Source organism: Macaca nemestrina, chromosome 7, assembly GCF_043159975.1.
Source record: "Macaca nemestrina isolate mMacNem1 chromosome 7, mMacNem.hap1, whole genome shotgun sequence".
NCBI classification, from domain to species: domain Eukaryota; kingdom Metazoa; phylum Chordata; class Mammalia; order Primates; family Cercopithecidae; genus Macaca; species Macaca nemestrina.
Genome location: NC_092131.1, coordinates 133,080,652 through 133,369,009, shown reverse-complemented (window position 1 = coordinate 133,369,009; position 288,358 = coordinate 133,080,652). Strand labels below are relative to the sequence as shown.

At 47.4% G+C, this 288,358-nt stretch overlaps 1 protein-coding gene and 1 long non-coding RNA gene across 6 annotated transcripts; both read left to right on the top strand.

Annotated features, from left to right (window-relative positions):
- The first annotated feature begins 20,871 nt into the window (after positions 1 to 20,871).
- On the top strand, positions 20,872 to 40,096 carry LOC112427654 (uncharacterized). The gene is made up of 3 exons (XR_011626409.1): positions 20,872 to 21,101; positions 37,950 to 38,014; positions 39,112 to 40,096. It is a non-coding gene; the product is annotated as an uncharacterized lncRNA (long non-coding RNA).
- A 43,059-nt stretch (positions 40,097 to 83,155) lies between these two features.
- On the top strand, positions 83,156 to 234,818 carry LOC105487934 (coronin 2B). 5 transcript variants are annotated; one of them, XM_011751603.3, is made up of 12 exons: positions 83,156 to 83,720; positions 151,823 to 152,023; positions 201,398 to 201,514; positions 216,945 to 217,094; positions 217,752 to 217,916; positions 220,124 to 220,240; positions 221,386 to 221,490; positions 222,065 to 222,161; positions 225,337 to 225,449; positions 225,782 to 225,872; positions 226,049 to 226,188; positions 232,856 to 234,818. In XM_011751603.3, the coding sequence occupies exons 1-12, from the start codon at positions 83,706 to 83,708 to the stop codon at positions 232,985 to 232,987; spliced, it is 1,443 nt and encodes a 480-aa protein (XP_011749905.1). In that variant the 5' UTR covers positions 83,156 to 83,705; the 3' UTR covers positions 232,988 to 234,818. The 5 variants fall into 5 exon arrangements, with proteins under 5 accessions (XP_011749905.1, XP_011749917.1, XP_011749913.1 ...); XM_011751615.3 differs by lacking the exon at positions 83,156 to 83,720 and adding an exon at positions 95,828 to 96,026; XM_011751611.2 differs by lacking the exon at positions 83,156 to 83,720 and adding an exon at positions 121,942 to 122,018.
- Positions 234,819 to 288,358: the final 53,540 nt, after the last annotated feature.

Sequence of the window (288,358 nt, the reverse complement as noted above, 5' to 3'; positions counted from 1 at the left end):
CCTGCTTCAGCCTCCCAAAGTGCCGGGATTACAGGCATGAGCCACTGCACCTGGCCCTGTTTGGCTTCTTAAAACTAAGCACATACATTGCTTTAATTAAAATTAAAATTAAAATTAAAAATGTAAAAGTAGGTAAAAGACAAGTTAACTGCTGTTCTCTCCCAAACGGCCGACCCTGAGATCTGTGCCCAGCTGTTACTGGGACCATTCATTCTCTAGGGAAGGGGATATGGAGAATCTGCTCCAACACAGCTGCTTTGTCTGGTGGTGTTTTCTTTTTCATGGCTCAGAAGCACAGGGTGAACTAGCTCCTCATTAAATGACATGCTTCATGTTAGGTGTCAGCATGGGGGAAGGCATTAGGTGGAAGGATGTTTGGGAAACACTTCCAGACTGGGGTTAAGGTGTTTGTTTTTCCTCTGAGACCCAGACACTTCTGGTAACTATTGTTCCCAAGTGTGGTTTTTTGAAAACTCATTCTTTGCAAATTCCACAGGCAGCCCAGACTGATTCGTCCGTCTAGGAATCTGAGGGGCCAAGAGCAGAAATAACATTTTATAGGAGAAGGGGGATCAAAGCCAACAGGCTCTTTGCAGAATCCACCCAGGTCTTGCACTTTCAGGATCACACCTCATTAACAGCGGCAGAGCCTCACCAGGTTGGTTTTTAATCAGCTGCCCTTCAGCGAGCGCTGGCTCTTTGTCAACGTTTTCCAGGCAAACTATTTGTCCTGGAGCTGGGATAAGTCCTAATGATCCCAAAGCAGGACCCAAAGCCCACCATACCAGAGGTCTTGTGCCTTGTCTGCCAACATATATGGCTCTTCTTTCTTGATGTCCTTTCCCCCTTCAAGCAATTGCTTACATTTCTCTAAAGCTTTAAATTCATAAAGCACCTCATTTGACCTGTGTAATATCAACATGGGATGGGCAAGAATTACTGTTTCCATTTTACAGGTGGGGAAACTGAGGCTCAGAGAAGTCAAGGGACTTGCCCACTATCACACAGCTTGAAAGGGCAGAGTTGGGAATTGAACTCTGGTTTCCCAAGGCCTCAGCCAATACTCTTTTCTCAACACTAGACACCTGAAGGTGCCAGCCTCCAACCCTGAATGCAGTGGCCCATGTGTGTTCACACGGCATAGCACCTGAGCTAGCTCACCTGCCTGCTTTCCTTAGGTTATCCTTCAGTGGAGTCAACTTTCCAGGCCTTTCAAGCTCCTGCCCCTTCCCCAATCTTGACCTCTTTTCTAGAGCCTAGTTTTCAGCTCTAACCATCAGTTGGACAGAACCTGAAGCTAACTCACTCCAAATGGTGCATGAATGCCACTCAGGCCCTCCCAGGTCAGAGTAGACAAAATCCTGGATTTGATGTTAGCTACAGATCCCAGCTCTGCAACTCAAGAGCTGTGACCTTGGGCAAAATCCTAAGGCAGTCTGGGCCTCAATGTCCTCTTCTTTGAAATGAGGGCAGTAATTCACATCTCAATATGGTCTTTATAGATCAGATAACTAAATTATTTGTCAACTGTACAAAGGAAAGAGAATACTAATATCAGCAGTAATAATACCTGCCTTACACCCCATGTCTTTCCTTTTTTTTCTTTTGAGACGTAGTCTCACTCTACTGCCCAGGCTGGAGTGCAGTGGCGCGATCTTGGCTCACTACAACATCGGCCTTCTAGGTTCAAGTGATTCTCCTGCCTCAGCCTTTCAAGTAGCTGGGATTACAGGCACACACTACCACGCCCGCCTAATTTTTGTATTTTTAGTAGAAACGGGGTTTCACCATGTTGTCCAGGCTGGTCTGGAACTCCTGACCTCAAGTGATTTGCCCATCTTGGCCTCCCAAAGTGCTGGGATGACAGGTGTGAGCCACCATGCCAGGTCACCCCATGCCTTTCTTATGAACGGTGTGTCATTCTCTGCACTTCACAGGTGGGGACACTCAGAGATAGTATTTGACTTGCCCAAGGCTATACAGTGAGTTGATGGGAGGTTCAGGTCTAGATCTTAACTCTGTTTGCTCCAAGTTTAATGTTCGTCCATTAAATGGTCCATTACCGTTCGCCCAAAATCAAACATTTGCCTTCCTGAGGCCAGGCGCAGTGGCTCACACTTGTAACCTCAACACTTTGGGAGGCTAAGGTGGACAGATCACTTGAGCCAAGGAGTTCAAGACCAGCCTGGGCAACATGGTGAAACCCCGTTTCTACCAAAAGTACAAAAAATTAGCCAGGCACGGTGGTGTGCACCTGTAGTACCAGCTATTTGGGAAGCTGAGGCAGAAAAAGTGCTTGAGCCCAGGCGATTGAGGCTGCAGAGAGCTGTGATCGCACCACTGCACTCCAGCCTGGGCAACAGAGAGAGATCAAATTTCCTCCCCATGTAAATACCCATCGTGTACCTGGATCAGTCAGTCCCTATTGCTCAGCCTTCTTGAAAGCCTTTTAATACTTTCATTAAAAATTTCTATTTCTTAGGATGCTTTTGGCTGCAAGTAATATATATCTAAAACATGAGGGAAATATGTGACATCACACACAAGCAGTCTAGTCCCAAGGGTTAGTGAATTCAGGGCTCAGTGGCACCATAAGCAAGTGACAGGATGCATGCAGCAATTCCAGGGATTCATGCAGGAAGGATGAGTTCAGAGAAGAAGTGGGGTGTTTCCTGCTGTGTGTCTCTTTATATTCATGAGGAAGATTTTCCAGGAACTAGTCCCCTTCCCCTTATGACTCATTGGCTAGAACTGTGTCACACACCCAGATTAAACCCATCGCTGGCAAAGGGGAAAGAATGACCAAGACTGGCTTAGACTAATCAGTGTCCTCTCCTAGGGTGGGCCTGGGGCTGCGCATCACCTTCCAGAACACATGGGAAGGTGAGTACCTAAGCAAGATAAGGGCGCTGGCAACAGTCTAGAGCAGAGCTGTCTGGTAGTATTTTCTGCAATGATGCGAATGTTCTATATCTGTCCTGCATAATACAGAGTAATATGCCTACTCTACTGGGCACTGCAGGCCTAGAGTGTGTGTTGTGTGTGTGTGTGCCTGTCAGACAGGTAATGAAGTGTCTGCCCCAGAGTTAATGAGCTGTACTTTCCTGGGAATACTCATATTCTGAATAGGAAATAATATCTTAATACCAAAAGATGGAAAATCTAATGGTGGAATTTCAGGCTGAGACATGGGAATGAAAAATGGGAGAAAGAGCTGTGGAAAGAATCACAGAACATCACCTATGACATCTCCATGGGAGGACCGATGCCCCCTTCCTCCTCCCCACCCCCTCCCAAGGGAAAGAGAGGCTGATTGGAGGTAATAAACTAGTGGGTAGAGGAGGGAGATAAAAAGTTCCCAGCAGGCCCGGATCAAAGAATAGGTAAGGAAAGTCTCTGGCTCAGAACCTCAGGGGAGAAGCCTCCTGTGAGGGTGCACCCCAGGATCTACCATGGCTGCACCGAGGAGTGTGCGTGGGCCAAGGTCCTGGAGCTGCCCTTTCTGCCTTCTCCTCCGCCTTTTCCCCCCATACTCCCTTCCATCCCTGCGCACTCCCTTCTTCTCACCTCCCCGTTTCCAGCCTCCTGCTTCTCAGTCCCTCTGCTTCTCCTTTCCTCTATCTCCCTCAATTTTCTGTATCTTCCTTTCCTTGCTTGTTTCCACTCCTTCACTTCTCTCTTCACTTCTCAGCATCCTGCCAGATTTTAAACTCTGCTCAAAAAGCTTCTCCAAACCCCTTCTCTTTCCTGAGTTTGCCATATCCTCCCAGGCTCTGCCTCCTTCACCCAGTCCCCTGCCCAAATCCGCCCCTGCTCTTTCCTGGCATGGATGCCCACTTGGAGGAGGAGCCTTCTGGAGACACTGACGCTGGACCCCGAGTTGTGAGTCTGATGGTGGAAATCCTTGGCCCCCAGAGCGGGCCCAGCCAGGGGTTGGAGGACCAACTTGGGAATGAAAAGGTTTTCTGGAGCCCTTCAAATCACACAGTGCTGGAGAAGGTAAGGACAGCTGGGGGGCATGCTGTGGTGAGGACCGGGGTACTAGAAGTAACCCATTTTCCCCTGTCTTTGGATTCTTGGGCAGCCCACAGAGACATGAAATGAGTCTCTGAGCCAAAGGACCTGCCATGGTTCCTAGTAACGGGGTTGAATGCAGCTGGAAATTCTCCCCATCCCCTCCCATGCTGGCCTGAAGGGGTTTCAGAAGAAGGCCACAGGGAGGGTCTGAGAGCTCAGCAGTTCATTGGCCTCATCTTCTTCCTCCATGGAAGCATCTGGGCCAGAGAGGAGAGGGACGCCCAGGCACACATGGTGAGGATCTGGAGCTCTCCTCCCTGCTCCCAACAGGCTGGCCTGCTGCTGTGATGCCATGGGTCCCTATCCTGGACGGCAGCTGCTCCTGACTTGAAATTGTCACTCTCCGAGGGCTTCCCAAATTTCTGAAACCTGGGAGTGGCATCAGGGCTTAATCAGCTATTGGGAAGGAGGAATGACTTCATCAGAATTCTTCAGTTTCTAGTCTTTACTGTATTTTTAAGGGCAAAATGCCATCACCCAGACCCTTTCCAAAGGTCCAAATAGCTTTCAAACAGGACAGAAAGGGACTTCTGCTCTCCAGGAAAATGCTCTATCCCAAGTCATAAACAGCCCGAGTAACCCTACCCCAGTGTGGCCAAACTGTAAATGCTGGCTTTGTTCAGGGAAGGGGCCTGGTAGAAGGATCAAGTCTGAATGGCGTGATTGCTTTCCCTCCTGGGCACTGCATGGTGGGGGATGCCAGTGATCCTGTGCCAAGCAGTGCAGCCCACCCAGGTAGCAGTGGACGGGCCTCTGAAGCCCATGGGCCCTGAGTTCACAGAGATGGGAGTGGTGGTAAGCCTGGCCCAGGCTGAAGGGCTTCATCATAAACACCCTGTTCTGCTACCAGGCAGCCCACCCTTCTGAGCAAACACTTCTAAGATCCTGGGGGGTCTCTGTTGGACATTCAGAGTTCCTCCCTATTCCCTCCCATCTCTCTCTCCTCCCTCCTCTTATCCCCACACTGACCCTCCTCTGACCACATGCCAAGATCTAACTCCCCCATCGGCCTTGCTTACCTCTTTGCCTGTGCTTCCAATGTCTCCACCTCATCTACCTCCATGGTTCTATCAAAGTCCAAGTCAAAAGTTGCCTCTTCCTTGAAGCCCTTCCAGATCTCTGCCCAGAATTGAGCAACTTCCTTCTTTGTCTCTGATGACTCATTTGATAGGTTTATCAGAATAAATCATGGTCTGCCTTGCTTTCGAGTTCACCCTACATGTCTGTCATCCCACCCATGTATCTTTGGGTCTGTCTCTCCTTCCTGCACCCCCACCTGTGCCAGGCACAGTGTCCTGTTAGAACAGGGCACTCAGCCCCCTTGGTGAAGACTCACTCCCTTTCAAGTTTTGCAACACTGCGTACTAACAGCTGGCATTTACTGAACACTTACTATGTGCCTGGTCAGAGTCTAAGTAATTTATGGGCATTAATTCATGTACCCTCATCATAACCCTACGAAGTGGTACTGAAGTTACCCCCATTTTACCCATGAGGAAGCTAAGGCACAGAGATGTTGAGTAACCAGCTCAGAGCCAACCAGTAGCAAAGCTTGGATTTAACTCTGGGCAGCCCCTGCCATTTCACCTCTGCTCCCTGTCTCAATGTGGCTGTGGACATGGGCTCTGACTGCCGGGGTTGGAATCAGGGCCGTACCTTCCCTAACTCTGTAACTTTGATGGGGTTACTTAACTCACTGAGCTCAAGTTTCCTTGTGTGAGACAGAGGTAATAACAGTACATCCCCACATCGCAGCATCGGCACGAGAACTCAGTGAAACCGTGTGGCAGAAGGCTTCGCACAGCACTTGGCAGATAGAAAGGGCACCGTGCTTTCTATTCCTGCCGTAACACTCGGCTTCAGAACGGTCTCAGCCAGCAGCTTGCAGGCCAGGCATTGAGAGCTGGAGATCCCAGGCAAGTGCCCGGCAGGGTCTCTCATTGCAAGCTCTCAGGTAAGGGCCACTCCTGCCCAGGACCCTGGCATGGGGTGGGGGAAATGTCCAGGTAGCACTGCCACCCAGCACCTCCCAGCCTCACTCATCCCAGAACTGCAGAAACAACCTGCCCTCATTGTCCCAGAGCCACAAGGACAGGATCCCAACACTAGAAAACAAAGCCCAAACACTCAACATGCAGCAATAGGGTTGCCTCAGAGGCCCAGAGTGAGAAGATTCCTTAATGTCTTTTGTGAAAGGAATCAGCTGCCATCCCCAGGCTAACTATCATTTCTCAAGCTCTCTCCTGAGGCCGGAGAATCGTGCTGTCATTTCTAACGGCCTCGAAAGATGTGTGCAGGCAGACAAGGCCCGGAGGGAAAGACCAAGAGTAAAAAGAGCTATCATGTTAGGCTGGAGGCACAGTGGGGTGTGTGTGCTTCTAGAACACTATTTAACGGTGATGTTAGATCCCCTCACCCATCCCCTGCCTTTGAAAAACAGTGGGAGTAAGTGACATTGTTTCAGGCACATGTGCTGTGTTGGCCTGTGTGGCACCCGTTCACCCAGGTTACAAGATTCTCAGGTTCTGATGCCAGACCTGGCTCCCAGGTGAAGCCTGTGACCCAAGCCTGGCCCTTTAAAGCATCAGGTGCTGTGGGCTGTAGAGTGGCTGGGAGGTGAGCATGTGACCCCAGGAGCCCAGTGAAATTGACTTCTGGGACCTTCCTTTGCACAATGGGGTACTACAGACCTTGAGTGGCTGGTGGCTGCCACATGGAGAGGCCTGGCAGAGACTGAAGCCAGTCCGAGGGCCAGTGAGGGGTGGCGAGGGAAGTGGACACTGGGGGTATTGTTTGAGCCTCTGGATGCAGCTTTCCTTGAAGAGAGCTCTTGGCCTGGATTTTCCTCCCTCTGGGGATCAAGGACATGGGTTGTGGAGCCGGCTTGCCTTGGCCAACTCTTGCTCTACTACTTGCCAGCAGTGAGACTGGAGATGAGCCCACCCTCTGCCTCCTCTTTCTCATCTGTGAAACGGAAGTAAGAATGCCTGCCTCTAGGCTGTTGTGAAGATTCAGTGAGCTCATGTGCCTAAAGCAAACGCAAGCACTAAGCATGTTGGTCTTCCTCAATATCTATTAACAACTTTCAGCTAGGTTCCTTCCACTGGTGGCTGAACGTGTCCTCACTGCCACACGGTGCCACGGTTGGAAACATCTTCTCAGACCAGCATGGAGGAAGGCTAGGCAACTGGCCCTGCCATGAATAGGCCAGTCCACAGGACCAGATCCTGTGGCTATCAGTCCCATCTTTGCTTGGCCACAGTGCTGCAGACTCCTTCACTCATAACATGGGCTGGTTCTATGTCCTCTAGGATCCCCCCTCTCACCAGGCAAGGACTGGAACTAGCTGCCCTGCAGAGTTCAGGGGCCTGGTGAGCCTGGATACAGATAAGCCCGCTGACCAGGCCACAGCTTCTTTCTTCCCCGACCCATTGGTCTCACTTGGAAGACAGCCATTGACTCACTGCCCTGGCCAACCCTCCAGTGCCCTGTGCAACAAATACCTGCCTCACTCAGCCCATGGCAGCCTCACCCCAGCAGCGGACTCTGGTAATGCATGTCCAGCCTGCCCTGAACATCTGGACCTTCCAGAACATTAAAAAACCTGACACCCTCCTACCAAAGGAAATCTCAGAGGGGCCAAAACCAAGAGAACCAAGAGCATAGCACAGTTATAGTAGCAGCTGTGATGTATTGAGCATGGGACGAGGAGCGGTTCCTTAACCATGGAGTGGTGACGCAAAGCTAGACCCTGGCCAGGAAAGCACCCCACACACTCAGCCAGGGCCCTACATCTGCAGGGGCTGCTACCACTGCATGGGAACAAAGCCAGCACTGGGTCTTCTTCTATCCAGTCACACCGCCAGCCCGGGAAGTAAAATTTCCTCTTCCTCCCTTCCTCCCCTCCTCCCCGGTCTAGCAACTGAGTGTGCACTCCCTGACAAGCCCGAATCCCCCGTGTTAACTCTTTATTGCTGCATAAAAATCACCCCAAAACTCAGCAGCCTAAAACAGCGAACGTTGATTGTCTCCCACAGTTTCTGAGACACAGCAATCTGGGGGCGGCTCAGCTGGTGGCTCTGCCCAGGGCCTCTCATGAGGTCAGGCTGTCTGTGGGGCTGCAGTTCTCCCAGGGCTTGTCGGCTGTTGGGGGAGCTGCTCCAGTCTCACCTTCTGTTGGCAGGAGGCTTCAGTCCATCCTGCTCCACTGGGCTACTCACGACATGGCAGCTGGCTTCCCCTGAAGTGAGCGATGACTGAGAGGGAGAGATATACCAAGAAGGAAGCTGTACTGTCTCATATAGCTGAATCTTGGAAGCCTTCCATCTCCACGTCTGCCATCTTCTATTATTCACACAGACCAATCCTGGTACTGAGATGGAGGAGACCACGGCAGGAGCGGCCATCAGAAGGCAGGCCACTGGGGCCATCTTGGAGGATGACTATTGCAGGGACCCAGAGAGGTCTGGGGTCAAAAAAGGGGGCAGGGGAAGGGTATGATTCAGAGAAGTTAGAACTGCGAATGGTAACGTCATATTTCCATTAGACTGGATACTCGCCCAAGAAACTTAGATGTTCATAGCCCGACTGTAGAGCTCCTTGAACTCTACAGGGACAGGGTGAAGAGGGTGCTTCTGCTCTGAGGAGGTGGAGGGTGGGAGTGTTTGGGGATTAGAAAAACAGAACCTGTAGATCTTAGAATAATGTGGACTTGCACTGGAGAGTCCTTGGTGGAGCTGGCTGTGTCCAGCTCCACCAAGCTGGGCTGTGTCTATTTGCTCGTACAGTGAGCCATTCAGTAGTGCACCCATAGGAGGGTCTAGGGAATAAAATAGGTCTCCTTACAGAATGGGGTAGCTTTTAAACCGGGCCTTGAAGGAAGGCAGGATTTGGTCAGAGAGAGGTAGCGAGGACATAAGAGTGGAAGGAACTGCGGAAGTAAAGGCTCAGAGAAATACACAGCCAGTGGCTTTCAGGACACTGCCCACCATCTTTGCTGCTATGCAGGCTCCAGTTCCCATCTGACCTACCGCCTTCATGCACCTTTCCTCTTCATTTTGCTCCACTGAACTTTATGTTTCTGTAAATGGCCAGCAGGGATTTTTCTTTGTCTTTTCCAGGTAGATGTTAACGTCCACTCTGAGCTCTGGAGCCAGTCCAGGCCATGGAGGCTGCTCCCAACCCCAATCTAGTTCACCCTTCCTTGAACAGCAGCTCACCACCCCTCCTGTTCATCCTCAGCTGCCCACACCTGGCCTGGTTCTGCAGGAAACTCCATCCTCAGGGAAGAAGAAGGAGTGGGCTGCTGCAGAGCCAGCCAGCAAATTCTTGAAGCATGAACAGGTTAGTTTTCATCAAAAGATTTGAAAGTTCTGGACAGCCAGATACCTCTCCTTGGGATAATGATATTTACAGGCCCCAAGACCTGTCTTCCAGCTCCTGTGTGCACTGGCTCTCTGCCTTCCAACACCCACACCCACACCGTCACCTCAGAGTTCCAGAATCCCCAAGCCAGGCTCCCTGAGGCCTTTTCCACCCTCCTAGGGGCCTCAGGGCCTGATCCAATTCCTATAAACTAGGCATCCAGCCAGGAGGCATCAGTGGGCCCTGGGCTCAGTCCCCAAGCAAATGCAGCCCAGCCTCAGCCCTGATTCTCCAGGTGTGGCCAGGATCCCCCTTTACACTCTGACTCCCATGACAGGGCATCTACTGCTTCTCCTCTTGCCAGGCTGCTCAGCAAGTTCTGCCTCTTGGGGCCAGTGATGCTTAATTTTATGTGTCGATTTGACTGGGCCATGGGATGCCCAGATGTTTTAGTCTGTTTTCTGTTGCTATAACAGAAAACCTGTGTGAAAGGAAACTCATTAAGCCAAAGGGAAAAGGTAAGCTGGGAACTTGGTCACACAAACCTGCCACCCCCTTTTCTAGTTCCTAAATAAGAAGGCTACAAGATGAAAAGCTACATACCTCCCCCATAGTTTACCCACAAGGAAATTCCTAGTAAGCTCCAAGATCTTTACCCTAAAGTTTTTCTGTTAAAATTTCACCATGGCAATGTAAATTGATAGCTTATCTTTACAGGTGCAGTCACCCCTACTCCACCCACCAGAAACAAATGCATATCTGATTGCTCTCCTGCCCCATTTTGTCTATGTTACCTTATGTAAAAATGCAGATTCCCCGCATTTTCCCTCTGCCCCATTTGTCTATGTTGTCTTCAGTAAAAAAAAAAAAAAAAAAAAAAATGCAGATTCACTGAGCCAGACAAAGGCATGAATGACTATTTTTCCCTACCTGCTCTTACATGAAAATTATGTACTTCTCAATACCCTGCCCTTTCCCCTTTAAATTTGGAGCCCTCAAAATCATCTTCGGAGAAAGGCATAGACCTGTCTCCTGGGCAGGTGTCCGTAACTTTGGCAAATAAACTTCCTAAAATGATTGAGACTTGTCTTGTCATTTTTTCTCAATTGACACCTGAATACATAAGAAAAGAAGTTCTGGAGGCTGGAAGGTCCAAGAGCATGGCACAGGCATCTGTTGAGGGCCTTCCTGCTGCATCACAACATGGCAGAGGGCATCACATGGCAAGAGGTCAAGTGCCAGAGAGCCAGAGAGAGCTCACTTTGATAAGAAAGCTACTCCCAATAACAAACCCACTCCTGTGACAGCAACATTAATCCATTCACAAGGTAGAGCTCTCATTAACCCATTAATTCATTCATGAGAGCAAAGGGACTAAGTTTCCAACATATGAACTTTTGAGGGACACATGCAAACCATAGCGCCGGATACCTGGTTAGACGTTATTTGGGGGTGTGTCTGTAAGGGTGTTTCTGGAAGAGATTAGCATTTGAATTGTCGGGCTAAGTAAAGCAGATGGCCCTCCTCAATGCCTACGTTGTTCAACCTGTTGAGGGCTTGAGTGGAACAAAAAGGTGGAGAGAGGTTGAATTTTCTCTCTCTGCCTGCCTGTTCAAGCTGAGACTTGGAGCTGAGCTATTGGGCTGGAACCTACACCACTGGCCCTCCTGGTTTTCAGGTCCTCTGATTTGGACTGGAATTAACAGCACCAGCTTGCAAATAGCAGATTATGGGACTCTGCAGCCTTCATAATGGTGTGAGCCATAATGGTGTTTTATATATATATATATATATATATATATATATATATATATATATATATATATATATATATAACTCCTATTGGTTCTGTTTCTCTGAAGAACCCTGACCACTACAGTGCCCCTAAAAAAGGTAAGAAAATAGAAGCTAACAGGTTGGGTGTGGTGGCTCATGCCTGTAATCCCAGCACTTTGGGAGGCTGAGGCGGGTGGATCACGAGGTCAGGAGATCGAGACCATCCTGGCTAACATGGTGAAACTTCGTCTCTACTAAAAATACAAAAAAATTAACCGGACATGGTGATGGGCGCCTGTAGTTCCAGCTGCTCCAGAGGTTGAGGCAAGAGAATGGTGTGAACCCGGGAGGCGGAGCTTGCAGTGAGCTGAGATTGCACCACTGCACTCTAGCCTGGGTGACGGAGTCTCAAAAAAAAAAAAAAGAAAGAAAAGAAAAGAAAAGAAAATAGAAGCTAAGAGATCAGAGTTTAGTTCAACCCTTGACTTGGAACCAACTTCTAACAAGTTAGCTTACCCTCTAGCCCTCAGGGCTCCCTGTGTACAACTCCTTCCCTTCCACCTCCCAAGATTGCTGAGAAAATGAGTTGATAAGATTATGACTGACTGTGTCAGTCACTGCTGCACCAGCTATTTTCAGGAGTTTGCGCTTCTTTCTTAGAGGCTCCCCATGATACTGGTATTTGTACAAAATTCAGTCAGGCTGCCTCCTCAATACATCCTGCCAAGCAGTTTGAAAGGAGTGATGCTTCCAGATCAGGAGGAATAACCAATTGCTACCTAGAGTTATCTTCATGGACATTTGCAGTGATGAAAGAGGTCCAAACACCCTCTTGTGAACCCTTTTAGAAAGCTGGTGTGGGGCCAGGCTGCCTTCTCCCTTGCAAATTTCACTTTCACTCCCCACAGGTGACATCAGTGAGAGTAACTCATGATTTCTAAATGAGAACTGGGTAAAAGTGATTTGTTTCTCCTTATTTTTCTCTCCCACTCCTTGTGCCAACCCCACCTCTGAAGCTGGTGAGGAGTCTCTCCAATGAGGGGTCAGATAACTGTTCCAGGGTGCTGGGGTACAGCATTTCCCCTTTCCACTGAATAGTGAGCTCGTGCACTGGGATAACAGAAGCTGCACAGGGCTCCCGTGCACAGCTGCCTGGCAGGGCCTGCAGCATTGGCAGCAGCCTCCAAGTGAGTTTGCAGGCAGGCTGGCTTGGGAATGACCATGCAGCGTTTGCCTTTATATCCTCTGCTCCTAGCTGGCTGCCAGTCAAGACTGGTTTGAAGTCAAAGGAATTGGGCTCTGTGACCACTACTGTCCACCTCTTGCAAACCAAGGCCCTATAGTCTTAAGTGGCTGTGATCTGACAGATTCACAGGGTCTGGGCCATGAGATCCAGGTAGGTCACTAAAGCAAAAAGAAGCAGGTAGAGTAGGTACAGAGAACCATTCCCTCATTGTGTCAGCATGGACGTGTTCAAAACTATTTGTATATGCTGTGTACCAGGCCGCAGGGAGGTAATCGTGAGTGTGACTATTGTAGCCCTGCTCTCACAGAGAGGGGGAGGTCGGCAGGTGGACCAGCAATTGCAGTAGTGTGTGACAAGTGCTGCTGTCTATGGGAACCCATGGAAAAGGGCACTGTTATGGATCGAATTGTGCCCTCTCTGGCAAAATATGTTGAAGTCCTAACCCCTGGTACCTGTGAATGTGACCTTATTTGGAAATAGGGTCTTTGCAGAAATAATCAAATTAAGATGAGGTCCTTAGCTGAGTCCTAATCCAGTATGATGGGTTTCCTTAAAGAAGAGGAGAAGAGACAGACACAGAGACACTCAGGGAATGTCATGTGATGAGAGAGGCAGAGATTGGAGCAATGTGCCTGCCAACCAAGGAACAGCAAGAATTGGCAGCAACGCCAGAAGCTAAGAGAAAGGCGTGGCGCAGATTCTTCTCATAAGGCTTCAGAGAGAGCATGGCACTGCAAACACCTTGATGTCAGACTTCCGGCCTCCGTAACTGTGACAGAATACGTTTCTGTTCTTTAAAGCCACCCAGTTTATGGTACTTTTACAGCAGCCCTGGAAAATTAATAACAGGCACTAAACCCAGAGTGGTCCATCAGGGAAGGCTTCTTGGAAGAAGTGACATCTAAGGTGAGATCAAGAGGGTCGTGGGCCAGGCGCGGTGGCTCACGCCTGTAATCCCAGCACTTTGGGAGGCCAAGGTGAGCAGATCACCTGAGGTCAGGAGTTCAAGACCAGCCTGACCAACATAGTGAATGTTTCGCATGAAATTAGAATTGTGCTCCACTAAGGATTCAAACTTCATCCCAAAAGTAGGGAGTGAAGTGATCTGAACTGTGTTTTCTAAAGATCCAGGGGCTGCAGGTGGAGAATGCATTGGGGCTAGAGCAAGACCTGGCACAAGGCCTGGCCCCAAGTCAATGTGCACAGATGATGGTGGAGGGTGTGGAGTCAGGAGGCCCACAATGAGGGCAGTCAGGAGGTAAGGGAGGCCTGGCCGTGGCAACAGCAGGGAAGATGGAGGGAAGTAGGTGACTCCTGAGACACCAGGGAGAAGAACAGAGGAGACTTGGTGCCTGATTAGATGTGGGGAAGAGGGAGAGGGAAGAAAACAAAAGGGACTCCTGGGGTTCAGATACAACAACGATGTGGCCGGAAGAGGAGATAATGGCTGCACTCCGGAGCGTGGGAAGTTTGAGACGCCCGAGGGGTAGCCAAATGAGATGTGGGTGAACAGCTGGAACATCTGGAGTTGGCCTGGAGTTCTAGAGGGAGGGCCTATGGAGATACTGATTTGGAAATCTTTTGCCTAGAAAGAGTAATGGAGTCATGGAGATAGCTCCTGGGGAGCTTCTCTGTAGAGTGAAATGCAAGAATGATCTTGGACAGAAGCCTGAGAAACACAAGATTCTATGGAATGAGCAGAGGAAGAAGAGGCTCAGAGGAGGCTGGGAGCTGCAGCTAGAAGGGGAGGGGAAACCACAAGAGACATTCATGGAAGCCCAGCAAGGAGTGCCCAGCGAGGTGGAGATGGCCAGTGGTGTCAAATGCTGCCTTGGGCCCAAGGAAGATGAGAGAAGAAATATGTCCCTGGAATGTAGTGGCAAGGAGGTCCTTGGTAATCTTGGCAAAAACCATTTCATTATGAGAGCAGGGGGCATAAGTCACGTTGTGGTGGAGAGTGTGGGAGTGAGCTCTGTGTGTGCGGACAGCTCTCTCCAGAAACTGGGCTGGAGAGGGAAGAAGAGAAAATTCAGAGATGAGAAGAATGAGGAACGGAGGGAGGCTGGTGTGTTTGTCTTTGAGATGGAATGACGTGAATATGTTGCAACCCCAAGAGGATACAGAGGAGAGGTTGAAAACAGGAGAGAGGGAGAAACAAAGGTGCCAGCCCTTGAGGAGACGAGAGGGCTGGGAGGCCACACCCGCAGAGAAAAGGGGCCCATGGAAGAGGAAGGGAAAGAGGAGAGGTGGAGGTGCCAGCTCCTCTGAGAGTGGTCCGTTGGCCCAGCAGTGGGGACAGAGCTGTGAGCAAATAATCCCAACAAAGCAGCCCAGGGAGAGCAAGAGCCTTGGGAGCACAGAGACCTTGAGAGAGGCTCGATCCCAGCAGCCCCAGCCCTGCCAAATGCCTACACATCCTTCAGAGATCTGCTCAAACTTCACGGCCTCAGGAAAGCCACACTGAGCCTTCCAAGACGGACACAGCTCCAATAACATACGCTGTCCCAGCACACCTCCCCTCCCAACACAGCACTGTTCTATTAAACTTGAACTACAGAGAATGAAGGAAATTACTCTCTTGGATGCATGGGATCCCATCATCATCTATCCATGCAAGGTCCTTGTGGTAGGTAGAATAATGGCCCCCAAACATCTCCATGTCCAGGAACCTGGGAATGTATTAATTCATACAGCAAAACAGACTTTGCTGATGTGATTAAGAGAAGGATGGGAGATGATACTGGATTATCTGGGTGGGCCCAAGGTCATCATAAGGGTTCTTGTAACAGGGAGGCCGGAGGCTAAGAGTTAGAGGAAGAGATGTGACAAAGCACTACTGCTGGCTAGAGAGGGGAGGAAAGTGGTCATCTGCCAAGAAATATAGGCAGCCTCTACAAGGAAAGGCAAAGACAAGGAAGCCAGTTTTTTCTCAGAGCCTCTGGAAGAAATCAGCCCTGCTGACAGCTGACCTTAGCCCAGTGAAACTGATTTTGCATTTCTGACCTCCAGTACTTGTCAGGTAATAAATTTGTGTTGTGTTAAGCCATTAATTTTGTGGAAATTTGTTATGACTGCAATAGGAAAACACATCCCCCATCTTGTTTTGTTTTACTTTTTGCTTTTATCCCCCAAACTAGTCTAATTCCCCTCCTCATTCAGTCCAAGCATGAACCATATTTAATTACAATGTATTTAATACATGTCTTTAGATATTTAATGTATGTTCTTAGAGACATGGGAAATATATAGTGCTTTTATATGTATATGTTAACTGACATGAATGTTATTGTGTATTAGCTCTTACGCTTCGTTACATTTTTCTCTCAAAGCTAAGTTTCTTGATTGACATCGGTTGTGTCATCTTGTTGATTTGTGAGAGTTTCTTATGTCTTTTTTCAGATCTAGTCTGTTTTATTCATTTAAACTGTTTTCTCCCAAGTTATCATTTAACTTTGCACATTGTATTATTTATTGAACAAAAATGCTAGTTTTGATGTAGACAAATAATCACTTTTCCCTTTAAAAGTTTGTACCTTTAGAGCCTTGCATACAAAAGCATTCCCCCAGTCACAAATATTCTTGGATTGTCTTACTATTCTTAGTATGTCTTCTATAAGTTTTTTAGATTTACCTTTTGCATCCAGTTAGTATTTATCTTTGTTATAAAGTTTTACAATTTGATCCACAAATGTCTTGTTAATTTTATACTTTCTTAGATGACTTGTAAATTTGCTGCTATTTTGACTAGAGGTTTATTTTCTACTTTTCTAATTTATTGCTATTTTAGAGAAGTGCTAATGAATTACCTAGGCTGATCTCCCAGTCAGTTCTCTTGAAGAACTATTTTTCATAGTTCTATAAGTTGTGTGGGATTATTAGTTTTTATTTATAAATCATGATATTATCCACAATTAATAGCTTTATCTCTTCCATTACAATAGTTATATTACAATCCTCATTTCTTTTTCTTATTTTATTGCATTGGCCAGACCCTCTAGTACTACACTGAATAATAGTCATTCCTGCCTTGCACCTAAACATAAGAAGAACACATCTAAAATTTTAAACATTTTCTTAGGTATATTTGCTGTAGGATTTTAGTAGAGAGCTATGCTCAAGTTAAAGAAGTTCTTGTCTATTTTTAGTATCTGAGAGTTTTTATCATAAAGAGATGTTGAACTTTTCAAATACCTTTCTTTGCATCTGTTGAGATATCATGTGATTTTTTTCTCCCTTAGTTTATTAATGTGGTGAAATACACAGGCAGATTTTCTGATATTGGACCATTCTTAAATTCCTGGAATAAACCCTTCTTAGTCATGATTTTTTATTTTAAAAATAATTTACTAGTATTTTATGAAGAGTTGTAACTAGGGTAATAAGTGAAATCATCTATACTTTTCTTATACTCTCCTTATAACGTTTCTTGGGTCTTGTAAAACATTCAGTTGTTACTGTGAAAAAAATGGGAAAATTATTATCATTCTTCCAACTTCTTCCATTAAAATCAAATTGCCATCTACTGCCCTCTTACCATGTCTTTCTCTGAGCATAGTAACTTTTTGTTTAAATGTCAAATAATAGTTTTTTTCCCCCTGGCAGCAGCTTTTTTAATTCAAACACTTTATTCTTAAGGACACGCCTTCAGTACAGTTAACAAATGGTTATACCTGAAATCTGCTGAGAGCAGAGCTCAAGATCCACAGTTGCAAAGGCCACTGGCTCACTTCCTCATGGGCTGTATTACCTTCCAGAGCTGAGTGAGGCTGTGCTCTACGTCCCAACACTTGTTACTGAGTGGACATGAGGTGCAAGTTTAGCACCTTAAAAGGAGAAAAAAAGAAATAGGTTAGTAAGCAGAATGTGATTTTGTCCTCACTTCGACTTAAGTCATCTTTTTTTACTTGCCAATGTGAGTTCTGAAAGGTAGTACTATACCTGCTTAGAAATGGCTGAGTGACTGTCAATTAAAAAGCCACATTGCTGTTGTTTTAAAAAGATACTTTAAACAGTAATTGAACTGAATACCTATGGTACCAACCATGAAAAACAGTGCCGAGTTGAAGCACCAATGACATGAAGAGCCATGGACAGATTCCTACATGTACAACAACATCACAGCAGCCACCAGGCCAATAGAAACTCACAAGGCTTCATTGATTATAAACACACCTTGGTTACAGAAATGTTCAAATGTGCTTCTTACAATTGAAATATGGTAATATAAGGAAGGTACCAAGTATTATCAGACAGAAATGAAATGCCAAATTGCACAATTCTGGTTATATATGCATTTACAGAGATGACCCTGGGTCTCCTTCCCCAACCCTATGAGGGTCTAAGTGTTCTAAGAGAAGATGTACTGGGCTGACCCACCTGTCCCCTCTGTCTTGTATGACCAATGGCACATGCTTGAGAGCTGCTGTTCTAGGGTGAATCTGGCCAGGGTATAATAAGCCAGTCTTGGGCCAGGGTTAGACATCAGTCTGTGGTCAGGGAGTGGTTAGATCACGGCACTGAGCTGTAGCCTTTGAGGATTGGGGTCAATATTCAAGTACAGTTCATGTTTGGAGTCAGTCTCTAGGTGGGGTAACTATAACTGGGTTTGTGGTCAGCCCGTGGCTGAGGTTTGGAGCTGGTTTGTGCCTGGTTTTAAGGGTCCGTTTGTGGCCAGAGTTGAGGTCATTCCATAGCCAAGGTGAGCAGCTCTCACTACCCTACACTGTGCAAGGAGCCCCATGCCTGATGCCTTTGGCCAAACAGCTTTTGTTCTGGGTGTCTTTACAGTATGTGCTTTGGACAGGTCTGTCTTAGCACCCCAGGCCATGGCAAAGCTTGGCATTGCCTCTCATACGGGCTCTACTTAGGGCTCTGGGGCTGCCTATCACTCTGCTTCCAACACAGCAAGGTAGCCCTGCTGGGAGTCAGCCCTGCCCAGTTCATCCAGAGTTAGAATCCCCCTGCTCCCACCTACCTCCCTAGAGGCTAGCCAGGGGGCTAACCTGGAATGAGAGGAGAGGCCACGGAGGAAAACGTGTCTGTTTAGGGCAAGTCTGTAGGTGCCCCAGTGTGCTACCCAGGGGCACTGCTATGTGGAGGCAAGGGTCCTGTGTTCGAGTCCTGCTTCTCCCTCCATAGAGTGGGCAAAGTCATTTGCTGTCTTCAAACTTAGTTTTCTTGTTTATAAAATAGGAATCAGAATTTCTGTAAGAATGAAATGGAATAAAATGTTGAAATTTACTGAGAAAACTGTAAAGTGCTATTACAGAGTGGGGGATGGTGATGATGTTGATGATGATGGCAATGACAATGGCTACAAAGGATGATCGTTACAGGGCTCTTGATCTTACAAGGAAGTTGTAAAACGTCATTTCTACCGTGAACCCAGGAAGCCGAAATGGTATGGGGAACACATGGCCTTGCCTCAGTCACGGAAGATATCACGATGCCTATTTTACAGATGAGAATATGGAGTCTTAAAGATTGTATGATTTACCCAAGGTCGCACAACTCCTGCTTTAGGACTTGTGCTGTGACACTGGATGCCTCTGTGTGGAGTGTTTCTGATGGCTGCTTTATCCTTCCCGTCTCCAGAATGTTCTCCTGTTGTCCTCATCACGCAGCGCAATGATAACCATGGTAACAACAGCTGACTGAGTGCTTTTTATTGGCCATGCACTGTGCTGAGTTATTCAGACAAATCATTTCACTTCATCTTCGTGACAGCCCTTAAAAGGGAACCTATTTAGGTCCTAAGGTCCCAGGAAAAATGTTACAGATGTGGAAACCAAGGCTGAGAGCAGGAGTGACTTGCCAGTAAGTGGCTAATCCCAGACCTCATCTCAGACGTTCCTGGCTCTGAAGCCCACACTCATGCCACCGTGTCACACTGAAACTTTGCCAGGTGGGAGTCAGACCACCTGACCTCTGGGCCTTACCCAGCCTGCCAGTGACATCTTTGTGTAACTTTGGACTCATCAAGCATTCTCATTTGTAGAAAATGAAAATGCCTGCCAAGCCTACTTCCTGGGGGTTAGTTGAGGAGCAAATGAACGGGAAAATGTGTTAAGGAAAAAAAAAAAAAAAAACAGTCAAGTTGTTGCATAAATAGGAGGGATTTTTAATATCCTCCAAATGCTTTCCTTTTCTCCACTCATTTTTCCTGGTTTCCTCACTCTTCCTCAGTAACAAAGTTAGGACAAAAGTGATGATTATTCTAAGGGGCACAAGCAGGGTCTGTCCCTTGGAAAGGCTTCTCTTCCCAGCCTCCTACGGGTTTTTCCAGTTTTCAGGCTGTTTCCAACGACCCCAAGAAGACGGCCACTGTTTCCCCCCTGCAGTGGTGGAAATAATTAGCTCCATTCTTCCTATTTGAATAGTCATGCCTAGCTGGCCTCTTAAATATGATCTTTGTGAGCAGTGCATTTTCAAACTCTCACAAGTTCTATTTTTACTTCTCTTGCTGAAGGAACGCTGTGGAAGGCGATTCCAGCACAAAGGGCCCTAATTAATTTCCCCTGCCTTTAAATATTTTTTCAAAGTATGTGTTTGAAAAAGACATTTAAAAAAAAAAAAAATCCGTGACTCTGGAGGTGGATTCCAACATAGTTCTCACTGCCTTCCACTTGGAAATCCACCTTCGCCTTGCCGCCTGGTGGCCAGGCTGGAGTGCTCTGTTCTGCAGCTGGGCAGTGCTTTACTGCTCCTCCTCCAGACAGAAGGGACTGCGTCCTCCATCCAGCCTCTCAGGCCACAGACCAGCTTATGTCCTAGAGTCTGAGGGCCCAGGGAGAGGATGGTGGTCGCTAAAGGTCTGGAGAGCTGAGGAACAAATGGGGGTCTCTGAGGGCCAGAATCGTGAAAACACAGGACTGGGACCATTGGAAAAACCATTAGGCCAGATTCTTTTGCCTTGAATCCCCATTCCCCGGATGGCCTCTGAGCCAAGCCATACATGCCGGATGATGATTTATTATTAATCTGATTGTCCTGACTGTGAAATGATATTCCTCAAACTGTATGTGCCCTCATAAGGCATAAGTTTTTGCAATCTGGAACACAGGGCTGCAGGGAGGTAGTTTTATCCTTTGAGAGTAATTGTGGTTTACAAGGTCCTCGTTGAAAAGAAGTTGTTTTGAAAGAGCAAAGCCTTTTGAAAACACACAAGAAAAGCTTCTCCCATTTCTAGCTCTCAGCTGCCAGTGGGTAGGCTCTGGCTTCCTGGAGCGAATCCTAAGCCTAGGCAGGGAAGCTTTTCAAGGCCTCCAAGATGTGGATTGAGGGCAGGCTCCTGCATTTGAGAGCCCTGTGCCTGAAATACCATCGTGAGCGCTTCATGCTTTAGGATTCCAGGCACCATCCCTGGCAAAATGCAAATTGTCTTGAGGCAGCACATGAAAGGCGTGGGTGGCAGCGATGAGGACCGAGCTCTTCTTTTCCTGCTTCCCTCTCCTTTCTTCTTCCCTCCCCTGTCCTCATTCCCTGCCTTCTGTCTTGCCCACTCCCACCCCATTTTCTGTTCCCTACCCATTTCCATTTTCAGCCCTTCTACCTTCTCCCTACTCTCTTCTTTCCTCCTCCCTTTGGCTCTCTTCCCCCTTGCTCCCTGGGAAGCAGCATCCTGTTTCTGCCTTCCAAGGTGAGTCCAATCAGCAGCACTGCACTTTTGCTGCCAGACTTGGGGCCTTCTGGGCACAGCTTCAGCTGTGACTGGAGAAACAGCCTTCGGGCTGATCTCTACCCTAGGACTCCCCAGGGGCTTCCTGGGAACGCTGTGATGCCCTCCCTTGCTCTTTTCTGATGGAGAGGGGGTGGGGGGGCTGCTGAAGGAAAGAGGGCCCTTTTCTTGATAGCCGTAAACACTGATGAGCAAGACCCACAGCAAGTCATCTGCTCTTTGTCCCTCAGGTCCGGGGACTCCAGACCCCTGGTTCAGCACCCTAGGAAGACCTCTAGTTTATGAGGAGGAGCCTGGGCTGGGTCTCTGCTCTCTAGACAGTGACTTCAGATGAACATGCCCCAGTTGCTTGGTTCCAGGCCCAAACCTGCACACACAGCATCAAAGCAGAGCAGGCAGGGCCCAGGACTGCCTCACACTCAGGAGCCTCTGACCCAGATGCACAGTCCTGCACATGTGCACAGGAGCCCTTGCAGGTGGCAAAACTGTTCAACTGCAGCTGTTCCGCACCCCAGGACAAACATAACCTGTAGGCGCCTCTGGAGAAACCCAAGCCCGGTAGCCTGCAGAAAGTGTGGCCAGGACGGACAAGGGCTGAGGAGACGACCTTCAGAAAGCATGCACATGCACACAAGCACACACGTATAAGCATGTGTGGTTGGTTGAAGTCTCAGAAAAATGAAAAAGAGGAAACAGGGCAAAAGTCATATCTGAAAAGATAATGACCAAGAATTTACCAAAACTGTCAGACAGGTTAATTCTACATTATCATAGGTAATTCCAAACTATTAATTCTATTTTAAACCCCAAAGCTCTAGGCAGTCTGATTTTAGAAGGTGCACTCATACCATTCTGCTATATAACCTGTATAAATTCATTAATATTTATCTTTTCAATACTCATATTGATGATTTTTGCTCTCCCTCTTTGTTCCTTGCTTAGTTTTTCTAGAGGTTTATCAATTTCATTAGTCTTTCAAACAACCAACTTTTGATTTTGTTGATTTTCCTTTGTTGTTTATACTCTATTTCATTAATATCTGCTCTTATTTCTATTATTTCCTTCTGACTATTATTTTCTTTGCTATTTGCATAGCTTGCCATTCTTTTTCTAATGTCTTAGGATAGATACTTACATAAGTGACTTTCAGCGTTTCTACTTTTCTAATACATGAAGTTCAGGCTATACATAGCTCTCTAAGCATAGCTTTAGCTGTATCTTGAGATAAATATTAGATCAATTGATTTCAGCCTTTCATGTTTTCTAATATAGGCATTTAAAGTCATACATTTTCCACTAAGCACAGCTTTAGTTCCATAAGTTTTGATATATAATATTTATCATAGCATTCACTTCAAACTATTTTCTCATTTTTATTGTGATTTTTAAAATCTATGCATTATACGAAGCATGATACTTTGTTTTCAAACATCTGGTAATTTTCTTGTTATTCTTTCATTATTGATTCTTAGATTTAGTCCACTGTGGTCAAAAGACAAACTTTGAATCATTTCTACAATTTGAAGTGTGTTGAAATCTGCTTTATGGGCTAGCATGTGATCAAAGTTGATAAATGTTTCGTGTACACTTGAATGTGTTTTCTATCAATGTTAGGGATAGCATAGCTTCTGTGTATGCGATTAGGTGAATGTTGTTTGTTACATTATTCAGATCTATATCCTTACAGATTTGTTTGCTGCTGCTTGTTCCATCCATTACTGAAAGAAGTATACTACAGTCTCTCCTTAAAATAGTGATTTTTGTCTATTTCTCCTGTTAATTTTTGCTTTGTATAATTTGAAGCTATGGCATTAGATACATAAAAATTTGGAAAAGTTGTATCTTCCTGATGGACTAGCACTTTTATCATTATGAAATGTCTCTCTTAAATGCTTAGAAATGCTTCTTGCCTTAAACTCTACTTTCTCTTGGTCACAGTTCACAGAGTATATTTTTCTATCCGTTCACTTTCAGCTTCACTATGCCTTCATTTTAGGTTGAACTATCAGAAACTGCTATTTTTATAAGTCAAATATGGTTGACTGTCAGCACATTAATGTAGTTCAACTTAATATTTAAGGACCCTTGTAAACAGCATAGCATTTTAAAATCCAGTCTTAAAACTTTGGCCAGGCACAGTAGCTCAAGCCTGTAATCCCAGCACTTTGGGAGGTCAAGGCGGGTGGATCTCCTGAGGTGAGGAGTTTGAGACTAGCCTGGCCAACATGGCAAAACCCCATCTCCACTGAAAAAAATACACAAAGTAGCCAGGCATGATGGCGTGAACCTGTAATCCCAGCTACTCGGGAGCTGAGGCAGGAGAATCACTTGAACCTGGGAGGTGGAGGTTGAAGTGAGCCAAGATCACACCACCGCACTCCAGCCTGGGTGACAGAGCAAGGCTCCATCTCAAAAAAAAAAAAGTTTTGTCTTTTAAATGGAGTATTTAATTCATTTACATTTAATTGGAGTATTTAGTTCTTTGGTTGGTAAGTTTGGTTTTACATCTACCATCTTTACTATTTGTTTTCTATTTTTCCTACCTGTTTTATGTTCCTTTTTCTTGCCTTCTTTTGAATTAATAAGTTATTTTTCATTATTCCATCTCCCCCATTAGCTTGTCAGTTTTACATTCTGTTACTATTATTTTAGAGATTGCCATAGATTACTTAACTTATCAGAATCTAATACAAAGTAGTACTTTTGTAAATTCTGGACAATGCCACAAGCTTGGAACATTTTAACTCATTCCCCTTCTTTTTGTGTTATTATTGTCATACATTTTAGTTCTGTATATATTTTGAATGTCACATTACATTATTTTCTTGTAAAGTCTAAGTTTATTTAGATGTACCCACATATTCACCCTGTCTGTTGTTCTTCATTCCTTCTTATGTTTCCTTTTTGACCATCTGGGGTCATTTTACTTTTGCCTGAGAAACTCATTTTAGTGTTTATGTTAATGCATGTCTACTGGTGCTGAATTCTCTTGGTTCTTGCCTGTCTGGAAATAACTTTATTTTGCATACACTTTGAAAGTTTTTACACTGGGTATAGAATTCTAGATTGTCAATTATTTTTATTTTAGAAATTTGAAGATATCATTCCATTGTCTTCTGGCTTTCATCTTTTTATTGTGCTTTTGAAGGTATGTGTTTTTTCACTATAGATTCATTTCTTTTCTTTTCTTTTTTTTTTTTCACTTTGTCACCCAGGCTGGAGTGCAGTAGTGGCTCACTGAAGCCTCGACCTCCTAGGCCCAAGCAATTCTCCTGTCTCAGCCTCTAAAGTAGATGGGACTACAGACCAGGCATGTGCCACTACACCTGGCTAATTTGTAAACTTTTTTGTAGAGACAAGTTCTCCCTATGTTGCCCAGGCTGGTCTTAAACTCCTGGACTCAAGCAATCCTGCCACCTCAGTCTCCCAAAGTGCTGGGATTGCAGGCATGACCCATCATGCCTGGCCCCATGGACTCCTTTAAAGAATATTCTCTTTATCTGTAATTTTCAAAGATTTACAATGATGTTACTAGGTGTTATTTTCTTTCTTGCTTGGACTTTGTAGTACTCTTGAATCTCTAGCTTGATGTCTTGGCATTGTTGGAAAATTCTTAGTCATTATTTCTGTATCTCTTTAAATACCACTTCTTCTCCATTCTTCTCTCTTTCTCGTCTGAGACTCCAATTGTATTAATATTCAAACTTTCCACCATGTCTCATATGTCTCTTATATGCTCTTTAAGCACAGCTTAACTAATCCTCCTCAGCTGTGCCAATCTATTGTGGAACGATCTATTGAATTAATTCTTTCTTTCTTTCTTCCTTTCTTTCTTTCTTCCTTTCTTTCTTTCTTTCTTTCTTTCTTTCTTTCTTTCTTTCTTTCTTTCTTTCTTTCTTTCTTTCTTTCTTTCTTTCTTTCTTTCTTTCTTTCTTTCTTTCTTTCTTTCTTTCTTTCTTTCTTTCTTTCTTTCTTTTTTTGATGGAGTCTCACTCTGTCGCCCAGGCTGGAGTGCAGTGGCACAATCTCAGCTCACCGCAACCTCTGCCTCCCATGTTCAAGCGACTCTCCTGCCTCAGCCTCCCAAGTAGCTGGGATTACAGGTGCTTGTCACCATACCTGGCTAATTTTTGTATTTTTAGTAGAAACGGGGTTTCACCATGTTGATCAAGCTGGTTTCATCAATTATATTCCTTTTCAGTTTTGGAATTTGCTTGATTTTTAAAAATAGATTGTTGTTCTCAGGCAAAATTCTTCATCTTGTTATATCTTTTTATGAGCATATTAATCACAGTTGTTTTAATGTCGAATAACCCTAATATGTAAGTCACATATGGGTTTATTTTTCCTGCATGTTTTTCTTGCCTGTTTTTTCTCTTGGTCTTGTAACTTGGAATACTTAATATTTTTTATTGAATACTGGAAAGTTTATATTAAAACGTGGAGACTTCGAATGATAACATCTTCTTCTATAGAGGATTCATTCTATTCTCTGGCATGCAGTTAGAGTAGGGGCTGTTTGTTTACCTCCATTCAATCAAGGGCTGAACTGACTTGAAGTTGGCTTTGGTCTTCACAAATTTGTTCTTTCTCTGGTCATTTTTCCTCCAAGAGTATAGCCATCCAGATCCAGGGATGTTTCTTGGGGTGGGAAGGGGGGCACTTATTCTTAGAAAATCCTAAATTATTTCCTTTTTCTTTCTTTCTTTCTTTCTTTTTTTTTTTTTTTTTTTTTTTTTTTTTTTTTTTTGAGACAGGGTCTCACTCTGTCACCCAGGCTGGATGGAGTGGAGTGGCATAGTCGTGGCTCACTGCAGCCTCAACCTCCCAGGCTCAATGAGATCCTCCTACCTCAGCCTCCTAAGTAGCTAGGATCACAGGCACATAACACCACGCCTAGCTAAGTTCTTAATTTTTTGTAGAGATGGGGGTCTCCCTATGTTGCCCAAGCTGGTCTTGAACTCCTGGGCTTAAGCAATCCTCCCTCCTCAGCCTCCCAAAGTGCTGGGATTATAGGCATGAGCCACTGTACCCAGCCCTAAATTCAAATTTTTGTTTCTCAGAGACCATGAAAGGTTTTCCAGCTACCTTTTGTTTAGTTTCTTAGCTTCTCACCCTGCACAGCCAAGAATTGACAAATAACTCAAGTGGAAAAATGCCAACTGACAGGTTTAGTTTTCTGTGCCTCCATTGTCTCTTGGACCTTGGCTCCTCAAGTCAGCTGCCTTGGGAGCCTAGAACTGTCCTTTTTTGTTCCTCTGCTCTGTAAGATAGCCTAAAGCTCTGCTGGCTTCTCTGCCTCTTTGTGGATGAACCCTACCAGGCCCTGCAGCCTCCCATATCCCAAGGGGAAAAGTGATGACCAAAAGCTGAGATCTTTCAAAGAACTTTCTTTTTTTCTCGCTCCTTAAGTAGTGGTTGCCTTGGGTGTCCTACAATTCTTCAAAAATATTTTTTAAAATATTTTTTTCCAAGGCTGGGCACAGTGGCTCACACTTGTAATCCAAGCACTTTGGGAGGCCAAGGCAGGAGGATTGCTTGAGCCCAGGAGTTCAAGACCAGCCTGGACAACATAGTGAGACCTCATCTTTATAAAAAATTTAAAAATTAGCTGAGTGTGGTGGTGCATGCTTGTAGTCTCAACTACTTGGGAGGCTGAGATGGGAGGATTGCTTGAGCACAGGAGGTGGAGGCTGCAGTGAACCATAATTGCACCACTGCATTCCAGCCTGGGCAACAGAGCAAAACCCTATCTCAAAAAAAAAAAAAAAAAAAAAAAAAAATTCCAGCTTTTTTAGTTTATTTCACTAGAAACTTTGGTCTGACACAAGTTACTTTATTGTAACCAGAAGTAAAATTATAACTCTTATAGCTTTTAAAATCTTATTTTAATGATTTTAATGTTAATAAAATCTATTGTTTTCCCTAATCCCTTTTTGCTGTTCTATGAGGAAATAACTAAATCATAAATCCTTTCATGCACTTTTTGCTGAGATGTCTTAGGCTTATCTCCCCAATCATACTCTAATAAATGAACTTCACCATTTTATTGCACGTACCTTTTTTAAAGTGCTATGCTAAGCATTCCCTTCTTTGAACCCTGCCTTGATACTGTGGAGTAAGTAGGGATCATTTTTTTCCATTTTGCAAATGAAGACATTGAAGCTCATAAAATTTCTTTAACAAAGAACTTAAATAAATTCTTCTAAGGCTGATAATTAGGTAGAGGAGTCCTAACTAAAATTTAGTTCTTCCAGCTCAAAGTCTAGTCACCATTCACGCTTCTTTTCCACTGGAGGACCCCCAAAGCCAGAACCTTTCCCTGAACACTCCACAGGACTCACTAAAGGTCTAAATATGCAGTAGATGGTCTGGTAGTACTTGCTGAATTGATTTATATTATGTTGCAGCAGCTGATCAGAGGCAGAGGCTCCCAGCCTGACCCTGGCCCTTAACTGTTGCATCAGATTTTATTTAAAAAGGAACAGAGAATAATAAATTAAATTCTGGTGCCAAAAGGAACCCACAGGAATTTATGAGAAATACAACATAAATTCACTAAAACTCCTACTCAGTACTTATTCCTCTCTGTCTTATATTTAGGCACATCTGGGTATAACTAAATCAGCCAAATCTGCTACTCTCAGATAGGCAGCTTAATCCCCCTCCCAGTCCCCCTAAAAAACCCCAAAAACAAAAATAAAGCAAACTGACATCATATAACCGTTCATGGGGCTTATTATGGTCTAAAATGACAGGCATGTAAGTTGAAGCCAGTTCTGAAATAAGTCTCTCAAAATTCCAGGGGGACGGGGGGCAGATACAAACTTCATTTTCAAAGTAAATTCTGAAGCATTTTGAAAAGAAAAGAAGAGCTTTCTGTGAAACATGGCTGGAAAAGTCAGGAAGGACTGCAGATGTTTTGAAGCAAATTACTAGTGAGTTTGTCAAAATTTGGAAAAGGACAGCTTCCCCTTATTCTGGGTCATGGGAGGACTCAAGAAGACTTTGTAAGTTACCCGGCTGAGACTAACTCGATTCTTGACAGAGCCTTTGCAGGGTTTAGTGAACATAGTTTTCATTTGTTAAAAAGTAGAAAGGCAATTTCTGTTACTTGCTCACTCAATAAAAATCTCCAAACTCTTGTCTCAAATTCAACCTGATTCATATCTATCCCCAGAACAGAAACCAAACCCCCGAAGAGGGTCAAAATTATCAACTTTGCTTATAGAATAAGCTGTTGGGCAGAGAGTCAAACTTGGCTTGCTGGATTTTTAAAAAAATAATTTTAATCAACTTTATTTACTTTATTAAAGTATAAAGTGTTAAAATGCACCAACTTAAAGCTGACCGTGCAATGAGTTTTTACAAAGGTATACATCCATGTGCAACATCAAAATCAAGCTATAAAACACTTCTCCCCAAAAAGTTTGCATATGTTCTGTCCCAGTCAATCACTCTTACAACCAGCTTAAGGAACATAGATTTGTTATTTCTGGAGTTTTTAGAGTTTCAAATGAATGAAATCATAAGTATGTACTCTTTCACACTCGGCTTCTTTCATTCAATATAATTATTTTGAGACTTACCCGTGTGGTTTCGTGTATCAATAGTCATTTTTTATGGTTGAGCATGATTCTATTATATGCATGTACCACAATTTATTTATCCGCTCACCAGTTTATGCATGTACATTTTGGTTGGTTTTAGTTTTGGGTTTTTATTAAGGTGTTATGAACATTTACAGATGGGTCTTCATACAGACATGTTTTCATTTCTCTTGAGTAAATGCCTAGGGGTACCCTTGCTGGGTTATATAATAAATGTATATTTAAGTTTATAAGAAATTTCTAAAATTTTCTGAAGGGGCTATACCATTTTAGACTGTCACCAGCAATGCTCCACATCCTTCCAATTCTTGGATTGTCAGCTTGTAAATACTAACTATTCTAATGGGTGTGTAGTTACACCTCATTGTGGTTTAGGCTTTCATTTCCAGGATGAGGAATGATGCTGAGCATCTTTTCACATGCTGAGTGGCCATTGGTGCATCTTCTTTTGGGAGCCATCTTTTTTAATCTATTGAGAATTTTTCAAATTTTTGTTATTATTGAGTTCTCAGTGTTTTTTATAAATTCAGGATATAATGTTCACTTTACATATAGCTTTTGTCAGCTATGTGAATATTTCCTCCCAGCCTGTGACTTGTCTTTTCCTTTACTGAAGATGTTTTTCAAAGAGCAGAAGTTTTAAATGTTGATAAAGATTACTTTATTTAACAGGTACCTGTTGTTTAAATTACCCAGTCTGTGGTATTCTGTTGTGGCAGCCCTAACAAACTAACAGAAAGACCAAGTTATCAATTTTTTTCTTTTGTGGTTTTTTATTTTTCTTTCCCAGCCAGGGAATCCTTGCTTACCCCAAAGTTGAAAAGATTTTCTTCTATTTTTCTTTCCTATTGGTTTAATAGTTTTATCTTCCACCTTTAGACCTTTTTCCTATTTTGGGTTCATTTTTATGTGAGGTTTATTTTTTCCTCATATGAGTATCTAATTATTCCAGTGCCATTTGTTGGAAGACTCTCTTTTCCTTTATTGAAATATGTTAACAATCAATCGACCATGTATCTGTGAGTCTATTTTTGATTCTTTATTCTATTCCATTGATCTATATGACAAATTTGATACCAGTGCTACACTCTCTTCATTACTGTAGCTTTATAATAAGTATGAAAGTCAGGTAATATAAGTCCTCCAACTTTGTTTTTCTTTTTCAAAATTGTGGCAGATTTTCTAAATCTTTTACACAAAAATTTTACACTAAGCTCGTCAACTACTTTTAAAAGCCTCTGAAATTTTATCAGTCAATATGAAGTACATTAACATTTTAGCAGTACTCCAATCCATGAACATATTACAGCTCTCCCTTTATTTAGTTCTTTTAAAGTTCCTCTCAGCAGTATTTTGTAGTTTTCAAAGTACAAATCTTACACATATTTTGTCAAATTTATCCCAAAGTGTTTCTCATTATTTGATGCTACTGTAAATGGTATTTTGTAAATTTTTATTTCTAGCTATTGTTGTTGGTAGAGAGAAACAGCTGATCTTATTGGCCTTGCATCCTGTGATCTTACTAAAGTCACCAAGTCACTTATGAGTTCTCAAACCTTTAAAAATATATGTTCCTTAGAACTTTCTATGTACACAATTATGTTGTCTGCTAATGAAGACAGTTTATTTCTTCCTTTCCAATTCAGATGTCTTTTATTTCTTTTTCTTGCCTATTTCACTGGATAGGATCTTTAAGACAATGTTGAATAAAAGTAATAAAAGCAGATATTTTGTCTTGTTTCTGACACTGGAAGGAAACCATACAGTCTTTTACCTTTAACTGATTCTCTTTATCAGGTCATAGGTTTTTTACATATTCTCTTTATCAAGTTGAGGAAGTTTTCTTCTATTCCTAGTTTATTAGTAATTTTAATCATAAATTACCACTTTTCAAGTGCTTTTTCTGCATCTATTGAGATGGATTTATGGGATATATGGTTTTTATCCTTTGTTCTATTAATGTAGTGAATTACAATGATCAACTTTTGGATATCAAAGCAATCTTGCTTTCCTGGGATAAGCCCTGCTTTTGCATGGTATACTGTCCCTTAAAATATTGTTAGTTCTATTTGCTTATGTTTTGTAAGGATTTATCACCATGAGTGATATTGATGTATAGTTTTCTTCCCTTTTTGGTAATATCTGTATGTAGTTTTATTAGTATTGGGGCATGATAGTCTCATATGAGTTGGAATATGTTCCCTCCTCTTTTTCCTGAGTTTTTTCTTTTTTGAATTGATATTTCTTTCTTAAGTGTTTGTTGGAATTCACTAGTGAGTTCATCTGGGTCTGGAGTATTTTGTGTTTTGGGGATAGGAAAGGGGCTTTTAAATTATGAATTCAGTTTCTTCGAGGAATATGTGTTGCATTTAAGTTTCGGTTTTAATTCCAATTTTGCTTAAATTTTAGCAGAAACAAAACTGAAAAAGCACATAAAATGGCTTAATTAAACATTTATAAATTCATGCAGTTATTTCTTTTAAAAGCTAAACGGCTAAAGCAAACCTAAAAGATGGAAATGGTGCAGACTAATCCTAAATTTGTCTTTCTCTTTGCCTCAACAACTACTAGATGTCCTCTGATCTCTGACACTCCAGTGTTTCCTGGACAAGCAAAGGGAGCGAAGTACACGGGTTGTTCAATAGGAAGTGGCTTGAAGGTGGTTTGTCAGGCTGGGGTTTTATTCCCTGACTCTTCGTGTGTACATTCTTGCTGTGGCTTATCAGGAGAGAGTATTTTTCATCAGTGTGCTTCCATATTTAATATGTTGGGAAGCATAAATCTATTTACTGCTTTTTGCTCTCTATATCCTTATCAATTTAGGAGTAAGTAACCAAAGCATTTTATTTGCTTGTGTTCTTTCCAAGTCATATCAGTCAACACAGGTCACAATAGGTAACACAAACAACTCTAAAGATGAGATATCACAAAGTTCAAGAAATGTATTCATAACATGTATATGGCTATTTGGGTTTTCTATTTTTTTTAAGTTGTACCCTTTAGCAATTGGCCATTTCATCTAAGTTGTTGATTTTTTTGACATAAAGTCTTTCATTATATTCCCTTACTGTGTTGTTATTATCTCTAGCATCTCTAGTTATGCCTCCTCTTTCATTCATTATATTAGCACTCATGCTCACTCTCTCTTTTTCTCAGATAAATCTTGTTGCAAATTTTTCAATTTATTGATCTTTTTAAATTGGTTTTGTTGGATTTCTCAATTGTATGTAATTTGCTCTTCTGTTTCTAAAGATGAAAGCTTAGAATATTGATAAAAACCTCTTTCTATTCTAATATGAGCATTTAAAGACATGTATCTCTCATTAATCACCACCTTATCTATATGTCACAAATTTTGTTACGTTGAATTTTCATTTTCATTTAGTTGAAATATCTTTAAATCTCCCTGTGATGTACTCTTTGAACCAAATGTTGCTTAGAAGTGAAGTCTTTAACTTCCATACATTCTAGGATTTTTTATATTTTTCTGTTGTTGATTTGTGTTTTAATTCCATTTTGGTCAGAAAATATGCTTTGTTTCAATCCTTAAAAATATGCTAAGATGACTGGGTGCATTGGCTCACGCCTGTAATCCCAGCGCTTTGGGAGGCTGAGACGGGTGAATCATGAGGTCAGGAGTTCAAGACCATCCTGACTACCACGGTGAAACCCTATCTCTACTAAAAAATACAAAAAATTAACCAGGCGTGATGGCAGGCGCCTGTAATCCCAGCTACTCAGGAGGCTGAGGCAGGAGAATGGTGTGAACCCAGGAGGCGGAGCTTGCAGTAAGCCAGGATCATGCCACTGCACTCCAGCCTGGGCAACAGAGCGAGACTCCATCTAAATAAATTTTATATATATATATATATATATATATATATATATATATATATATATATGCTGAGACATTTTTTATGGCACAGAAAATGACCTTTCTTAATACATGTTCCATGTATACTTGAAAATAATATGTATTCTTTTGGTGGTGGTGAGTAGATAATCAAGAAATGGCAATTAGGTCAAATTGGTGATATTGCTCAAGTCTTCTTCATCTTTGCTGATTTACCTACTACTTGTACTATCAATAATTGAGAGGGGTATGGAAATCTCCAACAATAATTTTGAATGTCTGTCCTTGCACTTATGTTAGTTTTTCTTTATCTCTCTTGAAGCTATATTAATATCAGTATACATATTAAGGATTTTTGTGTCTTCTTGATAAATTGTGTGCTTTATTACAATTAAATATTTCTCTTATGTCTAGTGATATTCTTTTTTCTAAACACTACTTCTTCTCATACTAATGTGGTCAAACCAGTTTTCTTATGATTATTGTTTTCATGGTGTATCTGAATTCATTGTTTTACTTGCAAAATATGTATGCCTTTACATTTAAGGTGGATTTCTTATAGATAGCATGTAGTTGAATCTGCCTCTTTTAATTGTTTAGACCATTTACAGTTAATGTGATTTCTGGTATAAATCTACCATTTTATTGTTTGTTTCCTGTTTGTCTCATCTACTTTTTGCTCATTCTTTTTTGTTTTATTTTTAGTGGTTGCTCTGTGGCTTACGATATATATCTTTAGCTCACCATAGTACAACTTTAAATAAAATTACATACTTTTACATACAATCCATGACCCTTACAACACTATACTGTCATTTACCCCACCCATCCTTTATGCTATTATTGTCATACATTTATTCACTTGTCTTTTAAAGAACTTTCAAAATAAGGCCTGGCACAGTGGCCAGTGGCGCGCACCTATAATCCCAGCACTTTGGGAGGCTTAAGTGGGTGGATCACCTGAGGTCAGGAGTCTGAAACCAGCATGGCCAACATGGTGAAACCTCATCTCAACTAAAAATACAAAAAAAAAAAAAAAGCTGAGCATGGTGATGTGTGCCCATAATCCCAGCCACTCAGGAGACTGAGGCAGGAGAATCGCTTGAATCCAGGAGGCAGAGGTTGCAGTGAGCCGAGATCATGCCACTGCACTTCAGCCTGGGCACAAGAGGGAAACTCTGCTCAAAAAAAAAAGAAAAAGAAAGAAAGAAAGAACTTTCAAACTAAGAAAAAATATTTTATATTTACCAACATATTTACTACTTTCGATGCTCTCTATTGTTTTAAGTAAATCAAAGTTTCCACCTAGTATCATTTTACTTCTACCTAAAAGATTTTCTTTAGCTTTTCTCAGAGTGTAGATCTACCAGGATTGAATTTTAGCAGCTTTGTTTTTGTCAAAAAAAAAAAAGTATTTAGTTTGTCTTTGTTTTTGAAGGATATTTTTACTGAATATAGAATTCTAGGTTGACAGGATTTTTTTTCTTTTAGCACCTTAAAAATGTCTTTCATTGTATTCTAATATGCATAGTTTATGACAAAAAGTCTGTGGTATTTAAATCTGTTTTCCTCTGACATAGTGTCTTTTTCTCTCCAGTTGCTTTTAAAAGTTTCATTACTAATTTTCAACAATTTTATCATGATGTACCTTTGTTTTTGTTTTGTTACGTTTGGGACTCATTCAGGTTCTTGGATCTGTGGGTTCACATTATTCATCAAATTTGGAAAAATTTTCTCCAATATTTCTTTAAATATTTTTCTATCTTTTTTTCTCTCCTCTGGTACTTTAGCTACATATGTATTAGACTGTTTGATGCTGCCCCATAAGACATTGTGGCTATGCTTATTTATTGTTTAGCCTTTTGCATTTCTATGTTTTGGTGTCAATGGTTTCTGTTGCTGTGTCTTCAACTTCATGTTTTCTTCTCATCTGTTCTTAACTCCATCCAGTGAAATTTTCATTTCATATATTGTGTTTTTTGTCTCTAGTAATTTCAGGTTCTTTTTAAATGGCTTTTTTGTATCTTCTATTTTTCCTAATTGTGTTCACATTTTTATTTAAGTCCTTGAACATATTGAGCAGATTGATAATAGCATTTTAGATACCTTGTTTGTTAATCTTGTCATCTCTGTCATTTCTGTTTCTATTTCTACTGACTGATTTTTCTCCTGGTTTTGAGTTATGTTATTCTCATTCTTGGCATGTCTATTAATTTTTAATTAAACTTTAGCTTAATTGTGAGCAACATGGCTGTTTATTTCACCTGAGTGCAGGCAGGCTGAGTCCAAAAAGAGAGTCAGCGAAGGGAGATAAGGGTGGGGCCGTTTTATAGGATTTGGGTAGGTAAAGGAAAATTACAGTCAAAGGGGGGTTGTTCTCTGGCAGGCAGGAGTGAGGGTCACAAGGTGCTCAGTGGGGGAGGTTTTTGAGCCAGGATGAGCCAGGAAAAGGAATTTCACAAGATAATATCATCGCTTAAGGCAAGGACCGGCCATTTTTACTTCTTTTGTGGTGGAATGTCATCAGTTAAGGCAAGGCAGGGCATTTGCACTTCTTTTGTGATTCTTCAGTTACTTCAGGCCATCTGAGCATATACATGCAAGTCACAGGGCATGCGATGGCTTGGCTTGGGCTCAGAGGCCTGACAGAGCCTAAACATCTCCTCACCTGTATGAACTCTGGAAACTATTCAACTTTAAAATCCACTGTTATTCTTTGCCTGAATTCATGAAGTTTCAACCTCAACATGGATGGCCTATAATTCAGCAAAGCTCCAATGAAATCCTTTTGCACTTTTTAGAGCTCTTTTTCTTCATGGTGCCTGAACATTAATCTCTGTCTTCTCAGCTCAGTAAAACCTTCATGCTGTACTTGATATTCTTCCTTGCACCACAATCCAGAATGTGCCTCTAGACACAAATCCCCAGAGATCATTTGGCTCATCTTTTTGTTTCCCTTCCCCCTGATATCATACTCCATGGTGCCTGTTAACCAATATCTGAAAAGTTATTTAATATATTTCAATCTGTTTGCTAGTTTACTATGATGGAAAGGTAAGTGTGGATTCTGTTGCTTTATTATAACCAGAAGCGGAAATTTTGTGTGCTGAATTTAATTTAGAAACTTTCAACTAGGCTAGAGGGAGCAGATATGGATTAAAAGGTTTCCAGATTAAACAGACATATAATATATGTGCAAAATTGTTAGTTGGACACATGAACAAATAAACAGACAAACCTGACCAGGAAGGACCTGGGATAGACTCACCAATGCTGTTGACAGACTGTGGAGCTAGATGCAGAGTGGCTGGATCACTGAGTATCAGTTGACTAGAGGTAACTGCCACTCCTTTGTGGTAAAAAGAGAGAAGCCAAACCTGAGGCTGGGCCTCCTTGGGCAGGGGCCTTGAGAGAATGAGGTCAGGAAGATGAGTAGCCATTCCTCCCCAAGCATAGTTTTAAAAATCAGTGTCTTAAACATTTCCAAAGATTATTTTCGACATGATAGTTCTTAAAACAATCATAATGAAAACGTGTTAGAGCAAGAGTATAGAATATTCAACTGAAACATCTGTTCCCCAAATACAAGATCCCAGAGAAGTTGATCAAAGGGTGGGGACCTTTCTGTGGTCATTTTCCCACCACAGCCCTCACACATTTGTGCCCAGACTCCTTACATCCTCATGTTCAGTGCCTCTCGGTAGCCTCCGGGACAGATCCAAACAAGACCCAGTCTGCCCTAAACTCTCCCTGACCCCTAACTTCCTAACATAAGCTCTATTTCTAAGATAGGACTTGTGCTTCATGGTTCTCCATGCACACTGATGCCCTTTCCCCTGGACAACCTGCATAATGGTGGATCCTCTGGATGGAAAGGCCTCCCACCACCTCTGCCAAAACCACCCCACCTAGCAGACTTCTTTCTTGCCCTTCTAAATGCAACTTACCTCCTTCATCTCCATGAAACTTTCTTTTCCCCATCTCCTTGTGCATACACATACACACACACATGCATGGATGTGTACACACACCTGCACATAAGTGTACACACATGCACACACTTGCATACACATATGCACACAGATGCAGTCCTCTCCTAGCTGCACTAATGTTTTATCTTTGTTCACCTATTTCTCTGGTAAAGTGGCACTTCTTAAAGACAAAAATTTTGCCTTAAACATCTTCATAGTGTTTTATCTCCAGATCCAGGTACACAAGAGAAACTCAACGAGTAACTACTGAATAATGAACTCAACTTTCACCTTAGGAATTTATTTACCAAATGGACCAGAGCACTCCTGTCAGCCAGTCCAGGAATCCCCTTTTCCCTATTTACTGCCAATTAAAGACTGCTAACTTACCCTTTGAAAACACACTGAAGGGTACAGCTGCTTAGCCAATGCATTCATTCTTCCTACATGTGCCAACACAATGGGTTATGTTACATGAGAATGCACTGGAAGCTTCATCCTCACCAGCTGTACTAGTCCATTTTCATGCTGCTGATAAAGACATACCCAAGACTGGGTAATTTATAAAGAAAATGAGGTTTAAAGGACTCACAGTTCCACGTGGCTGGGGAGGCCTCACAATTGTAGCAGAAGGCGAAAGACATGTCTTACATGGCAGCAGACAAAAGAGTGAATGAGAATCACGCAAAAGGGGTTTCCCTTTATAAAAGCATTAGATCATGTGAGACTTATTCACTACCATGAGAAGAGTATGGGGGAAACTGTCCCCATGATTCAGTTATCTCCCACTGGGTACCTCCCACAACACGTGAGAGTTATGGGAGCTACAATTCAAGATAAGATTTGGGTGGGGACACAGCCACACCATATCACCACCTTATTTAGATGTATGCCTCTCTGAGTCACCTAGGCACTTCACCTCTTGCCCACCCCAAGGAAGGATCATTTCTTCAGATGGTTCCTTTGATCATGTTTCTGCTGAAATTTAGTAGTTTTGATCCCAAAGGGAGAGGCCTAATAAAAGAGAGCCTTATCCTATGCTCTGCTCCAATGCTGGAGGTATCCCTCTGTAGCCCTGGAATCAACAACCAAGGTTATAATTTGGAATCTGCTACTTCATAGTTGTATGACCTTAGTCAACTTACCTAATCTTTCTTAGACTGGATTTTTTAATCTATAAAATGAGCATATTGATGATGACTAATTACACAGATAATTCAACCACAGAGTGACTGGGATGGTTAAATGAGATGAAGTATGTCAGGAACTTAGTATGAGGCACATGGTAGGCATTGAATAAATGTTGTTCTAATTATTATTATTATTAAGCTTTCATACAGTGTTAATACCACTCTGGTCCTCCTGCCTCTTATAGGACATTTCTAGAATCTGTTGGGGTTCCTGAGAGAGGGAGACCACCTGCCACTGGCATTGAAAAAGGTAATATTTTGTGAATCCTAATTTGGGAGAAAACACAGTCAACTTCAATTGCTAGCTCATTTGGGAGACTTAGGAAACCAGAGACCAGGAATGTCATCTACAAGAATTATGTAGGATTCAAGAACTCAGGTTATTTAAGAACATTGCTTGATTCTGGAAACTTGGTTTGTAAGAATTATATGGATTTATGGAATGTTAGCCTCTAGGAATGCTGTGTGTTTCTAGATACAATGGTTGAAAGAACTTCAGGTGATTCTGGAACATTGACCTGTAAAAATGATACGTGATTTGCAATTTTGGCTTTTAACAATGTTATGCCATTTTATAACCTTATGTGCTTCTGGAAACTTGATTTATAATAAACTTATATGTTTCTGAAAACTTGGTTTATTAAAACATTATGTGATTCTGAAAACTTGGCTTGAAATAAATATGTTTGATTCCAGGATCATAGCTGTCAGAATAGCACTATGATCACATGGTATGGCATCAGAAACTTGCTCTATAAGAATATTGTGTGAATCTGGAAGCCTAGTCTACAAGAAGTTCAGTTTAATTTTGGAATCTTGATCTCCATGTACGTTGGCTGGTAGGAATCTTGCATGAGTTTTGAAACTTGTTCTGTAGAAATCTCATATATTTCTGGATGTTTGCTCACAAGAATTTCATGTGATTTGCAAAGGTTGGCTTATTAGGTTTTGTGATTTTGAATCTTGGCTTGTAAGAATCTTATGTGACTTTGGAATCTTGGCCTGAAAAACTACTATTTAATTCTAGAACCTTAGCCAATGAGAATCTTAAGTGATTCAGAATCCCTGGTCTATAATAGCACAGCATTTCAGAACATTGGCCTGTAAGAATATGATGCAACTCTGTAACACTGGCCTGTAATAACGTGATGTGGTTTCAGAATCTTAGCCTTTGCAAAGTGTGACTGTGATACTTTGGTATGTCAAAGACCACTGATAGTGTTTTAATATTTGTTTTTTCTTCCTTGGTCATAGACCACTGATTTTTAGCTGTGACAAGGCCAGCTAAAAACTAAATTTCTGAATAAAAACTGAAATAAAAAGTCATTTTCTCATTCTGTCTTGCAGCTAAGTTTGTCCTTGTGACTAAGCTCTGGCCAATGACATGGAAACAGAAGTGGCAGAGACACTTTCTGGAAAATATTTGTAAATGGAGGGGCTATGCCCTTCATCAGCCCTTCTTCCTTCTTATTGGCTGGAAAGTTGGCCTGCTTCCTGCAGCCACCTGGAGCCAGGAAGTGATGCTGGCAGGGAAACCACGAATGGTGGAGTATCGAGATTGAAGGAAACTGAGCTCCTGCCACTGTGGAGCACCATCCCAAGCCTACCTGATATGAGACAGAATTAAATTGCCTCAGTGAAACACTTTTATTTTGGATTTTGTGTCACCCACACACAGGCCTAATCTAGTGTTTTAATCCAAAGAACAATAGGTGATTCTGAAAAGTTGGTTTCTATCATCCTGGCACCTTGGCCTGTAAATCTTAGGTGATTCAGACACGTTGGTATGCTGGATTACCTGTTGTCAATTTAGCATCACTGCCACCCTCTTGAAGAGGAGAAGCCAAGAACTACATTTCCCAGAATTCCCTTCAGGGTGGTTCTGGATTAGAGTTGGCTGTGAGGGCACTCACGTGAGATCTGGAGGGTGAAAGAAGAGAGGCCATTATTCTCCAGAGACTACTAGGCAATAGCATGGGCACTCTGGCTGCTATGATTTAGGGCAGAGGTTAGCAAACTACAGCCCACGGCTGTAGTGGGTCAGACTAGCCCACTGCTTGTTTTTGTAAATAAAGTTTTGGGGTCTTTTTGCTATTTTTTTTTAAGTTCTGTGGTACATGTGCAGGGTGTGCAGGTTTGTTACATAGGTAAATATGTACTATGGTGATTTTCTGCACCTGTCAACCCATCACCTATGTATTAAGCCCAGCATGCATCAGCCATTTTTCCCAGTGCTCTCCCTCCCCCTGCCTCCCCCAAAGACCCCAGTATGTGTTGTTCCCCTCCCTGTGCCCATGTGTTCACATTGTTCAGCTCCCAATTATAAGTAAGAACATGCAGTGTTTAAATAAAGTTTTCTTGGAACACGGCCTTGTTTACATATTGTCTATGGCTGCCTTTAAGCCACAACAGCAGACTTGAGTAGTTGCTACAAGGATCCTATGCGGCAAAACCTAAAATATTTACTGTCTGGCCCTGTACAGAAAAAGTTTGCCAAATCCTGCTATAGAGTGCATGGTTGGAGCTTAGTAACTTCCATTTAATAAGTATGTGTTGAGCATCAGCTGTCTGGTGTGTGGCAGGGAGCCTTGTTCATAGAGTGGGTATTATTTAGGTGGAACAATAAAGTATATCCAAGTAGCAAGGTCACACATTTACTTTTGTTACCTTTAACTATTCAGAGAAATATATATATATATATATATTTTTTTTTCTCTAGTCATTGATCTGATCTCCTTCAAATCACTATCCACTGGGTAACAGAAGCAAGAAATCCTACAATTTAATTTATCCCAATAATTTTTTCCCTTTCTCCTTTTTTTTCTCTGCCTCCGCTGAGACTCCTGGTGTGTGCAGAGGAAGAGGGGAGTAACCACAGCTTTCCAGGAGGCCCACCTGTCCCCCAGTAACTTTTAATTGCATAAAATAATGCATATTTCCAAAGCTAGGCTTGGCTTCATTAGGTAAAAATACACAGGATGTGGCAGTACAGGAATGATGGGGCTTCAGACTGACGCAGTATGTGCCCTCTGGAACCTCTGGCCTCAGCTGTGGAGGGGCTGGTCCTGAGTGTCCCCTGGGCTGGTGACTGTGAGGAGGTCCTGAGCATTGCCCTGGCATCTGCTGCTGGAGTCGGCGGTGACTTCAGCATATGAATTGCTCTTCTTTTTTCTCTGCATGGTCAGAGCTCACATTATCCCAGTTGATTTGGCCCCATTTTGGTCCTTTCTCTTCATTATTTTGATTGAAGTCCAGTCTTCAAGTTCACTTTAAATGAATAAGCCTTCACCTAGAGAGAAGAAACTCAGAAGTTTATTAATGTAACAAAAAAAAAAAAAAACCCTCAGCTTTATTGTCATCTGCCAACCTCCCTAGACCTACTGGGAGAGAAGAAGAGGATCCCTGGACCTATTAGGACTCCTCGCACTGTAAAGAAGTGTCATTCCAGTGGCCTGTAGGTTCTCATGGGTCTGGGTCTCACTTTATATGATCAGGGAAGGAGATACGGCCAGGGAATCTTCCTTTCTAAGAGGTCAGTTGGCTAAAGTCCTGAGGCGCGGATGCTTTGAAAAGCCATTAATCCTTTATGTTTTTATACCACAGAACAGTAATCATACCTTTACATCTCGGTTTTTGTGTCAGAATTCAAATTTTTGCATTATAATTGAATTGTATTAAGCTACTTAATGCCTACAGGCTTCTAGAGATATAGGAGACAGTCCAGTAACCAAAGATAAAGGCTAGTCACAAGGCAGCAGAGCTGAGCACGAGAGAAGCCAAAGCTGCAGGAGCCTGCTGAGAGAAAACAGTGGGAGGAAGATCCCTTCCTTCTGCTATGTCTCTGTAGAGCCCTCTACTGACAAAGCTTACCCCTGTGCCCGCTGGCAAAAGAAAAATATTTAATGGGCCCATCTCCGTTTTTGCAGAGCTGGTAGTGAAGGATAAATTTGGAACTGAGAGTCAGTAAATTGATAACTGGAACATATGAGATACATCTATCAATAATTATCACAGCAGGTGCAATGGCTCACACCTGTAATCCCAGCACTTTGGGCGGCCAAGGCAGGCAGGCAGATCACTTGAGCCCAGGAGCTCAAGACAAGCCTGGGCAACATGGCAAAACCCCATCTCTACTAAAAATACAAAAAATTAGCTGGTAGTGGTGTGTGCCCGTAGTCCCAGCTACTCAGGGGGCTGAGGTGGGAAGATTGCTTGAGCCTGGGAGGTTGAGGCTACAGTGAGCCAAGATTGAGTCTGCCTGGGTGACAGAGTGAGATCCTGTCTTAAGTAATAGTGATAATAATATTTATCATAATAGAAAAACAGAACATTTTGAAATACTTATTAATGCATTTTTAAATAACAGCCATAAACATATTATGTATTAACATATTTTAATCAAAATATTGGTATTTTCCCAAACAAACAGAAGTAATAAAATGAGTGACATTGTTTTGGAAATCTCTTTGCTATTTGGTTAATAGAAGATAGCTGGATTCTCCTTCCTGCTTTTGCAGTCATTCTATTGTGAAATGTTGTTTTGGTTAAAGTATATAAAGAAAATCTGGCTTTACACAAGCGTGCAGTTGAAAAAGGGAGGAGTATTTTAACAGATTTTGAAGATAATTGTAGATATTCTCCCTTAACCATGCACCAAAACTCAACCAGAAGGAGTTTCTTAAAGATTAGTTGCAATGTGGAATTTGAAATCACATCAGTATGTTTTCATACTCTGTAACATTAAAATCCATTTGTCAACCTTGCACTTTAAATGGATTTTTGCCTGTGCATGATTTTGAAACATCATACATTGATCACTTAGAAAATATTGGTTCACTGAATTATGTAGATCTTCCAAACATTGACACATTTAATTAAACAATATTTTTTAAAAAACATTACTTAACATCACAACCCATCACAATGCATTGGGAAGCTGTCAATCCCACAGGAGCAAATGCAAGTTTTCCAAAATTCTAATTTACACGTGAAATTTTGAATTTTATAATTGGCAACAATGATTATTAATTATTTTCCTTGAAGTGATGGGCTCCTTTCATTTATTTTCAAGATAATGTCTACCAAATACGCAAGTCTGATTAACTTTACCTTATCTGTTTTTCAAGTAAAACCGGTGCTCAATGAAAAATGTGCAGTTTAGCTCACAATTCAATCTCACCAGTCCCTTTCATTTAAACAATCACCATGCTTTTGTATGCAGCAGAGCTGCTGTATACATTTTCCCATTTTGTCACACTGAATTCGAATATTAAAATGGCAAGTCCTTAGGGGTCAATATTTAATAACACAAATAATTTTAACTGCCTCATGAAGAACATTCTTAAGTAAAATTGGCTTTTTTTTTAAACTGCAAGTGCATGATGGTTAAAACACACACACACACAGAGTCAGTGACTGTCAGTATAGTCTGCCCTGATTCATGCTAAAAGCACCAGCAGTTTTAGCCGCCTTTGCTTTTCCACCATCAGTGCACATTTTAACACAGTAAAAAAGAGGATTATTATGAAAACAGTCGTGACTTTTCAGATCCTCTGCAAGGGCACAGTGCCTCACACCTGTAATCCCAACACTTTAGGAGGCTAAGTCGGGCAAATAGTTTGAGCTCAGTAGTTCGAGACCAGCCTGGGAAATATTATAAAACCCTATCTCTGCAAAAAATATTAAAAAGTTAGCCAGGTGTTGTGGGAGTGTGTGCCTGTAGTCACAGCTACTCGGGAGGATGAGGTGGGAGGGTGGCTTGAGCCTGAAAGGCGGAGGCTGCAGTGAGTCAAAATGATGCCACTGCACTCCAGCCTGGGTGACAGAGCAAGACCCTGTCTCAAAAAAAAAAAAAAAAAGGGATAGAAAGAAAATCATTGATCTACTTAACATCTTATAACTAAGGACCATAATGTGATTTCAGGGTCATCATGTTCATTTGAGTAAGAGTCCTATTGGCACCAACTAGCATTATTTTATTTTTAAGGACTAACATCAGAAGGAGACAGTACATAAATGAGTTCACACCCAGTGACATCAAAAATGCTGTATGAACAAAGGCTTTAGAGTACTTTGGATAGAGGAAAAAGTGATGGGGCAGTTGGATCATCACACAACACAAGGTGATAATAAGCTGAGCCCGAAGGAATCTATATCGCTGCAATCAATACCATAATCACAGTGCCAGTGGTGAGTTAGTTTCAGCAAAACAACATCATCTAGAGCTAATCATCCCCGACTACTAAAGCAAGATCCTCCTGAGTGCTTCGCCCAGTGCCCTGTGAATTAGGAGGTTTTTCAGTCTGGCTGGAGAGCAGGTACTATTCCTGGCCCCGCATGAGCTTCTGTGCTGTTCCTTCTAACCCTTTTGGGTGGTTCTTTTGCTGGCTCACGGGACTTCCTCAAAGGCAGGTGCTGATTGGAACTCTGCTAAATGCCTGAGGGAGACCCTTGGTGGCTCTTTGGAGTCCTTACTCTGTGTGGCTCTCTCCTCTCCAGTCCTGTGCCCTGCGAACTCAGACAGCCTGGGCCCCCTTACATTCACTTCCTTCCACCTTCTCAACCCAGGGAGTCTGCTGGGACCTGCCTTCTCCCTGCACCATGGCCTGGAAGCTCTCTCAAGGCAGCAAGCTGGGACGGCCACAGGGCCTATCTCATTTGTTTGTTGTGTCTTAGGGATGACTTTGTTGCCTGAGGTCTAGTGTCTTGAAAAGCAGTGTTTCATATTTTTAGTTGTTTCAGGTGGGCCAGTAAATCCAGTCTCTTACTTCTTGGCTGGAAGCAAAAGACCCCAAAAGATCCAAAATTGATCCCATCATAAGCACTCATGTATTAGGTTGACCCATCCTTAATCAGTTTCTGAACTCATCTCATCTGCAGTACTTTGCCAAATGCAGCCAACAGCAAGGAAACCACACTAGTAAATTTCTGTCTTCAAACTTCTTTCCCTACATTTCAAGTAATTCCAGGTGAGAATTTCACCACACGTTTCTCCACCTCTCCAGCCTTCAACATCAGTTCCTCATTGCTGCCACTGAATCTCTAAGAGAATACTGCATATTTTTGTTGTTTTTTGTTTGCTTTAACAGCACCCCACTTCTAGGTACAAATTACTGTGTCAGTCAGGATAGGCTAGGTTAAGCTATGCTAACGACAATCACCCTTAAAATCAATAAGAGTTTATTTCTGGCTCCAAAGTGGAGCAGAAGGGAGGGGCTCCCTCACGGCCACCTGCGACTCCGTGGCAAAGCCTGCTTTCATCCCTGCAAGCAGGAAGGAGACATAGCCAACTACACACTGGCTCTTAAAGCTTCCGCCCAAAAGGGTCATTTGTCACCTCTGCTCACATTTTTATAGGTCAGGGCAAGCCATATGGCTTCACTTAACTTCCAAAGAGAGCAGAGGTGTGCAGTGCTACCATGTGCCAGGAAGGAGGGAGATGGGAACGTTTTAGAGCAGCCCTGGTGCCTGGCCATGTGGCGCGTGTGCTTCCCTTTATCTCTGCTCTAGCTCTGACAATCAGCAATCAGTGTGTGGCTTGCTGAGTGATAATCAGCTGCCAGATGTATTGAAAAGGAATGCCTCGCTCCAGGCTCCTCGGGATGCCTTGCTTTACTGCAGAACAAAGGAGACTCCTAACAATCGAGGCAATGTGAGTCCAAAAAGCACCAGGTTAGACTGGTGGAGACAACTCAGGAAGGCTTCCAACGGGGGTGGGGGTGGTGGGGGCTTTGCATGGCCGGAAATTCCCACAAACTGCAGTGACTCTGGCCTTCAAGATAGAGGGGCGCATTTTCAAACACTGCCTCTCACTGGCTGTGTGACCTTGAACAAGTCACGTCCCCTCTGGAGCCCTCAGTTTGCTCCCCTGTCACAGGGAGATAATGTGAGTGGAAATTTCCAGAACAGTGGTTGGCTTTCTCCCTTCCCCCTGACTGGGAAACGTCTCTCGCTCCTGGACCGAAGCCTAGGGCTGATTCATAGTCACTATCAGCATCATTCTCAGCCTGGGCCAGGTCAACACATTGTTTATCTTGGTGTCTGAGCCCATTCCTGACATTGCAGAGACAGAGGCTAAGAGCTTGGGGGCTGGTGGATCCCCAATCCCCATCTTTCTACCCTGTCTCCTCCTTCCTCCTCCCACCCCAGGGGCTTGTGAGAATAACTAAAAAATGCAACTCTAAGGCCAGCAAGGCCAATTTCCCAGGGGCAGAGTCCATGATTCCCAGACAGACCCTCCTGTTTGCCTCCAAAGGAGGCTTCCTTTGTAATGACTCTTGAATTAATCAACTTCTATTGACTCCTATGCCTGCCTCTGATCTCAGGGTCTCCATTCCTCCCCCAAGACAGCTGCAGACATCTCCCATCTGTCCTTCCTGCCCTAGTCCCTCTCTCCACCCTCCTGATGCACACTGCGGTGACTGCTAAACCAGGCGTCACCCCATCCAGCCTCCTGACCAGCAGCCTTTCACATTGCCCAGGTGACAGGAAGCCCCGCCATGACTCCAGATCCTGGCCCTTACCTCTCTCAAGTCCTCAGACCAAGCAGTCTGCTGCACCGGTCATGTGCTTCTCTGCCTAGAATGTCTGTCCCAGTCCTTTCTCTGATTATCTAAGGAGCATCTCAGACCCCGCCTTGGTGGCCACTGCTCATGGCTTCCTTCCCCAAGCTCTGTAGACAGACAACGGTGCAGTGTAGTGATCAGAGCAGAGGTGCTGATGACCCACTGTGGAGCCACACCTGGCCCTATATCTCCTGAGCAAGCGACTATATCTTTCTCTGGCTCAGTTTCCCCATCTGTAAAAGGGAGATACTGATGATATCTTCCCCAGAGGGCTACTGGGAGGAGTAACAAGATGTAACAATATGCAGTGTGTGTGCATGGGCATGTGACACTAGTCGTCATTTAATGTCTTTTGGCCCAGCCACTCTGCACACGTGGATTGAGTCCCTCATTTTTGCCAGGGTCTGAGGAACTCACTAGGACTCATCCATGCCCTCAAAGAGTCCTGCTTCAACTAGGGGAGAAAACACAGCGTTAGAATACCATGTGATGGTATCCATCCTGTTCCAGGTGGAGGATGCAGAGGATGACCCCCTGTACCTTCCAGGATAAGAGGATCCTGATGCAGTCAACTTACCACCAGGTGGTCGGTTGGTCTCCTCAAGGAAACAATGCCATTTCAAGGGTTTGATATTGGTCTGCATTATGGACAAGTTGGACATTCGGAAGTGGCAGGAGCTAGATCAGCCTTGGGTAGGTGGAAGCCCATGTCATTGGGCCAATAGCAGCCCCAGATCTCTGCCGTCATAGCCCATCTGCTCACAGGCCTGTCATGCTGGCTCTGGGATGCCAATGATAAGGATGGCGACTGTTGACTGTCCAGGTCCTTCTGTCCACTGGCTTGTTTGGTGCATCTTCCATGGTGACTGTTTCTTGGTGAGCACTAGCCTTTCATATAGCAGTCTTCATACTCCATACCTACTCCAGATGCCCATCCATATGCCACTCCCCACACGTCCTTGACTTTGATTTGCCACACACCTGACCAGATGGCCAGGGCATTGGCCCCTGCCCAACAATCTGTATATATTCTGACTCCAGACTGTTTCTCCCACCATACAAATGCAGTCAGGTGCACTTATCACAACTCCATCCATCAGAAAGATGCTCCCTCTCCACTGTCTCCCAGAGTCACCTTGAATGTGACCATAGTACAGTCACGATCTCTTTTCTCTTTGCATCCACATATTAAACTGATCCATCTTTAACCAAACTCAGGATTTTTCCTTCCTTTTCAGCTGGTTGCTAGTCACACAGAAACACCCCCCAACACACACATGCACAGACATGTGCACACACACACATATATCATACTTGCAACTATGTGCTGTTTAGGGGAAGATCATTGGTACAAGGTTGGTAGGTGGCATGGGAGACTAGACCGACTGCCTGCTCCTGCAACTCACTCATGCCTCTGGTGCTGCTCAAACTTGATCCAGATGTACCACTTGCATCTGACAATGGACCACTCTTGGTCTGACTTTATGATTTGCAGGAATAAACAAAACACAGATCATAGTGGGTGGTTCCATACAAACGGTCACCTGGCCTCCAACGATCAAGTGTTTCATCTCTACCAGGGTCCGTAACAGGCCAGCCAGGAGCTGTTTCACAAAAGGAGTGTCATTCTCTGCTATGGCTTACATGGCTTTGCTTCAGAATTCCTGGGTCTTCATTCTGCCTTTGTCCTGAAGCCTGCCATAAGCTCCATGCTGCGCCCTTTCCCACCACAAACATCTCCAACCCTGTAGGATTTGCCAGATCATATGAACCAAGACAGAGGGCTGATTGTACCTTGGTCTGGATCTGCTGCAGAATGTTCTCCTTCTTTGGGTCCCACCCCTTGCTGTCTTCTCAGCTACCCAGGATATGGGCTGGAGCAATATTCCTTGATGTGAAATGTGTTGCCTCCAGAATGCAAAGAGCTCTATCCCAGGCTGTGCTTCCCTCATCGTGGTAGAAGATGCAAGATGCAGCAATTTGTTTTGGAGAAGGTATCTTTATTTTGGAGAAGGTATCTCAGCACACCCCCTGTCCACTGAAACCCTCAACTTCGCTGAAGTGGCAGGTCCCTGAATTCTCCTAGGGTTAATCTTCCACCCTTGGGAGTTCGTGTATCTTACCAAAGCCTCCAGCATATCTGCTGCCTCTTGCTGGTCCTGTCCAGTCAGCGTGATGTCATCTCCCTGAGGTTATGTGAGAGTCTGAGGATGACTAGGTGGTACAGTTATCTTCAGACTGTATCATGACAGTGAGTGGGACAGTTCCTGTAGTCCTGGGGCAAAACCATAAATGAATAGTTTGTCTTTCCCATCTAAGTGTGAACTTAGTGTTTCCTATCCTCTTTTCTAACCATAATGAAAAAAATGTATTCACCAAATCAATGGCTGCTTGCTATGTACCTGAGGTCTTATTATTAATCTGCTCTGACAATAATACAACACTGGGCACAGCAAATGGATCGGTTATGCTCTCTGCAGTTGGAAGTCTGCAAGGCACATTCTTGCATGGGTGGGGATCGGTGTCCATAGATTCCCACACCCCATATGAAGTCTGCAGGGCAGGACCCCTCTGAGAGCGACACACATTGGAGGAAAAACTGAGAGATGGTAGACTTCCCTCCTCAGAAAACCTTGCCGTGGAGTCTTCACGATTTTTTCCCCTGATTTTTCAATGTAGGTGTTTAATTCATTTATTTTCACTTTTTAATTTGTATTGCTGTGGAAAGGCATTTGGGGCTATAAATGTCAGGTCTCAGATTTGCATGACTCCAAAGTTCATGGCCTTCCTACTCTACCCCTCCCCCAGCTCCAGCCTCTGTCATACCCAGGTGGGAAATTCAATTCTTTGAATTGAGTTGTGTGTTGTGTGGTTGTTCTCTACATTTTAAAGTTCTTGAGATAAAGAAGGGGGTCCCCCATTGGCCTTTCCATCATCCTGGAAGCTCCCTGAGGTTAGGCCCCAGCTCCAGGACCAATCTCAGAGCCCCTCCCTTTGAACTCCTGCCTGGAACAGGGATGCGGTGGGGGTAATACTGGGAGAGGAGGACTGGGCAATAGCCAGGGTGGCATTTGAAGGAACCAAAGGAGCCTCCCCTTCCTTAGGTCCTGGCAGAATCACTGCTTGGAAAGAAAACTATAATTGTCCAATGTGGTAGGGGGAACAGCCCGGGTAAATGAGGCACAACTGAGAGGCTGGGGGTACCCCTGGGGATGGCAGGAGCTGTCATCAGATGGGGCATCCCCAGCCCCCAGCCTCAAGGGTGTGGCTTTGGGAAAGAGGTGGATAGCTGTGCCAGGGCCCGGGAAGACTGTCACGGCCAATGGCACTCAGAGACTTGGCATTTCCTCCCAAACAGACTCATTTGCTCAGCACTGGGTCTCTTAAACCCCTAGACCCCACCTCTCTCTGCCCTCCCTCTTTGGCCGATTCATGTCACTCATTGTGGAAGGCAGAAAGCCAACAGTGAGCTGTCCTCGCCACCTTTAGTTGCTTGGGTAGAAAAATCGACTTGGTGCTCCTTCACGCACATAAAACCACTCTCCTATTGATGGTCCACTCTATTCTAGTCCTCTCTCCTTCACACCTGCTGTCAGGAGGTTGACCGGACAAGGAATTGTAGTGTCCATTTTGCAAACAAAGAAGTTCATCTCAGGGACATGGAGTGGTTTGCTTCAAGGCTTCTCACTAGTTGCTTTAAGATTCCACCATCCAGTTGCAATCTTTTCTGTTTTCTCACCTTTGCAATACCATGCGTCAATTCGGGCTGTGTGTGGAATGAGTGTCTGTAAATTGAATCCTGGCTTAGCTACCGCAAGGGATTCCAAGATTTCCAGGGCCCTACGGGGAGTCCTGTCAGAGTGAGAACAACCAGCCACCTCCAGCCCAGACCACCTGGCTGCTCTGTGTGGGTTTTCCCCAGCTGGATTTGGGTTATTCTAGACCCTCAGGTATCTAGATGGGCCACTAGGAGCTGCTGTTGGCCTTCTGCCTGGCCCGCCTCCTCTGCCCAGTGCAGTACATTTTCTTCTTCCCTTGCAGCCTACCTGCCTCTGACCTGGTGCCTGGTGCTCAATAGTTACTGAATGAATGAATGAGTGAATGAATGAATGAATGAATAAATGAACGATGCATGTAGCCTTGTTATGCTCCTGATCCTGCCTTCTACCTGCCCCCCTCTAGTCTTGTGATGACCTTTTCTTCTGCTGACGTTGGCTTTGACCTTAGCTAGTATTTGCAACCATCTGTTCACTTCTTCTCCTGGCTCTTTAGAGGAGGGAATACTCTTCTAATATTAGCTAATGTTTTAAGTGAGCACTCAGGAGACTTTCTCCCTCTCTTGTTGGATCCCATCTTACATACCTGATGGATTTGAAAAATAAATTAATTTACGACCAGCTTCATTCCAGAAAAGACTCAAAGCAGTTTCTAAACTTAAATATGATACAAAATGAAGTACATTATAAAACAAATAAATGTAGAAATCACAGCAAATAAAAAATGAGAGTGAGAAAGAGAAGGTAAAACAAGGAATGAGGTAAATGCAAATAGGAGGTCCAGGATAAATGCTAGAGGTTTTCAGGCCAAATATCTGCAGCTGAGCTTCCTAGCAGCCAATGCAAAGAGAACAACATGATTAGTTATAATCTTACTTAGTGTCCATAAAATAAAGGCAAATCACATAGAGAAACTCAACTGTTCTGGAATTATGCTTCATAATAAAAAGACCCTGTATAAATTAATTGTACCCATAATCATAGCCCCCTAATTATAGTAATCATAAATAGAGCAAGAAAGTTTATAGCACTGCTTCCTTTATTTTAAAAATACAGAAAATACAGAGACCATCACAAGCATGCACAACTCTATCATCTACAATGACAGTTGTTAATGTTTTGCTAGCATTACTCATTATGCAGAATTATTTAATTTAATTTATTTATTTGCTTATTTATTTATATATTTTGAGACAGAGTCTTGCTCCAGGCTGGAATGCAATGGTGCGATCTCGGCTCACTGCAACCACTACCTCCCAGGCTCAAGCAATTCTCCTGCCTCAGCCTCCTGAGTAGCTGGGACTACATGCACCCACCATCATGCCAGGCTAATTTTTTGTATTTTTAGTAGAGACGGGGTTTCACCGTGTTAGCCAGGATGTCTCCATCTCCTGACCTTGTGATCCACCTGCCTTGGTCTCCCAAAGCCCGGCTTATACAGAATTAACAAAAGAAATAAAACACCTCAGATAAAGTCCTCTATCTCCTTCCTATAGCCCTCCTCTCAAAGATAATCACCATGATAAATTTGGTATTTATCCTTCCATTCAATTTAAAAATTATTTTACACACAGACATATGTTCCGTAAATATTAAATACTATTTTCAATCTACATAGTCATATCTTATGTAATCTTTCATTCAGTCACTTGCTTTCTTAGCTTAAAAGTATGTTTTTGGCTGGGTGTGGTGGCTCACGCCTGTAGTTCCAGCACTTTGGGAGGTCGAGGCGGGTGGATCACTTGAGGTCAAGCGTTCGAGACCAACCTGGCCAACGTGGTGAAACCCTGTCTTTATTAAAAATACAAAAATTAGCCTGGCATGGTGGTGCATGCCTGTAATCTCAGCTACTTGGGAAGCTGAGGCAGGAGAATCGCTGGAACCTAGGAGGTGGAGGCTGCAGTAAGCCAAGAAATATATATACACATATATATACACACATGTATATATATATATATGTTTTAAAAAATCAGTCTATGTTGATACATACATCTAATTCTTTTCTTTTAAATTCTGTACACTATTTTATAGAATGAGAATACTACAATTTATTTGCCTGTTCTTCTACTAATGGCTAGTCTACATTAGACTAGCCAATGCTTTTCTCCTAAAAGCAAAGCTGCAAAGAACCTATTTGCAGTGGTGTGCTGGCAAATGTTTAACCATCAGCTCTCTTGCAATACTCCTGCCATGACTGATTTCAAGCTGCCAACAGGACATCACTAAATGCAGAGTTGGGAAGAATTGAACACTCTCAGTCTTGCAAGCTGTACAAGTCGGCTCCAGCACACCACAGCACATACATCTCCCTGTGCGAACATATGAGTATGAGAGTTTCTCTAGGAATATATCTCAAAACAAAACTGCTATGTGCATTTTCAAATTTACTACTTATTGCCAAATTTCTCCCCAAAGCGGTCTTACTAATTTACGCTCCTCCCAGCAGCATATGAGAGGATTAATGTCTCCAAATCTTTCCTGATACTCAATATTTTCAGACTTTTCCATTCTTGCCAACATGATGAATGAGAAGTGGTACAACCAGTGAGGTTGAACAACTTTTCATGTGCTTATTGATGACTTACGTTTCCTCTTCTGCAAATTACCTATACATAGGCTTAGTCCATTTTTATCTTAAGTTAGATATCTTTTTCTTATTGATTGACAGGAATTATTTATATATCATATCACAGTCCCTTGTCGATTATATAAATGGCAAATATCTGTAGCTTGTTTTCCTATTGGTTTATGTTTTGTTTCAGAAATTCTTTCTCCTCTTTCCCAAATCATAAAGATACCCCCCTTCTTCCTTCTTTTTTACAAATAATTTTTCTTGTTACATGATCAATACAGAATCTTTGCAGAAAAAATTAGAAAATATAGACTGTCAAGGAGAGGAAAAAAATCACAATCCTACTACTCAGAAACAACCACTGTTCGTGTATTGGTATATTACCTCTGGTCTTTTTAACAGCCATTTACAGTATACCTCCAGCTCACAGGGCGTACTGCTAGGTAGTGTGCAGCTCTTCAAGAATTTGCTTTAACACTTTTCAATTTTGTCAGTCCTCCTTCTTGGAGTTTACATTGGGGTCCTCCATGATCTGGGGTTGTCTGGGAATTTTTATTGTTTGCCTGATTTCTTATCTTTTTATGGATTGGTTGGTTCTTTTAATGTGTCTGTTCTTGTGGCACCAAAACCTCCCACTGTCTTGAGCATGGACTTCCAGCTCCTTCCCTTCTGCTCCCACTTTGGTCCTTGGCTAAGCCCTGGCTGGTCCAGCTCAGGCCCACTGTGAGTCAGGGTGATGGGACCATGGGGAGGATGGAATGGGAAAGCCCTGAGCTGGAAGCTGGGTCACTACATTCTGGTCCCAGCTGCTGCATAAAATTGCTGGTGGCTGGGCACAGTGGCTCACGTCTGTAATCTCAGCACTTTGGGAGGCCGAGGCAGGCATATCCCTTGAGGTCAGGAGTTTGAGAGCAGCCTGGTCCACATGGTGAAACCCTGTCTCTACTAAAAATACAAAAAAATTAGATGGGCGTGGTGGTGTGTGCCTGTAATCCTGGCTACTTGGGAGGCTGAGGCAGGAGAAATGCTTGAACCTGGAAGACGGAGGTTGCAGTGAGCCGAGATTGTGCCACTGCACTCCAGCCTGGGCAGCAGAGCAAGACTATGAATCAAAAAATTAACAAATAACATTAAAAATAAATAAATAAATAAATAAATAAATAAATAAATAAATAAAGTTGCTAGTGACCATGGGCAAGTTACTTAGCTTCTCTCAATCTTGGCAAGTTCCTGGCTTCCTGCTTCCTGCGGGCTGCAAACCACACTTGGTAGGTTTTCCAAACCTGGGGAAGGTGGAATCAACCAAGGGGTGGATGGAGAGTGCGGAACCTCAGGGTGCTCTAAGGAAAAACCCACTTGCCTGGGGTGAATTTGAAGCTGCTTCTTTCTTACCAGCTTAACAGAGTGGGTCAGACCCCGAACACGAGCTTGAAAGAACCCCCAATATGTAATGCCCTAGCTAGTTGATTTAGGCTGTTTCCCAGCTTTATCATTGACTTGCCATGAGGTTTTTTTTGCCATGAGGTTTCACCACGGGCCTCAGGACCCCTTCTGAAAGCCAGGGGCCTGGTTAGGGATCTCTGGAACTAAGGAGTCAGAATGACTGCACTGAATTTCAGCCACATCCCGACCAATTTAGGCAAGTTGTTTAACCTCTCTGAAGCTCAGTTTCATCATTTATAAAATTGAACCACGATAGCACCCATCTCTTATGGTCGATTGTAAAGATTTAATGATACGATCCAAGTACAAAGTACAGAAGGTGCAATGGTACTTTTTAGAAACCATTATTACTGTCGCCCCGAGTTCTGGGATTCTGGGATCACCAGAGAAGGGAGAGGCGTCCTACCCAGAATGTCCAGCAGGTGGTGCTGTCTCAGAACAAATCTGCCCGCAGGCGCTCTGCGGGAAGGTTTTCTCCAAGAGGCAGGTGGATGGCTTGGGAACCAGAGCACATCTGAGATGCAGGAGGCTCTGGAGGGCCCAGCCTCTTCATTTCCCAAAGGGGGATCCCAAGACCAAAATGGCCCTACTGTGTTCCTGCAGCCATGAGCGAACCGGGACTCGAACCCAGGCCACCTGCCTCCTAGAGGGGGCATCTGAGTCTCCCCACACCTCCAGTCTCCTCCCACCTATGGGCTACCCCACCCACCCCAGGATGGGCGTGGGATCCTCAGAGAGGTTGGGATGACCAGCTTCTCCCAGCACACTGGGTGTGTGTCTTGGTGCAGAGGAGGTTCCTGACTCTCTAGGCAGAAGAGGGCCCAGGCTGACCGCCCCTGGGTGATCCTGAATGGAGGTCCTCGCGCAGCCTTTCCCAGCACTCAGTTTCTGAAGCAGGCAGACAGGGGTGCAGTGGGGAGAAACTAAAACATGATGGAGAGAGAGGGGCCGCTCACAGGGCACAGAGCCAGGATGCTCTCGGGGCTCATTCTGTGTGAGTGCCTGACCCCCAGCCTACCTCACCCCTAACTCTCAAAGGGCTGGGAACTAGGAGGTCCAGTTAACGACCCCCAGGGGTCCTCCCTGCAGGCCCAGGCCCAACCTGGCATGAGGGTAGCTCAGCTCACCTTTGAGAGCCTTGCCTCAAAGTTCCCACTAGGCTGTGCACGAAGAGGCATGGCTCACCCCAACTGTTCCCCGTGGCTCTCCCCAAGCTGGGCCTCCCCGGCCTCCTCTTTCCTGAGGAGTGAGTCTCCTCAACACTCGGGCCCCTCCTGTGCCCACAGCCCTGGCCCTGCCGACCACCTCACTCCTCTGAAGGTCTTGTGTCATGTCCTTCTCCCACGGAAGGCAGCCCAGCCCCCCAGAGCCCCTGTGAGGGACCCTGGGCAGCAGGAATCAGGGCCCTTGAAGATGGACAGAGGACTAGCACCTTCCATCCTTTAGACTAAGGTATATTTTTAAAATGAAAAATGGCAAATAGAGTTACAAAAACTGCAGATTATTTTAAATGTCTATAATGACAAATTAATACTTTTCACTTATAAAACATGACAATGACTCTTAAAACTTCTTTGATGATGAGATCTACAGTCTATTTGGGGTTCTTCATGGAAGTGAGGCCCAGAAGCAAAGGGGCCACCTTCCCCTCTCCTCCCATAGATCAAGACCCAGACATGGCAGCAAGGATGGGTGGGTGGGGGCAGGCGGAGACCCGGCAGGGAGCACGGGGCTGCCTGCTCCTTCTCTACCCCTGAGGTTCTGGAACCCAGAAAGGGCCTTGGTCATCAGCATCCCCAAAGTGTCCTCTCACAGATAGGGAAACTGAGGACCAAGGAGGGGAAGCTGCTTGCCCAAAATGCTGAGCAAGTGAAAGACAGATTCAGGTCCTGGAACCAGGTCTCCTGATCCCAGACTGGCATTCTTCCGGTGGGCACGTTAGTACAAATGGAAAAACTAAAGCACCCAGGAAAGATTAGGCCAAAACATCCTCTTGTTTTCCTCTCCCAGCCTGGGACACCTTGGCCCCCATCTCTTCTGATGCTTCATCCATGACCCTTGCCCACCACAGTGACAAAAGGACCTCCGTTCATCTGCTTAGCCTTGGTATTTGGACACAGAGGAAATCTGGTTCCATCTAAACACTGGTGCAATCTAGAAAGGGCATAAAACTCCCAAGGGGCAGCTATGGCCATAGGAGGAAGAGGGGGCAGGGCCTTGTTGCTGGGTAACCAGCTTTATCTGTTGCCTCGGTGACAACCCCATCAGAGGGAGTCTGTGTGCAGAGTGTGTGCCTACGAGTCTCCAGTCTTTTTAGCACCAGCTGGCTAGAGCCACATCCTCCCCCATTGCAGACTGCCTCCTGCACACATTGGAAGCCCCTATACCATGATGAAGCCCTTTCCTCCCTCTTTCCCTGCCTTCTCCGTCACTCCTCATCATAGAATCGCATGCTTCCTTCAGCTACCCCAAATCATCAGCCCCTCTGATCTCAACATCATTGATCTTGCCACGAGACCTTTCCTCAGGAAGTTCTCCCAACCTATTGGATTGCTGGGGTCACTACCTCCCAGGTGCAGACAGGAAGGAAACAGGGAGCCTGACCAGGACATGTAGTGGTTGCAGAGGCTGCCTTGGAGCTGCATTTCCTGCTGTCAGTCTTTATGTGGCTGAAGAAACCAGAGAGACAGACATGTGTTCATCCAACAAACATTCAGCCCATGGTGCTTATATTCCAGGCACCACGCCAGGCCCCGGGAACATGGGGCACATAGGACAGCTCAGTCCCTGCAGCTGGGACTAGCAGGGGAGTGAGACGAGTCAAAGCACAGTCACATACTTGGATGTGGATGTGGATGTGTACAACAAAGAGGAAATCTCAGGGGCCACGTAAGCACAGAAGAAAAGCACCACATCCGTGCTTAGGAGAAAGAGGGGTGGTCGGCTGAATGATGCTCTCAGCAAAGGTGTCCTTGTCCTGATCCCCAGAACCTGCACACGTTACCTGATGTGGCAAAAGGAACTCTACCACTGTGATTAAGTTAAGGATCCTGAGATAGAGAGATTATCCCAGATTATCTGGGTAGTCCTAAATGTAATCACAAGATCTTTATAACAGGGAGGCAGGAGGGTCAGAGAAAGAGGAGATGTGATGATGGAAGCAAGGGGCTGGAGTGATACAAGGAAGGGCCCAGAGCAAGGAATGCAGGCAGCCTTAGAAGCCAAAAAAGGCAAGGGTGAGATTCTCCCCGAACCGCCCAGGAGGAATGCAGCCCGCCGATGCCTTGGTGTCAGCCCCGTAACACTCCTCTTAGTCTTCTGGCCTCCAGAACTGTAGGAGAGTAAGTTTGTGTTGTTTTAAACCACCAGGTATGTGGCCATTTGTTACAAGTGGAAGGCTTCTTGGAGGAGGTGATGTCTAGAAGAGTTTTAAAGAACTCAGAGTGAGTCCAGCAAAGGAGCAGAGGCATCAGCCTGGGCAAAGGCCAGAAGCAGGACTGCCCCTGGTGCGTTTGTGACCCGCAAGCAGCCCAGTGAAGATTTCGCTGGGAAGAGGAGATGAAGCTATCAGAGAAGAGGAAGGAGGCAAGGGCAGGGCTCAGATCATGCAGGGCCTTACAAGCCGTGATGAAGAGTTTGGATGTGTCCCTGAGAGCAATGGGGAGCCACTGAGGGTTATGAGCGGGGGTGGCTGAACCAATCTTATTGGAATCTTAGAAGGGTCGCTAGTTTTGAAAGGAGAAAGGATTACAGGGGCAAGAATGGATGGGGGAGACCATGTTGGAGGCTGAGCAGTAGCCCAGGAGGAAAATGAGCACAGCACAGCAGAGACAGGCTGGAGAAGCGGTGACAGAGCCCCCGTGGGGAGGGCTCGGCAGGTGGGCTTGTCGGGCCCTTGTACCACCTGAGTATGGGGATACAGAGAGGAGCCAAGTAATACAGATTTTGGCTTTGCCAGTAGGGGGCGCCATTGGTCATATTTGGGGGAGGTGAGCCGCTGAAATTGAGGGCACTGGACTCACAGGTGCCCATTGTGGAAGGACCCTCCAAGGATCCCAGCCGCGGGACGTGGGGCAGGTGGACGTAATACTGAGCAGATTTCCTACCCAAGCTCTGCTGAGGGCCCCAAGCAAACACCAAAGAGGCTAGGATATGTTTACCTGGAAAGCAGGGAATCCCACCTGGAGAACCTCCAGCTGCCAGAGTCTAAGCTGATCTTTACCTCCTCCCCCAGGCAGCCCTCCAGCCCAGGCACCTTCCTTTTGCAGACCTAGCCAGAAGATGGGCACCTGAAATGCACCCATGTGAGGTCCTATGACTGCTGAATCTCGGTCTCGCCCCGCCCCCCCACCCACCATCTGTTGCCCACTCCCCACATGCCAGGCCGGCACCGGGGACTTCACCCACATCATTGGTTTAATCTTCTCATTCACTCTGAAAAAGATGCTGTTCTCACTTCTTTATACATGAGGAAACTGAGGCTCACAGTGGCTGAGTGAGCTGTGAGGTCAGTCACTCAAAGTCTCATGACTAGGAAGGGACAGAGCCAGGGCTCCTTCCCAGACAGTCAAACTCCAGGGCTGCAGGAAGAGGCCCCCAGGGTGTGGGGCCAGAGTCAGAAAAGGCCACCCTCAACAGCCAGTACAAGGCGGCTCTGGGATTTGAAGCCAGGCCTGTCTGACTCCAAAACTTATGACTCCAACCCCAGGGGTGTGTGAGCACAGAAAGGAATGGATTGCACAGCGGTGGCTCTACCAGGCCCACCCTACCACATGGCTGGAGCTGGGGTAGGTGGCCCCTTTCCCACACTGCCCAGCATCTAGGCAGGCCAACTTGTAGCTCACTCTTCAGGGGCACCAACCCTCTCCTGGGGTCCCGCACTCATGGCCGTTGAAGACGGTCTCATAAGGCCTGTGTGGGGGAATACTGTGTCGGGGAAGCAGACAGAATTGCTGGCCAATGGGTGAGTCGGCCGGCTGTGCGCGCTGAGCCACAGCTTCTACCTCCCGGGCTGGCGCCCCCGCAGCCTCAACTCCCAGGTGAAGTCCCCACCTAGACCCTGCTCCCGGGCTTCCTGCTCCCCATCCTAGGCCAGTCGCCTGGTTCCCAAGCTTCAGTCCCCTGTCTGTGACCCAGGGTTCTGTGGCCAGCCCTGTTTCCTGTTGGGTTGTTGGGAGGGTCTGAGGGTGCCTTGCAAAAGGAAGCTGCCTGCAAAACAGACTCTGTTCAGCTTGGCAGAGGACTGGCTGAGAGGCAGCAAGGAAGTGGGTACTGGACAGACAGGTTCAGGGTTCCATCCCAGTTGCATGAATAGTTGCATGATCCCCACGCCGGATGACGTCAGATCCTCAGTTTCCTCCCTGCACTGAGTGAGGAGTGATGCTGTGGTTAAACCTCCTGCCCAGGTGACTGGGAAAAGTGAGTCCTGATGGAGGCACGGCCCTGCCATCTTGTCCCCAACCATGTGTGTTCTCCACACACAAACCCTCACTCCCTTCCTCCATGGTTCCCCTCCCACCAAGGCTGGAGTGGGCTCCAGTCCAGGTCTCTTCTTTTGCAAATGAGTAAATAGAGGGACTGAAAGAATAAGCTCCCCACTCAAGGGGACCCAAACCACTTATGTCAAAGCCACGGTCAGAGCTCACAGCCCTTGACTTGCAAACCACTGCTTACCCACCCCGAGGCTGGGGTCTAGGCAGGGGGGAGGGAAGGCTGCCTGCTCCACGGGCTACGGCAGCCCATGGCTGGGATTCACCCCTTACTCTGTGTTGCTGCCAGCAGGTGTCTGTGGGTGCCAGATGCTGGGAGAGGGGCCCGGGTTACTTGATGTGGTGGTAGGAGATTTCCGTTTCTGCGTCTTGATGAACCATGTATGATGTTAAGTTGTCACAGAAGAAAACGGGAAAATGACTTTGCTTTGCAGTTGATGTGGTCACATTCTCCACGGAGAACTCGGAGAAGTCTGGGGGAAGCAGCCTCTCTCTCTGATGCTGCTTTGATTCCAGGTGGCAGAGCCAGGGAGGAGGGGGACAGGCTCAGGGGTCCCACAGGAGGGTCCACGCTGAGGGCCATACTTCAAGATGAGCAGGGCCAGCCTCAAGGGCCACAGAAGGCCATCTGACTCCTCCCTCTGTGTGACCTAGGAGTCTGTGGGAGATGGTCTGGAACTGCCAGAACTGGAAAGGTTAATCGTGGGCCCACAGAGGAGCTGCGTTCAGAGAAGGAAGCAAGAAAATCCACTGTCTCCACCCTTCGTGCAGTGCCTGGCTCAGGACAAGGTGGGGTGAGAACAGGCCCAGAGACAGGACGGGGAGAGGGCTGGGCAGAGAAAGGAGGGAAGAGCAGAAGAAGGGAGAGCCACTCATCTCACCACCTTCCCACAATGCCTCATAATCACAGGATGACAGGGACGTGTGGCAGGAAGAAAGATGGGGTGACGAGCGCTGAGGCCACCCCGGAAGAGCAGAGCCCACGCCTGTTGGAGCGCCAGCCAGTGGCAGGGAGTGAGTGGGACAGGGCTCCCCCAGGCTTCCAAAGAACAGCCGGGCGACATCATTGCTGGAGGCAAACCTCCCCATTCCCAAGCCAGGCACAGGTCCCTCCAACTCCTCACCCACCTTCCCTTCGTTGACATAAATGTGAGTCTGTGGAGGAGTCCCCCTTCCCAGCTAGAGAGACTGCCACACTCACAAGGTCCTTCAGTGCAAGGCTGATAACACCAGGACCTACAGCACTCAGGCCAGAGACATGAGGGTCGAAAGGACCCGCAAGGGCAGCCCCACAGAGCACAAGGGCTTGGTGTGTGGAGTAGCTGAAGCCCAGTCCGCAAACTCAGGTGTGGTTGAGTCCCACTTTATTTCCACTAAATCTTCTTTACTCCGCAGAGAGTTCATCCTGCCCTGGCAAGAAAGTCCACTTTGCTGTTTAGGGTCTTCTTCCCCTCCCAGATCTCACCAGGGCCTGACTTGTGACCGTGGCTGCCGAGGGACTCACTGCCCAAGCCCATGTGACCTTGTCATGGAGCCACCTCTGCAGAGCCCTGGCCACCTCCTAGAGTTCTCCTTGTGGGATCCCTGGGCCTCTTTTCCCTTCCTAGTGAGAAGGGGACTCATGAGAATCTTCCTCCCCCACCCCAGTCTGTCTCCCTTCCTGTCATAATCAGTCCCCTTCCGGCCTCACTCAAGGACTCAGCATCACCGCTCCCTTTCGCAGGCTTCCAGCTTTGAGAAAAGGAAAGTCAAAAGGTAGAGATGGCTATTGATGGCAACTTCTGCTTTGGTTTGGCCATAAATGTCCCCTCGGGTAAGAAAATGCAAAGCCTACTTGCCTCTGCCAGGAGGCCATGGGAATATACAGCTCAACAAATGACCCTGCCCTGCCTGCACTTTCCCCCAACAGAGGAAAGGGATTCATAGAGGATTACATTACAGAGCTGAATCCTGAACAGAACCTTGGAAGGGTCAAGGTTCAGGGGCCAATCTATCCAAGGTCATAACAGAGCTAAGCTTGAGGGGCCAATCTATCCAAAGTCATAACAAGGTCAAGGTTCAGAGGCCAGTCTATCTAAGGTCATAGCAGAGCTGAGGTTCAGGGGCCAATCTATCCAAGGTCATATTGAAGCTGAGCTTTAGGGGTCAATGTCTCCAAGGTCACAGCAGAGCTGAGGTTCAGGGGCCAATCTATCCAAGGTCATACATCTGGAAAATGGCAGTGCAGAGATGGAAACCTAGGTATGCCTTGGGTATATCCGGCTTCATAAAGGGAAGACAGCATCCTAACCAGAGCAGTAGTGAGGCCTCACTACAGGCCAGACACTGTGCTAAGCGCTTTATATGTAACCATTCCATTCATTATCACTTTGAAGCACAGAGAGGTTAAGTAAATGCCCAAGGTCACAGAGCTGCAAGGTGGCAACGCCAGGACGTAAACCCAGGCAACCTGACATCAGTTTGCACCATGCTAACTGGGACCCCACGGCCTTAGTCATGGTCCTTTAGGAGTTAGGTAAGAGGGGGTGCAGCAAATGACAGGTGTGAGAGTTGCCAGCATTACACAGCATGAGGCCCCGGTCATAGTCCACACCTCCCAGGTAATATATTATGTCTGTCCAGTTAGACTTCGGAAGCCCCAGCACACACCTTAAGGTAACTGCGATAGGCCTTTGGGGCACAGTTAGGGGATCCCTTAACCCAATGGCAGGCAGGGCAGCCTGGCAGTGGAATGGCAGGGGGGGGGCACGGGCACAGAGGCTTCAGCAGGGCTGAGTCAGTGAGCTGGGCCAGGCTGGGGGAGGGCAGATAAGAAGCTGACAGGTGAAGCTGGTGTTCTGACCCGCTGCAGGACTACACAGCAGGGCTGGTGAGCCCCCCCAGGCATCAAACATCTCTACATCCATGCCCAGCTTCTCAGGAAGCTGTCTGCTGCTGCCCCTGCCTGGCAGGCCCAGGAGTCCTGCTGGAACCCCGAATGGCTGGGAAGGCGGGGTTGGAGAGGAGAGCAAATACTCCCTTCCCCCTCACCTTTTTTTTTTTTTTAAGACAGGGTCTCACTTTGTTAACCAGGCTGGAGTGCAGTTGCCCAGTCACAGCTCACTGCAACCTCAATGACCTCCCATGCTTAAGAAATCCTCCTTCCTGCCTCAGCCTCCTGAGTAGCTGGGCCCACAGGCGTGCATCACCACTGTCCCAGGTAACTTATTATTTTTTGTAGAAATGAGATCTTACTTTGTTGCTCTGGCTGGTCTCAAATTCCTAGGCTCAAGCAATTCTCTCACCCCAGCCTCTCAAAGTGCTGGGATTACAAGTGTGAGCCAACGTGCTCCCCTCTCTCCCTCTTGACTCCGGACAGATGGGGTCTGCGATATAATAGGGGAGTGTGGACACGGGGCTACTGCCTCCTTCCTAGACCTTTGTGGAGGCTGCAGGAGAAATGCAAGGAGCCAGGTGGATCTCAGGGCAAGTCAAAGCCCTGCCTTGACTGGCTGTGTAACATTGGCCAAGTTACTTCCCCTCTCTGGCCTCAGTTCCTTCATCTCCAGGTCCTAGTATACACCACGGGAAGGTGTGGTGAGAAATAAAATGAGATAGTGGGTGAAGAGGTGACCCACGCCGGCCACGCAGGAATGAGCGTGTTTCTCTTTGCCTACTTTACCATCTTCAGTTTTAGTCAGTAAATGTGTACGGAGCACCTACCACGGGCTAGGCGCCATTCTTCCTGCTTGGGAGGGGTGAATGCGTAGAAATGTGCGGATGTGCGAGGCGTGGCTGGGCATTGCCAGGAGAGCGGCCGGCACCCAAGAGGGGCAGGGAGCAGGCCTGACTCAGTGGCGTCAGTGCTATTTCAAAGTGGCAGCGCATTTCATTAAAAATCTGATGTAGAAATTACCCTGGGCTTTGTTTTGCAAAAAGTATTTGCATAAGAAAAAATAATCAGCCCGTTAATGCCCCTGTCCACTAGCAGGAAGAGAGACAGCTTTCAGAGAGTTTGGGACTCTGTCGTCCCCGGAGAATTAAAAGCCTCCGAGGCATCCATTTTAGAAGTTCTGGTCAATCTTTCTAAAAGTGCGGTCAGAAGACCCCTCGCATCTGAATGGTTTGGAGCACTCATACAAGCAGAATCCCTGCCCCAGTCTTGGGTCTGGGAATGGAGAAGGGAGCGTCGGGAGAGTGGTGAGGGGGTGGCGGGGAGGGCAAAGTTGACCGTGCCAAGTCGGCCCGCTGGAAGAGCTGCAGGGACCAGACGGGGAGCAGCGGGAACAAGCGTGCTGATGGTAAGATGACCCCAGACTTCTTTCCTTAACCCTTTCCCTGTCTGGGCCTCCGTTTCCCGTTTTCCGGTTGGTGCAGTGCTCTCTGGGGTTCACGTGCAGCTCCACGAGGTGCCCACCAGGGGGCGCGGCCCGCATCCTTCCGCGGAGCTGCGGCGCTCCAAGACCAGCAGGTCTCCCGCAAACGCACGCGCACGAAGAGCACAAGGCGTGTGGCTCTTGGCATCTGTGCCGGTTGGGGTCCTCTGGTAAGCAGACGCTGAGATGGGGTTAGGAGTGCAAGAGGTTTGTTGGGGATTTAAACCTCTGTAAGGACGATTGTCGAGGAGATACTCAGACGGCGACGCAGATTTTACCAAGTCTCTGCCAGCCCAGCAGGGAGATCCCGGTGGAGACTGCCGGTTTGAAGAGTTCCGCGATGGGATGACGTGGCCGGGCATTTGCACCCTTACAGTGCTCCGGCATTGGCTCGGGGGCTGCCTGGGAAGATCCGGACATTGAATGTGAAAGACAGTAGGTGCTGGAGGCTGCTAACTGTGCTCCCTACTGCTGGTCTGCAAGTTCATTCATTGTTTTCTTCCTTTCTTTCTCTTTTTTCTTTTTCTTTCTTCTTTTATTTTTTCTGAGACAGGATCTCGCTCTGTCACCCAACAGTGGTGCAATCATGGCTCACTGCAGCCTCAAACTCCTGGCTCAAGCAATCCTCCCACCTCAGCCTCTGTAGTAGCTGGGACTACAGGTGCATGCCACCATGCCCAGCTAACTTAAAAAAAAATTTTTTTTTTTTTTAGAAACAGGGTCTCACTATATTGCCCAGTCTGGTCCTGAACTCCTGGCATCAAGTGATCCTCCTGCCTCCGTTTCCCAAAGTGTTGGGATTACAGGCCTGAGCCACCGCGCCCAGCCTGCAGGTTCTTTCTTGAAGGGAAGCACCAGCAACTGGCAGTGTGCAGCCTCCTGTCTCTCTAAGCACTGTCCTCCGCACACAACCCATCTTCCTCCTCTCTGTTCCTTGCTGGTCAGGGCCCCTCTCCAGCTGTCCTCCCTAGACTCCTGCCTTTCAGGACCAACTTTCAGGACCTTGAGGGCAGGGTGCTAGGCATAAGCCAGTCATCTAACTAGTGGATTCTATATGAGGGAAAAGCCTGCACAACCTGAGGGGACCAGAGGAAGCAGAGCCCCAGCTCCCCTCACGATCTTGTGGGGACTTGTGCAAGTTAGTACCACTCTTGGTTTCCCATGGCACAGCCAGGGTAATTTTCCCTAGCAGCCTCCAGGAATAGGATCCAAAATGGGAATTTAGGAGGCGCCACATTTTCCCCAAGGGATTGGCACCCAGAGAGCACAGAGCTCTGGTGGTTGTTAAGGGGTTTGTGTCGCCCCACCCCGCGTCCCTCAGGCTCCCAACACAACTTTACCTGTCAATACTGGTTGGGTCCTAGGAAAGGGAGCTTGAAGAGGGTTTTTTCCAGAATCAGTCAGGCCTGAGGGTGCTCAGGAGATAAGGGGAGGGGCGGGGAGAGGGCTGGGCTGGGGCAGTGGAAGAGCTCCTGCATATGCCACGCTGGGCGGCCCCCTCCCAGCTCCTCCCAGGCACGGTGATGCCCATCTGCCATTTTGGAGCACTTGGGCAGTGCCTGCAGCTCACTCTCCCCAGTCCAGATGGTCACCCATCCCTCCCTCCCCCACTCTCCCCCTGCCCTCACCCCCAGCCCCACTCAGAGCAAGCACCTGGACAAGCCAACACTGCCTCCCAGCGCCTTCCCCTTCCAGCTAACTGGGGCCCAGCGGGACAGGTAGAGGGTCCCCGGTTGTCAAGGAAACCAGGCCTGCCCCTCTTCCCTCAATCTTGCTGCAGGGAGGGAGGCAGACAGCTGGGTGGGAGGGTGGAGGATGGACAGAGATGCAGACACAAACAGGAGGAAAACATGCAGAGAAACACGCACACACCCAGAGCCTGAGAGAGGGTGGGCAGAGTGTACAGGATTTGTTGTGACTGTGATCTGTCTGTCATCATGTACAGGACTGAAAGAGTGTAGACAAGTATGCAAATATGTGCAGGGCCATGTGCCTGTGTGAGCGGAGCATGTTTCCATGGGTCTGAGAGTATGAGGCCATGGTTATCCTGCTAGTGTGCTTGGTGAGCCTGTGTGCATAGTCGTCCATGGGAATGTGAATGCAGTAAAGGGGTGCCTGTGAGCATGACCGTGAGTGTGTGTTGTGAGTGTGTGCACATGCATATGAAAGTGGATGAGTTGGGGGATGGCTGTAAGTGCCCTGTCCCCGCAATGGCCTTGTCCCTTCTCTACCCTAAAGGCAGGCCAACTGGGACAAGCTCCTACCTAATGGGTACTGGGGCCCAGGGACTGAGGAGAAAGGCCTTAATGATGTTGTCCTCCAGCCACCCCTTCCCATGCCTCCATGGCGTCTGTCAGGGCAGTCCAGTCTGGAAGAAGTGGGCCGGTGGGTCCCCAGGACTACACAGAGGGGTCTTTGGGTGCTGAGCACTGGGTGGACCATGGGGTACAGGTGGGGAAGCCTTGAAGGAAGGAGCAAAGGCCCTGGTGCAAAGGCCTGGCTACCCCAGCAATCTCGACCTCACCTTCCAGGCAAGATTGTGCTGCTCCTTCCCTTCCTCTTCTCCTGAGACTGTAGCTCCCTGCACAACAGTTACATTTTTCCCTTGAACTGGGAGCCTCCCTAGGATGGTTCTGATTTTCCTCCCTTACATCAGATATTCCCAGAGTATAAGGCTCGTGTCTTTACATTCTTATTGGAATAGGGTTCTCAGATAAAATACAGGTGGCTCAGTTACATGTGAATTTCAGATTAAAAAAAAAAATTTTTAGTACAAAGGAACCCCAAATATTGCCATGGGAAATACATATACTAAAAAATTTCTCACTGTTTCTTGAAATTCAAATATAACTGGATCAAAGAAAAATCACAAGAGAAATGAGAAAATTATAAAATACTTTGAGACAATGAAAACAGGCCGGGCACAGTGGTTCACGCCTGTAATCCCAGCACTTTGGGAGGCCGAGGCGAGTGGATCACAAGGAGTCAGGAGATCGAGACCATCCTGGCCAACATGGTAAAACCCCGTCTCTACTAAAAAATACAAAAAATTAGCCAGGCGTGATGGCAGGCACCTGTAGTCCCAGCTACTCGGGAGGCTGAGGCAGGAGAATTGCTTGAACCTGGGAGGCGGAGCTTGCAGTGAGCCGAGATTTTGCCACTGCACTCCAGCCTGGGTGACAGAGCGAGACTCTGTCTCAAAAAAAAAAAAGAAAAGAAAAGAAAACAAAAACATAATATACTAAAATGTCTAGGATTCATTGAAAACAGTGGTTAGAGGGAAATATAAAGCTATAATATCATAAAAGAAGAAAGATCTCAAATCAATTACCTAACTCCACACATTAAGGAACTAGAAAAAGAAGAGCAAACTAAACCCAAAGCAAGCAGAGGAAAGAAATAATGAAGATTAGAGATTGGCCAAGCACCATGGCTTACACCTGTAATCCCAGCACTTTGGGAGGCCAAGACAGGAGGATCACTTGAGCCCAGAGGTTTGAGACCAGCCTGGGTAACAGAGAGAGACTATGTCCCTACCAAAAAAAAAAACACACACACACACAAAAATTAGCTGGCCATGTTGGCATGTGCCTGTAGTCCCAGCTACTCGAGAGACTGAGAATTGATCTCTTGAGCCTAGGAGGTTGAGGCTGTGGTGAGCCTTGATCATGCCACTGCAGTCTAGCCTGGGCAACAGAGCGAAATTCTGTTAAAAAAAAAAAAAAAAAAAAAAGAAAGAAAGAAAGAAAGGAAGGAAGGAAGGAAGGAAGGAAGGAAGGAAGGAAGGAAGGAAGGAAGAAAGAAAGAAAGAAAGAAAGAAAGAAAGAAAGAAAGAAAGAAAGAAAGAAAGAAAGAAAGAAAGAAAGAAAGAAAGAAAGAAAGAAAGAAACCGGACATAAATAGAGAACAGAATAATAATAGAGAAAATCAATGAAAATAAAAGCTGGTTATTTGAAAAGATCAACAAAAGCGACACACCTTTAGCTAGATTGATTAAGAAAAAGGAGATAAGACTCATATCACTAATGTCAGAAATGAAATTGGGGACAATACTACCAACCTTACAGAAAGAAAAAAGATTACAAATGAATATGAACAATTGTATGCCAAAAAACTAGATGAAATCCACAAATTCCTAGAAAGAACTACTAAAACTGAGGAAGAAACAGGAAACCTAAACAGCTATAATAAAGAGATTCAGTAAATAATCAAGAATTCCCAACAAAGAAAGGTCCAGGACCAGAAGGCTTCACTGGTGAATTCTACCAAACATTTAAAGAAGAATCAAAACCAATTCTTCTCAGATGCTTCCAAAAAATAGAAGACGAGGGATCTTCCTGGCTCATTCTATAAACCCAGCACTACCCTGATATGACATCCAAACAGACATCACAAGAAAAGGAAACTGTATGCCAATATCTTTTTACAAACATTATATGGTCTAAGTTCTAAATAATTGCTGTGCTTATTGTCTAATGTGTAGAGGGAGATAGCAGAACACTGCAAATTAGCACTTTTTATTACTTTAATAAATATTGTTTTCAGCATGTGAGTCCATTCCAATTACGCAGTGGACTCTGACACACCTAGACTCTGCTGTTATATGCGATTGCTTGGAGAATAATTTCATAGCAGTGAAATCTTTTTTTTTTTTTTTTTTGGAAAGAGGGTCTCACTCTATTGCCCAGGCTACAGTGTAGTGGAGTAATCTTGGCTAACTACAACCTCTGACTCTTGGGCTAAAGCGATCCTCCCCCATCAGCCTCCCAAGTAGCTGGGACTACAGGCGTGCACCACTACACCGGGCTAATTTATTTTATTTTATTTTTTATATTTTTAGTAGGTTTTGCCATGTTGCCAGGCTGATCTCAAACTCCTAGACTCAAGCAATCGGCCTGCCTTGGCCTCCCACAGTGCCGGGATTACAAGCATGAGCCACAGTGCTTGGCCCAAAGCAGTGAAATCTTTCAAGCTTTCTTCTGGTGTAGTTTGTATCTTAGTGGATTCAAAATTATCACTGATGATAGAGTTGTTGTAAAGATGAAGAAATAGAACCTGAATTACTCAGTTTGGTTGCTCCTTCTAAAGCAAACAGTCAAATCATATCAATGTTCTCCATCTTTCAGTCATTTTCTCTGATTTTTGCAGAAGAAAAACTTCAGAAGATGCTTCCCTAACAGAATGAACAAATTTTCTGTTGAAAATACTTTATTAGAAATGTTTGGCTACAGAAACGTGTGAAAACCACTATGATCGATCCTGAAGAAACAAAGATATAAACAGTATGGAAATTTCCGGAATTTTTTTGTGAAATGGAATTTTCAGAATCTCTATAAAACCTATCCTTATAGTTAAGATTTTCCTAATTTACATATTTGTTCCTTCATGTGAAAGTAACTTTTCAAAGTTACCATTAATTAAAAAGTATTCTTTAATTAATTATGAGCAAAGATAGACAAATATTGCTTTACTGTCTACTGAACATGAATTTAAGAAGATTAATTTTTATGTTGTCATCTACAGATTTGCACAAGCTGTAATGTTTTTAATTGCTGCTGTGACAGATTAATATATTGATATGTTTTCTCCTGTTTCAAAAACCACTACTATAATTAGAAAGTACTAATCCATTACTATTTTCCTTATTTTTATTTTTATTTTATTTTTGAGACGGAGTCTCGCTCTGTCGCCCAGGCTGGAGTGCAGTGGTGCCATCTCGGCTCACTGCAAGCTCCACCTCCCGGGTTCATGCCATTCTCCTGCCTCAGCCTCCCGAGTAGCTGGAACTAGAGGTGCGCAACTCCATGCCCAGCTAATTTTTTGTATTTTCAATAGAGATGGGGTTTCACTGTGTTAGCCAGGCTTGCCTCGAACTCCTGACCTCAGGTGATCCACCCGCCTCGGCCTCCCAAAGTGCTGGGATTACAGGCGTGAGCCACTGTGCCCAGCTTTTATTTTTATTTTAAAAAATTTTTATTGGCATGCACATGAATATATATATGTGTGTGTGTATATATATCCATGTGCATGTATGTTGCCTGCCGCCTCACCTAACTCTGACCCATTCCTGCTCCACAGGCCTCCTCTGTGGTTAAGGAGCAAATATATATATTCATGTGTATGCCAATAAAATTTTTTCAAATAAAAATAAATATATATATATTTGTAAAGCTCAACAAAACATTTTCTCTGTCTGCATTTCTTTTCCAACATTTGTTTTCTTTCTTTTATTGCCAGATTCTGACTGAAAGTTAGTTCGTTGTATAGTGGACAGGATGACCCTCACTCCACGTATCTGATGCTCCGGGAGGGCCACTGGCTGGGAGAGGTATTTGTCTACAGCCCTAAGGACCCAGGCCTGCCCCATGCTCATGCCTCTCATTCCTTTTTGGAGCCTTCCTTTCCGGGTAGAAATAATACGTGCTTGGGCTTCGCTGGAGCACCTCAGCTTTTGCTGGTGGTTCCCCATTTTCCTCCTCTCCCCTGGAGTCTGGCTGCTTCCTCTGCCATGTGGTTCCAGGCCCACAGCCAACAGGGAAGCAGACCAGGGTGAGAGCAGAAGGGAGTCTCGGGGTGTTAATTGGTGCTAACGAATTCCCACAGCCCCATCTTTCCTCCACCTCTGTGGGGAGGCAGCTGACAATGCCATCTTTGCATTTTGCACACTGAAGTCAAGCAGTCCCCTTCCCCACGCCTGAGTGCCCTGCCTGGATGAGGAGACGGGGCTGGGGAGAAAGAGGATCCTTTCTAAGCACTTTCCATATATTTTGCTCATTTAACCCTCATAACATGGTAGGGTCCTATTAGAAACCCTGTTTAACAGCGGAGATGCAGCTGTGTTTTGAGTCCTTACTCCTTGCCAGTTCCCCTGTGAGGTGGCTGCTGTCATTATCCCCATTTGGTAGGAGAGGAAACAGGCCCAGGGAGGCTAAGTAATTCAACCAAATCCACACAGCTAGAGAGTAGGAGAAGCAGAATTTGGACTCGGGCTGGCTGGTTCTAAAGCCTTATCTTCCCGATCACCACCCCAAATATCCTCTCTGAAGGAACTCCACTTAAAATCGGGTCTCTGGGCCTGTGGGTACCAAATGAGAGGTGCCTGCAGGGATGCTGGTTCCTCCCCTCCCCTCCAGCCTCGGGTCATGCCTGCTGGGAGTCAGGATACCCGGCGGACTCTTCACGGTGCCAGATGCTTTGCTTCCCTGGGCTGTTGCCTGCCCCCACATCCCTCACTCTGTCCCATTCCTGCTCCACAGGCCTCCCCTGTGGTTAAGGAGAAAATAAGTCTCCATGCTCCTGACTTCCCTTCCCTGGCCTGGAATTTGGAGACCAAACGTCATCCTGGGTGGGGAGGGAGCCTGTACAGCCAGGCACCCTTGGGGTGAACTCAACATGAGACAGGGTTCTGGAGGCCCAGGGATGGCCTCCCTTGGCATTGATTTAGTAGCTCCCAAAGCTACCAAACACAGCTTCATGTGCAACACACACATATACTCAGCTTGTTGGGGTTTGCCTTACAGCAGCTCAAGCACCTGAGCTTGCCAGCGAAGAGGCAGCATGTCCAATAAATGACTCAGACTGGCTGATCCCCACTCTCCCGCTTGGGTCTGAGGTTCTCTGTTCTCTGGGTTCTGTGCTTCAGTTTTCTCATCTGTGAAGTGGGTATCATAAGAAGACCTATATCACAGAGGTACTGTAAGAATGAAATGAAACAGTGCATACCATGTGCTTAGAAACAGTCCTGTCTTCCAGCAAGTTGTTAGGGAGCCAAAGACCACCTCCAACCCCCCTTCGGCTCTTAGCGGGCTCTTTGGATCTAGAAACCCTGCTGACAACAGGCAGAGAAAAGCACATAAATTGTATTAGTTTTACACGTACACGGGGATCTTCATAAGAGAGTGAGGTTCAAAGTGGCCAAAGCAAAAGATGCTTTTATACCTAGACAAAGAAGGATAAGTATGAGAGGAAATGACAGGACAAAGGGTGTCTGGCTAAGGGCAGTAAATTTCTAGGGAAGTCATCAGGAGATACATGGAGATGTAGAGCGAGTGGAAGATAAGGGTTACTTTGGGGAGTATTTTTATGCAGGTCCATTGCAGCTCCCAATTCTCAGTATCTGGTGATAAGGGCTATTTTCTCACCCTGGTATGGAGAGGGACCCCCTCCCAGAAGAATGTTTAGGGCTTGCTGCATGCAGGAAGAGACGGGTCAGCTCACCCTTCCTGAAACTACAATTTCTCCAATGTTTTCAACTCAAAATAATTAATACACCAATGTGGCGTATTTTGGGACAGCACATCCTTCACTCCTTCAAAGTCCTGTAGAAATATTGGCTATGAAAGGCTGGACGCAGTGGCTCACTCCTGTAATCCCAGCACTTTGGGAGCCAAGACAGGTGGATCACGAGGTCAGGAGTTCAAGACCAGCCTGACCAAGATGGTGAAACCCCGTCTCTACTAAAAATATAAAAATTAGCTGGGTTTGGTGGTGGGCGCCTGTAACCCTAGCTACTGAGGAGCCTGAGGCAGAGTATTCCTTGAGCCTGGGAGGTGGAGGTTGCAGTGAGCTGTGATCACTCCATTGCACTCCAGCCTGGGCGACAGAGTGAGACTCCATCTCAAAAAAAAAAAAGAAAAAAGAAAAAAGAAATATTGGCTATGATCATCATTTGTTATTGTGAGGCCAATCCCCAGTGACCAGGCAATGGGGCCACCTCCTGGGGTTCCTTGTAGGGTCAACCTGGGAGACACAGGGATAACGCTGGAGGTTGAATACAGGCCATTGAGTCTTCCGGAACCTGCTTTACCACTGACCAGCGGTATCACCCAGGACAAGTTACTTCTCCTCTCTCCCTTCCCTGCGCTGCCCCCACCCCACCCCCAGCCCCACAACCATGCTTCATTCTCTCATCTGTAAAGTCAGGGCGGTTATAAGGATTAAGTGAGATAATGTGTATAGAGTGCCTAACACAGTGCCTGGGGACACAAGTGTTGGCTACCATTGTCATCATCATTTCCATCATCATCACTATTGCCCTTTACCCTCTGAGAGGTTGTCAGAGGGTAGGGGAGGGAAACAAAGAACAAGTAATATTATCTTGGTTTGTAACTGAGGACACAGGGACCCTGAAAGTCAGTGATTGACCTGAACTCCCACTGTAGATTTCTGGGACATCCAGGATTTAAAAACATAATAGTACCAATCCCTTATGTCAATAAACCATCTTGCCGTTTGCAACTTGTTTTTACAGACATTAGCTCATTTACCCCAGCCTGAGACCTGAGTGATTTTGCCCGCATTTTTTTTAATAGATTTTATTTTTTAGAGCGGTTTTAGGTTCACAACAAAATTGAGCAGAAAATACAGCAATTTGGGGGCTGAACAATGGGAACACATGGACACAGGGAGGGGAACAACACACACTGGGGCCTGTCAGGGGGGTGAGGGAGGGAGAGCATCAGGAAGACTAGCTAATGCATATGGGGCTTAATACTTAGGTGATGGGTTGATAGGTGCAGCAAACCAACATGGTACACGTTCACCTATGTAACAAACCTGCACGTTCTGCACATGTATCCCAGAACCTAAAAGAAAATTTTTTAAAAGCACATAAAAAAAGAAAAAAAAATACACTAAGCTCCCATATGCCCCCTGCTTCCACACACGCACAATCTCCCCCACTGTCAACATCCCCCACCAAAGTGGTACATTTGTTACAATCAATGAATCTACATTAACATGTCATTATCACCCAGAGTCCAGAGTTTACATTAGGGCTCACTCTTGGTATTGTATATCCTATGGGTTTTGACACATGTATAATAACATGCATCCACCATCACAGTATCACACAGAGTAGTTTCACTGCCCTAAAAATCCTCTGCACTTCACCTGGTCATCCCTCCCCACGAACCCCTGGCCACCACTGATCTTTTCACTGTCTCCATAGTTCTGCCTTTTCCACAATGTCATCTAATTGGAATTGTGCAGTCTGTAGCCTTTGGAGACTGGCTTCTCTTACTTAGTGATATGCATTTAAGGTTCCTCTCTGTGTTTTCATGACTTGATAGCTCATTTCTTTTTGACACTGAATAATATTGCATTGTCTGGATGTACCACAGTTTATTTATCTGTTCACCTACTGAAGGATATCTTGGTTGTGCCCAAGTTTTGACAATTCTGAACAAAGCTACTGAAAACATCCATGTGCCGGTTTTTGTGTGGACATAAGATTTCAACTCCTTTGGGTAAACTCCAGGGAGAACGATTGCTAGATCATATGGTAAGAGTAGGTTTCATTTTCTAAGAAACTGCCACATGGTCTTCCAAAGCGACTATACCATTGCATTCCTACCAACAATGAATGAGAGTTCCTGTGGCTCCACATCTTCACCAGCATTTGGTGTTGTCAGTGTTTAGAGCTTTGCCCCCAATTTGCAGATGAGGAGACTGAGGTGCAGAGTTAAAGTCTTGCCCAAGGAGTGGCAGAATCAGAATTGCCCTCCCACTCCACCTCCTTCTCATACACATAACCCTTACAGTGCACGGCCTGATGCGTGATCTTCGGCTGAGGAGTCATTGGTCAGTGGGGTCTGTGGCCTTGGGAAAGTTCTCACCTGCAGAGAGAGGCTACTCTGGTGGGTCAACTGGGCAAGAGGCCTTACAGAGGTGATAAGAACAACAGTGCAAACTTGCAGGGTCCACTGTTTCTCTTGCCATATGTAGATGACTAGGTGGTGTGGTAGGAAGAGCTGGGCTTGGAGTTGGATACGGGGTTGAATCATAGGTCTGCCAGTTACTAGCTATGTGACTGCATGTAAGTCAGGTAGCCTCTTCCAGCCTAAATGAGTGCAACTTCATGGGATCCTTGGAAGGAGCAAGGGAGGCTCCGCATATAGAATACTTGCGTGTAAACACAGCAGTTGTTTAGAGCTTACACATCTATCTGCATAAGGAATATTGATCTGTGGTTTTCTTTTCTTGTGACTTCTTCATTTGGATTTGGTAATGCTGGCCCCACAGAATGAGTTAGGGGCTATTGTGGGTCTTGATCATGAAGTCGTAAGATATGGAAGGAAACTTCTGGGTGGTGACTCATAAGCTGGTGCTCTTACACTGAGGCAAGACCAGAGGCTAAGGTTTTCAGAAAAGCAGTGTGCCCACAAAGTGAGCTGATCAGAGGAACCCCAAATAAGAAAGTTGAAGTGCTTACAAGTTGTCCTTTTGTTCTCTTGTGAAATACAATGAAGGCTTTGGAAGCTGTGGTCTGTCCCAGTTACACTGAGGGGAATAGTCAGTGTATTTCCCTTAGGGAAGGAAAGGGTCTGTGTTCAAACAGTCAGAAGACTCCCATGGTGCAGCAGAAAGAGCCGAGGATGGACCCAGGCCCACTACACATAGCTTTTATTTGTTTGTTTTGCTTTTTTGTAGAGACTGGGTCTCACTATATTGCCCAGGTTGGTCTCCAACTCCTGGACTCTATCATCCAGCCTCAGCTGCCCATAGTGCTGGGATTGCAGGCATGAGCCACTGTGCCCAGCTATGTTATTATTCTTAATCTTGAGTTCCTATTTTTGATGATGGCAGAAAGCACTTAATCAGGATTTTGTTCTTTTGGGAGAAAGTACGAAGGAAGCAGAGAGGAGGGAATGGATGATTGACATCTAAAAGCCATGCCCCAGGCTGTGGAAGAATTTGGGATAGTGATCTGGATGGTAAATATCTCTTTAAAGAGCTGCCCAAGAACATTTAAATGAGTTTCTTTGTTAGTTTCTGACGAATTTCCCTGTAACCTTCCTTTCCCATTCTGCCCCAGCCACTTGGGCTGTATTCAGTACTCAGTACATGTGAACACTGATGCAACCAGTATTAAATGCACAGTAGTAGGTGTCATAGGGAACTGCGGAGGCAAGAAGATTCATATTATTTTAATACAAATAGATCCCTAAGAGCCATGGCATTGTGAATAACAACAGCATTGTCACCTTTTTATTATGGTGGGAGATAAGAAATTAGCCAGGAATGACGTTTGACAATAAAGAACACAAAGAGATCCTTCCTGGACCTGAACAGGAAAAGATCATTCTTGGTCCCTGGCAAAGAATCTTCGCATGCACAGATTGGAAAATAAACAAATATGTTACTACCTCTTTTCTCCCCATTATTCTAAACCTTCATCAATACATAACAATACCTCATATGGGCCAAGAATTTTTAATTACATTTTAAAAATCAAATTGTTTATATAGACACAGGTCCCACACACAAAAAAACATTCGCTCAAGGCCTGCACAAGCTGAGTACAGCTGTAACCGGTAACCCGGGAGATAAGCCTTGTTCTTGGGAACAGGAGTTTGAAACGTCTTTGATCAAGAAGAGACCTTGGCAACCAAAGCCTGCTCTTTACAAATATAAGGGACTGAAATGCAGTGATGGCAATGCCTGGAGGTATTTAGCCCCAAGGAGGTGGTAAGTGCTGGGAGCTCAGTGCAGGGAATGAAATGATATAACCGGGGTGGTGGTGGTGGGGTCCCCACTGTAATGAGAAGGCTCTCTGCTGATGTCTGGAGGAGAGAACTCCTGAGGGGGGCAGACACAGAGGAACAGGAATAAGCAGGACCTGGGGGGCACTGCCCAGGACTGGTCTGGCCCAGGGGCAACTGGGAAGGGGCTGTGGGCTGTCAGTGGATCTCTAACGCCTTCCTCCCAGTCCCAGAGGCCCCACGCTTGCTCTTCAAATTGAGGAACAGCTGTTCCAGGAGGCAATCAGGGACTTGCCCTTCCAGTCACTGGAGGCAGCTACAGGTTCGGCCTTGGAGGGTAGAGTGTGGGAAGTCCCGGATGGTCTCAGGAGCCACTAAATCTGCAGAGGATTTTAAACCAAAGCGTGAAATGTCAACGCTACTGTCCCTTGCTGGAGCTGTTTCATGTTACCTGCCCCTTGCCTTGCTTTTGCTCCCTGCCATGCTTGTAACCTCCTTGTCTTCGGTGAAAAGATCTAAAAAGCCTCTGGCTCAGGCTGAAAATTCGGTTATGTTGTTCAGCTATGTTGCCTGAGAGATGGAAGGTGAAAACAACTCCTTCATATCTGTTTTGCATGATTTATCTGACAGGGCACTCACCACACCTTACGATGTAAATCAGTGGTTCTCAAACTGGGGCAGAAGGGGTGTCAGAATACCTCCCTGCTGCTCACCGCCCCTCAACTCCAGGGTTTCTGAATCAATCAGCCTGGTATGGAGCCCCATAATTTGCATTTCGAAAAAGCTCCCAGGTGAAACTGAGGCTGGTTGGGGCCCACACTTTGAGAACTGCTGATTAGGTGTTACCAAAATTTAGATGCAAAACGACCTAAAGGGTGGAAATCCAAGTCCCAGCTGGCTCTATAAAGGGACCGGGTTTCTTTGCCATCATGGCCCTAAGGAGATCTAGGGGAGCAGCCCTCTGGGGAGAGGCTGCCTTGGGGTTCCCTCACTGTGCCCCGGTCTGCGGCTCCTTCCCCCTGGCTCATTTCCACACATGCACACACATGTACAGATACACACAGTCCCACACACTCATTCTCACATTCAGACACACACAAACACTTGCAGAGGGGTCGGGACCAAGAGGCAGCTGCTCAGGTGAGGGCCTCCCCGTCAAGGATGCAACCCGTAGAGGCCCCAGACCAGCCCGTGTTCAGGTGGCTCCCTCAGTCATCACCCCTCAGAGGTGAGAGACGACACCCCAGGGCAGGGCCTCCACCCATCCCAGCATCCCCCATGCCAAAGTCAGCATATGTGCATTGAACAGAGGCCATGGAGAAAGGGCAAGAGAGACAAAGAGAGAAAGAGACTAAGAGTGGGACAAAGAGGAGAGAGAGACATCCACAGAGACAGGGAGATGGAGACAAACGCACAGAGAGGTGAGAAGGGCAGGAGGGTGGAAATAAGCAGATCTGGTGGGGGCAGAGCTGGAGGAGAGACAGGAGGAAGAGTAAAACCATGAAGGTCAAGGGGAGGGCAGCAGAGAGGTGCGCCTCTGCCAGGCCGGAGAGCAGGGAGAGGTTGCGGTGGGCAGAGGGCAGTAAGGGGAAACAGGCATCCCTGAGGAAGTGTGGGGAAGACATGGCCAGGGAGGTGCAAAGCGTGGAAAGGTGAATGCAGCAGAGAAGCAGGGCAGGGTGGGAGCTGAGGCATGTGGTGGGGGACAGCGGCTGGGGGACAAAACAGACAGAAAGGGAGAAATGGGAGACCCACATACAGAGAAGGAGAGACCCGAAGCTGACAGAGCACAGCACTATGCGCTGGAATTACTAAGTGAAAGAGCCAGTCCCCGTCCTCAAGCCGGGGACACAGAGGCTGTGCAGCTAGACCATTCCAGTCGCTGTCTAGGAAGGTTTCCTGGAGGAGGCAACACGTAAGGAAAGACTAAAGAAGAGTCAGCTAGGTGCTGCGCGGGAGAGAAGGGCCAGGTTATGGTGAGACGGGAAGCCTGGAGATGCAGGGGGTGGGGGCAGGTCTTGGAGGACCCTGTTGGACTTCATCCTGAGGACAGCAGGGAGCCCCTGATGGGGTTCAAGCAGCCAGATCTGTGTGTGCAAGAGCTGCTGGGGGAGAACGGACTGAGTTGCACAAGAGGGCAGGCAACAGGGCAAGTCCGAGTGGCCCAGCAAGGGAAAATGCTGAGCTAGGGCAGTCACCGTGCAGACAGAGAGGAGGGAGGGAACTTGAGAGCTGCAGGGGCTTGGAAGCCTGAGGAGCCGAGGCGGCCAGCATGTGGGCATGCCGCCTGGGGTGGCATGAGCAAGGCAGGCAGCAAGGGCTGGAGGAGCATCTCCCTCTTTGGGGCTCTACAGCTTTGGGAATCTCCCTGTGGCCTCTGCCACAATGCAGCACCCACTCACCCATGGTCTGGGATGGGTGCCCACAGCTGCAGGTAATTCTAAGAGACTGCAAGCTTCTTGGGGGCAAGGCCCAAGCCCTCCTCACTCTGTAGAGTAGCACTCGGTACAGGGCCTGGGCAGATGCTGGGCAAAGAAGCACACTAGGCAGGGCAGAGCCTCACACCGAGAGGCCCTCATTCCTTGCTATAGGGACCTGGACTTGAATAGGAGGTTATTAAGGTTGAAGATAAAGGTGCCATCACAGCCTTATTGATCAGCAAGGCAGTTATCCAGCGTCTCCCATGTGTCAGCCTTGTGATTTTAAAAAAGAGAACAAACACATGGTTAGAGCCCATAAAGAGATAGGAGCAAATATATTTCATTATAATACAGGGTGAATCAGGCCACCATGGATACAGTGCCAGGAGACCTACATGCAGAGCTGACACTTGAGCTGGACTTTGAAAGATGAATAGGAGTTTGCCATGCTGAGAAAGAGGGTTAGGGCCCCAGAGGCCCAGGAAAGACTATGGCCTAAAGCATTGAGGCATGAGAGTCTCTAGAAGAGACCAGAACTAATACAGCAAACTCTTATGTACCCCACAGTGTGTACCGTATCCCCTCAGGCTACTCCACTTCTAATCTCACCTGCAGTTTAGCACATCTGAGAAAGCCCAGACTTGAACTGACAGCATCCCACCTCCATAAGAACCAGGGATTCTTCACTTTCTGCCCCAGGACATTCTCTGAAGCTGAGAGGCCTGCTCTGCCCTCCCAAAAGCACAGCCCTGAAGTGCAAGGAGGTAATGCCCTCGGGGCAGCTCTCAAACAATGCGGAAGAGGAACGTGGGTAAACACCCCGCTCATCTGACAGGCAATTCTGTATCCGGTCCAGGGGTCTCTGGGGAACTGAGCCTCCCTCCCCTGGATGCCTCCTGCAGTCACACTGAGAATACACTTTTTTCTTCTTTTTTCTGATACTTGCTCTGTTACCCAGGCTGGAGTGCAGTAGCGCAATCTTGGCTCACTGCAACCTCTGCCTCCCGGGTTCAAGCAATTCTCCTGCCTCAGCCTCCTGAGTAGCTGGGATTACAGGTGCCCACCACTGTGCCTGGCTAATTTTTGTATTTTTAGTAGAGATGGGGTTTCACCATCTTGGCCAGGCTGGTCTCAAACTCCTGACCTTGTGATCTGTCCCCCTTGGCCTCCCAAAGTGCTGGGATTACAGGTGTGAGCCAACGTGCCCGGCGAGAATACACCTTTATACTGGCGTATTCACCTTTGCTCCTTCTCAACCACACTACTCCCCACCTCCACTGCCCCACTCTTCCACTCCTGTGATCACCTTCCAGTTAAATCACTTGCATCCAACACCTTTCTCAGGCTTTGCTTTGGAGGAAACCCAAACTAAGGGCTATGTTACCGGAGACCCAGGATGAGTAGTGTTGTGGTGTTAACAATCGTACCATACAAAATGCATGCATTGGCTGGGTGCGGTGGCTCACGCTTGTAATCCCAACACTTTGGGAGGCCGAAGCAGGTGGATCACGAGGTCAGGAGTTCGAGACCAGCCTGGCCAACATAGTGAAACCCTGTCTGTACTAAAAATACAAAAATTAGTCACATAGGGTGGCAGGCACCTGTAGTCCCAGCTATTCAGGAGGCTGAGGCGGGAGAATCGCCTGAACCCGAGAGGCAGAGGTTGCAGTGAGCCAAGACCACACCATTGCACTCCAGCCTGGGTGACAGAGTGAGACTACGTCACAAAAAAAAAAAAAAAAAAAGAAAGAAAGAAAGAAAAGAAAAGAAAATGCATGTATTTCTCAGTATCTCCTACACGCAGAGGCCATGACTGGGCACAAGGGGATGTGGCATTGTCTGAGTTTGCCCTTGCTCTTCTAGACCTCCCTTCTGCCTGGGGAGATGTGACAGAGGGGGTGAGCCAGCAGCACAGGAGGGATCAGAAACATTTTCCTTCTGCCTTTGGAGAACGTCACATGGGTTAGGGGCAGCAGATTGATGTTCCTAATTACATTTGGCTCAAGCTGATATTAAGTACTTGTCTCATTCCCAGAGCCCACAGCAACGGCGGATGGTAGGAAAGGTGCCAAGAGGCATGCTGGGTAGCTCAGGATGACAATCTGGGATTTGAAATCTCTGTAAGATATAAAAGTGGACAGACAAGTCACAGCCATGGGTGCAGGGTGACTGGTGTCCTTGAGTTGCCCTTTAAAGGCTTCTGATGGGGTCCTAGGGCTGCAAGGGCCCTGTAAAGGTCTTGAGTTCCATCCTCCTGGCTAGAGGCTAACCTGCCCAAGACAGCTGAGACAGGGAATCTGACTCTTCCAGTGCTGGACAGCTCGCTGGTGGGAAATGCTTTCGTGGGCCCAATTTAAATTTCCTCTGCTACAGGTTAAATGTGTATTTTGCTTGATTTGTTCTCGGTGGCATTAAATATTTGCTAAGCTCCTACTAGGTGCCCAGGGGTACACAGTGAGAGAAGGCATGCCTCTGTGCTCAGAGGCTCATGAAAATGAGACCAGACACTCAGAACTAAATGCAACAGGGAGAGCCATTGGGCTGGAGTTGTCAGGAGAGGTGGCAAGGAGGTGGTGCCGTGAGAGGTGGGATGCATTTGAGTTACTGCAGAAGAATAAGAGAGCATTCCTGGCAGGCAAGCAACGTGGGAAGATGCCTTAGGAAGGGTTTGGCACAGAGGAGATGCCTGAGGTCTGCAGCACATCTGCTACCCAAGAGATTTAGTAAGTCCCTGGAACTCCTCTAGGGAACGAATAGCTGCCTACCTATAACCTAAGACACCTGTGAAACTCAAATAAGGCAGTAGGTAGGAATGGACCCTGGAGTTTACGGATTCAAAGCACAATGCTGAGCTTGATTTAAGACTTTCATTCAAGTCCTCGCTCTGTCACTGTGTCTTCTTGGGCAAGTCCCCTCCCTTCTCTAAATCTGTTTACTCATCAGCAAAATGGGGATGGTAGTTCTTTCCTTACACTGTTGCATTTAGGGTTCCCAAGAAAATGTAGTTAAAAATGGCAGGCCCAGGTGCGGTGGCTCATGCCTGTAATCCCAGCACTTTGGGAGGCTGAGGCAGGTGGATCACGAGGTCAGGAGTTCAAGACCAACCTGGCCAATACGGTGAAACCCCATCTCTACTAAAAATAAAAAATTAGCCCAGCGTGGTAGCTGCGTGCCTGTAGTCCCAGCTATTTGAGGGGCTGAGGCAGAAGAATCACTTGAATCCTGGAGGCGGAGGTTGCAGTGAGTCCAGATTGCACCACTGCACTCCAGCCTGGGCGACAGAGAGACTACTCCCGTCTCAAAAAACAAAACAAAACAAAACAAAAATTGCACGATGACCCACAAAGCACTTCCTGGAGGCTGGTTACTCTTATTACTGCTCCAATCTAGACACTGGTCTCCTGGAAGGCAGGCATTCCATCTCCTCTCTGTTCCCCCAGCACTTTCCACAGAGCAGGTGCTCATATATGACGTTGCCATCGCTGTCCTGGTGAATTGCACTGGTAATTACCACGGAGCAGGAAACCAGCACTTCCGGGCTTGCCAGGCTGTCCTGCCTGGAGGACTCCTCTGCCTCCATCTCTGCTAACCCCTCCCCTCCACCCTCTTCACGGTTCTGTATCTGCGGAAACCGGTTCTGCCCAGGTGCTTGGGAGGGAGACTCCTTTCTCAAGACTTGCGAGGTCACCTCCAGGTGACTGTCCCTCAAATCCCCACAGCAGCTCCAGGACACAGTGTGCCCCAAGTCAGGATTGGATCAGCACACGGGACGCACCTGTGTTGTCCCTCCACGAGAAGAGCGGCATTCAGGGGTAGTGTAGACGGTCCTAGGGCAGGGCAGCTTCTATAACAAGAGGTTCCCTTAGGGAGCTAGCAGCGGAGTGGAAAGAGCGGGAGGAACGACTCGGGCAGGCAGGTCTTGTGCTGTGGTCTAAGTCACTTCCCACGTCCGTCCCACTTTGATCATCAGTTTCCTCCTCTGCAAAACTCACTAAGGCGGCCTTCGGGCAAGTAATCGCGGCGGGAATTAGATTCGAAAGAGTGCTTACACAAATCCGTCTGGCCACCCTGTGCCCCAGGCCAGCGCGAGGTGGGGTGCGGGCAGGGCTCCCGGGCTTGCGGCTGCCACGCCCCTCCCAGCCCGCCGCGCCACACTCACGGCCCACGGGCCGACTTTGCGAGCCTCCAGGGGGCGAGCCCGACAGCCTTCTTTGCCCGCGCAGTGCTTCGGCCGTCCAGTCTGTGACTTCACCAGCGTCCCCGGGCCAGCGGGGCACCGGAGAGCCCGGGGCGCCGCCCGCTCCTCTAGCCGGCAGGTGCCGGGAGCCAGCCTCGCCCAGCCGAGTGGCGTCCGCAGGCCCGAAGGAGTTAAGGCCGCGGACCCGGGCGCCCGTCCCGGCTCCGGGAGCGGCAGTGCCCGGCGGCCGGCGATCGAGCGGGAGGCGCGGGGCACGGCCGCAGGCGGGCTGCGCTTCCTCCTCCTCCTCCCTCCGCCTCCTCTTTTGTAGCGAGTTCCCGGCCCCTCTTCCTCCCCCCGCCCCCCCAGCCCGGGCCCTCTCCCTCTCTCCCTTTCTTCCTGCCTCGCCTTCCTGCGGCGAAGGAGGCTCATCTATTATAAATGCACATTCGGGGCTGACATCAGCGACGAGCGGCGGGCGAGCGCCAACGAGCGGTCCCTGCGCGCTGCCCGCCCGGAGCGCAACCCCCAGGCTCGGCCGAACCGCCGGCGGGGCGCGGGGAGCGCGCCGGGAGCTGCCGGACCCCCTTCCCGCCGCCTCCCCGGGCCGCCGCCGCCCCCGCACGCCGCGCCCGCGCCCCCGCTCCGCCGCGGAGTTTCTGCATGACTGTCACAAAGGTAAGCGCAGCTCGCCCGCCGCGCCCGGGACCCGCCGGCGCCTGCAGCCCCCGGGCTGGGCAGCGGGGGGCGCGGGGGTGTGGGTATGGGGAGGGGGCGCCGGTGCTGAGAAGGTGCGGCGCGCGCCTCTCTTGCTGCGGGATCCGCTCGAGTCACTCTGGCCCCCAAAGACTGCGGAGGCCAGAGGGAGATTGCCGCTCTGGCAGCCCCGGCGGTTTGGCCAACATCCCTCCGCGCCCGGCCCAACCCCGGGACTGCATTTTTAACCCTTGTTTGGGATGCTGCATTTTTAACCCCTGGAGAGCTGGGCTGGGCGGCTGGCGGTGTCCCTCCGGGGAGTGCGCGGCGGGGAGCGTCGCTGGCAGGGGCTGGTGCTGAGCAGTGGGTGTGGGGATGGGCCTGCCGCCCCGAGGAGGCCAGCGGAGGGGAAACCCCACCCCACCTGCCAGCCTCCGCTGCCCATGCCGGGAGCGCTGGCTCCACTCCAAAGCCACTCTGTGCAGAAGGCGCTGCCCAGTCCCGGGGAGCCGCTACCAGAGACAGGGCAGGTCCAGGTGGTTGACTTGAAAATGTGGGGAGGGAATGTGACAGGGGAAGCAAAGGTGGGCATCTTGGCAGCCCCCATATTGGAGGACGATTGTTGGGCCTTGTCATAGGGGCCCACGTTTATTGGAGAGACTTTAGGGGCTTCCTAGTTGTAGGGAGGAAAGAGTTAAGAGGAAAGATGATGGGGCAGTGGAAAGTGTCAGGGTCAAGGGACCAGGGATACCTGAGTTCAATCCCCAGCTCTATCCCAAATCCCCTGGATGACCTTGGTCGGGGAGGGGTCCACTTTGGGCCTCAGTTTCTTCTTGTGTGCTGTAAGGGTGATAATATGGGTCCTGGGTGGTAACAGGCTGTTAAAGAACCAGTAAAATCAAGGGTGTGAACCCACACTCTTCAGAGAGATCTGTTTGGGTACTGAGCTCACAGTCTGGCCGTGGCCTTGGGCTTGGCCGTCCATTCAAGGGCCAGACTCCACCTTTTCCAGCTGCCCAGCTGGGTCCCAGAATTGGGGAGCTGGAGGCCAAAGTGGGACCGGAGGCCCACTTGTGGTCAGAGCAGTGGGGCCAGATGGAGGGTTGGGGTGCAAGTGATGGAGGTGGGGTGGTTTTGGCCCCTTCTGCTAAGCCAGGGCCTGCCCATGCCCTCCTCAAGTGTGCCCCAAGACTGAATGTTTGTGCGGATTCTTGGGCCCAACTCCAAACTTTGCCATTGGCCCTGGTTCTGGGACTTGGGAGCACTGCGAGAAGATGAACTTGACGGTGCAGGGCCTTCCTCAGCTCTGGCTACTTCTGGCAGGGCTGTTGTGACCCACCGCGGGTAGGATGCTTAGGGTTTTGAAATGATGCACATGCTGTTCAGCTGGGAGGGATATTAAGGTTATTAATGTCAAAGATGCAAGTGGGCTGAGACAGAGGAGTAATGGATGGACCCGGCTAGAGAGAGAAAGGATGTGAGGTTTGAATAATAGCGCTGAGGATTAACTCGGCGCCTCCCCTGTGTCTCTTTATGTGCGTGAACTCATGCAGCCTTCCTTCCCCGGAGGCCTGCAAGGAAGGTGTGTTCGGTTCGCTTTAACAGTGGAAGGAGCTGAGGCTCAGAGACGTGAAATGACTTGCCTGAGATCACACAGCATGTATGTTGCAGAGCTGGGGTTTGTCCTCAAGTCTATCTCAATCTATGGCCAGTGATCTTTGCACTGCTCTGCTCTGTTGGGCATCCTGGCTACTGGGGGACTTCCATGGCAGAGGAGCACTGCTTGGAGGCCTGAACCTTGAAGCAGGGATGGGACAGGGAGTCCATGAAAGTGGGTGCTTACCTGTTAAGCCCGCTGGCAGGCCTAGCTTCTTGGTATCCAATGACTATTCAACACTCCTCCACCCTGGTACCCAGCCCCCAACAAACCCTCCATGTCGCTCACCTCCTGCTCTAACCAATGTGGCTTTGGCTTAAGCCAGCTCAGAGGATTAAATAAAATCCCCACCTTAACCCTATCTTCTCTCCCCTTGCTGGCCCTTCACAGACCGGCGTGTTCTTGTGGGGAACAGATAGCAGGAGGGGTGCAGGAGAGGTCCTGGGGACTGTCTTGCTGTCTACAAGCCTGCTGGTGGTAGCTCCTCCAGTACTATAGGGAAAGCCACCATGCTCTGAAAGTGTGAAGGCCTGGCCTCTAGTCCTAAATCAGCCACCAACAGGCTGTGTGACCTTGGACAGTCACTTCCATCCTTGGGCCTCTGTTTTTCTGTCTGTCAAATGTAAGACTTGATTCCAGTGATCTCTAGGGCCTCTTCTGCTGAGCCTTGGTGCAGCTTCAGTGCTGGCAAGAAAGTCACCTCTGATGGAGATTGGGAGACTCTTTGTTATCTGGGGGGTGGTCTGTTTACAAGACAGATGTGAAGGAGAACCCTAAAGAGAGTGTGAGAGGTAAGATCGCTGCTGACACACTGGGAGCGGTAGGTAGGGGAGGGAATGGGTTCGAGAGTGAGCTTCCAGGGCAGTGTCTAGGGCTCTAGACTTCTCTGCTGTTGCTTCTCCAGGCAGAGGGTCATGGCTGGGTCCCAACTTCCTGCCCCTTGGACGAATGCCTTAGTCCTTGTACCAGGTCCCCTGAGGGCAGAGTCCTCTGGTTCAGGGTTAGGTATGGACTGCAGGAGCTCTGAGCTCAGAGAGGCCTGGCAAGTGGAGAAGAGGAAACCAGATGGCAAGTTGCTAGATCCTCAGTAGCACTTCCACAGAGGAGGTCAGCCTGTTTTCCGTTTTCTGCCTCTCTCATACATCCCCTTGCCCCCTTAACCATGAGGTACACTGCTGAAGCTGCAGGCAAACCCTGTGGGTTTCTGAAGGACTCCTGCCCTAACTAGCCTTAGGAACACAGAGCCCCGGAAACCTTCTAGCCCCATGACATTTCTCCTGGTTATGTTTTAAAGTCTATTTGATTGTATATAATTTAGTAAGTTACCTTAATTTCTTTTGGGATGAGAAAGAGAAGAAAGCCAGCAAAAGGGAAGAAAGAGCGGAGGGAAGGAAGGCTCTGATGCAGAGCCCTGAGCATGCACTGGAGGTCAAGGTGCTGCCTTCTCTCAGTCTTAGTCCAACGTGCTTCCTAGGGCAGCTCGGGGTGAGGGAGCCAAGGCTTTCCCTGAGACAAGTAGCTCCAGCTGATTTTATTCTTCATGTTCTTCTAACTGCTTTGCACAGTTTTTCTCTTTGTGTTCCATCTCAGTCATATACCAGACTAGCAGTGCTTCTCCAGTTCTAAATATCTGTTTCTACATTGCTATCAACTGGAAAAGCAGAGGACAAAGTACATTAATAGAGTTGTGTGTAAAGTACAAGTTGATGGGCTATAAGAAAACCTGTGAGCTGAAGTGTAGGCCCTTGCAACCCGCTTTGTCCTGCTCAAAGGCCCTTTGAGGGATTTCCTGGCTGCTGGCTGTGATGTGACCAGAGGTAGGTCTTCCAGGTAAGGGAGGAGGTGGCTTACAGCGATCAGGCTCCCCTGTTTTCAGGTGTGCCGTGTTAAGTTAGATGCTATGAGCTGAATGCTTTTTACCTTCCTGAGCCTGGTTCAAGGGGTCAGTGGTCCAGGAACCAAGTGCCCTGAGCAGCAGAATTGCCTGCTGCACCCCAGAAGGCCTCAGGAGAAGGAGTGTGGGAAAAGAGAAGACCTTGGTTGCCAACATGCTCCTCCCTGCTAAGCAGATAGATTGTAGGTCCGTGAGCAGCACAGTCAGCGGTACCTTGGCCCCTCTTTCTGTGGGCAACCTTCTCTCTGCTGCCCCAGCTGCAGCAGGGCACAGACTGCTGATAGGAGCCAGTGGCTCCTGCTGAATGTGAAAGGACTGAGGATGATGTTATCCTGCCCAGGTAATAGCAGGTCTGCATTTGCCAAAGATCGTGTGTCTCTAGGGCCCCTACAGAGTCACCCACAGGAAAATAAAATTTTGGAGCAGGCACATCCCCCAACCCTTTCCTTGAGAAATGAGGGAGCTGAGACCCTGGAAGCAGAAGTTGTGACGTTGTGACTTGCCCAAAGTCATTCAACAAGTTTGAGGCTGGAGGGGCTGGCACGTCAATCCTCTTGACTGGTGGTCAGTGCTCTTTCCACCTGGCTGCTCTGGGAAGGGGTCCTGGGGCAGCCTGAGCAGGCACAGGTGTTTTGGCCCCACTCCAGTTACCCCACTGCATCGCCCCTGCCTGTCCTGCTGGTGCCTGGATTTCCCTCTGTGGGATACCCTCTGCCCTAGATGGAAAAAGCATTGCGGGGATGGGAGGAGGGACAGGATGTGGGGCAGGGGAGCCAAGTCCATGGGAGCCTTGCTATACCTACAGTCAGATGGCGAGGGGGATTATAAGGCCTCTCTGCCTCCGGTTCCCTGACGCAGAATCTAGGTATCTGGGAGATACCTGAACCTCCTGGCATTCTACATCCCAGCACCTTGTTCCTATCTGGGTCTCCCTGGGAGAGGAAGTGAGAGAGCCAGCACCTCAGGAAGCCTTGGTGAAGAGGAAGCGGGGGAACCAGCACGGAGCCAGCTCCCGGGTGGGAGCCCACTTGCGGGTGGGCAGGAGCTCTGCCTGCTCTGCCCACACACCCTTTATGCCTCCTCTCCCTTCCCGGGCTTCTTCCAGATATCCAGCATTCTCATGCTGGGAGGTGTGCGGCTAGGAGTCATTCGTTCCTTTAGCCAGCACCCTCTGAGCACCTACCCTGGGCCAGACCCTGTGTGAGGCATTAGGAACACAGTGGCATTAGCCACAGTCCCTGGGATCCAGGGCCTTAGAGGAGAAGGACATGGAAAGGCCAAAGCCCTGAGTTCAGAGTCTCGAGGTCCAGTGGGCACAAGCTGGGAGATCTCTTGTCTTGCCTGCATACTGTAAGTGCCTAATGAATGCAGGCTCTTTCCTTCCTTACTGTCTCTCCCTCTAGGCAATGAAGCTCACTCTCCAGAAAAGCACTGTCAGATGCTTTCTTCCTGACTGTGCCCAGAGGCCCTGTGTTCCCCTCCCCCCAGGCACTGCCACCTTGACACCTATGGCAGCTCTTAGAGGAAGCTGGGCAGGGTGTGAGGCTCTCCAGGGCTCCCAGAATCACCCCACACTGGCCAGCCCTGTGAGGTTGGCACACACGAGTTTGGCTGGTTGGGAGTGTGGACGCTGGCTGGGCCAATGTCCTGGCAGCTCAGGGATGGAGTGAGTTTTTCCACTGCTCTCCCAGGCCAACTAGCTGGAGCAGACACAGCCTCCGCCAGGGCCAGTACTGGTGGAGTCTCGGCTACTGGCACCCGGGCAGCCCTGATTCTGATTTGGATATGCCTGGCCACAGAGATTATCTTGTGTCCAGGAGATGAAAATGTGTGCAAATTCTCTCTGCGCCCAGCCCGGTCTCCTTCCCTCTTTTCCTGATCAGCCCCATTGGGTTCCCATTCCTCCCCCTTTTGGCCCCGCAGGCTCAGGCCCAGGGTCCTGAAGCACCCTGCAGCCTGGGGAGCTTGGAGCAGCTGGCATGGGGCAGGCCCTGCCAGGGAAGGACAGATGCAAATCCAGTGGCTTCCACATGAAAAGAAGCTGTTTAGAATGAGCCTCTCCTTTGTGGGCCTGGAGTGCAGGACCAGCTGCTAAGGAGGCACAAGTGGGGTGGGGGTGGGGAATGGGGAGAAGCCACCACCGCCCTTCCTCACCCCTCCTTTTTGCCCCCGCAGAGGCCCCTGGAGGGATTTTGTAATTGGTTTCTGGCTGGCACCCTCCTTCCAATTAATTAATGTAGCGATGGGAGGCTCCCAGGTTTGCTCAGGCTGTCCTTCGTACAGAATACATCCATGGGTTACTGCCCTGAATCCCATCAGCTTTCTCATGGTGGGGAGGGTCCCCTCTATTTAGGGATGGATAAACAATGTCTGAGTGGAGAGATGACCACACCCTGGTCCCAGAGCTAATGTGGGTCAGAGGCGGGATGCATGCCCAGATCTTCTGGCTTTGAGCCAGAACCTTTTCAATCCGATCACATAATGGTCCACAACCCGTGAAGATTAATCACCATCATCACGATAATGACAGTTATCAAGCAGGCGTTGGGCATGCATGATCGCATTTACTCGGCACAACCATGGGGTAGATTCTATTATCCATCCCATTTTCCAGAGGAGGAGAGTGAGGCTTAGTGAGAGTAGGTGAACTGCTCAAGGTCACAGGTTGAATGAATGGGGGGGGAGCAGGGATTTGTACCTGGGCTGTCTGACTCCAGAGAACACTTTCATCTCACTTCTAGGCCTTTGGTCCTGGGACATGATCCTACTCTGCTTCCACTCCCCACCAGCCCCCCACCTACAACACAGTGGGCTATTATCTGTTGTGTCTGTGGTCCAGCCACTGAGGATGTGCAGGACAAATGCTGGTTGCCTTGAGGGTGATGCCTATGGTTGTGTCCTGCTTAGATTTGCCTGTGGTCTTTACTGGAGCTGGGAGTCATGTAAATAATTCGGGGAAGGGTGCTGGGGGAGGAGGGTGTCCTATGCATGGTGTTTGACATCAGGTCGGGCTGCTTGGGCAGGGCATTCAGCCCAGGGCAGAACAAAGTATGACAGAGGCAGAGCCGCCTTCTCCATTTCCATGAGGGTAGCTTGGTTCAGAGAACGCAGGTCCCTGGTCCAGGCCTGCAGCCCTTACAAGAAGCAGCCTTTTCTCGAGATAGCCCCTGATGATTTGGGGTGCCACTGGCTAGGAATGCTGGCTTTGAAGTCAAACACATGGCAGTCTGTCATTTACTTTCTGTGTATTCTTGGGCAAGTTGCCTCACCTCTCTGAACATCTGTTTCCTCATCCATTCATTGGGATGGATAATAGTAGCACTTAAGAGGATTGTTATTAAGATAAAGTGAGCTGGTCCATGTGAGGCACTTACCATATGCCTGACATGTAGTGTTAGCTGTTATTCTCAGGAAGACAGAAAATTAATGAGTGTCCTGGGGCTTATGAAATGAGCAATACAGGGAACTCTGGGAATAGCAGGGGGCCTGATGTAGTCAGAGGGATCAGGAAGTGACTTTAAGTTGAGTCATGAAGGATGAGTGGGAGGTAGCAGGTGAAAGGAGGGGAGCTGAGGAGGGAGCAATAGGCCAGGGATGAATGGGCAAACGTCAGGAGTCAAAAACCATGGACCTTGATCGCTTCCTGCATGCCAGGCATTGATGAGAGCGTGGTACAAGTATCCACTCATTTAATCCTCAGAGCAACATCATGGTATAGGTTACTGTTATCATCCCTGCTTTACAGATAAGGACGCAGGCACAGAGAGGCTAAGTCACCTGTAAAAGGTGGCCCAGTGAGGTAGGATGGAACTGGTCCATGTCCGGACCTCTGGATTCTGGCCTCTTTCCTTCCCCTTGCCTGCTGCTTGGTGATAGGGATGGTGACCTGACCCTGGATGCTTCTAAAACTAACCCAGGCAGGGGGATGTGGAAGTTCCAAGTTCAGTTGCCCACCCCGATGCCTCACAGAGCCTCCTTGGGCTGTGTAAGGAGGCCAGAGGCTCTCCTGGCTCTCAGGCAGGAGGGAGAAGTCATTTATTTTTCCAAAAGGAAACTTTGCTCTGGCAGGAAAATTTCCACCTTATATTTGTAGTGGGCTCAATTATGACCATTTTTGTTCTTTAGATCTTTCTTATTATCTATATTGGGCCTTGGTCTTTAAAGTCAAACTATAGGGAGATATGTATGCGCACACACACAGGCACACATTTTTTTCTAAAGTGTTAAAAGTCCACACCAATAGTCCCAGCTACTCAGGAGGCTGAGGCAGGAGGATCAGTCTGGGAAACATAGTGAGACCCCATCTCTAAAACAAACAAACAAACAAAAACCCCTAAGTGTCTGCAGTTTGGTGTCTGCTTTGCCTGAGCTCAGAGAAGGTGGATGTTTTACGTCGTGTTCATGCCACAGGCTTAAACTTACTGGCCCCTGTATGAGACAAATGCTAACACCCCTGGAGGCTCTGGCTGCCCAGAGTGGTGGTGTGTGGAGGCTCACCCCGGGTAGGTGCTTATGCTAATTCCTGGGAAGCCTCCATGATCGGTATTTAACCCCGGAGATGTCTGAGGTCATCTGGGCCGGCCCTCTGCCTGTACAGCACTCTACACTTTTTAGGAATATGAGAATGATTCCTAATTTTAATTTAGATTAGTTTTAAAAATACTAATTTACTAGTAGGCAGTTCCCAGCCTTTTACCAGGTGCTAGGTCCCTGCTTTCAAGGGACCAACAGGCAATAACAATAACGATGATAACAGAAGCGGCTAACCCTTCCAGAGCACTTAGTTTATGCCAAGTGTATACAATCTGTTTTATATGTATTAATTCATTTAAGCTTCATGACAGTCTATGAAATCTGTGCTATTATTATCCCCCTTCCTATGGTTGCAGAAATGGAGGTCCAGGGAAAGAAGGGAGGTAACTTTTACAATGTTCCCACAGCCAGTCAGGGACTCAGCCTGCCTCGCAGGCCTTCTGTCTTGCCACTTTGTCAGGCTGGTGGGAATGACCCGGAAACATGTAGTCCAGAGCACGGGACCTGGAGGCAGAAGACCCAGGCCTTGCTCTTGCCTCTGCTCCTTACTGTGTGACCTTGGGCTAGTCCCTGGATGTCTCTGAGTCTCTGTGAAAATGGAGTTAGTAGTCTATCTCCGTAGGGTGCTCTAATATTCAAGTAACATGGGAAAGATGTAAATAAGGCGCTTTGTAGATGTCATGGAAGGAAATGGTTTATTGTGATGTCTAATCTGTGCCCCCTCCTTTCTTCTTCCTCACCAGTATTTCAAGGCCCTCAGATTTAGGCAGTTCCTTCCAATAGCTAGCCCACTTCTCCCCTGCTGTAGTCCTTATTTCAGAATTGATTCATACTCTGTGGGTGGAAGAGAAAAGTTCGTCTCTTCCAAACAGCCTCTATCTGTTTTTACTCTGTCAGGCTAGTTTGGTGCGGATGAAAACTTGCTTTTCTCTCTTCCTGTTCTGTCTATTTTGGCTGTTTTAATATGCTTGGGACAAATAATCTGGCTATAAAAATGTGGTGTCCTGCTTTCATTTGAAAAGTGAGCCAAATAAAGCATCCAAACCTTGATCTGTATCATCCCGGCTCTCTGTAGATCAGAGCTCCCTGTGGAAGGCGAGGAAAGGTGGGTCCCAGAGCACAGTCCTACCTGGGTCCCTAGGCAGAGAGACCAGGTTCCCACTGTCAAATGACCTTGATCTTTGCTCCAGATACATCCCGATGCCCCCAGGACTCAGACCTGCTTTTCCTTTAGGTTTATGGAGAGGAATAGCCTCTACTAGCTTGAGGCATTGCAGCAAATCATTTAAACACCTTGAGTTTGATTTCAGAACTAACAGTTTTATAATCTGGAATCTGGTAGAATTTCCAGGATGTGGAACGGCTGATGGAAAGAAAGGTGTTGGTGGAAGGCGACAAAGGGATTTAATTCCTGAGGATTTTTATTTAACTCCCGAAGAAATTGCTGGTTATGCCTGCCTTGCTGACCTCCAGGTGAAAGACCAGCTTGCAGAAATGCATGGGGAAATTTGGGATTCCGAGAAATTTGGAATTCTGGGAAAGGGGATTTCTGCATACCTGAGTGGCCAACTGATGACTTTATCTTCACAAATCTGTCTTCTAGAGACCCTGAGTCTGCCTTCCTGCCTTACTCATTAAAAGATCTGGGAACAAACTCAAGTTCTTATGGACTGAGGCTGTTTCAGGGCCTGAGCTGTCCTGTTAAACTGACCTTTTCAGGGTCCGGATCCACATTAATTTCTCAATCCTTGGAGCTCCTGTAGCATGTGATCCCTGGTATACCAGCCAGCAGGGAAAGGCCTTATGTGCCATGTTGTTTGCCGATTATCTTATGAGCATGATCTTTGGCTCCCTAACTTGTGAGCTTGCTGAAGCTAGAGATCAGGTCTGATTCTTTTTAGTAGCTTTCACAGCGCTCATCAAAGGGCTATGCATGCCAGTAAGAGTGTGCTGTGGATTTTTGGAATACCAGGTATAGACATACAAGATTTGGCAGGATTTGGAGCAAGCCTAAAACATTCCCTGTTGCTGCTTGGGCAAAATCTTTACTATTAGAGATCTGTGGACTGCTGGAGCCGGAAGGGACTTTAAAGATGTAAGTAGACACCCCCATTTTGCAGAGGAGAAAACTGAAGCCCCAGAAAGTTTTCCCAAGGCGGTATAGGGAAGATGTGACTGAGTGGGGACTGGGGCTCCCCCAAGTTACTGGCAGGCTCAGGTTGGGTTTTCCAATTCTCTGGGGTTTTTTTTGTTTTGTTTTGTTTTTCCTAGGCTTCTAGTAGTTGCCCAATGTTGGCAGGCCAAGGAATGATTCAAAAGTGGGGAATGGGAGAAAGTTCCAGAAAGGAGACTTTGAGAACTTAACCTAGATGGGAGGAGGCACCTGGTTGGAGAGACTTGGCTCACTAAGTGACCAGCTAGGAGGCCCTGACCAGAGGCCTGGTTTGGTGGTGGCAGAGGCAGAGGGAGCAACTTTGGAGGCCTTTCTGCTCAACCATCAGGCTGCGGCTGCCCAGGCCTGGCAGTGCATGCCCTACGTTCCTGGCTGCCCCCCTGCCCTCCACAGTGACCCATGACCCCCGGCTCTCCCTCCTGGAAGCTGGCCGTCCTGGCACACTGGGCTGCCAGCAATCTTTCCCTCCTTTGTTTCTCTGAAACCATGAGAAGGGCTGCTGGGTTGGGAGCCTGGGTTGCTAAGAGCTTTCCTCGGGCCAGACCTTATCACCAGCTTGAGAAGTCTCCTGGCCAAGATTTCCCTGGAACTCTGGCTCTGAGGGAGGGAGACTGGGTGGAGGGAAGGGGAGGTGGTACTCAGGAGCCACAAACAAAGCTGCCCCTCTGTGCCACCGCCCCCCCTCCCAGGACCAGCGTGTAGGAGCAGCCTGGGAGCCACAAGCTCAGTGGGCCTTTGCTTTTTGAAGAGCAGCAGGAACAATGGAACCAGAAAGCTCTTCAGAGGCTGCCCGCCCCCCGTGCCCAGCCTGGCACTTCTATTCTCTCAGGTACCCCCATAACTCTGCTGTTACCCCCACTTTTCAGAGGGGGAGACAGCCTCTGAGAGGATGGCCTGCCCTGCTTCACACAGCAGGAAGGAGCAAAATGGACGGTAACCCCCTGACTGCACCGCCCCATGCACAAGCAGGAGATGCGGGCCAGCTGGCCTGGCAGTGGATGGCCGAGGGTGCTGCGGGGCCGTTGGTTTAGAATGTCCTCCCCGACCACCTCACTTAGAACCCACCATAGAATTCCCTTCCTTTGGGTCTTTTAGGTGTTCTTAAAAATACAAATCCCCTTGAGGGGGTAATAATGCCCTAAGTGGTTGTCATTGACTAGACCCAGCTTCCTGGGAGGAAAACACTAGAGTAGGTGCAGGAGAGAGGTTGCTTAGAGGCAAATGAGGCAGGAGGGAGAGCTGTTACTGTGAGTGAGCCAGTTTTGCCAGGGAAGTGAGTGTGGAGTGGAGAGGACAGCCAAGCTTATTCTGTGTTCCTCTCCACTCTGGCGACCCTGTTCTCCTGTGCAGGGCCGCCTTCCCCACCCCTACCCTTGTGCAAATAAAATGAGGACTGAGATGTATTCAAAAAACATTTGCTGAGCCCTGTGTGCCAGGCCCTAAGTGGCACTGAGGGTGCAGGGATGAACCAAAGCAGTGTCTCTCCCCAGGAGGATCCTGGTCTGGGGGGGACACAGGCCACTCAGTAGGACACATGGCTGCAGGGATGTTGGGGAAGGGAGGCTGATGGGTGGAGGCATGGAATGGCAGTGACAGGGACATGTGCACAGAATTGTGAAACTATGAGAGATGTGGCTGGATAGGCCAAGGAAGCTCTCTGGAAGGAGAGATCTTCCCTCAGTCTTCCAGGATGAGTAGGCAGAGGCAGATGAAGCGGCAGGAAAGGCATTCCAGGTTGAGCGGGCAGCGTGAACAAAGGCATGGAAGGGGAAACATGTTTGGCTTATTCTAGGAGAGACCAGTTGGTGCTGGGTGCTGCTGGGCTGGAAAGGGAGGGGCTGTGTGTGGTTGAAACAAGGCTGGACAGGCAGGCAGGGGCCGTGGGGAGCTTTGGATGCCAAGCTAAGAAGCTCGAACTTAATTGTGTGGTGATGCTGGGAGCCCTAGGGGGGCTTTAAGCAAAGGAGTGATGTGATCCCCGTCACACTTTAGGTGGTCTGCCCCTACCAGCGTTGCCCTAGAGGCAGAGAGGTGAGTGGACATTCTCAAAGCCTATGTACAACGAGACAGGGAAGGGGTTTCTGAGCCTCCGGCCCAGACTTCCTGAAAGTCTCTCCCTGTGCCTGGGAGCTGAGTGTCACATGTGCCCCACCCCCTACCCTAAGAAGGGAGTTCTGGCCTGGACCACTCTATGGTGTGGGCCTTTCCCATCTGCCTGGGCTGCCAGATGGTTTGATCTAAGGGTTGAGAACATGGAGGGGGGGCCGGCAGAAGGCCAGAAGTTTTCTTCTAGGAAAACGTGGTTATAGCATGGCGAGAAGAGCACTGGAGTGGGATTTCAGGAGCTCCTGCCTCAACCCCAGCCCTGACCCTCCCTGGCTGTGTGATCTTGGGTTGGTCACTTCCTCCTCTGGTTGGGGACTACTTCACCTGGTCTGAGGCTGGGTGCAGAAGTGAGCTTCTGGATGTGAGTTTATGCCCTGATGCTGCCCAGCCTTGGGCCCTGTTTCACCCTCCTCCCTTCCTCAGTGTCCGCAGACCCTGCAGCCAGTGTGTCTCCTTCTGCGCCATGTCTTCCAACCACACATCCACTCCAGACTGCCAAGAGTTGTGATGAGTTCATGAGACTTGGGGGTTGAGGACCAGAGTTTGAGTCCCGCCAGCTTGCTTGCTTGCTTCCACTTGGAGGAAGTCTCAACTTTTGTGTTCATTGTCATACATTTGGTGTAAATTCCAGCCCTTGGCACATACAAGGGAATTTTCTGAGTCAGCATCTTTCATGTCTCTTGGATATACCCCACCTGTGCTTATTCTGCCTATTTCATTGGAAGAGCCCTCATCTGATGGAATTCTGTCCAGTTTTTATTGGTTACCTGGGGTGGGGATAGGGGTAGAGTATTAACTGAGGGAGGGTATGAGAGAAACTTCTGGAGTGATGGTGGTTACATGAATGCATATACGTATAAAAATCTATCAAGGCAAACACTTCAGATTTGTGCACTGTAGGCATGTTACATATATATTTTACATCTCAATTAAAAATAAATAAATGAAAAAAAGATTCTTCCCAGCTTTCTGGTTCAAGTTCCACCTCTCTGCATCTATTCATATGTTCATTCACTCTATAAATATTTATGCTCCAGCCAACCCAGGCATACAGAGATGGAGAGGCTGGTCTGTGTACTGTACAGTATGTACAGAATGTACAGTATTCTGGTCTGTGTACTGTCATGGGAGCTCAGAAGCACAGAACCGTCAGGGCTCATGGGGACATTGACCGTGGTGGTGGTTCTCAACCTGGCTGCAAATCACCTGGTGAGGTTTAAATGCCTGTCTCCAGGGCCAGCTTCATGTATGTTTTAGTCCATTTTCTGCTGCTGTAACAGAATACCTCAGACTGGGTAGTCTATAAAGAACAAAAGTTTATTTGGCTTATGGTTCTAGAGACTGAGAAGTCCAAGAGCGTGGCACCAGCATCTGGTTAGGGTCATCTCATGGCAGAGGCATCACATCGTAGTGAGTGTGTGAGACAGAGAGAGGAAATCGGGCCAAACTCATTCTTTCATCAGGAGCCCACTCCCAGGATAATCACATTAATTAATTTGTGAGGGCAGAGCTCTCATGACTTAATCCCCTCTTAAAGGCCCCATCTCTTAATACTATTACATTGGCAATTAAATTTCAACATGAGTTTTGCCAGAGACATTCAAACCATAGCCATGGGCGTGTGACCTGTGCTACATTTGGTTTAACGTTCTGTTGTCACTTGAAATTCTTCAAATGTCTTGAAATTCTTCAAAATTTTTGGAAAAGGGGATCTGCAAATGAAATAGTTGGTCCTCCCTGTCCTCCTTCCCTCAGAACAATAGAAACAGAATCTCTGAGAGGTGGGGTCCAGGCATTCACATTTCTTAAAAACTGAGCTTCCATTCTCTAGCAGCCAGGTCTGGATGTAGCCCTACTCCTAGACACTTGCTGAAACACAATCTGGAGCCTCGTTCTCTGAACACTTGTGACTGAGCTGGAACAATAAGACTTCACACATGAGAGTGTTAGAAGAGCAATTCCTGGGCAACAGTGGCAGAAAGCTACAAGGGAGCTCAGGATGGAGGGGAAAAAGACCCTCTTTGGTTGTTTTTTTTTTTTTTTTTTTTTTTGCAACTCTGAAAAGAGCTATCAGTCCAGTTTGTCTGCCCCTTGATAGTATTTCCAGAAGTGGATGAGCCATGAAGTGAGTTTGCTCTGAGGCAGCGAAGTGGGTGTAGGATGCATTGCACCATGCAAAGGTCCCATTGTGGGGTGGGAAGGTCAAGGAAGGCTTCATGGAGGAGATGGCACATGAGCCATCCTGACCTGAGAAAGGTGAGAGAAGAGAAGAGGAGACAAGGCAAAAGGACAAATGCATTTAAGAAGGGGAAGGGGGCCGGGCGCGGTGGCTCACGCCTGTAATCCCAGCACTTTGGGAGGCCGAGACGGGCGGATCACGAGGTCAGGAGATCGAGACCATCCTGGCTAACACGGTGAAACCCCGTCTCTACTAAAAAATACAAAAAACTAGCCGGGCGAGGTGGCGGGCGCCTATAGTCCCAGCTACTCGGGAGGCTGAGGCAGGAGAATGGCGTGAACCCGGGAGGCGGAGCTTGCAGTGAGCTGAGATCCGGCCACCGCACTCCAGCCTGGGTGACAGAGCGAGACTCCGTCTCAAAAAAAAAAAAAAAAAAAAAAAAAAAGAAGGGGAAGGGCTCATTTGGGGGAAAGGGAGGAACTAGGCTAACTGGAGTATGACTTGAACAGAGAGAGATGTGGTTGGGTGGCACAGGAAATGACAGTCTGAAGTCAGAATCCTGTCGGCAATGGGGAGCTGTTGAATGTTCTGGATCCAAGAATAACGTGCTCCATAAATGTCTGAATGAATAAACAAAAGGGGTGTTTGGGGGAGACATAAAGGGGATTGGCCCTCTAAATCGCTGACATTTGCTGCCAGAACTCTGGTCCACCTGGCATGGAAGGCTCTGCACCTCTTCCCCATAGGTGGTGCCTGTCTGTGCAGGAACCTGGTGTCCCCTGAAATACAGTCCAGGGGCAGCAGTGACTGAAGCATCCCCAAGAATAGCAGACATGGAGCAGACCATTTCCTCCCATTTCTAGGAACAGCAAGCAGTGGGTGGATGGGTAGGTGGAGGCGCTTTTGGTACAAGCTGAGCTTGCTGTCCAGCTCTCACCAGGTTCCCCAGCCCAGGTGAGCAGCCCTGACAGGAAGGTGCTATCTTGTATCTCCCATGGCCTGGGGGACACTAATTCCTTGGGCGGGGTGGTCCCTGCTTGGCATAGAGGAGCCCCGATTTCTAAATAACCAGCAGCAGATCAAAAGCGGATCTGTTTGTTTCTGTCTCCTGAAATATTTATGCAGGAAGATGAGAAAGGGGCTCTGTTTATTGAACTCATCCTCCAGGGAAGAAGCCGTGGGGAATGAGCCACTTCCCGTGTCTGCGAGCCAATGAGCAGAGATGGAATTTCTTTGGGTTTGAAGCCAGACAGAGCCTGTGTGCTTGCAGAAAGAAGGGGGGTGGGATTCCTGGAGAGGACAGAAAGCCCTCTCAACCTCTTGCCTCCAGTCCCAGGAAGGCTTTTCAGCACATACTTTCCTGGCGACTCCAAGTAATAACAACTGAAATCTCAGCCTTGTTTCTATTCTGGGGTTTGCCTCTATCACGCTGTGTGACCTTAGGCAAGTTATTAACCTCTCTGGATCATTTTTTCCAATTCTGAAAAAAGCAAACTATCAGTCCAGTTCTAGCTGTCTGTGCAGTTCTAGCTATCAGTCCAGTTCTGTCTGCCCCTTGATAGTATTTTCAGAGTCAGTTGAGTTGTGCAGTGAAGTGGGTTTAGGAAGCATTGCACCATGCAGAGTCCCAATTCTGCAGCATTCAAGGCCAGAGAACTGGCTGAGTGGCCAGCTAAGTGGCAGCCAGACTTGTAGGGTCAGGCCAGAGGGAGTGCTCTCTTGAGCCGGGCCCTGTGCTGCCTCAGGTTGGGACAAAGAGGCCCCCTCCCTCTTTCCTCCTCCAGCTAAGCCCTGCTGTCCTGTGTCCCTGAGAACACTGGCAGGATTTCCTCCCAGGAAGGGGGACGTGGATGTCCAGTTTACATCCCTGGGAGTTGCAGAGACCAGAGAAGCAAGGCAGCACTTCCCCATGACAGTGGGATATGCCTTGTCATCAGATGTAGAAGCCGGTGGCTCCAGGCCCTGAGCCATGCAGCAGGCCTCATATCATCTGCTGTCCTCCCTTAGGGGACTGGGACCCCCTGCCTTCAGTTCAGCCCCTTGGGCAGGGCTTCAGGGACTTCTCCCAGGGGTGGGTTCTGTTCTCAGCTCTGTGACTGGCTTGCTCTTCCTGTTTCCCATGGTGGACCACATGAGTGGTAAAGTTAATAACAGTTATTATCACTAGACCAATCCAAATCTTAATACAAAATACCATCAATTAAGCACCTGCTCCATGCCAGGCTCTGTACTGGCTCAGGGAACACACAAAGGGGACCAATTTCCCCAGCCTTTAAGGAAGTTGAATTCTGCTTGGGAGACAGACGGGCAAACAAACACAGATGAAGCGATTGGCCCAGCATTGAATGCGAGTCCTAAAGGCCGAGGGACCCTGGTGAGACTGAGCGTGCATCTGAGAGGAGGCGGTGTTAGAGTGTGGCTCTGAAGCTAGGTGAGGGGAGGAGCAGTGTGAGCAGGGGCCAGGGCAACGACGCCCTGGGGTGCTTCTGAGCCACGAGGGTGCCAAGTGAGGTTTGAGTGTGGGGGGTCAGGGGCTGGGAAGGTGATGAGGGCTTGGGGGTGGCTGGCGGGGAGGAGAGAGTTGTGCAGGAGTGCCGTTCCTGGGCCTATGTGTATCAGTCCGTCCATGAAGAGCCTTTGAGTAGTGATGATGTCATTAGATTCCACAATAATAAATCTTCATTAAGCATGCACTGTGCCCATGACCCTAGGTGATGGGACAGTCCACATGGGTGAATAAAACAGGAACAGTCCCTGCCCTTAGGGACAGGCCCAGGAGGGTGGGGAGACAGGACAGAACACAATCCTGACATCAGTGGTAGAAATGCTGTTAAAGAAAATACAGGGGCCTGGAGGTTGTGGGGTGGGGGGTTGTGAGAAGGGGATCCCCTGTGGAATGAAGGGGGGATGGAGCCCCATGGGATCTAGGGGGATCTTTCTGGCTGAGAGAGAAGCAAGTTTGAGGCTCCAGCAGGAGCCTGCCCGCCATGGAAAGCACAGTGAGCAGGCCTGGTCTGGTGGGAAAGGAGATCGAAGAGGAAGCTGGGTTCTGGCTCCCATGGGGCTGGCCTGTGCTAACTGCTCACTAATGTTTCTTCACTGACTGGGAGGACAGATAGGTGAAGGGTAAGACTGGAAGCCTGGAGCCAGCAGCCATGTTGAGGTGATGAGGATGGAGCCAGGGCAGAGGCAGCAGGCACAGGGAAGATGTATCTTCAGGCCTTGGGGATGGTGTGGGAGGAGAGGGTACAACACAGCAGCCAGGGTCTTCCCGGAGTTCCTGGGAGAAGATCCAGATCCACAAACCCATGGGGAGAAATGGCCACACATCACCGCCGAGCGCTCCCCACGCCCCCTCCCACAGGCCACCCCCGCCACTCTGGCCTCCTGACCTGGGGCCCATGGAGCCCGTACAGTGGCTGTCCTCCTGCCTGCCTTCTGGAGGGTGCTTCAAACTGGGTCGTCTCCTCCTGCAGGGCCAGCAGGGCTCCACAGAAGGCCTCAGGGACCGCCCTCCGCTGCCAGCCTCACCTCGAGTCCAACCTCATTAGTATTTTGAGCAGAAGCATATATATCTTTTTTTTTTCCCGCAGGGAATTGGTGGCCTGCTCATTTCAAATTGCGTAAAACCAAAGAGCAATTAAGAGGCACAGCCTCCTCGGGTCAAGGAGAAATGACAGAGAGAGGTGGCTTTGCTTGCCTGGCTGCTGGCACATCTTTTCCAGGCTGGCCTGGTTTTGGGGTAACAGGGAGGGGAGATGCTGTAGGATTTTAATCCACCAGCAACCAAATATACTAATGAGTAGGACAGAATCACTAATGCTTGTTCAGCTCTTACCATGTTCCAGGGGCAGTCCTAATTGTTTTACACGCATCTCATATTACCCTTTCAATACCTAGAAAGCACAGGGAGATGGCTTCTGCTACTATGCCATTCTGTGAAACTGAGGCTCCAAGGGGTTAAGCAGCACGCCCAAGGTCACACAACTAGTAAACGGAAATGGAACCAGGGTTCTGTTGCATCCACAATACGCTCCAGAGCCCATGCTGTTAACTGCCTGGCTGTTTGGCCTCTCGAAAGCATTGCTTTTAGCCAATCACTTCTCCCTAATTTCTGTTTCCCTCCCATAAAGAAATTTAAAAAAAGGCCAAACAAACAAAATGCTCCATTGCTGTGGAGCTCAGAGACTTCACCAGGGTTACTGTGATGAACAAGGGCAGAGAGGAACCTCAGGCAAAAGTCCAGCCTGCGGCTCCCATCCCTGTTCCTCTCCCAGGGGCCTGCACAGTTAGACCCATTGCTCTTGGCGGGTATGGAGGCATCTGACCCATTAGGGGGCCACTGTGGTGGTCCACGCGAGAGGCCTGAGTTGGCCAGGGGAAACCAGTGAGGGCTGAGAGGAGGGCAGGATGCAGGGTGATGTTTTGGAAGTTGATGAGTCTGTGGGGGTGGGTATGAGTTAGAAGTCAGTGGAGAGGCAGTGACTGAGAACCCAGGAGAAAGAGGTGGTGCTGATTTCTCCACTTTGGTTTCAGATATAGACCCCCTCCACCACCTGGATCATCCACCTTGTTCCATAGACTGGACTCTGAGAGCATTTTCACTGTTTCAGAGATCAGATCCCAGAGGCTGAAGCTCAGTGCCCTGGGCTCTGTAGGCAGCCCCTGGAGAAGAGGGCGGGCAGTCTGGCTGGAATTGGAGCGTCCCGGCTCTCAGGGAACTGAGCTGGTTCCTGGCCCAGGCCGTGTGGGTTTCAGGATTTTAGCATTGCTAAACCCTTCTAGAACTGCTGTGTGTGTGCACGTGAGTGTGGGCATTGGTAGGGGGTGGAGACAAACTGGAAGTTTTGCTGTCTCTGCTTCTCTATTATGCGTGGTCAGTGATTTTTACTAATAGTAACCTTCTGGGGAAAAAATGATCCAAGGGCAGCAGTCCAATTTTCTCTAGAGAGTAGGCCTGCTTTCTAAAAAAGGCCTCAACCTGAGAGAAGCCAGAAGGAGTTCATACCCTAGACTAGAGAGGCTAGTCCCTGGTGAGCACCGGCATGCTTGTCTCCAGACTCCATTCCTGCCCTGGAGCCCACTTGGCCTTGAACGCCCCTCTGCAGCAGCCTAATCCCCCCAGCTCCTTACTTTGGACTTCTAATTCTTCCACAAACCTAGCTCTCCTCTGTGCCTTCCCATCTCTTTACTGGGCACCAAGGAGCTAATCTGCTAACTGGACTTTGTTTAGAAATCTGGGGGTTTGTACAGAAATGTCACCAAAAGAAAGTTTCTGTTCTGTCCAGACCCTCCTGAGGCCTGGAAGAGTGACTCTGCTTGCAGGAAGCTGGTGGGGATGGGAGCTGGGGCAGCCATGCTGTGAGTCTGTCCTGGGAACAGGCCCAAGCTGGGTCTGGAGCTGGTCTGGACTAGGCGAGTAGGACTAGGGGTTAGGGGATCCACCAGCCTGTATTCCTGGAGCCCATTGCCCCATCCTTTGGCTCATCCCAGCCCAAGCCACTTGGCTGGGCATTCAAAGTCTTCACTCTCTGGCCACTGTTTACCTCCTTGGCCCCTGCCCAAACCAGACACTGGTCAGCTTGGTGCCCCCAAACTCAACCTCTGCTTTTCTGCTCCCTCTCTACTTGAAAAGTCTGATTCCTTCTTTCAAAGCCCAGTCAAAGTGACACCTCCTCCACAGAGCCTTCTCTGATCTCTCCTTGCTCCAAACTCCATCCTTCTCATGCCACTGCCCTGATGAGATAGTTATATCTGAACATGTCCTATCTCTCCTGCCAGAGGGCAAGTCCCATGCCCTGAGTGGGAGGAAGCGTGTTGTACCACAGATCCCATTGGGTGCTCCTGCCATGCCTGGCCCTATTACAGATTTTTGAATGATGTATTTATATTCTTTTGCACGGATATAAGAATCTATTCCGTACATGCATCATAGCTTCAGCCATATAAGATGCATTTGTTGGCAAATTCATCAGAGGGTACAGAATAAAGCCACCCAACTCTGTCCCCACAAGGACCTGGGACAGATACAGGGAGCTTATTCTTCCTTTCTTCAATTGCCCCCACCCCCATGCTGCCCAGACAGATCTGGGTTGCCCTTGAGGAATTCTAAAGGAGGGAACACACTCTCCACTGCCTCTCAGACCTCCCACCCAAGAGAGGCAGTGCCCTGGTGACCTCGTGACAGTAGTGTGCCCTCCCCTGGCTCTGCCCTCCCCTGGGAGGCTGCCATATGCTTTCCGGACGTCCGGGTCTCATTATGCTCTGACTCAAAAATTAATCTTGTCTAATTGTGCTCGAGGCCTGAGTGAATTCAGGGACTATTAGCCAGGCTCTGTGGGCCTGGGGTCTCCATGGCAACAAAGGATGCATCCTAATGAACTGCATCCTTGGAGACTGGCTAGGAGGCATGCCCCTCCCACCCCTTGATGTGGACTGCTGCTGCTGTCCCTGCTGCTTGGGGTTGGCTCCCTCCAGAGGGGACCTGGAGCTGGCAGAGGGAGTAGAGACAGTTTCCAGGTGTAGCCTACAGTCTGTCTCAGTACTTCAGGGATAAAAGATACTTGCAGATGAATGATCCCACAGCCTTATTGTTGGCCGAAGATTTCTTCAACAAACAAACAAGGCCCCATCTAAAAACCACACACATAGCACATCAAATTCCAATAGCCTAAGTGCTGCTTGTTTTGCAAGTCTTTCTAAAATGTGAAAATTGCACTCCGCCATGGAGAGCTGGCTCCAGTGTCACCTCCTACAGGAAGCCTTTCTGAATGTTTGTTTCTTTCCCAGCCCCATTCTGCCACCTTGCTTGGTTTGTGACCCAGGGACATTTTTCAGCACAATCTGCCCAGGAGTGGACTTCCCTGAGTACACACTATACTACCTTCCCACCAGCAGACAAGCTTCTCCAGCATGGGTAACCGCCACTGCCCTCCTCTCTGGGCATACAAGAAGAGGGTATGCAAGACTTAGTTCGAAAGACAAAGGGGTCTTTGTTAACCGCCTCTGTCTGAACTCCATCCCACCCCTGGACCTAGGCTGGGGGGCTTTTCTGTGGATGTGGCTTCTGGGGCCTTCAGAGGCTCTCCTGCCCACTATGACCATAGGTGCTGACCAGTGGGCAGACACTTTGCCTTCTCTATCTAAGGAAGAGGGGATGCCCTAAAACCAGGCCTTTGGGGAAGATGTGGAGAAGAAGAGGACATTTGAGGAAATGGAAACAGTAAATGGGACACCCCTGGCCCAGCCTCCAGCTTCCTGGCCCTTGAGCCCCTCAGCCTGGTCCCCCATAGGGAGACATGAAGCGTGGGAGGAAGGTGAGGAGGGAGAGATGCAAACCTGGCAATTTCCCCACAACCACAGCACCTTCTTCCCAGCTGTCCTGCTGATTCTCGGTTTCTAGAAATGACCGGAGAGAGAGGAATGAGTAGGGAGGAGGTTGCCTGTCTGACTTTTAATTAAAAGGAAGAGGACACCTCCTAGCCAGCCTTTAAGGCAGGGGCACTCCTGTGGTGTGTGTGCCTCCCTCGACGGGGACGGGGTGGCATGCAGGTTTTGTGGGTGTGTGAATGGTTGACAGGCAGAGGTAGCCATTGGAAAAGCTGTCCAGAAAGCTGCGTTCTCTCCTCACTCCTCCACAGCCTCTCCCCTTAGTGCAGCAAACGTTTCTTGAACATTTCTTGGCTTGAGTGCCAAGCTCTGTGCCAGGCCCTGGGATATAGAGATGGTTGAGATACTGCCGCTGGGCTCCAGGGAAGTAGGCGGGGACAGGATGGGGTTGGTGGCATTGGGAGGATGAGGGTCCCACCTGTCCCTGGGCCTCATTCAGCCAGCATCCTCTGAGTGTTGTCAGGTGCCATGCTTTTCGGTAGGCACCGAGGATAAAACAGTGAGTGTGGCAGAGGCCTCAGCCCACACGGAGCTTACAGTCAAGAGTGGTGTGAGGTGGGGAGTGCGGCCTTGAGCGCACGGTGTGAGGAATGCTAGGATTAGGATGCCTGTGCGGGCCTGGAGGAGGAGCAGCCACACAGTGTCGGGGCATCGGAAGGCCTGCCCCAGGGGTGACCTGGAAGCAGAGATGTGAAGGAAGAGGAGGATTTGGCCAAGAGAACAGCTGGGAAGCGTGACTGAGGTCGAGGGAATGGCTGTGTGTGCGAAGGCTGGAGAAGAAATGAGGGCTTTGAGGAGCAGAAAGAAGTTGAGTGCAGCTGGGGCTTACTTAGTGGTGCTGGGGCAGGGCCCAGGCCCGGGAGGGCCGTTGCCTTAGTCCCTCCGTGCTGCTATAATAAAACACCTGAGCTGTTTATAAAGAACAGAAATTGATTTCTCATAGCTCTGGAGCCTGGGAAGTCCAAGATCAAGGCACCAGCAAGTTCGTTTGTTTGGCAAGAGCTGCATCCTCCAGAGGGGAGGATCACTGTGTCCTGGCATGGTGGAAGGCAGAAGACCAAACACCATGGGAAGGGTTTTTTTTTTTTTAAATAAGGGCCTTAATCCCATTCACCAGGGAGGAGCCCTCATGGCCTAATCACCTCTGAAAGGACCTGCCTGAATACCATCCCATTGGCACCATCTGAGTTCTGGTGGAGACACATTCAAATCACAGGAGCCATCATAATCCCATTTGCAAGGACCATGGACTTGGTCCTGAAGTGGGGGTGGAGGGAAGTGTTGACTGGCTTTATTCGGGGGAACGACAACTAGGTTTATGTTTTAAGAGACCACTCTGACATGTATTTTTTTGATTAGTAGAAATAATTTTTTTAAAGACACTCTTGGTGCTGTGGAAGGGAAGAACTGAGAGACAGGAAGGGTTTTGCCATGATTGAGATATTTGGTCCTGCCCAAATCAGGGGCTGATCTCACACATACACACACACACACACACACACACACGTTTTACCTACATGTTGTAATTCACTTTGATATGGAAATTTTAGGTCACTAAGAGAGAGATGAGCAAAAAGCGCTCTTACTGTGTCTTTAACTGCCTCTCCCTATCGTGTACTCTGTTAAACAGGATCCAGCTGTAACCTCCACAGTTCTGTAACCTCCAGGGCTCTGATCAGCCTGGCTGGTGGGAGCCCCATAGCTCTGCCTGCTTTGGGGTTTCCCTTCCTTTTATTGCCCCTCTTGAGGTAGAGACAATAGATGTGAGGTGTGACTGCCAGTTTCATAGTTCTCTACTTCAGTGAAGGAGGTTCTGTGCAACGTGCAACACCCACTTTCTTCCTGAGAACACTAAGAAGCAATTCCTTTCTGTTTTCTAATAAAAAAGTCTCATGGAAGCAAGCCTATTTCCTGGGCAAAGAGGGACTGCCTGTACAAATCTTGCAAGCACACGTGTTTCCCTTGTTGGGATATGTATAATTTTGTTTTCTTGGGGCAAGGGGTGGACACACAGCTTTGCAATCCCTTGCCTAGAAACAGCTTCCACATTGGCTTAACACCATCTGTTTCCCCTGAGCAGGAAGGTGTCAAAGAGCCCCCTGCTCAAGGAGGGATCTGCCAAGGGTCTGTTAGGATAGGAGGTGAGAGAGATTGGTTGCCTGGGGTGAGAGAGTAAGACAGATGGAGAGAGAAGTGGGTAGGTTGTTTGGAATTAGGATGCAGAATTGTCTGCTGTGTCTTATGCACCATGGAAGTCCCAGGGCTAACACAGTGCATGATTGCAGCAGGTGCTTACTAAACTAGTTGCTGGATGACTGTGTTGTCAAACAAATAAATGAACTGAATGAATGAATGAGTGGATGGATGAGAGGGTATGCACAGATGAGTGAAAGTTGGCCTGTAACCTCCAAATAATTATTATCTTACAAAAACACACTTACTGATAATACTAGTGTGAGGCATGAGACAGAAGAGCCTTCGTGGAGGACAAACTGCAGCAACAGTGCAATGTCATCAGCAGATGTCAGGGAGTCCATGTGTTTAGGGCAGAGTTGGGGTGACATGGTGCTGTGGGCTGAATTGTATCCCCCTAATTCATATATTGAAGCCCTAACCTCCAGTGTGTTTGGAGACAGGGCCTTTAAGGACATAATCCAGGGTAAATGAGGTCATAAAGGCAGAGCTCTGGCCCAGTAGGACTGATGTCCTTATAAGAAAAGAGACACCAGAGAGCTCGCTGTCTCTCCACATGTGCACAGAGGACACAGCAAGAAGACAGCCGTCTGCAAACCAGTAAGAGAGGCCTCACCAGAAACCAACCCTGCTGGACCTTGATGTTGGACTTCCAGCCTCCAGAACTGTGAGGAATAAATATCTGTTGTTTAAGCCTCCAGCCTATGGCATTCTGTTAGGGCAGCCTGAGCAGTCTAATACATAGGGGATGGTGGATCTGAGTTTGGAGCTCAAGACAGAACATGCCACGTTGTAGAATTCCGAAGGACATCTGGTCTCCTTCAGAGGCTCATACTAGGACATGTGCACCAGGAGGTTCAGCATAGGAGCCCAGGCTGTGGAGTCAGACTGCTGGAGTCCAAATTCTTACCCCATAGAAGTGTTGTGAGCACTGAGTGTATTTCACATACAGAAAGCATTTGGCACAGAGCCCGGCACACAGTCAGCACTCCACAGGCATGAGCTGCCCCTTGTCATTCTTATTCTCTTGTTATTCTTTGCTTGTCAGTATTGTCACTCTGGGCCCCCTTCCCTTGACGCGTACTCCAGGGCTCCAGCATTGCTCAGAGTTTTGGGACCTTTCTGAGAGCAGCTCTCAGCAGCAGCTTCTACCATCAGGAAATTGGTTCCATTCTTCATGGTCACCCCCCACCCCCAAACCGCCTTTCCCACCATGAGCAGAACAAGTGTGTTCCTGAATGATTTGGGATTATGGCTGAGAGGACCCTATTAACAAGGGCGAAGATTGCCATCACTGAGGATAGCCCTAAGAATGCCTTGCTAGTCCTAAGCAGAATTTCATACCAGGAAATTTAAAAAGGTGGTTTTTTTTGTTTGTTTGTTTTGTTTTTGTTTTTTTTTTTAAAGGTGATTTGATCTCAATAGCATGGCTAGAATATGTGCGTGTCCTCCCCAGTGGACCACTCTGGAAAGGCTGGAGTCCTCTCTATGTATAAGTTGTGATTTAAAAAAAAAAAAAAAAACACCCTTCTGTGTAAATTCAGCCCCAATCCCTCATCTCAGCATTCCAACAATCAGAAATCACACCTTCTGAGAACCTATGGAAAGGTGGGATTATGGGTGCTTTTGTTAACATGGTTATACTTTTCTTTTTGCCTTTCTAGATTGTGCATTTTTTACTTTAATAATTAGGAGAAAATTAAGCAAGCTGTTAAGAAGCTTTGAGGCCGGGCACGGTGGCTCACGCTTATAATTCCAGCACTTTGGGAGGCCAGGGCGGGCTGATCGCGAGGTCAGGAGTTCAAGACCAATCTGGCCAACATAGTGAAACCCTGTCTCTACTAAAAATACAAAAATTAGCTGGGCATGGTGGCACATACCTGTAATCCCAGCTACTCAGGAGACTGAGACAGGAGAGTCGCTTGAACCTGGGAGGCAGAGGTTGTGGTGAGCTGAGATCATGCCACTCTGCTCCAGCCTGGGCAACAGAGCAAGACTCTGTCTCAAAAAAGAAAAAAAAAAGGAGAAGTTTTGAAAAGAAAAACTTCAGTCTCCCAGCTGCTTAGCACTGCCCTGGGTCCTATGGCAGTGTTGTCCAAAGTTGTATAAGCCATTATCAAAGACACATAAAGTGGTATCACCCTTTTGGAGAGCAATTTGGCAACAGGCACCACAAGCCATAAAAATGTCCATATCCTGTGACCTAGTAATCCCGCTTCTGGGAACCTGTCCAAAGGAAATAATCCAAAGGCGGGGAAAAGCTGTATGCATCAAGATGCTCATCACGCCATTATTTATAACAATGAAACATTGGGAGCAAAATAAAGGCCTAACGGTATGAGACTGGCTGAGTAAATTAGGAATCTTTGATTGAATGGAATATTCTGCAGCCATTAAAAATTATAATACCAAAATGATATAGCAATGTTGGAAAATATTTTTGCTAAGTGAAAAAGGTGGGACATAAAGTTTTACGCATATCATGATTATAACTGTGTAAAAATTATTTGGAAAGTACAGATGCTTCGAGACTGGAAAGTGAAGGGAGAATGGACAGGACCTAGAAGTGGGCTGGGAGGAGTCACAGAGGGCTCTTGGGGTTTTTCTGTTTTTGTTTTTGCTTTTGTTTTTTTGAGACATAGTCTCTTCTGTTGCCTGGGCTAGAATGCACTGGCGCGATATTTCAGCTCACTGCAACCTCCACCTCTCGGGTTCAAGCAATTCTCCTGCCTCAGCCTCCTGAGTAGCTGAGATTACAGGCGCCCACCACCACACCCAGCTAATTTTTGTATTTTTAGTAGAGATGGGGTTTCACCATGTTGGTCGGGCAGGTCTCGAACTTCTGACCTTGTGATCCGCCCACCTCGACCTCCCAAGGTGCTGGGATTATAGCAGTGAGCGACGGCACCTGGCCAGCTCTTGGGTTTTGAGGGTGAGCAGCTGGCTGGGTGAAGCCTTGTTTACTGAAAGTCATGGTGGCAGAGAAGCAGACTGGGGTGGGGGGAAGACCAGTAGTTTAGTTCCACCATGTTAGGTCAAAGGTGACTGCAAGAATCCAAAAGGAGGGTCCAATGGTCAAAAAAGAGGCCTAGACCAGTAGTAGGAATTTTGGAGCCATCAGCTTGTAGATGGTGTTTAAAGCCCTGAGAAATGAATGACCTCAGGCAAAGAGAGTTAGGGTGGTGGGGCTTAGCCAAGCAAACATATTAGAGTCACCTGGAGATCCCTCCAGGCCAGTGAATCACAGCCTCTGGGCTGTGGTTGGGCATCAGCATTTATTCCAAGCTCCCTGGATAATTCCAGTGAATCTAGGACTGCAATGATGGTCCCTGTGGTCCCCAGCATAAGGCCTTACATCTGGGCAGCATGACTTATAGCACACGTAAGTACTGTCCTGCTGCACTGAATGGTGCAGTTGTTGCTCAGGCGCTTTCCTTAAAGTAAACATTTTCCATACCCCAAATTCTGGCACGTGGCCTGAGAGCATTTTTGAGCTGCTTCTGAGTGGAAGAGGCTGTGTCGAAAATACAGTTTGGATACAGAAACATTGAAAGGATGGGGATATTTTGCTAGCTCATGGGTAGAGTGGGGCAGAATATTTGAAACTGGGACAGGCACAGAAAAATCCACAGCATAACTGAACATGGAGTTATGTTTGGTCAGCTTCTGATGGCCCTAGATAGAGGGTGAGTTTCTTGAGCATGGAGGGGGGGACATGGAAGACATTACGGGACCCTTGGAGCTGTTGGCACAGGGCAGGTACTTCGTAAGTGCTCAATACATCCTCTGTTTACTGTGGGTTGACTCGGAACCAGGGAAGGGGCAAGCCAGCTGGTCAGAGCCTTCACCCCCAAAGCTGGAGAGTACTATAAGAAGGAGCCTTCTCCAAACATCTTGAGTCTCCCCTGGCTTTCTCCCTGGCTCACCAGGCTTGAGATGGATATTGGACGTTTGAAGTAGGTGGACGGGTTAGCAAGGGGCCTCAAGGATTTTGTAGGCCAAGCACAAAGGGGATAGTTTGTCTCTGTTCCACAATGTCTGGGGTCTCTGCTAGGAAGACCTAAATGACTAGGGGTGACATCTGAGGGACTAGAATCATCTGGAAGTGTCTTCACACTTGGTGCCTGGACTGGGATGACTTGAAGGCTGGACTGGGCTGGGACTGTTGACTGGAGCATCTACACATAGTGTCTCCACACGGCTTGAGCTTCCTCATGGCATGACCGCCTCAGAGTAGTCAGATGTTTTACATGATGACTTGGGGCTCCAGGAACAAGTGTTCCAACAAACAAGGAAGAAGTATGATCCCTTATGACCTAGCCTCAGAAGTCACATAGGGTCACTTCCACACCCAGATTCCACTGGAGAGGACATGGAACCTGCCTCAAAGTCTTTTTTTATGAAGAGCTTCTTTGGGCCAGGTGTGGTGGCTCACGCCTGTGATCCCAACACTTTAGGAGACTGAGGTGGCAAGATCTCTTGAAGCCAGGAATTTGAGACCAGCCTGGGCAACATAGCGAGAACCCATCTCTACAAAAAATTTAAAAATCAGCCTAATGTGGTGATGTGTGCTTGTGGTCCCAGCTACTTGGGAGGCTGAGGTGGGACGATTGCTTGAGCCCAGAAATTTGAGGTTGCAGTGAGCTAAGATTGTGTTACTGCACTCCAGCCTGGGTGACAGAGTGAGACACTATCTCAAAAAAAAAAAAAGCCCCTTTAACTCTCATTTTTTCACTCCTCTCTAAGAGAGGTCAGACCAGGACTCCGGGAACAGATGCCATGAGACAAGACCCCAGGGCCTTTATCATCTTCTGGTCAAAATCACATGCCCTTGGGCATAGCACCTCATGAAACAGGACCTTGGGAGTGAGTGGGAGTGAGGGGTCTACATGGGCTCAGCTGCAGCTGCCAGACCACAGCTTTGCAGAGGGCTATGTCCTTTCACACCGGTGAAATGCCACCAATGTGAAAGAACATATCCCACTTTTTCTGCTACCTCCCTCTGGAGCAAGGTTTCCTTCCCTTACACTTAGGCAACCCAAACCAGACCTGGGGGCCTGAGCACAGCCACTGCAGGCCCAGATGCTTCCTTTGTGAAGAGCTAGGCAGGGGCCCAGGGTGATGTGATCAGGGCTTGGCCTCCTGTGGCTGGCTGCGCATGGCCAGCCCAGACCCGAACATTGGTGGTTACAGTTTCCAGGCCTCCTGGGAGAAAAGCCAGCAAGGCAGGTTCTCCCTCCCCCACACTGTGGTCCCCTGGAGGACTTCAGCCTGAAGGACAACTCTTCTGGCCAGGCCGGGCAGCCCAAGCTGACCCACTGGCTGGCCGGGAGCCCAGCTCTCTCCCCCAGCGAGTCCCCATCCGTTTCCTGGTATTGCTCTGTGTGAGTGTGCACGCGTGCGTGAGTGTGTGTGTGTTGGGGGACATTCTGTTTTTCAAGGACCTGGCTCTGTGCAGTGAAGGGGTCTGTTGGAGAATGATGAGCGACCCGTGGGTCAGGGAACATACTCCCCTCTACTTCCCAGTTCCTCCTCTCCTAGGGAGGGAACTCCCCATGAACAAGCATTCCTGCATCCTGAATGGTTGCAGCCTCATGGCTTTGTTCTCTGCCCCTCCCCTGCCCAGACTCCCGAATGCCCTTTCTCAGGCTTGAAGAGTTGTGGGACTCCAGGAGGGGACTTGAAATTCCGCGCCGTCATCATCAGTATCATCATTCCCTTCCACTGTGTTTGCTATTTCAGCCTCTATCCACCCATTCAACAAGTATTTACCAAAACCTCCACTGGGTACTAGGAAGAGAGAGAGAGAGAAAGAGAATGAACACTCAGACTCAGACCCTATCCTCAAGGTGCAGCAGAGAGGAAATCAACTTGTGATTAGAAGCCACGTGCCTGGGAAATGCTGAGGCCAGGGCTCCCGGCTGCCTGCACCGTGCACTGGGTTCCAGGAAGGAAGGAGCAGCATTGGAACTGGGCCTCCGGGGACGGTTGGGATTTGGGTTAGGCAGATGGGCAGAGAGAGGGAAAAGGATTGTAGGTGACAAGAGCAACATGGGCATGGGGCCTTGTGGGGGGAGGGGATGGTCACCTGAAAGGGACACATTTGCTGTCAAGATAATTTGTCCTCCCCCATTGTTCCCTGTCTGAGCCTTATCTAGCAAAGGAGAAGAGGATCTGGTGAACTGAGTCACACCAGGCCGTTAGTGACCATCTTATTTCTCCCGGCAGGGCCTGTATTTTAGAAGAGGGCTGTGGCTGTGCAGGCTTTGGGGCAGGGCATTGGTTTGTGGTCCACATCAAGCATCTAAGTGTGAGGAAATGAGCTTCTGTCCTAGACTTGGATGGAGAGGAAAAGGAAGGGAAATGTCTGAGCTCCAGGGCAGGGGCCTTCCCTCCCAAATCCGTATCTCCCTTGGAGTTGAGGGCATAAATGGGGTTTTCATCTCTCTTTGCTGCTGGTCTCCCAGCTCCTTCCGCTGCCAGGCCTAGCCCGCTGTCCCCTTCCCACTGCTCCCTCACTGCCATTCTTCTCCCAGGACGTCCTGTGACTTAACCAAAGGCATAAAAGCTACTGATGGAAGGCTGTTGCTTTGGCTGCCCAGGGGTGAGCTGGGGTCAGCCCATGCCCTGGGACTGGAGGGCTGTTTTCCACCGTACAGCAGCCTGTGGATGGCCCTTTGGGGCCGTGTCTCTGACTGTGACGGCAGGCAGGGTGGGATGGGGTAGGGGAGCACACAGCGGTCTGGTTCAGTGCACTAGCTTGACCTGGAATCCGCATGAATCATCCACATTGGCCAGCTAGCCCATCCCCAGGGGACCCTGTAATTGTGCAACCAGCCTCTCCCCTCTACCCACCCTCCTTCTCTTGATAAAACCTGGCCAGAAACTCAGGCACAGAGAGAAAATGGATGTGGCGATGATTCCATGTGTTATTCAGAATTAACTAGGTGAGTATCACTGAGCTCCTCTTAGGTAGTAGGCATTGAATGACGCAGAGATCTTGGGGAAATGGGCCTTATCCTCAGGGACCCTGCAGCCCTCTGGTTCCAGTGTCAGCAGCCCTCACTAAAAGTCAATGGATGCAGCCCAGAAGAGGAGCTAGGACTTCATAGGAGGAGACAGGTTCTCCAGCACCTCATTTACAAAGCAAATGGTTGAACCACTCCCTGCCCTGAAGCGCTGCGCTGGCCTCAAGGCCTAGTGAAGGGCTGGGGGCTGGCTTGGGCCCTGCATGCATCCTTTCCCCGTTTACCCCCCAATTTAGCATCTAAGACCCTTGCTGCCTGGCCCCAGGCTTGTCTTCCTCCCTGATCTCCAGACCCCCTTGTTCCAGGAACAACAGACCCCTTGCTCTTTTGCTCACATCCCCTCCCTCATACATCCTCTATCCCCTCCTGTTCTCCCATCCTTCCATCACCAAGCCCCTCCTCCAGCATCCTGCGCATTTAAATTTGTAGAAACCTGGTCCCAGACTAGATCCTACGTCTGCCTTCTATACCTGAGAATATGTTACTCCCAAGGCATTGATGTGTTGATTTCACTTATTAAAATGGCTTATCACCTTGCAGAGTAGGATGCTCTGGGGCCCAGCCAAATAATTTCCGTTTCTGTGAGGCGGGTTTGGGAGGCCAACAGGGCATCAGGCTAGTCCAGAATATTCACATAGAGGAACAGAGCATCAGCGTGGAAATGAACCTTAGACACCACTCTGTCCCTTGACTCCCACTCACAAAGATGTGAACTAACACCCAGTGCTGATGGCAGGTAGCACCTTCCATTCCACACCCCGGAAGCGGTCGAGGAAAGAATCCCAGGGGAAAATAAAAGAAGTACTCTGTACAAAGCTTTGTTTGTGTTAGCAAAACAATTGGGAAACATTTCACGTACTGAACAACAACTAAGCTAATCCAACCTCGGTTCATCAACATGAGACAATGCGCCTCACCACTGAGCCACTGAGCATGACTCGTGGGAACCAGTTCTGTATATGTACACGCATGTTGGAGATAATGGAAAAGAAGAATGCAGAGTCTGGAGTAACATGCTCCATGATTCTCTTGTTCCGTTGTATCCGTTTTTATAGATTAAAAAAAAAAAATAACAGTGTCTATTTCAGATTATAAAAATGATCTATGTTCATTCTGGAAAATTTGAAAAATCAGGAAAGTGTAAAGATGAAATTTTGAAATCACACTTTATCCTACCCTCCCAAGATACCACCCTTTGCATTTGGTGTTTTCCTTTCACTTCTTTGTTTTTTTCCCCTATGACCGTATATGACAATTTCCTACCTTTTGCTTTTGATGTTACAACATTGCATCAGGAGCATTTCCTCATTGTATTATTCATCCCGTATTTTACTGATTATGATGTTTCAAATTTTTTATCTCTGATTGGATATATCTTCAACTGAAAGCAAGTCACAGTTAATTACTACTTTTTTTTCCTAGAAGAATGTAAAATAACAGTCAGTTCTACAGTTGATTGAATTAGATGTAATAAGATATGGAATGTGCTTCAAAAGCCTGATTTTTATGCCTATATAATAGTTTATCATATGAACATAAACATATTTTATTAGCCTCTTATATTGGACTTTTAGGTGGTTCCAACTTTCTACCTTTTTTTTTTTTTTTTGAGACAAGATCTTACTCTGTCACCCAGGCTGGTGTGCAGTGGCATGATCTCGACTCACTGCAGCCTCAACCTCCCAGGCTCAAGTGATCCTCCCACCTCAGCTTCCCAAGTAGCTGGGACTACAGGTGTGCACCACCATGCTGACTAATTTTTGTATTTTTCAAAGAGACTGGGTCCTGCTATGTTGCCCAGGCTGGTCTCAAACTCCTGGGCTCAAGCCATCCACCCACCTCCACTGCCCAAAGTGCTGAGACTATAGGCATGAGCCACTGCACCTGGCCTCAACTTTCTACTTTTAAGAAGCATCTCTGAACACGAAATGTGTCCACACTGCTCATTGTTTACTGGGGTAGATTCACAGGAATAGATAGAATGAGACAAAACAAACGAGGATCTTAGAAGCTCTGGATGCAGATGCATGTACACATTGAAAAGGTCCAAAAGTAAATATGTGAATATGGAGGGATAGAGATGGGCACTATACTTATTAAGCTCTTATTTTCTGTGGCATTCTTTGTGTATAGACTTTGAAATGATGGTCATAAGGACAAATCAGTAGTGAATGACTGCACTTATGTATGAGAGGAGGTGTGCGTGAGAAGGGGCAGAGAAAGGAGAGACAGAGAAAAAGAGAAGAGAAATGTCCAGCACTACAGAGGAGTCCTGGAATACTGGTATGGATGATGTGGAAGTGAGAGCTCTGAGGTCTGGGGTAAAGCAGGAAAACTGAGAGCTGTTGGGTTGAGAGGAGGTTGTTTGGTAAGATTTTTCACACTCTTGAGTTCCTGGGAAATGTGCTGTTCAGCAGTTGGAGCACAAAGTCTAGAAAGAGTACTGAACTGGATGGGGCCAGGCAATCTGAGTTCACACCTTGGTCTGCTGATGATAACTTGCTCTCTAACTGGCCTTGAACTCATGACTTCACATGAAGAAACTCATGATCCTCACGCCGCAGTCTCCTCTTCTGTAAATGAGGCAATGGGGCTGGAAGATCTTTAGGATTCCACCAGCTCTGCAAATCTGTAGCTTGCGAGTTCCCAGCATTTGGGGAGAGAAAGGTGACATTATCTGGTTTGTAACTAACCCCAGCTCCCCTGCTCCTTGTGGCTCATTTTTCCTTAGGGCCTGGAACAACTTTCTAGAATTCCTTTCCCAGGTCCAGGACATCAGAGCCATTCACTCCCATGGGACTGCATGGGGAATCAGTACAGCCAGGTTCAGCATGACATTGGACTCCCCTCTCTCACTTCACCAAAACTCCTGATGGCCCTTCAGAGAAACCTGCTGCTTTCTGTCTTTCCCGAGAGTTCCAGAAGAGGCATGTAATGGAAACAGCCTTTAGTCTTAGTTTGTGTGCTTTTATCTTAAGTGGCTCCTTTCAAAATCAGGGGTCAGAAGTTCTTCTCCCTGCCTCCCATCCTGAGGGTGATGGAAGAGCGAGAAATAGGAGTTTAAAACAGGGCTTTGGTGAGGATATGGTTTTGGCTGCTCTAATAAAGACCCAAAATGGCATAAACGAAATTGAAGTTCATTTTTCTCTCCCATCACAGTCTGGACGTAAGCGTCTGGGCTGTGAAGGTGGCTCAGCTTTTCCAAGTTGTTAGGGTCCCAGGTTCCTTGTCTTGTTGCTCTGTCGTCTAAGATGGCTCCCCACCATGTCCATGTTTCTACCTGTGGAAAGGGGGAAGAAAGGAAGGGGAAGGCTCCCCCTTCCTTCATAGATGACCGGGAGCTGCCACACTATACTACAGCTTACATCCAATTGGCCAACACTTTATCACGTGGCCACATACTAGGTTGCAGAGGCACCTGGGAAATGTAGTCTTTTTCCCTGATAAAAACTAAGACTATTACTGTGTGAGAGAATAGAAGAACAGAATCCAGAATAGAAGAATGGGAAATGAACAATTTCTGCAAAAAACAGATCTTCAAACCTGGAGCTTCAGGACTCCAAAAATCCATGAGACAGTAGTAGCAGCATATCAAAATGGCTTATCAAATTGAGGTTCATCAAAATAGATTGAACTTAATTTCTTTTTTTTTTTTTTGAGATGGAGTCTCGCTCTGTCACCCAGGCTGGAGTGCAGTGGCCAGATCTCAGCTCACTGCAAGCTCCGCCTCCCGGGTTCCCGCCATTCTCCTGCCTCAGCCTCCCGAGTAGCTGGGACCACAGGCGCCGCCACCTCGCCCGGCTAATTTTTTGTGTTTTTAGTAGAGACGGGGTTTCGCCGTGTTAGCCAGGATGGTCTCGATCTCCTGACCTAGTGATCCGCCCGTCTCGGCCTCCCAAAGTGCTGGGATTACAGGCTTGAGCCACCGTGCCCGGCCGATTGAACTTAATTTCTTACCCATCTCAACTGTCAGGACTTCCCTTCTTTCTTTCCATGTGGCACATCTTGAAGGACCAGTCTTCAGTTCCCTGGTGGCTGGCAAGGCTCTCCCTGAAGAATTGAGAACAGATTTGGAATTGCAAGCACTTCCTTGGCTTGTTAAGAATCAATGACGCACAATGCCGTAGACTTTTATTTTAATATACAACCAAAAGCTGCTTACAGATATCCTCCTGAATTAAACAGGGGTTATCAAACCATGTCATTTTTAAACCTAAATTAGCACATCGCTAGAGTTTTTCAGGGCCTTGAAATCAGTATTCTACTAAGATGGCTGGCATCTTTGCAGTCCTTGGCAAAGCTCCTACTGTGTGCACCTGTATAGATAGCTGAAACTCCTGAAAGTCTTAGTAAGAACACTTTGTTCTCATTGTCATCTTAGCTCCAAAGTCCATTTGCTGCTATTTTTGCTTTTCAATTATAAATTGCTGTGAGTTTAGCTTCCTTATTATAGATTTAGTTTGTTGTGGGTTCAGTTAGCCACCAGTGTGTCGTACCTATTTGTATATTTGAAGCCTGTAATTTTTCATTCACCACCGTGCCTTAAAGGTGTCATCAGTGGACCACCTGCATTGGAATCTCTTGGGTGCTTGTTAAAATGCAGATTCTTGGGTTCTCACACAGACCTCCCAAATCAGAATCTCTGGGAGTGGTCCCTAGAATATATGCCTCTGTGCCAGTGAGAACTCGTGAACACATCTTAATGTGTGATCAGAGTGGTTCAGAAACAAACCATCCAGACTTTTACTGTTAAATCAGTTACACATGTAAGTCCCCAATTCTGCTTCTGTAGAGATAGTTGCATGTGGATTTGTTCTATTTAAATATCTTGCAAAAGGAGGGTGCCGTATTATCACATCAAATTGTGCATAGCTTCTTTTAGGAAGTACCTGGGAGGTGATTCATAATGTCCCTCTCTTATTCTTCTTTATTGTTTTCCCACTGATGCATGGGTATGGGTAGATTAGGAGCCTCTGGGCCAGCCAAGATTAGAAACCACCACTAAGACACAAAGGAGCATACCAGACCCTGCCAAGTCAGTAACTTGCTGGAGAAACTATTTTAAAGAAGAGACATAGGGACTAAGACAAGGAGAGCTCCTGAATGACTTCAGAGGGTTATGAGAGGAAAGCGCCCGAGCCCTCACGGTCAAGGATGTGTCTGGAGGCTGTGCTGGAAAGTGCCTGGGAGGATTTCAGGACTCCCAGGAGCCCTCTGGGGAAGCGGCTGCCTTTCCATTCCTGCCTTGTGTGCTGGGGGAGGGGCTGGATCCAGGGCTGCAGCGGGCCCTTTATCCGCTCCTCTCAGCTCTGACTGGAGTGCTTTGTGTCCTGGCTGTGCCCCTCACAGCCTCTTAGTGACGGGCCTGTTGTCCAAGATGGTCCCGAGGCTGGTCCGGGCCTGCGCCCATGTATTATGCAGCAGCAGCTGGGACAAAGCTCCTGTGTGTAGAAGTGGGGTGGGGTGGGGGCTTGCTCCCCACAGAGTCCTGTTTACCAGGCACTGGGATGCGAGAGGGTAGGATGGTGGAGATGCTGTGTACAGGAGCTGGGCTTCTCAATGCCGCCTCTGAGAGGAGAGAGGTGAGGGCATTGTGGGTGCCACAACAGGCTTTCCTGGCTAAAGCAGGAGTGATGGCTTAGTTCAGGTTCAGGGCAGCCAGAGAAATGATCCTCCACCTCCCAGGGCTCCTAGGCCAACTCAGGATGCACTGCCTGGTCATTAACTGGGGATCTCTGACTAACTGTGACCCCAATTAGTTAGTAATTCCCTAGGGCACTCATGAGACAGGACTAATGTCATCCTTCCTAATCAAAGTGGACAGAGAATCAGTCATTTTCCCTGGACCAGGACTCTTGAGGGGTGCAGCCAGGTCTTGCTCCCCTCTGCATCCTCCTAACCCAGGGCGCCTGGTGTAGGCCAATCACACAGTGAATGTGTGTGGGATGCAAAAGGGTTTTCAGGTATTTGTGATGTGCCCATTCCTGAGCCAGTGGCTGTGGCTTAGGCTTAGATGAGAAGCACAAATGCTGTGGTTGAATGTTTGTGTTCTTCCAAAATCCATGTTGAAATCTTAACCCCTAAAGTTACTAAGAGGTGGAGCCCTTGGGGTGATTGGTCATTCACCAGTCACCTTTATGATAAATCATGAAGGTTGAGGCCTCACGAATGGGATTAGTTCACTTAGACCCCTGAGAGGCCCTTGCTTCTTCCGCCATGTGAGGATGCAGCTAGAAAGCCCATCAGTGAATCAGAAAGTGGGCCGTCACCAGACACCAAATCTGCCAGTGCCCTAATCTTGGACTTCCCAGCCTCCAGAACCATGAGAAATAAATTTCTGTTGTTCATAAGCTACCCAGTTTATGGTATTTTGCTACAGAAGCCTGAAAGGACTGAGACAAGAAGGAAGACCATAGCCTTCCTTCCTAGATGCTTACTGCTCGATAGAGACATAGACTTCGCCCAGATGAGCAGGGTGGAGGAGGCTGCCGTTTATAGAACACCTACTGTGGGCCAGACCTGCTGGGTGGTTTACATGCAGCGGCTCGCTCCCTCCTCCCAGCAACCCTGTCCAACATGAAGCCTTTTCTCCATTCTGTGATGGAAGAACCCAGCTCAGACTGGTTGAGTAATTGCCCAAGGACTGACTCTATGGCCTGTGCTTTTGTAGTAAACAGTATAATGATGGGCATAATTGGGTTGCTGTTGGGGACATGGCTAATCAGAATTATCACTGGAGCCTTTTCAAAATAATACCTCTGCCTCTTCCCCATCACCTCAGATGCACTTATTGGGGGGATGAAGGGTTAAGAATCTTGGGCAGGAAATGTATAGCTTTAAAAAGCTCTCTGGTCATCCTAGTTTCTTCTCAGAAAAGTACTTAGTGTTATTTTTAGTCTTATTTATAGATTTTGGAACTTTACTATGACTCCAACAGAAGGGGAAGGTCTTGCTCAAGGTTACGCAGCCCCACCAAGGTCTCTTGCTGCCCAGCGTGCTGGCCTTAGTGCCATGCTGCACTCCCTTAAAAGCAGGCAGCTGCCCTGGATCCAGATTCAAACCGCCTGCTGGGTGCCGTGGGCCATCGTGCAAGTCTTCCAGGCCGCGGTCGAATGATTCTGACAGGCGGTGAGTACAGCTGTGTCAGCGCGTGGGCCCCAGCGCAAGCAGGCAATCCCATGTCATCTGCGAGATCTCCCATGGGCGAGGGCCTAGCGTTACCAAAGGCCTCGAGAGCTGGGTCTTGCCTCTTGGGTGCACATGGTCTCATGGGGGAGACAGACAGGTGTGCGCAGAGGGATGGCACTGTGTGCCGAACTGGATTTGGTTCTGGAACCAAACACACACAGCCAGACTAATTCCAGCTGCATGGATCTGAGAAGCCTTGCTGAATCAGAGTTTTGTTTTATTTGGAAGACAAGCCTGAGGATAAAATAAAGGGTTTCAAAGGAAGAAGGGAAAGGAAGGAAGTAAAGTTTGCAAACACTAGGTATTTAACTTGCCTTGTCTCATTTAATTTTCCCAAGAACCATGTATATGGAGAGTAGTAACCCTGGTCACTAGATGAGGAAGCAGGGCTCTGAGGGGTCAAAAAAATGGTCCAGGAGTTGTTGAGACTGAGACAGAGCCAGATCTGTCAGCCTTCAAGCCCGTGCTTTCCAACAACATTGGCTTTCTTGGGCTCCACGGAGCAGGCCGAGTGATATCCTGACACTGGTGGCTGTGGGGAGTGGGGACTGGGGATGGGTGGGAACCCAGAGGCAATGAGGAGGAGACAGGTGCATCAGCCACTGTGGCCTGTGGCCTGTGGCCTCTTGTCTCTGCAGATCTTGGAGCTAGGCTCACACCACTTTTCACTCTTCTGTGTTTTTCAAGCACTTTTCTGTTTAATGTATCTTTTGTCCTCCCTTCACTGGTGATCTGGGAACCAAAGGACTTGGTTCTAGTCCCAGCTGTGCTACTCGCCAGCTGTGTGACCTTGAGCAGGTCACTTGCCCATACTGGACCTCCACATTCCCACCTATAAAATGAAGGGTAGTGTGTGTGTGTGTGTGCATGTGTGTGTCTATGACATATATGTGTTGTTGGGTGTATGTGTGCGTGTGTGCATGTGTGTGTCTGTGACTATATATATGTGGTTGGGGGTGTGTGTGTGTGTGTTCATTCTCAGAAAACTCAGTGTGGATAGTAGGACCAAATAAACTCTCGGTCTTTCCTTGCTGTGTTCTCCCCCTGTTGGGTGGACAATGCTGGCGTCATCAGTCTCATTTTATGGAAGATGAAAGTGGAGTCTTAAGAGGGAGTCCTGGGTAAGCAGGGACTAAGCCATACTATGCTCTTACACTCACTTCTAACAACCTCAACTTGAAATCCCCAGTGGGTGGTTGTTATCCCAGTGGGGGAGTCCTGTGCCTGAATGGGGCCCTTAGAGATTGTGGCTGAACATGGGGGTTTGCATTTGAATCTTAGGCTACTGGAATGCCGTAGTAACATGCCATTCTGGATCACTAGATTTTTCAATTCACTTCAATAAATATTTATTGAGCATCTACTATGTCCCAAGCTTCCTACTAAGTGCTGGGGACGGAGTTGAACAGAGTCAGTCCTTGCCTTCCAGCAACCCAGTTAGTGCTGTGGCTTTCAGACTTTTTTGCTATAGTTGCTAGTGAGAAAAATCATTTTGTTGTGACCCAATACACACACACACACACACAAATACATGTTATGTATACAAAACAAAACCAAAGGTCATGATATGCATTCTATTTTCTAGTCTTTTCTACTCTGCTTCATTTTTTTAAAATGCTGGTAGCAGCCTACCACTTTGATTTCATAACCTACTAGTAGGAGGTGACCCTCCAGTGTGAGAAACACAGATTGAGCACTGCATATATTACACATGTTGTATTACATATAAATTATGTGCTATGGAAAAAAAGCAAAAAAATGCATTAATTTGGGGAAATCACAGAAGGCTCCCAGTTCAAGTGGCACTTGAGCTGAGTCCAGATGTGTGAGAAGATTTGAGTAAACAGGAAAAGGGGAAAGGCAGCCAGATGGAAGCAACAGTGCGATCAAAGGCTGGGAGGCGTGAGTGCACAGCTGAGGAGATAGCACTGATGTGCCTGGCACATGAGCAGCGCTCTTCCTGGGTTATCACACTTGGTTCTCAATAATCCTACAAGACAGGGACTTTCTAGTTTATGTACTACTGAGGCGAGCACAAGACAGGGACTTTTTATCTCTTCATGTTGCAAAAGAGGAAAATGGGACTCAGAGACGTTATGTAACTTGCCCAAGGTCACATGGCTACTAAGTGGTGGAGCCAGGATTTGAATTCAGGCAGTTACACTGTGATCTCAATATGAGGTTCCTAGAGATGTGGCCCTAAAAATACTTTGAGCTAGTTCAAGGGGATGTTTGAATACAGGCCTGAAAATTTAAAATTTCATTCTGTAGAGAAGAGGAAAACATTTTGTGATTTTGAGAAAGGGAAGTGACGTGGTCAAAAATTTATTTAGGGGAGGGTCACAGCAGCATCAGCATAGTAGATGGGCTTAAGGAGAGGCAGGGATACTTATCAGAAGATGGTAACAGCATCTCCCTAGTCAGGTCAGCAGCCCCAGATACCATTACATCATATTTATCTTTGGGATGCAATTGAGGATGTTGCTCATATAACACATATTAACAAGAATGAAAGGAGGATGAATCATGTTTTCCTTTTTACTTTGACTACTAGGAAGCTCGGAGCCCCAATCTGTGGTACTCTTCCAGGGAGCATTCAAGAGCTATTAGCCTTCTGTATACTCATTTTGCCTTGCCTTAGTTCTCCTACCCTCACCTTCCTTTAGCCTGAATTTTATCACTTAGATTTTCATCCTGCTGCAACATATGCATTTTAGTATGATGCCTTAGAGCAGGATTTAAATAAAAAACAAATAAAACACACTGAAGCAATTGGAGAGCATTTTTTGTGTGTGCAAGATTGAAAGGTCTTAGAGGGCTAGACTGTCTTATCATCCCCCGGGGCTTCTGTCGTGGTGCTGGTGCCAGGTGTGTGCATCACATGGATGTAAACCTTGGACTGTTGGTGCTGGAAATGTTCCACAGGGTCCTCTCTCCCTCTGCTTCTCAAAAATGGACATAGACCACCAGTAGTACACAAGATAGTCTCAGTGGGGCCCGAATAAACATGGTTGGGTGTAATTGTAAATGCTGGGTGTAAATGTGTGTGTGTGTATATATATGTGTACACATACATATATGCACGCATACATATATATGTACATATATATGAGTGTGTGCATGCATGTGTGTGTGCACGTGTTCATTCTCAGCAAACTCAGAGTGAATAGTAGGACCAGATAAACTCTAGGTCTTTCCTTGCTGTGTTCTCTCCTTTTTGGGTGGACAGTACTGGCATCATCACTCTCATTTTATAGAAGATGAAAGTGGAGTTATATATTTTCTTATTTTTTCTTTTGAGACAGAGTCTCACTCTGTCACCCAGGCTGGAGTGCAGTGGTGCAGTCTTGGCTCACTGCAGCCTTTGCCTCTCAGGTTCAAGTAACTTCCCTGCCTCAGCCTCCTGAGTAGCTGGGATTACAGGCATGCACGACAACACCCGGCTAATTTTTATACTTTTAGTAGACATGGGATTTCACCATGTTGGCCAGGCTGGTCTCGAACTCTTGACCTCAGGTGATCCGCCCACCTTGGCCTCCCAAAGTGTTGAAATTACAGGTGTGAGCCACCATGCCCGGCCTAATTGTTGTGTATTTATTTAATGTGTTTTAGGAAAAACATTAGCTGGGACATCAAACTGTGATGTCATGACTTAAATTGCTTAGAATGATGTTTGTACCGATATTTAAATGTTAGAAAGAGCCAATTTAAAGAAAATTTTAAAATAGATATGGTTCGGGTGATTTGTAGAAATGGCAAGAACATGTTGGCAGTGGTACACAAATTATGAAGTTTGGAAAACACTGATAACACTGATTCCATTCAACCTCTTGTTTGACAAATGACTAAACTGAGGCCCAGAAAGGACAGAACACTTGTCCATGAGTCTGATAAGCTATTTTAAGCCACAGGAGTAAAGAGGGTCTTCCCCTTCCAACCTCATTCAAAAGTCTGCGTTTAGGGATCACCTGGTCCCATATCTTGCTTTTGAATCAGTTTTATATTTCCAAAATGCCTTCTCTGCTTTATTCTCTCGTTCCTTTTCTTTTTTTTTTTTAATCTGAGTCTTATCAAGCAGCTATAATAGGGTAGTTATTTCTTTGTTTTGCAGATAAACAAACTGAGACCCAGAGAGGGAGTGTGCCTGCCGTCACTCAGCCAGCCCAGGCAGGACCAGGGCTAGAAGGTTTCCAGGCCTTCCTACTGTGCGTGTCAGGCAGGGTTGGGCGGGGAGCCAGTTTCTGTGATGAAATCCCCCAACAAAGGGTAGAAAGTCTTCTGGGGTAAATGCAAGGCAGTCTGCTGGCCGAGCTCCACTTGGGAGCACAGGGAACGGTACAGGGCCTATTATACGCTGCTCCACTTCCGGGAAGCTATTACTTTCTGAAGGAGCCACAGATGTTCTCCTTGCCTGCTGATTAACGGGTGTGTTACTCAGCTTGGAGTGGACAGATGAGATCAGCCGTGAATATTCTCAACTGTGTGACCACCATAAACTCTGCCAGTGCAGGTGTAGGGACCCTGCAGGCCATAAGCAATTTAGCCACAGCGTTTAATGAGCAATTGAGCATCTTGGAGGTGCCAGGACCTGTGCTCGTGGCTGGAATGGAGGCGCAGACAAATCAGACACTGCCCCCGACCCCATGGGACTCAGTCGGCTAGGGGAAGCAGACACATAAACAATTAGCCACGGAACAATGCAGTGCATGCCAGCATGGAGGCCTGGAGCAAGCACGATGCAGGGAGTGCTGAGTTCTTTCTCAGGGACCAGAGAGGCTTTGCAGCACAGGAAGCATTTGAACTGTACCGTACTATTGAATAGAGTTTGGCAGGAGGAAATGAGGAGGAGGCATTCCTGAAAGGGGACCTGCCCAGAGTTCCACACTGGCCTGAACTGGAGACCAGCACATGTGCACCTGGGATGGGAATGAACTGTAGCTCTGGCTTCATAACTCTGCCTTTCCAGATGAGTGGGTTACCAGAGCCTTGTGAGAACAGATTGGCCTTGCTTTGGTTTGGTTGTTGGTTTGAGATAGGGAGGCAATGTGACTCAAGAGGACAAGCTTTGGGATAATACAGACCTGGGTTCAAAGCCCAGTTCAGCTCCTTGGCAGTCATGTGACGTTGGGCAAGTTTCGCTTTTTTTTTTTTTTTTTTTTTTTGAGACAAGGTCTCACTCTGTCACCTAGGCTGGAGGGCAGTGGTGCAATCATGGGTCACTGCAGCCTTGACCACCCAGGTTCAAGTGATCCTCCCACCTCAACCTCCCAAGGAGCTGGGACTATAGGCACATGCCACCGTGCCTGGCTAATTTTTCTGATTTTCTTATTATTTGTAGAGATAGGTTCTCACTATGTTGCCCAGGCTGGTATCAAACTCCTGGGTTCAAGTCATCTTCCCACCCTGAAGTGATCCTCCCGATCCAAAGTGCTGGGATTATAAATGTAAGCCACTATTTGACCTTCTCAGTCTTGGTTTTCCATCTTTAAAATGGGGATAATCTATTTTGCTTAGGAGTGAAAATTAAATGAGATGAAGTTGGAGAAGGACTTAACCCATAGCCGGGTTTGTAGTTGGTGCTCCGTACATTAATGACAATTATAGCAATGCTGCTGGGTGAGTGACTGCATGTGGAAGTGGAGTGTGTGGGGGCATGGGCGTGTTTTGAGACCGCCCAGGTGGGTGGACTGTGTGACTGCAGTGTGAGGATGTGAGGGTTGGTTGTATATTCCCTTGAGTGTGAGCTGACTGGGCAAGACATGCCTGAGGCTGTTGAAGGCCACGGGGATTTGGTATGGGGTGAGTTAGCCTGTAATTCACTCTGAGTTGGAAAGGATTCTCCAGTGTCATTCAGTTCCACCTAAACCTGCTATGTGAGTCCCATCCCTGACACCTGTGCCAAGTGACCTCCAGTTTCTTTAATTGCCTTCAGCAATGGGGAACTCACAACCTCCAAACGCAGCAAGTCCTATTTTTGGACCTCACTGACTACTCGCTAGAAACAAAAGCAGCTCAGCCCTTTGGAGCACCTTCAGAATCACTAGATTCACCCCCACACGCCATTCATTCATTCATAGATATTTGCTGGGCACCCCTACTACCAGATACTATTCTGAATCCTGGGGATGTAACAGAGGACCAAGGCAGACACAGGCTCTGTCCTCTCAGAGTTTATAGTTTTGTTGACCTTAACTCACAACGCCTCTGTGAGGTAGGCAGAAGAGATTAGGATGAATCCCATTGAACAGACTGGGAAACAGGATGGTGGTGGTGATGGTGATGGCTGATATTTATAGATACTTAGCATGTGTCTGGTGCTTTGTATACTTTAGGGAATCTAATCTTCACATCAGCCCTAGGAGGTAAGCCCTATTAATATCGCCCCTCTTTTAAAGATGAGAACCATAGCCGGGTGTGGTGGTGGGCACCTGTAATCCCAGCTACTCCGGAGACTGAGGCAGGAGAATCACTTGAACCTGGGAGGCGGAGGTTGCAGTGAGCCGAGATCACGCTACTGCACTCCAGCCTGGACAACAAAGTGAGAATCTGTCTCAATTAAAAGAAAATAAAATTTAAATTTAAAAAAGATGAGGAAGCAGAGAAGTGATGTTTCTTGCTTAGAGTCACACAGCAAGGAACCGGCCTGGCTCTTTTAACCCCAGGCCCATGCTGCCTCTTGAATCAAGTCATCAAGACTTGCCAGAGTGATACAGCAGGGGCCTTGACTGAAGCTGCTGGACGCAGACCCTGGGTGCTTTGCACCACCATTGGAAGGTCACGTGGAAGCCCTGGCAGTGTCCATGCATGTGGAAGCTTAACATGAGTGACCTCCAGTCTGCCCCACCCACAGCTGTGTTTACACCACCTCGTCACCCCCACCCTATCCCATCCCAAAGAGCCAGAAGTGAGTGAGGTCAGCCTCTCCCACCCTGCACGTAAACAGAGGCTGGAGGACCAGAAGTCATCTCAGGGCAGTATGATAGTCCCCTGGTGGGACAAGCCAAGGGCAGCTTCAGGTTCCTTTGCTCCAGAAATCCTGTTGGGCGTCTCTATCCCAGCATCCAGTAGCCTGTTGCTCCCAGGAGCAGCAGCATCGGGTGGGAGGGCAGGCAGGGCTGGGTGAGGATTACCGCGTGCTGGATGACGGCTCCTGGGTAATCCCCGTTTGTGCCACTTGCAAAGCGTGAGGTTGGAGGCGGGTGTGTTTGAGCAGCCCCAGCCCCTCCATTGTCGACACCACGGATTACAGCAGCTTCTCTCTGCAGCTCAGCATGGGTCGCACAGATTCCTTGACTGCTCTGTTGGGAAGACGCCCTTTCTCATTCCTCCTGCTCTCTGCCCAGCCCTCCTCAGTTCAGCCTCCAACAGGAAGGAGGATTTTCAACCCTAGAGACTGGGTGATGGAAAGAGACTTGAGATGGACTCAAAGGACTGGGGTGGCAGGTCCTGCTCTTGTGCTGTCTTGAGCAGGTGACCTAACCTCTAATTCTGTCTTCTCATCCCATAAATGAGGATAAAAAATAAAGCCAGCTGCCCAGCTTAAGTCAGGTAATCCATGTCAGGGTGCTCTGTAAACTAGCGGCACCACTCTACCAATGTCAGATATTAGAATCGGCCATGGCACAAGACTTGCAGTGGTGTGAGACTGCAGTTCCATCTGCTCAGGAGGCTGAGGCGGGAGGATCACTTGAGCCCAGGGAGTTTGAGGCTGCACTAAGCTATGATCGCCACAGCACTCCAGCCTGGACAGCTGTGAGACCACGTCTCTAAAACCAGCGACAACAACAAAAATGATATTCGAGTCAACAGTGAGCACAACTACCAACACGAATAACAATGGTGATCAGCACCACATGAGTCTGTGAAAGGTACTGTTCAGTGTTTCCTCCAGCCTGGAACTGATGTTAGGAACTACTGTCTCTTGGGCCTAAAACTAATATGTGATGTATTAGTTGTGCATTCAAATAACCTTAGGGGCTTTTCAAACATCAGACCCAAAGGTTCTTGGGGTCCATGCCCAGAGATTCTAATTCACTAGATCTGGGGTGGAGCTGGGCGTCTGTTTGTTTTGTTTTTTGGCTTTTTTTCTTTTCTTTGAGATGGAGTCTCGCTCTGTCACCCAGGCTGGAGTGCAATGGCATGACCTCGGCTCACTGCGAACTCCACCTCCTGATTCTCCTGCCTCAGCCTCCTGAATAGTTGGGATTACAGGGGCACGCCACCACACCCAGCTAATTTTTGTATTTTCAGTAAAGACGGGGTTTTGCCATGTTGGCTAGGCTAGTCTTGAACTCCTGACCTCATGATATGCCCGCCTTGGCCTCCCAAAGTGCTGGGATTAACAAGCACGAGCCACTGAACCTGGCCGTGTCTCTGTTTTTAACTCCAGTGCTAGTGGTCAAAGACCACTCCTGCCCAAAGTCAAGGGCACTGCAGGACAAGTGACTGTATGCCCAGGGTCCCTTCCTCTGCACCACACTCAGCTGTTCCTGAGCCTCCTTGCAGTGGGCGGCCCGAGCACGCTGCTGTATGCTGAGGGAACCCAGTCTTCTCAGCTGCCCGCAGGGTTTAGGAATCTCTAAACTTGAAGCTTCTCCACAGTTTATTTTATGCAACTTTCTGTATCTAGAACGGGGACAAATGTTTCTTCAGCTAATTTTTTTAAACTCAGGTTCTTCAAGGTATAATTTACATGCATTAAAAAAATCATCTTTTTTAGTGTCCCGTTCTATGCATTTCACAAATGCAAACAATCATGTAACCACCATCACTATCATGATACAGAACATCTCCACTGCCTCCTGAAATCCCCTCCTGCCCCTTTGTGATCAGGCCTTCCTCCCACCCCCAGGCCTTGCCACCATTCATCTGTGTTCCATCTGTAGAAGATTTTTTTTTCCAGAATATTATATCAATGGAATCATTGGGTATGTAGCCTTTGAACCTGCTTGTGCACTCCACTTACAGGTTTTTTTCTTTTTTGTTGTTGGGTGTTTTTGAGACAGGGTCTCAGGGTCTTGCTTTGTTGCCCAGGCTGGAGTGTCTGAACACAGCTCACTGCAGCTTCCAACTCCTGGGCTCAAGCAATCCTCCCACCTCAGCACCCCAAGTAGCTAGGACTACAGGTGCACACCACCACACCCAGCTAACTTTTGTATTTTTTGTAGAGACAGGGTTTCACCATGTTGCCCAGGCTGGTCTCAAACTCCTGAGCTCAAGCAGTCTGCCCACCTTGGCCTCCCAAAGTGCTGGGATTACGGGTGTGAGCCCGGCCCAGCTTTACTGTATTTGAGAGTCATCTGTGGGGTTGTGGGTATCAGTAGTTTGCTCCTTTTATTGCTGAGTTTGTGTTTCATCCTGTGGATGTGCCATAGCTTTTCTTCCTGGGGTAATTTAATTGTTTCTAGCTTTCATCCAGAAATGCTGTCTAGCAAGAAATGCAATTTGTTTGATTCATATGTAAATCTTTCTGCACAGGCTGCTTCAAAAGTCAAAAAGACTCATTCGTCAGCAGTTTTTAAAAAATTTTCCTACTACGTGCTGCTGCGAGGGCACGTAGTTCCAGTGCTTACAGGGCTCAGATGAGAACCGTAATGCAGGAGGGGGCTTGGGTGTAACTGAGCATCCCCTCCCCTCCTGAAGGGGCTGCAGTGGGGATGTGGGTGCATAGTAGTTTCTGATTTTTTATTTTTCAACAAAAGAAAGAAGTCTGAGTTTTTCTTAAAGATCCTGACTTTTAAAAAATGTTGGCAACTAATTTAGAACATGCTTAATCACTGTGCTGGCTGCTAGCTGCTGGCTAGATTGAGTTCTGTCTCATGACCTGTGGCTTATGTGGTCCTGAGTGCTAGAGATTCAGACAGATTTTCTCCCCTGTGCCCTCTGGGGACAAGTGATGTGGACAGAAGGGAGAAGCCAGGGACTTGGCTGACACAGATGCAGGACTCCCAGCCTTTGAGTGAGGGGAGGAGGGAGCAAGAGACTCAGAGTCTTCCCGGGAATCACTGCTTCTAAAGCAGTGGCTTTTCATTCTCCCTGTGGGGAGCTCAAGAATACAGAGGCTCAGGCCCCATCATCAAGTCCATTTTGTTGGCTGGGGAGAGACCCAGGTGTCAGTACTTATGAAAAAACATGTCTGCGGGCAAATTTAAGCAGTGAGGGCTGAGAACCACTGCTCCGGAGAGGCCAGGAGGTCTGGTCAGAGGCTGAGGCCCCAGCCCCCAGGCACCTCTCCCTGCCAGTTTCCCTGGGGAAGTCATGAGTTTGAAGAGTAGGCAGAGGTCAGGTGTCATCACTGAGTCACTCATCAATGGCCAATGAGAGTGCACAGGGTAGCTCTGAGCACAGGATGTGTAGTGAGACTCCTGGGTTTAGCTCCCAGTCCCACCACTGCCAACTGGGGGTCCTTAGCAAGGTACTTACCTCTTTTCTGCCTGTTTCTACATCTGCAAAATGGGCACAATAATGTCAAATTCATGAGGATAATGAGGACCAAATTAGGTAATTCCTATAAGCTGCTTCTAAATGCATTACCTATAAAATTTTATTTTTATTTGTTTATTTGTTTTACTTTACATTTGTGTATTCATTATTGTATTGATCTTGTGCTGGTCTCATATGAGAGATTCAGAAATGACTTAAGACATCATCCCAACCATCAAGGAGTTTAGAGTTAGACCTGAACACAGGAAAAGCAATGCACCAGGGCAGGGCAGCTTGCCCTCAGTGCCTGAGGGTGGTTTATGGACCTTCAAGTGCAGATGGGTCCCCAGGAAGAAAGAGTGTGTTGGTGGGGGGTGGTCAGGGAAGGTGTGTGTTGGGAGAGAGATGAGTAAAATTCCAGGGTGCAGAGAGAAGAGGGCAGGCATCTCTTTGGAGTGTCTTGGGGTTGGGGAGGTGGAGGTAACCACGTGCCTGGGACAATAAGGAGAGCCTGGCTATAGCATAAGGAGCTCGTGGGAGAGGAGACTCTGCATCACGGTGGAGTGAGAGGCACTGTGACAAGTGTGGTCTTCATCTGCAGGATGGGATGGGGAGATGTGAGCAAGAAATGGCTTCTGCTCTGAGCCTGTACGATTATATTAGGTGACTCGGTTATTTGCTGAGCTGAATCTTGCAGGGGCAGCCTCATCTCCCTCTGTCTGCTTACCTCTGCCATAGACCCTCAGGCTTACGGGTACAGCCTCCTTCCTGCCCCACACACCCTGGTGTATCCCCATGTCCACGCCTCCCCATATTGTAGCTAACATAACTTGCTGAGCTTCTAGTGTACCAGTTCGATGAGGCTCTGTGCTGAGGGAGTTTGCTCACTCTTACGTCTATACCCAAAATCTTCCCTCCCTGCCCCCAAACTGGAAACACAGCCTTCCATAAAGACACCTCCTCCAACCCCACCACCACCCAAACCAGCAACATCAGTGCTGGAGAGAGGAAGAAAAGGGGAAGGGCCAGCATAATTTGGGTGGGGCTTTGCATATATTAGTAATAACAATTACAAATATTCAACAATAATGGTACATTACCATAATGACCAAATCTCCGGTGCCTTCTACGTGCCAAGCACTTAGCAGGCATGACCTCATTTAATTCTCACAAGAGTCACAGAGAAACCCCATAGCCCAGTTAAGCACACACCCTATGGAGTGGAAGGCCTGGGTTTGAATCCTTTCTCTGTCCCTTCTTGCCTGGATGACCTTGGGCAAGTTACTGAATGCCTGTGCCTTAGCTTCCTCCCCTGTGATATGGGGAAGATAATAGCGTCTGCCTCACTGGGTTGTGATGAACACTAAGGAAGGCAGTATTTGCAAAGTGCTTAGAATAGTACCTAACATGTAGCAAGTACACCACTAACTGTCAAATACATTAAAATATGTAACATATCACTTTATCCATTTTATAACAAGGGGATAGAAACAGGTGAGTCAAAGGACTTTACAATAGTTACGTGTATGAAGCCCATGGTGTGAGCCAAGTAATGTTACAGTCACTGTACATGCATTTTCATTTAATCCCCACATCAGCTCCATGAGGAGGCACCATTATTATCACCACAGTTGATACACAAATGGGGTCCTAAAAGGTAGATCAACTTGCTCACGACAGTAGCTAATAGAGAAGGGCCTTTTCCCAGGGCTTTTCCTGCCTCCTCTGGAGTCTACATGGGCTCACCCAGCCTCTCCATTCATTCCCTGAGGCTAAGCATTGCTGGGTACAAGAGACTTTCTGCTGAGAGGGATGCCTTCAGTTTCCCATGTGATGTGGAAGATAAGGCAAGCTGGGGAAAGGGCAGGATGAGAATGTGGGAGGGAGGGACCAGCAGGTCTCCTGGGACAGATGTGCCATTTGCCTCCAGATGGGGCAGGGAGGAATGAATTGTAATTGGACAGCAGAGATGCTGTAACTTTATTTAGAGTTAGCAGAGGAGAGCCAGGAAGGTGAGGCCAGCGAGGTCTGCTGGGGGAGCCATGGGATCATGCTGGGGAGTGCTGAATGTGTCTTGGAGTTTTGCAAAGTTGTTGCCCCATCAGCGGGGCTGGTCCACATTGGAAATTCTGGAGTAGTTCTGAATGAGTCAATGTCTGAGAAAATCTTTTAGTTCAGAAGTTCAGGAGAATAATTGGAAAGACTCCATTGCAGGTCTGCTGTGTACGGTTGTCTGAGTTGTGCCCTGCACAAAGGCACCTGGCAGGGGGTAAATGGGGTCTGAAATCCAGTCCACATTCCACTCCCTGAGCCTGGAGCTGATTCTGCTGGAGGAAGAGGCACCTTTCTCTATTCTCATAAAAGTGCCCTGTGGACTGGAGTGGTCCTGACTCGGTGGAAGAGGTGAGGAGAGAGACTTTATCCCCGGAGGTGGATTGACAGAGGCCGGACTATGCCAGTGGTTTGGTACTCAGGCAACCACAGCTTTGACTTTCACAGAAACCACGAGGGCCCAAACAAAGAGCCCAGGTGCTGGGGAAGAAACGATGTGCAGGGAAAAGCTGTGCACTGAGCAGCTCCCAGGGCCTCCGCATGTCCTTATGAAATGGACAGGGGACCAGCAGGAGGGTCAGTGACAGGAGCAGCCTCAGTGGGGATCAGATCAGGAGGACCTGGATGAGGCTGAGGCAGAAGCTAATTGAGAACCCTGACCTGATGACTGGGACCCAGCTCGCTGTGGAGTCAGGAGCTTGGGCTCTTAAACCAGCGTGTGTGTGTGTGTGTGTGTGTGTGTGTTCATGCGTGTGTGTCTGTGTGTGCTGTGTGCATACACATGCACTACGTCTAAGTGGACACCATGAAGGAAAAGCACACCAGTAGAAAGAGTCCTTTAAAAACCAGGAATCCAAAAAGGTAGGTAATGCCCCGCCAGAGGCACCGCTGCCCTGGAGGAGTTGCCTGATGCTGTGTTCTGTCACCCAGCATTGCCATCATGTTGGAAGAGAAAAGGGAGGGTGCTGGTGTTTGCTCAGTGCCCACCAGGCACCGTGCCAGATGTTCTGCATCCATTACCTCATTTTCCTCTCCACCCCTCTTCCTCATGGCTTCTGTAGCAATGACATCATTCAGTGGAATAAAGAAAGAAAAAGAGGGAAAAAAATCTCCTTTCAAGGCTCGGCAGTGTTGCTGGACCCAGGGGATGCTATGTGGGGTGGTCGTGTGAACGGGCAGTATGAACCTGATTATTGCTCCCCCTGACCCAAGTGGTCATTGTTATCATCCCCTGAGCTGTGCAACTTTTCCAGCAACTGCATGGCAGGCACAGGCAGCTGCATCAGCACACCCCAAGGAACTGTGCTGAAGGATGAGAGAAAACCTCGAAACGAAATGGTTTTCTTTGTTCCTGGCAGGAGCAGGCCTGCTAGGCTTGAGTGGGGCTCTGTGGTCTCTGGGCCTCCTTAAAATAGCAAAGTTCTTTGCTGTGGGGGCAGAGAGACCTCATGGGGACAGGTCACAGGCAGTGCCCAAAGACTCAGAGATCTGCTCCCCTCTCCCTCTCTTCTTTATTTCCATCAGTTGAAATGCTTTAGGCTGCAAGTAACAAAGAAAGCCAAGACTGACTCAATCTATAGGATTTTCATGGTTTTTCAAATAAGAGTTGCAGAGGAAGGAGGTCCTAGGTTTGGTTGGTGGCTCCACAGTGTCATCAAGGACCCAGGCCTCTTCTGTGCTTCTGGTCTGTCTTCTCCTCATTTTGGCCTTTTGGTTGTAGGCTTGTTACCTCTTGGCCACAAAATGGGTTCCAGAACGCCAGGATTTACCTCCTCAAATGCAAGCAAAGGCAGGAAGCAAGCAAAGGTGTGTGCCAGTATGCCAAGAAAGAACTTTTCTTATGTCTCTCTCCTTAGTGAGACAAAAATCTTCTCAGAAGCCCCCTAGGGGACTTCCTCCTATGTCTCACTGGCCAGAACTGGGTCTTGGGCCCTCTCCCAAGGGTGAGGGGTGTTCCTGTGGTCGTGCAGGGCAGTGGTGGGGGTGGGGCTGGGAATGGCAGGTACAAGTCCGGTCAGCAGGTCTGCCTGCTCCCTTCTCCAGGAGCTTGTCCCTGTGCTCCCAGGGAACACCTGGATGTCCAGGTTCTGAAGTGGTGAAAGGCCAGTCACTTGCCCGTCAGTGGGTTATGGACAGTCTCCATGTATAGGGCATTGTGAGGAAGACCAAGAGGATGGAGGTTGTCCTGAGAAGGAGACAGTATTACCCCCATTTTTATAAATGAGAACTCAAGCTCCAAAAAGTTAATGAACTTGTCTAGGGTTTGTTATACATTTTATAATATTTTATAGATGAGAACACAAGCTCCAAAAAGTTAATGAATTTGTCCAGTCGATACCTAGTAAATGGTGGCACTAGGATTTAAACCCGTATCTGTCTGTGAAGCCATCCTGTGTTTGGCCCACTTTGGAACAGTGTCCTCTCTCCTTCCAGCATCTCAGCCAGGAAGTTGGCAACCTTTAGAGTTCCTGTGCATTCCAGCTCTCAGAGCTGACACCAGGGCCCAGCTTACAGCGTCCGGGAGAAGTTAATCTCAACACATGTAAAGAGAACCAGTCAACCCTGAAGTACACACCAGATGCCAGGGGGCAGGGTGGCAGCCAGGAAATGCCGCAGGTGTTCAGGGGAGGGTAGGTCCCTGGGGATGGGATGGTCAGAGACCCCGTGGGGCCAGTTCATTTACCGCTTGACATCAGTAGCCACACCAGAGAAGGTGCGGACGCCTGCACACAGACAACCCCTCCTGAGTTGCCAGGAGGAGAGGAGGAGATGCTCCTGGCAGTCAGTGTAAACAGGCTGCTGGAATGGCCCTGATGGCCACGAGGGAGGGCCACATGCCACCCCTCAGCATCACTGGAGCAGGCTCTCTGTTGGTTGCTAGCAACGGATTCTGTTGACCTTTAGTAAATGAGGGAGTCTGGGCTAGAGAGTGACCAGCAGCCAGGCCGCCCAGGCTCTCAGGCCTCAGATGCCTGGAATTTCAGAGCTAGAAGGTACTCAGATTTCCGTTATCTTGACTGCCGCAGTGGGGTCTCTGGGGTGGTGATGTGAGTGCCTCCTGCACCAGCAGCCCCCATGTGGCATAACTCCTTGGGTGCTATTCATCCACACGGCCCATCTGTGCAGGGTACAGCCCTCATGGTCTTAGCTGGCAGCCCTGACAACTTGGATGTGCAAAGAAGATACAAGTTTATTTCCTCTGAAGCTTGTCTGGTGTCATCCGGGAGCCCCACCTGGTAGGTAGCCGTGATAAAACGCATTCAGCTCGGTCCAGTGGAGTTGGTCTGATTCAGTAACTTATGATGTAAAGGCTCACCCTTTGGGGGATAATTGTTGTTGTTGTTGTTGTTGTTGTTGTTGTTGTTGTTTGAGACGGAGTCTCGCTCTGTCGCCCAGGCTGGAGTGCAGTGGCATGATCTTGGCTCACTGCAACCTCCACTGGTCCCAGGTTCAAGTGATTCTCCTGCCTCAGCTTCCTGAGTAGCTGGGATTACAGGCGTCTACCACCATGCCCAGCTAATTTTTTATGTATTTTTAGTAAAGATGGGGTTTCACCATGTTGGCCCGGCTGGTTTTGAACTCCTGACCTCAAGGGATCTACCCACCTCAACCTCCCAAAGGGCTAGGATTACAGGTGTGAACCACCGTGCCAGGTGGGGGTAATTTGACATCTGCTTGGATGACTCCAAAGGCATCACCTTTCAGAACTCCTCCTCCCCTGGCCTCTGTGGATAGAGATGGCCCAGGCTCATGTGACTTCAAGGGTTGGAGGAAAAGGGCCCTAGCTCCCCAGTGGACCTTAAACATGTCCTGACTGATGCCCCTGAGGTGTGGCTGGTCTGTCCTCTCCCAGAGCATTCTTTGGGCATCTCCTGCTGATGTCTGCAGCTGACGAACTCATGCTTCATTTTGTTCTTGGCCCTGATAGTGGGGTGCATCCCAAGCGGGGCCCTGGCTGGTCTTGCAGATTTCAGAACCCAAATCTCATTACATCTTGCCCAGGCCTAAACTGTCTCCCTAACAGCCTCTGAGCCCGCACCTTGCCCCTGCCCATGCCAACCTCGCACTAGCTTGTGGCTCTCAGACCTTCCACACCCTGCTTCGGGGCTGTGCGGAGACTGCTGCGTCCTCTCCACCAGCCAGGCGCCAAAGGAGGCTCAAGGGCATGCTCCAGGCTCTCTGGCCACACCCCTCACCATCTCATTCAGTGAAGCCAACTTCTGTTTGACCCACTGCTTGTAATAGTGTCCTTTCTCCTTCCAGAATCTCAACCAGTAGGTTGGAGAGACACTCCTGTGTTCTCAGAGCACCCTCAACACATTTTCCCCTGAGGTTCTGGCCCAAAGTACAGGAACTCCAAGCACACTCCTGAACATCCATGTATCTGTTTCTGCTTCCCTTCTCATCCCACAGTCCTGCAGGCTGCAAGGGTGAGACTTCCCCTTCCTCCTGGTGTCCAGCCAGGACCTCCCTGTGATGGAGTCAGCCAGACAGGACTCTTCATTTGCTAACATGGAGAGACGGGAGTTAAGAAAAGTCCTCTGTCAACAATTCTGTCTCTTAAGATATTTTGTGGCTGCAGAATCCTATCTTGGAAGTCGGAATGTAACTTTGTTTGAGTCCTGCTTTCACTGTCTGAACTCTCCCTGGATAATGGATATCATTTATTTATTTTGTATTTTTGTAGTTTTTTGGAGGCAGAGTCTTGCTCTGTCATCCAGGCTGGAGTGCAGTGGCATGATCTCGGCTCACTGCATTCTCCATCGCCCGGGTTTAAGTGATTCTCATGCCTCAGCCTCCTGAGTAGCTGGGACTCTAGGCGCACGCCAGCATGTTTGGCTAATTTTTTTATTTTTAGTAGAGATGGGGTTTCGCCATGTTGGTCAGGCTGGTCTCAAACTCCTGACCTCAAGTGATCTGCCTGCCTTGGCCCCCCAAAGTGCTGGGATTACAGGCGTGAGCCACCATGCCTGGCCAATAAATGGATGTGATTTAGCGGAACAGCAGGAAGGTCACACCTAGTAAATGCAGAACAGTGCACTAACATTATTTTAAAAATTACAGTGATCCCCTTTACATTCTTCTCTGACCTCTTCTCCATCTTGCTTCCCTCTGCTTATGGCTTCTGCCTCTGCCACCAACTAGTGGTGCAATGTAGCCCACATTTAAACCCTTCAAGGGGAGGAGCTGGCTGGTTTAGCTGTCACCATTGAGTGTGGATCACTCCTATGGAGCAGAGCTGTGTGCTGGACGGTCATGTGGAATGCTATGCGACCACCTAGAATGAGGTGGCCTCCCTTGTGAATTGGGGGAACAGAAGGCATTGTAGGGCGTTGTAGGGGAACTGTTGGTCACAGATCCCAAGAAGACTTCTCTTTCCTTGCTGCATCCTAAATTAACTACTGGATTCTTTTTACAAGGCAGTGAGTGAGAGGTGGAGAACATCATGAGACAGTCATCACGGATGTTTTCAAACAAAACCCATTGATTTCCTCAGTAACATTAAGTTTAATTTAAAAAAACAAGTTTCTGCTCTGGTTTCTAGACCCTCAGCTGGTGAGGCCCCTTGAATTGTTTCCAAAGTCCTAGAGGAAATAGTTACTCCTACACACACACACACACACACACACACTCTCTCTCTCTCTCTCTCTCCCCTTGGGGACAGCACAGGGTGGACAGTGCAAAGGGTTTATCTCCAAATAAGCTCTGTGCATGGGGCCTGGGATCTATTTATTTATGGGCAAGTTGATTTATTACCCCTTTTTATACCCAAAATGATTAGCAGTAATATAAAGAACTTCAGCTTCTCCTTTCTCATTTGAGGCACTGAGAGATGGGCCTCCTTTTATTTGAACAGAGATACTACAACAAAGCCAGCAGACGGTCCTTCTCTTCCATGCCGTCCCCTGGCTGTAATGTAGATAGATTATCTCTTGGGAAGGGGAAGGCCCATCACCAGTTACCATATTCCCCTGGGGACAGTTTATCAGTCCATCTTTTTCTGCACTGGCAGGTGACAGGGAGCAAGGTCTTGGTCTGTGGACCAGGGACCAGGCCAGGCACTCTGAACACGGGATCCCAGTTATCCTGAGAGTTGGTCAGGGCATGTCACAGGCAGGGAGCCTCGGCAGTGGCAGCTGTGCCTGGCATCTCCCCAGCTCAGCCTTTAGCCTTGACTATGAAACAGCCTTTTAAAAAAGTTGGTCAGCCTCGCCTACCAAGAGGCTGGAGGCCATGAAGGAGGATGTGAGAAGTAGGACCTGCTGTGGAAAGAGAATAGGGCTGAAAACCAGAAGTCCTGGGTTGAATTCCACCAGCCCTTATTAAGCACTTGCTGTGTGCACGATCTTGTGCATGACAGTCTAGAAATACAGAAGAAAGCCCTCGAGGGATGCATTAGGCCCAGCTCTTTTACTCACTCGCTGGCCGGCAGGATGGTTGTCAAGGGCAAACCCAAAGCACTTTTGAAGGTGCAGATTGATTGATAAAATAATCTTTGTTGAGCAGTCATGGTTAGCAAAGCACGTTCACACACAGTATTATTTCACTAGATCCTCCTAACCATCCTAGGAAAAACATGAATTATATCCATTTTTCTGATGGAGGAACTGGGAGGTAAAGGGACAGATGCAAAGTCACAGAGCTGAAGCTTCAGAGGGCCCAGTGCTCCTTGCAGTGCCGCTCAGGGACCAAAGTCTGGTTCCGGGACCAGTAGCTTCAGCATCACCTGGCAATGAGTTAGGGATGCAGATTCTCGGGCCCCACCCTCGACTTCCTGAATCAGAAACAATGGGCCTCAGCAATCTGTGTTTTCACAAGCCCACCAGGTAATTGTGATGCACGTGCAAGTTTGAGAAGCACTGAGCTGGAGAGTGATTCTCAATTTAATCATCTGTGTGAACCACCTGGACCACACCATGTTCAACCGTAGATTCTGATTTGAGTCAAGGGTGGGGCCTGGGATTCTCCATTTCTAACCAGCTTCCAGGTAATGCCAGTGCTATTGGTCCACAGGTGGTCCATTGAACAGCAGAGATCCCAAACAGCAATCTCCTGGTGGGCTTGGTTAAAATGCACATTCCCTAGCTCATTCCCACAATGTGTGATTCTGCAGGCTGGAAGTGGGGCCCAGGAGCCTGCATTTCCACAAACACTTCAGGTGATTCTGAGGCAGATGATCTGGGGCTCACACTCCAAGGACCTGTTCCCTGGAGCTCGAGCTTGCAGACCATCCACGCTGGCCTCATTTTCAAAGGTTTTCCACCTTCACTCCTCTCCCCACTGGACTTGAACCACCCATTTGATCTCCTGCCAGACTTTGGGCTGAGGGGGTGCAAGTTGGAGGCCATCTCTGAGCCAGCAGGGCCCTCAGTTCCTCAAAATAGGTCAGGAGTCTGGCACAGACCAGCCTCAGTGGCTGCAAATAGAAACCATCTGTTGGGCCTGTGTTTTGAGCTCCACCGCCCCTCTCCGCCTGGTCAGAGAAACACAGAACTCAGAACCCCAGCGTAGCGTGGATCCTTCCCAGCAGGCCTGGGTTCTGCTCTGCCACTGCCTGCCCGGATAGACTCCCATGGGATCTGCCTGCAGGGAAGAGGTGGCGGCACCAGATTCTACCACCCCAGGGCAGGAAGCTTGCAGTGTGGACCGGCCATCCAGAGACAATACTGTGTGACCTTGGACGAGTCGCTCCTCCTCTCTGGGTCTCTGAAATGAGAGGCTGGATTTAGGGGACCTGTGAGTCCTCTTCTGCTCTGACAGGATACAGTTCCTTCAAAGCCTTTTTGTGTCAGGACCACATGGAGGAAAAGTTAGGCCCAGAGGAGGCAGACATTTCCTTTTCCTGGCTCTCTGTGCAGAGTGAATATTGTGGGATCTGGTCCTGTGAACATGGGGATGGACGAGGTTCGCGATCTGGAGCTCCAAGGGGACTTTTGTAGGCCCTGAGGCAAAGACTTGGGTTGCTCTTCCTTGTCCCTGCCCTCCGATTCCTTCCCTCACTCGTATATTTCGTAACCATTTATCAAGATGATGTTAGGCCCAATGGGAAGCCCGGAAAAATGGGAGGAATGAGGTGCAGTCCCCGCCCGCAACAACAGCCAGGATAGTTGGGGAGCAGACAAGTAAAGGAGAGACCTCGGTGACAGGTCTGAATCAGATCCCAGCTCCTCCACTTCAGTGACCTGGACAAACCCAGTCACGTCTGGAAATGGGGATAATAATTGTACCTGTTTCTCAGGGTTATTTTAAGGATTGTAGGATATAATGAAGGTAAAATGCTCAGCTCATCGTGAGCACTAAACACACATTGGCTGTTGTCAGTGTGGTGAACCAGGAGCAAGGGGAGCACAGCATGAAATCTGGGGGCCTCGGGAAGGACTTCCCAGTGCCCGTCTTGGGGGAGGTGGGAAGCTGTCTTGAAGAGACTGAGGCAGAGGAGGCTACAGCCTTCTCCTTACATGTCCGGCTTGTTCACCGGAGCAGGAAAGGCTGCCGGGATTTGGGGCAGAGGCCTGGTACAGAATAGACCGTGTCTCTAGCTGGGCTTGCACTGGGTGGTGGATGCATGCTGCATATCCTCCCCTCTAGAGACTGTGGAGAAGGCGCCGTCCCAGCCCTGCCTGTTCCCACTTGGCTTTGATCCGCTCCCTGATAGCATGAGGGAGGCAGGACAGAGCTGGGTGGCGAGGAGGCATTCCCATTTCCTGGGTGAGAAGAATGAGGGGCTTGCCCGAGAGGCCCTGTGAGTTGGTGGGAGAACTGGTCTGGAACCCAAGAATTCCATGTTTGCCAGAGATGCAGAGAAAGACGGTGGAGTGACTCCAAATTGTAGCCTTCCTAAGTCCCTGTACACCCCACCCAGGAACTTCCAGGAGTGGCGGTTTGGATTGATTCTTGTCTTCTAGGATTTAGGACTTTTAGTAGCTAACTGATGACTTTTAGGAGCTAATTGATGTCTTTTCTCCCAGTGCTGTCCAATGGAACACACTGCAGTGATGGAAATGCTCTGTAATCTCTGCTGTCCCATATGGTAGCCACTAGCCACATGTGCCTATTGAGCTCTTGATATGTGGTTAGTCTGAGGAAGAATTTTCCATTTAATTTTAATTCATCTGAATTTCAACAGCTGCATGTGGCTGGTAGCTACCATATAGGACAGTGCAGTTTCAGCCTACTCTAAGGTACACAGGCAAGAGGAGATACTCCCAAATATTGGTTCCACAGATCCATGCCTTCAAAACACATTTCCCAGACGATTCTGATGCATAACCGAGTTTGGAAATGGTCAGGGCAGGGGTCTGAGAGATGCTATGCTGAGGGAAATGGCACAGTTCATGCATCTCCCATTGTCTGTTTGGCTTTCTCATTTTACAGAGGAGGACACTGAAGCTTGAAGTCCACTGGGAATTACTGCCCAGGCTGGCGAGCCCCTCGGGACTGTGGGCTGGTTCCCTCTGCTCCCTCCAGTTTGGAAATATTCACTGTGTTCCTCCTGTGTGTCCAGCCTTCCTGGGTGGAGGAGGAACAGATGATCAGCTCTCCCTCACGACCCAGAATGCTGTGGATGAGATGGAGCTGTTGATAACCGTGTCTTTCCTTCATGACAGTGCCACATGATTTTCTCTTGTGTTCTCATGTTCCATCCTCATACAGATTCCAGGACCCAGGTCAGTTGATACCCACATATCACAGAAGAGGACACTGAGCCCGGAGAAGGAAGGTGGCTTGTCCCAGGTCACACAGCTAGTGACCAAACAAGATGGAAAGTGCCAGTCTTTCTCTGACAGCCCATGACCCGGGAGTGGCTCTGTCATATATTGTGATGGGCTGCCCCATGGGAGCTACCAGGGCAGATCTGAGAGGTCTCCTGGGCTCCCCACATTACACAGCTCTTTCCCAGAGGGCTTACTCCCAGCCCTTTGATGTGAATGTAGCCACATTGCCCCTTCACCTGAGTCAGAAACTTAAAAAAAAGTGCTCTCTTACATGTTTGTGTTCCAGTTAAAAACTAAATTTTGCTCATGTCATCATCTAGAAAATGCACCCGCTGTCCACAATAAATCATTTTTGAGATCCGAGGACAGGATACAATTTGCTTCCCTGTGGAGTATACATAGTGATTATCTCAGAAGAGGAAAAAATGCTATCCTACATTTCTTGAGAGGCTATAAGGGCCATTTAGCGCAAAATGAATACTTCTTCCTTCCGGGCCCTCCCCATCTGGGAGGGAGACCAGGATGGCCCTGGGCCCAGGGAGAGGCTGCCAGGGAGCAGGCCCAGCAGCTGTGCACATCTGGAATCCAGAACCTCTCCCTCCCTCTCCTGACCCTCAGACCAGCCCAGCCCAGCCCTGTCCTCCTCCTCCTGGCAAAGCCTGACCTCCCCAAGTAAACATTTGATTATTTGAAGTCAGAGACTCTCCCTCACAGGAGAAGGAGAGAGGGTAGAGCTAGTGTGTAGCAAGCACCCGTCCTGGGCCAGACACTTTGCCAAGGAATTTGTATTTGGTCACTTCATTGTATCCAGTGAGCTGGATGACATTATTCTCATTTTACAGTTAAGAAAACTGATATTCAGACAGGTTGAGTAGGTAGTCCAAAGTCGCACAACTAACAAGTAGCAGAGCCAAGATAGAAACCACAGGATTCTTTCTGACTCCTAAAACCCTTCCTGCTATACAGTTTCTTTACACTTTTGTGTAGGGCCGTGGATTTATGGAGCTATTGGGGAGGGGTAAGAGTTGAGGTGGAGAGGCTGAAGGAGGAGAAGATGCGTGTTGTATTGGAAAGAGAAGTAGACTAAGAGTCAGAAGTTCTTGGCTGAAGTCTTGGCTACACCATTTTGATAGCTTGTGACTTTGGACAAGTCTCTTAACTCCTCCATTAGCCACACAGACACTCTATGTTGTAAATGGGATTGTAGCACCTGCCTAGCTCTGCCTGCTGGACAGCAGCGGGGCTGACTGAGGCGGTGTCTGGAGAGGATCATGACTGCGGGTGGGCTTTTCAGGGTGGTTCTACGGGCACTGGCCCCTTGCTGATTCTGTGCTGTCAACAGCAAGGGACTCGCTAGGCCTCAGCCTGACAGCAGTACTGGGTTCCGAGGCGTCGATATTCTGGTGACAGGGAGCCTATTGGAGACAGGGCTGCATGACCAGAAGGAAGAACGTGGTAGAGGGAGGGCTCTTGAGGGAGGGTAAGGACCAGCCCCTCATCCTGTGGGCAAGGGCAGCACATCAGCCTGAAAATAAAATGCAAAACCTCAGCAGGCTGAAGTCACAGCCCTAGGGTGAGTTCCCTGAAGGAGGCACCTCCTTGGGCCTGACCTTGGCTCTTGCCCCCCTACGGTACTGAGAGATGATTCAGCCAGAGTCACTATGAGGCTCAGCTATAAGGGAACCCTGAACTAGGCATGGAGTGGGGTGGGGCTGTGCAGGGGCCAGAAGGAGCTGGATGATCTGGCAACTTCCAATCCAGTAACTGGAGACAGAAAACATGCATATCTAAAGCTTGAAATAAGTGCCAAGCATTAATCAGCTCTGTGGGACGCCCTAAGAGGAGGTGGCTATTGCCATGTAAGAGCTGTTGTCATTCAGGGTCACAGCAACCCAACTGGGGTAGGGAAATGTAGAGGAGGAAGACCCCCAGCCAGGGAGGGTGGTAGAACCAGGATGGTAGACCTCAAAGCTCCTCTCTGTTCCAACATCATGTGTTTAATAAAGTACAGGAACTCTATTATCTCAGGGCTGGAAGGCGATCTAGTTCCACTCATTAATCCACATCGTCCTTGGTCGGAGGTCATCCACCTCAATCTTGAAACCCCTCCTCCCCCCAGGGATAGGAAGCTCATTACCTATCAGGGTAGCTTCTTTTTCCAAGTTAGGCAGCTCTAACCATTAAGAACGTCCTTTCTTTTACGGAGTTCAAAACCCATCTTGAAAACCAGTCTCAAAACCAATATGTCCCAATCTTGTGTCTTGTGCTCATTTGTCCTAAAAGATTCAGAGACAGTGTGTTCTGCTCTCACTAGAACCAGTCGGGGGGAATCTACTAGTATCTGGGCAGGGCTTCAGGGGTAAAGGCAAAGGGTCAGATTTTCAGGTCACCTCTTGGCCGCCCCCACTGATTTCCCTTTGAGGTCTCGGCAGGGATGAGGTCAGCCCCTTAGTAATGCAGATCCTTCTGCAGACACCCAGCTTTGGCCCACAGTGTGTACTGGTGCCTGGCCTGGCCTTCCAACCTCTGTCCATCACCTTCCAGAACAAACCTTTGGCACTGGCCAGGTGGCCGCCTCACTGCCACCAGCCAGACCAAGTGTGTGCTTACACATTCCCTCTGCCCTCTCCTCTCCTTTCTCATGCTTTACCAAAGCCAAGTAACTAATAATGGAGACATTGTAACCTGAATCAAATCAAGGCCTTAGACCTAACTCTTAAAGTTTACAAGGGATACAGGAACAACTTTAGCCATGCCCTGAAGCATCATGAGACAAATCTTTGGAACGTTTTATAAGACGACTGACCTGATATCTTTCAAAAGGCAATGCCATAAAAAAAAAAAAAAAAATAGGGCTAGGAGTATTTTAGGTTAAAGAAGGCAAAAGAGAGTTCACAACCAAATGCAATACGGGAACCTAGGATTCACTGAATCTTAGTTCAGAAACTAAAATAGCTGTAGAAGGTATTTGGGGGAAATGTAAACACGGACTGGGCATTACATGGTATTGAGGAATGGTCAGTTTTCTTGGATGCGATGATGGTGATGTGCTAAGGAAATTGCCCTCCTTTGTAGGAAATGCTTAAGGAAGTAAAAAGGAGGCAGGAGTCATGATTTTTGCAAGTTCTTTTCCCATAATTCCACAGAAGTAGAAAGAAAGAGAAGGGCTGAGGTAGAGGGGGAGGAGCAGCTGGTGCTTGGAGCAGCAAAATGTCTTTCCCAAGGTCAGTAGGAGTCTGAATGGGGCGCGGAGCCAGGACTGCAGACTCCCAGCTCAGGGTCCTGTGTGAACACCTGTGCATAGGTTCACGTGGCATGGAGCTCCAGGCCCAGGGATATAGAGCCATTGATCAACAGCAGCCCCTGACCTCCCTTCCCCTGGCCCTTCCAAAGGCCCAGCAGAGAGAATCTCCATGGAGATCCAGCCCCAGCCTACCCGCCACGGTGGAGAGGCCAGCCCAGGCTTGCTGAGAGACAGACACTCTCCATTCTTCCCAGGAAGCAGGCCTGCCTCATTCTAGGGCCTGCCCAGGCCCATCCCCGGGGAACATGCTCAGTGGGAGAACATGCCTGCTCACCCCGAGCCTGAGCGCTGTGGTCCCCTGGGATGCAGCATCCAGTTCAGAAGTGCTAGCTGGGCTGTGGGGGCAACAGGAGATGGATAAGGAGTCATTCAAGAAGACCACAAGTGTGCACACCAGAGCCTTCACCACAGATGCTTCCTTCCTGTGTCCACACCCTGAGGACTGGGGAGATGGGGAGATGGGAGAGAGAGGAAACAAGGGCAGAGAGTGGGAGGAAGCAGAAGGAGCAGGGAAAAGGAGAAGGGGGAGGGTGGACGAGGAAGAGGTGAAGTCAGATGGGAAAACAGGCACAGAAACTGCGGGCCGCTGAGCACTCCACCTGGGGAACCTGGGGTACGTGTGGACTTTGCCAGGTGGGCTCAGGAGAGCCTATCAGGTCAGCATGTCCTGTGCTGGGCACATGGCAAGCAGCTTGGCATTGGCTCCTCCCAAGCCCTTGGAGGTGATGGGGATGATTAGCCACCTTTATTTTTTTTATTTATTTTTTTTGAGACAGGGTTCAGCACTGTCGCCCAGGCGGGTAGTGCAGTGGTGCAACTCAGCTCACTGCAACCTCCACCTCCCAGGCTCAAGCCATCCTCCCACCTCAGCCTCCCAAGTAGCTGAGACTATAGGCGCATACTACTATGCCTGACTAACTTTGTATGTTTTTGGTAGAGACAGGGTTTAGCCATGTTGCTCAGGTTAGTGTCTCTAACTCCTGGGTTCAAGCGATCTGTCCTCCTCAGCCCCCCAAGGTGCTGGGATTACAGGAGTGACTCACCTCACCCGGCCTAGCCTCTCTTTTTTTGAGACGGAGTCTCATTCTGTTGTCCAGGCTGGAGTGCAGTGGTGCAATCTAGGCTCACTGCAACCTCTGCCACCTGGGTTCAAGCAGTTCTCCTGCCTCAGCCTCCCAAGTAGCTGGGATTACAGGTGCCTACCACCATGCCTGCTAGCCTCTTTAATATGGGAGTAGATGGAGGGGCATAGAGAAGTTAAGTGACTTGCCCAAGTCACACAGCAGGGTTGGGATTTGAATCTAGGTCTGCGTGGCTTTCAGTCCAGTTCTTGTGACCCTTCCCCTTGTTGTCCCCCAGGGAGAGCCTGCGGTGAAGTCTGCACTGGGAAGAGCACAGAACTGGGCACTCAGTCTAGAAACAGGCCTTGTGCAGACCATCCCCGGTGCCCAGCCACAGGCTGTGCTGGGGTTGGAGACAGAACTTGCCATCCCGGTGGCTCCCTGAGCCTTGGGTTCTGGTGGATGCTGAACTGTGTCATCTGTCTCCCCACTAAGCTGGACTCCCTTCATGGATGGGCTGGGCCTGCCACCAGGTCAGTTGCCCAGCAGGTCTCCCCATGGCCTCCAAGACTCACCTAGGCTGCCTGGGAAAAGTGCACAGTAGTCTTCAGTCCCTTTCAGAAGACCCTGGTATCCACCTCCTGCCATCACAGAGCAGCGACACACCCCCAGGATGGGAGAGGCTAGGACAAGCTCTAGACTAGGAGCCCGCCCGGGGAGAGGTGCCGGCTGTCTGCGGATTCTGAGGAGGTCACTGTGGGCTATGCAGATCAGAGTGAGTCCGGCCTTAAAGGCTGAGAGTTGGCTGCACAGAGAAGACATTCCAAGCTAGAACTGCACTAGCAAGGAAGAGGAGGTTGGAGTGAGCAAGCTCAACACCTCCTTTCTCTTGTGTGGAAACTGTGGCATCAAGAATGTTCCGCGTGGAAAAGGCAGAGCAATACCTAGTGTCCTCACTTCAGATTAAACTTTTGCCAGGTCCACCAACCACCCATACTATATTTTTCATACTGTATTTTTCTTTGAATTGATTCACTTTTTGAAACTTAGCCTCATTAGCAGTAGTATCTGTGAAACCATGGATTTGACACGCAAGTTATATTTTTTCTAAAGCAATTTAAAATAAACGCATGACTGGCTAAAATTAACTTCATCTCTGTAAACATATAAAGGACCACCTGGGACCTCACTTTGGGAATAGTTGGTGTCCTGATGAGGAGCCAGTGCTTGGGGAAGGGAGAGCCTTGCCTGCTCTCCCTTCAGCTTGGGGAGGGAGGGGAGAGGCTTGCCTGAGGTCACACAGCCTGGAGAGGAGAGGGGAAGGCCTTGCCTGAGGGCACACAGTCAGCCTGGGGACGGGAGGGGCTTGCCTGAGGTCACACAGTCAGCCTGGGGAGGGGAAAGGGCAGTGACCCACCAGCCTCCCAGCCAATGCTCTTGCCTCTCCAGCATGACTTTATCCAGACAGTCTGGGGGAGAACAGAGAGTCAGCAGAGAGAGAAGGCAGGAGGGACAGGGACACAGCGTGGGCAAAGACAGGGAAGTAGGGAGGAGTAGAGAGCAGGGAGACTGGCCCAGTGGGATGGAGGGCAACCTTGGGAAGTGGAGAAGAGGCAGTGGAGAGGCAGGGGTTGGGGCCCAGAGAACTGGTGGAAGAGGATTTGCCTGAAGGTGAGGAGTGACTTCCCTGGGATTCTCCTTCTGGATTCTGAACTTCCTCCTTCAATAAAGAGGCCTTTGTGACTTAGCTCTTGGCTTGATTTAAATCAGATGTAGGCTGGGCGGCACCATGGCTCACGCCTGTAATCCCAGCACTTTGGGAGGCCGGGTCAGATGGATCAGCTGAGGTCAGGAGTTCAAGACCAGCCTGACCAACATGGTGAAATCTGTCTCTACTACAAATGCAAAAATTAGCCGGGCGTGGTGGTGGGTCTCTGTAATCCCAGCTACTCAGGAGGCTGAGGTGGGAGAATCACTTGAACCTGGGAGACAGAGGTTGCAGTGAGCCGAGATCACGCCATTGCACTCCAGCCTGGGTGACAGAGGGAGACCCCGTCTCAAAAACAAACAAACAAAAAGAAACAAACAAACAAACAAAAAACTGTACAAAGTATATCAGTTAGAACAGGCTAGGATATGCTGTAACAACAAATTAACTCCAAAATCATAGCAGCTTATATAACAAAAGTTTGTCACTCATGCAAAGTCTGCTATGGATTCTGTAAGTGCTCCAAGACAGCAGTGCCTCATGTAGTGACTCAGCAATCCAGATCGCTTTAATCGTGTGCTTTGTCATCACATGAGACTCTCTAGCTGTGATGGAAAAGTACTGATTCCTGGGCTGCATCCTCAAAATATTGGATTCAGTAGGTCTAGATTGGGACCCAGGAATCAGCATTTCTTACGAATGACATAGGAAGCCCAGCGACCTCCCCCACCCCAGATGACTTTGATACAGGTGATCTGTGGGCCACATGCTGAGAAACCTTGCTTCAATGGGTAATCTGGCATAGGAGGAGTCTCAGATTTCCAGTCAGGAGACCTATGTTCATGGCCCTACTTAGCTGTGTAGCCTTGGACAAGTCACTTAACCTCTCTGTGCCTGATGATGTGATGATAACATCCAGGACTCAGAGATTTCTGAGGGTGTACCTGTGGATTAGAAATGCTAGATAATCCGAGGGGATGACAGTGGGTGGGGGGTTGCCTTCTTGCACACGGAGAGACATCTCCCCACCCCACTCCTGCTGTGGGCCTTGTCCTCAATCTTGGTGAACACTGGCCTCTGCTGTCCGCACCTCCCATACTGAACCGAGCACAGTTCCGGATACTCAGGAGGGAGTCTGTCTGTGTTCTTGCTTTGCTCTATCACATGATAGGTTCCTGGGTAGTAAAAGGACCCTACAGCCTTTCTAGAAAGTGGGGTGGGCCTGTGTACCAAAAGCCCCTATGCCAATCTTTGTTCTTGTAAGACTTTATTCAAAGATTAAACCCACTAGAACGGGCTGGGCCTGTGAGTGTGCCCAAATTCTTGGATGCTTCTTCCTTTCCACCTCTTCCTGACGGGGGACCCAGGACCTGCTCACCTGCTGCACGTCTGAGCCGCAGCTTCCCTCCCCCCAGAGCCCAGCCCAGGCCCTTCATGGCACAGGGCCCATCCTGACCCTTGTCTCTCCTGACCACTTACAGATGTCCTGGCGTCCGCAATACCGTAGCTCCAAGTTCCGGAATGTCTACGGGAAGGTGGCCAACCGGGAGCACTGCTTCGATGGGATCCCCATCACAAAGAATGTGCATGACAACCACTTCTGTGCCGTCAACGCCCGCTTCCTGGCCATCGTCACTGAGAGCGCAGGGGGCGGCTCCTTCCTCGTCATCCCCCTGGAGCAGGTAGGTGGCCCCTACCTTCACTCCACGGGAAGCTCCAGGGCAGAGGAGCCCTCCTTGGTCTCTCTTAGGCCTGTTGACCCTACTTCTCTCTGAGTTCCTACCTTTTACTTCCTCATCAAGCATCTAGTGGCTATGCCTTCTCCAGGATTTTCCTGAGATTCAACAGAACAAGTACAGGCCCTGGATCTGGGAGACCTGAGATCTCTTTCCAGAGCTTGCCTAAAGGTGTGCACTTGGACAAGCCACTCCCTTGGTGTATACAAGGTTTCATTCCCTGAAGGAGTGGGACACTCTGATGTCCAAGACCAGGTCTAGCTCTATCACTCTGTGTCCTGAGTGTCCTCTTGGTTTGGAGCCAGAAGGGATGGAGACCCAGCCATAAGTATTATACACTGAGCAACTGCAAAAATTATACACTTTTTTTTTTTTTTTGAAATGGAGTCTTGCTCTGTCATCCAGGCTGGAGTGCAATGGTGCGATCTCGGCTCATGCAACCTCTGCCTCCCAGGTTCAAGCAGTTCTCCTGCTTCAGCCTCCCAAGTAGCTGGGATTGCAGGCGTGTGCCACTGTACCCGGCTAATTTTTGTATTTTTAGTAGAGATGGGGTTTCACCATGTTGGTCAGGCTGGTCTCGAACTCCTGACCTCAGGTGATTGCCCACCTCGGCTCCCAAAGTGCTGGGATTACAGGCATGAGCCACTGCGCCCGGCCCACTCATTTTTTTTTAAATTGCTCTCCACTGAGAGACTGGAAATAATTTACCTTCTTCCCATCCTCCACCTCCTAGCTAAAGATTTTCCCTTTCTGCAGCTGCTTACGTGAATATAACAGATTAAATCTGCAAAGCCTAGATCATGAAATTTTTAAGCCAAAGCCATTCAGGCGGAGTCCCCGGAGGCCTGTGGGAGGTCACGCGCTTCAGGGAAAGTGCTCGCTGTCAGTCCCACTTGCTTATGGCTGAGTTCCCCCTTCCCAGCTTGACTCATCCCCACTCCCACCCTCCGCCAAATCGCTCAGGGGGAGGAAGAGGTGCATGTGGAAGGAAGCCTTGGTTCTCAAAATTCACTGTCAGCTGGTGGTGGAGGATGGATTTTTCCAGTCTCTCCTACCCACAGTGGGGGAGCACAGATTTGGAAAAGGCTTAGACCAGATCTTCCTTTCCACCAAAGGGGCAGCTGCAGGGACACTGAGGACAGAACCTGATGCACAGAGAGGTCCGAGGAGCGTGCACTTGGTGGTGGGAGGTCTGGGTTCTGCACTTGCCAGATTTGGGACCGTGCGCATGTCACTTCACTTCTCTGACCTTTATTTTCCTGTAATGGTAAAAGCAGGATCAGAAATCCTCCTCTGTCTACATCTGCCATGTTGGCCTTAAGTGAGATAATAGATGTGAAGCTTCTAGTGAACCACACGACATGTTAAGGATGTTTGGTTACTTTTTTGGGAAAGTTATCCACTCTGCTGGTCAACCTCGCAAAGGCTCACAGCTGCTCTAACACAGTCGGAAGGATCCTCAAGTGCAGCTTCCCTTCCCTCCTGAATCAGATGGCCTCAGGTCACTGTTGCCTCAGGCGCACACTCAGCTCCATCCACTCAGGCCTGCAGGTCCCCAGGAACATGTGGGCTGGTTCTTACTGAGGCTTAAACCTATTGCCGGCACCCTGCCATACTCCACATTAGGCTCACAAGGGTCAACAGTCAATACCTCACACCATAACAAAAATTAATTCCAGATGCATTAAAGATCTAAACATTTAAAATAAGAAAAGCTACAAGTGTTTTAGAGGAAAATGGAGTGCATGTTTAAAATCATGCAATGAAGAAAGACTTGCTAAGAAAGACAGGAATCCCCAAAATCATAAACGAAATGAATAGATTAGAATAAATTTTTAAAAGATAGTTTCTGTACTACAATGAGACACCTAAACAAAATGAAAACTCGAGCCACATACTTGACTACAGTATTTGCAATATAGAATAGACAAAGTATTCCTGTGAAGAGTATATAAAGAGTTCCAGAAAAATCAACAAGAAAAAGAACGTGGCCAGGCACGGTGGCTCATGCCTGTAATCCCAGCACTTTGGGAGGCCAAGGCGGGTGGATCACCTGAGGTCGGGAGTTTGAGGCCAGCCTGACCAACATGGAGAAACCCCGTCTCTACTAAAAATACAAAATTAGCCAGGCGTGGTGGTGCATGCCTGTAATCCCAGCTACCTGGAAGGCTGAGGCAGGAGAATCACTTGAACCCAGGAGGCAGAGGTTGTGAACTGAGATTGTGTCATTGCACTCCAGCCTGGGCAACAAGATTGAAACTTTGTCTCAAAAAAAAAAAAAAAAGAAAAGAAAAGAAAAGAAAAAGAAAAATGGGACTAGGGCCGGGTGCCGTGGCTCACGCCTGTAATCCCAACACTTTGGGAGGCTAAGGCAGGAGGATCGCTTAAGCCCAGGCTTAATCTGGGCAACCTAGTGAGACCCTGAGACCCTGTTTCTACAAATTGAAAAAAGAAAAAAGAAAAAACAAGAAAAATTAACCGGGCATGGAGGCTTGCCCTGAAGTCCCAGCTACTTGGGAGGCTGAGGTGGGAGCATTGCTTGAGCCCAAGAACTGGAGGCTGTAGTGAGCTATGATCACTCCACTGCACTCCAACCTGGGCAATGGAGAAAAATCCTGTCTCTTAAAAAGACAGACAGGAAGAGGCTGGGCGTGGTGGCTCATGCCTGTAATCCCAGCACTTTGGGAGGCCGAGGTGGGTGGATCTCCTGAGGTCAGGAGTTCGAGACCAGCCTGACCAATATGGTAAAACCCCGCCTCTACTAAAAATACAAAAATTAGCTGGGCATGATGACATGCGCCTGTAGTCCCAGCTACTTGGGAGGCTGAGACAGGAGAATTGCTTGAACCCGGGAGGCGAAGGCTGCAGTGGGCGAGATCGCACTACTGCTCTCCAGCCTGGGCGACAGAACAAGATTCCAGCTCAAAAAAAAAGAAAGAAAGAAGGAAAGAGAGAGAGAGAGAGAGAAAGAAAAAGAAAAGAAAAGAGAAGAAAAGAGAGAAAAGGTCGGGCGTGGTGGCTTACATCTGTAATCCTAGCACTTTGGGAGGCGGAGGCGAGCAGATCACGAGGTCAGGAGATCAAGACCATCCTGGCTAACACAGTGAAACCCCGTCTCTACTAAAAATACAAAAAGAAAATTAGGCAGGTGTGGTGGCAGGTGTCTGTAGTCCCAGCTACTCAGGAGGCTGAGGCTGGTGAATGGTGTGAACCCAGGAGGCAGAGCTTGCGTGAGCCGAGATCGCCCACTGCACTCCAGCCTGGGCAGCAGAGCGAGACTCTGTCAGAAAGAAAGAAAGAAAGAAAGAAAGAGAGAAAAAAAGAGAAAGAAAGAAGGGAGGGAGGGAGGGAGATATGAATAAGCAATTCATAGAAGGCAAAATATATATTTTAACCTACTAATTGGAAAGGATTTAAAAGAGTAATAATCATCAGTATTGCCAAAAGTGTGAGAGAGCAGCTGCTCAAATACACTCTTGGTAAGATGTAAACAAGGCAAGTTGGCAATTTCTATTAATATTTAAAGGTGCATGTCTACTGACCTAGCAATTCCACTTTAGGAATCCATCCTACAGAAATATTCCCAAGTGCATTTAAAAAATATGTGTGCAGCATTTTTTAGTACTCGATTATTTTTACAAGCCTCAATTTTTAAATTATATTCAATAAAAATAAAGTTTCTCTGTCAAATTGCTTAAACGTTTCTAAACGCTTCCTCTCAATTTCTGTAATGGTAACGAAATGTTTTACACTGTCAGTAGCACTGGTCTAGAATATGAACACATTTTGTCAACACTTCATGGACAGCAGAAAAGAATGCTCTTTACAGAGTTTGTCTCTCTATGTAGAAATATGCTCTCTATATACACATACAAGGTGTATTTGATATACATCTTTTTTTCAGCTTTATTTGTTCACATGCTGTAATACATTTGGTTTAACTTGATTAATCATGCACTCATTGTGACAACTCACACTACCAACTAATTTCTGTTGTTTTCTCTCATTTCAAGAAGTTTTCATTTTACATGAGTACTGAATGTGCAGCATTTTTATGATAGTGAAAGGTTGGAAAGAACCTGCAGGTCCATCAATCAGGAAATGCGGTAAACAAATTAGGGAAGAGCCACACAAAGGGACACTATGCAGTCATTAAAATGATGCCGTAGAGCAGTCCCGTTCTCCAGCGTTCAGTCTCAGGATCACTTTCCACTCTTAATGATTATGGAGGAGCCCAAAGAACTTTTGTTTATATGGGTTGTATCTATCAATATTTAGCATATTCAAAATAAAAATGAAGGAATTTAAAAATATGTATTTATTAACTTACATAATTATAAGTCTATTTCATGTTCTCCTGAAAAACATTTTTATTAAAAATAACTTTTTTTAAGACAGAAAAGTTAATGAGAAGAATGGTATCATTTTACACTTTTGCAAATCTCTTTAATATTAGTCTGGCTTATTAGAAGACAGCTGGCTGGCTTTGCATAGCACACATTATGCAGCCTTTGGAAAACCCCACTGTACACTCCAGAGAGAGAAAGAGAGTGAAATGGCAGAGAATGTCCTATTATTAGGAAAATACTTTTGACCCAGTGGACTGCATAAAATGGTCTCGGGGATCTCCAGAGGTCCCCAGACCATACACTGAGGACCAGAGATGCAGAGTAATATTTAACAAGAGAAAACTGTTTATATGATACACTGTTACGTGAAGAAATGCAATATATGATTAATGATTAATCACATTACAAATATTTATCCCCTGTAATCCCAGCACTTTGGGAGGCCGAGGCGGGCAGATCACCTGAGGTCAGGCATTCGAGACCAGCCTGACCAACATGGAGAAACTCCGTCTCTACTCAAAATACAAAATTAGCTGGGCATCGTGGTGGGCGCCTGTAGTCCCAGCTACTCCGGAGGCTGAGGCAGGAGAATGGCGTGAACCCGGGAGGCGGAGGTTGCAGTGAGCTGAGATCTGGCCACTGCATTCCAGCCTGGGCAACAAGAACGAAACTCCATATAAAAAAAAAGAGAGAGAGAAGGAGAAATTGAGACATTCCTGGCCAACATGGTGAAACCCCGTCTCTACTAAAAATACAAAAATTGGCTGGGCATGATGGCGCGTGCCTATAATCCCAGCTACTTGGGAGGCTGAGGCAGGAGAATCGCTTGAGGTTGTAGTGAGCCGAGATCGCGGAACTGCACTCCAGCCTGGCGACAGAACGAGATTCCGTCTCAAAAACAAAAACAAAAACAAAAATTTACCTATCTGGAAGCGACTGAAAAAAATATACATCAAATGTCAAAAGTTATGTTATCTCCCAAGTATTGGGAGCATGAGTGATCTGTAATTTTCTTTTCCCTTAGCTATATGATCTAAATTTCTTACGAGTACTTAACGTTTTGTACTTTGGAAAAAATAAAGGCAATTCGCTGATGTGAAGAGGGAGCCCCTGAAGTTTCAGAGGCCCTGCAGGCCGGAGAGGGGCTCAGTGTAGTGTGTGCACCGGTATGGACAAGAGGGGCCCCATCCGCTCGGTTTGCCTGCTGCCCTCCGGCCAGATGAAAGTCTTCATCTACCTTGAACATCAGCCCTCCCTAATGTATGTAGCAAATGTTTCCTCCCAGAGTAACACCTGAATCTGGGCTCGCTGCAGAAAGTTGAAACAGAACTGCGGGACCCATAATGAAGGCATGGCGAGGGGTGGGGTGGGTTCTTGACTCCGTGGGGGGGTAAGGCAGCTCCTTGATCTGCGAGGCTCAAGTAGTTTCAGGCAGGACCCTGAGTCTGGGGACTGTGGGACAAAGGGTCCCGCCTCCAAAGCGGAGTGGCTTAGGTATTGGAGCCAACACCGGCTTTCCCTGCCGCCCAGGCCACGGCCGTCCCTCTACCGCCCCCTGTGGCCAGGGCTGGGCCTGCAAGCATGGGACAGCCTCCCGGTTGGTGCAGGGGGTGCGGGGAGAGGGAGGCAGTCAGTCCCAATGCGGAACCCTTCCTTGATTTGGCAGCGGTGGAGATGTTGTTCCATGCTACCCGATTTTCTAGGAGGAAGAAGGGTCAGATTATTTTAGCTCCAGTTTTCACCCCCTCAGTTTGATAGAAATTTCCCTGAAAACAGTTTCCTGTATTCAATTCAAACACAGAAGAGATTTTGGCCATTTCTCGGTGACTGCAAATCATCACTTTGAGCGTTAGTTATGAGCTATTAACTGATGGTGGGGCAGTCTTGTCCCTACGCTGAATGGCTCCAGATTTTTGTCTTGAGCAAACAGCAGGCCGCAGAGAATTGTCTTAGTTCTTCTCTAAATTTTTTCCCTCTACTATCATCGAGTGTCTCCTCTCATTCCTTGCTTGCTTTTCTAAGAGATGTGGGCCAGAAGCGAATAGCACCTGCCCAGGATGCCCAAATCCCTGCCCCGAGGCCACACCTCCTGAGGGAGGCTCAGAACCTTCCACAGAGCTTTTCTCTCCTTGCTCCGTTTCCTTCAAAACCAGCTTGCTTGAGATTTCCATATTTATGATTAAAAATTCTTCTGCAGAGTAGGAAGCCATGTCCACAACAACTACAAACAACCACCGCGATGATGCTTTGCCTTTGTACTGCACTCTCGAGTTCCAGCAAACTCTGTGTTCATTGATCCTCTCAGCAGGTGGGTAGAGCCGGGCATACAGTGTGGACCCCAAACCAGCTCACTTATTTCTGAATCCACGATTCTTTCCGCCGCCCATGATGCTGGTAAACAGATAAGTTCTGGCTGGCAGATCTCGAAGGAGTGGCTCTGTCTTCCCCAGGTCTCTTATTCACGCTGCCGTTGTGAAGGCCAGTGCCTGCTTTTTCCCCTAGTTAACATTCAGCCGCCAGCTCTCTGGAGTGGAATGTTAAGCTGCAGATGGGGGAGCAATCAGCACCCTGATTGCCTGGCACAGCTGGAGGGGCCTTATGAGTATTCCAGAGAGCAGGCACTGTGCCCAGCAGCCTGATTAACCACCGGGGCCTCCCCAGGGGCGCCACCCCTTTCCGGCTGCACTTCACCAGGACTGCCTGCCACTTCCAGATCCAGGCCACAGGAAGACCAGGGCTAGAACCAGAGCTACCTGCTACCCCAACTGGCACCTGGCAGAAAGAGAAGAAACCTGGCCTAGATATCAAGAGTCTGGGTTCTCCCTATAACCCAGCCATTCTCAGTCCCAGCTGTACACCGGGTCTCTGGGGCTGGGGTGGTGCATTCTCCCTCCCCACCACAATAGTGTGGCCTGAGGAAATTTTGAGGATCTAACGTACCTGCTCTGTTTGAATCTCACCTCAAATTCTATGATGAAAGTATACTTATTCTCCCCGTTTTACAGATAAAGAAACAGAGGCTCAGAAAAGTCACAGCCCACAAGTAGCAGAGTCAGAATTTAGTCCAGGGCTCTCCCAGTCATGTGCCTGCCCACCTTACAGTGGATTAGAGGGGAGCATTTCTATAAATGTGCCTTGTATTATTATTACTGCCATTTGGATGTCTTAGAGGATTTCCTTGAACGTTGATTCAGCCAACACTTTAGTACACCTCTCTGATGAGCTGACACCCCATGTGTCCATCTCTTTTGGAAGCCAAGAGCATAGATGTTTCCAGACTCCATACAAGTGCAGCAGATCTTGGGGAAGCTTACTCTCTGAAGGAATGAAGCAACAATTCTAGTTGGCAAGGAGAAGCAGGGGTGGGGTCCTGGAGGAGAGGTCCAGACAAGATAGCATGACTCCAGAGGTCAGGAGGCAAAACTGGCCCACCGACCCGCCCATCCATCCAACAGATGGGTGTTGAATGCCTGCTAGGTTTCAGTCAGAGTTCCTCAACCGAAGAGGAAGCAGTGAACAACACCAAGTCTTGACCACCTGGAGTTAGCCCAGTTGGCTGCCTGTCTTGGACTGAGAGCCCCCAGGGGTGGGAAATGTATCTGGTTTGCACGGGGACTGGCTCACAGTAGATCCTCAGCCAAGGGGCCATTGGGCTGACCTATGGCCAAGTCACAGAGGCAGGTGCCCATCTACCCTGAGATGGGGTCTCTTCTTTGCTGATCCTGGCAGCTCATCCCCACCAGATCCTAGGGAGAATGCAGCACCCTACAGGGGCTGCCCGGACCGAAAGGGGCTGCAGCCTCCCCTGAAAGCCCTTAGAATGATATTGCATGGCCCAGCTGTTCTTAACTCTGGAGTTGAATCTAGAAGTTGGTGGATCAATTAGCTCCATAGCTCACAGCATGTCTTAGGCCTAATATGAAAAGAAGGATTGGGAGGAAAGGTGCCCAGCTCAGTGCTGAGGACTGTAATAAAATAATATTTTGTTTGCTCACCCAAAGCCTTCATTCCCATTCCAGATTTCTGTAACACCCCATCACTCCCCCACAATCAGCACTGAGCTCCTCAAGCCTTCTCTCCCTCAGAAAAACAAAAAACAAAAAAAAAGCCTGAATCTTCATCACTGCTCTGCAGTGAGGTCTCCGCCTCTCCAAGGGAATTCAGAGAGCCTTTTCCAAATCCATTTTTCAGATCTTTCCTCAATCGTTCTTTGTTCTTCAGGCTGCCTTCCGCTTGGTGCAATTTGCATCTCAAAGCCCGTGACAGCCTGAATGTACAGTAAGTGACTTTGGAAAAGGGAGGAGAATTGTGCTCTCAAAGAGAAAAGTCGCAACTTTATTTCATTTGTCTGAGGCCCAAGATTGACAGCCTTGCTTTGTGTTTTTCCTTTTTTGGAAGAATGGCTGCTGATTTTTGAGGAAAATGAAGGCAAGCCCTTCAGCAGAAATGGAAGTGTCGCTCTCTTATTTTATTACAAGGTTATGGGATGCGCATTCTCTGGATTTGGAGTCCAGGGGGCCAGAGATGCAGCCTGGCTGGTGGGCATCATGGTAGGTCAAAGAATCCATCCCTTTGCCTCGGGCCAGGGTCTACAGCTGAGCTGTCTTCCTGGCTCAATCCCTCTCATTCCTTGCAGAGCCAGGGAGGCTGGAAATTATAGTAAAATTATAGTAGCTGGTTCACTAGGACTCTGTGAAGTCAAGCCATGGGCCCTAACTCTGCCCAGAGGCACTGCCCTGACCTCTGAAGCATCGGCCAGTCTGCTTGATCTGCTACCCATTTTCCTTCTAGGGTCTGGAGCCTCCCATACCTTTGGAAGTTGTAGCTCCACCCCTCAGCTGTGAAACCCTAGGCCTCTAATGTCTGCTTCTCAGTTTCCCTGTTTGTGAAATAATAATAGTGCATGCTGCTCAGGGTGCTGCGATGATTAAATAAGGTGCTGTCAAAAGCGCTTAGCATGTAGCCTGGCCCATAGTACGTGCTAGTAAATGGGAGCCATGGTGATGCCAAGGACTGTTACCCATCTCCAGTCCTCCCCATCCTAGCAATAGCCTGTTAGCTTTGGTGAGCTTTGGAGCCCGTGGCCAGCAAGTGAGAGCCTTGTCTTTGGCCTTCCTGCTACTGTTGTCAGGCACAGTCCCTGAGTATTCCTAGCAGTGAGCTACATCGAGGGGAAGGCACCCATAGGCAAGTCATTTGTGCCTAAAAGGGTACAGGGATGGTGGTGCGGGGCCTCCAGGGAGGCATGACTGGGGTGGCCATGCCAGGCTGGGTGCCTGGAGGTGAGGGATTCTAGGGAGGGTCCAGGGCTGCCATGGAGCCTGGTGGTGCCCCTCTCAAGCCAGCCTGCCTGTTTATCTGGATTTGGACTGCCTGCCAGGGTTTAATGAGGGAAGGCATGTAAAGGTTTTACCCCAGTGCCTGGCATAGAGCAAGTGCTCAACAAATCTGAGCTATATTGCTTCTATTATTAAAAGACCCAGGCTGGTGGGAGAAAGCGGTGCTGGAATTGAGACGGGGGCTCTGTGGGGTCTAACTGCCTCAGACGGAAGCACAGCCCCATTGAATGAGCATGAGCTCTGTGCTCTGAGCCAGGCTGAAGCCACACAGTCCTCACAGTCCATGCCTCTCACCAGCCCACCTCCCCAGTGCCCCAATCCCAGTCTTCCATTAACACAATGCCAGAGTCAGAGGGGACCCCAGGGATCATATATTCCAACCACCTTGTTGTGCCCACGACAAGTCCTGATCCCAAAAAGGAGAAGTGTCTTATCCAAGGTTGCATGACATGCCTGGACACCCTCTGGCCCCCTTTCCCAGCATCCTTGCCCTCAGCCCCTTCTCAGAGTCCAAACTCACATCTACTAAGGTGTTGATGATAACAATGGCTTTCCTTTACTAAGGGAATTTGCATTTGATGGAGGTTAGGGTGAGATTTAAGGAGACCAAACTCTTGAGACCCGAAGGAATGTGTTGATAATAGTGGAATTTCAGTCTGCAGGAGATCTTTCCACAAAGGGCAGCCATCCCCAAGCCCCCCAACAGGAGGCCAGGCAGTGACTTACTGTTGTGTCTCGTCCGAGCCTGTAGCTTTGGAAGCACCCTCCTCATGTGTCAGTGACTCTCAGCACTTCAAGGGACAAAAATGATTTAGGGTGCAGGAGGGGTGTGGGGAGTGGAACTAAGGTTGCCTGGCTTGAAACAGAGCTTCGCCCTGGGGGCAGTTGGGGCCCAGAGGCCTTGGCCAAGGCTCCTACCACTGGCCTTTCTCCTGGCAGCTTCCAGAACAATGGCTGCCTGTTTGCCCTGCCTGAGAAACTTCAGGCCTGATTTAGTTCTTAGGGCAGTTTCCATTTCCAGATGGCCTTCCTCATGTCCCTGACCACCCCCACCACCACCCCACCCTCCCACCACCAGCTCCCATCCCAAGGCTCTTGACTTGATGGAGGGGTGTGGGAGGAAGAACGGTTGATCCCAGCATTCACAGCCTCACATGTCAAGAGACAGCTCTGTGACATCAGCATCACATAGCACTTCTTGTCTCCCCGCTTTCCATTCCACTCAGCCAAGACCTTGATTTCAGTTGCTAAGCAACCTGTGCCTGAGTTTCCAAGTGGGTCGTCAGGTGAGCATGAGAGGTGGAAGGTATGGAAGGGTAGTGCTTAAAACTGCAATTTATGGATGGAGACACAGAGGCCCAGAGAGGGCAAGACACTTGGTCAGGGTTGCACAGCTAGTTAGTGCCCCATGTGTCAGATGATTGATCCTGGCAGCCAATGCTTCAGAACCATCCCATTTCCCACTCCTCCTTCCCCCACCAAGAGAAGCACCCAGACAACAGCAACACCTTAGAGACTTCCCGTGAGAGGCTTCCATCTACCTGGACAGGGAGGCAGTGTGCTCAGAGGTTAGGTGTGCAGGGTCTGCATCAGCTGGCCTGGCTTTCAATCCTGATTCTACCATTTGCCAGCCATGTTCTTTGGGCAAGTTATGTAACTGATCTGTGCCTCGGTTTCCTTTGCTGCAGAATGAGAGCCATGCTAGTCCTAACCCCGAGGCTGTTCTGAGGATTCAGTGAGGTGTTATATAAAGCCTGGAAGGTGCCTGGCTCAGGGCAAACCTTTCAGTGCAAGTCTGCCTGTGTGATCCTGGCTTGCTGGCTCTGATGCACCCTCCCCACCTAGGGTCCAGTGCCCCTGCTCTCCAGTTTGCTCATTTATCTCGTGAGAATTCTGCCTTAATGTTATGAGGTCACAGACGGAGTACAAAAGTTCACAAACTTTAGTTTTTAACACTGAATCATTTTATTCAAATAAAACAGATTAACTTTTGGGGGAGTCAGGCATAGATCCTTTTGGCAGTCTAGAAAAACTCATAGACCCCTTCACAGAATAAAGTTTTTAAGTATACAAAATAGGATTACAAAAGAAGCCAATTATATGAAACACAGGCCAAGCACAGTGGCTCACACCTGTAATCCCAGCACTTTGGGAGGCCAAGGTGGAAGGATTGCTTGAGCCCAGGAGTTTGGGACCAGCCTGGGCAACATAGCAAGACACCATCTCTACGAAATACAAAAAAATGAGCCAGATGTGGTGGCATATGCTAATAGTCCCAGATACTTGGGAGGCTGAGGTGGGAGCATCACTCGAACCCGGGGAAGTCGAGGCTGCAGTGAGCCCTGCTCATGCCACTGCACTCTAGCCTGGGTGACAAAATGAGATCTTGTCTCAAAAAAAAAAAAAAAAAGGAAATACAGTTATCAAAATGTATACCAGAACTGTGCTGTAGTAGTGTAAGTGCTTTTCTATCAATGCATTACGCACCACGATTGAGTGCAGGACACAGTAACGACTCTAATTTCAAAGTCATGATGAGCATAAATATTTTGAGATAACAGTAGCAGAAGTGATCTGAAAATATCTGTGATATCTGTTGGTGAACACATTATAAGTTCAACCAATCCTGTTGGGTTTTGCTGCCTACATTTATACACAAAGGAAACGTGAGATTTCAGTTAGAGGCTAGTGAAAATATAGATGTAAGTTTTCTCCTACCCAAGCTCGCAAACCTCCTAACAGGGTCTGTGGCCCCATTCAGATTACAGACCTTAGAAATACAATCAGAGGGGAATATTACTGTATAAAATCAGGACAGGGAGAACTGTGTGGCTGAAAGTTGGTGGGGAGGGAGCAGTGCAATAGACCTGAGCACCCTTCATTCCTGTGGGGCTCCCCAAACTCCTAAGGCTTCACTGGCAGTTAGGAAACCTAGCTTCTCTGCCTGCTTCTTTGTAACCTTGGGTGAGTTCCTTTGCCTTTCTAGGCCTCAGTTTCCCCATCTGTAAAATGAGATTTTGGGCCCGTTGTCCTCTGAGGTCTTGCCAGCTCTGACATTCTGAAACTCTGTGCTTCTCCTCCCCTGGAGACAGAACCTCCTGAAGCTTGGGTCGGTAGGAGCCCTGGACCAGGGAGAGGGAACAGCTGGGGCCAGGCTGGCCAGCTCCCAATTGTTCAATGGAGGAGGAGGAGGAGGGCGAGATGCATGGTGCTCTCCAAAGCGACAGCTGGGTGAGCCTGGCTGGGGGCCTCGTCCCCGCCTGCCATCTGTGCCTCTTTCCTGCCTTCGGCCAGCGGGGGCCAGTGGGGGGTTGTGGATGGGGCCTAGTCCAGATAACAACCTGGGTAGAAGCAGGAGGGGCTGGCCAAGAAAATGCAGGGAAGAGTCTGGCTGCTCAGTCTTGGGTGCTTAACTCTTTCCACCCACTCCCCACCTTTTCCCACTCTGATCTAAGAATTCTGGAAAGGAAGTAATACACAGCCCTAGGTCCATCCAGGCTGCTTAATGGCTCTGTGACCTTGGGCAAGTTACTTAACCTCTCTGAGCTTCATTCTTCTCTGTCCAGTAGACATCATTCCTAAGACCTGCTCTTTGGGATTGGAACAAAGTGTAAATGAAACAGAGTAGATAAAGTACCCCAGCTCAGTGCTGACTCAGTGCCACAGGCCTGTCCAAACAGAGCTTGTACCTGGGACTGTGAAATGCTCCCGCGGATCGGAATGCAACATGGAGGCCTGATGAGCCCTGTGCAATGTTTGTGAAGTGCTGCCACTGTCCCCAGGCACAGGAGGCTTTGCAGCCAGCTTTCTCTCCTACACGCCTTTGCCCCGTCTGTTCCTTCCTCTGGATTGCCCTCGCCCGCCAATATCCACACGCATACAACTCTACCCACTTAGAATAACTTAGACCTATTTATAAATAAGTACTTATATTTAGGCAAAACCTTCATGCAGTTGGACAGCTTAAACTTCGGAAGCAAAGGACCTGCAGTGGACGGTCTGCCTGTCAATCGCAGCTTCCAGTCACTCAGTTCCTCCACTAGGAGGTAATTGCTGTTAGCAGTTGCTGGAGTGTCTTTCCCAAAATTATTTATATATACATACTTAAACCTGGAAGAGTGTGAGGGTTAGGGGCGCTGACCCCTGCACCGTTGAAAATCCACATATAACTTTCAACTCCCCCAGAACTTAACTCTGCTGACCAGAAGCCTTACCAATAACATAAACAGTCAATTAACAGGTATCTTACATGTGATATGTGTTGTATACTAAATTATCACAATAAAGTCAGCTAGGAAAATGTTATTAAGGAAACTGACTGGAGACAATGGCTCGTGCCGATAATCCCAGCACATTGGGAGGCCCAGGCAGGAAGATCACTTGAGGCCAAGAGTTCGAGACCAGCCCAGGCAACATAGTGAAAGCCCGTCTCCAAAAAAAATTTTTTTAATTAAATTTTTAAAAAGAAAATCATAAGGAAGAGAAAATATATTTACTATTCATTAAGTGGAAGTGAATCATTATAAAAGCCTATCCTCGGCCAGGCACGGTGGCTCATGCCTGTAATCCCAGCACTTTGGGAGGCTAAGGCAGACAGGTCAAGTGTTTGAGACCAGCCCGGCCAACATGGCAAAACCCCCATCTCTACTAAAAATACAAAAATTAGCCAGGTGTGGTGGTGCATGCCTGTAGTCCCAGCTACTCAGGAGGCTGAGGCAGGAGAATGACTCGAACCAGGGAGATGGAGGTTGCAGTGAGCCAAGGCCTGGGCGATAGAGCGAGACTGTGTTTCTAAAAAAACAGTCTATCCTCATCTTCATGTTGAGTAGGCTGAAGGGGAGGAGGGAGAAGAGGGGTTGGCATTGCTGTCTCAGGTGGCAGAGGTGGAAGTGGTGGTGGAGGTGGAAGGGAAGACAAGAGAGGCAGGCAGGCACCTTCAGTGTAACTTTATAGAAATATATCGTAATTTCTGTCTGGCGTTTTCATTTCTCTAAAATTGTTTCTATATGGTACCAATTCTCCTTTGACCATGTGCTTCAGTATCAGTGCCTGAATCATGGGAGGGTTCATGTCGTAAAAGAAGTCAAAAGCAGTCTTGAATAATTGGAGCCTTCTGCCAGATTGTCTAATGTCAATTTGTTTACTGGTGCTGCTGCTTCTATGTCTTCGTCCTCATTGTCTGGCATTGCTTCAGAAGCACTCGTCTCCATCAAGCTGTCTTCTGTTCATTCCTCTGGTGTGATGTCTATTAGCTCTTGGGCTTCTTCAAGATTTGTATCTTTATTATTATTATTATTATTATTATTTTGGCAGGCTCTTGCTGTGTTGCCCTGGCTGTAGTGCAGTGGCATGATCATGGCTCACTGTAACCTCGACGTCCTGGGCTCAAGTGATGCTCCCACCTCAGCCTCCCAAGTAGTTGGGACTTCAGGTGTGCACCACCATGCCTGTCTAATTTTTGTATTTTTTGTGGAAATGGGGTTTCACCATGTTGTCCAGGCTGGTCTTGAACTCCTAGGCTCAAGCAATCCACCCACCTTGGCTTCCCAAAGGGTTGGGATTACAGTTATGAGCCACTGCACGCAGCGGAGATTCATATTTTGAACCCTTCACTCCTACACACCTTTTTTGCATATCCACAATCTCTTTCATTATTTCCTTGAATGGCTCTGTGGTAAATCTAGTGAGGTTATGCACAACATCTGGACCCCGTTTTCTCCAGTGGGAATTTATTGCCTCAGGCTTGATGGCTTTCACAGCTTTTTCTGTAACAATGATGGCATTTTCAACTATGTAATCCTTCCAGATTTTCATGATGTTCTCTCTATGGAGGTTCTCTTCCTTAGTGTTGACAATCTTTTCCATACAGTACCATGTGTAATGTGTAAAGAGTCTTTTGTTTTCCTTTATTTTTGAGACAGAGTTTTGCTCTGTCACCCAGGCTGGAGTGCAGTAGAGTGATCTCGGCTCACTGCAACCTCCATCTCCTGGGTTCAAGCGATTCTCCTGCATCAGCCTCCCTAGTAGCTGGGATTACAGGTGCCCACCACCACGTCCAGCTAATTTTCGTATTTTTAGTAGAGATGGGGTTTCACCAGTCTACTCTACTCTACTAAGTAGAGTTTCACCACTCTACTCCACTCTACTAAGTCAGGTTTATGATCGGGACTACCCTTACCTGGAAGGCTGCTCACTCCCAAGTCTTGAAGGGAAAAGATTAACACCAGCTGGTAGTCTTTGTACAACAAGAAGGCCTGGATAACCAGAACCCTTTTTCTGGATTGGTTGAATATTTTGTCCCTGAAAAACTGCCTTTTAAAGTTCTTTTGATATTGGACAATATCCCTGGCCACCTAGAACCCCATGAGTTCAACTTGCTCCTAAACACAACGTTTCTAATTCAGCCTCTAGATCAGGAGATCATAAAAACTCTTAAGACTTATTACACATGGTACTGACCAGACGTGGTGGCTCGCGCCTATAATCCCAGCACTTTGGGATGCCAAGGTGGGTGGATCACTTGAGGACAGGAGTTCAAGACCAGCCTGGCCAGCATGGCAAAACCCCATCTCTACTAAAAATACAAAAATTAGCCAGGTGTGATGGCGTGCACGTGTAATCCCAGCTACTCAGGAGGCTGAAGTAGGAGAATCACTTGAACCCAAGCAGTGGAGGTTTCAGTGAGCTGAGATCATGCCATTGTACTCCAGCCTGGGTGACAGAGTGAGACCCTGTTTCAATAAATAAATGACTAAATAAATAATTAATTAATAAAAACCTGTTCAGGCAGATGTCCTTTCTCTTCAGTGATTTTCTTAATGGCGTCTAGGAACTCATCTGCTGCCTCCTGGTTGGCAGAAGCTGCTTTTCCTGTTATCATGACATTTTTTGAGCCAATTTTCTTTCAAAATGATCAAACCACCCTTTGGTGACATTAAATTATCTGACTTTAGATCCTTCAACTTTCTTTTGCTTTGTTTTCATATAATGACTTCACCTTTTCTGGAATCATATTAGAATCTATAGGTTATATACCTTTCTTATAGTAATCCTTTACCCACATAAAAGCTGTATTTTCAAAATGAGATAAGGTATTTTGAAAAGTTCAGGGTTTTCACACCTGCTGGCATAACTCAACAATAACTTCATGAATTTTCTTTTCTTTTTTACAATAGTCCTTAAGCTGGATTCATTTATCTTGAAATGAGGTCTGCAGTTGTTATTCAAGGTTTACACTATTGCACTAAACACAATGAAAAATACAGGAGAACCTCAAAAGATCGTTTTGCATTGCCATATGCAATTTATTGGAGAGATCATACACATGGAGATGATTAGCCTCACATGCATTTTAAGCAGATACTTGCAACACTTGAGCTTCTGCAATAGCAACAAGAGGAGGCTACAAAATTATTACAGTAGTACAGTAGATGCCACAGTTTTGTGCACTTATGACTTAATACTGTGTCATTAACATTTGTTTACATTTCTCTCAACTACAAATGGCACCATGTATGATCTGAAAGTGTGTGTATGTTTTGATAAATTTCAGCTTTTTATAATAGATTTGTATATATTTTATGCCAGTAAATGATAAGATAGACTAGTATTTACATATATTCTATGCATTTATGACATAACTTTTTCTTAATTTTTTTTTCTAAACAAGCTAACACAGGACTTTTTCTTAATTTTTTTCAATATTTCTAGGCTACCTGGTTTATCGTGAGTTTTTTCAAATTGTCACTAACCAAAAACAAATTTCCAATTTATTGAAAAAAAATCTGTGGATAAATGGACCCACACAATTCAAACCTGTGTTGTTCAGAGTTCAATCTTTTTTACACAAAGATCACCAACTACCTACATTGTTCTCGCTACATCTTGGTTTTTTTCATGTAATTACATATCTTGGAGATCTTTCCACAGCAAATATAGAAAGAATTTTCTTGCTCATTTTTATAGCTACACAGTATTCCATTGTTTGGATGGTCATCATTTGTCCAGCCACATTTTGCCTATTAATGAGTTTTTCAATTGTTTCTTAACTTTCACCATCATAGACAGTGCTGCAGAGAGTAATTGTGGACATGCTTTGTTTCACGTGCATGCAGGTATGTCTGTAGATTAAATCCCTAGAAGTTAAATTGATAGTTGAAGAGGTATGTGCTTTCTTACAGGAAACACACACACATACACACATGTGCACACACACGGAAGAATTTCTTCCTGACATTGTAGTAGGCAGTTTTCTTAACAGGACACAGAAAGCAATAGCTATAAAACAATCAATGAATTGAACTTAATCAAAATTAAAAACTTTTGCTCATCAAAAGATTCATTAGCAAAGTGAAAAGGCAAGCCACAGACAGAGGAGCAATATTTGCATTGCATATATCTGACAAGGGATTAGTATTCATAATATGTGACTGAATTTAAAAATGAGGAGAAAAAGTGGACAAGACTTGAACAATCATTGCATGAAAGTGGATATCCAATATAGTCAATAGGCCTGTGAAAAGGTACTACTTTCTCAGAGTAGTTTCAATTAGCATTTTTATTAAGACAGAAGTTGAAATCTCTTTATGGCCGGGCGCAGTGGCTCAGGCCTGTAATCCCAGCACTTTGGGAGGCCAAGGCGGGCGGATCACAAGGTCAGGAGATCGAGACCATCCTGGCTAACTCGGTGAAACCCCGTCTCTACTAAAAATACAAAAAAAAAATTAGCCGAGCGTGGTGGCTGGCGCCTGTAGTCCCAGCTACTCGGGAGGCTGCAGGAGAATGGTGGGAACCCGGGAGGCGGGGCTTGCAGTGAGTGGAAGAGATCACGCCACTTGCACTCCAGCCTGGGAGAGAGTGAGACTCCGTCTCAAAAAAAAAAAAAAAGAAAAAAGAAATCTCTTTATGTGTTAAGATCTACTTGCATTTATTTTTGTGTGAATTGTTTATATGCTTTGTTCATCATTACTCACTAGGAAAATGAAAATTAAAACTATGAGTTACTACTGTACATCCACCAGAAAAGCCAAAATTTAGAAAGCTGATAATATCCAGTGTTGATGAGGATGAGGAGCAACTGGAACTCTTACGCTACACTGGTAGGAGCGTACAATGTTACAGCGAATTTGGAAAACTGGATGGCAGAAGTATTCTACATTTTGATCATGGTGGTGGGTTTATGAGTGTACACATGCAAAAATTCAATGAGCCTTACAGTTAAGATCTCTATTTTTTAGGGGGTACAAGTATATCTTGGTTAAAAGTTTCAGAGTCAGGGGAAAGGTGTGTGCTTCTGAAATGTTGACAAAATTGTTTTCCATTGAGACTGCAATAATTTATATTTGAACCAGCAAAGGGTAAGTGTGCCTGTTCATTTAACCTCTTAAAAACTAAGCGTTATCATATGTTTTAATTTTTTGCCATGTTGATGAGTGGGAAACTTTGTTAGAGTAGTTTCAATTAACATTTTTATTAAAAATGAGGTTGAAAATATCTTTGTATGCTTAAAATCTATTTGCGCTTCCTTTTTGTATGAATTGTCTGTCCATATTCTTCACCTATTTTTCTATAGGGTCTTTGATTCATTTGTTATTGATGGAAGAAGTCCTTTATATGTTAGGGAAATTAGCCTTTTGGAATAAGAGTTGCAAGTATACGTTTCAAATGGTGCTTTTGGCAATGCAGATTTCTTTGTTTACATTTCAAGTATTTAAGTTTACCAGTCTTTTCTTTTATGGCTTCTGGATCTTGGGCCATATTTAGAAAGGTTTTCCTTTCTCTGAGATTACAAAGAAGTAACCTTTTTACTAGGCCTTTCACTACTTTTAGAATTTCATTCTTATATTTAAATCTTTGGTGCATTTTGAACTTATCTTGGTGTAAAGAATGAGGTATAGATTAACTTTTTCCCCCAGCTATCCATCCAGTTGAAATAATTCCATGTAGTGAGTAATTCATCCTTTCCCCTACTGATCTGAGATTTAGGCTTTGCTACATTCTACATTTCTGAATGTATTTGGGTTTATTTTACAGACTGTCCATTATTTTCTACTCAATAGTCTTGTTATTCATGTACCAGTACCACAATGCTTTATTACTAAGGCTTTATAATATGTTTTGATATCAACAGAGATAGTCACCACTCACTGTGGTCTTTTCTCAGACATAGTTGGCTCTTCCAGCTTACATATTTTAATATTTAACTTTAGGATCTGCTTATATAGATGGAAACATATTGATATTTTTATTGGGATTATGTTAAATTCATAAATTAAAGAGAATGTCAATCTTATGATGCTGAGTCTAAATATCTGTGATCATAGTTTACTTTTTCTAGTCCTTTGTGTCCTTTCATAGTGTGTTAAAAGTTTCTTCACATAGCTCTTACTCATTTCTTGTTACTTGTATTTAGCTTTTTTATTGTATTGTGTATCCTTTTAAAATTATGTTTGCTAATTGATGATTGTATACTAGAAAGCCATAAGTTTCTGTATGTTAATATTTTGCCGTGTTACTAAATTAACAAATAACTTATACTAATTTTCAGTGGCTTCTCTTGAGGTTTCTAGGGATACTGTCTTATCATCTGCAAGTAGTGATAATTCTCCTCTTCATTTATAACTTTTATACCTCTGGTATATCTTTCTTTTTCTAATTGCATTGGCAGGTCCTACAGGAAAATATTAAATCATAGCAGCATCTTGTTCCTAACTTTGATGGAAATGCATCAGGTATTTATCTATTAAATATTTGAGGTTGAGAAAGAAAGATTTTCCTCCCAGCATTTTATTATTAAACTTTCAAACGTACTGCAAAATTTAAATCATTTAGCAGTGAACACCACCTAGATTAATGGTATTAACAGCTTGCTGTACTTCTCGAAGCTGAGTGCCCTATTTGTTTGAGGTAGAGAAGTGGCTCAAACAGATAATTATTTGAGAACATTCTGGGTAGTGGACGTAAAACCTGGCACATGGCTAGTCATCAGAGGATGCTCAGATATACAAATACTGAAAGTGAGGCCCCAGGCAGCTAGTTCCCTTTCCAAGGTGTCACGAGGTGTCAGAAGTAGGGAAGAGCCCAGATGTAGGACGTAAGGTGGGTAGGGTGATTCTCAGGTGAGAGGAGGCAAAGGATGAAGGCCTCCCCCAGTCCCCAGTGTTCTGAAATCCACAGGAACCAGGGAGGGGGTGAGTGGCCTTCCAGGACACTGTTCTTTCCTGACAGCTGGTGGGAATGAATTTCCTTTCTCTTTCTTTCTGTCTACTACTCCTTCCCTGCTGGCTTCTCCTGGCAGAGCCCCAGACAAAGGAAGAGAAGTGGCCTGAGCAGGTGCTTCCCTCCTTCCCTGAATGGGCTCTTCCTGGACAGCTGGAGTGGAGAAAGCAGGGCTGTGGGCACTGGGGGTTGGGGTGTTGTGTTGGGGGGTGGGCAGGGAAGGGGCTAAGGGAGCTTTGTGCCTCCCTCAACCCCATGCTGGACAGGGCCTTGACGTTGTCCTTTCTTATTTACACTATTGCAATCACTGCATTGAGTCCAAAAAGAAGATAAAAATACACAGTTTTGTAGTCAGGCAGATTTGGGTTCAGACGAGATCAGCGTGTTCAGGGTGTTATGGCCGTAGACCAGCCCAAATCTAGGCATTGCCAGAAACCTGCCGCATGTCCTTGGGTGAGATTTGGCTCTCAGCTCCTTCCTGGGCAGTGAGAGGATCTGCAACTCAGCTGCAGCACGGGTGAGGAGCAAAGAAGGCCCTCGGCAAACAGGTCCTAGGCTTCCCTCTCCCCAGGCTCCCCGCTCCTGGTCTCCCCTCACTCTCATGCTCCCTTATCCTTACTCTAAAAGCTCCTAAGGCGTCCCTTCCTGGATGAAGTCCTGCCCCACCCCAGCTCCACAGCTTGGCCCACTCTGCCCCATCCTGATTCACCTGCCCACACCCGACAGTGAGCCAGCCCCGGTCTCTCCCACCTGCCTGCCCTTCTTCACGCTCCCTCCCTGCACAGCTCAGGGCACCGCCTCCAGGAAGCCACCTGGAGCCATCCTGCTTCTTCCTCTGCTCTGCCAACAGACTCTACGCTTCCCACTACGTCCCTGCCGTGTTTGGGACAGGGGTATCTTGGTCTGTTTTCACACCTGTTCCTGCTTCTAGGCAATGGGCTCCTTGAGGCTGGGAAACACACCCATTTGTTTTTCCATTCCCAACAGCCGGAGTTCAGCCCGAACACTGCACAGGGATATTTTTGGACAGCGAAAGCTTTTGAGGCCCAGAGTGCTGATGAGTCTTGGCCAAAGCTCCACGTCTGCCTGATGGCAAAGCCTTGGATTTAAAACCCTGCATGAGGGGTGGGACGGGTGAGGCCCTGTGGACAAGCCAGGTTTGCACTGGGCCTCTCTATTCACCTACCTCCCCCTTCTCAGCCTCAGTTTCCCCATCTGTGGGATGGGAGAGTGCACTGAAGACGGGCGGAGGGCTGTGGACGAAGCAGAAAGAGCTAGTTCTATGTTTTGGTGGAGGGAGTTGCTGGAAAGGGAAGAGACTTCAGACCAGTTACTTCCATCTCTGGAAATAGAATATGGGGCAGTGAAGACCGTGGTCTTTGGGACCTAGAGTCCGGACCCAGCCATTTTCTAGATGAGTTATCACTCCCAAAAGCCTTGGATTTCTTACTTATAAACTGGAGGTAATAAATCCCACCTGGCAGAGTTGTCCTGGTGACAGTGATCACCCACACCTGTTGAACACGTACAACGGGCCAGGGACTGTTCTAAGCTCTTGAGACGCCTCGTGCCACTGAACACTCAGCAACCTTGCAGATGAGGAAACAGGTATAGCTTATACAAAGTCGCACAGCTGGAAAGTGTTGGAACTGGAATAAAATAGAGTGATGCTGGCTAAGAGTTTAGCACCGTGCCTGACACACAGCGAGCCTTGGTCAGCGGGAGGGCCTAGGTCATCTGCCCCACAACGTGCTCAGACTTGCAACCTGCAGGCATGGCCCAGGGCAGGGGAGGAGAGGCACTACGGAGGATCCAAGAACCTTCTGGATCAAGCAGACAACACAGACAAGGTCCCTGTTCTCAGGAGCTGTGTGAGCCAGTCAGGAGACAAACAATGAACAAGGATGCAAACAGTCATTAAGATGACATCAGACAGCGATGGGTGCTGTGAAGAAATCCAATACAGTGATGCCGTAGAGCCTTGCGAGGGATATATTAGGCAAGACAGTCAGAAGGACCTCCCTGCAAGCTTGAATGGGAAGGAGCCAGTCAAGTAAAGAGCATGGGGAAGAATCATGCCCTAGGAAGAGAGAACGGCATGTGCTGAGGCCCAGGGTGGGGAGCCCCAGGGTGGGAAGCCAATGGTAGGCAGGGGGTGGGCGACCCAGAACCTTGGAGACCACGCCAGTTTGGATTTTCTTCTAGGTGCTGTGGGAAGCCATTGGATGGTTTCAAGCTCAAGGTTACCTCTCACTTGAGCTAAACAAAGAAATATGGTAACAACACACCCCATAGAAACTAGCCGGAGACAGGCCGAGCACACTCACACCTGTAATCCCAGCACTTTGGGAGGCCGAGGCAGGTAGATCACCTGAGGTCGGGAGTTCAAGACTAACCTGACCAACGTGGAGAAACCCCATCTCTACTAAAAATACAAAATTAGCTGGGCGTGGTGGCACATGCCTGTAATCCCAGCTATTCTGGAGGCTGAAGCAGGAGAATTGCTTGAACCTGGGAGGTAGAGGTTGAGGTGAGCCAAGACCACACCATTGCACTCCAGCCTGGGCGACAAGACTGCAACTCTATCTGGAAGGAAGGAAGGAAGGGAGGGAGGGAGGGAGGGAAGGAGGGAGGGAGGAAGGAAGGAAGGAAGGAAGGAAGGAAGGAAGGAAGGAAGGGAGGGAGGGAGGGAGGGAGGGAGGGAGGGAGGGAGGGAAGGAAGGAAGGAAGGAAGGAAGGAAGGAAGGAAGGAAGGAAGGAAGGAAGGAAGGAAGGAAAGGAGGGAAGGAAGCTGGAGACAGGACTCGGCCTTGAGAAGCAGGGAGCCCTGTTCATGCCCAGACCATGGCCTGTTCGCTGTGCTGAGGGGAAGGCGACTTGGAGCCTTTATCTCTCAGGACACAGCTGGGTGTGTGAAATCCACACGGGCACCTTGGCACCTCTGCAATTGGGCAGATTCCCTAAAGGGAACAGGTCTTCTTGCTGGCCAGGGCAAAGGTGGGAAGTGGCTGTGAAGACTGTGGCTGGTTTTCCAGCCTGGTGGGTGGGACGTGTTCTCTGACCGAAATTGCAGTATGCTTTGCATGAATGCATGAGTGGGCCAGGGCTAGGACAGCCAAGAAGAGCAATCCATTCCCGTGACTGACCTTGACTTTTGGCCTCACTTTCATTGAGCTCCATGGGCAAGGCTGGCTCTGAGTTAGCTGTGAGTTTCAGGGAAAAAATTTCAACTTACTAAAAATATCAATCCAAGGGTGGGTTTTGGGCTCAACAAAGAAACCCCTGACAGTTTCCTGCTAATAAAATAAATTTATTTTTCTTGGAGAAATAAACCAAATAAGAAAAAATAAATAAAGCTGGGTGCGGTGGCTCATGCCTGTAATCCCAGCACTTCGGGAGGCCAAAGCGGGTGGATCACTTGAGGTCAGGACTTCCAGACCAGCCTGGCCAACATGGTGAAACCCTGTCTGTACTAAAAATACAAAAATTAGCCAGGCATGATGGCGCATGCCTGTAATCCCAGCTACTCAGGAGGCTGAGGCAAGAGAATTGCTTGAACCCAGGAGACAAAGGTTGCAGTGAGCCGAGATCATGCCACTGCACTCCAGCCTGGGTGACAGAGCGAAACTCTGTCTCAAAAAAAAAAAGGCAGCGGTGGTGGGGGAAGGGGGAAGAAAAATTTTAAAATTTTTGAAAAATTATGTATAGATAATCAACTAGGAGAGGACTGGATCAGAACCAAAATGGCAAAGCAGAAGTATTTAGTGGTTTGTTTTGTTTTGTTTTGAGACGGGGTCTGGCTTTGTTGCCCAGGCTGGAGTGCAGTGGTGTGATCTCAGCTCACTGCAATTTCCACCCCCTGGGTTTAAGCTATCCTACCACCTCAGCCTCCCAAGTAGCTGGGACTTCAGGTGTGCACCACCAAGCCTGGTTAATATTTTTATTTTTTTGGTAGAGACAGGGTTTCACTGTGTTGTCTAGGCTGATCTCTTGAACTCCTGGGCTCAAGTGATCCTCCTGCCTCAGCCTCCCAAAGTGCTGGGATTACAGGCATGAGCCATCACGCCCAGCCAGCAGAAATATTTAGAATCATTAGTTTCCATAGATGGATCAGAAGTGAAAAGAGGGCAATGAATGTGATAAGGAACTAATACACAGAATTAATATCTCTGATATACAAAGAGCTCTTATAAATTATTAAGAAAAAGATAAACACCAATACACCATTAGCAAATAATTGAGTGCCTCATAGAATCAGAGGAATTACAAGCAAATAAATGCAAATATCTTCTAAGCAAATGAAGATATAAGCAACCTTACAAGGAAGGTTGCAAAGGAAAACAATGAGATATTTTTCATCTGAAAATAAGAAGATAAAAATATTATAATATCAGGTGCTCTCAGGGGTTATAGGGAAATGGCCATTCTCTTGAGTTGCTGATTCAAGAGAGTGTAAATTAGCACAACCATTGTGAAAGACATTTTAAAAGTCATAACAAAAGTATTTTTTTTAAGGTACAGACCTATTACCTAGCATTTTCACTTACAAGAATTTATCTTTTTAAAAATTCATGTGTGGAAAGATTCAGCTACAGTGTTTGCCTCAGCCTTTTTAGAGTATTGGAAATTATAAAGCACTATGGATCCCAAAATGGGGGATTGCATAATGTATTGTAGTACAGCCACTGTGGAATACAACACAGCCATGAAAATGATGCTGTCCAAGAATGTTCAATGGCACAGGAAAAGGAACCACAACCACTGTCTCCAGCTGGGCATAAAGTGGAGCTGATACTCACCAGGACATAATAGGAATTATTCTTCTGTATTTCCCAAATTTTCTGGGTTTTTTTCCCCCCTACTTTTTTTAAAAAGTGAAGAGGGATCTTCTGGAATGTCAGGAACTGTGCCCACAGTCTGAGACCCAGGAAAATTGGCTTAACATCCCTGTTGGCTGTAGACCCACATGTAAGCCAAAGCCTCACCCACATGGCTTACCTGCCTCAGTTTCCCCTATCAAAGTCTGAGACGAGAATGCCTGTTCATATTTTCAAATAGAAAATATGTCTGTGTTCGTTTTCTACTGTTGCATAACAAGTTACCCCAAAATGTAGCTGGGTAGTTCTGGTTCAGGGTCTCATTTGGTTGCAGTTAAAGCTGTCAGCCAGGGCTGCAGTCATCTGAAGGCTCGATTGGCGAACATACGCTTCCAAGCTCATTCTCGCAGCTATTGGCAGAAGGCCTCACTTCTTTGCAGGCTGTTGGCCAGAGACCTCAGTCTCTCACCACCTGGCCTCTTCATAGGCTCAGTGTCCTCACTCATGGCAGCTGGCCTCCTCTGAGTGATGACCCAGGTGAGAACAAGAGAGCCCAGGCAGAAACCGGAATCTTGTGTAACCCTGGCCACATTCTGTTAGTAACACAGACCAACCCTGGTGTAATACGGGAGGGGACTACACAGGGCATGTATACCAGGAGGTGAGATTACAGGGGACCATCCCAGGGTTAAAGTGCTTAACAGGGAAAGGTGTGTTCTAAGGGGCAGTCAGGGGCTATCCATTACCTCCCAAAGTTCTGACTGTGCCCATTTTTTGGAAGCCCTTGGGAGCATGATGGGGCCCGCAGGAATAGTGAACAGGGGCAAAAAGACCCCACTCCACTTGTTCACTGAGTGCAGCATGGGGAAGATTTATATCTCAAGTAACAGTGACTATCCCTGAACAACTTGGTTGTGTATGTGCGTGTGTGTGTGTGTGTGTGTGTGTGTGTACTTTTTTGGTGTTTTTTGAGTCATCTTCTTTGAGTATGCATAATTTTCTGGTTTTTAAAATTTTTTGAGACAGAATCTCACTCTGTCACCCAGGCTGGAGTGCAGTGGTACAGTCATGGCTCACTGCAGCCTCAGTCTCCTGGAATCAAGTGATTCTCCCACCTTGGTCTCCCAAAGTGCTGGGATTACAGGCATGAGCTAAGTACATATAATTTTTGTATAATAGCTGGGACCACAGATGTGCACCACCATGCCTGGCTAATTTTTGTGTGTGTACAGATGGGGTCTCACTATGTTGCCCAGGCTGACCTCGAACTCCCGGACTCTAGTGATTCTCTTGTCTCAGCCTTCCAAAGTGCGGGGATTACAGACATGAGCCAGGTATAATACATATCATTTTTGAAGTTAAAACAGAAATGTCTGAAGACAGTGAATTCATCTGACTCTCAAAAGAGACTGCAAGTGATACAGTGACCCAGCTTTGAAGAAACGGTGCCTCAAGGAACCAGGAAGAATCCTGTTCTGGGATGGAGTGGCCTAGGGAGAGGAGGAGATACATCAGACAGCAAACCAGGCCCCTTAGGTTATGAGGCAAGGACTTGCCACCCCATGAACCTGTCCCTCCCCACCCCAGCAAGTGGCCAGGGACGGCAGGTGGAATGTGAGAGCCACAGAGTGTGAGCTCCGCGACCTTGGAGCAGCCCCTCATATCACAGTTTGGATCAGATGCGCCTAATGGGAGGTACCACGGTGTGGGGTGTGGGTTGAAGATGAGCTCAGGTGCAGGCGGATGTGAGGACATAGCAGGCAGGAGAACCCACACCCCCAAGGAAAGGGTCTACAAACAAGTTGTAGTTTACAGGGGTGGTGAATGGGGGCCACTGTGAGTGCGGAAATCCAAGCGGGGAGGTGGGCGGTGGAAGCGCACAATCTGCCCTCTTCTGCCCTTCCGCAGTAACTGTGAAAGGGGTGTCATTTGGAATGTCAGAGTTAGAAGGAGCCTCAGAATTGATCGGGATTCATCAATCTCTTAAAGACGAGAAATAAAGAGGAGGCCGGGCACAAAGGCTCATGCCTATGATCCCAGCGTTTTGGAAGGCTGAGGTGGGAGGATTGCTTGAGCCCAGGAGTTCCAAACCAGTCTGGGCAACCCTGTCTCTACAAATGAAAAAAATAAAAAATTAGCCAGGCATGCCTGAGTCCTGGCTCCTTGAGAGGCTGAGGTAGGAGAATTTCTTGAGCCTGGGCAGTCGAGGCTGCAGTAAACTGTGATCGCACCACTGTACTCTGGCCTGGCACACAGAGTGAGACACTGTCTCAATAAAATAAAACTTTCTTAGAAAAGGAAAGTGTCCTGGTCGGGCGCCGTGGCACAGGCCTGTAATCCCAGCACTTTAGGAGGCCAAGGTAGGCGAATCACTTGAGGTCAGGAGTTCGAGATCAGCCTGGCCAACATGGTGAAACACTGTTTCTACTAAAAATACAAAAATTAGCTGGGTGTGGCGGCGGACGCCTGTAATCCCAGCTACTCAGGAGGCTGAGGCAGGAGAATCGCCCGAACGGGGGAGGCAGAGTTTGCAGTGAGCCGAGATCGCACCACTGCACTCCAGCCTGGGCAACAGAGCGAGACTCCGTCAAAAAAAAAAAAAAAAAAGAAGAAGGAAAGTGTGTCCTGCCAAGACCCACAGCACTGTGGGTGACCAACTAGGAAAGGGACTCCAGCTCCCAAGAGCTGGCAAACAAGAGTGGTTGAATTTTTGTGTGGACCCGGAAGCAGAAGTAGGAGCTTATGGCAAAAGTTAGAAGGAGGCGGATTTTCATCTCATTATGAAGAATTTTCTAAGTGATGGGCACAGTTGTGAGCTGGGGTTGACTGGGAGCGGGAATGAGGCTGAGTGTGTGTCTCCGGTCCTCGTCGGCTCAATTCCCTCCCACACAGCCTAGGAGCTGGGATGTGTCTGAGAGCAGCGCAGCCACCGCCCTCTGCTGGTGGAATGCTGGTAGCACAGCTTTCCTGCTTGGCCACGTCGCAACCCTCTGGCCAGGCGAGGCTTTCCAGAGAGGATGCAGCCCTTTGGGGTCTGAGAGCTCCCTGCTGGGGGCTTCGGGACGGTGGGTAGGAGATATCCTCTGCACAGATGTGCCAAGAAGGCAGGCGAGGCCATCGGAATGCCCGCCAGTGTCTGTAACTCGGGAGTGAAGCCAGCGAGTGCCCCAGGTGATTGTGTGCCCTGTGTCATCAGGTGACCCTGCTGCCCTTCCTGTGAGCAAGGTCTCCAGAACTGACAGGTGGGATGGGGCACTGGCCTGGGTGTCTGCAAACCTGGGTGTGGCCTGGCACAGCCATCTCCCACTTACTCACTGGGTGACCTCAAGCAAGTGCCCTCCCCAAACTGGCCTTGCACTGGCGGTGGGGTGGAAGAGTAGGGACCCTGACCGCCAGAGAAAGGCTCGTGGGCAGGGGCTTCTCCATGGAGCACACGCGAAGAACATCAAAGTCAGCTGTGCTCCATGACCTCACCAGGCAGGGTCTGAATAACAGTTTGCCCTGATCCCAGCTACCTTATTCCCTCCTTATCTCTCCCTCCAGCCTTTCCACCGGTGCCCTCATGCTCTGGTCCCTCAGTCCTGCCTTCAGGAATGTTCTCAAAGCTTATTCAGAATGAGTCAACAGTGACCAGATATATCCCCCACTACGCTCTCTTTAGGGGTATTTTTATTTTATTTTGAGGCAGCAAGGTGGAGCACCAAAGGAATGAATCCCTAGGAGTAGAACGTCAGGTATCAGTCAACTAGAGAGTCAGAGATTCTTGTATAAGGCAAAAAGACTCAGGTAAGAAGGAAGAGGAAATCTTCCCCCTTCCTTTTGTACTGGTCAGACCACAGGCTGGAAGTACAGTATTGTTCTCAGCTCCGTGAGCCACACTTAAATTGGGAAATAGAGCAGAAGGTAATCTGAAGAAGGCAGCCATGATGGCAAAAATCCTTCTAGTCCAGCATGAATTGGAATGTTTGTACCCCGCTTCAGCATGCTCTGGAATTCCCCTTGCGGCAGCTGCCTCCCATTTTGCTGTCAGTCATTCATGAGGATTTCACAGTAACTTTGAGGACAGGAAACAAGCTATGTCAATTCCCTTTCCTCAGTCAGTTCAGCCTCTGCTCAGGCCTCGGTCAGTTTAGCCTCTTCCTCTAGCTCACCTTCCCAGGGAAAGTAAAGCCTCAGAGGGCAGGAATAGCATCTTCTAGGCAGAGGAGGGGTGTCCTGTGTCTGGAAAGAAATGGGGACTCGGGGAGGTAGGAGGTGAAGTTGTAGATTCTAGTTTGAGCTTTGCCACTTAGTTGCTGCATGACCTTGGGCAAGACCATGAACCCTTCTGAGCCTCTGTTGTCTCATCTCTTAAGTTAGGGACATAATAACTCCTCCACAGAGGTAGTAAGACTCAAGATGCGTATAGACCTGTTTTTATAAAACCAAGGTTATGGAGATCATAACAAGTTAGTACATATTTAAAGTGCTTGGAAAACATTAACACACTGTAGGTTCTCTGTAAATGTTAGCTGCAATTCCACTTCCTGGAAGAGAGAATTTATTCACTTAACCAATTTTTCCTGAGCACTTTCTCTGTTCCAGGCACTGTGGGAAACACTGGGGACCCAGCAGTGAACAACACAGACAAAAACCTCAGCCTTCATGGGGCCTACACGCTAATGGAGGAGACAGATAATAAAGTGGATTATAGGGTATAATATAGTATAATAATAGAACAGAAATAGAATAGAATATAGAATAGAATAGAATAGAATAGAATAGAATAGAATAGAATAGAATAGAATAATGCTAGAAATTGATTAGGGAAGGGGACAGGGGTGTGGGAAGGTGGAGAGGTGGCTTAATTTAAATAGAGTGGTCAGGGAATCTGATTGGCTCAGTTTGAGTTGTACGCTCATCCTGGCCCAATCAGCTGTGTGTTTGTGTGTGCAAGGGCACAGTGGGGGCAGATAAGGATATCTGATTGGCTCAGCTTTAGTCAGATGCCCATTATGATCCAATCAGTTTAGCGTGTGCTGGCAGTGGCCAACACTTGTGCTAACATGACTGCTGGTGTCCGCGTCTATGGGAGAGGGACATAGGAGTCATGATGAGCTGCACAAACCCTCCAAAGGATTCTGAATTGAAGCAGGACTTCTGCCTGCTGGCCCACCTTAGCCTTTAATTTCCAGGGGCCAATCTAGCTTCAAGTCACCTTCCTCAGCTGTCAGGACTGAGGTGCCAGAGGTTGAAGGGTCTGCAAGGATAACCACCACTGACTAAACCTGTCAAATGCCGGACACCTCCACACACTGTCCCTGTTCCCCTGTGACATGGGGCTGTTATTCTCAGAAAGCTGCAGAGGCGGGACTTGAACTAGAGTCCATGAGACTCCCAAGCTGGAGTGCAGGTCTCAGCCGTGGTTCCCAAGTCCTGCTGCCGCCTCTGTGCTAGCGTGTGCACACCGCAGCCACCTGAGGGGAGTGTTTAAAATGCTTGTTCCCAGAGGCCCTGACCTGACTCGGGAGGTCTAGCGGTGGCCCAAGATCTGTATTTTTTGTTTCTTCTGGATTTTTTTTTTTTTTTTTTAAGACAGAGTCGTGCTCTGTCACGCAGGGTGGAGTGCAGTGGCGCCATTGCGACTCACTGCAGTCTCAACTTCCTGGGTCAATTGGCCCTCCCACGTCAGCCTCCCCAAGTCGCTGGGACCAGAGGTGTGTACCACCATGCCTGGCTAATTTGTTTTCTTTTTTTGTAGAGACAGGTTTCACTGTGCTGCCCAGGCTAGTCTTGAACTCCTGTGTTCAAGTGATCCTCCCACTTCAGCCTCCCAAAATGCTGGGATTACAGGCATGAGCCACGGTGCCCAGTGCAAGACCTGTTTTTAGCAGCACTTTTGGGACTATGCTCCCCACCAGGCCTGGAGCCCCGGAGGCACACCCTCCCTCTCCTCCAAGCCATCTGTCAGTGCTCCCCCTTCCTCCCCAAAGCTTGCTCCTCTACCCTTCCTGTAAAGTTCCCAATTGAACCCCCGCCCCCATCACTATATTTGCAGGGTGCACTGCTGGTCATTCCCACTGGGCCTGGGCAGAGACTACAAATAAGAAAATTCCAGAACCTCAAAGGTCACCCTGCACAAAGCCCCATTGTACGGATGATACAAATGAGGCCCAGACAGGGATAGGGCTGGCTAAAGGCCACACCGCAGAGGGTGGAGCTGAGACCCTCCCGCTGTCATGCAATGGCTAAGTACAAGGGCCCCTCTCTGCCACAGATAGAGCATTGCCTTGGGCAGCTGGGGGCAGCTTTTCTGGGAAAGGCCAGGTGGCGGCGGGGGGATACTGAGGCTGGGCTCCAGGGGTTTTCAGGGATTTGCTTGGAGAGGCAAAGGTTATTTGGGAGCGGACCTTCACAACCTCCATGGGCAGGAAGAAAGCAGCTGTCCTAGTCACAGGCCTTGGTGACTTCGTGTTGGGATATTGTCCACCCTGGCTCAGCCCCTGTCCATTCTGCAGATAAAACAACCCTACCAGGTTGGAGGGTTTCTCACACACTGCCCAGCCCCATTCTGTGCGTCTCCGGCCTCCCCACTCCTGGTATGTCTGTCCCTGCCTTCACCATCTCCTTCACCACAGCTGGGTGGCCAAGTCCCCTCTACTGTGTCAAGAACAGGTCCTGATCCCCTGGTTCAGCCAGCCACAGGCTCTCCGCAGCCATGGAAAAACATGAACATTAGCTGGCTTGAGAGTTTCCTGTCCTTTCCTGAAAATCCCCTGCCTCTCGGAGGCCTGGTGAGGCCCAGCCCCCTGGCCCAGGAGACTGCCCTGCCCCTCCATGATTAACAGGAGCCCTCCTTTCCCTTGCAAGGTCTGTTGCTTCCCAACAAAGGCCTAATGTGCACTTGACTTTCCCCCCGGGTGACTTGTACAGCACCCGTGCCACTGGCCGCTGGCTCTTCCTGCAACCCTGGCAGAGTTAGGACCTTTCCCACTGAGTCTGGGAGGACGGCAGACCCAGGTCCTATTGTGAGAGGAGTCAGCAGAACAGCCTAGGGCTCCATAGTAAGAGCAGGGGGAGGAGAAGGAGGAATTCCACAATTTCTGTGTCAATGGGAGCCCTTTCTCCCCTCTCTCATACTGAGCCCCCAGAAGGGCGCCCCAGGGCCGTTGGGCAATAACAGAGAAAAGACAGCAGGTGGTGGTTCATGCCTGTAATCCCAACACTTTGGGAGGCCGAGGCGGGCAGATCACCTGAGGTCAGGAGTTCAAGACCAGCCTGGCCAACATGGTGAAACCCCATCTCTACTAAAAATACAAAAATTAGCCGGGTGTGGTGGTGCGTGCCTGTTATCCCAGCTACTTAGGTGGCTGAGGCAGGAGAATCATTTGAACCCAGGAGACAGAGGTTACAGTGAGCTGAGATTGGGCCACTACTCCAGCCTGGGAGAAAGGCGAGACTCCATTTCAAAAAAAAGAAAAAGAAAGAAAAAGAAAAGAAAAGAAAGCAGCTGAGTGTGTCCAGGGATCACAGCCAGCACCAGGCTCAGAAGAGCTGCCCACGCCGTGTCCCCTGGGAGCCCAAAAACACAGGCACGACACACCTAAACCCCAGCCTTCATTGCTGGTCCTCCAGTGCTCAGGTAGGGAAGAATTAGAGTAGAAAATATAGCCCTAGGTTACTGGAAAGATAGTGGATCTGGCTAGAGGCCAGGGGATCACTGTACCTAGGGTGTGTTCACCTCCCTTCCTCCTCCAGCAGCCCAATTCTGCTTGACAGCAGGACCCAGTCCCTGCCCTGGCCCTCTGAGCTGGTCAGGCGGAGTGAGGGCCTTCCCAGAAATATCACCTGCTTCTCACTTGTGGATGAGTTCAGTAGATATTTACTGAGACTCTTACTATGGGCCTGGCACTATGCTGGGTGTTGGGATACAGGAGTGACTAAAACAGACAGAATGTGGTGGAAGTGACATCCAAGGGAACCATCCCATCTTATTCATCTCTAGGTGGCCAGCTCCAGGCCCAGGGAGGGTCCTTGTCTGTGTTTGGTGAGCTGGGTGGAGATTCAACGTATAACCCCAGACTGGCAGGGCTGGAAGGGCCCTGATGGTTCAGGTCCACTGTGCAGACACTTTCTGAGCGCATGCACCAGGGAGGCTGGCCATGCTAGGCCAAAGGGTCTGTACAAAGATGGGTTAGACACATGCCCCACCCACAGAAAGCTCACCCTTGGTGAGGGTGACAGCCATGGCAGCCACTAAGCACAGTACAAAGGAGGGTCTGGTCCCAGGGGCTGTGCAGAGCACAGACGCAGAGGGAGGAAGCTAACCTGCATTTTGCAGATGATAATAATAACTACCATTTATTGAGTGCTTCTGCGGGGCCAGGCACTGTGCCCAGTGAGTTTGTATTTATTGGTTCATGAGGACACTGAAGCCCTGGGAGGAAGGAACTTGCTCGGTCAGTCCTTAGCGTGGGCTGAGCCAAACTAGACCCTGACTTCTAGGGGTTCGGAGTGCAATATGTTCCTTCTCTCACTACCCCATGCCCTAAGGATCAGCCAGTCTCCACAGATACAGCAGAGAGAAAGCTTGGGATGGGGAGGGTCATCTCAGCATTGGGCTGTTCACTTACAATGTGAAGGACATTTTCAAGGTCATAGATATCCCAGGGTCATTGCCTCGGAGGTGGTGCATCTCCTTCTCTGGCCCCTTACATGTCCCTCATGGAGCAAGGCTGAAGGTCTGAGCCAGAGGTCCCCTGCCCAGCCCACAGATTCCATGGATTCCATGGGGACAGTGTTGGCCCAGGGCGGAGTCTCTATGGTGTCTGGGCAGGGAAGATGGTAGGCACTGGGTTCCTGCAAAGTGTGCATGCTCTTGATGGATGGCAGTTCTCTCAGTGGCTACCCCTAAGAGGCAAGGCAGAGTGGCCCAGCCTGGGAGCGAGTGGATGGTGCCATGTGACCCACTCCCACTTCAATGACAACAGCATCTTTGCAGCTGGCAGCATGTGGCTGGGGGAATCATTTGATCCTGAATATAGACCAGCATTGTGTTTGAGACCAGAGGGTGTAAGAAGCATGTCTGTACCTCTGAGGTTTCGTTCGTGTCTCACACTCTGCTGGAAACCCTCCACGATTATCTCATTTAAGATGAAAGTGTGGATAATCTCTTGGGAAGGCAACAAACATCCATGAAATAAAGCAAACAATACAAGACAGTGCTAAATGGAGAAGCAGGACAGTGTCATGGTGAGGCCCAGAGCACCACAGAAGGCTCTGCACCATGCAAATGGTACCCCCTTGGGTTGTACAGTGCACAGTTCATGCAACTGTAGAAGGGATCCTGATTAGGTCCACCGTTTATGGCATCATTAATTCAACAAAATTTGATGAGAGCTTACCGTGGGTCCAGCACGATTCCAGATACTGGAGTTATAGCAGAGAACAAGACAGAGCGCCACCCTGCATGGAGCTTACATTCTAATTTGAAGGTCAGACAGACTAAGGGCTGAGTCCTGGCTTTGCCGCTGTGTTAGTTAATCTCACTGAGCTTCAGTTTCCTCATCTACAAAATGGACACAATGACCTGTACTTCGTAAGGTTATTGTGCTGAAAAATGGAAATAACACTTGGCTTCAGGTCTGACACATGGGAAGCCCTGTTAATGATAGCCAGCACGATCACAAATGCTGTGGGAAGAAGGGCTTAGAAAAACTGAGGGAAAAGGGGCCGGAAGCAGTGACTCACGCCTGTAGCACCAACACTTTGGGAGGCTGAGTTAGGCAGATCCCCTGAGGTCAAGAGTTCTAGACCAGCCTGACCAACATGGTGAAACCCTGTCTCTACAAAAATGCAAAAATTAGCTTGGCATGATGGCAGGTGCCAGTAATCCCAGCTACTCGGGAAGCTGAGGCAGAAGAATCGCTTGAACCCAGAAGGAGGAGGTTGCAGTGAGCCAAGATCGTGCCATTGCACCCCAGCCTGAATGACAGAGCAAGACTCCATCTCAAAAAAAAAAAAATAATAATAAAATAATAATAATAATAATAATAATGAAAAGAAAAGTTGAGGGAAAAGGAAGACCACAAGATGCGAAGTGCACTAAGTCGTCTCAGTGGGAGCAGGAGTTGGGGCATCTCTCGAGGGGTGCAGAAACCCAGAGGAGCAGGCCTTTCTAAGGACTGTGTCACAAGGAAGGCAGGGAGGGGGCCAGTGAGGGGCACCCTGATTGGGGACCGTATTTTCCCAAACCAAGGGTCAGGACACACATGATCTGGCAGAGGAGATCTGTGTTTCCTTAGAGAAGAAGTCTGGGAAAAGGTGTGGTCATCCAAATATTGGGATTGGGGCAGATATCACTGTTTTCATGGGACCTGAGACATCACGTTTAAAATTGGGTCTGTCACACTTGAGAAGTGTGACCCCCATAGGGTTGAGCAAACCGAAGAATAAGGTTAGAGGGCAGGTGGGGGTGGGAACAGGGTGTGCGTGCCCCTCAAGGGCCAGGCAGGTAAGTTGGATCTGATAAGACGGAGAAAGGGGAGCTGACTCAGTCAGGATTCCTGCTGCACACTGGCTGAGTGGCCCAAATCTCTGTCTCTCTAGGTCTCAGTTTCTGTCTCTGAAAAGTGGAGACATTGTTGAGGAGCAGAGATAACACAGATGTGGTTATCTGTTGCTAGCAACAGAAATCACTGCCAACCCCAGTCCTTTTATGCAGGGAGGGTTTAGGGGCTTCATAGATTTAAAGGGCTAGGGCTGCGGCAGTGAAGAGCCAGACTTGGAACCAGATCAGCACCAAGACAGCTCCCGAGGGCCCAGTCCCAGCCCACCCTGGGTAGGAGTCTGATTGGCCAAACCCAGTCCCATGACCTGTCCCTGGACAGCAGAGGACCCTGGGTAGGAGAAGCCCCTGCTTCAGCTTTTGTGGTGGGGCACTGCATCCCACCAGGACAGCCCACAGTGGGAGAGTCCTCCGAATCAGGAAGGGGGCTTGGATGCCCAATTGCCAAAAACTCCTACAGATAGTTACGTATGCCGTGGAAGATTCTGGAGGAGTTGCACAAGGAAAGTAATAGTTATAGTAGGTTGATCTTGCTCTGGGGTTCGAGAAGAGACCAGCACCGTGGAGACCAATTAGAAGACTGGAGTGCCTCAGGAAGGCTACGGGCAGGGTGCACCTGGAGAGGAAGGAGCAGATGTAGAGGCATTTGTGGGGATTAACTCATCAGAGGCCTCCGGGAATCCTCTCTGAATACGGAGAGGTACAGGGAGTCTCAGAGGCTTAGCAAGGGGCTCAGGATGTTTACAGCTGTCAGGGCTCTAAGAGATCACATGGCCCCAGATTGACATTCTCTGATCGACTGGTCGGGACTCCCTAGATGCTGTGCTGAGGACTGCTGGGCTCAGGCAGGACTCAGTGAGCGATTGGCAATGCCTGTTATAGTTACAGAAACTCCAGGAGGGGCAAGAATACCACGTTTATTATCCCTGTCCCCCCAAAATGTCTCACTTTTCGCAGGGAGAGACTGAGACCTAGAGAGATAGAGATTCAGGCCACTCAGCCAGTGCACAGGAGAGCTGAGATGAAAACCCAGGTCCCCTGAATCCCAGGCTGCTGCCCTTCTGCTGTAGCAGTGCTTTAGTAATGCTCCCCAAATCCCAGGTGGGCTGGGCAAAAAAAGCACAACTCGAAACAAGTTTCCTTTCACGCTATAGGAGAGGTGTGGGGAGTTGGGGTGTTACAGGAAGGGCACCTGGCGGGAGAATCCTCTTCCCTCCCCGTTCCTTGGGCCCGATGGCAAACGGAAGGAGGGGTTTTTATACTTTTGGCAGCAGCCCCCGCACACAGGAGAAGTTCTGGTGGGTCCTCTATGGAGAGGGCCCCTGGCATGGCAGAAACCCAGACCTCTGGGCCAAAAAGCGGAGGGCAGACTTAGGAACCTGCTCCTGACCTTGACGGAGCTCCACCTGCCCAGGATCCTCCATGCCTATATGTCTCTCTAGGCCACCCCCAGTCGGGGTAGCTTCCTCTGGGGAGGGGGTCCTGATGTTCAGGAAGGCCTCTGGTGAGGAGCCTGAAGGACGAAGGCCTGTTTGGGGCCCAGTCATGGGAAGATACTGAAGACCCCAGAGCTGACTCCCTTGTTGGTCCAGACCCCGTACCCTGAGCACTCCCACCTGCTTGGAGAACACGGCTCTGTGGCGGGGGAGGAGAAAGCTAGTGATGGCAGCCTCGAGATGGTGCAAGCACTGTCCTTTTCTTTTGATTTTCTGCCTAAACCAGAAATGTGCTTTTCCCACAATTTGCATGGATGCTGTCATGTAACTTTTTTTTGCCGCTTCTCACATTTCCAACAGTTATAGTATTTGTGTACCACACCCTCCCCCCACTGTAGGATATTGAGACATCACGGTGGGACTGGATGTTGGGAGCCTCACCTTCCCTCTGCAGTCTCCCTGCCAGTCACATTTAAGGCCTCGAATGCTGGGAAGCAGGGATTTCACCATCTCAGGACACACCTGCCTCACCTCTCTCCCTGCAGAGCATGTTCTGCCTCTCAACAAGAGAGTGCGGCCTTTGTCAAGACCACTGTCATCATGGTGCTCACAGCCTGGTGGCAGGGTTGAACCAGGAACCAAAGGTCCTTCAGTGTGGAAGGAGCATTGGAGGCGGAGGTGTATAACCATGTGCATGGCATGGGCAGTGGACTGAGGGAGTGTGTTAAGGCAGGACCATGCTGGGATGACAACAGCTCTGATGCCTGGATAAGGAATTTGGCTTTTAAGGTCTAGGTAGTAGGGAGCCATTGAAGATTTTGGAGCAGGGGAGTTATTTCATCAGAGTTGCATCCTAGGAAAATTAGGCAACAGTGTGTAAGGTGGATTGGAGAGAGAACTGAACAGAGCAGACATTACAGGGAAGGAGATAAACCAGTGGGCCCACTTCAGAAATCCTGCCAGCTCTAGAGTGAATAAAGCCCTTGACTCAAAATAGATGGCCTAGAAGTCTGTCTGAGAGTCTAAAAACCCCAGGAGATTACACTTTTGGGCCAAGCAGCTTTCTCTAAAAGGCTTCTGTCAATATGTACATAGATGACCCGCAAGGAGAAATGGACTAACCCAATGTCTCCCAGTCCTCCTTGGAAGGCTTTTGTTTACTTGATTAATTGGCCAAAGCAAGCAGGGTCCTGAAATAGGGGACACGAGACAAGTACGTCTTGATTGGGATGGAGGGAGAGAAAGAACACAGCCAGAGGCCAGGGCAGAAAGGACCAAGCAGAGGAGCTTGTGTGGCGCACTTGTGTGTGTGTGTGTGTTGCACGTGCAAGCATATACATGTGTATGTTGGGGACAGTCACTGGAAAATAGGGAACACCCTGTGGTGGAGCAGGCAGCACTTTGGATGAAGGACATCCATGTTTAGGAGCATGAGACCCCCTCCCGCCCCACAGTGGTACCCAGAGCTCGGAGCCTGCATAAACTCGTTCTGGTTCTGTCCCTGCCAAGTGGTGTGACCAGGGGCAAGTGTCCTCATTTAGTTGGTTTCTCTGGGTAACGCTAATTAAGATAATGTCTGTGCAAGTGTTGGGGGTTGTGCAAATGTGAGTTGGGGGCAAAGCCTCCTTCAGGCCCAGGAGCCTGGAACACGGGGAGTCTGATCCCTGCCCGGGACTTTGGGGAGAAGGACTACAATACCTATTTATAATGACTCTCTCTTTTAATATTAACTCCCAGTCATAGAAGAGAGACCCAAGAAGATTGTAAGCAACCTAATCAGATGGTCTGGGATGCATGGGACAGCATGCAGTGAGGGAAAGTGATGATAGGGTGGCCCATGAAAAAACATCTTTCATACTGAGGCTTGGGATTCCGGCAGTAAATCACCATCCGCTGGGTTCAGCATTAGCCACTGCCCTGGGTTCTCCTTTACATGCTCATCACCTAATGTGACTTCTGTCTTCCTATTTACTTTACCTGTGGTTTCTACAAATGAGCCTGTATTAAATGTGCATGATAATGTTCTTAATTTTGTTTGGGGAGACAGTCTCACTTTGCTGCCCGGGCTGGAGTGCAGATGTGCGGTCTCGGCTCACTTCAACCTCCATCTCCTGGGTTCAAGCAATTCTCATGCCTCAGGCTCCCAAGTAGCTGGGATTACAGGCACGTGTCACCACATCCAGCTAATTTTTGTATTTTTAGTAGAGCTAGGATTTTGCCATGTTGCCCAGGCTTGTCTCACACTCCTGAGGTCAGGTGATCCTCCCGCCTTGTCCTCCCAAAGTGCTGGGATTACAGGCGTGAGCCACCACGCCAGGCCGATAATGTTTTTAATTGCTCACCCTCCCCAACAGGAGACAAGACTAACCTTCAGCTGCTAACTCTTAGAATGCACAAGTGTTTCAGGTGCTCCAGGAGGCAGGAGGCCCAGGCCCCAGCAGGCTACGGAGCCTCTAGGGTAGTGGTTCCCAGTCTTTGCTGCTCATTGAAATCAGTCAGGGAAACATGCTAAAAATACCAGTGCCTGGCTCCTGCCTCTCAGATATTGGGATTAAATTGATACTTAATTGTTTTATTAATTAATCACTTTATTTTATTGATAATTTAACTGATAATTAAGTTGATATTGCTCATTGGGTATTGGGATTATTTAAACTCCCAGGTGATGCTAAAATGTAGCCCAGTTTGGCAAGCTCTAGGCGGAGGAGAGAGACTGGGTGAGAAAAAGAGTAGGAAGGGAGGGTCTCCAAGAACAAATCTAAGGGGCTTCACGACTGAGCTGCCACCGACCCGTTGTGGGAACCACACTAGAAATGTTGAGCTTCTACTTCTGATTTTTTCTTTTTCTATTTTTTTTTTTTTTTTGAGACGGAGTTTCACTTCTGCTGCCCAGGCTGGAGTGCAATGGCACAACCTCGGCTCACCGCAACCTCCGCCTCCCAGGTTCAAGCAATTCTCCTGCCTCAGCCTCCTGAGTAGCTGGGATTACAGGCATGCGCCACCACACCCAGCTAATTTTGTATTTTAGTAGAGACGGGGTTTCTCCATGTTGGCCAGGCTGGTCTCAAACTCTCGACCTCAGGTGATCTGCCCGCCTCAGCCTCCCAAAGTGCTGGGATTACAGGAGTGAGCTACCGCGCCCGGCCTCCTGCACTGATTTCTAACGACTTTCCTCCCTGGTTTACTTGGTGTCTCATCTACATCCTGAAACAGAAGCCAGCATAGCAGAGATGCCTTAGAGGCAGACAGCCAAGTGCAGGTGATAGCTCCTCACTTCCCAGCTGAGTCACCCTTGGGCAAGTCACCTCCAAGAGCTCAGTGTCTCATCCATAAAATGAACTGTTACCAGAGGGTTATAAGGATTTAATAAAACCTTATAGGGTTGTTACAAGGATTAAATTTTAAAATGTCTATAAATTGCTTAACATGGCCAGGTGTAGTGGCTTATGCCTGTAATCCCAGCAATTTGGGAGGTCGAGGCAGGTGGATCACCTAAGATCAGGAGTTCGAGACCAGCCTGACCAGCATGGTGAAACCCCGTATCTACTGAAAAAAATTAGCTGGGCACTGTGGCACATGCCTGTAATCCCAGCTACTTGGGAGGCTGAGGCAGGAGAATCGCTTGAACCCAAGAGGTGGAGGTTGCCGTGAGCCGAGATCGCACCATTGCACTCCAGCCTGGGCAACAAGAGCGAAACTCCGTCTCAAAAAAAAAAAAAATGAAAAAATTGCTTAACACAAGGCCTGGTACTTTGCAATCACTCATCAAATAGTCTTTGATTATCACTATTGTCTTCTTCATGGTAGTTCTGGCATTGCCATCCCACATCTTTTTCATGTGGACTCAATGTGAATTCCTGTGTTCTGTGCTGGTACATCAGAAGCATGGCACTCTGTGGTTGCAGGTATGTCTTGCTTCATAAAGTAAAAAGGGGAACCATGAAAAAGTAGTAAGGGTATCAGACCAGGGTCTGGGAATCTGGGAAGCCCAGAGAAGCCAGGGGTTATGTTCAAGGTCACTGGGTCAGTGAGTGCCGGAACTGGGTGTGGAAATCCTGCCTCCTGCTCAGTCTGTTATTTCTGCCTTGCTAAGCTGATTCTCTAGGTAAGAAAACATTTTGCTTCCATGTACAAAATTCAGCTCTGCAGTGATGGGAGAATCTAGGAAGCTGAAGCTGCAATGCAGGTTGGTTTGAAACTGTCTCATCCCCAGTCAGTTCATTGGGTTCAAAAAAATCCTGGACAGGGGCTGAGAGCACCCACAACTCCCCTGGACAGCCTGCTGGGTGAGCTACACCCACGGACTCACCATGCCGCCAGCCTTTCCAAGGGAGGGCCCAGCCATGGCTGCCTGAGTGCATGCCACACACACACACACTGAAATGCACTTTCAATTAATTATATAATTTTATTTAATTTCAAAGATGTGTTTTCCCTGGTCTTATTCTGTTTTATGTTGCTGTAACAGAAACCACAGACTTGGCAATTTACAATACACAGAAATGTATTCGGCTTACGGTTCTGGAAGCTGGGAAGTCAAAGAGCATGATGCAGGTATCTGGCAAGGGCCTTCCTGCTGTGACATCCCATGGCAGAAGGTAGAAGGGCAAGAGAGATAGAGCAAGAGAAGAACAAACTCACTTTTATAACAAACCCACTCACAATAACTAACCCACTCCCAAGATAAAGACATTAATCCATGCGTGAGGGCTGTGCCTAATCTGACCTAATCATCTCTTATAACCACTTCCCAACACTGTAGCATTAGAGACTAAGTTTCCAACACGTGAACTTTGAGGAACATATTCAAGCCATAGCACCCTCCAAACCATCCATGTGGTAACAAGGGTGTAGAGAAACCTGTATGAACAAATACATTTATGTTGCACAAAAGCTTTCGAAACATGTAAATCTGGTAGGCACCAGTCTGCATATTATTCTTTAAGACCTGTTTGCTTGAAACCAGAGAGGAGTATTTTTCAATCAAGGCTATGGGAGGTGTGTTTTTTGTAATAATATCTGTTTTTTAATAACAATTTTATATGTTTGTTAGAATTGGAAGCTGCTAGTAATATCCAACTCTTCACATGTTGTCACTATTAGCATTTTGATGTATTTTCTTGTAGATTGGTTTTTTAAAAAAATAGATAGGGATCCTTTTATATATACAGGTTGAGCATCCTAAATCCAAAAACCCAAAATCCAAAATGCTCCAAAATCTGAAACATATTGATCACCGACATGATGCTCAAAGTAAATGCTCTTAGATTTTGGATTTTCAGATCTGGGATGCTCAACCAGTAAGTAAAATGCAAATATTTCAAAATCTGAAAAAAACAATCAAAATCTGAAACACTTCTGGTCCCAGCACTTTGGATATGGGATACTCAACCTGTATAGAGCTTGATTCTGTTTTACTAAGTGTAGATCTTTAGCAATGCTCATGCCACTAAATATTCTTTGAATATATGATTTTAAATGACCTCAGAATATTCAGTTATATGGGTGTACTGTAATTTATTTTGACAATGTCCCCATTGTTGTCCCTATGATAAATAACATGGTGGTGACTGTTTTAGTGTGCTTCTCTGTTGATTTCCCTGGGGTATATTCCCAAAGCAGAATTATTGGTCAAAGGTCATGAACCTTTTAAAAGTGTTGGAGAGGTTCCGTCAAGTGGATCTCCGGAGAAGTTGCCCTACTTGACACTCCCACTCATCCTGGAGCAGGGCATCCATGCCCCTCTCCTGGGGCTGGTGATCAGGTTATATCTAAAAGACACCCTATCTGCCAATAACTCTGTCTGTTGGCATTGGCACTCAGGGTATATTTGAGATAAAATCTGATCCCCAGCCCTGGGCTCTTCCTTGGGAAGACTCAGAGTGCACAACAGCTGCCATTCAACATTTGACATGGAAGGGCTGTCCCAGCAAAGAAGGGCTGGACTTGTTCTGTGAGCCCTCCAGGATAACACCCACAAAAACAGGGTGAAGATCTCCCTAAGGGTTATAAATTCCAAATAATAGGTCTCTTCCTCCACACCCCACCCCAGGCAGCAAGGTCTCTGCCCCAGCTCTGTTGGGGCTGAAATTCTCTGAGGTTGGAGGACCAGATGGCAGGTTAGAGCCCTGGACTTCTGAGAGCCCTACCCCTGGGATAATTCTGTGAGCCGACCATCTATACAGTCATTGTACAGTCATGAAACATTGAAAAATCTTGACTCCAGAGAAGCTCACTAAATCTCTGTTTTCTTAGTTGTACAATGGGCTTGTGATGAGGATTAAATTTGATTATATTTGTAAATCAATACAAATGTGTTTATATTAATATGCTATGATATTATCAATAGGCATGTGTTAGTGTTGGTGTTAGTGTATTAGTATGAAGCATGAGAAAACAGTATTGTGTAGCAGTTAGGAAACAGGCTTTAGCAACAGAACCAAGTTTGGTCTCTGGTCACACTCCCTATACAGAAACAGTAACTTGTACAACAGAGGCATGTGTGGAGCTTGGGGAGAAAATTGCTCACATTTTAAAAATTTACAATCAGCTTCCTTTACAACATTTGGCAGAGGCATTTTGTTTTTTCTTTAATTTTTATGTTTGTTAAAGTAATAAATGTGCAGAGGTCAGAAGGTCTGATAATACTCTATAGCCTGTAGCACTGCAAAGTGATATGCTGGGGTTGGCTTGTGCTGGCTCATGAGAGCCTATTGGTAAAATTTTTAGGAATTTAGGAGTTTTGCAAGCTGGTTGTTAAACAGAGCCATTATTATAAATTACATTGAATAAACTTACAATTAAGTTATAGTAAAAGCAGAAGTACTAAATATTAAAAATGTATTACTTCCCAATTATTTCACTATTATCTGTGTTCTTGAGGTTATCTGTGCCTATTACATTTGCATAGTGGAAATATTCTATAATAGTGTGCTGAGAGCCTCTTCTATCTCCGTATTTGGTGACATTAGCCTGAAATCAGTGATTGTGGGAATATTTACACCACTAAAATTGGCAAACGCTATGAATCAGGGCCTTTTTAAATCTGGAAACCCAGTTGTTAAGCATCTACAACCCACTACTGCCTAGAGCCACAACCCCTGTCCTGTCTTGTGACACCGCTGCATTTCCTACTCTGGTTTTAGCTGTTTCTTTATGCACTTACCCCATATTTCTTAATTACATGCTTTTACCACTGCGTCTTGATTTTCAAATATTAGACATGGCCTATTGGCTCCCTATTATGGAAAATGAGGCTCTAGCTTTTTTCCAGCTCTGTCTCTCTTCTTACTACACACACATACACACTTGCCTTGCCTCTGTCTTCCAAGTACAGCATAGCACAATTCTTGCTTAAGATATAAATATTTGGCCAGGCACGGTGGCTCAAGCCTATAATCCCAGCACTTTGGGAGGCCTAGACGGGCGGATCATGAGGTCAGGAGATCGAGACCATCTTGGCTAACACGGTGAAACCCCGTCTCTACTAAAAAGTACAAAAAACTAGCCAGGCGAGGTGGCAGCGCCTGTAGTCCCAGCTACTGGGAGGCTGAGGCAGGAGAATGGCATAGACCTGGGAGGCGGAGCTTGCAGTGAGCTGAGATCCGGCCACTGCACTCCAGCCTGGGAGATAGAGCGAGACTCCGTCTCAAAAAAAAAAAAAAAAGATATAAATATCTTATTTTTTACATTATTACAATCATGTAAATATTGTACATAAAGCATTAAGCACTGTGATCACGTTAGTTTTCTTTTTTTTTTTTTTTTTTTTTTTGAGACGGAGTCTCACTCAGTTATCCAGGCTGGAAGAGACTGGCATGATCATGACTTATTGTAGCCTAGGCCTCCTGGGCTCAAGTGATCTTCCCACCTCAGCCTCCCAAGTAGCTGGGACTATAGGTGTGTGCCACTACGCCCAGCTAACTTTTTTGCTGTATTTTTTGTAGAGGTGAAATTTTGCCATGTTTCCCAGGCTGGTCTCGAACTCCTGGGCTTAAACGATCCACCTGCCTCAGCCTCCCAAAGTGCTGGGATTACAGGTGTGAGCCACTGTGCCCAGCCTACGTTAGCTTTCTCAGACAGCATTTTTTCTTGGAGGTAATAATTGCATTTTTAAATTTGCTTGATGTCTCTATAGAAAAGTGGTTTTCAAACTTTTTTTTTAAGCAATGGAGCTCATCAGTCTCTAGAAAGACTTGTCTCCTTCCTGAGTGCAGGACTGTGGCCACTCCCCCTTCTAAATAGGCTCCTCTATGTTCAGAATAGGTTCCGGTGATGTTGCCTAACCTGCCCCTCCTGTGTATCACCCATGGGCTGCTGGCTAGAAGCTCCTGTTATCTGATGGCCACCTATTGACTGGTTTGGTGCCTCTCAGATTTGCCTGGGCTGGGCTGGCTGCCAAACACTTAATGCAGACAGCCTTGCTCAGGGAGCACTCCAATGCAGCTTTTGAGATCAGACGGAAGGAATGACTCTGGCAGAGAGTAAGTGAGCTGTGGAAGCAGATGATACAGGGCCTATCCGCCCATGAAAAGTCTGAGCTGCAGGAGGGGAGCTGGCCAACAGTGACCAGTAGGGTTCAAGAACACTCGCTTTTGAGAATCACACCTGTGTGGAAATCCCAGCTGTGCTTTCAGCTGCTTGACCTTGGGCAAGTAGCTTAACCTCTCTGGGCCTTAATTTCCTCATATCTAATTAACAGGGTTGTTTCCAGAGTTAAAGATAATGTGTGTAACCAGAGTCACATGTGACCCAGCCACTGCTTAGAGTCTCATTTTTAAAAAATCATCTTCAGCTGAGAGCAATGGCTCACGGCTTTGGAAGGCCAAAGCAGGTGGATCACCTGAGGTCAGGAGTTCAAGACCAGCCTGGCCAATACACGGAAACCCCATCTCTACTAAAAATATAAAAATTAGCTGGGCGTGATGGTTGATGCCTGTAGTCCCAGCTACTCAGGAGGCTGAGACAGGAGAATCGCTTAAACCCGGGAGGTGGAGGTTTCAGTGAGCCAAGATCACGCCACTGCACTCCAGCCTAGGCGACAGAATGAGACTCTGTCTCAAAAAATAAATAAGTAAATAAAAGTTAATGTTAAAATTTTAAAACTTTCTTTTTTATTTTATTTTTTTTTTGAGACAGAGTCTCACTCTGTCACCCAGGCTGGAGCTCAGTGGTGCGATCTCAGCTCCCTGAAATCCTCGCCTCCCCAGTTCAAGCGATTCTTGCGGCTCAGCCTCCCGAGTAGCTGGGATTACAGGTGCCCACCGCCACGCCTGGCTAATTTTTGTATTTTTAGTAGAGACTGAATTTCTCCATGTTGGCCAGGCTGGTCTCAAACTCCTGACCTCAGGTGATCCACCTGCCTCAGCCTCTCAAAGTACTGGGATTACAGGAATGAGCCACCATGCCTGGCCTAAAAAATTATATTCTAACAGCCCAAAAGTAATTTAAAATATATGCCAAACCTGATTACATCTTTCATAGAATATTGAAAGAGTATTCAATATTCATAGAATATTCAGTATTCATAGAATATTGATATCATAACTGATATCAACACTCTCCAAATCCTTTTTCTCTATCCTCTAATTTTCCACAACATACAACATCAGTGAAGTTCTCCTGGGTCCAGCCTCTGAGGCTTTTTTCCCCTCTCTTTCTCTGCCTCATTCTGCATCTTCCTTACCACTGCCATTTTCTCCAGTCCTGTTTTTTCCTCTACCCATCCTGCCATGGCTCTGTTGCAAAAGATCAAACGATCTGGAAATGAGCCGATAGAGATGCAGGCAGGAAGTGGTGGGGAAGAGGTCATGGCAGGACACACACTCTGAAATAACTCTTCTTCATCTCACTGGGAAGTGCTAGGCATGTGCAGTAGCAAGGACTTGGCAGAAATTGGTTCTCTTCCTCCTTCTTATTCTGATGAGGAATCTGAAGGAGAGAGCGGTATGACCTCCTAGACCTCCCTCTTTTCTGACCACCTACCCACTGTTAGCAGATGGACAGTAACTGGAGAAACCTCCTTGCTTCCTCTCCTTCAAACTCCCCAAAAAAGTAGCAATGAAAAAGACCTGAGAGATGGAAGCATAGCTTCTGCCTATTCCCCCTCCCTTCTCTGCCACCTTTGTAGCCGCTAAACATGGAACAGCTCTTCCACACCCATCCACACCGCTTGTTCCATCCTTTTGTGGACTCACTCCCCCCAGGAAGTCATGGACTGAGCACCTACTGGGTACCAGGCCTGTAAGGGGCTGGAGATTCAGAGACGAGGATGACACAGACTCTGTCCTCAGTTGCTCACAGGCAAACAGAACCAAACTGCAAATCAGATCTGGTTGTGGTTTTGTTTGCTTGTTTTGAGACAGTCTCGCTGTGTCACCCAGGCTGGAGTGCAGTGGCACAATCTCGGCTCACTGCAACCTTCGCCTCCTGGGTTCAAGCGATTCTCCTGTCTCAGCCTCCTGAGTAGCTGGGATTACAGGCGTGTGTCACCAGGTCTGGCTAATTTTTGTATTTTTAGTAGAGATGGGGTTTCTCCATGTTGGCCAGGCTGGGCCCAAACTCCTGACCTCAGGTATTCTGCCCGCCTTGGCCTCCCAAAGTGCTGGGATTACAGGCGTGAGCCACCGCACTCGGCTTGGTTGTGTTATGGAGGGAAGCACAGAATGCTGTGAGAGCACAGAGGAAGAGATCTTCACCCACTAAGGTATCAGGGAGGACTTTCTGGAGGAGGTGTCATCTAAGCTGTACAATAATAAGTGCTGTCATATATTGAGCATTTACTGATATTCTCTTCACTAAGTGCTTTGCTGTGCATATTGGCTCACATAATCTTCACAACACTGCTAAAAAGTAGACATCACTATTCTCATTTTAGAGAGAGGAAACTGAGGCTCAGAGAAGTTCATTAACTTTCTAAGGCCACAACTTTCACTGCTAAAAGGTAGCAGAACTGTGATTCAAACACAGGCCTGTGTGACTCTGAAGCCTATGCTTTCAACCACAGGGTACTGTATACCGGGGTTGAAGATGTACACTGCACAAGGATGCTCGTTCATATCGTGGAGATATGAACAGTGTATAGGCGGACCCAGAGATTCAGGCCTCTCCGCTGACTCCCGGAGCAGCAGGAAAGAGCCTCCTCCTGATCCAAACCTGACTCTGCCCTGGGGGAAGCAGGGAGTGTGGGCCCCAGGGAGAGTAGGTGCACCCCAGCGTCTGGGTGTGCGTGAACGGGGCAGAACGTGGGCCTGTGTGTGTGCCACCAGGGCTACTGCCCGTCAGGCTTTGGTCATTCCAGCTTAACTTTAAACACTTTTACTTCGTGCAGGGGCACCTTTTTCTCATTTGCAGAGGTGTGTATGAACGAGCAGCAGCCTGCCCCACCACGGCTGTGCGGCCTCCCTGCACCGTTCAGTATTGGGGAGGACACAGCCACAGAGCAATGTGGCCCAGCCTGACTTGGCCCATCAGGGCCCAAAGACAAAAATAAAACACAGGTGATTCCTCCAGGACATTCCAGTCCAGTTGAGAGGCCCAGAAAAAAGGCACTCCATTCAAGGCCACCCCAGGGCCATCAAACTAATCTCCTTCTCTCTCTCTCTTTCTCCTCTGCAGACAGGCAGGATTGAGCCCAACTACCCCAAGGTCTGCGGCCACCAGGGCAATGTGCTGGATATCAAATGGAACCCCTTCATCGACAACATCATTGCCTCATGCTCGGAGGACACGTCGGTGAGCGGAGGGGTGCTCCTGGAGGAGGGGGGGCTCAGGCCCTTCCCTGCTTCCTCGGGAGGCCTCTCTTCCTCCCCTCCCCTCCTCCTTCGCCCTTTGCCCTTCTTTTCCTCCTCTTTGTCATCCTTCCAGCAAGCCCTACGATGGGGATGGGATGGGAGCTAGGAAAGAACCAAGGGAAAAAATCTGTGCTGGATTCCACAGATCTGTGTTTTCAGTGTGATTGAGCTTGGAGGTGTTGCTTTTGTAGGTGAGAATTAGAATTTAAAAATTAAGGGTGTGATTCAGCATTCGTCTATGCTCTCTAAAGAAGGGCAAGGGGAAGAATATGAACAAGGAGGGAGGGAGAAAAGGAAGGAACTGGATGGGCGTGAGGAAAGGAGCGCCTGTTCTTTGCAGCCTGGGCAGGGTAAATGTACCCTCTGATTTGTCCTCTCTGAGTCATGGTTTCTAGGAAAGAAAGACTTAGCTGAGAGAAGAGTCCTGACTTTTCCAAGGACCCACACTGGTGACCCAAAATTTGAACTCCATGTGTCTCAGCATTCAATGAGAAGAGAGAAGAAACAGGAGAAGGGAGATAAGTAAGAGAGATCAGGGAGGAGACAAAGAGAACAGGGAGAGAAGAGATAGGAGAAATGGAGATGGGAGGGAAAGGGGGAAAGAGATAATTTAGAGAGGAGGATAAGGAATCCAGGGAAAGTGGCCTGGGCACAGTGGGTTCATGCCTGTAATCCCAATGCTTTGGGAGGCCAAGGCAGGAGGCTCACTTGAGGCTAGGAGTTTGAGACAGCCTGGGCAACATAGTGAGACCCCCATCTCTACAAAAAAATTGAATTAAAAAAAAAAAAAAAAACTAGCTGAGTGTGGTGGTGCACACCTGTAGCCCCAGCTACTAGGAAGGCTGAGGTGGGAGAATCACTTGAGCCTGGAAGGTCAAGGCCGCAGTGAGCTGCGATTGCACCACTGCACTCCAACTTGGGTGACAGAATGAGACCCTGTCTCAAAAAAAAAAAAAAGAGTTCGAGCGTGGTGGCACATGCCTATAATCCCAGCACTCTGGGAGGCTGAGGCAGGTGGATCATTTGAGGTCAGAAGTTCAAGACCAGCTTGGCCAACATGGTGAAACCCCATCTCTACTAAAAATACAAAAATTAGCCAGGCGTGTTGGCCTACCCCTGTAATCCCAGCTACTCGGAAGGCTGAGGCAGGAGAATCACTTGAACCTGGAAGGCGCAGGTTGCAGTGAGCTGAGATCGCACCACTGCACTCCATGCATTCCAGCCTGGGCGACAGAGCAAGACTGCCTCAAAAAAAAAAAAAAAGAGAGAGAGAAAGAGAATCCAGGGAAAGTAAAATTTGAAACTGCATTCTGCCCACTCCTTCCTCAGACTCTACCAACTTTCACCAGTGGAGGTAGGGTCAGAGGTGCTGGCAGTGGCCTTCCAGAGGGAGGGTCCCATACTGTGTTCCACACTGCCCCTGAGCAGCATCCGTACACCAGCTGGGAAGAAAGAGGAGATTTCAGAGCCTCAGCTGAGCTGGTGAGGAGGGCCCTGGTGTTCCCAGATGAAGGAGGATCAGCCTAAGCCCCTGATGTTCCCAGGCAAAGGAAGATCCCAGCCTTTTAGTTAGGCCACAAGCATCCACCTGATGCTCACTGGCAGAGCCTGGGTACCAGTCAGATTTTCAGGAATGTTGGAATGGAAAGGAACTTCAGAGTTCATGTCTCCCTGTCTTCCCAGACTGGACTGTGAGCTCTTGGGAGCAGAGACCATAACCTATTTGGTTCTGCACCCCATGCATCCAGCACAGGGCCTGGTACCTAATAAATGCTTAGTAGGTGTTGGGTAGGATCGATGGATGCATGGATGGATGGATGGATGGATGGATGGATGATTGGATGGCTAGATGGATGGATGGATTGTTGGATGGATGGATGGATGGATGGATTGTTGGATGGCTAGATGGATGGATGGATTGTTGGATGGATGGATGGATGGATGGATTGTTGGATGGATTGTTGGATGGATGGATGGATTGTTGGATGGATGGATGGATGGATGGATGGATGGATGGATGGATAGATAGATGGATGGGTTGATGGATGGATGGATGGATGGATGGATGGATGGATGGATGGATGGATTATTGGATGGATGACTACATTGATGGATAGAGAGATGAACGAGTAGATGGATGATGGATAGACGAATGAATGAAATAATGGGTAAGTAAGTAGACGACTGTATGACAAGTGGGTAGGTGGATGAATGAAAGATAAACAAATGAACGAGTAAATTAATATAGTCCATCTAATCAGCTATCCAAAGAAAGAGAGATTCACAGTAAATAGCCTCCATCAGTTCACACGCTGGGGGTGAGGTCAGCTGACACAGTACCTAGTACATGGGAGAGTGGTAAGGAGGTAACTGGAAGAGTGGAGTGTGCTTGACCAGCCCAGGGTCCATCACAGAGGGCTCCTGAGAGTGGCAGCAGTGAAGGCAGGGCCCTTGAGAGCAGAGAGAGCAAGAGCCTGTTATGAAGATGGTCCATCAGTCTTCAGCAGCCCCAAAACCAAATTAGGGACTGTGGTCAGGGGTCAGGACATAGGCAGGCCAGGGCTGCAGAAGGAAGGGCGCAGACGCTGGAGCTGGGGGACACAGAGAGATCACCGGTTGCTTCCTGGGCTGGGAAGGAGGCAGATGAGCTGGTGGAGGCTGGAGAGCCCAATGGCCAGCACAAGAGACCTGGGCTCAGTGGGAGAGACGGCAGGTGGAGGTGCTGCCCATCCTTCTCTAATGGGTTCAGGGAGCCCAAGAAGGAATGCAGTGACCACAGCTGGCTCCGTCCCTGCCTGCTGAGGTGCTGGGAGAGTGGCGGGAAGGACTGACCCCAGCTGGTGTTACCAGCCAGCAGGTAGTAGATGCCCCTGGAACTCAGGACTGCTCCTCTACCTACTCTGGGCTGGGCCTTTCACATACATTTAGCTCTTAGAGCCACTCTGTGAGACAGACATTGCCACCCCAAAACTGAGGATTGGTAGGTAGGTCACAAGCCAGGAAGTAGAGGAGCAGGGATTTTACCTGGCCCACTCGCTGCAGAGCCCATGCTCTGCCAAGCTTCCTCGCCACAGACAGCCAATGCCATCTCCCAGCGGCTCCTATCTTACCCAGAGACCCAGCTAGGATAAGAGATGAGCAGTGCCCGTCTTGATGTAGGGGGGACAAAGTAGACCAGCGCTCCTGGAATCACTGGCCACCCAGGTTCCTCCTCAGGTCTCAATTTCTCCTGCCTGGCTCAGTGTGAGAAGGATCTGCCCAGTCCTAGCTTGGCATCTTATTTAACCTGATATGTGCCTCATGCTCCAGGACCCCAGCTTGTAAACAAGACATCCATGGTTTGTGTCCAAGAAAAACCTAAGGCTGCTTCCCTGGCCACATGAGCCAAGAGACTCTCTTCAGTTTTGCACACACTGACTGAGAGAGCACGGTATGCCTCACACCCTGGCTGCTGGGGTCCAAAGAGCTCAACCATGGGATCTGGTAGACCTGGGCTGGAATCTCAGCTTCACCATTTACCATCTGGGTGGCCAAGGGAGTGTTACTTGGCCTCTCTGAGCCTCGGCTTTGCTCGTCTCTGAAACAGTAAGATACCTCCCTGTGGCTATTGTGATGAGGATGAAGGTTAACCTGTGCCCCGTAGTATGCCTGTCCCTTCGTTGATGCCTGCTCATCTCACTCCTGCTCTGGAAACACCCCTAGCAGAGAGGCAGAGGGGCAGAGGGGCAGGGCCCACCCCACCCACCAAAAGGTGGTGCAGAATGAGGTCATTGCATCCAACAAGGTCAAACAAAGGGCCATGCACACAGAGAAGAGAGAAGGATTAGTTTTGACCAAGATGCAGAGAGGAGAAGAGGTAGTTAGCTGGACTTTGGAGACGCAGGACGTTGACAGACAGAAAAAGGGTTAGAGAAGGAGTCCCAGGAAGAGACCCAGTATATCCAGTGTGCTTGGCCTGGAGAGAATGCATATACAGTGCATTTAGAAAAGAGAGAGTCTTGTGTGGCTGGAGCCCTGGCGTGGTGGTCAGTGAGAGGAGCGGGCAAGAAGGGAGGCTGCGAAGGGCAATTGGGCCCAAGGAGAGAAGGCTTAGGATGCAGGGTGAGCAGCCCAACTTTGCAGCGAGACCTGTGCTTCTCAAGCCATCTGAGCATCAGTGGACCCTACCGAGTGTGGTGCATGGGAGACACTACACGCTCCACGGAACCAGGGAAGGGGACCTGTGTGGATGGAGGGGGTCACAGACAGCTTTATGAAGGACATGGGGCCTGAGCTAGCTGGATACAGGTGAATCAGTGGAGAGAGGGGAATAGCGGAGGGGTGTGGCTGGAGGAGTGAAGGGAAGGGACATGGGCTCAGAGCACAGGAAGGGAGGGGCTGGCCTGGGCTGCTGATCCAGAGACAAGGAGATTAAGTCTCTGGATCAGAGAGGAACTAAGCTCTCGCTCCGGCTGCCAGGCCAGCTGCCCCAGAAGTACATTCCTGAACCCCATCTTACCCGAGTGTCCACCCCTCCCCACCTCGGGGCTAGGGATCTTGGCATTGGAACCAACAGGTCCCTGAGGCTGGATCCCAGCCTCTCCTGGAGGAGGCACTCTGAGACCCTGAGGGAGGTGCCTTGCCCAAGGTCACACAGAGAGCCTGTGTCCTAGGAAGGTCCCCTGACTCCCAGTCTGCACTCTCAGCCCCTCACCGGTGGCCCTGGTTCTACAAAGGAGGAAACTGAGGCTCAGGGCCATGGTGGACTGGGCTGACAGTTCAGATTCATCCACACTCAACATTTACATCACAGCATCTGCTCTCCTCAGGGCCCAACCTGGGTGCTGGGGGAAAGCACAGGAGAGGCATCCCCACTGCAGCCTGGGAGGGGGTGGGGCGTAAAGGAAATGGAGTTTGCAGCTTCCAGGGGGTGGACAGGAGGTCAGCACTGCTGCCAGGGCCCTTCCCACGGCCTCCCTACCTCCATCAAAGCCCCTGAGGCACAGGCCACCTAGGCACCCTCCCTCCACTCATTCCAGCTGGAGCGGTCAACTTGCTGCACACCAGACACGACATTCAGACCCAGGGTTGGGAGGTCAGTCAGCAAAGCTGCTGTGTGTGCCAGGCACTGTGCTACATACAGGACTGGGGACGGTGCCAGCCCACAGGGGCCCAGAGGGAAGCTCTTCACAGCAAGTCTGGACCAGTTCCCCTGGGAGTGCCTGCCCATTTCACCCCCAGCCCTCCACGTCCCTCTACTTGTCTCTCAGAACATTCAGAGGACAGTGGTGGAATTTCACCAGCCCTGATTTCCCCAGCTCCTTCCCCATATCCCCTAGTCCTGCAACCTCCAGTGAAATCAATCCCCGTCGCCCAGGATCCATCTCCCCTCCCTGAGCAGGAGGAGGTCCTCTGGAGTCTAGCCTCCATCCCACCAGGGATCCAGCAGAACATACCCAGGCTCTTCCTCCGGGGCTTCGGGCCCGAGGGAGGGCTGGGGGCCATAACTCTCCCTGGCATCTGGCAGAATCCAGTTCTTTCCGCTGCTGGGTGATGTCACCTATTGTTGAAGGCTATGCTTTTTATAGCTTCTGCCGCAGCTAGGGAGGGCGGCTGGCAGGCGGCAGGGAAGGGCGCTATCGGTTTCCAAGCCTCGTGCTCCCAGCCCTTCTCCGGGGGCCAGCAGCCGCAGAAAGAGAGAGGTTTCTGTCATCTCAAGGAGAGGGAGAGAGTGATCCCAGGAGAGAAGGAGGAGGGAGAAGAGGCAGGCACCTCTTGCTGGTGGGCCAAGCTCCACATCTTTCCTTTGCCTTTTGTTCAAGCTCCTCCATCCTGTGTCTGCTCTCCTCACCCTGTATATGATGCCCCTCCCTGAGGAGCTGGGGGCGGGATGGACAGGATGTCAGCCCTGCTGGAAGCCACCCACCACCCTGCCTCCCGCACACCCCCGCCTCCCGAGCTCCCGAACCAGTACTTCTTGGAGCTGGAAGGGAGTGATGCACTTTCGTAGAGGTAGAAGGAAGGTAGCTCTGAGGGGCCAGTGAGCTGAGTGGGTCTTCACCAATGATTTAGCAGCCACAGAGAAAGCAGCAGTATGGCTCCATGGCTAAGCTGGTCTTGATCTCCTGACCTCAAGTCCCTAGGCCTAGGTTCAAATCCTGGCTCTGCCACTTCCAGGCTCTGTGATCTAGGACTAGTTTCTTTACCTCTCTGAGTACCAGTTGCCCTACTGTAAAATAGGGATCATCTCGGGCTCTGAGAACTAGATGAATATAAAAGTGTTTTGTGTCCCCTAAGAACTCCATAGACATTAACTGTTACTTTCTTTTCCTTAAGTGAGGGCCCAAGAGTTTAAATAACTTGCCCAGGCCGGGCACGGCGGCTCATCCCTGTAATCCCAACACTTTGGGAGGCTGAGGTGGGTGGATCGCCTGAGGTCAGCAGCTTGAGACCAGCCTGGCCAACATGATAAGCGGAAGGACAGATCATGTCCTCCTCAGGGGGTTGGGTTCAGCCCAGGGAAGAAGGCAAAATCAGGTACGGGCACGGACAGAGTGTGGAAGAGAGGAGGAGGGTAGTCTGCCTGATTCCGGTTCTGAGTTTGAACCCCAGCTCCTCCTTTCCCAGCTGTGACACCTGGGCAAGTCTCCTCACCTCTGTGGGCCTCATTCCCTTATCTGTGCAAGGACAGTCGTTAGTAGAGTCATAATAATAATAGGCAGCAGTGTCCTTTCATGCATCCAGCACCGCAACGACCACTTCGTGCATCCTCTAGCAGCGCCCTCCCAGGACTCGCAGCAATAGATGCTCAGCAATGTTTCCTTCTGGGTCCTCAATTCGCCCCTCCTACCTCCCTGGGTTTGGTGGGATTTGTTTCCCATATTGGGAAACAGTGAGTCCGGTACTCAGAAGATGTCAGAATCAAGGGAGACTTTGAGATTCTACCTCTTGTTCAGATGAATTATGATAAACTAATTTTTAGAATGAACAGAATGATTGACAAGAAACGGGGAGGAGAGAGCTCCAGGAGCCTCCTGGTCCCTAAGCAAACACCTTCAGTTTTCTCTTCACTGCAGGAGACATCACAGTTACTGTGCTCTTGGACCCAGGCATCATCTCTGTGGATTGGTTAGATGGAAATCTTGGAGCCAATGATTGTGTATTGTATACAGCTAAATTGGAGGCTTCTTGAGGGCAGAAACCATATCTTTTTTTTTTTTGAGACAGAGTCTTACTTTGGCCCAGGCTGGAGTGCTGTGACACTATCTCGGCTCACTGCAACCTCCACCTCCTGAGTTCAAGCGATTCTCATGCCTCATCCTCCCAGGTAGCTGGGACTACAAGCTCATGCCACCACTCCTGGCTAATTTCTGTATTTTTAGTAGAGACAGGGTTTTACCATGTTGGCCAGGCTGGTCTCGAACTCCTGGACTCAAGTGATCCACCCACCTTGCATCCCAAAGTTCTGGGATTACAGGAGTGAGCCACTGCGCCCAATCCAGAAACTATATCTTCTTTTTTTTTTTTTTTTTTTTTTTTTGAGACGGAGTCTTGCTCTGTCACCAGGCTGGCATGCAGTGGCGCAATCTCAGCTCACTGCAACCTCCGACTCCCTGGTTCAAGTGATTCTCCTGCCTCAGCCTCCTGAGTAGCTGGGATTTACAGGCACGTGCCACCACGCCCCCCAGCTAATTTTTGTATTTTTAGTAAAGACGGGGTTTCACCATGTTGGCCAGGCTGGTCTTGATCTCCTGACCTCAAGTGAACTGCCCGCCTGGGGCTCCCAAAGTGCTGGGATTACAGGTGTGAGCCACCGCACCCAGCCCAGAAACCATATCTTATGCTATCCTGTCACTCCCCACACTCCCCCAAAACAGATTTGTTTGTTTTTTGAAGTAGCTACTAAGGGGTTAGATATCAGATCTTCTCCTAGCTGTTTAGGCCCGTGGTGAACTCCAGCTCCTCCTGTGAACTTCTGTACCACATATACAGACATTGGGTCCTGTCTGCTTGCTGTAGCATGTAATAAGCAGCAGATCCCTTAAATGGAGAATTCTGCCCCTTAGGAACAGTGTCATCAGAGGGACTAACAGTCCTAGCCCTAAGTCACGAGCAGTCATGACCCTCAACGTGTCAGAAAGCAGAGATCCAACCAGACACCTCCATAATCATGTAAGCATTTTAAAGATGAAGTTGTTGCTGCATTCCATAAAATGGAGACATACTTCATAACGTATGTATTGACTACACAGGGGGCAACAAAGTGCACATGAAAAATATAACTTGTCCAAGCTCAGTGGCTCATGCCTGTAATCCCAGCGCTTTGCGAGGCCAAGATGGGCAGATCACTTGTGCTCAGGAGTTCGAGACCAACCTGGGCAACATGGCAAAACCCTGTCTCCACACACACACACACACACACACACACACACACACACACAAATACAAATATTAGCTGGTCATGGTGGTGCACATCTGTAGTTTCAGCTACTTAGGAGGCTAAGGTGGGAGGATGGCCTGATCCTGGGAGGTGGAGGTTGCAGTGAGCCGAAATTGCACCACCGCACTCCAGCCTGGGTGAGAGAGCAAGACCCTGTCTGAAAAAGAAAAGAAAACTATAACTCAATTACATCTAAAGTTAAACCACTATAAAACTTGGGTATGATCCTTAATTAATATTAAGTAAGCATCCTTAAGTGTTATTCTTTGGTCATCTGCTTGGTAGTGTATGCATTTTATCTTTACTTAGTATTTATAGCAGCTCTGCTGTATGGGTATAATTATCCTTACAGGTGTAAAGACAGATGTTCAGAGAGGCTAAGAAACTTGGGGAAAATCTCACAGCCAATAAGGTCAGAGCCTGGATTCTAACGGAGCTGTCAGACCACAAAGCTTCTTGCTTTTTGGCCAGCTGCTCCCTTTCCCATGTGCAGGGACAATTGGTTTTGTAGCTTTATTAACTGTGCTTATCAGCTGCCTTGCCTTTGCCTTGTCTGCAGTGTCTGCTGTCTCCCCAACAGGACTGACAGCTACTTGAGACTAAGAACCGTTCCCCCGTATCTAATCTGTTTGGCACAGAGAGGACCCGGGTATGTTCTGTTGGGTTGAATATAACTGAGTTAAACAAGGCTCTGACCCAGGAACCTGTGAAGGGGACAGTCCCCAGCAAGGCTGGCTTGCTGGAGAGAGTGGTTTTGCCACTTCCCCCCACCCTTTCCTTCCAGAAATCCAGTTTGGCAAACGCTACTGAGTTTCCTGTTGAATTGAAGTAACCTCTTGGAGCAACCTCTGAGCAGATCCGCAGGGCTCCTCCCATGCCTTATCCACTCTTTGTTTTCAACAAAACCCTTGAATACTAAGGGATTGGAATTCCTTTCCCAGCTACTCAGGCCCACTGTGAACTCCAGCTCCTCCTCTGAGCTTTGTAGCATGTGGTGCTACTGTTTGCTGTAGCCATGGGTCAAACAGAGCCAGTATCCTTCTCCCAGTAATGTATTCAGTGATGTCAAAGCAGAAAAGTTTGGAAGATTAACTAATACTATCTAAATGTGCAGATGAAGGTGGGGTGCCGTGGATCACTTGAGATCAGGAGTTCGAGACCAGCCTGGCCAACATGGTGAAGCCTCATCTCTACCAAAAATACAAAAATTAGCTGGGCATGGTGGTGGGCGCCTATAATCCCAGTTACTTGGGAGTCTGAGGCAAGAAAATTGCTTGAATCCAGGGGACGGAGGTTTCAGTGAGCTGAGATCACACCACTTCACTCCAGCCTGGGCGAAAGAGCGAAACTCCATCTCAAAATAAATAAATAAATAAATAAATAAATAAATAAATAAATAAATAATAAAGTAAATGTGCAGATGAGAAAACCAGGACCCAGGGAGGGAAGAGGCTGGTATCAAATGGGGATAAAGCAAGGCACCTCTCTCCCTCTCTGTGGGATATTTATTCATCTGAGTCCCCCAAGTCCTGCCTGAGACACTACATCCAACAGTTCTTCGTGAAAACAGCTCTCTTGGTTTCCATCTATAGCCCTTCATTCCATGAGACTTGAATCCAGTCAAGGGGCTGGAGCCTGGGCACAGACACAGCTACCCCCACCCCCCATCCCCTGGGCTTAGCCCCTAGGCTCCTAGGCAGAGCTGTCACCCCAGCACATCAGCTCGTGTATCTAGAAGGCTTCACGCTTCCAAGAGCTCTGCACCCAATTTAGTTGAACCCACACACCTCTAACAGGTACAGTCTCTATTTTCTGGATGAGGAGCCTGAGCCTCAAGACAGGTTAACTGGCTTGTTCAAAGTCACCCAGCTATTAAGTAAGATTGGAGCCTTGGCTGGGGCTCACTCCACAGCCCCCCAGGTGACTCTACGTTACCCGGGCATGGGTTTAACCCAGAGATACCTCAGTTACTGGGTTGCTCAGGAATTAGGGTGTCCTGGGAATGAGTTTTTTCTGAGACTCTGGGCCCAAGCAGAGCTTCTTCGAGCCTCAGTGACGAGATATGACACACATGACCTCTGGCCTCCTCTGCCACGAGCCAGCCTGCTACGAGCAAGGCTGACCCCCGTGCAGTTTCCCTACTGCTGCGCCTGACCCCACACACGCTGGGCATTCTTCTGCCTCCTCACCCCTTCCAACATCCCAACCTGTCTTTTCAAACTTAGTTCAACATCCTGTCTTCCAACACTGCTTTCCCAGACCCTCCCACCCCAGTGCCCCTAACAACTGGGTTCAAGCTTTCTGAACAGCTCTGTGCCCCCACAGCCTCTCCGTCTGCCTGCACCACTCAGTGCTGCTCAAGAGCAGGCATGGGCAAGTTCAACACCACACCCCACTGGCGCATAGGAGGCCCCTGGGAGGTGTTAGCGGAGTTAATGAGGCTCAACTTTTGGTTTCAAAGATCTTTCTTGATGGCCAGGGGCAACTATTCTGCTCAGTCAAGGCTTATGTACCAAGATAGAGTGTGAGACGTCCCTAGACAGAATCCTCTGCCCCCAAACATCTCATCCCTTTGAGTCTGAAAGCTTCAGAGCTTCCTACTCAAGTGCAAACAAGGGTAGCCAATAGACACAAGAAAAGATGCCTGGTATTTTTTTTTTTTTTTTTTTTTTAGAGACAGGGTCTCACTCTGTCACCCACGCTGAAGTGTAGTGTCGTGATCATAGCTCATTGCAGCCTCACCTTCCTGAGCTCAAGTGATCTTCCTGCCTTAGCCTTCCCAGTGCCGGGGACTACAGGCACATGCCACCACATCCAGCTAATTTTTGTAGAGATAGCAGTCTCACTATGTTGCCCAGGTTGGTCTTGAACTCCTGGGCTCAAGCAATCCTCCCGCCTAGGCTTCTTATTTTTTTTTTTTTTGAGACGGAGTCTCGCTCTGTCGCCCAGGCTGGAGTGCAGTGGCGCGATCTCGGCTCACTGCAAGCTCCGCCTCCCGGGTTCACACCATTCTCCTGCCTCAGCCTCCCGAGTAGCTGGGACTACAGGCGCCCACAACCGCGCCCGGCTAATTTTTTGTATTTTTAGTAGAGACGGGGTTTCACCGTGGTCTCGATCTCCTGACCTTGTGATCCGCCCGCCTCGGCCTCCCAAAGTACTGGGATTACAGGCGTGAGCCACCGCGCCCGGCCAGGCTTCTTATTTTGAGACAGAGTCTCACTCTGTCGCCCAGGCTGGAGTGCAGTGGCACAATCTCGGCTCACTGCAACCTCCACCTCCCAGGTTCCAGCAATTTCTGCTGCCTCAGCCTCCTGAGTAGCTGGGATTACAGGCGTGAGCCACCACACCTAGCTACCGCCTAGGCTTCTTTTTTTTTTTTTTTTTTTGAGACAGAGTCTCGCTCTGTCACCCAGGCTGGAGTGCAGTGGCCGGATCTCAGCTCACTACAAGCTCTGCCTCCCAGGTTTACGCCATTCTCCTGCCTCAGCCTCCCAAATAGCTGGGACTACAGGCGCCCGCCACCTCGCCCGGCTAGTTTTTTGTATTTTTAGTAGAGACGGGGTTTCACCGTGTTAGCCAGGCTGGTCTCGATCTCCTGACCTCGTGATCCGCCCGTCTCGGCCTCCCAAAGTGCTGGGATTACAGGCTTGAGCCACCGTGCCCGGCCTTCGCCTAGGCTTCTTAAAGTGCTAGGATTACAGACGTGAGCTACCACAGCTGTCCTTGGTATTTCTAAGAATGGAAGGAACACAAATCCAAACACCAGGTGGCATTTTTGACCTATCAGATGGGTAAAAATCCAGCTTTTTAAAGGTATAGTTTTAGAGGCATAATGAAGCAGTCTCAGACTCTGTGGGTTAAAAACTAGGACAGTTTTTGGGGACAATTTTACAGTAACTATAAAAAATATGAAACACTTCTAGCCATTTTCCTACAAGAATATCCACACTAATGCACAAACTTGTATTACGAGCATGTTTGTCATAGAATGAATTGTAATCATGAAAAAAAAGTGAACAGAACTTAGATGTCAATTAATAGAGGTCGATTAAATTCATCATGGAACGGTCATACAACAGATGCCTCTCTGGCCACTTAAAAAGATAAGGTAGATATTCATGGAGTGGTGTGGAAAGATGCCCACTATCTGTTATGTGAGAAGAGCGAGTTGAAAGAGAACGTGTGTAATAGTATCCCTTCTGGGTAAAAAGAAAGAAGTGCGTGTGTCTACGTGTCTGTGTCTGTCACAGGTGGGTGTCTAGCCCAAGCATTAGTCTCCCAATTTCAGGGTCTCCTTTCTATGGTACATTTGGGGACAGAAGGAATGTGTTTTGTTGGTGACTACTGAGTTATGTACTCAGCAGCTTGCTCCCCCTGCACCCTCTCAGCCACTTCCAGACCAGTCTTCATCCCTGAACGCCCTCGTGCAGGGGCTGTTGAGGAAAGAACACTGGGGTATTCCGGGCCCGCTATACATCACTCCCCTCCCCGCATTCCCCGCTTCCACCATCTCACAGGACTGTGTGGGAGTGTTGGACTTTACTCAAGGTTTGGAGCCACCAAAGGGGATGACAATGGAGATGGGAAAATATTTCAAACTCTCCCCAAATTATAAACTTTTTCTCAAGTGGGCTTTTGAAATGGATTTACTGAAACAGAATGGTGCACCCAAAGGTGACCCCAAACCCTTGACAGAACTTGCCTTTCTTACCCTGAAACCTCCCAGTCGGCAGGCACAGGAGCTGGCTCTGTGGGGGAACACACGTGAGGGAAATGCTCATTCTTATAGTCTGAGGAGGCACCAAGGAAGAAAATTTGTCCAAAGAATGCCCTGAGGGGCACCCCAGTTCCTAGCCTTGCTCCCAGGACCTCTGGTCTGCCTTTGACTTTCTTCCTTTTTTTTATTTTTCTGAGACAGAGTCTCACTCTGTTGCCCAGGCTAGAGTGCAGTGGTACATTCACAGCTCACTGCAGCCTTGAACTCCTGGGCTTAAGCGATCCTCCCACCTCAGCCTCCTGAATAGCTGGGACTACAGGTGCATGCCACAACACCTGGCTGATATTTTCAATTTTTTGTAGACATGGGGTCTCACTATGTTGCCCAGTCTGGTCTTGAACTCCTGGGCTCAAGTGGTCCTCCTGCCTTGGCCTCCCAAAGTGCTGGGATTGCAGGCGTGAGCCACCTCACCTTGGCTTTCTTTAACATGCTTTCTGCGTTTATTCATGGCCTTTGGAATTGTAATCAATTGACTAGTATTACATATTGAGATAATGTATTAAATTGTTCCTTTAATGTTGATCATTTACAGTGCTTCTACATTTTCCATGTAAATGATGTTGCAGTGAACTTCTTCATGCATGGAGATTTTTGCTTATATTGTATTTTAAGAGTGAAGTTACTGGGTCAAAGAGTATAATATAAATGTCTTTATGGCTCTTACTAAAGATTGCCAAATTGTTTCCAAAAGAGTTACTCTGATTTATAATACTACCAACATCCATTCCATCTATAACTTCCAGCATTACCTTGCCAACACTGGCTCTTTTTATTTTTTTGGTTGGCTATTTTAGCAGATTACAAATTATATCTCAAGGCTGTTTTTCCTGTTTTTCTTCTTCCTAGCAAGGGTGGAGTTCAGATTTTCAAAAGGATTTTTTTGTTTGTTTGTTTTATCGTTTTTTGTTTTTGTTTTTGTTTTTTTGGTTTTTTTTGAGACAGGGTCTTGCTGTGTTGCCCAGGCAGGAGTGCAGTGGATTTCAGCGCATTGTAACCTCCGCCCCCAGCCTCAAGGGATCCTCCCATCTCAGCCTCCCGAGTAACTGGGACTATAGCCATGCGCCACCGCACCCGGCTAATTTTTGTTTCTTTGGTAGAGACACGGTTTCACTGTGTTGCTCAGGCCGAAAGATTCGTTTTTTTTTTAAGGTGTCCTAAATTATAGTCATGTGTGCTCTTTCCTCTTCAACCAGTTAGACTCTAATGAATAATATTAATGATAATAATAACAATTATAATTCCTTTGGCCTTTAGAGCATTTTGCAGTTTATAAACTGTTACACTATTGTGTCTTTTTATTCTACCAGTAGGTGTAGCAGGGCAGGGATGTTCCCCCCACTCCCCGCCCACCTTATTGATGAAATAGTTGAAGCTGTGCAGAGGAGGTTTGGTTTGAGTGACAGAAGCCCACCAGGGCTGATGTAAATAATTAGGGGGGTGATTCCAAGATTGCAGAGAAACTGCTCAGTCTCTCCCTCTCTGGGGCCACATGGTCTCCTCTCTGCTTCTCTCTGCATGTCCCATCCTCCTCTCTGCAGACCATCTTTTTCTGCTTCTTTATCGGTATCCACAAGACTGAAAATAGCTCTATCCAGGTTTTGCCCATCCTTTCAGCTCAGGCCGCACATCTGATCAGTCTCTGTCTCCCAGTCCACCATCTCTCAGGAGAGACCTGGGGCCTCTCAGCCTCCCAGATGCAGTTCCCTCTGCCCAGGGGTCCATCCTGCGTGGGGGACAGAATAGGGGATAAGGCCATGTGGTTCAGACAGCCAAAGTGGGTCTGAGCAGGGTAGCAGGAAGGCAGAGTCTCCTAGAAGGATCTGGCATGTGAAGCAAGGATAGACTTTTTAACACACTTGCTAAAAGAGGCTCATGCGTGTTCTTCTTAGTTGGGCTAGGCCACAGCAGTAGCAACATGCCAGTAATAACAGTTCTTAGGTCTGCAGAGACTTCCCAGAGAAAAACCTCCCACAGGCAGAGAGATGGTCTCTTTCCTCTCTAGCCACACCCTGAGATCTCCCAGCAGGCCTCAGTCGGGCTTTGCCCATCGCCGCAAGCCAGGAGGTGCCTCACAGGCAGATCTCAGAAAGCCTGGTGTCCGAGGGAAGGGGCACCTCTCATCAAGGGCCCTCTTGGCCATGTCCACCCAGCCTGGACCCTCATCCCCCTCTGCAGGTGCGGATCTGGGAGATCCCCGAGGGCGGGCTGAAGCGGAATATGACAGAGGCTCTCCTGGAGCTGCACGGGCACAGCCGGCGTGTGGGGCTGGTCGAGTGGCACCCCACCACCAACAACATCCTGTTCAGCGCTGGCTACGACTACAAGGTATGCAGTGGGCAGGCAGCTGGGTGGAGAGGGATTGGAGAAGAGAAAGGGGCCTTTTGGGTGCCTGTGGGAAGCACTGTTGGTTCCTAAGCAACCAATATTGCCTCATCTGTTCATTTGCTCCTTCATTCATTCATTCACTACACACAACTGAGCATCTCCTGTGCACCCTGTCATTCCTGGGGTCCACAGAGGCTGGAGGCTTCTTTTCTGCCTTCTCTGGTGGTTGATGGACTGGAGGAGAATGCCCCTTCCATGCCCACACCCTTTGCCTGGCCACTTCTTAACCAAGAGGTGGCAAAAGGGGTAACCAAAGCTGCTGGAGGGAAAAAAGTGGAGCCTCAGCCCCTAGCCCCAGGCACATCCTCAAAAAAGGTGAGCTGCCACATGGGACCTGACAAGGAACATGTATCCTTCTTGCTCTTCCACAAACTGAGCCTAGGCTGGTGCTGGGATCTGACCAAGGATATTGATGGATTTGTGTGCCAGGAATGTATCAGCCTTTCCATATAGAACTCAATGACCCCTCCTGCATCCCAGCACACCCCAGGCCCTGCATGGGGTGCTTCTCCCAGGGCAGTCCAGTGTGGACTTGGGACAAACACCCCAGGACCCTAGCAGCCGCTGACCCTGCCTCCCGTGCGTCTGCCATTACAGGTCCTCATCTGGAACCTGGACGTGGGCGAGCCGGTGAAGATGATCGACTGCCACACGGACGTGATCCTCTGCATGTCCTTCAACACGGACGGTAGCCTGCTCACCACCACGTGCAAGGACAAGAAGCTGCGCGTGATCGAGCCCCGCTCTGGCCGTGTTCTGCAGGTGGAACCCTACATTTTTTGAGATTGAAGGGGAAGGTATTGAGGGCTGGGGCTCAGCTTTCAGCAGGCCTGGAAAAAAAAGGCTGTGCCAGCCCCCGTCTCCAATGCATCTCACTGCCCTCTATTGAACAACTTTGGCTCTCCTGGACCCTTCTCAGCTCATAGGAACCCTGCCTTGTTCTGGGTGGGGAGGGACCTTTCCTGTCCCCACTGCACCCCCTACCTCCAGACAGGATTCTTCTGGCTTGCTTTGGGGGCTGAGCTGGTGACACCCTTCAGTGCATATATCCCCAGGTGTTAACCAAGTCCATCATAGGCACAGGAGGAGGAGACACTGGACTCACTGCCCAGCCACCCAGTAGGATGAGCCTGGGGGAAATGGCTCAGGGTGCCAAGGTTGATGGTGAACTTAGCTCCACTTTTGGTCTTTGAATCTCCTGGGTCTTGGGTTTGAGGAAGGGGTTAGGTGCCATTTGGAAGTAAAAGCAATTACCATTTTTTGGGCACCTGCTGTGTGCTGGTCATGGGGACAGATGGAATGGAAAATATGGATGATATCTGAGGTCTGCCTTCTACACAAGGAGGGACTGATGCTTGATCTGGGTTTGTTTACCTTGGAGTAGTCCAATATTACAAGACCAGAAAGTTATCTACTACTGTAGGTTGAGCATCCTAAATCCAAAAATCCAAAATCCAGAAGGCTCCAAATCCAAAACTTTGTCAGCACTGACATAACACCCGAAAGAAATGCTCGTTGGAACATTTCAGATTTTGGATTTGGGGATGTAGGGAGCTCAGCTAGTAGGTATAATGCGAATATTCTGACATCTGAAACAATCCAAAATCTGAAACACTTCTGGTCCCAAGCATTTCAGATAAGGGCTACTCAACCTGTACCACTACAAATAAGAATAATGACAGTTGCTTCGCATGATTAGTGTTAACTGACATCTGCTAAGAGCTCACTGTGTGGCCTGCACTGTGCCCGGGGCTCTGCACATCGTCTCATGTAATCCTCAGGACAGCCCTCTCAGCTAAGCACTGTTACTGCTCTCATTTTATATATGAGAACACTGAACCTTAGCAAAGTTGGGAGACTTGAATCTCACAGTTCCAGGAGGAGCTGGGATTCAAACCCAGAGCCCATGACAAACAGAAAGGATGTTTATGAACAGAGAACCCCCACCTCCAATTCACAAACGGGGCCATGAGCCCAGGGAAGGTGAAGGTCTTCTCTTGGGCTACACTTTTTTGGCAGAGCTAGAACTAGAGTTCAGAGTGAGTGATGCCAGCCAGAATATGTGCACTGCCCCATTAGCCTCTTTTCTGACCTGCTGCCAACTTACCTGATGCCGAGGACTGTTGTGTGTTAGGAGGAAATCAAGTGTCATGAGCCAGTGAGCAGGAAAGGAGGCCCAAGACAACTCAGTTAAGGAGGCACTCCCTGATGAGGCGAGTTGTGGAGCAGTGATCGGCATGAGCCTCTTGTCCTTCTGAGCCTCAGTTTCCTCACCCTCAAAATGAGGATAATGATTTCTTCTGATAGATATTGTTACGAGGATGAAAAGCAATGCCCCTGGTGAGAGCTCCTGGAGTGGTGTAGCCCCCAACTGGACTTGGTGGAGGTTGGCTCCCCTCTCGCTCCCTGTTCCCACCTTCCCTGGGAAACGACAGAGAAGGCATCTGTGGAGCCATTGCTGCACAGTGCTTAGAACAGTGTCCTGTGGCTGCTGTAACAAATGCCCACAAACTAGGTGGCTGAAAACAAAAGTGTATTCTCTCATCGTTCCAGAGGCCAGATATCCCACATCAAGGTGGCAGCAGGGCTGTACTCCTTACAGATGCTCTAGGAGAAAACCCATTCCTTGCCTCTTGTGGAGGTTGCTGGCTCCCGTGGCTGGTGGCCACATCACTCCAGTCTCCGCCTCCAGGGTCACACACCTTCTGCCCTGTGTGCCTGTGTAATCTTACCTCTCTCCCACCAGGACACTCATGGTGGAATCCAAGATCCACCTGGATAATCCAGGGTAATCTCATCTCCAAATCCTTAGCTTAACCACATCTGCCAGGACCCTTTCCCAAATAAGGAAACAATTGCAGGGGCCAGGGCTGAGAACACGGGTGTATCTTTTCAGTGCCACCATTCATCCCACTGCAGAACCCGCATGTTGAGGACCTTGGCTCACCACTTCCCTCTGTTCCTACTAGGAGGCCAACTGCAAAAACCACAGAGTGAACCGGGTGGTATTCCTGGGGAACATGAAGCGGCTCCTCACGACAGGGGTCTCCAGGTGGAACACAAGACAGATTGCCCTCTGGGACCAGGTCAGCCACCGGGAGGCCTGCTGGGTTTGGGCTAAAGGAAGCGTCATTGCCTCAGAGGTCACTTCCTCAGAAAGTCAGGAGCCTGGGCCCGCACACCAGCTTCTCATAGCATTCCCAGCGGAGAAATCAGACAGAGACCCCCAGAGGCCGAGCTTGGGTACAGAGGCCTCAAGGGACAATGTCGGCCACGCCTGCAAGATGTTCCCCCTCTTTTTCCAGAGTGGGGGCTGAGCTCCAGAGAGATCAAGAGACTTACCTGGGGACACATAGCAAGTAGCACGTTTGGGCACAATGAGAACAAGTCCCTTGCCTGCTGTTTGTACGACCCTTTCTGCTGCCCCTGGCTGCTTTTTGTGGCAAGAAAGTCAGTCTTGCCACCACCATAGGACGGGCTTTTTTTTTTTTTTTTTTTTTTTTTGAGACGGAGTCTCACTCTATCGCCCAGGCTGGAGCGCAGTGGCCGGATCTCAGCTCACTGCAAGCTCAGCCTCCCGGGTTTTTGCTATTCTCCTGCCTCAGCCCCCCAAGTAGCTGGGACTACAGGCGCCTGCCACCTTGCCCGGCTAGTTTTTTTTTTTTTTGAGACGGAGTCTTGCTCTGTCACCCAGGCTGGAGTGCAGTGGCCGGATCTCAGCTCACTGCAAGCTCCGCCTCCCGGGTTTACGCCATTCTCCTGCCTCAGCCTCCCGAGTAGCTGGGACTACAGGCGCCCGCCACCTCGCCCGGCTAGTTTTTTGTATTTTTAGTAGAGACGGGGTTTCACCGTGTTAGCCAGGATGGTCTCGATCTCCTGACCTCGTGATCCGCCCGTCTCGGCCTCCCAAAGTGCTGGGATTACAGGCTTGAGCCACCGCGCCCGGCCCGGCTAGTTTTTTGTATTTTTTTTTTTTAGTAGAGACAGGGTTTCACCGTGTTAGCCAGGATGGTCTCAATCTCCTGACCTCGTGATCCGCCCGCCTCGGCCTCCCAAAGTGCTGGGATTACAGGCTTGAGCCACCGCGCCCGGCCCCCATAGGACGGGCTTTTTAACGTCCAGGGGAGGTCTTAACATAAAGTAGTTGCCGTCCTAAGTGGCCTTGCTGGGATTTGGGGAGGGGCATGCCATCCTGCCTGTAGAGAGGCTGAGACCAGCTCCTCTCCCTCAGGAGGACCTGTCCATGCCCCTGATCGAAGAGGAAATCGATGGGCTCTCTGGTCTCCTGTTCCCCTTCTATGATGCTGACACCCACATGCTCTACCTGGCTGGAAAGGTAGTAGGAGGCGGGGGAGGGCCGGCGGCAGCCTGTGGGAAAGCCCTGCCTTCATTGCACCCCCGCAACTGCCCCACCCCCTTGAGAATAGCCAGCCTAACCTCTCTGGTGTTCCCTGACCCAACCCAAGTTCCTGGGCCTCACCTCTCCCATTCACACCTGCCCTCAAGTCTGACACCCATTCTTACTCAAGTGTCTGCTACCAAGAATTCCTTCAAAGGTGGGCTGGAGTGGGTTTTACATTGGAGTAAAGATCAGAGCCTGCAGTGTAGTCAGTGATGAATGATGGAATTTGAGATACCCACCAGGAGATCCTTTGGTGAATATAACCTTGTTTGTCAGAAAGGCTGTCTACACACACACACACTCACATCAGCCCACCCACCTTCACCTCTCCACCCGCAGTGAGTCCACTGTGGTGCACCCACTAGGAGCCTAGAAGCCAGGTTTCCTTGGTTTTTATAACCACCCATGACGCACGGGAGAGAGCTGTCTTCAGCTGGCTCCTGGGACCAGGCTCTGCTCTGCCCTCCCTACCTGCCACCTTCCTCACCTCCATCTCTCCTGACCCCAGGGTGATGGAAACATCCGGTACTACGAGATCAGCACTGAGAAGCCCTACCTGAGTTACCTCATGGAGTTCCGCTCCCCAGCCCCGCAGAAAGGCCTAGGTAAGGGGCCCCCAGGCTGCCACGGCTGGTGTGCTCATGCACGGGAGGACATCTGGCCCATGGGTCACCCCCTCCCTTAAATGGAAAATCAGACTCAGAAGGCCACAGCACATGTGCAAGTTGGAACAGAACCTGCATGAGCTGGCCCTGCTGCAGTTGTCACTGCCCACTGGACCGGCGCTGTCACCCCACCGCGCTCACATCCACCATCAGTAGCAGCTTGCCAGCATGTGCTCTGCGTCTGCACTCCTGATCGCAGATGGGGAGCCTGAAGCCCACAGTGGTTATGACGATGGTGGGAAGTGGTCCATGGTGGGAAGTGGTCCAGTAACTAAAGGTCAGAGCGGGGTCTAGGCACAAGTCGCTTCCTGAGCCTCTAGGAAGCTGGGACTCCCAGACCCCAGCAGCAGCTCTGTCTGCCTGATAGGGCAGGAAGAAGTTCCAGATGTTCCTATGACTGCAGCCCCAAGCTCCCTAGGCTCTCAGGCAGAAACACAGAGAGGGCTCCGGGCTTGACAGGGTGTAGTGAGTGAGAACCCACATTCTCCCACCACTAAAAGTCTTACAACCAATTTTCCCTCCTTTCAACTAACCTGGTAATGCATATGATTCAGCAATTCTACATTTGGGGTCCAAATCACCCAGTGAAACACCTATTTTCAAGGACCTCCCGTTCCCACCTCTGCGGTGATCCTCCTTGGAGCTTGAGTCTAGTTTGCCTTCCTGTGGGTCTGGTATTATGGACAGGGCCTGAGGGCCAGCTTCCATCAGGGCTGAAAGGACCTGACAGCCCACTCCAGTGACCAACAGCAAAATGGAAGCCAAGAGATGTCCAAAGTCCCAATCACCATTCCATCAACTTTACCCTTCCCCAACTCTGTCATCCCCACCTCCTTCACTGTCACTCCTGCATCAAATAGTATAAAAATCAGCCTGAACTTTGGAGTCAGACCTGGGTTTACATTCTGGCTCAGCTGTGCACTTAATCCCTCTAAGTCTCAGTTTCCTCAACTGTAAAATGGGGATAATCAAACCTTCCTTGAATGGCTAATGTAAGGCTTAGAGACCATATGTGCAAGGCACCTGACAGAACACTTGACTCCTTCTGCTCCTTCACATAGCTGTTCAACAAACAGTTATTGAGTTCCAACTGTATACCAGACCTTGCACAAAGTCCAGTGGCAAATAGAACATGGCCTTACTCTCATGGGGATCACATTCCACTGAGCAGGAGACAGGCAGTAAACAAATAAGAAAAATGTTGTGTAGGGATGAGTTCTAGGCAGAGAGTCAAAGGGTGTGCTAGAACAGAGAGTGACTGGGGGCTACTTTACACAGGTGATCAGGGAAGGCCTCTCTGTGATGATATTTTAGGTTGAGCTCTGAAAGATGGGAAGGAGAAAGAGCAGTCCCAGCAGGGGGAATGGTTAGTGCAAAGGCTCTGTGGCCAGAATGAGCCTGACATGTTCTAGGAACAGAAAGGAGGTCAGTGTGGCTGAACATGGTGTAGACTCTGTGATGTAGCAGGAGATGGGGGTAGGGTGTTAGGAGACCGTTGGAGAGGTGGGCAGGGGCTGAATCCAGGGGATGCATTAGCCTGGGAAAGCAGTTTGCATTTGATTAGGAAATCATTGTGGGGACGGTTCTTTTTCTTGAGTGGGAGATGAGACAACATGATGTGATCTGAAATGTTAGTTACGATTGCTCTGGCAGCCAGGTGTGGTGACTTACGCCTGTAATCCTGGCAGTTTGGGAGGCTGAGGCAGGTGGATCACCTGAGGTCAGGAGTTCGAGACCAGCCTGACCAACATGGTGAAACCCTGTCTCTAAACCCTGTCACTAAAAATACAAAAATTACCTGGGTGTGGTGATACACCCCTGTAATCCCAGCTACTTGGGAGGCTGAGGCAGGAGAATCGCTTGAACCTGGGAGGCAGAGGTTGCAGTGAACTGAGATCACACCACTGCACTCCAACCTGGGCAACAGAGCCAGACTCTGTCAAAAAAAAAAAAAATTATCTGACTTCAGTAGAGAGAATGGATTTGGGAGGGGCAGGAGGAAGGCAGGGCAACCAGTTAGGAAGAAGTTGTAGACTTTTAGGCAAGAGAGGATAATAGGTGGACAGGAGGAAGACAGGGAGAACAGGATGAATCCAGATGTTTAGAAAGTAATGTCAGCAGGACTTGCTAAGGTATCAGATATAGAGGGCTGGAGAGGAAAGAAGGAGGAAGGACTCAGAATGACTCACCTCATCCTCATCCTCATCCTCATCCTCCTCACCTGTGACCACTATTGAGCATTTGCTGTGACCTAGGCACTTATTATAGACACAGACAAATTAAGCAGCTCACCAGAGGCAGGTCTTACCTGCTGAGTAGCAGAGGCAGAACTCAGACCGAATCTGCTGACTCTTAATCCCATTTGGGAAACCATTTCACCCCTTCCCTCCAGCTCCTGGAATTTCTTTATCTGGAAGAGCAGGCTTCCAGCCCAGTGGAGGAGAGGCAGAGCCTTAACTCATATTCACAATACAGGGAAAGAAACTAATGTTGTCTGTGCTCGTCACGGTGCCAGGCAGTTAATGAGTATCTTGGCACATATTCTCCTGATCACCTCATATGGGGCCACTGTGTTGTCCTCCTCGAACCAGCCAAGGAACTAGAAGCTCAGAGAGTAGTGACTTGCCAAAGGACTCCCAGATGGAAAGGGGACAGAGTCAGGATTCAAACCCCGTTGGTCCACCCCTAGACAGAACTGTGCTCCTCGCACCGCACTGCCCCTCGTTCCCATGATAGATGTTCAGCAGAGGCAGCTGTTAGGGACACGTGGCAAGTGAACCCACACAGGCAACATGTGCACACATTGTTGGTTGTAGGAGACATAGAACAGAACAGTAATCTTGAGCTGCATCCAGACCTCTTCCAATTCTGAGGGGTCCAATTATAAAGCGTGCACTGTGGTGAGGTAGGTCTGGCCCAAAGAGCTTGAGAAGTGACCATCCAGAGACAGAGACTGATTGAAGAAGCCCGGGTCCACCCTCTGCCCTCTGCATGGGCCGTTGCCTCCAAACCTAAGTACATTCCTCAGCCTTTCCCCGGCCCAGAACATCATGGGGTGATGTCACTGAGAGGCAGTTTCTGGTACCCCATGGAGCCACATGTGTGCCTGTTACAGGGGTCATGCCCAAGCACGGGCTGGATGTGTCAGCCTGCGAGGTGTTCCGCTTCTACAAGCTGGTGACTCTCAAGGGCCTCATCGAGCCCATCTCCATGATCGTGCCCCGGAGGGTAAGTGGGGCTGGGCTGGGCTCCGGGAGGGGGGCCTGCATCGCATCCTAGCCTGCTCACCACTGACCATGACCCTGGAGAAACCCAGGTGAGAGATGTGCTGTGGACTGGGGTCTTCAAACCCAATTTGGGGTGAGGGGCATCCTCAGACGGGACAGTTGGGTTTGCTCATGAGTGCAGGTGGGTAGTTCCAGGAGGAAAACGCAGTGCAAAGGCATAGAGGCAGGAGAGCAGGTAGCGTGATTGGAGATCAGTGAGAAGAGTCTGACTGAAGAGTAGGGGCTTTTCTAGCAGCCCCCCATCTGTCCTCTCTTCTGCTCCTCCCACTGCAGTCAGATTCCTACCAGGAAGACATTTACCCAATGACACCAGGCACGGAGCCAGCACTGACCCCGGATGAATGGCTGGGAGGCATCAACCGAGGTACCACAGCAGGGGACTCAGAGCACAGGAGGGCTGCAGCCTTTGCCTTCAGCGCAGCTTGCCCCAGTTCCCCTTGCCTATCCCCGTGCTTGAACTTCCCTCCCACCCAGCCTGCTGGACCATCACCTGACAGCCCATGGGATCATCAGTGAGAGCATTTCCCTTGCCTTCTTTAGATCCCGTGCTGATGTCTTTGAAAGAAGGCTATAAGAAGTCCTCAAAAATGGTATTTAAGGCTCCCATCAAAGAAAAGAAGAGTGTTGTGGTCAACGGAATAGATTTATTAGAAAATGTCCCACCCAGGACAGAGAATGAGGTAAGGAATGTAAGTTATTACCTCCATAGGCCCTAGAAGAACAAGACCTTTACATTTCAATTACGGGCTTCAGGCCTTTAAGCCAGTTCCATTCTGAGACATTTTTCTTTCTGTGACAAATACCATAAGTAGCCTGATACTGGTTTCTGATGCCTCTGACCCCGATAAATAGAAGCTGGGGTGTCTGGAGATATCAGTTCCCCACACCACCCCCACACCTCAAATTCACTAACCTACAGAGTTATGCATCTCCTCATGAATTCATTCCAGAACGTTGCTGTCATTTGGTGTTCCAGAAGTTATAAATTCCTGACTAATAGGGCAAGCCTGGCCTCGTGTATCACAGCCCTGCCTCCCTCACTGGCATTGCAGCAGTGCTGGGGTCTGACACTTCCAGTCTTTGTGGAAGAGACTGGGTGTTTATGAAGGTGCTCTTTTTTTTTTTTTTTTTTTTTTTTTTTTTGAGATGGAGTCTCGTTCTGTTGCCCAGGCTGGAGTGCAGTGGCGCGATCTCGGCTCACTGCAAGCTCCACCTCCTGGGTTCATGCCATTCTCCTGCCTCAGCCTCCCGAATAGCTGGGACTACAGGTGCCCACCACCACACCGCTAGTTTTTTTGTCTTTTTTTAGTAGAGACGGGGTTTCACCGTGTTAGCCAGGATGGTCTCAATCTCCTGACCTCGTGATCCGCTCGCCTCGGCCTCCCAAAGTGCTGGGATTACAGGCATGAGCCACCGCGCCCGGCCATGAAGGTGCTCTTTGTACCACTTGGGACGGGAGCAAGCTCTTTCGGGGCAGCTCGACTGGGCCTTGTCCATGTCCCCCAGTGGTATCTCCTTCCAGCCCACACCCCCATTCCCTGATGCCAACATGGTTTAGCTCAGCTGGGGTTCACAGGATGCCTACTGTGTGCCAGACATAAGGCATGATACAACTGAAATGGAGATGGCTGCATGACCCCACCTGCATTTGAATCCTGGCTTTGCCATTTCCTGGCTGTGACTGAGCAAGTTTACTGATCTTTATAAGTCCATTTCCTTGTGGTAAAATAGGGATATGGAATGCTATGAGCATTAAAGAGATAATTCATAAGTATCTAGCACTCTTCCTGGCTCATGTTAAGTGCTCAAAGGAAAAGGTCAACTGTATCAGCTATCTATTGCTGTGTAACAAATTACCCTAGAACTTAATGGCCTAAACCCACAAACACGTATCAGCCCACAGTTTCTTTGCATGCCCATGGCTGAAGGTCTCTCATGAGGGTACAGTTACACTGTCCACTGGGGCTGGAATCACATCTGAAGGCTCAACTGTGGAAGGATCTACTTCCAAGTTCATTCCTGTGGTTGCTGCTGGGACTCATGTCCTCAGGGGCTATTGGACTGAGGGCCTCAGTTCCTCTTTGGGCTGTTGGCCAGAACTTCCCTCAGGTCCCTGCCATGTGGACTCCTCCATAAGGCAGCTCACAACAGGGTGTGTGAGCAGAAGAGCAAGAGAGGGCACCCAAGATGGAAGCCAGTCTTTCTGTCACCTAATCTTAGAAATGGTATCCCACCACTTCTGCCCTATTCTGTTCATTTGAAGCAATCTATTAGGGCCAGCCCATGCTTGAGGAGAGGGAATAACATGGGAGCTATCTTAAATTAGACACCACCTATACCACCAACTTATGTTATCACTATTTTTTTTTTTTTTTTGAGAAGGAGTCTCACTCTGTCACCCAGGCTGGAGCTCAGTGGCACAATCTCAGCTCACTGCAACTTCCACCTCCCAGGTTCAAATGATTCTCCTTCCCCAACCTCCCGAGTAGCTGGGATTACAAGCGTGCACCACCATGCCCAGCTAATTTTTCTATTTTTGGTAGAGATAGGGTTTCACTATGTTTGCGAGGTTGGTCTTGAACTCCTGACCTTAGGTGATCCACCCGCCTTGGCCTCCCAAAGTGTTGGGATTACAGATGTGAGCCACCACGCCTGGCCCATTATCACTATTATTAATAAAAATAAGACCCTTCTTGACCTCTGGGACCTCACAGTCTTAAGGGGGAGATTGGCAGGTAACTTGATAATTGCCATAAAATATGCTTGTATGCCAATGTAGAGGGATATTCAGGGCTGGATGAAATGATGTGATAAATGGCATTTGCTTTAAAATAACCCCTGAGGAAAGTGGTGCAGGGGAGGTGGGTGGTAGTAGAGATGAAGTAAGAATGGTCCCACAGGCTGGGCGCGGTAGCTCATGCTTGTAATCCCAGCACTTTAGGAGGCCAAGGTGGGTGGATCCCCTGAGGTCAGGTGTTCGAGACCAGCCTGGTCAACATGGTGAAACCCTGTCTCTACTAAAAATACAAAAATGAGCCAGGCATGGTGGAGCACGCCTGCAATCCCAGCTACTCAGGAGGCTGGGGCAGGAGAATCACTTGAACCCAGGAAGTGGAGACTAAAGCTGAGTGATGGGTACTTGGGGGTTCATGGTGCTATACTTTCTATTAATATATATATAACATTTTTCATTTAAAAAATGTTTTAAGTTTTTTCTTGCATTTATTTATTTATGTTTTAGAGACAGGATCCTGCCCTGTCTCCCAGACTGGAGTGCTGTGGCACGATCATAGCTCACTACAGCCTCAATCTCCTAGGCTCAAGCAATAATCCCACCTTAGACTTCCGAGTAGCTAGGACTAGAGGCGTGTACCACCATGCCCAACTAATTTGATTTTAAACATTTTTGTAGAGACAGAGTCTTACTATATTGCACAGGCTGGTCTTAAACTCCTGGGCTCCACTTTCGCCTCCCAAAGTGCTGGGATTACAGTCATGAGACACTGCGCCAAGCTATTTTCTTGTTTTTAAAAGAACCCTACTTTTTGAAGATAGAGACACAGGGGTCACTGTGATAGCCCAGGAGGGCAATAACAAGGGCCTGAACTCAGTTCTGGCACTGGGTCTGGAGAAGGCAGGGTTCAATAGTAGTTTAACAATATTTCGCTGTAGATTTGCCTATGTGAATCAGAACTGAGAACCTGGAGGAAAACCTTAAAGGGTCTCAGAGCAGACAAAACAGATGCCACAATCTACACCAAAGTTGTGCATCTTCCTCGTTGGGAAGAAGCTTTCTCAAAACCTGCTGACTCTGGCTTTATCCATAGCTTTAATCATCACAGCAGTTTGGAAGCAGCCAATTAGAAAGTGTGGCTGTCAAAGGTGGACACATTGATCTAAGTGTGAGGAAACAACTCATAGCTTGATGCAAGGGAAAAGACCTACAGTTGTACAACTCAGTAACTTTACTAAAAATCGCTGAATCATATGCTTAAAATGAGTGAATTTTATAGTGTGTGAATTACACCTCACTAACGTGGTTTTTTTTGACAAAAGTGGACAAAAAACAATGCAAAGAAATTTTGAGAACTTGGAAGACACAAGAGTGTATAGAGTCATTTAGTGCAAAGGCAAATAGTATGTCATACCTCTGAACAGATATAACTGGGACTGGTGGTTTGTTAGTTAACAAAAAATATATTTTTTTAAGTTAGTTAAAGGAGGGAATTGTGGCTGGGCGCAGTGGCTCACGCCTGTAATCCCAGCACTTTGGGAGGCTGAGGCTTGCAGATCGCCTGAGGTTAAGAGTTTGAGACCAGCCTAACCAACACGGTGAAACCCTGTCTCTATTAAAAATACAAAATTAGCCAGGCGTGGTGACGCACGCCTGTAATCACAGCTACTTGGGAGGCTGAGGCAGGAGAATCACTTGAACCCAGGAGGCGGAGGTTGTGGTGAGCAGATATTGCACCATTGCACTCCAGCCTGGGCAACAAGAGTGAAACTCTGTCTCAAAAAAAAAAAAAAAAAAAGGAGAGAATCTTAAAAACATACATTCTTTTTTTTTTTTTTTGAGACAGAGTCTTGCTCTGTCACCCAGGCTGTGGTATAATGGTGCAATCTTGACTCACTGCAACCTCCACCTCCCGGGTTCAAGCAATTCTTCTGCCTCAGTCTCCCAAGTAGCTGAGACTACAGGCGCCCACCACCATGCCTGGCTAATTTTTGTATTTTCAGTAGAGACAGGGTTTCACCATGTTGACCAGGCTGGTCTCGAACTCCTGACCTCAGGTGGTCCACCTCCCTTGGCCTCTCAAAGCGCTGGGATTACAGGTGTGAGCCACGGCACCCAGCCGATAGATACATTTGTTTTTGTTGTTGTTGTTTTGTTTTGTTTTGGGATGGAGTCACTTTGTTGTCCAGGCTGGAGTGCAGTGCATGATCTCAGCTCACTGCAACCTCCACCTCCCGGGTTCAAGCAATTCTTTGCTTCAGCCTCCCGAGTAGCTGGGGTTACAGGCGCCTGCCACCACACCCGGCTAATTTTCATATTTTTGGGTAGAGACGGGGTTTCACCATCTTGGCCAGGCTGGTCTTGAACTCTTGACCTCGTGATCCACCCACCTCGGCCTTCTAAAATGCTGAGATTACAGGCATGAGCCACCATGCCTGGTCAATACATTCTTTAAACCATTTATTTTTGTTTTAAACATAAAACATGCCAGGTGCAGTGGCACCCCTCTAGTCCCAGCTACTCAGGAGGCTCAGGTGGGAGGATCGCTTGAGCCCAGGAGTTTGAGTCCAGCCTGGGCAACATGGCAAGATTCTATCCCTAAAAAATAAAAGTAGGCTGGGATGATGGCTTACACCTGTAATCCCAGCACCTTGGGAGGCTGAGGAGGGTGGATCACTTGAGGCCAGGAATTCAAGACCAGCCTGGCCAACATGGTGAAACCCCGTCTCTACTAAAAATACAAAAATTAGCCGGGCGTGGTGGCGCACACCTGTAATCCCAGCTACTCCGGAGGCTGAAGCAGAAGAATCCCTTGAACCAGGAGGCGGAGGTTGCAGTGAGCCGAGATCGTGCCACTGTGCTCCAGCCTGGGTGACAGAGCAAGACTCTGTCTCAAAAACAAACAAACAAACAAATAAGTAAATAAATAATAAAAATAAAACATATACATTCATTTAGCATATTTCGATGAAGACCTTTTCTTCAAGGAGGCCCTCCCTGGTTGGAATCTGTGATGTATATCAAACAAATCACACCTTAACTCTCATTTCCGGTTTCCATTTCTTTTGGGTAGAAAAATAATTTAAAGTCCATCTGAAAGCAAAGTCCTAGTTTTTACAGTGTTTTCCCTCATCTTTTTTTGAGACATTGAGGTATAATTTGCCTATGGTAAAATTCATCCTCTGTAGTGGGTTGTTTTCAGAGTTTTGACAAACACACGCAGTCATGCAGCCACCATCAGCCAAGATATAGAATATTCTCCAGTCTTTTAGGGCTACATCTTCCACACCTAATTCAGCTGCAATTTTTTTTAGCATCACCTTTATCAAGATTTTCTAAGCATTTAATTAAGTTTTTATAGAAACAACAACTCTCTTTTTGTGCTCATTTCATCAATTTATATCATATTTCATTAAATTATGCAATTACAATAACAATGTAATTCACACCAGAAAGTTTGAGGCCAAACACAATTGACTGTGGGTAACATTCAACTCAGGTGTGCAGGAGCTGCAAGGAGCCTGCTGCTTTCCAGGGCTCAGCGTTTTGTGGACATCTGTCAATATGTTTTACAGGAGAAATGGAGGCGGGTTAAGCTAGAGAGTCGTTGAGGTAAAGATCTGCCAAGATAGCTGTACATGAATCCCTGACCAGTGCAAACTTTGGTATTCTTGTCATAGTTCCTCATCAGTAGGAAAAAAGCTAGATTCCAGTCTGTATCCTGAGCCTCCTTAAGAAGAGAATGATACAAAGCATTTTAGAAAGTTCTAAATTATCAACACAAGCCAGGCGTGGTAGCTTACACCTGTAATCCCAGCACTTTGGGAGACTGAGGTGGGCGGATCACCTGAGGTCAGGAGTTTGAGACCAGCCTGGCCAACATGGTGAAACCCTGTCTGTACTAAAAATACAAAAATTAGCCAGGCATGGTGGTGCATGCCTGTAATCCCAGCTACTCAGGAGGCTGAAGCAGGAGAATTGTTTGAACCCAGGAGATGGAGGTTGCAGTGAGCCAAAATCACGCCACCACACTATAGCCTGGACGACAAAGCGAGACTTTGTCTCAAAAGTAAATAAATATGTAAATTATCAATAATAATGTAATACATGTAATAATACATCTATTATTATGTATTATTATACATCTATTATTATGTATCATTATACATCTATTATTATGTGTTATTATACATCTATGATTATGTATTATTGTATATCTATTATTATATATTATTATAGATGTAATAATCAATACATCTATTAATACAATGGTAAAGAAAAGCATTAGATTAGGACCCAGAAAGGGACAAGCTTGGGATATTTGGAAAACGACTGTTTGGTCACTCCTTTTTCAGTGATCCTGAATCAGTTAATGACGCAGGTTTTGTTTGTTTCCTGCCTCACACGGGAAAGTAAGAGCTGTGGACTGAGCTAGAGATGGGAGAGGTGCAGTGGTGATGAGTGGCTGGGGAGAATAAGTGGATCAAGCAGTGGGAGGCCTGGGGGAATGTGAGGGCACGGGCGGCAGGCAACTGGAAGACTCACCTGGGAAATCCTTGTCTCACCTGCTCTCTCCTGGGCCCTCCTTGGCCCCCTTTCTTCCTCCATCCCAGCTCCTTCGAATGTTCTTCCGGCAGCAGGATGAGATTCGACGGTTGAAAGAAGAGCTGTCCCAGAAGGACATCCGCATTCGGCAGCTCCAGCTGGAACTGAAAAACTTGCGCAACAGCCCCAAGAACTGTTAGCTCCGCAGCTGGGCTGTTTTCTAAGCCGATCTCTCCGTCGTTTCTACTCGTCCCTTAACTTCTCCCTTACCAGTGACCCCAGAGACAGAGCCAGGACAGAAGAGGGGGCCAGCCTGAGGGCCCCCGCCTACCACCTTGAGAACTGGAAGCCAACCTCTGACCTCCTGACCTCATGCTAATAAAAGTCCCCAGCTTCTCCTGGAGACCCCCGCCGGCAGCCCCTTTCCCTGCCACCCCAGGACCCAGGCTTCCCCTCAGTTGGGTGAAGACCACAGACTCTCTGGGGTTGACGGGGACTCTATCTCAGTGGACCAAGAAGCAAAGGGGGAAGCGGGATCTCAGCTAGACTTAGAACTTGGACTTCTCCCCTGTGAAGGGGGCTGCCAGGACATCTCAGCACTCCCACCTGGAGCTCTCAGCATCACTGAAGGTACCACAGCGTAAGTGCTGGACTGCAGGCTGCAGTGATCCCTCTTTCGTCCCACCCCCTCTTCCCCCAGCAGCCCCAGAAGCCTGCCTCACCCGACGAGGGCAGCGAGCGGCCCGGCTTCTTTCTGTCTCTTCCCTTCCCACCCTCTTGTCTTCAGGGAATTCAGAGGATTGCTCTCCAAGGCCATAATGACCCCTTGCCTTCCCCATGATTCTCTTCAAAGCTCTTGCACACCCTTTTCCCATTCAATTTGTGAGCCAGGCAGGGTAGGGATTAGTGTCCCCATTTGACAAATGACAGAACTGAGGGTTGCAATGGGGAAGTGACTTATGAAGTCACCCAGCAGGTCAACAATGGACCCACAACCAGGACCCTGGGTGTTCAGACCCCAAGGCCAGGGCCTTTCCCACTGCATCAAGATGCCAATCCCATTGTGGGCTTCACCAGTGCCCAAGTCTCTGCGGAGAATGAGAACTGGAAGCCACTGCTACCGTCTACCCAGCACCAGTAGTGCCGATGTGCCACACTGCCCAGTTGAGGCCCCTCACGCTGTGCCCCTAGATCCTTCAGGTCCCCACCCTCGGTTGTCACCACCACCCTCCCCAGGGGACTCCATCTGAGATGAGGCCTCATCCTCCTGGAAGCTGAGGCTGAGAAGGGTGGAGCTTGGCCCTGGGGAAGGCAGACCAGGGTCTGATGGCTTCTAGGGATGCTCTGCGTGTGTCTCAGCACCACTATCTCTGCCACTTTCAGCCTTATGCACGTAGAATGACCACAGCCACTCGCATCCGTATAGCACTTTAAAGTTTCTGCAGTCCTTTGACACATAGGATCTCATTGAGCCTCACATCTACTCCCTTCTGCAGATGAGGAAACCGAGAGAAGTGGCCCAAGGTCACGCAGCTCTGAGATGTCACATTTCATTTGATCTTGTACACATGTTCTTTTATTCCTTCTTTTTTCATCCTTTCATTTCCCACTACCCACAAAGAGTTTATAAACACTGTTCTCAGAAGAGTCACAGTTTGGGGTGAGATCTGGAAATCGAGAAATGGGTGTCCACTCTTTTCTTTCATTAGCTAGGATCTACTAGATGCATTATACTCCATACCTGCTTTTCCCGTGGCCGCCCTACGGAAAATCCCATCCACAGAGGCCGGGGCTACCCAAGCCCCTCCAGGTGAGCTGGGCCTTTCTTCTAAGAACCTCCATCCTCCCAGCCAGCTATGGTAGGGCCTCCTCACCCTGTACCCCACAGCTAGACAGTGTCAGCACTCATCTCCTCCTCCCTACATTTCTGGAGCTTTTTTTTTCTTCCCCAATGACCTTTGTGGTCTTCTGTGATTATTTATGCTGCCTCCCAAGGATAGAATTGAAATAAAATGTTTTCAACTTATCAAACCTGGGCATAGCCATCTCATTTGACCCCGGTGGTTCCTGTTCTTGGTCACCATGGTACCTTGATGGTCAGCTCCCCACCCACAGCTCCTTTGCCTTTCTGGAATGACAACCCACGTCTGTACCTACAGATATAATTTCACACTTTCATTTATCTCAGCAATATTGACATTTGGGGCGAATAATTCTTTGCTGTGGGCGCTGCCCTATACATTGTAAGATATTTAGCAGTATCCCTGGCCTTCACCAATCAGATGCCATAGCTACTCCCATCCAATTGAGACAACCAAAAATGTCCCCAGATGTTGCCCAAGGTCCCCTGGAGTGTCAGAATCACCTCCCAATTAAGAACCACTGTTCTACCACTATTCAATAGATGCTGCCCCGTGTTGAGGTCTGGGTGAGACCAACACTCTACACTGGCATGGTGTCTTGCAGTTTATCAGGCAGGATTCCACACACTTGACTCATTTGATCTTCATAGAAGCTCTAAATGGTAGGTCCGATTATTCCTGTTTTCAAGAAAAGCAGTCAGGCCCAAAGTGGTGACATGTTCAAGGTCACTCAGCCAGTGTAGTGGGGGAAATACACAGGGACTGGATCTTCTGAGCCAGAGCCAGAGAAGGTCTGTGTTCCCAGTCCCCCGCCAGACTCAGAGCTGGGCAGAGTCTGTTCTGGGAGGGTGGCCGGGGCCCATTCTGAGACCAAGGATGCGAGACTTCCTCACTCTCTCAGTAGTCCAAGTTTGTCTTAAATAATAGTTGTCAGGCTGCAAAGTGAACAGGCACCCGGCAGTGTGGACACCACAGGAAACTCAGAAGAGCCAGAGGAAAGCAGTGAGGGCCTTAGAAAAGGGGTGAGGAGGAACGGATAAAGGGCTGCAGAGGAACAGTGGGCAGGATCACAGGGAAGGGGTGGTCCAGGCCTGGCCCTGCCCTCAACTAGTTGTGCAACATTGAATAAGGCTTTTTTTCTCCCTGGGCCCCATTTTCTCCATCTATAAAATGAGGCAATGGGACAATTTCTAGGGTCCCTTCCTGGTATGTCATCCTAGGTTTCCATTACACCAGCAGTTGAGAGGATGGGATAAATCCCCAAGACCACCTATTGTCTAGCATGAGTGATAAAAAATAAATAAATAAAATAAAAAAGAAATTTATTGGGAAAAGAGAAGCAAAGAATGGCTTCCTACAGGACTTGGGTGCAGAAAATCACTTTTGCTGGGGCTCAGGGAACAGGTAAGATAAGGTGATCTGTCTCATATGTACCTCTGTCCCACCTAATCTCCAATTCTGAGCCCAACGGGGCAGCTGTTTGTCATTATTTATTATGGTACACTGTCTAAGGTCGGGCTCGAACTTGCTTTCTGTCTCCCCACTAGCCCATTTTCCCAACTGCATTTGTTGATTAACTCATCAATTCCCCATTGGCTGGCTGTGTATCCTTAATTTCTTCATATGTTATATATTCCATGCCTAGTCTGTTACACTGGCCCCTCTGCCAGTTACACATTGCCAATTACACTGCCTAGTCCAACACATTGCTTTAATTATCATAGTCATGTAGGAGAGTGCCGTTCATGGCTCTTTGAACCTATCCTCACTGCCATGCTCCCTACCAGGTGTCTGCTCCCTTCTGTTCTCCAAGTAAGGATATCTTAGGCTAAACTTCAAACCCTTCTCTTCTATGGAGATGTCCCTAATGCCTTTACCATCAGCAAGAGTATCCTCCTGCGCGTGCCTACAACTGTTTATCCCACCCCTGACACCTAATCGAATTTTCAACTCAGTTTAACACATACCAAGTAGCTGCATCTATTTAGGACCAGGTGCTGGGAACCATGACATGAGAAAGAACAAGCCCTGCTCTTGAGGGGCTCCAGTCAGTGATCTATGTATAGACATCATATCATCCAGCAGGACCTGGAGCCCTTGGAGGCTGGGAAGAGCTTCACCCTAGGCTGGGTTCAGTGTGGAGTGGGCAGTTTGTTCTGGGATTGGACGACTCCTGGGTTGTCTTCCAGCCAGCCTCCTGAGATCCCAAGATGGGCTTGGGCATTTTTAGACTCTCTCCTGGTGCTGGGCAAACATCCCAGACTGCCAGTGGACCGTGCAGAACGTGGCTGCTTCTTCACTGTGGGAAATGACTTCATGTTGAAAACACTCCCACCTCCAGGCCCCCGCCCCCCAGCCTTCCTGCTTGGAAGGGCTGCCGTGATGGGGGCTGCCTGGAGCAGAGGCACTTACCTTGGCCACAGGAAACATTACCAGATCCTTCTCCTCACCCTGGTCAGCCTCCACAGGGACTGTAGGGCTATGGTGCAGGGAGGGGAAGAGGCCTGCCTGGGATGTTGGCAGAGGCTCCTCATTCTCTGTGTATGTGTGTTTCCTATTTGGGAACAACCTGCAGCCTGTCTTTCCTTGGAATTTTAATTCAGTAACAAGCACAAATGGGTCAGTCTTACTCAGAGAAAGAAGGTGAGTGTCTAGAGATCGGGTGAGAGGAGTTCTAGCAAGCTCCTGTCCCAGAGCCCCTCCCTTGCATCTGGCTTGTCATGCTGCCCAGAATCCCCCCATTAGCACACAGTTTCTTTGGGTTAAGCATTGCCCTTGCCAGAACCATCTCCATGTGCAAATCCCCCTGGGATTGGGATGCAGGTGTGAATCGGGAGAATGGATCCAGCAAAGGGGACATGGGAACAACGAAAGACGGTGGGTCTTGAGTGAGAGGAGGGAGGTAGGGACACTGAGCAGAGATCTTGGATTTCAAGGTCACAGTGATGACAGCAAGATTCAAAGACCAGGAGTTTGTAGAAACTTGAATCCAGGCCGGGCGCGGTGGCTCAAGCCTGTAATCCCAGCACTTTGGGAGGCCGAGACGGGCGGATCACGAGGTCAGGAGTTCGAGACCATCCTGGCTAACACGGTGAAACCCCGTCTCTACTAAAAAATACAAAAAACTAGCCGGGCGAGGTGGTGGGCGCCTGTAGTCCCGGCTACTCGAGAGGCTGAGGCAGGAGAATGGCGTAAAAACCCGGGAGGCGGAGCTTGCAGTGAGCTGAGATCCGGCCACTGCACTCCACCCTGGGCGACATAGCGAGACTCTGTCTCAAAAAAAAAAAAAAAAAAAAAAGAAACTTGAATCCAACCAGCAGGTGGCAGATTATGGCCTTTCTATCAAGCCCATTTTTTCTAAACTGGGTCCCTTTTGCACCTCCCACTCACTCCAGAATTAATGATCCAACCATAGGCACTGAGGCCTCATGGCAAAGCAGGCGCACAGAACAGTCAGGAATCAAAGCACCCCAAGTGGAGAAGGGAGGCTTGAAGGAGGGCAGCCCAGAGACCAGCTGTTTCCAAGGCGCAGCCAGAGGAGGGCACGCACCTCACCTTCCTCCCTCTGGGACTGTGGAGACCCTGCCTGGTCTTCCCTGAAGCACAGGAAAGAGGCTTGGTCTGGGTGTTCTCACCCCACCCAGGCAGCCTCTGACCTGCTCTGTGACCTTGAGCAGTTTCCCTACAGGAACAGTGACAGGGAGGGTCCCTTTCTGCCTGGAGAGTCTGCGTTTGATGAGGCTTGGGCTGAGGGGGTGGTAGAAGGAAGAGCTGGAAAGTGAATGGGGGGCAAAAAACCAGGGGTGGGGGCAGCAGGTGTCCAGGCCAGACCTCTGCAGCTCAGCCAAGCACAGCCCAGCCCAGCCTGGGGCTTACTGCTCCAGCCCACACAGCCTCCAGGAAGCTCCTGATGAGACAAACAGGACCAGTCGTCCAGGGTCTCTGCTTCCCAGGCATGGGAGCAGCCCAGGACACAGAGGAAGAGGCCAGGGCCAGACCCGGGAAGCCCTGAATTTTTGCCCTGGAAGGCTGGACTCCACCCCAGGCCATGCGGAGCTAAGGAAGGGCTTGAATCAGGAGTGGACACCTCCCTCTGGCTGCTTCAGTGGAAGGGATTGGAGGGCAACACAAGCTGGGAAACGGTGGGGGCTGGTGGGTTGTCCAGATAGGAGATAGGAGTGGCCCAGCCTGGGACAGTAGTTATGGCAGACTTAAGAGAGCTTGCTGAGATAAGAAACTGACCTTGATCCAAGGGGTGGGTGGGAGGAGGGGACAGGGAGGCAACAGGGAAGAGGGAGGAAGAAGAGGACAGGTTAGGAGAACTCTCAGAAATGGAACCAGAACTGAGACAGAGATGACCCACCCCCTGCTGTCTAATGGGGCACTCCCCAAAGATAGGGACCGTGTTCTGTAATCCCCTTGTAAACCAACAACAGCAATGCTGGCCACAGCTTGCTTAACAAATGTTCCTTTGGCTACCTGAGAAAGGAAGGGCTGGTCTTAGAAAGCATGTTGGGTGCGGGGCGAAGTGGCTCATGCCTACAATCCCAGTAATCCCAGCACTTTGGGAAGCCAAGGTGGGAGGATTGCTTGAGGCCAGGAGTTCCAGACCAGCCTGGTCAACATCGTGAGACCTTATCTTTATTGGAAGGAAGGAAGGAAGAAAGGAAGGAGAGAGGAAGAAAGAAAAGAGATACAGCTTGTTGGGATTTTTTAATCACTGAAAGACCTGGCAGGCCCTAGAGCTTCTTAGCAGTGTGATCCAAGTGATTCTAAATCCCCCACCCACCAGCCATCTCCGATTCTAGCGTATCCCCCACCGGCCTGAAATTCACAGAGCTGTCTGAAAGTCATTCATAATAATGAAATAATGAAAACAGCTTATTTTTCTTTGCCTACTGGAATTTTGAGACAGTTTTCATTCAAAATCATTTTATCAAATATTTATCAAATGCCTTTTCTGCATCGAGTATTGTCCTGGGTGCTGGAATAAGATGTTAGTTCTTGGTCTCAGAGAGGTTCCAGTCTGATTTATAATTAAAATTCATATTCGATGCAGAGAGAAATGTCTGGAAGGACTGAGATAATTAGCAGTGATTATCTCAGGGTAACAGGATAAGACAGGAAGGTATTCTTTAATTTTAAAGACATTTTAAAAGTATGTAAAGGTTAAAGATTTGCCACAACTGTGTCCCTCGGGATGAAATCTCAGGCTTATTCTGTTCAGTTCACCAGGAATGCCAGGGCTTTTCCTCCCACATCACCACTGTCCCTTTGGAGGGTAGCTGGATGGGGTGAGCAGACAGGGCTGGCCAGGTGTCACTTCTGTTGGACACTTGACAGGTAGGGTCCTGACCAGAAGGCCTAGCCACCACCAAACAGCCCCACAATGCGAGGCATGCCTCATAGGGATCCCAGCACAGGCCACTGTGGCAGCAGATGCTCAGCCTTTCCCTGATCCTCTTGTTGCTGACTCTGCCCTGCCTACCTGATCCCTCCTGATCTGGTTCCACCCACTGATCTCCTCCCACTCCACCCCAGGTGGCCCCAATCCCTAAACTTGCATAAGGTGAGGTACACTGTCTCTTCACCCATTTTCTTCCCAATCTACCACTTGTGGCATAAACCTTATGACCTGCTTTCTCTGGCATTGTGCCCTTTCTTCTCTTCAAATCAAAAGCCTTGGCCAGGCATGGTGGCTCACACCTGTAATCCCAACAGTGGGAAGCCAAGTCAGGAGGATTGCTTAAGCCCAGGAGATTGAAACTAGCCTGGGCAACATAGCAAGACCCCCATATTTACAAAAATGTAAAAAATTTGCCAAGTGTGCTGGTACATGCCTGTTGTCCCAACGACTCAGAAGGCTGAGGCAGGAGGATCCCTTGAGCCCAGGAGGTGGAGGCTGCCGTGAACCGTGATTGCACTCCAGCCTAAGTGACACAGCAGGACCAAGACACTGTCCCAAAAAAGATTAGATAAAAATAAACAAAAGCCTTGGCTTTTAAGACTTCACTGTCGCAGCCATGAATTTTTGCAAATCTATTTAAAAACTCAAAAGCTGGGCACTGACTGTTTATTTATTTGTGTATTCCAGCTATCAGAATCCTGATCCTCCCTTTAGCAATGAAAACTACTGGCTGAGTGGGAGGAGGTACACCAGGAACTGTAGAATCAACTGTGACTACTTCCAAAATCAACCTCTCCCACTCCCTGCACCACACACGTATATATAAAGGGCCAGAGCTATTAAGACCATATGGAATGGAAGAATTTTAATCAATGATAATATGGAACTGGAGAAAAAGTGTCCTTTTGCTAATTTTCAATGAACATCTGCTGGACAATGACACTACAGTAGGTGCCAGTGATATAAAACCAACTGATATATACAAATCACTGGACCTGGGGACTTGGTTTACAGAAGGATGCAGACCTGTAAATGAGTAATTACAATTCAGTGTGATGAGTACTAGATCAGAGCAATCAAAATGCAGAAGACAGAGGACAGACCTTGTGGTGACAGGTCATCTGAGTTCCTAAAGTGAAAGCAGTTTTCTAACCACTTCGAAGAGGGATAACGGCACCTCAGTCAGAGGAACAGCATGTGCAAAGTGAGAGAAAGGAGGCAGCTGGCATGTGGGGAGAATCCCAAAGGGCTTTGAGTTTCTGAAGCCAACGAGAAGGCTGGCGAGTAGAACAGTCAGCAAAGGGCCTTATATTCAGGCTATTTACTTGGAATGTACTTTTTATACAATGGAAAACCTCAGGAGGTTTTAAAGCATCAGAATGACCGGATGAAATTTGAAACATTTTTTAATGGTGCACACACAATATTTCTCTCTCTCTCTCTCTCTCTCTCTCTCTGTGTGTGTGTGTGTGTGTGTGTGTGTGTGTGTATGTAAGAGAAAGAGAAAGTGGTGTATTATACATACAGAGATGCAAAATAAAATATGTTTCTCACTATGGGTTACAATCAACAAACTTTGAAAGCCACTGGTCTAGAACTTGCTAATGGTGCAAAGTAGAGAAAAATTGCCTACAGGATTTCCAGGACAGAGGATTTAACCCAGGTGTGGCTGCCAGGGATGGCTTCCCAGAGGCCGTGGGAACTAGGCCTTAAAGGAGGAAAGGGTGTAGGGAAGGGGACAGGGGAAGGCATGAGGGAAAGGCATGACAGAGGAGCCTTAAGAAGTGGCTCCCAAAGCAGTCCTGCTGGATTCCTCCTTAGCCAGAGCCCTGCCTAACAGCCTCAAGATGGTTATCTTGGGGAGACAACATTTCTGTCTCAACACAGAAAAGCTTCTACTGACAGCTTATCTTTTCCTCCCAGCACTTAGTACAACTTATCTGCCACATTGCTCATGTCTCTTTTGACCTTCTGCACCAGGGCACCAAGTTCATTGTCAAAACAGCTGACTTGACTAACAAGCAAGGGCCATTTTCCATTTTCATAAAGACTCCCAAGAAAGAGAAAATTGAATGAGCTCAGATTTGGGTTCAAGTTCTTGCTCAGAAGCTCATTCATCCAGTTGTTGCTAAACTATTTCTAAACCCCACTTTTGCCCATCATAAAATGGGTTAATCATAACTTCCCAGCCTTCCTCCCAAACTTGCAAGCATTAAATTCAATGAGATCTTGGGTGCATCCTAAGTCACAAGGATTGCTGACTGGTTACTTTTCCCATTGTCCAGAAGGCCCAGTTAATGTTGGAGTTCCCAAAGAACAGGCACAGTTTGGCAACCTTGTCATTGCAGTAGAAAAGAAGAGAAGTTATTATTTTATCAGCTGGTCTCAGAGTTCCTTTTAGGGAAGGAAGTGTCTTTGTTTGGGGAAATACCTTGATAGGCCCCTTGGGGGTAAAAGGTGAGGCCCTGAAGACAGGAGCTGGGAAGAAAAAAAACAAAGGTCGCCAAATAGCTCTGCGTAAGAAATGAACAGGAATCCGGGGATAAGGAAGAACAAAGGAGGGAGGAAAAAAGAAAGCTAAGCAATGTGGTTAGAAACTAAAGCCCTAATAGGTGGGAAACTGGGGAAGCTCTTAGAGAGATATAAGTTTATATTTTAAATTTTCTGGACTGCAGTTTTGCAATCCAACTCTCCTCTCCAATGTAATCCATTCCCCAAATCTCCAATAAATGTCTATGACACAAGCTGCCCTGTAGAAGCAGGGTAGGTAGGCATCAATAGAGAAAGGGCTATGTTCAACTTTTGGGGCAATTCTGGGACAGAGGTTTGGCCACAAGACAGCAAATAAGGAAATTTAGAGCCAGAGATGACGCTGAGGAACCTAAGCCCAGGGAATTCACAGAAATCTTGCAGAAGGCATGGGGTTTCCCCTAGATTGTGGGATGGGGTTCAAACCAATCTCACGTAGAGTTGAGGTGTTAGAATTACACCAGTAGATACCTGGAACCACTGGCGTTCAATTTTTGTCTATTATGAGGGTGAACATTTCTCCAGGTTTCTCTCTGGCTAAAGTCAATATTATTTGGCTATTTTTTTGTTTGTTTGTTTGTTTGTTTTGAGACGGAGTCTCGCTGTGTCGCCCAGGCTGGAGTGCAGTGGCCGGATCTCAGCTCATTGCAAGCTCCGCCTCCCGGGTTTTTACGCCATTCTCCTGCCTCAGCCTCCCGAGTAGCTGGGACTACAGGCGCCCGCCACCTCGCCCGGCTAGTTTTTTGCATTTTTTAGTAGAGACGGGGTTTCACCGTGTTAGCCAGGATGGTCTCGATCTCCTGACGTCGTGATCCGCCCGTCTCGGCCTCCCAAAGTGCTGGGATTACAGGCTTGAGCCACCGCGCCCGGCCTATTTGGCTATTATTGATTGAACTTCAGTCATAACTTAATAATCGACCAGACAAGAGAGGGCACCTCAACTTCTTACTTCTCTTTTCTGACTGCATTCTGATCAGACTACACTCTGGGTAGTGCTTACCTAATGCAAACAGGTAATTTCTTGATAATAATCAATTGCATCTGCATGCTATTTAAAGCTTCTTCCCCACCTTATCTGATCAGATGCTGGATCTTCAAAATAACCCTACAAAGCAGGAAAGGCATGGATTCCCCAAGTTAGCAATGAGGAAGCTGAGGTCCAAAGAATCAAACAATTAAATGTGGATTGGGCATGAGAGTCAATCTCTGATCTCAAGGAATGCTGGAGAGACAAGATAGAATTGCATGAAAAGACAACAGCATTGAAGAAGTAGAAATAAATATAAAAACAAACGTCTTAAGGTACAGCACAATTCATTGCTGGAAGAATGATAGAGATCACAGGGCATCCAAAATCAAAGGTAGACCAGTTCTACCTTCTCACAGCCCCACCCACTTCTTTCCATCTTCATGATCATCTCCAAGGCCCTCATTGTCTCCACCCAGATTACCACAACAGCTTCCAGCTTTGTCCCTTTAATTAGTTCTTTTTTTTTTTTGAGACCTCGCTTTGTCGCCCAGGCTGGAGTGCAGTGGCGCGATCCTGGCTCACTGCAACCTCTGTCTCCCCGGTTCAAGCAATTCTCCTGCCTCAGTCTCCCATGTAGCTGGGATTACAGATGCCTACCACCACACCTGGCTAAATTTTGTATTTTTAGTAGAGACAGAGTTTCACCGTGTTGGCCAGGCTGGTCTCAAACTCCTGACCTCAAATAATCCATCTGCCTCGGCCTCCCAAAATGTTGGGATTACAGACATGAGCCACCGCACCTAGCCCCTTTCATCACAAGGACACAAAAGTAATTGTTATGACATGCAAATCAAATCACAGTCACTCCCCTACTTAAACCCTTAGTGGTTCCCCATTGCCCTAATGGAAAGTAGAAATTCTTTTTTTTTTTTTTTTTTTTGAGATTTTTTAACTTCTTTCTTTTTTGGCCTGGTCCTCTAATCTCTGAGACCTCATCTCTTGCCATTTGCTGCCTGAAACTCTCTGTTCCTTATAGACTGTGGTAATAATAAAATAAATACTTGGCCTTTGTTTTGGGTTCTTGGCACAGAGCTCTTAAAAAGCTGGGAATTTCCTGAAAGATAGGAATATCTTTTGTAATTTATTAGGCGCCCCTTTCCATCATACCTGAGTTTATGCTAATGAGGTGAGTTAGGGTAGAGCCTCAGGATGGGACTGGCACCAGAAAGACCAAGTAATTAGAGGATGGAAACTTGGCTGGGCACAGTGGCTCACACCTGTAATCCTAACACTTTGGGAGGCTGAGGTGGACATATCACATGAGCCCAGGGGTTCGAGATCAATCTGTGCAACATGGCAAAAACCCATTTCTGCAAAAGAATACAAAAATTAGGCCGGGTGCGGTGGCTCACGCCTGTAATCCCGGCACTTTGGGAGGCTGAAGCGGGCAGATCACAAGGTCAGGAGATCAAGACCATACTGGCTAACATGGTGAAACTCTGTCTCTACTAAAAACACAAAAAATTAGCCAGGTATGGTGGTAGGTGCCTGTAGTCCCAGCTACTTGGGAGGCTGAGGCAGGAGAATGTCATGAACCCAGGAGGCAGAGCTTGCAGTGAGCCAAGATCGCACCACTGCACTCCAGCCTGGGTGGCAGATCGAGACTCTGTCTCAAAAAAAAAAAAAAAAAAAAAAAAAATTAATCGGGCATGCTGGTGCACACCCTATAGTCCTAGCTACTCGGGAGGCTGAGAGATGGGAAAATCGCTTGAGCCCAGGAGGTCAAGGCTGCAGTGAGCTGTGATCATCCAGCCTGGCAACAGAGTGCCACCCTATAAAAGAGGATAGAAACTTTTCATTGGAATAACATACAAGAAAAAAAAAGAGAATGCAAACTTTCAGCGCCATCCACTGACCTCAAAGTGGAGAAGGGGGTCCTGGAGATAGAGCTCTATAAAACTTTTGATACTATTTTTATTTTATTTATTTATTTATTTTGAGACGGAGTATCACTCTGTCGCCCAGGCTGGAGTGCAGTGGCATGATCTTGGCTCACTGCAACCCCCGCCTCCTGGGTTCAAGCAATTTTCCTGCATCAGCTTCTGTAGTACCTGGGACTACAGGCACGTGCCACCACACCCAGCTGATTTTTGAATTTTTACTAGAGATGGGGTTTCACTATGTTGGCCAGGCTGGTCTTGAACTCTTGACCTTAAGTGAACTGTGCGCCTGGGCCTCCCAAAGTGCTGGGATTACAGATGTGAGCCACCACGCCCAGCCTTAATTTTATTTTAAAGACAGGGTCTCACTCTGTCACCCAGGCTTCAGTGCAGTGGCATGATCATAGCTCACTCAGCCTCGTTAAACTCTGGGACTCAAGAGATCCTCCCACCTCAGCCTCCTGAGTACCTGGAACTACAAGTATGTGCCACTACACTAGGTTAATATTTTTACATTTATTTATTTATTTATTTATTTATTTATTTATTTATTTTTGCGATGGAGTTTCGCTCTTGGTGCCCAGGCTGGAGTGCAATGGCATGATCTCAGCTCACCACAACCTCCACCTCAAGTGAATCTCCTGCCTCCGCCTCCCAAGTAGCTGGGATTACAGGCATGCGCCACCACACCCGGCTAATTTTTTGTATTTTTAGTAGAGACAGGTTTTCTTCATGTTGGTCAGGCTGGTCTCGAACTCCCAACCTTAGGTAATCTGCCCACCTCGGCCTCCCAAAGTTTTGGGATTACAGGCATGAGCCACTGCGCCCAGCCTACTTTTATTTTTGTATGGAGACAGGGTCTCACTGTGTTGCCCAGGTTGGTCTTGAACTCCTTGCCTCAAGTGAACCTCCCATCTTGGCCTCATAAAGTGCTGGGATTACAAGCATGAGCCACTGCTCTATACACCTTTTTATTTTTTTGAGATGAAGTCTCACTCTGTCATCCAGGCTGGAGTACAGTGGCACAATCTCAGCTCACTGCTACCTCCACCTCCCAGGCTCAAGAGTTTCTAATGCCTCAGCCTTCCCAGTAGCTGGGATTATGGGCGCCCGCCATCATGCCCAGCTAATTTTTGTATTTTTAGTAGAGACAACATTTTGCCATGTTGGCCAGGCTGGTCTTGAACTCACAACCTCATGTGATCTGCCTGCCTCGGCCTCCCAAAGTGCTGGGATTACAGGTGTGAACCACCTCGCCTGGCCTCTATACAACTTTTGAACGGGAAGCTTCTGAGAGCTTCTGAGTTGGTGAATGCACCCCAACTACCCAGGGCCAGAAGCTCCTGCACTCGGGACCCTCGCAGACCTGGCCTATGTACCTTTTCATCTGGCTGTTCATTTGTATGCTTTAGGATATCCTTTATAATAAAAACTTAACTGTAAGTAAAGTGCCTGTCTAAGTTCTGCAAGCCATTCTAGCAAATTAACAAACCTGAGGAGGGGTTCATGGGAACCCCCGATTTACAGCCAGTTGGTCAGAAGTACAGGTGGTCTGAGATTTGGGACTGGAGTCTGAAGTGGGCGCAGTCTTGTGCAACTGAGCCCTGAAGCTGTGGGGTCCACACTAATTCTGGGTAGGTAGCGCAGAATTGAATTGAATTGCTGGGTACCCAGCTGGTGTTGGGGAATTGGTTGGTGTCAAAAAACATCCCAGACAGACCTTTTTGTTTTGGTTTGTTTTTCTGATTTCCTGAGCTGTGTCCAGGGACTGTCTTGCCTCCTAGTCATCATATAGCGCATTCCTTCTGCATGGATCACCTGCCTACTCTCTTGGTCTGGCGAATTTCGTCTCATCTTTCAGGTCTCAGGTTCAATGCCACCTCCCAAGAAACATCCTTTACATCACTAGAATAGTCAGAACCTACACCCTGGTAATCCCATAGCATCCTCGATTTCCCCATCCCAACACTCATCACACTTCACCGTTGTTACTGATATAATTGTCTGTCTTCCCCAAGAGTGAAGGCAGTTCTGTAAGCCATTGAGAGATGGACCATGTCTGTCTTGTTCACCATTGTATCCAGCATCTGGCACAGTGCCTAGTAGGTCATAGGCACTCACTAAGTATGTATTGAGTTCAGAATGAATGAATAAATGAATGTTGTAGGAATTCAGAAGAAACAAGAGATTAGTATAGACTGAGGAAAGAGGTAGGCTAGGACTTGAATAACAAGTAGAGGAGCTTCCACCATCACCTAATACATCAGGGACAAACCACGGCTTCCTACCTCCAACCCAGGAGGCAACTACAAAAACAGAAAGAGCATTGAACTACAAGACAGAAGAGCAGGCTCCAGTCCTGCCTCTGTGCCTCAGTGTGTAACTTTGAACATACCATTCAATTTCTGAGCCTGAGTTTCCTGGTCTGTAAAATGAAGCCTCTATAACCCACCTAGAGGGATTTCTCTGAGGTTTGGTGAGGTCCTAATGTGGTAGACCCCCACACAAAATAGACCTGACCAGATGTGTGTGGATTTATTTTCAGCCACACTGCCTCTGTCTCTAAGATTTCCCAAAGCACTGGCTGAGAGCCCACCTGAGAAAAGCCTGCATCTGTCAACCCAGCTTCCTGGACCTAAGCACACTCATCCTGCCCAGGCTTATGTGCCATCTTGTCCCTCTTCCCCAGCACCAGCATGCAGCACCCAAAGCCTTCCTCACACCGAAGAGAACCACGCTCTGAAGACTACCACCTGCAAGAGCGGAAGACTTGAAGGCATTTACCTCCCACAAGGGAGATACTTTCCTCTATCAATTTCTGAGTAAAGTATATTTTCAGGGTTGGGCACAGTGGTTCACATTTGTAATCCCAGCACTTTGGGAGTCCAAAGTGGGCAGATCACCTGAGGTCAGGAGTTCGAGACCAGCCTGGCCAACATGGTAAAACCCCACCTCTACTAAAAATTCAAAAATTAGCCAGGTGTGGTGGTGCATGCCTGTAATCTCAGCTACTTGGGAGGCTGAGGCAGGAGAATCGCTTGAACCTGGGAGGTACAGGTTGCAGTGAGTTGAGATCGCGCCACTGCACTCCAGCCTGGCTGACAGAGCGAGACTCTGTCTCAAAAAAAAAAAAAAAATTCAAAATTAAATTCTCCGGAATTTTAACTCTCCACTTTAATTCCTGGTGTCAGACAGCAGGACCCCCCAAGTTCCCCATGGGAGGCCAAGGTAGGTGGATCACTTGAGGCCAGGAGTTCAAGACCAGCCTGCCCAACATGGCAAAACCCTGTCTCTACCAAAAATACAAAAATTAGCCAGGCCTGGTGGCTCATGCCTGTAGTTTCAGCTACTCAGGAGGCTGAGGATTGAGGCAGGAGAATCGCCTGAACCCAGGAGGTGGAGGTTGCAGTGAGCTAAGATAGTGCCACTGCACTCCAGCCTGGGTAACAGAGTGAGACTCCATCTCAACAAGAGAAAAAAAAAAAGAAGAAGAAGAAGAAAGGGGAGGAGGGGGAGGAGGAGGGGGAGGAGGAAGAAGAAGAAGGAGGAGGAGGAGGAGGAGGAGGAGGAGAAGAAGAAGAAGAAGAAGAAGGAGGAGGAGGAGGAGGAGGAGGAGGAGGAGGAGGAGGGGGAAACCAGAGATTCAGAGCATGAGGGGTACTCAACTCACTGTTGCTGGGATGGGTGGGGACATGAAAAGCGTGAGAAAGAATGAAGACAGCCTCTAGGAGTAAAGATACCCCCAAGTAACCACCAGGGAGGAAACAGGATCCTCAGTCCTACAATCGCAAGAAACTGAGTTCTACCAACCCGAATGAGTTTGGAAGTAGATTCTCCCCTAGAACCTACAGATAAGAGCCTAGTCTTGCTGACACCTTGGTTTCAGCCTTATGAGAACCCTAAACAGAAAACCCAGCCTAGCTTCCCTAGACTGCTGACCCACAGAGCTGTTAGATAATAACTAAGTGTTGTTTTACGAAACTACATTTGTGGTAACTTGTTACTATAGCAATAGAAAACTAATACAGTGGCTGGGCATGGTGGCTCACGCCTGGGATACCAACACTTTGGGAAGCTGAGGCAGGAGGATTGCTTGAGCCCAGGAGTTTGAGACCAGCCTGGGCAACGTGGTGAGATCCCTATCTCTAATTTTTTTTTTTTTTAATAACAAGATAAAACTAATACAGGGAGACAAGGTCTGTCTTTGGGGGGTCCCTTGACCAAGAGCTTAGTCCTAAGCTACCTCAGCTATAAATTGCTGTATATCTAAGCATGTCTGGAGGGTTTGGAGTGGGGGTGGGGGGCTAGGCCAGAGACAGAAAGACTAAAGGAGGGAGAATCATTTTTCATAAAGGTCAGAAAAGCTTCTCTCAGAAGAGAAATACACCCTACAAGGCTGTTCCAAGGACCCAGCCCTGAAGGTGAGGAGCAGCAGGAGAGCCCCTCATGTGTGGAGACGGTTTCGATCCTGTGAGGGCACAGGATGAAAGCCCTCCCCAGGGAATATGTGACCGCTGGCTTTAGGCCCACAAGACAAGCGAGGGACAGAAACTGACTGAGGAAGGGTCAGGTGGACTAATTGGGAATCACATGTGAGATCCCTTGGGGATTCCCTAAGCTGGTTGAGAGGGAGTTGAGAGGCTCTAAGATTCCTGCAATTCCATGGAAGAGACTGAGTCAGAGAAACACTGTTTTATTCATGCTCTTTATGATGTAATTATATTCTGTTACCCAAGCTGGTATGGCTTGGAGAAACGGAGTGCCCAAGGCCTACTAATCCCCAAGGGCAAAATAAAAAGTTTTAAAGAGTCAGAAATGGCTAGTTGCGGTGGCTCACGCCTGTAATCCCAGCACTTTGGGAGGCCGAGGCAGGAGGATCATCTGAGGTCAGGAGTTCGAGATCAGCCTGGCCAACATGGTGAAAACCCGTCTCTATTAAAACTACAAAAATTAGTTGGGCATGGTAGTGGGTGCCTGTAATCCTAGTACTCAGGAGGCTGAGGTGAGAAAATCACTTGAACCCAGGAAGCGGAGGCTGCAGTGAGCCGAGATTGCGCCATTGCACATTGCACTCCAGCTTGGGCAACAAGAGTGAAACTCCATCTCAAAAAAAAAAAAAAAAAAGTCAGAATGGAGGCTTAGGAAGGGAAATATAAAGGGGATGGCTTTGAGTCAGACACAGCTGGGTACTAACCCTTCCTCCAGCGGCTTGCACAGGTTTCTTTAGCTTTCTGAGATTTAGTTTCAAACCCCAAAAATAAAGAGATGATAAAAGGACCTATATCACAAAGGACTATGAAGAAACAGAAGGCAGGTTATTTATTGATCATCACATCACATGAGGAAAAATACACTCCATACTATATTTTCCAATTCAAAAACCCTGATTTTTCCCACTTTAACATCTTCAAATCATTCAACCATGCAGCAGTTCTGAGACACTTTTATTGCTTGCACTTGCAAAATCAGTGTTACTCGTTCGGGAGAAAATTCCAAAGGCAAAATATGAAGTGTCCTATTAAGAAATGCTGGCCGGGCACAGTGGCTCATGTCTGCAATCCCAGCACTTTGGGAGGTTGAGGTGAGCAGATCACTTGAGGTCAGGAGTTCGAGAACAGCCTGTCCAACATGGTAAAACCCCATCTCCACAAAAAATACAAAAAAAAAAAAAAATTTAGCCAGACATGGTGGCACACGCCTGTAATCCCAGCTACTTGGTAGGCTGAGGTGGGAGAATTGCTTGAACCTGGGAGGCAGAGGTTGCAGGAAGCCAAATTATGCTACTGCACTCCAGCCTGGGTAACAGAGCAAGCCTCAGTCTCAAAAAAAAAAAAAAAAAAAAAAGAAATGCTGCCTCTTCAACTTCTTGCTAACACTGAGTATAAAATCTTGTGTCAAAAAAACACAGACATCAACGATGCTGAGCCATCGTGATTCAGAAGAACCAGACTCTAATTGTGGAGAAGTCTTAGGAGAGCCATAACCAATTTATTTTGCTTATATTTGTTTTTTATGTGCACACAAGAGAGACACAGGATCAAAGAAAATCTGTCTAAATAAGTCTAAAAGAGCCCTTCAATAAGTACAAAAACTTCTTAAAAATTTCAAGTGATGAAGAGATGCCGAGAAAATACAAGCATTATTTATTATGCCCAGCTAACTTCTAGGAAAATCAAGGTCTAGGGAATATTCACAGTGTAGCCAAGGCCTTATAGTAGCAAACAGCAGAACTGAGAAATGAAGCAAATGGTCTCAGGCCTACCACAGAGGCCAGTTTGGTGTGGCTGGCATCTATCAGCTATATCCTAAATTCTTCACAAGGAGCCTGAGAAATGTGACCTTAGCCCACCAGAGGTATTACGCTTCAGTTTCGTCCGCTGAGAGTATGTGTTTACACATACACACAACTTTCAAACAGAGGAACTGGTTGAGAAATGTAAAAACACTGTGAAGAACAACATTCCGAGGAAATAACAAAGCCACTTGCATTTGTCCCTCAAGGGCAAAGCTTGAGAAGATATGTTTGCAGACCCTTATAAAAGACTGGGGTTTCCTAAGCCCAGGGTTCATTGACTGGAATGCAAATTCACTGTATGTATAGCATCCACTGACTACTGACTGTGGTATGAGTTATAAGGTTCTTTGTCTTTGACCCAGGATGCACAAGTTCAGAGTCTTTTTTTTTTCTTTACTTTTTATACCATCAGTAGAGGCAGACAAAAACATCTTGAATCTTCTACTAGCATAAAATTGTGGCAGGCTAATTTGTATGCTTGCAAGTAGAATATTACCTCAGAACCTTCATGGTTCTTGTTAACTATGTGAAGTTGTTTCTTTGTGTGTTTTTGTTTGTTTGTTTGTTTTGTTGTTTTGTTTTGTTTTGTTTTTTCTGAGACAGAGTCTCACTCTGTTGCCTAGGCTGGAGTGCAGTGGCACAATCTCGGCTCACTGCAACTTCCACCTCCCAGGTTCAAGTGATTATCATGTCTCAGCCTCCCAAGTAGCTGGAATTACAGGCATGCACCACCACACCCAGCTAGTTTTTGTATTTTTAGTAGAGATGGGGTTTCACCATGTTGACCAGGCTGTTCTCAAAATCCTAACCTCAAGTGATTCGCCTGCCTCGGCCTCCCAAAGTGTGGAATTACAGGTGTGAGCCACTACACCTGGCCTATGTGAAGTTTTATACCATTATTTGGAGTTAGACTGTGATAATTTAAAGATGTACATGGTAGACTTTAGAGCAATCATTCAAAAGTAAAATACAGATAGAGCTAATAAGCCAAAAGTAGGGATAAAATAAAATCATTAAAGTATTTTACGAATTAAAAAAGAAGTAAAAAAGAAAAAACAAGGAAAATGGACAAGGAACAGTAGGGACAAATAGAAAACAAATAGCAAGCTGGTGTATTTAAATACAACCATATTTATAGTTACATTAAATAAAAATGGCCCAAACTCTCCAATTAAAAGGCAGAGATGTCAGACTATATAAAAAGTCTACCTGAATAAGCCCTAAATATAATGCATAGGTAGGTTAAGAGTAAAAGAATAGAAAAAATACAATATATATGAAGCAAACACTAATCATGAAAAAAGCTGAAATGGATGTATCGATTTGTGCAAAGTGAACTTCAGGAGAAAGGATTATAAGCAGAAATAAAGACTGACATTTTATGATGAGAAGTTTATGTCGTCAAGAAGACATAACTAAATATGCATACACCAAGTAATAGAGCTTCAAAGTACATGAAAAAAGAACTGACAGACTGAAAGACAAAATAGACAATCTACAATTTCAGTTGTAGATTTCAACACTTATCTCTTACTAATTGACAGAACAAGGAGATAGAAAACCAATAAGTATATAAAATATTTAAATAATACTATTAAATAACTTAACCTGATATACAGTTACAAAACATGATACCCAGCACTGGCAGAATACATATCTTGTTCAAGGGTGCATAGAACATTCACAAATATAAACCATATTCTAAGCCATATACAATCTCAATAAACTTATAAGGAATGAAATTATACAAAATATATTCTCTGAGCATGACAGAATTAAATTAAAGAGGAGGGCCAGGTGCAGTGGCTCACACCTGTAATGTAATCCCAGCACTTAGGGAGGCCAAGCGGGACAGATCACAAGGTAAAAAGTTTGAGACCAGCCTGGCCAACATGGTGAAACCCCATCACTACTAAGAATACAAAAATTATCGAGGTGTGGTGGCACATGCCTGTAATCTCAGCTACTCGGGAGGCGGAGGTAGAATTACTTAAACCTGGGAGGCGGAGGTTGCAGTGAGCTGAGATCATACCACTGCACTCAGCCTGGGCGACAGAGTAAGACCCTGTCTTGGAAAAATAATTAATTAATTAAAGAGGAAAAAGAAAAATATCTAGATAATCCCTAAATATTGAGAAATTAAACAGTATAATTCCATGTAACCCAAGAGTTAAAGAAGAAATTGCATTGATGGCTGAGCATGGTGGCTCACGCCTGTAATCCCACCACTTTGCAAGGCCAAGGTAGGTGGATCACCTGAGGTCAAGAGTTCGAGGCCAGCCTGATCAACATAGGGAAACTCCATCTCTACTAAAAATACAAAATTTAGCCGGTGTGGTGGTACATGGCTGTAATCCCAGCTACTCAGGAGACTGAGGCAGGAGAATCGCTTGAATCTGGGAGGTGGAGGCTGCAGTAAGCCAGCATGGCATCACTGTACTCCAGGCTTGGTGACAGAGTGAGACTCTGTCTCAAAAAGAAAAAAGAAAGAAAAGAAAGAAAGAAAGAAAAGAAAAGAAAGAAAGAAATTGCACTGAAAAATAGAAAATATTTATTACTGAATGAAAATAAAAACACAATAAGCAAAAATTTATAAGACACATCTAAAACGGTGCTAATAAATTAGAGAGTAATGTATAGCTTTAATTGGTTACTTTGGATAAGAAGTGCCTAAAAGCAGTGTTCTAAGCCTCTATATTAAGAAACTAGAAAAAAAGAGCAAAATACACCCAAAGTAAATGGGAAGGAAATCATAAAGAGTAGAATTAATGAAATAGAAAATGGACAAAGAGGGCAAGTGCAGTGGCTCTCGCCTGTAATCCTAGCACTTTGAGAGGTCAAGGCGGGCAGATTGCTTGAGCCTAGGAGTTTGAGACCAGCCTGGGCAACATGGCAAATTCCCTGCCTCTACAAAGAATACAAAAATTAGCCAGTCATGGCGTGCGTACCTGTAGTCCCAGCTACTTGGGAGGCTAAGGTGGGAGGATGGCTTGAGTCCAGAAGAGACTGGTGCCACTGCACTTCCAGCCTGGGTAATAGAGACAAACTCTGTATTCAGAAAAAAAAAGAAGAAGAAGAAGAAGAAGAAGAAGAAGAAGAAGAAGAAGAAGAAGAAGAAGAAGAAGAAGAAGAAGAAGAAGAAGAAGAAAAGAATGGAGAATGTTAATTAATTTGGTACAAAATTTGTGGTTTTTTTTTGTTTTTTTTTTTTGTTTTTTGAGATGGAGACTCACTCTCTTGTCCAAGCTGGAGTGCAGTGGCGCAATCTCTGCTCACGGCCAGCTCTGCCTCCTGGGTTTATACCATTCTCCTGCCTCAGCCTCCTCAGTAGCTGGGACTACAGGTGCCCACCACCAAGCCCAGAATAACTTTTTTTTTTTTTTTTTTGTATTTTTAGTAGAGACGGAGTTTCACCATGTTAGCCAGGATGGTCTCAATCTCCTGACCTCGTGATCCACCCACCTTGGCCTCCTAGAGTGCTGGGATTACAGGCGTGAGCCACCGTGCCTGGCCTTTTTTTTTTTTTTTTTTTGAGACAGGGTCTTGCTTTGTTGCCCAGGCTGGAGTGCAGTGGCCTGACCATAGCTCACTGCAGCCTCAAACTCCCTGGCTCAAGCGATTCTCCCACGGCAGCCCCCCATCCCCTCAGTAGCTGGGAATTCAAGCACATGCCATCCACCTGGCTAACTGTTTTTTGTTGTTATGGAAATAGGGTCTCACTTATGTTGCCCAGGCTGGTCTTGAACTCCTGGCCTCAAGTGATCCTTCCACCTCAGCCTCCCAAAGTGCTGGGATTACGGGTATGAGCCATCGTGCCCAACTAAATTTTTTTTTTTTTTTTTTGAGAGTCTTGCTCTGTCACCCAGGCTGGAGTGCAGTGACACGATCTCAGTTCACTGCAACCTCTACCTCCTAGGTTCAAGTGATTCTCTTGCCTCAGTCTCCCAAGTAACTGGGGTTACAGGCAAGTCCCACCACACCCAGCTAATTTTTGTATTTTTAGTAGAGACGGAGTTCCCCCATGTTGGCCAGGTTGGTCTCAAACTCCTGACCTCAGGTGATCTGTCTGCCTCAGCCTCCCAAAGTGCTGGGATTACAGGCATGAGCCACCGCACCTGGCCTTAAAACTGGATCTTTGAAAAGATGAACAAAGTTGATAAACTAGCTCAACTGATCAAGAAAAAAAGAAGACTCAAATTAACAATGAAAGGGAAATTAAAAAGGGGACATTACCACAGATACTTCAGCTGTGAGAAGGATAATAAGGGACTACTATAAACAACTTATGCCCACATATTCTAAAACTTAGATGAAATGGGCAAATTCCTTGAAAGACACAGAGTACAATTCTTACTGTAGAAGAAATTAAAACAGTCCCATATTTACTTGAAACATTAAATTTGTAATTTAAAAATCTTTCCTCAAAGAACACACCAGAACATTTGGCTTCATTGGTGAATTCTAGAAAACGTTTAAGAAAAAAAAAATCTATAAACTTTCTTTAAATTGAGGAAAAAGTAACACTTCTCAAGACATTTTCTAAGTCTAGTAGTACCCTGATACTTAAACCAAACAAAGGCATTACAAGAAAATAAAATTACATACTAATATAGTTCTTGGACATAGATGGAAAAAAATTCTAGACAAAATTTTAACAAATTGAATTCAGTAATATATAAAAAGGATAATACATCATGATCAAGTGGGCTTTATTCCAGGAATTCAAGGGTAATTTGATAAAACAGATGATAAAACCCATATAAGTATCTCAACAGATATAGAAAAAGCATGTGAGGCTGGCCTCGTGGCTCACGCCTGTAATCCCAGCACTTTGGAAGGCCAAGGCAGGTGGATCACTTGAGGTCAGGAGTTTGAGACCAGCCTGGCCAACATGGCGAAACCCTATCTCTACTAAAAGTACAAAAAAAAAAAAAAAAATAGCTGGGTGTGGTGGTGTACCTGTAATCTTAGCTACTCAGGAGGCTGATGCAGGAGAATCACACGAACCTGGGAGGCAGAAGCTTCACTGAACCGAGACTAAGCCACTGTGCTCCAGCCTGGGCAGGCAACAGAATGAAGATCTGTCTAAAAAAAAAAAAAAAAAAGGAAAAACAACAACAACAGGCCAGGTGCAGTGGCTCACACCTGTAACACCAGCACTTTGGGAGGCCGAGGTGGGCAATTCACGAGGTCAGGAGTTCAAGACCAGCCTGGCCAACATGGTGAAACCCTGTCTTTACTAAAAATACAAAAAATTAGCTGGGCGTGGTGGCATGTGCCTGTAATCCCAGCTACTCAGGAGGCTGAGGCAGAAGAATTGCTTGAACCTGGGAGGTATAGGTTGCAGTGAGCTGAGATCATACCACTGCACTCCAGCCTGGGCGATAGAGCAAGACTCTGTCTAAAAAAACAAAAACCAAAAACCAAAAAAAACAAACAAAAAAAATACCAGAAAAAGTATGTGACACAACTCAACACTCAGCCAGGCGAGGTGGCTCATAACTGTAATCCCAGCACTTCAGGCAGGAGGATTGCTTGAACTCAGGAGTTTGTGACCAGCCTGGGCAATAAAGGGAGGCCTCATCTCTACTGAAAAAAATAAATCAGCCAGGTGTGGTTGTGTGCGCTGTGGTCCCAACTATTCAAGAGGCTGAGGTGGGAGGATTGCATAAGCCCCAGGGATCAAAGCTGCAGTGAACTGTGAAGGCACCATTGCACTGCAACCTGAGTGACAGAGCAAGACCCTGTCTCAAACAAGCAAACAAAATATCTCCCCATAATATATATTAACAATTCAACCTCATTCACATTTAAAACTCTTATCACACTAGGAATAGAAGGGAACTCCCTCACCCCGATAAAAGGCATCTAAAAACAACTACAGCTCTCATCATACCTAATGGTGAAAGATGAATGCTTTCGTCTAAGATTGGGAACAAGGGTAAAGATAGCCATTCTCACAACTTCTATTCAGAATTGTACTGGAGGTCCTAGCCTGTGTAATAAATCAAGAAAAAGAAATAAAAGGTAAGCAGATTGAAAAAGAAGAAAAAGGGGAAGTATCTGTTGCTGTGGCTGTGGGCCTGGGATTCCCAGCCATGGCAGGTTCCTCCGGGGAGCAGGATAAAGGCCAGAGAGTACGGCCTCCATGGTCCCTTTCTACTGGGCCCAGCCAAGCCATGTAAGCTTCACCTTTGCAACAGCCTCACTGGGAGCAAGGACACATTTGTACCTCAAGATGGGAGAAAGGTGACATGGTCCAGGCCAACCATCTAAGATGTATGTCCCACAGGGCACGCCAGGTCCTACATCTCTTTCGTTATCTTGAGAAGAATGTTGAAGGATTACTTCAAATGTGATGTCCTTTATTGCAAGAACATTAGGGACACTGGTGATAAGAACTACTTGTTGAGGAGTATAGGGAGAAGAAGTCCCAGGTGGCACAGTTCCTGGGGCATGTTCACATTGCCCTGAAGCCATTTTTAGTAAAATTCAATGAGACCACAGATCCTGATAAAAAGCAGATGCTATAATGAATTCAGCACATAATGAAGCTTGACACAGAACCGCTTGAGAAAGCTGTGTAGTGCAGACTTGCTGGAGAGAAAGTCAACAGCTGTGTGCAAGGATTGTTGGAAGAGGCCAAGGATTTGCTTTCTGAGTTGCTGGATTCCACATTCTGGAGTCAGGTGACTGACAATTTCATTTTCTCCAAACTGCGCAAGTTCTGGGATGGGGAGTTCCACAAATATGTGGAAACTCTGAACGTCCTCTCTCTGGATGTTTTAACCAGTTAGTGTGTATGTGCCAGAAATTGTGAATTTTGGCCAGGTGTGGTGGCTCACTCCTATAATCCCAGCACTTTGGGAGGCTGAGGCGGGCGGATCACGAGGTCAGGAGATCGAGACCATCCTGGCTAACACGGTGAAACTCCGTCTCTATTAAAAATACAAAAAATTGGCCGGGCGCGGTGGCTCAAGCCTGTAATCCCAGCACTTTGGGAGGCCTAGACGGGCGGATCACGAGGTCAGGAGATCGAGACCATCCTGGCTAACATGGTGAAACCCCGTCTCTACTAAAAAATACAAAAAAAAAAAAAAAAAAAAACTAGCCGGGCGAGGTGGCGGGCGCCTGTAGTCCCAGCTACTCGGGAGGCTGAGGCAGGAGAATGGCGTAAACCCGGGAGGCGGAGCTTGCAGTGAGCTGAGATCCGGCCACTGCACTCCAGCCTGGGAGACAGAGCGAAACTCCGCCTCAAAAAAAAAAAAAAAAAAAAAATACAAAAAATTAGTCAGGCAAGGTGGCAGGCACCTGTAGTCCCAGCTACTTGGGAGGCTGAGGCAGGAGAATGGCTTGAACCCGGGAGGCGGAGCTTGCAGTGAGCCAAGAGCGTGCCACTGTACTTCCGCCTGGGCAACAGAGCGAGACTCCGTCTCAAAAAAAAAAAAAAAAAGAAAAGAAAGAAATTGTGAATTTTGTCCATAAGATTGTGAACAATGGTTGGGGCTATGCTTCCAATGGGTGCACTTTGATATAGCAAAGTTTGCTTCTAGTGAGAAACACTGCTGCGGGAAGCTGGTGCCCAAAAATGTTGGGAATCAGAAAGCTCTTCAGGAAGAGGAAGGTTAAAAAAAGAAATGAATGAATATAATAACAAAAAAGATAAGCTGTGGACTCTCCTAGTTGTACACAATCTGGATTGTGTTTACCCTTCACGGTTATGGTGGAATGTGCTGAATCTAACACTCAGTCACAGGAAAGTGCTTTTTCACCTAAATAAATTTTAGGGGTTGGGCATGGTGGTTCACGCTTGTAATCCCAGCACCTTGGGAGGCCAAGGCAGGCAGACCACATGAGGCCAGGAGTTTGAGACCAGCCTGGCCAACATGGCAAAACTCCATCTCTACTAAAAATACAAAAGTTAGCTGGGCGTGGTGCCGCATGCCTGTAATCCCAGCTACTCAGGAGGCTGAGGCATGAGAATCACTCAAACCCAGGAGGCAGAGGTTGCAGTGAGCTGAGATTGCACCACTGCACTCTAGACTGGGCAACAGAGTGAGACCCTGTCTTTAAAAAAAAAAAGAAAGAAAGAAAAAGAAAAGAAAAGAAATTCTAGGAGTTTTCTATACTAAGACCATGAAACGCAAAGATTTTTTTAAAAATTGATGCATGGTAATTGTACTTATTTTGGGGTGTATACAATATGTAGTAATCAAGTTACAGTGGTTGGATATCCATCACTTCAAATATTTGTCATTTCTTTGTGTTTTGAGTTTTTAGTTTTTTTAGAGGCAAGGTCTCATTCAGTCACCCTGGCTGGAGTGCAGTAGTGGGATCTTAGCTCGCTACAGACTCAAACTCCTGGGCACAAGCAATCCTCCCACCTCAACCTTCTGAGTAGCTGGGACTACAGGCTCATGCCACCATGCCTGGCTAATTTTTGAATTTTTTTCTAGAGACAGCACTCACTATGTTGCCCAGGCTGGTCTCAAAGTCCTGGCCTCAACGGATCCCCTTGCCTCAGCCTCCCAAAGTGCTGGGATTATAGGTGTGAGCTACCACACCCAGCCCCTTTAGGCAATTCTGAAGTATAAAACAATTTGTTTATGGCTGTGGTTACCTTCTCTGTGTTAGAAAAAAAAGAAAGGAAAAAGGAAAGAAAAAGAAGCAAAGCTGTCTTATTTGCAGATGATATAATAATAAACATAGGAAGAAAATTTAAATGCATGTATTAAAAAGCTACTAGAATTATTGAGTTTAGCAAAATTAACAGAATACAAATATGCAGATATCATTTGTTCTTCCTCCCCTCCCTTCCCCTCTTCTCCTCTTCCCTCTCCTCCCCTCCCCTCTCCTCTGCCTTTTTCTTTGTCTTTTTCTTTTTCTTTGAGACACCTGTACCCTCTTTGTCTTTTTCTTTTTCTTTGAGATGTCCCTCCCCTCTTTGTCTTTGTCTTTTTCTTTTTCTTTGAGACAGAGTCTCACTGTCACCCAGGCTGGAGTGCAATGGCAAGATCTCAGCTCACTGCAACTTCCGCATTTTGGGTTCAAGCAATTCTCCTGCCTCAGCCTCCCGAGTAACTGGGATTACAGGCACACACCACTATGCCCAGCTAATTTTTGTATTTTTAGTAAAGATAGGGTTTCACCATGTTGGCCAGGCTGGTCTGGAACCACTGGGCTCAAGTGATCCACCCACCTCAGCCTCCCAAAGTGCTGAGATTATAGGCGTGAACCACCACACCCAACCAGTACTTTTTAAAATGCCACAAATAGTTAGAAAAAGAAATTAAGAATCAATACTGGCTGGGTGTGGTGGCTCACACCTGTAATCCCAGCACTTTGGGAGGCCAAGGCGGGCGGATCACCTGAGGTCAGGAGTTAGAGACCAGCCATGGTCAACGTGGTGAAACCCCGTCTCTACTAAAAATACAAAAAATTAACCATACGTGGTGGCGGGTGCCTATAATCCCAGCTACTCAGGAGGCTGAGGCAGGAGAACCGCTTGAGCCGGAGAAGCAGAGGTTGCAGTGAGCCAAGATCATGCCATTGCACTCCAGCCTGGGCAACAAGAGTGAGTTCCGTCTCTAAAAAAAAAAAAAATCAATACTATTTATAGTAGCATTTAAAAAATGAACTACTAGGGATAAATTTAATAAAAACTGTGCAAGATGACCTATGTACTGAGAAACTAAAGACCTGGTGCGTTGAGCTATTCTTGCATTGCTATCAAGAAATACCTGGGGGTAATTTATAAAGAAAAGAGGTTTAATTGGCTCACAGCTCTGCAGGCTGTGCAGGAAGCATGGTACTGAGCATCTGCTACGGTTTCTGGGGAGGCCTTAGGAAGCTTAAAATCACAGAGAAGGCAAAGAGGGAGCCAGCGTATCATATGGCAAGAGCAGGAGCAAAAAAGATTAGGGAAGGAGGTGCTAGACACTTTTAAACAACCAGATCTCTTGTGAACTCATTCACCAAGGAAATGGTGCTAAACCATTCATGAGGGATCCGCCTCCCACCAGGCCCCACCTCCAACAATGGAGATTACAATTCAACCTGAGAGGTCGGCATGGTGGCTCATGCCTGTAATCCCAGCACTTTGGGAAGCTGAGGCAGGCAGATCACCTGAGGTCAGGAGTTCAAGGCCAGCCTGGCCAACATGGTGAAACCCCATGTCTACAAAAAAACAAAAATTAGCCGGGCATGATGGCGGTCGCTTGTAATCCCAGCTACTCGAGAGGCTGAGGCAGGAGAATTTGCTTGAACCTGGGAGGTGGAGGTTTCAGTGAGCCGAGATCACATCATGCACTCCATCCAGGGTGGCAGAGCGAGACTCCGTCTCAAAAGAAAAAAAAAAAAGAAAATTCATCATGAGATTTAGAGGGCCGATATCCAAACCATATCACCTAAGTAAATGGAGAACATATCGTGTTCATGGATTAGAAGACTCCATATTTTTAAGATGCCAATTTTTCCCATATTGATTTATAAACTCAATTAAATCCCAGCAGACTCCTTTGAAGAAATTTATATGCAAAGGATTTAAAATAACCAAAACAACTTTGAGAAAGAACAAAGTGCAAGGATTTATACTTCCTGATTTCGACTATCTCACTATAAATTTACAGTAAACACAATTGGTATTGACGTAGTGATAGATATTTAAATCAATGGAACTTAATAGAGAATTCAGAAATAGGCTAGGCAGGGTGGCTCAGGCCCATAATTCCAGCACTTTGGGAGGCCAAGGCGGGCGGATCACCTGAGGCCAGGAGTTCCAAACCAGCCTGGCCAACACGGTGAAACGCTGTCTCTACTAAAAATACAAAAATCAGCTGGGCATGGTAGCAGATGCTTGTAATCCTAGCTAGTCAGGAGGATGAGGTAGGATGGATGAGGCAGGATGGATGAGGATGCGCTAGTCGGGAGGATGAGGCAGGAGAATAACTTGAACCACGTTGGTGGACGTTGCAGTGAGCCGAAATCGTGCCACTACACTCAGCCTGGGTGACAGAGTGAGACTCTGTCTCAAGAGAAAAAAAAAAAAAGAGAGAGAGAATTTAGAAGTAAAATTCCCTATACGGGCAACTGACTTTTTTACAAAGGTGCCAGGGCAATTAATTTAATGGTAAAAGGGATAGTCTTTTCAACAAATGACACTGGAATAACTGGAATCCATATGGGAGAAGTAAATGCTGTGCTCACCCTCAGCTCCAGGGCAGTGTACAGAGGTTCTCCTCAGGGGAAAGGTGGACCAGAATAACCGAGTTCAGCAGCTCTCCCTGACTTTATTTGCAATGGAGCTTGGGGAAGTTCATGCCTAAAGGCATTGTGGGAAACAATACAGATTTTGGTGGTGGAAAATTAAGAGGGAGTTAAACTATAGAACAGCTAGAAATGTTACAGAGAGAATCAGAGTAAGACACAACTAAGAAGAACTCTTCTAGGGTAGGAGCAAGCCTTAATGCCTTGCAACACCCTGCCACTGCAAAGGGGCCCACCTTTAACTGGATCAGACCATAGAGCAATTATACCCTAGGGTCTCATTAAAAACAACAGAGCAATTAGTGAAGACTAACAGCTCAGAGTGATACCAAGAGTGCACACCACCTTTCCCCATATTATGTATTCCCTTCTAACTTATTACATGATGTACTTGTTTATCATGTGTTTATTGTATGTGGCCTTCTGTTAGACTGTAAACTTTGCATGGACAAGGATCTTTGTTTTATTCACTATTGTCTGACCAAATGAAAAAAAAAAATCTTTCAATTAATACAATAGTTAGTGAATGAATTAGTGAATATGAAAATACTCCCTACAGATAAATAAGAAATAACGCCTCACTAGAAAAGTGACATGCAATAAGAAATGAACATACTACAGGAGATAAATGGTTAAAAATATATGAAAGGATGCTAAATGTCATTATTAACAGTGAGATATAAATTTAGACCTCAATGAGATATCATTTTACACTCATCAGATTGGTAAAACTAAAGAAGTTTCACAATAAGAACTATGGTAGAGAATGTGACTGGGCCGGGCACAGTGGCTCACGCCTGTAATCCCAGCGCTTTGGGAGGCCGAGGCGGGTGGATTGCCTGAGGTCAGGAGTTCGAGACCAGCCTGGCCAACACAGTGAAACCCTGTCTCTACCAAAAATACAAAAATTATCTGGGCATGTGGTGGGCTTCTGTAATTCCAGCTACTTGGGAGGCTAAGGCAGGAAAATGGCTTGAACCCGGGAGGCGGAGCTTGCAGTGAGTGAAGCTGGTGCCATTGCACTCCAGCCTGGGGCAGAGGTTGCAGTGAGCTGAGATTGTGCCACTGCACTCCAGCTTGGGCAACAGAGCGAGACTCCGTCTCAAAAAAATAAAAATAATAAATAAATATGAGTTGTCTGTAACATACACTATTAAAATTAAATAAAAAAAAATGTATGAACTATAAGAATAGTGTTATCTGGGTGGAAAGTGTGAGTGATTGTGATTGTGAATTATAAAGAGGCTTCAATTGTATTGGTCAGGCTTTATTTCTCAAGCTGGGTGGTAGATGCACAGGTATTCTCTAACCTGTGTTTTGGGCATTTTCTAAATATAGGCTTGGGGAAGCAGGAGAGAGAAACAGAGATATAATATAACACTAAAGAACAAGATGGAAGGCTGATTGCCCTTCAACAGGACTAAGCTGAAAACATTTTATTGGGATAAAAAGCTGCTTTGCAGTAGTTTTTGTTTGTTTGTTTGTTTGTTTGTTTTGAGATGGAGTTTTGCTCTTGTCGCCCAGGCTGGAGTGCAGTGGTGCAATCTTGGCTCACTGCAACCTCCACCTCCCGGGTTCAAGCGATTCTCCTGCCTCAGCCTCCTGAGTAGCTGGGATTACAAGCGCCCACCACCACGCCTGGCTAATTTTTGTATTTTCAGTAGAGACGGGGTTTCACCCTGTTGGCCAAGCTGGTCTCAAACTCTTAATCTCAAATGATCCACCCACCTCAGCCTCCCAAAGTGCTGGGATTACAGGAGTGAGCCACCGCACCCGGCCACAGTAGTCTTAATGATCCATTCTCATGGCCCCATCAAGAGACTACCAGAGGTGAAACAACAGAGGAAGCAATCATCAGGGACTAAAGCTACAAGATGACTTCCAAATAACCTGTAGGTGACAAGGACAAAATCAAGTAGGGAAAGTGTTGGTTCCCGAGACCAATGAAAAACTGGACTCCAGGAAGTGATGTTACTGGGAAATTACATATTTATGTATAGACGCAATCCAGGAGACATCCCTGATGAGAGCCTGCATGGGGAACTTCCTGAGCAAAGGCGTTGCGGAGCTTTGCAGCAGTATGCCAGGGCTGTGGAGAAAGGAGAAGGAAGGCAGGGCAGGATGTCCCACCTGCTGAGGAGGTGGCAAGCCCGGAGGAGTGCCTGATGAGACACCAACTACAAGTATCTTCTTGAGATGACACAAAACCAGAATACAGGCTTCCTCGAAGATACACGTTTGCCCCTCTTTCATTGTGAGAGAGGAGCAGCTGAAAAGAATAGATGTTGTCGGCCACGTGGGTGGCTCACACCTGTAATCCCAGCACATTGGGAGGCCAAGGCCAGCAGATCGCTTGAGCTCAGGAGTTCAAGACCAGCCTGGGCAATATGGTGAGACCCCATCTCAAAAAAGAAAAAAATATATATATTAAAATAAAGCAGAATTTTTTTTAAAAGAATAGATGTTTAGAATAGTTCTATAAAGCAAAAGAAAATCAAGACACTGTTGGCCAAGTGCAATGGCTCACACCTGTAATCTCAGCATTTTGGGAGGCCAAGGCAGGAGGATCGCTTGAGGCCAGGAGTTTGAGACTACCCTGGGTACCATTTTATTTCTACAAAAATAAAAAGATAGTGTTTTGGTTTAGGAAAATAAAGAAAAGGAGAGGAAAAAGGAAAAGAAGCACAACCACAAAGCACCAGTAGCAAATATCTACCAGTGAGGATGAGCACTGCCAGAAAAGGGCTAAAAGAAGATGACAAATTCAATCACTTTTTGCTGTAATGCCCTGGATATGGCTTAAAACTTAGGGACTCCAGTGATGGCCAGAGATGCAGATTCCTTTGACCTCTGGACAAATTGAGTGAGGGCTCAGGAACCATATCAGCTCAAGAAACCCCTCCCAGCACCAGTAAGACATCTGGGAAAAGTAATAAATGGGAAGGTGAGTAATAGGACAGTAAAACAGGGTCCCCCAAGACACAACGAACATCACATTTTAAGATAAATGGGAAAGAAGGCAGAACCAAGAATCTTTTTCTTAAGAAAGATTTCCAGATGGCCCATACTCCAGAAAACTCAGCAAAACAATGGGAGCAAGAATATGCTAAGGCGAAGGAGGAAAGCAGGCTGAGTATCTCAGAAAGTAGGGAAAGGATGATAAAAAGGAAAAGAAGCTTGGAAAATTAGGATTCCTCAGATAGAAACTTTATCCAGAGCCTGAAACTAGAAGGTGCAACAACTTTGTCCTTAGAGGGTGAGGTGTACTGAAATAGACACTTCCTGCTGACAACTTCAGCAGCACAAAAATTCTTTATTGGAAGATGAAGCTTTATCCTCTTCTCTGTTTTCCTGGTAGGAAACTGATTCCCTAAAAATTCCCTTTATATGATTTCAAACGACTTTCTCCAAAGATCAATTCTTCATTTTTCAGTGATTCTCCTCCTTTCTTGAGAACAGTCTTTGTTCCCCAGAAGCAATGGAGTTCATTGCACACCACCCCCAGTGGTGACAAGTGGGCAGGGCAGGGTTCATTCGTGAGTCGGAGATGGGCTATCTTGGTAGGAGGCTGCTATCCTCTGTAGGCAGCTGCACCCTGTATTCCTGAAATACTCTTGACTTTCCTCTCACCAGCATGCCCAGGCCTACTCACTCCACCCTCTCAGCCTAGCCTACACCTTTCAAAAATGATATTCCCTTTAGGATCATTTATACACATGTCCTGTTATAAAATATCTTAATTTTACTCTAATTGGTAGATGCTATGGTTTGAGGGATGTGATTCAAGAGGGTTCACCCTCATGAATGGGATTAGCACCCTTATAAAAGGGCTCAAAGGCAGGGCGAGGCGGCTCACGGCTGTAATCCCAGCACTTTGGGAGGCCGAGGAGGGAGGTTCACCTGAGGTCGGGAGTTCCAGACCAGCCTGACCAACATGGAGAAACCCCATCTCTACTAAAAATACAAAATTAGCTACAAGTGGTGGCACTCTCTTGCCCATTCCCTTTCCACCATGTAAAAGGGTGAGGCAACAAGGTGCCATCTTGGAAGCAAAGAGCAGCCCTTGCTAGACACCAGTGCTGGCACCTTGATCTTGGAATTCTAGCCTACAGAACTGTGAGAAATACGTTTTCTCTTCTTTGTAAATTACCGATTCTGGGGTATTTTATTATCACAGCATAAACGAGCTAGAGACAGTAGATGTTTCCAGAGAGAGATTCAAGTCAGGTTAGGAAGATTCTAGGGAGTAAAAACTACTTAGAAATGGAGGAAATCATACTTTAAAATGCTAAAGAAAACTAAATTACTTTTTTTTTAAGTTTTAAATTTTTATTTTTATTTTTTTGAGATGGAGTTTCACTCTTGTTGCCCAGGCTGGAGTACAATGGCATGATTTCGGCTCATTGCAACCCCCGCCCTCCCAGATTCAAGCGATTCTCCTGCCTCAGCATCTAGAATAGATGGGATTACAGGCGTGCACCACCACACCTGGCTAGTTTTGTATTTTTAGTAGAGATGGGGTTTCTCTGTGTTGGTCAGGCTGGTCTCAAACTCCCAACCTCAGGTGATCCGCCCGCCTCGGCCTCCCAAAGTGCTGGGATTACAGGAGTGAGCCACCGCGCCTGGCTGAAAACTAAACTACTTTTAATCATTTAAAGAATATTTGTATTTGAAAAGTGCCGAGCAGGTAGGGCCTACTTCTTTGGGTGATAATGCCAAATCATTTTCTAGGTAATACATTAGCACAAGTCAGTGTACAACCCTCATGAATCGAGGTTGGTTGTTTTTTGTTTTTCCTTCAACTCGCAAGGTTCATAGTGCCCTTTTATACCCAACCATTTCTTGGTGTTTCTGATAACACTGGTGCAGGAGTAAAGTAAAAGTTAGGAGTCAAGAATTAAATGTCCACGACTGCTGCCTCTTAACAACAATAAACTCATTATAAGAACAAGTCTATCATAGATATTCAAATAATTTGGAAGTATACAATGTGAAGTCCCCCTTCCCTACCCTTCTCTCATGCAGAGATAATTGTAGTGAATATCCTTAATTGTTTAATTATCCTTTCAGACCTTCTAATTTTTTTTTTTTTTTTTTTTTTTTTTTTTTTTTTTTTTTTTGAGACGGAGTCTCACGCTGTTGCCCAGGCTGGAGTGCAGTGGCGCGATCTCGGCTCACTGCAAGCTCCGCCTCCTGGGTTCACGCCATTCTCCTGCCTCAGCCTCCTGAGTAGCTAGGACTACAGGCGCCCGCCACCGCGCCCGGCTAATTTTTTTTTGTATTTTTAGTAGAGACGGGGTTTCACTGTGGTCTCGATCTCCTGACCTTGTGATCCGCCCGCCTCGGCCTCCCAAAGTGCTGGGATTACAGGCTTGAGCCACTGCGCCCGGCCCAGACCTTCTAATATTATGTTATCTATTTATGTACCTATTCATCCATGCATCCATCTATGTGATTGATACATTACATACATGTATATATTGAAATGTACTCATGCTGTTCAAGCTGCCCTGCAGCCCCCTTTTGTATTTTTTTTTTCCTTTTTTTTTGAGACAAAGTCTTGTTCTTGTCCCCCAGGCTGGAGTGCAATAGCGAGATCTTGGCTCACTGCAATCTCCGCCTCCCCAGTTCAAGTGATTCTCCTGCCTCAGCCTCCCGAATAGCTGGGATTACAGGCGTCCGCTACCACGCCAGGCTAATTTTTGTATTTTTATTAGAGATAAGGTTTCACCATGTTGGCCAGGCTGGTCTTGAACTCCTGGCCTCAGGTGATCCGGCTGCCTCGGCCTCCCATAGTGCTGGAATTACATGTATTTTTTTTTTTTTTTTAACAAAGCAATACGTTATGGACATAGGTTGATATTGGTGTGTAAAAATTTGCCTTATTCTTTATCATGGTTGCATTGTTTTCCACAGTGTGGGAGAGGGTCCATAGTGCACTAGCTCACTTTGGGACTTTCAGGCTTCACTGTTTTTTTTTTTTTTTCACTGCTTATTTCAAAATAGTGTATTTTTATGGTTAAGGGCACAGACTTGTACCAGGCTAGTTTGGTCCAAGCCTAGTTCTGCAGATTTTTAGCTTTACCCTGTCTGTGTTTCAAGTTTCCATATCTATAAAACTGGGATAGTAGCCCCTACCTCAGAGTGTTACTAGAAGTAGATGCGTTCATTCCTGTAAATTACTTAGCCTTGTGCCTGCTCCACAGTAAGCGCTTGCTATCACTATTGCATATGTCTTTGTAACTTGTGCTTGTATTTCTCTAAGATTGCTTTCTTTTTTTGAGACGGAGTTTCGCTCTTGTTGCCCAGACTGGAGTACAATGTCGTGGTCTTGGCTCACTGCAACTTCTGCCTCCTGGGTTCAAGCGATTCTGCTGCCTCAGCCTCCCAAGCATCTGGGATTACACGTGCCTGCCACGACGCCCAGCTAATTTTTGTATTTTTAGTAGAGACAGGATTTCACCATGTTGGCCAGGGCTGGTCTCAAACTCCTGACCTCAGGTGATCCACCCACCTTGGCCTCCCAAAGTGCTGGGATTAAGGGTGTGAGCCACCGCACCTGGCCTTGTAAGATTGCTTTCTAGAAGTACAATTGAAAAAAGGAAAAGGGCCGGGCGCGGTGGCTCAAGCCTGTAATCCCAGCACTTTGGGAGGCCGAGACGGGCGGATCACAAGGTCAGGAGATCGAGACCATCCTGGCTAACACGGTGAAACCCCGTCTCTACTAAAAATACAAAAAACTAGCCGGGCGAGGTGGCGGGCGCCTGTAGTCCCAGCTACTCGGGAGGCTGAGGCAGGAGAATGGCGTGAACCCGGGAGGCGGAGCTTGCAGTGAGCTGAGACCCGGCCACTGCACTCCAGCCTGGGCGACAGAGCGAGACTCCGTCTCAAAAAAAAAAAAAAAGAAAAAAGGAAAAGAAAAAATTTTCCAAAAATCTGACCTATTTACATGAACCCCAGAAATGAACGAGAAAGTTCTTTCTCCCATACCTTTGGGTGGGATTCTTCTCATCAGGCCCATCCTTTTCAAACATTCTTTTTTTTGAGATGGAGTCTCTCTGTGTAACCTGGGCTGGAGTGCAGAAGTGCGATCTCCGCTCACTGCAACCTCTGCCTCCCAGGTTCAAGCGATTCTCCAGCCTCAGCCTCCCAAGTAGCTGGGACTACAGGTGTGTGCACCACCATGCCTGGCTGATTTCGTATTTTTAGTAGAGATGGGGTTTCATCATGTTGGTCAGGCTGGTCTTGAACTCCTGACCTCGGGTGATCCGTCCGCCTCAGCCTCCCAAAGTGCTGGGATTACAGGCTTGAGCCACCGTGCGTGGCCCAAACATTTTTGATCCATGATTTCCTTAGTTTGAAGTGGCCTGGCAAGTTAAAACTTGAGCTTAGTGTACCTGCCAAAATTTCAAATATGTTTACTCTTTGACCCAACAGTGACAATTCTGAGAATTTATCTTGCAGATACACCGCAGACTTGCAAAATGACACGTCTACAAAGTTATTCATTGTGGTATTGTTTGTAACAGCAACAGACTGGAAACTAATAGGACACTGGTTAAATAATTTATGGCTCATCCACACAATGGATTACTATATAGCCATTTTTTTAAAAAAGGAGAAGCTCTATTTGTACCAATACAGAGCAATATCCAAGATATATTTTTAAGTAAATATAAGAATGGAGTGGCTAACACTTATATCCCATATTTCATCAATTCTAAGATGTGCATTTTTTTTTTTTACTTCGTAACATATTTGAAATGTGGATGTGTTATAATCAAAGGCAGGTCATAATTTAATCGTAATGGTTTTTCTTTCTTAGTACATAAAATAATGATGTGTCTTATAATCCATGGCATCTTGGATCTGATGAAATAGAATAGTGCTTGCCCTGTGCAAGGCACTGTCCTAAGTTTTATATACATATAAATACATATTTTACATATATATATATGATCATTCAATCCCACAACAACCCTATGAAGGTAAGTACTATTGTTATTATTCCAACTATTTGAGACAGAGTTTCACTGTTGTTGCCCAGGCTGGAGTGCAATGGCATGATCCTGGCTCACTGCAACCTCCGCCTCCCAGGTTCAAGCGATTCTCCTGCCTCAGCCTCCTGAGTAGTGGAGATTATAGGCATGTGCCACCACGCCCAGCAAATTTTTGTATTTTTAGTAGAGACAGGGATTCACCATGTTGGCCAGGGTGATCTTGAACTCCTGACCTCAGATGACCCACCCACCTCAGTGCTGGGATTACAGGTGTGAGCCACCGCGCCCAGCCCAGCCAGGTAAGTACTATTATAATCTACGTTTTACAGGTAAGAAAATGAATTTGGCCTTGGGCAGTCTGGCTCCAGAGTCCTTAGACTCATGAAACCACACCTCCCTATGATAACAGTACCACAGATAGAAGGATCCCCATGTGCCAGGCCCTGTCATAAATGTTTCGTACATATATTAGCTTAGTTAATCCTCAGATAGCCATATGAGACAGATGCTATTATTATCCTCACCATATGGATGAAGAAATTGTGACACTGAGTGGTTACAAAACTTGCGTAAAGACACACAGCTAGTGAGTGGAAGAACTGCAGTTTTGACATTGTCAGTCTGGCTTCGGAGTTCATGTTTAAATGTTCTTTATGCTACTTTTTGTGTGAAAAAAAAGTGGGGGGGTGGAAGAGAAGTTATAATAATATATTCATATTTGTAAAATAGGATCTTGGAATAAAAAGAGAGTGATGCAAGTGTGTCACTTGTAGGGAAGGGTGGGGTGGGAACAGAGGAATTGGGGGATGGGGTGGGAGTGAAATGTTTTGTTATACACCTTTTTAATAGTATGTGGGTTTTGAGCCATGTGAATGTATTACCTATTTAAAACAAAAGGGAACAAGAATTTTAACTTTGCTTCAAATTAATATACCAATGATATGAGAAAAGTGGTCCTAGATATTCAGCTGATGAGGTTTCTGTATCCATTTGTTCTTTCAATATTTTGATATTTACCTTTTAAGCCTAAGAAGTATTTTATTTTATTATTTTAAAGTAGCAAGGGATAAGAGATAAAATTTTTCATTAATCCTGATCACAAATGCCATGATTTCAAGCCTTAAATCCCATTATAGTGCCTCATATATAAATCTGCCAGATGAGGCTGATAGAAAGATAACAACAAATTTAAGAGTGAAAGCCATGCAAAGTTTATTCTTTGAACACAATGGAACCCAACTAGATATTGATTTAAAAAAAGAGAGTAAAAATTTCAAACAATTATAAACACAACACATTATTAAATAATCCATGAGTAAAAAATGTCTCAACAGAAATTTAAAAAAAAATACAAAGAGCTGAATGAATATGAAAATAAAGCATAGGAAAAATTGTGGCCCAGTGTGGTGGTTCACACCTATAATCCCAGCACTTTGGGAGGTTGAGGCAGGCATATTGCTTGAGTCCAGGAGTTCAAGACCAGCCTGGGCAACATGGTGAAACCCTGTCTCAACTAAAAATACAAAAATTAGCCAGGCGTGGTGGCATGTGCCTATAGTCCTAGCTACCTGGGAGGCTAAGGTGGGAGGATGGCTTGAGCCCAGGAAGTGAGGCTGCAGTGAGCCGAGATCACACCACTGCACTCCAGCCTGGCTGACAAAGTGAGACCCTGTCTGAAAGAAAGAAAGAAAGGAAGGAAGGAAGGAAGGAAGGAAGGAAGGAAGGAAGGAAGGAAGGAAGGAAGGAAGGAAGGAAGGAGAGAGAGAGAGAGAGAGAAAGAGAAAGAAAAAGAAGGAAAGAGAAAGAAAGAAAGAGAGAGAGAGAGAAAGAAAGAAAGAAAGAAAGAAAGAAAGAAAGAAAGAAAAAGGAAGGAAGGAAGGAAAGAGAGAGAGAAAGAGAAAGAAAAAGAAGGAAAGAGAGAGAGAAAGAAAGAAAGAAAGAAAGAAAGAAAGAAAGAAAGAAAGAAAGAAAGAAAGAAAGAAAGAAAGAAAGAAGGAAGGAAAGAAAGAAAGAAAGAAAGAAAGAAAGAAAAAGGAGGCCGGGCGCGGTGGCTCAAGCCTGTAATCCCAGCACTTTGGGAGGCCGAGACGGGCGGATCACTAGGTCAGGAGATCGAGACCATCCTGGCTAACACGGTGAAACCCCGTCTCTACTAAAAAATACAAAAAACTAGCCGGGCGCGGTGGCGGGCGCCTGTAATCCCAGCTACTCAGGAGGTTGAGACAGGAGAATGGCCCGAACCCGGGAGGTGGAGCTTGCAGTGAGCTGAGATCCGGCCACTGCACTCCAGCCTGGGTGACAGAGCGAGACTCTGTCTCAAAAAAAAAAAAAAAGAAAGAAAGAAAGAAAAAGGAAGGAAGGAAGGAAGGAAGGAAGAAGGAAGGAAGGAAGGAAGGAAGGAAGGAAGGAAGGAAGGAAGGAAGGAAGGAAGGAAGGAAGGAAGGAAGGAAGGAAGGAAGGAAAGAGAAAGAAAAAGAAAGAAAGAAAGAAAGAAAGAAAGAAAAAGAAAGAAAGAAAGAAAGAAAGAAAGAAAGAAAGAAAGAAAGAAAGAAAGAAAAAAAAGAGAAAGAAAGAGAAAGAAAGAAAGAGAAAGAAAGAGAGAAAGAAAATTTGCGGAAGACAAAGTTGTGTTGAGAGGAAAATTTTAGCACTAAATACATACATTAGAAAAGAGGGTTAGATCCCATCTCTATAAGAAAGAAAAATAAATAAATATTCCAAAAAAAAAAAAAGGCCAAATATGGTGCCTCACACCTGTGATCTCAGCACTTTGAGGCCAAGGCAGGAGGATTGCCTGAGCCTAGGAGTTTGAGACCAGCCTGGGCAACATGGTGAGATACCCCTCCACCCACCCCCACTCCCACCATCTCTAAAAAAAAGAAAATAAATAAATATTAAAGAAAAGAGGGAAAGCCCCAAACCAACAATCTAAGCTCTCACCTCAAGAACCCAGAAAAAGAGCAAAATACTCTCAAAGCAAGAAGGAAGGAAATAATAAAGACGAGGAGAAATAAACGAAATTAAAAACAGAAAATATAGATAAATTGATGAAACAAAGAATTGGTTCTTTGAAAAGATCAATAAAGTTGACAAAACTCTAGCAAGATGTACAGAAAAAAATGAGAGAAAACATCAATTCTAAATAACCTATATCAGGAATGGAATTGCAGATATTGCCACAAACCCTGTAGAGATCAAAAGGAAAATAAAGGAATACTGTGAACAACTCTACATACATAAGTTTGACAACTTAGATGAAAAAGATCAATCCTCAAAAAACACGAATTGCCACAACTCGCCTAATATGAAATAACTTGATTAGACCTTTATCCATTAAGAAAATTGGATTCATAACTTAACTTCCAAAATCAGGCCCAGATGGTTTTACTGGAGAATTCTACCAAATATTTAAAGAACTAACACCAATTCTAAACAAAGTCTTTCATTAAACAAAAGTGGGAATAGTTCCCAATTTATTTTATGAATCTAATATTACCCTGATACCAAAATCAGATTTAAAATAGCACAACAAAGAGAATGACAAACCAATATTCACTATGAATATAGATGCAAAAATCCTTAACAAAATATTAGCAAATAGATTCAGCACTATATAAAAAGAATCAGGCCGGGCACAGTGACTCAAGCCTGTAATCACAGCACTTTGGGAGCCCCAGGTGGGCGCATCACCTAAGGGGTTAGAGACCAGCCTGGTCAATATGGTGAAACCTCATCTCTACTAAAAATACAAAAATTGGCCAGGCAAGGTGGGGGATGTCTGTAATCCCAGCTACCTGGGAAGCTGAGGCAGGAGAATTGCTTGAACCTGGGAAGTGGAGGTAGCAGTGAGCAGAGATCACGCCACTGCATTCTAGCCTGGGCGACAGAGCAAGACTCTGTCTCAAAAAAAAAAAAATCCTAAAAAATAAAATAAAAAGAATCATACATCATAAAAAATCCAGATTTATTTCCAGGATGCAAGACCAGTTCAACACTTAAAAATCAATTCAATACCCATTCCTGATAAAGACTCTTAGAAAAATAGGAAAACAGGAGTACAAAAAACGTACAGCTAACATTATACTCACTGAAGAAAGACTGAGTGCTTGTCCCCAAATTTTAGGAACAAAGCAAGGATGTTTGCTTTCGCCACTCATATTCAAGATAGTACAGGAAATTCCAGACAGAGTGTTAAGGCAAGGAAAGGAAATTAAAGACATAAAGATTAGAAGAAAGAAATAAAACAGCCCTTACTTGCTGATGATATGATTGTGTATATGGAAAACTCCAAGGAATCTACCAAAAACTTTTAGAATAAGTGAGTTTAGCAAAGTCGCATGATACCAGATCAAGATAGAATAGTCAATTGTAATTTTGTATACTGGTAATAAACATGTGGACATCAAGATTAAAAATAAAATACCATCATCACTCAAAAAATGAAATACTTAGGTATAAATCTAATAAAACATGTACAGAACGGGTGTGCCGAAAGCCGCAAAGCACTAATCAAAGAAATCAAAGATATAAATAAATGGGGAGATGTACTGTGTTAATGGATTAGGAGACAGCATAGCAAGGATGTCTCTAAATTGACATATAAGCTTAATGCAATTTCTGCCAAAATCCCAGGAAAATTTTTCGCAGACGTAGATAAGATTTCTCTAACATTTATATGGAAAGGCAGAGGAAGTAGAATAAGTAAAAACAGTTATGAAAAATAAGAATGAAGTAAGAACAATCAGTCTATCCAATTTCAAGACATTATATAGCTACAGTAATCAAGAGTGTCTGGTATTGGTGCAATGATAGACATAGAGATCAATAGAATAGAGTTGAAAACCCAGAGTAGACTCACACATACATGCTCACTTGATTTTTGACAAAGATGCAAAAGCAAATCAATGGAGAAAAAAGAGGCTTTTCAAAAAAAAAGAACCTCAACTGAAACCTCACACTTTATACAAAAATTAATTCAAAATGCATTGTGAACTTAAATATAAAATGTAAAACTATAAAACCTTTGGAAATGAAAACATAGGATAAAATATTCTGGATGTATAAGCAGAGTTGTTGGACTTGGCGCCAAAAGAATTGTTCATAAAAGGAAAAATTGAAAAATTAGATTTCATCAAAATTAAAAACTTTTGCTCTGCAAAAGACCATGTCAAGAGATGAAAAGACAGGCTGCACACTGAGAGAAAATATTTGCAAATCCCAACTTCAATAAAGGACAAACTAGTATACATAAAGAACTCTTAAAACTCAATGGTTGACCGGGCGCGGTGGCTCACGCCTGTAATCCCAGCACTTTGGGAGGCCGAGACGGGCGGATCACGAGGTCAGGAGATCGAGACCATCCTGGCTAACACGGTGAAACCCCGTCTCTACTAAAAATACATTTAAAAAAATGAGCCGGGCGTGGTGGCGGGCGCCTGTAGTCCCAGCTACACGGGAGGCTGAGGCAGGAGAATGGTGTGAACCCGGGAAGCGGAGCTTGCAGTGAGTGGAGATCGCGCCACTGCACTCCAGCCTGGGTGACAAAGCAAGACTCCGTCTCAAAAAAACAAAACAAAACAAAACAAAAAAAACTCAATGGTTAAAAGAAAAAGAATCCAATTAGAAAATCAATAAATGGGGCCAAGCATGGTGACTCATGTCTATAATCCCAGCACTTTGGGAGGCCGAGTTGGGTGGATCACTTGAGCTCAGGAGTTCAAGACTGGCCTGGGCCACATGATGAAACTCTATCTCTACAAAAAATCCAAAAATGAGTAGGGTGTGGTGGCGTGAGACTGTAGTCCCAGCTACTGGCGACGCTCAGGTGGAAAGATTGCTTGAGCCTGGGAAGCAAAGGTTGCAGTGAGCCAAGATCGTGCCATGGTACTCCAGCCTGGGTGACAGAGCAAGACTGTCTCAAAAAATGAAAGAAAGAAAGAAAATGGACGAATGACATAAAGATATATTTCATTAAAGATGATATACTGATGGTAAATATGTACATGAAAAGGTGTTCAAAATTAATCATTAGGGAAATGCAAATTATATCTACCATGAGCTATTACACACATCTATCAGATGTGTGTTCTAAAATCAGTTCTAAAATAAATTAGCTGGGTGTGGTGGTGAGGTAATCCCAGCTACTCCAGAGGCTGAGGCAGGAGAATCGCTTGAACCCAGGAGGCAGAGGTTGCAGTGAGCTGAAATCATGCCATTGCACTCCAGCCTAGGCAACAGAGTGACATATCATCTCAAAAAAAAAAAAAAAAAGAAAGAAAGAAAGAAAGAAAGAAAAGAAAAGAAAAAGAAGTTCTAAAATAAAAATAGTGTCTGAGCACAGTGGCCCATACCTGTAATCCCAACACTTTGGGAGGCTGAGGCAGGAGAATTGCTGAGGCTAGGAGTTCAAGACCAGCCTGGGCAACATAGTGAGACCCTGTCTCTAGAAAAAGAAAAAAAGTTTTTTGCCTGGCATGGTGGCATGTACCTGTAGTTCTAGCTACTTGGGAGGCTGAGGTGGGAGGATCACTTGAGCCCAGGAGTTTGAGGCTCAGGTGAACTATGATTGTGTCACTGCACTTCAGCCTAGGTGACAAAGCAAGGCCTTATCTCTTTAATTAATTAATTAATTAAACAATTAAAATAGTGACAACATCATATATTGGCAAGGATGTACAGAAACTGGATGACTCATATATTCTGGTGGAAATGTAAAATGGCATTGGCACTCTGGAAAAGAGTTTGGCCGCTTTTTTGAAAACTAAACATGCAACTGTCATACAGTCCAGCAACTGCACTCCTGTGTGTTTATCCCACAGAAATGAAAACATGTTTACGTGGAAACTTGTACATGAATGTTTATAGCAACTTTATTCATAATACCCCCAAACTGGAAACAACCCAGATGTCCTTCAGTGGGTGAATGGTTAAACTATAGTACATTCAGATCATGGAATACTACTCAGAAATAAAAAGGAACAAGCTACTGATCCATGCAGCGGCTGGGATGAACCTCCAGAGAATTCTGCTGAGTGAAAACAGACAATCCCAGAAGTTTATGTAATGTTGACTTCATTTATATAAAATTCCTGAAATGACAAAATGATGCAAGTGGAGGATAGATCAGTGGTTGCCAGGAATTAAGAAGGGATTAGGGGCTGGAAGGAAGTGGGTGTGGCTATGAAAAAGACAATATGGGGAATCCTTGTGGTGATGGAAATGTTCTATATCTTGACTCTATTATCAATGTCAATATTCTGGTTGTGATATTGTACTATAATCTTTTTTTTTTTTTTTTTTTTTTTTGAGACAGAGTTTCACCTTTGTCATCCAGGTTGGCGTGCAATAGCATGATCTTGGCTCACTGCAGCCTCCTCCTTCTGGGTTCAAGTGATTCTCCTGCCTCGACCTCCCATGCAGCTGGGATGACAGGCACCAACCACCATGTCTGGCTAATTTTTTGTATTTTTAATAGAAACGGGTTTTCACCATGTTGGCCAGGCTGGTCTGGCCTCTGGTGATCTGCCCACCTCGGCCTCCCAAAGTGCTGGGATTACAGGTATGAGACACCTCACCCAGGCTGTACTATAATTTTGCAAGATCTTACCATTGGGGAAACTGGGTAAAGGGTATGCATAATCTCTGTATTATTTCTCACAACTACATGTGAATCTATAACTATTTCAAAATCAAAAGTTTAATGGAAAAGATAAGCAATAAGCTGAGAAATAGCTGTAGCAAACACACGAGGCATGAGATTAATACACTTATTTTACAAAAAGCTTCAACAAATCAATATAAAAGTAGTAACAGCCTCCCCCACATGATAGAGAAAGGATATAAACAGATAATTCAGAGAAGAAATACAAATCGCTAGTAAGAATTTGGAAAAAAGAAATGTTTAAATTTAATAGTATTCAAAGAAATACAAACTACAATGATAACACAATACAATTTTTCCCCTAGATTGGCCAAAAAAAAAAAAAAACCTAAATTTAAAAAAATACCCAAAGATATCAAAGTTGCAGGAAACAAACACTCTAGTATACTACATAGGGTATGTAACTGGGTATAACCTTTCTGGAAAACAATTTATTAGTACTAAACATTAAAAATGTTCCTAACCTCTGACCCAGTAAGCCAAATTTAAGGAATCTAACCTAAAGAAAAATCAAAATGTGGTCAAAAATGTATGCACAGTAATGTTCACCCTAGCTTTGTTTGGAATAGAAAAACTTGGAAACAAGCCAACATCTAACAATAGGGAGTGATTAAACAATTTATATATAGTACATACATGCAATGGAATATATTACCATCCAAGAATCATTTTTTTGAAGAACATTTAATGACAGTGGAAAATTTTCAAGATATGCTAAGTAAAAAAAAGAAATATACTAATATGTTGTAAGTGATTTTCCATGGGTCATGAGAGTACAGATTTTTAAGATGTTATTTCTACTTCTCCGCATATTTTAAAATTTCTTTTTCTATTTTCTTTCTTTCTTTCTTTTTTTTTTTTTTTTTTTGAGACAGAATCTCACTCTGTCACCCAGGATGCAGTGTAGTGGTGCGATCTCGGCTCACTGCAATCTCCGCCTCCCTGACTCAAGTGATTCTTGTGTCTCAGCCTCCCTAGTAGCTGGGACATGCATGCCTGCGTGACCACGCCCGGCTAATTTTTGTATTTTTAGAAGGGACAGGGTTTCACCATGTTGGCCAGGCTGGTCTCAAACTTCTGACCTCAAATGAGGTCGCCTGCCTCGAACTCCCAAAGTGCTGGGATTACAGGCGTAAGCCACTGCGCCTGGCCTCAGAATTTCTATAATGAGTTTTGGGTTTTTTTGTTTGTTTTACTCATAATACAAGTATTATGTTAACGTTTTAATTAAATATAAAAACACAAAATTAATGTTTTCTGTGGTTTTTAAAAATTGGCCGTAATCTTAATTCTGTATCTTTGTTTTGCATATTACCTTCACACCATTATTTCGCCATGAAATTTTTAATATATACTGAAAGCCTGAAAATATATTTACTAACTAGATTCTATAATGAACATTCTGCTATATTTACTTTACCATATATACATCAATTCATCTTTTTTATGCATGTCAAAATAAAGTGCAGAAATCAGTGCACTTCATCTCTAAATGCCTCAGCATGTATATCATTAATAACAGTTCTATATATTTTTTATTTTTGTAGTGTACACACAGTGAAATGCACAAATCTTATGTGTGTGGTAAATGCACCTGATAGCAATAACTTAGGGGTACCCTGAAAATGACCCTGTATGGCAGACACACCTGAATGTGTGTTCTGAGCTAGGGAATCTGGGGGTGGCCAACCTGGAGATTTGTTCCTTATGTATGAGGAATATCTGAGCCCCAGTCCCACCCTGTGGAAGACAGCCCATACGGCAGATTGAGTCTCTGAGTTCTGGGCTGAATGAAGGTTGCCAGGTGGAGGTTGTGACGGTGCTAAGTGGAAATGCTGTATCAACTGCATGCCATTTGCAAGCAGTTGCAGTTCTTTTGCCTGCCCCACCACCACTGCACTCTCTCCCCTGCATGTAAGCCCCCAGTAAAACTCTGTGTCACATTTGGTGGCTCTGGGTCTCTTCTTTGGCCTCTTGAACCTGGTGCCATCCTCACTGGAGTTGATAGGGGTTAGCACAACAACATGTAAATTTTTTTTTTTTTTTTTTTTTTTGAGACGGAGTCTCATTCAGTTGCCCAGGCTGGAGTGCAGTGGTGCAATCTCAGCTCACTGCAGCCTCTGTCTCCCGGGTTCAGGTGATTCTCCTGCCTCTGCCTCCCAAGTAACTGGGACTACAGGCACGGGCCATCATGCCAGGCTAATTTTTTGTATTTTTAATAGAGGCGAGGTTTCACCATGTTGACCAGGCTAGTCTCGAACTCCTGACCTCAGGTGATCTGCCTGCCTCGGCCTCCCAAAGTTTTGGGATTACAGGCATAAGCCACTGCACCTGGCCAAATTTTGACAAATGCATACACATGTGTAATCCACACTCAAATTAAGAGATAGAATAATTCCATCTTCAGGCAGTTCCCTCATGCCTCTTTTCAATCAGTCCCCATTCCCATGCTTGCAGAGGCTTGTTGTTAAATTTCATATAAATGGATGTGGGATGTACACTTTTGTGTCTGGCTTGGTTTTGCTCAGCATGATGTTTCTGAGATTCTTCTGGGTGGTGCTTATCAGTAATTCACTGATTTTTATCGTTGGGTAGTATTCTGTTGTATGGATATGCCGCAATTTTTTTTTCATACATCTGTTTTTGGACATTTGAGACAACTCAGTTGTCTCGGTTTTGGGCTATTACAAACAAAGTTGCTATAAACTTTCTTGTACAAGTCTTTTTGTGAATGTATTTTACTTTTGTTGGGTCAATATCATGGCATAGAATGGCTGGGTCTGGCTGGGCGCAGTGGCTCACACCTATAATCACAGCACTTTGGGAGGTCAAGGCAGGTGGATCACTTGAGCCCAGGAGTTTAAGACCAGCCTAGGCAATATAGCAAGACCCTGTCTCTACTAAAAATACAAAGAAATAATAGCTGGGTGTGGTGGTGCACAGCTGTGGTGGTCCCAGCTGCTTAGGAGGCTGAGGTGAGAGGATCACTTGAGCCCCTGGGGGTCAGAGGGGAGTTGGGGTGGGGACATGCAAAGATTGCAGTGAGCTGAGATCGTGCCACTGCACTCCAGCCTGGGTGACCTAATGAGACCCTGTCTCAAAATAAAAAGAAAAAAAAAGAAAGAAAAAAGAAAAGAAAAAAATTTTGCTAGGTTGTAAGGTATGTATACAATTCTAAAATTAAAAATTGCCAGAATGTTTCCCTAGGAGGTTGTACCATTTTCCATGCCCACCAGCTAATACATAGCACTCTGATTGCTCCACATCCTCACCAACTTTTGGTGTTGTCCGTCTCCTTAACTTTCACCACTTTAGTGAGTGAGTGATAACCCATTGTGGGTTTCATTTGCATTTCCCTGATAATTCATGATGTTGGGTACTTTTTCACATGCTTATGAATTTTGACAAACTTATACACATGTGTAATCCACACTCCAGTAAAGAGATAGAATAATTCCATCCCCCCAGGCAGTTCTCTTGTGCCTCTTTCCAATTAGTCCCCATTCCTGTGCCTGTAGGAGCTCTTCTTTTGTGGTCTGTTCAAATATTTTGCCGATTTTTAAATTGTTTTTTTTTTTCTTATTGAATTTAGAGCATTTAACTTTTCATATGACAATAAACTTTACATACTATCCCCATTTGTATGCACAGTAATTGTTTTCTCTTCTTTTCAATAAATATTCTAGCATCCCTTCCTGTACCTTTTTCCTCCTAGAAAGCTAGAAACTGCATTTTAAAGTGTCAGAAACCTCTTTCCATTCTGAGACAGTTTTAAGAATTCTCATTTTTGGTGGCTGCTGATCAAATTTGGCAAAATTTTGTCTGTCACTATAAAATCTCAAGGGACACCTCAAGTCCAAATCGTGCTTCAGTCTGCTGTCTTGAAACAGCGGAAAATAAACCTCCTTAAACTTTGTAGCCCCACCCAATACCTACTCCAGTGGTTGGTATGGTGGTCAGTGTCTGCTCTTGACCAGGTGGGAGGTGGCTCATGCCTGTAATCTAGCACTTTGAGAGGCTGAGGTGGGTGAATCACCTGAGAGCAGGAGTTTGAGACCAGCTTGGTCAATGTGGTGAAACCCCATCTCTACTGAAAAAAAAAAAAAAAATACCCAGGCATGGTGGCAAACACCTACAATCCCAGCTACTTGGGAGGCTGAGGCAGAAGAATCACTTGAACCTGGGAGGTGGAGGTTGCAGTGAGCCGAGATCGTGCCACGGCACGCCAGCCTGGCGACAGAGTGAGATTCCGTCTCATAAAAAAAAAAAAAAAAAAAAAAAAAATCTCTCTTTCTATATCTTTATATATCTGCTCTCGTTTACCATTTTCTGGAGTGTGGTCCATTTCCTAAAAACCAATCTGTCGAGAAGTTTGACTCCACAATGTCAACAGAACCATGGGTTTATCCTCTTGTTTAAGACTCCTCACTGCAGAAACTCCATATTTCTGCCCCGCTTTGCCTGCTAAGGAATTGAATGGCGACAGCTTGGAGCTGGTAAGGAGCAGTAAGGACTGTGCCAGGAACCAAAATGACGGAGGTCAGAGAGACTTTCAGAGGCCAGTCAAGTCAGGTAAGCATCTGCAGAATATGAATAGGGTTCAAGGAAGCCAGCAAAGACAGGGGGATCTAGAGTGCTAAAATGTGGGCAGCCAGACTCAGGCACTCTGCTGCCTTAGACAATCCGTGGAGCTCCAAGTGGTGAGCACGCCCACAGCCTCTTCTGGGAAAGTGGGCCCAGGCAGTTCTTTCTGCACAGTTGAGGGGGCCTATAAATTAAAGCAGGAGCCCCCTCACCAGATGATTGAAGCATGGGTTGGTGTCCAAGCCAGAACCTGACCAATCAGGGAGCTTCCCAGTGTTGGTGACCAACCAGCTTAGGCAGCTAATTTTTGCCTGGGTCATGCAGAGAACAGCAGAGTGAACTGAATGCCTGTGGCCCTGGAGCTGCCATCATGTTTAGGTGACAGAGGAACCTTGGTTGCAGTTGTGCAAAACACCTGTTGTATGGTCTGGATGGGGCTTGGATGGTACTGTGGTGTTCCTGATTTCCCCCTGCCATTTGAATTCTAACGATGAAGTTTGGAACACTGGCCAGAGGTGACGGGGGCACCTGACTTATGTATCTGGAAAGTGAATGCTCAGTCAGTGAACTTCTTGCCAGAACTGGTCTGAGAGGGTGGGTGGATCAGAGGCAACAGGCGGTGACTGCCATCTGTTCCTGGTTAGAACAGAGAAGTGAGGGTGTGAGGCTGCAGGAAGTTGGGCAGCCCTCAAAAGGAGAGGCCAGCAATCTCCAGAGACTCAGAGAAGACAAGCAAAACCCAAGACAGCCAGCATCTCTGTGGACATCCATAAGCACTGGAACAGAAAAATCTGGCTCTGTAGCCTGCCCTAGCCCTGCCACATCAGCAGCTTAAAAATACTTCCTTCCATATATATGCTCAGGACCCTGAAGCGCAAAGCCTAGAGCTGTGTTGTCCAATATGATATCCACCTGTGTCTCTTTACACTTAAATTAATTAAATATAATTACAAACTTCATTCCTAGGCCAGGTGCAGTGGCTCACGCTGCTAATCCCAGCACTTTAGGAGACCAAAGCGGGTGGATCACTTGAGGTCAGGAGTTTGAGACCAGCCTGGCCAATGTGGTGAAACCCCTTCTCTACTAAAAATACAAAAATTAGCTGAGTGTGGTGGTATGCACCTGTAATCCCAGCTACTTGGGAGGCTAAAGCAGGAGAATCACTTGAACCAAGAGGTAGAGGTTGCAGTGAGCCAAATCGCGCCACTGCACTCCAGCCTGGGTGACAGAATGAGACTCCATCTAAAAAAAAAAAAAAAAAAGAGCTCCATTCCTTAGTCTCACTAGCTGCACTGCAAGTGCCCTGTGGCCAGATGCAGTGGCTCATGCCTGTAATCCCAGCACTTTCCCAGCACTCTGGGAAGCTATGGTGGGAGTATTGCTTGAGCTCAGCCTGAATAACCTAGTAAGACCCTGTTTCTACAAAAAATAAATAAATTTTAAAAAATCAGCCAGGCAGTTACTCGAGAGGCTGAGGTGAGAGAATCATATTTGCCCAGAAGATAGAGGCTGCAGTGAGCTAAGATCACTTCACTGCTCTACGGCCTGGGCAAAAGAGCAAGACCCTGTCTCTAAAAATTAATTAAGAAAATACATGAACATTATAGCGGGAAAAACAAGGGCTATTTTCTACTTTTTCCACGTCCTCAACCTGCTGGGACCATGTGTGGTCCATTGATAAGCAGTTGCTGAACCTCCTCTTTTGCTCCCTGCCTGATAACTCCACTCCCCCTGCAGACTTCTCATGAGGAAGCCAGAGGGACGGCTGCCCCTCCTTCCTGGGCCCCAGAGCCTGGAACTGGGGCATTGTTCTTCGTTCCACATTACTGCTTCCATGGCTCCTCCCTCCTCCTTCAAAGAGGCATGAGTGCCTCTTCGTTGCTGCAACTGGCCTCTGCATGAATGAGGACTAGCTTTGATTCATTTTTTTTTTCTAGTATTATTCCTATTATCATTCTCAGCAATGTCAACAATCTCAAGAATGAACTGTCCAATACCTCAACTTCTCAGTTCTGCAACCTCCTCATGTCCAGTGAAGGTCAGCTCCTCTATCCTATGAGATACCTGCTCCCATGGTCACATCCTTGACCTTCTCACCATCTTCTCACCTTGACCTTCTTGATGTTCCCACCCCAGCAACCCTTCAGCCCTAGCACATGTCCATCTGTTGACCTTCCCCACCTTCTCACTATCAATGCGGACTCACTTCCTTCCCTAGCCAGCTTAGAACTCATGGTCCATCCTTACAGTCTTCTAAATGCCCTATCCTCCACGGCCTGCGCTTTACTCATTAGAATCATCTGGCTAGTTAACGCAATTGTCTGCCTCCTTGGTGCCTGCACTCAAGCTGCTGAGCCATGATGATGGGCCTCCTCTTAACATCATGCTCACTGGTCTCAAATAAGTGGGCATTTAGCTCTCCCATGCCTCCCTGGTGTAGTAGTTTCCCGCCCCCAAAACAACTCTCATGCCTCCTATCTCTCAAACTTCCCACTCCCATTCTGCCCTTCTGTGCCCCCATCTCCCACTGATGACCTTGCTTCACATTTCCTTTAAAAGCCAACATGAACTCTCCCATCTTCCCTCCACCGAATCTGCCCACCTACCTGTACCTACAGTCTTTCTCCTACTCTCCTGTTATGAAGGATGAAGCGTCCTGTCCTTTTCCAAAGGTCAAACTTCTATTTATGTGCTAGAACCCATGCCTCTGAATTTCTCCAAGATTCTCCCCCTCTCGGCCGGGCACAGGGGCTCATGCCTGTAATCCCAGCACTTTGGAGGCCGAGGTGGGTGGATCATGAGGTCAGGAGTTTGAGACCAGCCTGACCAATACGGTGAAACCCCATCTCTACTAAAAATACAAAAATCAGCCAGGCGTGGTGGCATGTGCCTGTAATCCCAGCTACTCAGGAGGCTGAGGCAGGAGAATCGCTTGAACCCAGGAGGTGGAGGTTGCAGTGAGCCGAGACTGGGCCACTGCACTCTAGCCTCGGTGACAGAGTGAGACTCCGTCTCAAAAAAAAAAAAAAAAAAGATTCTCCCCCTCTCTCCTCTATCGTCGATGCATCCCTCTCTACTGGATCATTCCTATCAGCATGCATGGATGTCCTGTATCTCCTGACACTCTGGGAGGTGGAGAGTAGAGAGAGGTAGTTAGTCCAAGGTGACACAGGCTTCCTAGCTCTAGCCTAGGATGGTACCACCAACTGTGTTGCCTCTTCCTATTTTTCAGGCATTGAAAGGAGCTGCTGTTGATCTTTCACAACATCTAGTGTCCCTCTCTCCAGAAGCAGAGATCCATTATCCTTGTTCCTGAGGTTCAAGACATTTTTGTTGCAAGACATCTGTTCCCAGGGACTATGGAGAGACTGGTTTTGTCACAGGCTTGGAAGTCTGGAGAACTGCAGAGATGAGTGGGAGGACCGTGCTGGGCCTGAGAGCTGGATTCTTGAGAAAAGGTGTGAAATTAATCAAGCCAAGATTTGGGTGAGATGAATCTTGCTGCAGTTCGTTGTAGGCTGCATAAGACCTAAAAATTGAGGAAACAGCTTCATACTTTAGACCAGGAAGCTACGGGTTCTAATACCAGCTGGTGCCTTCCTGGCTGTGTGACTTTGAGCAACTTAACATAATGTCTCTGAACATCAGTTTCTTCATCTGGAAAGTGGAAATCATAATAGCTACTTCAAGTAGAATTCTGCTGTGAGAATTACATGAGATCATGTGTGTCAAGTTCTGGGCACATAAGGGGCACTCAAGACAGATTAGTTTTATCTACACTTCCTTATTGAGCCAGTTGGATTACCCAGGCAATTGTAGGTGTGTATAGATCAGGTTATCGGTCTACACTTTGAGACCTCAGAAAGCCGTTTTGCAAATTCTCCATCAAAACACTCCTGCCTCACTAGAGAGGCTACTATTTCTCCCACGTTGACCCTTCCTACTGCCACTGCAGAGTTTTGGCAGGGGAATGCTTTATTTTGTGTTCAAAATAGATGTAAATACAGGCCCCAGGGCAATGAGGGAAATAATACAACAAACTATCGACTAAGACTGTCAAAGTCATTTAGTTCGCATCACTGTTTTTGTAGGACACAGAGGTGACTTGGCGACTACCCAGCTAGTTAGTTTCAGAGTTAGGATGAGAATCCAGGTCTCCTGACTCCTGAGCGCCTCACCAAAATGTGTAACACCTGCAGAAGGCCATCAGCAAGATTTAGGATACTCCCAGAGGGCAAATCCATTGCTTTTTATAACCAAGATAGTCCATGGAATGTATCATGACTGTGGTGGTTGATACAAATAAATTATTTAATGGATACAATGTATATTATTCAGGTGATGGTTACACTTAAAGGCCCAGACTTTACCACTATGTAATATATCCATGTAACAAAACTGCACTTGTATCCCTTACATTTATAAACAAACAAACAAAAAACAACAGAGTGGATTTTGCTAATGTAAATTTTTAAGGGGAAGGGAGGAAAACTTCTAAGAAGCTTGTCTTAATTACCAAGGGCCATTGAAAATTTTGTTTTCTCCTTGTTACAAAAAATATTTGGGTTGCCTGGGCTTCTTTACCATACTTTTTAAAAAAATAGAAATTTTCACTTTCCACTGCTCTTTCCCATCTGGTATGGTTTGGATATGTGTACCCTCCAAATCTCATGTTGAAACGTGATCCCTATTGTTAGAGGTGGAGCCTGATGGAAGGTGTTTGGGTGGGGTAGATCCCTCACGAGTGGCTTGGTACCATCCCCATGGTAGTGAGTGAGTTCTTGCTCTGAGTTCGCTCAGAGATCTGGTTGTTTAGAAGAGCAAGGTATCCCCCCTTCTCTCTCTTGCTCCCTTACAATGTGACGGACCTGTTCCTGTTTCACCTCCACCATGAGTAAAAGTTCCCTGAGGAGGCCGGGCGTGGTGGCTCAAGCCTGTAATCCCAGCACTTTGGGAGGCCGAGACGGGCGGATCACGAGGTCAGGAGATCGAGGCCATCCTGGCTAACATGGTGAAACCCCGTCTTTACCAAAAAAATACAAAAAATTAGCCGGGCATG

Bases quoted from the DNA above. Each gene is read 5' to 3' on its own strand.
- LOC105487934 (XM_011751603.3), top strand. The intron at 217,095-217,751 runs GTATGCAGTGGG...CTGCCATTACAG, and splicing joins GCGCTGGCTACGACTACAAG to GTCCTCATCTGGAACCTGGA. The intron at 221,491-222,064 runs GTAGTAGGAGGC...TCCTGACCCCAG, and splicing joins TGCTCTACCTGGCTGGAAAG to GGTGATGGAAACATCCGGTA.